The sequence below is a fragment of the Lethenteron reissneri genome, chromosome 19 (assembly GCF_015708825.2).
Source record: "Lethenteron reissneri isolate LAM-NWPU_2019-01 chromosome 19, ASM1570882v1, whole genome shotgun sequence".
NCBI classification, from domain to species: Eukaryota; Metazoa; Chordata; class Hyperoartia; order Petromyzontiformes; family Petromyzontidae; genus Lethenteron; species Lethenteron reissneri.
The window spans coordinates 13,348,119-13,635,820 of NC_083797.1; the positions used below are offsets into that span (position 1 = coordinate 13,348,119).

Here is a 287,702-nt window from a genome sequence, read left to right on the forward strand (position 1 = left end):
AAAACAAAATATATAACTGGTATTGGACAAACATCCCAATGCCACACATTGACCTCCAAATTACTCAATTGGAATTATACATAGCAACATCACCCCCTACTGAAAACCGAACTTGGCAGGACTCGCCTGAAAGAAAAGTCTTGAGATTCAGTGACGCTTGCCTGAATAAACTAGCATAATATTATAATACAATAATAACACAGCAGTGGATCTAACATGGTTGATGATGTATATTGGAATATTTGAAATGATACGTATTTGAAAGCTCGGATAAAGCAAGGGGGCAAGCGAGTAAGAGAGGTAAATCGGGAACATGTTTTCAATCACGTTAGATATCCTATCTGTGTTGACATTAAACCAGCACAGATGTATCGGTAAATTCCACGGTAGCGGCTGTGAAGTAGAATCTGTGCTTCAATTGAAAGTTATTAAGCGTACATGAACATTTTGTTATTCAAATGAGCCGGGTTATTTCTCCAGCTTCTCAATGGGAACCCAGTGAAGTCGTCTCAAAATACATTGTGATGTAAATGAAATCATGTTTTAATGGGTAGTTCACTTGCAGGAAGAACGTGGAGTACATGGACACAACTTACAGGTAGAATATCAATCCAAAGATCTACACAGATAGGTCAGGAATCCACTTGCTGTACTGCATTCCCCTCGGGCACCCACCCAACCCACCCACCCAACCCACCCAACCCACCCACCCAACCCACCCAACCCAAGCAGTTTCGCTGCAAAAAAGGAAATCTGCGTGATCCACCAACCCTGCCTCTGGAGCAACGGATTGCAGACACGCCTGCAGAAAATAATCACATCATCATTATCAACATCATCGTAGTTCTTCAATTGATCTAAGTGGGCGTTCTTCCTAATTAAACAAACTGAACGTCTCTCCCAATTCAAGTGAGTGTGAGGCTGTGCTCATCTTATTCCAGTGATGGAAATTCCATATTATTATGGAAAGTGACAATAGCACTATTGCACTCTGCTGGACAGCCATCTTGCCCACACACAAGGCCTACTACACATGTGTTGTTGTGCTTGCTTGGTCATTCAAGCAAGCTGTGGTGTAGCGGTTGAGGGGGCTGTGGTGGAGCGGTTAGTGTGCTGCACTACGAGCCCGGGAACCCGAGTTCCATTCCCGCTCACGGCCAACGCCGGTGACGATTATCTGGACCGGTCCTGGGCCCTCCCCTAGGTCGACTCAGCCTCAAATTACTAATTGGTGCGTTGTGTAAACATCGCCACTGGGGAGACAAAGACGGCCGGGCGTGCGGCTGGCCACCTATCCCCTCGTGTGCTGTGCCGGCCTTCATCGGTGCTCGCTAACAGCACTTGCCTCAACAGTCTGTTAAGGCTATACAGTACAGGCTGATCTTTGTCTTTGCTTGGTCATCCAAGCCCACACCTGCATGGCTTCCAGGAGAGCGGAAACATCTCGGGTGATTTGAATGCGTGACTTGGAATCTGATGAAAGCCCTGTTGCGCGCCAACTCCCATGGCCATCACATGATAAGAGTAGAGTTGTATTGTATTGTGCACACAAAGGGGCAGTTCAAACCTTGGGAAACATGGGAAGGTCATATCGCGCGTAACAAATGTCAAGTGGACCTAACAGAGCACATTCTACCACAGCGGATGGTTAAGCACACTTACATACAGTACCCCAGTGTTGGAGTGTCAGTGTCACAGTACATGATCATCATCAGCCATGATCCATCCACTGCTGGGATGAAGGCCTCCCCAAGCCGCCACCGTCCCTCGTGGTCCCGTAATGTAAACGTTCATCTTGAAGCTGTCATCATCCTCTCCACGGTGGATGTCCTCTCTTCTCAGCCAAAGCATGTTAATTTTTCATCCCAGTTCTCACCGTTGATGAGTGAATGTTTCTTCACCGACTTCAATGGGTACTTTGGGTTTAACTTTTCTTAAACTCCCACGACTGTCCACCCAGCAAAATAAGTTGGCAGTACCACAGTCGATCAGCAGGTCGTGTCTGGTGGGGTAAAGTGTGGGTATTCACACCACTTCGACGTTGTGCCGGCGTGGAAGAGTAGGCCAAAATGCCGTCTGGAGGGGCTCTCTAGATCTCCCTCTGGACGGGCTCTCTACATCTCCCTCCAGTGGAGGCTATTCCGATTGAGGTGTGCACAATCAATTGCAGTTCTGCACCTTTATATTTGTCAATACCATCCCTCAGGTCAACCGTGGCAGGTGTGCACTATTTCTCTTATCTCCGGCAGGTAGAGCAGGGATTACATGAGGGCCTGAACAAAATAAGAAGCTGCTGGCTGCTGCACGCGATGGGTTGGTGTGGCCAGGACCTGCTGTGGACATGGGTGGGAGGGAGTAATCAGCCTCTGATGCCAATTACTTGAGGAATTGGAAGTAATGCAAAGTAATCCCATATTTGGTCATTTTAAAATATGTTTACAAGACAACTTGTTATATGTCCTTCAAGTTTAAAGTATTTGGCTGCTGTACATTTCCACATGAACTGTCATTTGTGGCCAGGTCGCTTCTGAAAAAGAGCTATATAGCTGAAGTAGGCCTTATTTAGTAAAATAAAAAAAACTGTGCAAAGAGGTTTAGTTTAATATATTAGGCCACGTTCACCTCGTAAATAATATAACAGCACTGCATAGACTCTGTGCCATGATCTATATGTATTGCTGTGTTAACTTTAAGCGAAGTGGCAGACTGCATCATTCCTTTCTTATAAACATTGCTCTTTAAGTAAAAACTAAAATACATGCAAGTGATATAAAATACAGTAAAACCTTGGATTGCGAGCATTATTCGTTCCGGAAACGTGTTTTTAATCCAAAGCACTCGTATATCAGTTGTGATCACGTGACGCTCGGCAGACAAAGCGTATACTGTACGTACTACAGTACTCGTATTGCAAGACCTCGCTCGTTTATCAAAGTAATTATTATTACTAAAAATTGCTCGTCTTGCAAAACACTGGCAGGCCAAGTTACTCGCAATCCAAGGTTTTACTGTACCTACCAAATGCAATTGTTGATTGTGAAGCAGAGTGAAAAGAAATCCGATTGTTGAAAAAGGTGCTGCCATCCATGCTACTGTAGGGGTGTCAGGGGAAGGATTCCCACCAATAGATGGGTTAGTGGGAGGGGTGATCGAAGAGATATAAGGAGAGAACGGGCGGGAAGAAGGGGCCTTTGGCGGGAACGAGATTGGGACGGCTGGGGACAGGTGTGGATGGAAGGAAAGGAATAAAGGACGAGACCCCTGCAATCTGGTGTCGGCTTCTACTTTACATCTGGTGGCAGCGGTGGGATCTCATGGCTACAAAGAAAAATCCCCGCGGGAAAGAGCCAAGGGAGGAGGAAGCAGGGGCCAGGGATCCTTCCCATCCCGGGCAACAAGGGGGCCTGCTATCAGAAGCAGCAGCAGGGGGCCCGGATCGCCTGGAGGACCCCATGGAGGACCGCATGGCCCGCGTGGAGAGGGCACTCCAGGAGCTCCTACAGAGGCTCCCTATGGGGGGCCCGCCAGCACCGGGACCCCCACCCCCACGCGTACTACGGGAGGAGAGGCCACGGGACCCGGAGGCCGACCAGCCGGCCGGGCAAGAGCCGCAACCAACCTCGTCACGCCAGCCGCCGCCGGTCCCGCCAAAACCCCCAGGGCTAACCACCCAACACGGAGAGCAGGTGGCCGGACGGCCGCGTCGGCTGGGGCCCGTCGACAAGTTCGTGGCTGAGGAAGAAGACTGGGAGGAGTTTGTCCGCCGATTCGAGGCTGCCTTCCACGCTCTCGAGTGGACAGACGAAGAGGCACTACGAGCGCTGCCATCCGTTCTGGGCAAGGAAGCACTCGCCTCTTACACCTCCCTTCCCTCGCACAGCAAGACCACGCTACAGGCGGCCTACGAGGCTTTGGGGGAGATCTATTGCCCGGCGGAAGGAGCCTTTAAACGGTTCCAGGAACGCCAGCGAGGGGCTAAAGAATCCCCTTTAGCCTACAGGGGTGCACTGCTCGTGTTGGCGAGGAGAGCTTTCCCTCGCCTGGCTGAAGAAGCGCTCGAGGACCTCGTGGTCGAGCACCTCATCGCCTACGCTTGCCGCGCCGGCGTTGTAATGCCCGTGGTGACGCCGGGGGAACGCACCTCGCTGTGGGCTGCCCGGACCATCCAAGCCCACGAGCAGGTCATGGGCCGGGCGCCACCCGTGGGCCCGGTGGCTGGCGCGGCGGGGGGGAACAGCCGAGCCGTTGCCGCGGCGCTACTGGGTCCAGCGACACCAACCGCCGAACCTGCACCGTCGCCACAGGCTGCCTGTGGAGCAGCTGGGGACGGACCCCCGACGTCTGAGACGGAGCCATCGCTGCGGGAGGTGTACGCGGCGATCCGGGGACTGGCGGAGCAGAGGGACCAGGGGCGCGACTAAACCGCTGCGTCGCTGGCAGCCGCCTCTACAACATCGCGCCGAGCCCCCCCGACGGAACGCCCCGTGGGTCTGCCACCGTTGTGGTCGAGAGGGGCATGTGGCGAGGGGGTGCCGCACAGAGCCGGAGGCCGCCAACGTCACCTGGAACCCGCCGGGGCCGAACGCCGACAGGATCCAGGCAAGTGACGCCGTCCCGCCCGGCCTCTCGGTCGGGCCGAGCAATTATAATTCCGACGCCGCGAACTTACCGGGAGTCTCCTCGGGGTGGGCGCCGTCGGTGTCGTTCCCCGGTCTCCATTGTCCGGGTCGGGGGAAGGGGATCGCGCCGGGGATAGCGCCGGGGCCTGGGATTGCGTCGCGACCAGAAGTGGCGTCGCGACCTGGAGTGGCGTCGCGAACGGACGTGACGTTGCATCCGGGAGTGACGTCGCGGCCAAAAGTGGTGTCGCGGATCGCGCCGGGAATTGCGCCGGGGCCGTGGACCACGTCGGGGATCGCGCCGAGGCCGGAGACCGGGTCGGGAGTCACGCCGGGGCCGGAGACCGCGTCGGGAGTCGCGCCGAGGCCGGGAGGGACGTCGCAGGCGGACGTGACGTCGCGGGCGGAGGCGACGTCGCGGGCGGAGGTGACGTCGCGGGCGGAGGTGACGTCGCGGGCGGATGTGACGTCGCGGGCGGACGTGACGTCGCGGGCGGAGGTGACGTCGCGGGCGGACGTGACGTCGCGGGCGGAGGTGACGTCGCGGGCGGAGGTGACGTCGCGGGCGGAGGTGACGTCGCGGGCGGGCGTGGTTTCGCGGCCGGGCGTGACGTCGCGGGCGGGCGTGACGTCGCGGGCGGGCGTGGTTTCGCGGGCGGGCGTGACGTCGCCGGCGGGCGTGACGTCGCAGGCGGGCGTGACGTCGCGGGCGGGCGTGACGTCGCCGGCGGGCGTGATGTCACCAGTTGCCTGCGACGCCGGCGAGTTGCCAGGGGCAACGGCCCGGGGGCGGAGGCAGCCCACAAGATTGACAGTGCGCCCTGGAGCAGTTCCACGGGCCGCCTCGCCACCGCTTTGCGGCAGATCGAGACGGAACCAGGGGGACCATGCCCCCGTGACAAAGGGAAGGGAGGGGAGAAGGGAGGGGCTCACGGGAAGGCCCACCCCCCAGTCCCCACTGCCCCCTACAATGGGGGGGGCCCCCACACCACAAGGGGGGCCCATCCTACGTCACCAAAGGGGGGCAATTTGCACCACATAGAGAGCCCAGCCCGCAACCCAAGGGTAAGCCCACACTATGTAACAAGGGCGCGTTCACCCTGCTGCGACGCACTCCAAAGGGAGGAACCCCATCTTCACTCCATTCACATCCATCCCCCATCATTTCACCATGCACCACAGGATAACGAGACGCCGCCTGGTCAGTGGCCGGACTCAGCCACACAATGGAGGAAGCTGGCAAGGCGGGTGGTAGCGGCCACGTCAGGAACCTCGGTCCTGGTCGGTGAAATCGCGGGAGTGTCGGCACGTATCTTGGTGGATACGGGGGCATCAGCCACGATCATCTCGAGCACCATGCACGAGATGCTGCCGGATAAAATCCGACCTTTAGTCCCCGTCAAGACAACGTTCATTGCAGCAAATGGAGGCAGCATGGGCTTCCTGGGCCAGGTTGAAGCCCCGATACAGATTGGGCAGCTTTCGGTAGCAGGACCCATCCTTGTCTCCACAACGTTGCCCGTACCCTGCCTGTTGGGGACGGACTTTCTGAGGCGGATGCCAATGAAAATCGATCTGGCCAATGGGCGGGTGGAAGTCCAGGGAACGCATCTCCATTTCCTAAAGGCGGAGGGGGCCAGCCGGGGTGTACCCTACGTGCAGGCTCTGGTCAGTAAGTCTGTCTCCATTCCCCCGGCAGCCCAGATGCTGATTCCGCTGCAATATCGGTCTCCCCTCGTGACAGCCCGACCAGACTCACCCATCCTGGTGTCTCCGGCGTCAGCTGCCATGGATCGCCATGCGCTGGTGGGAGCCGAAACTATTGTACAGAGGAACCAGCATCTGTTCATTCAGGTGCTGAACACCTCCGATAGAACAGCGACGGTGCAGGAGGGAACAGTTCTGGCCCACGTTAGTCCCTTGTCACTAGGAGCCCCAGGGACAAAGCCCGAGCTTGTAGGCAGCATCAGCCAGTCCGAGGACAGAGGGGCCGAATCGTGGATGGACCAGCTGGCGGGGCCTGAGCCGGGATTGCCGCCCGACCAGAAACAGCAGCTGCACTCATTATTGCATGAGTTCTCGGACGTGTTCAGCCGGGGACCGTTCGACCTAGGGCGCACAAATCTGTGGCAGCACCACATTAACACGGGAGATGCCGCACCCCTGCGCCAAAACACATATAGAATGAGCCCAATGGAAAAAGGGCACATTCAACAAGCAGTGCAGGAGATGCTGCGGGCCGACATAATTTCTCCATCCTCGAGTCCCTGGGGGGCACCGGTGGTCCTAGTCAAGAAGTCAGACGGGTCACTGAGATTCTGTGTGGACTTCCGACGCCTCAATGCCGTCACGCTGGCCGACGCATATCCCCTACCACGTATTGACGACTCATTGGATGCACTGGCGGGAGCAAAATTTTTCAGTACGCTGGATTTATTGTCCGGGTTCTGGCAGGTCCCACTAGACGCGGACTCCCGGCCTAAAACAGCGTTCCGGACACCACAGGGCCTGTTCGAGTTCAACTGCCTGCCTATGGGCCACCAGACTGCGCCGGCGACGTTCCAACGCATAATGGAGTTGGCCTTAGCAGGCCTCCAATGGGAAACGTGCCTCATCTACCTGGATGACGTCATTGTCTTCAGCCGATCATTCGAGGAACACATTGACCAATTACGTCAGGTATTCCTGCGGTTCCGGAACGCGAACTTGAAGCTCAAGCCGTCGAAGTGCCACCTTATGCAGTCGTCGGTACGCTACTTGGGCCACGTTGTCAGTGAGTCTGGAGTGGCTACAGACCCGGAAAAGACGGCCTGCGTGAGGGCCTGGGCTGTTCCCACAATGGTTCCAGAGGTACGCCGGTTTGTGGGTTTCGTTTCTTATTACCGCCGGTTCGTACCCAACTTCGCAACCATTGCCAAGCCCTTGCACGTGTTGACGGCGAAGAACCAGAGGTTTTATTGGGGCCCTCTGGAGGAAGAGACATTCCAGCAGCTGCGCTCACGTCTGACAGATGCACCACCATTGGCTTTTCCGGATTTTGGCCTCCCCTTTATCCTGGACACGGACGCCAGCGATGTGGGCATCGGCAGTGTTTTGTCGCAAGTCCAGCAGGGTCGCGAGGTGGTTATCGCCTATGGTAGTCGCGTGCTTTCATCAGCGGAGCAGCGCTACTGCGTCACACGTAGGGAACTCCTGGCAGTCGTTCACTTCGTGCAGCAATTTCGACCCTACCTGTATGGTCGCAAATTTACGGTCCGCACTGACCACGCGGCCTTGCAGTATTCGCTCCGCATCGAACAGCCCTTGGGCCAGCTGGCCAGATGGATAGAGCGCCTGCAGGAGTACAGGTACCAAGTAGTACATCGCAAAGGGACCAGACATGCCAACGCAGACGCATTGTCCCGACTGGCGCCCCAGGGCCCTTGTGCATGCACCACAGGCGGGGCACGCTGCAAGGAGGCGAGGCCGGAGGGGACAGTCATCGCTCCCGTACGCACGGCGGAGGACGCACAGGGTGAGGTCCAGCTGACCGACCACGACCTGGGGCTGACCTTGGACGATTGGCGACGGCTACAGCTGGAGGAAGCCCCACTGCGAACGCTACGCGCCTCAGCAGAGGCAGGGGGGGAGGAGTACATCGTATGGGAGGACCTCCTCATGCGATGGGACCCGACAGGGCGCCGACGATGCCTGGTAGTTCCGGAGTCGCTGCGTCAACAATTGGTTATGGACGTACACGGCCGCCAGCTGCTGCACCTGGCGGGGCGGAAGACACTGTACACATTACAGAGTCAGTACTTTTGGCCAGGTATGACCGCTGACGTGCATCGATGGGTCGCTACCTGCGTCGAATGTGCGCGGCGAAAGCCGCCACCCCGGGTAAGCCGGGCGCCCCTACAGCCCATCACGGTGACCAGGGTCAACGAATTGGTTGCGTTGGACATCCTGGGACCACTGCCGGTCACGCCACGGGGAAATAAATACCTGTTGGTCGGAGTCGAGTACTGCACGAGGTGGCCGATGGCGTGGGCCCTCCCGGACCAAACGGCACAGACCATCGCCGATGCCTTCGTGGGAGGCTATGTCCTTGATAAGGGGGCACCGGAGCGGTTGCTCACGGATCAGGGCAGGAATTTCTCCTCACAGCTATTGAAGGACGTCTGCTCTATCCTGGGCACTAAAAAGGTCCGAACATCTCCGTATCATCCCCAGACCGATGGGATGGTAGAGCGGCTTAACCGCACCATAGCGGCCATGCTGTCCCAAGTGGTGGACGAAAACCATTCCGACTGGGACCTCCACATTCCATCTGTCTTAGCGGCGTACAGGGTGGCCCCACACGCGGCGACGGGGTTCTCGCCGTTTTTCCTGATGTACGGACGGAATCCCGTTCCGCCTATTGAGGTGCAGTTGACGGACATTCCCGCAAGAGCCGACGCATGGCCGAAGGCACTAAAGACCTCCCTCATTTATTTGAGAGAGGCCCGCCAAGCAGCCGAGGCCGCATCGGCCACGAGCCAAGAGAGTAATGTACGGATACAGGAGAGGACAGTGACAGCCAAGCCCTTCAAAGTCGGGGACCAGGCATGGCTACACTGTCCTCAGGTGCCGGTTGGCCTCTCACCAAAGCTGCACCGACCCTGGAAAGGGCCGGTCGAGGTCATTAAAGCACTCCGACCGCAGTGCGTCCAGGTCCAACTGGGTAAGCGACGATGGTTTGTACACCCCACCCGCCTTAAGCCATACATCTCTCCACCGTCATCTTCACCAACATCACCACCAACATCACTGCCAACATCATCATCATCCCTACCCAGGCCAAGGTCGCCGACCACCACGCGCCGACCGGCAGGGGGTTCGGTGCCCTGTGTTCCCTTGTCACCTACAGCACCCCATGTGAGGCTTGACGGAGCGGCGGCACGAGCGGGGGCCGGAGAGACAGCGGCGCCAGGCAAGGCGACACCGGCACCACCGAACCAGGGACCGCGACGAGAGGGCCTTCGAAGGAGGGTCCGCCACGGTCATCTGCTGCCTGTGGATGTCCGGGCTGTTACGGGATGCTGGCTGGAGACCTGGGCAGGCCGCGCAATTGATTTCGTTGTGTTATGTTGCATTGTATGGTTGTGGGGGGGGTAAGGGCTGTCGTCACTGTCAGTAGGGGGAGGCATGGGGAGATTTAAATGGTCCATGGGGGAGGCAGAACCGAGGACGGTTATTTTTTCTCCGAGGGGGGGGGGAGGGTGATGTAGGGGTGTCAGGGGAAGGATTCCCACCAATAGATGGGTTAGTGGGAGGGGTGATCGAAGAGATATAAGGAGAGAACGGGCGGGAAGAAGGGGCCTTTGGCGGGAACGAGATTGGGACGGCTGGGGACAGGTGTGGATGGAAGGAAAGGAATAAAGGACGAGACCCCTGCAATCTGGTGTCGGCTCCTACTTTACACTACCACAAACGAATGTCTGAATTTAAATACATATTTTAAACGATAATACAAGTTTTTAAATATGAAACAGCTACACTTAGATTGCATAAGGAAACAACATACAAATTAGAAATTGGGCAAAGAGGGGCTCTCATCAAGGGTATTCACAAAATTATAAGACATTCTTAAATTTGAAATGAAAGGAATGAAAATAAGTGGTGAAAGTGTTAACCATCTCAAAATCGCGGATGTTATTTATACAATCAATGACAATGAACGACAGGATATAAAGAAGGCTGCAAAGTGGCGTTAGATATAAATAAAAGCAAGACAAAGGTCAATTACAACGTGTTTGCTGAACATAAGAAAAGCATTGTTGGACAGGAAAAACTGAAACACAACAGAGTGTGTGTATATATTTCGTGCAATTATAGATGACTGATGGGGATGACATTATAAAGTAAAAAGGTAGGGCAGAATATGGATTTCATTAAAAAAAACTGAACTTAATAATGATCATTCTACCTGCTGTGACCTATGGATTGGAAACATGGACTTTGAATAGGACCGTGGAACCTAAGCTGAACAGCGTGAAAGGAGTATGGAGATCATTTATGGGAATTACACTGCAAGAAAGAAAGACACTGATGAGAGAACAAATTAAAATGAGAACCATCACATTTTTGAAGGTTAATTGGCCTTGGGTAGAACACATCACTGGAAGGGGCATTGGCGATGTATGAGACTGTTATTGGAATGGCAGCCTATAGATGAAATACACCCAAGAAGATAACTACCACAGAAATGGAGTTATAAGATGTGGCAAAGCTAGATGAATTGTGGTATCACAGGACCGTGAGAGATAACGACTCTGTGGGGAGTTCTTCATCCACCAGTGGATAAAACATGGCTGAAGTCGAATATTGGAAAGCAATTAGTTGAAAAATGGACAATAACAGTAGTCTGATTACACTTTGCAAGCTAAGTAACGGATATGTAATTACATGTACCCGACTTTGGTTATCTGATTACAGGAATGGTTAGTCCGGTTCGTGGTGGAAGGACTATTGAGTTTGTGTAGCACAACGATGGCAGCAGGGAGATGAGACACAAAACACAAAAGGAGAAAGTGGAAACAGTGACATATAAAGACATACGACTTTTGGTCACTCGAGGTTTATTTGATTAACAAAGTGTGCTGCCGACAGCCACAAGGAGTGAATTAGGGTGAACCAGTTACAGAGCCCAACATGCAAACACGAAAACCCACGGCCACAATTTGTGTAGCTTTGAGAAATTGAGTCACAAAGAGCAGCAATCGTGAAGGAACTAATGGGATACAGCTGCAGGTGGACCATTCTGATAGCAGGAATCCCATTAATGTGTAATGATTTGGAACGTTAACGCGTCTGCAAACGGTTTTATTTTATAAGGGAGAAAAACACCACAAAACTGTAACGTTCATACTTGCGCAAAAAAAAAAAATCGATGTGAACTTAGACGCCCTACGTTAACGCCTCTCAAGGCTGTAAATCAACCTGATTTTTTCTGGAAATAATATGTTGGCCTTGCACAATGTTTAATCATGAGTGGTGGGTGCAACTGTGCAAGCCTCGCTTCTATGAGGGTTGGTGGTTTTATGGCTGAGTAACCGATAAATATCATAATAGCACGATATAATTAGCAACATGCTCAAGCACTGCTCCAAATGGTTCGATGTGTTGCCGCAGCTGGTTGTCAAGTTATGGTGACATTTTAAAATGTACCTTTTTAAGAAACAATGTTGTCTGCAAAAACGTTTATAGAGACGAGACCTCCATCGATGTGAAAAAAGTGTTCACGCTTGGTGTTTTATAAATAGCTTCACTTAAACATGCAACGTCTGTATCATTGATTAGAAATGAGTGCCATGTTTGATTGTATTATTGGCAGCACATCATGTGAAAAATGACAATAGATTTTGTTTTAAGTGTAAATGATATGCGGGAAATGTCAGGAATTACTATTTGATTTTCGTCAACATTATAACAAAATGTATATATTAATTGAAATGCTTTAATTTATGAAAAAGCAGCATATTTAGTTTAAGAACAAATATGCTCCAGTGGGCCCGAGTTCCGTGTCGACTTCCCCTGAGCAAGCCGTTTGTGCTGTCTCCAACTCTTATCCACTACCTCTCTGACCTCTTTATACAATATGAGAAGGGTCATTTGCCCGAAACGTAGCCTATTATATTATTTTCTCTTTTTAAGAGCAGGGTTATTGACAAATGTGTTGAGTTTCTTCGTTTGTGCTCTGGAATCTAGGCAAGAGGGGTGGACAGAGGGACACCATTCTTGGGCCCAGTCGAGTGCTGTATATAATGTACTGCACGTTCACTATGTCTCACAACGATACAATAGCAGAGGCATCGGCGTTGCTGTTCGAGCGTATTATAGTGGGGGTCACCTTCTGTCGACCCGCTTGCAGTCATGACACAGCTTCGAGGGGTACGTTCATGAGCAAATTAGTGCAACAATGAACCTACCTACTTTGAGATGCGTCCAATGATTCCAACTTGCATGAATGTGTAACCCGCTCTTGGACTGCTTACTATTTACCAACAATTTCCGATGTCCGTGGCTCAAATTTAGATTTACAGTAAAATCCGTCAAAGCGTCTAACTGCCGAAAACAAGGATAGGCAGCCCCAAACAAGGTGTACATTCCATATTCCCAAAGCAGGAGCCACGTTGGACTTTTCGAAGGTGGTATTCCCTGCATCAGCCCTGGAAGAATGATGGCGTGTGTAGAGACCTTTGCCAGGAATTTAACTCGCACGCCTTCTGCTTGCGAGCCAAGCGCTCTGTCCACATTACCACCTACATTGAGCCAGAAGCATGATTGGGATGCAAGTTTTTTTTTAATGTCAGCAAACTATTTACGAATATCCTTCAAGATACGGTACTGTTGATCAAACTTCGAGAGCATGTAACAACAAGTGGGAAACTACTGTAATTGCAACTGTTAAAATTATATGACGGTTTCATTGAGTAACTAGAAGTTAACCAGATTTAAATTGTGAAACAAATTTCCTCTGGGAATTCTTGCCATGAAAAGGACTTATTGATAATTGTGTAAAACCCATGGATGCGTGTACAATAAACACACACACAAACTACCAAGAGTGAAAGTGCATCGCCATGCGTGAGTGCAAAAGGCAAGATAAATGCATAGAGGGAAAGGCTCCTCCGCAGAGGCAATGCCACACCACTAAAACCACTCAGCCAGATATTAATACACATTTGCAAGCAAAATGAGTCACGGGGTGCGACCATATAATGCAATTGTTCACAAGTGTCTTTCTGTTGCAAGGAGTGTGGAAAGAGGCACGATCACACGCTGGATATATAACTTTCCCATGGTCAGCGTGGTCCTTTCCAGGGCGGCTACTGATGACGTCTCACACAATGTCAAAATCATCATCAGCCATGGTCAAAAAAACTACTAGATGAAGGCCTCCCAAGCTTATGCCATATCTCACAAATCCTGAGATTAAAGCATAAATGACAATATATAGCTTACCATACACATTTTGATGGAAAACCAGCTGAGTAGCGCTGTGGATTGTGGTCGACTTAAAATAAAGATCGCGAGGTCTTCATTTGGAGTTCATGCAGCCCATCACAAATGTCAATAAACTGATTACCCATTTGTGAGAATTCAAGTGGATATCCTATGCAGACACTGGACCCTGCCTTTAATGTGGAATTTCCACTACTGCCCCAGAGATGAGCACAGCCCAATGCTCACTGGCACACGGAGACATTGACTTTTGCTAAAGTTAAATTTGGGCGACTTGCATTTCTCGTGAATGATCAGGCAGTTTACAAACTGCAAATCACTGCAAAGAATCCTTTGCCTTCACAACCGCTTTTGTTAAAGGATAAATGCTTTCAAGGACGTGATGCCGTTGCCTTGAGTGCAACAATTCATAACAAACGCCGGTCCAACCATGGAAAGAGTTTCTGTGAACGCACACCGAAGCATGACTCGGTGTGCTTAAACCAACCCACCCGGCCTCATGATCGGCTAGTTCAAACTGAGTGGTGGGCAATACGGGAGGCTTATAGGAGGTTCACGGGGGTTTGCACAGTGTACTGTATTTCCGAAGGCATTTGTCCTCTTGCAAGTGAAGTTGCGTTCACATGAGATGCCTGCCAAGCCAGTCATGAAGTGTTTACGTGATCAAACGTGTACATGATCCAATTATGCGCTGGGTGCGGCCTCGTTTCGATTTTTGGCCCTAGGCTGATGATTCCACATTCCTGTGGCAGAGGTCAGTCTATGCATAAGACGATTTTAGATCCCACAAAGTATTACTGATCTGGCATTCGTACATTAGCCCAGCAGGTATCACAGCAAGGAAAGCCATTGTAGCACTGCTCTAACAAGTGTGGGGTGATGTGCATTTGTTCATGGCCGTGAGGGAGTAGTCACAATTCCACATTCCTAAAGCAGCAGCCAGTCTCTCTATATGACAACCACCGACTACTGATTTGCCATAAATTGAATTTACTTACATTGACCTCATTTAACACAAGAACCTAATAATCCAAGAGGTGTACTGGGCTGGACTATTAAGGTCAAACAGCCACATTTAGCATAATTTTCTTAAATTTGACTCCATATACAATTGATGACATAATGCTTTGCCCTCTCAAATTGGAACAGCAATCAGCTTTGCGTAATCGGGGTCCTTGAGAACGACAGTAGTTGTCAGGCTGAGAACTTAGCACTAAACCAAGGATAAGCTTAAATAAGTACATCCACACCAAACACAGAAGCCCACGGGCAGTGTTCCAAGGTCAATGTGTGCAAGCGTGAACTTCAAACATAAAGACGGAGCGCAAAATCAAGGTGTTATTTTGTAAATGCAAACCTAGGATGTCTATATACTGGCTTGTGCCGCAAATCTTTAAATTATTAACGGGGAAAATGAACTCCCCATGTGACATTGTGATGAGCACACTGCATCCACCCGTGCCATCAATTGGTTACAATTTCTTTAAGTGAGAATGAATTACATCATTATCGTGTGAACATGGAGTCATCCGTAACAGCCTCAATACTAACCAACAACGCCGACACGAACCCCCGTCTCAACGACGAGCCCACAGGCACAGTGAAAATTTTCATGGACTTTGAAAGTTATTTCACCTCCACAAGGTGAGAGCTCCATGACACTGAAGGGGATCCACCGCAGTCTCAGGAGCTGGGATCAAGGTGAATTGGATAAATGTCGTGGCACCACACTGCTCTCAAGCGACGAGCTGTAATTCAAACGGCAGTTTTCTCTAAATAAAGATGCCACAATGTCATCTTGACATCAGTTTTTATAATTATTTAAAATCACACTTGAGTTTTTGAGTTGCAACTTCTTTTAAGAGTGGTAAACCGAGCAACGCGTTATCTTTAACCCAGGTCTGTTTGCAAGCGGGTTCTTTTATTCCGCCAGCCCTCTTATAAAGAGACATTACACCCTGATGAGCTGTCATCTGGTTCGAAACAATGTTTTTATTGTTTGAATGATCACTGTCCAGAATTCATTGCAAAAGGCATTTACTATCAACGGACTGTCACCTTGTTTCTAAGTAAACAAATTCATTCATTCTTTCATTAAAATAGGGGAAGGCCTGCACAAAACATCTCAACATCGTTTGTTCCAATGTCATGAAGCGTAGAATGCACCTTTATGTTGCCGTTATTTTATTAAGGGAGGTTTCGTTTGCCAATGACCCCTTTCAAGCAGCCCTTTTACCAACGCAAAGTTCACACTTTATCCAGCCATGGAAAATCCCCATCAGATGGAAAACACGCATGTGCCTCATTCGTGTGTCGGGAGAAGTATATTTTCACAATAAATTTTCAGAGCCCAAATTGCCAAACCTGGACGAAATAGCTATTTGCTTACTTTTTCACCAACAAACAAAAATTACTGATATTACCTTTCTGACAACACAAAAACAATGCTCTGTTCTGTCCATGATGCATGTGAAGGTGAACGATACTCTGGATACACAGAACTATATAAGAGCCCCACACCCTGCACATCCATCAGAGTGCACAGCAAAAACTTTGTTTAACCTCAATTTGGATTCAACTCAAACAGCTCAGTGAGACTCAGTAAAGTCACTTATTTAAAGAACATTCACTTGAGACATGGACACTGTTGAATTGTTTACAAATAGTGCAGATGATTCGTGAGTGCCAATTAAGTGCATACGTAGTGCATGTTTTATGCATTAGTGTTTTCTACATAGCTAGTTTTTATTAAGAGTAATGACAAGCAGTTAAGGTCTCTACAATAACATTAAAACAATTCCATGTTGTCCATTCTGGAGGAGTACTAAATATCTGCACGAGATCTTAACTCATAGTCCAAAGGTTGCGAATTCATATCCCAGTCGTTGGTCGACTCAGCCCTTCATCCCTATAGGGCAGATACAATAAGTTTACTACCATGTGTAAAATCAACATTGGTTATTGAGAACATGCAATTTTCATCACTGGCTGAGGGCCACCAAAAATAATGAGCACTATACCACGCTCATTTAAGCAGGCAGACATGTTGCAATTTGAAATTAGAGATGAGATATTAAACATATTCATACAGAAGCATGATGTGGCCACTTTGCTGCTGTGAAGTTTAACACGATCAAACGTTCATTGTACTAATACTCAAACCTACATCAGACTGCTGTGCATACATAACTACTCTGGGGGACCTGCAAGGCACTGTGGGTATATTTCTCATGATGCCGTGTGGCTCAAGTACATTTCACCTTCAGTGTGCAGCGCCCTTCGTGACTCTCCCCCAACACACAATCTACTCCAGCACTTGATGCACCAAAGAATAAACCCTCCCATGTGCTAGGGCACTTCTCAGACAGCAGGGCCAGGGCGAGACAGGAAGGCTGGAGCGAGCGAGTGGGTGAGAGCACGGGGAGCGCTCAGCTCAGTTCGTTTGGACACCATGGGTGGAGGGTGCAGGGCTGGCTGCAGGGGTGATCGGGCAAAAGACATCAGTCGATGGGTGGCAGATGCTTGTCAATGAACTGCTTGATGTCTCTCATTTCCTGTAAAGGGGGTAGTGGGTGGCAGGTACAAACGACAACATCGATAAAACACCACTGGCTCAGGGCAGCCAATGGAGATGAGCACTTCTAGATGCTCATTTGAGCAGTGAGATGCTTTCACAGGAAGTAATTTCATAACGAGCAGCTCACACGTCCTTAGGATGTGACTGTCTTATTCTTTCCTCTAGCCAGCCAGCTGAACTTTTAAAAAATATAGTTGAACTTTTTTCACACCATACGTAGCCAACTGTGCTAATCGAACGAAGGTCATCCAGCACCCCCAACGTCCACAGGGCCACCCCCCCTACCTCACCCACTTATCCCTACCGTCGCCCCTTTACTCGTCGCCCCCCTTCTCACGCAGCCATACCCACGTGCGCCTCTCTCCACGGCCGTCACAGGCATGTCCCACAAGTTTATCGATTTGACAAGAGTTTCAGCCTGGTTACGATTACTGCAACTCAGACGTACAAGAATATCAAAAATGTTTGGGACAAGAGAGATGTGGCAATGCGCACAGATATAATCTAAGCACGCAGCGGAGCTAGAACGCTTGCTGAATTTCACTGCTCAATTTCAAAATGCCTGTGGCTCAAATCCCATGCAATCGCTGCTACTGCTAAATTGTATGTTGGTCTATACGAGCTGAGCAACAATGTTACAGCTAAGTCAAAAATTAAAAGTGTCTCCCCTGCTGCGATGAGCAATGGGATGGCACATTTCTATGGCAAGAACAGTCTCTGGTTTGGACGACCACTGTCAAATCCTCACAAACATGCATTCATAGGAGTTAACTTACTGCACCCATCAGGCCACATAGTGTTGCTTAATATATGAACAATATCGTAATAGGTTATATAAATTAGATGAAAATGAACAAAATGGTAAGTAAATATTGTTCATTTGCATTTCCAAATGTACCATTTGAACATACGACTGGTACATGAGCAGAAACATATGAACACTTTGGCAAATGTTGCAAATTGCATTCTCGCCAAGAGATATTCCTGGGAGCTTAACACGGTAGTCTTTTTAGAAAACGCAGTCAAATTCAGCACGTGCACACACACGGCATGAGTAGTGAGCACATGGCAGATAAGCCTTTAATCTCCACATATGAAGGTCACATCGTAGAACTGGTTTTCCATTACTACTGCTTTCTGATAACATGCACATATAATTTAATATCTAAACACATGCATAAACATCTACGGATACTAAGACAAAAAACACCCCATGGGAACAAGTACTGTTAGTGAGAACCTATTAAAGCCGGCACAGCACAAGGGTGTGGTGGGTGTGACTAGCACCAAGCTTGGTCACAAATGTCTATACCAGTGCTGATATTTACACACCGCACCAGCCACATTTTGAGGCTGAGGCGGCTAGAAATCGTGGCTCTGACCAGATATCAGACTTAAGCCGCTGGATTTATAGTGCAGTGTGCACACCAACTGTGTGATCACTCACTATAACAGAAAAACACACACATAAACAACCACGTACATATTCGCAAGGAAACATTCATAATTACAAAGACCAATACTCTAAAGCACCTCCACACACACTCACTCTCACCCACTTACAGTGATCTACATTAAAACATCCAGCAAACACAACAGTGAGGGGGGAGTGAATAGAGTGTTTAGGGAATTTAAAGAGGGATAATGGGTGCATACAAGGCTGCCTGTGTAAACACAGCCTTGCAGAAGGGCTGTAGGGAATAACAGAGAGGACGTGGTTCATACACGGTTGACCTATGCTAAGAAGGGCAATGGGATGTGCAGGGAGGGGTAACTTTTCTTCCCAGCACCCACTCCCCCCAAAATCCTATCTCTCCTTATATTATTGGACAATCAGTCCACGACACACAGCCTATGCATCAACAATGCTTCTTGTTGTTCGACACGTTCCAGCAAAGGTTGCAAAAGGCCTTAAGAGGTTTTTTTGGGTTAGATCGTGTAAACATAAATGTGTCGTCAAACTCGGCATCACCCGACACCGCCAATTAGTAAGGTTTGTCACGTAAACAAAACATGCCAATTCGCTACAAGTTTAGCACACAGGTGAGTTGGAGAGTAAACCCACAACATTTCCAATTCTAACCCAACAAAACTCTATTATGGATAATATTTGTCGCGAAAGCATATGTGTTAAACAAAGGTTGAAAGTGTTTATGCATTAGCTCTATCCGTCCATCCATGAAGGGATTGAGGGGGAGGCAGCTGTTGCTGTTGTTGTTTCACCTCTGGGCAGGAGCTGTGGGGCACGCCCGGGTAGGTCTTGAAGTCGACATTGGAGGAGCCCATCATGCCGCGCAGCTGCTGCGACGTGAGGCTGCCGAAGGCTGCGGGCACGAGGGGGTCCTGCTCACCGTGGCACTGCAGGAACGACGTCTCCCTGTTCGCCGAGTTGGCGGCCGCCTGAGAAGAGGAGCACGCATGCACAACGTACAGCAGCTGCAGTCAGCCTGGCCTACCCATGCATCACTCCCGCATGCGCCACTCACTCAATACTCACAATACACTGCTAGCCAGCTGATCCATCATTCAATTAAAACAGGACTCAATCGGCCAGCTAATACATCATTCACTCAATACTGTACTCAATCTGCGTGTTAGTACATCTTTCATCGAATGTGTACTCGTAGAGCCCTTTGTTCAATTACAAATGTGGAACCTTGGTTATTTTATTTGACACTCCTAACACTTCCTATGTTGAAGCACGTAACACGAACTGCATTGTATTAAACCTTGTGAAGCAGCATATCCATTCAAGAGAGCTGCTCTCAGTGTTTAGAAACACTGAATAGTGGTTCAAGAGCAAAACAGCTTAAATGTCACCGCATTCCAGGCAAGCATTTGCTTGGCAGCGAAGCTCTTCGGCATATGCTCTGGACAGTCATCCATGAATAGCAAGCGAAAGTCAAAAAGAAAGCAACACAGTTACACAGAATGTGTCATCTCCTGCAGGGTGAGTAAAACAGCATCCACATGCATGTATGTCGAACTTATTTTTCACCGCATATAGGCAACTGTGCAAATAGGAGGTGCGACAATGTATACCTATGACCAAATTAAGTTGTGGTTGGAATAAATTGACTTGCAATCCTAATGTTGCCAGTTCAAATCTGGTCAGAGGTCAACTCCATCCATCACTTCTCTGGAGTCAATAACATAAGTACAAATGAGTGGCAAGTTATCAGTGGTCATGCTCTGGGGAGATCCCTGATCAAAAGAATGTGGAACTTACACTGCCAGGGGATGCCAGTGGAGGTGAGCATTGAGACACTTGTATTTATGTATTAATGTTAGAGATTTTTGTTTTTCAGGAAAGATTTATTGTTTTATCCAGGAGAGCTGCACTGAATTGAAGAACTCTATCAGGAAGGTCCTGCATTGGAAACAGATGGTGGTTAGTCCACTTGCTGTACTGCTTTCTCCAGGCGAGTCAGGTTATGGCAATTTGACGCCCACGGGAAGGAAGTTTTGCAATATTTATGTGTCTATGGGACCTTTTTACCACTATCAAAAGGATGAAGAAAACATAATAATAGGTTTAACCCTTTTTGGCAATTAAACCGGTGTTAAGATGTTCACACCAATTAGATACCTTTTGCAAGGCATCAAGTCGGCATGAACCGCAAGTACTTGTGGCATGTTTTGCTTGTGTCATGTTTTGCCATAAGTACGTGTGGTAAATGTAGACTGCAGACGATGCCTTGCAAAAGGTATCTATTTGGTGTTTGAACATCTTAACACCTGTTTTATTGCCAGAAAAAGTTAAAACCTATTCTTATTTTTTTAAATATTTGTGTGGTCCACCACCGCCTCGCCTTGTTGTCTTGGAGCGAAATGCTGCGTTTTGTATTTCAACGAGCAATATGAGGACCATCACAACGCTGCAGCCTTACAGTTTAAGAAAATACCGATCCCTCCTTCTGTAAGAGTCCAGAGACCTCTCCATCACCCCTGCAGTGTGTTCACGTGCGTGTGAGAGAAAGAGACCGGTACCGTATTTCCCAGATTATTACGCAGTTTTTCCTTGTTTTTTAAAGAAAAATGTGGATGGGTCTAATAATCTAGTGTGTGTGGGTGTGACCAGATCTGTATAACGCCATTGACACCTGGCATGAGTTTGGGGTACTGTACATCTTACTTTCCGGAGCGTCGAATAAGAGGGAAAAATATGCATGCGTGTGTGTGGCAGGGACTAGAGAAAGCATGTGGATGAGAGTAGTTGAGAAGCTGACCGCTGGGAAGGACTTGTGAAGGGGAAGCCAGCAGCTGAGAGCCACTACGCCGGCAAGCTTCTGCTGCGATGTCAGCGCTGTGTACAGAGAGAGGGCGCCTCCCTGCAAACACACACACACGGACACATACGATTACATACAGAGCCAGCTGTTTAGCCCTGCAGAGCACAGGGGATATCGCTATTAACAATGGCGTACGAATGGTAGCAGACCACATGAGAATGTGGTGTGCCGCTATCACACGTGTCCACTTTTTTTCTCCCCAGCATTGATGTTTACACTGCACCAGGTTACTTATTTCAGGGTAAGTTAAGTGACAGGAGGCCCAGAACATGTTCAGACATCGTTTGGCACTACTGTTCTGCATTTTTGGTATTAGAGCCCAATGAGTTAACCATCACACCACGGGTGTCTCTATTGAATGATAAAGCTGTCCCGGTTAGTCTTGTATATTGTAGGGGCAAGTGCTGTTAGCAAGTGATTATGAAGGCCAAATGCCTAAAATGCAAAATTTCCAGCAATAAAGTGGACTAATGATGGAAGAAATTATCGGCCGAAACATCATAATAGAATTGTAAACACACCGGTCTACTGAACTCGTAACTAACTGGCATGTTTTGTTCACGTGACAAACCTTACTAATTGGCTTTGTCGGGTGGTGGCGGGTTTAAGGACACATTTATATTTAACACGATCTAACCCAAAAAAATCCTCCATTATGGATATTGGTCGCGAAAGCCTACGTGTTAAATTGGAACAAAAGATGAGAACCAACACATTTCTTGAAATGAGCACGGTTACAGGAACTTGTAAAAGTTCTAAAGTTAAGTAATATTCATGACAGGAAGTGGTCAACCTGGTCCAGAGAGTCCTTGACGCTGGTGGAGGTATCAAGGTGTGAATACATAGGAAACAATGTACAACAAAAGCTCCTTTATCCAGCACTTTACCACTCAGAACGCTCTATTAACGGGCATCTGTCATAAGGCAGCAACACAAATCTTCCTTCACGTATCCAGAAAAATTCCGACAGCCATCTGGTGTCTTGCCGTGTGCGCTTCTCATAGATTTGTTGTTTACAGAAGCTTCAGGCCGCTGCCCAGTGGCAGTGCTCGCTGCAGTCTGTTCATGCAGTACTGTACGACTGTATATTGTACTCTAAACGGCCCCACTGCTTCTCTACAATCAACTTAGAATGCTCGACAAACTGACTTGTCATTACCTCTGTAAAATAATATATTATTTCTTATATCATAGTTAAAATGTTGGCTTCATTTCTTTCTTTCAAAGTTGTATGTATTTGGTTAACCTGCATCTTCCATTCCCCATTGATGACAGAAACCAGAGCTTTTGCTGTATTGTGATAGTCGCAGTAAAAGAGTGACAAGGAAGCGACGAAATAACAATGTGAGAATTACTGGAGAAAATCAGTCAATATGCAGCATCAACACATAAGTTTTGGTGGATTCTGTATGGCAAGCGAAGAACTGCCCCACTTATTACTACTGTATGTCACTGTCGTAACACCACCAGCGAGTGCCCAAAAGTCAATTTAAAGTTTTTTTTCTCAAAAGTGAAGGTTCAAACTTGTACCTGACAGCCTGAGACAACACCTCTGATATTCATTGAATTTAATGAAGCTACTTATTATCAGTAAAGCAGCAAGAATTCTGCTTTCTCAGACACGGAAACGTATCAGCGCACTATTAACGGAATTTCACTTTTGAAGGCTTCCATGGGTGCCTGATGTCTGGCCAAAAAACTAAACCAGCTGACTCGGCAGTCCCTAGGAGGCGTTTCTTAACCAGCAGAGATGCTGTGTGATGCCAGATTTTTATCTTCTGCTCTAGGCGGAGAACATTTCTAAACGCACTCGAAGTGAATTAGGAAATATGGGGACTGTGGCCGTTGCTTAAAACACCTTAAGTGGAATTTTACCACAATTTGTCACTTCAAGCAGCACAAGTTATGGCGGGAAATGCCTTATCTTGTTGCATGAGATGGATCGCTGGCCTTTAAGTATAACAATGCGCCACTTATAATGGCTTGCCATGTTCCGATGCAAAAGAAGTTGTGGTTTTTATTATTAATAAACAGGATAAATAAAAATACGAATTCAGAAGCACTGGAATCACTCGGCTGGATTATGACTCCATAAGAGTAATGAGCCACCTTTGAATGAACCAGATTCTCGAGGGAAAGTTTGATGATCTCAGACTGGTTCCTAATACCTGCACAAAAAACCTATTATTTAAAATGTGGGTTTTAACAGAGCACGAATGAGCACTGTTTAACGTTGATTGAGAGAGAGCCGGTCGACTGCAAAAGTAGTTCAGTGGTTTTGTCTCTGTTGCTAGATATGCACCTGAGGACGGCTGCTTGCGTTGTGGCCAAAACGTCGTGATAATTTTATTATATTGTTTTATTTGTATTATTTTATTATTTCCATTCCATGTGACTTTACCGAAAGAACCAAGAATTTGACATGTTCTGTTTACGTGACAACCCTAACTTGTTGGCGGTGTTGGGTGGTGGCGGGTTTTAACGATGCATTTATATATTTACGTGATCTAACCCAAAACACCTCTATTATGTTTGCTAATGATGACTGACAGGAGTTAAAATTGTACTTATTTACCCTTGGCATCCTCTGGTCTAACACCGTTTTGAGACTAAAGAAAGCTGTCTCTGGTGTGGACCAATCAGTTTCAAAGACAATGCATATATTATCAGAGTACTTTTTTTTTGCATTCTGACCACAAGTATTGTGGTTAATGCAGACATGATTCCTTGTAAAAAGGTTACAGTTTGGTGTTTTAACATCTTAACACCTGTTTTGTTGCCAGAAAAAGGGGAAAACCTATTCTCAAGATTCAAGGACCCTCTTTCCAGGAAGGTTCCGAATTGTGATGTTCAACCAATTCCTTATTAAATGTGTCTGCATTTGGTAGTGTACCCACAGACATCCCACGGACGTGATTACGATATTGATCAAAGCCCTGAAACAAGTGACATTATTTTGTGTGGCAACATGTGCCCGACGATTGGAGAGGGATTGCTCCACAGCTCCAAGCTTAACCACATCTACCCAACACCCTGTACTGCGTATTCAGCACATTCACAATGCACGCATTTTGTGCCAAATTAGCAAACTGGGCTGCCGTGTTAATACGAAATAGTCATCAGAGGCAAAAATAATTATCCGTGGTGCTATAATTCGTGCGCTCAGCTCCCAATAGGTAGTGTTAGTAAAATTATTGATCGGGGTTGACCCATTGCATCATCATCCCTCAGTGTTTGAGAAAATGATAACTACTTTTTGGTTAGACTACAGTGGTTGTCCAATAAAGAGAATACCCTCCCCCTGGCCCATAGACATTTTTTATTTCCAATGGTGGCTGGAGGCAGTGGAGATGGACGCTGTCCCATGCTCATTCGAAAAGCGTAAGACAAACACTCTGATAATAATAATAGTACAATTTGTAACGCGCGCAAATTTGCAGACGTAGTGGCCGCAACTCAGAGGCGCGGAGCCAAGCTCAGAGTCGCTCAAAAGCATGATTGTAGAGGTGAGTTTTTAAGTGTCTCTTGAAGGAGGCGATTGAGGTGATGCTGCGAATGTGCAGAGGGATATCGTTCCAGACTGTTGGGGCTGCCACCGAGAAGCGGCGCGTAGACATGACCATCCTGGATCTTGGTATTGAGAGGAGGTCGTGAGTCGCGCTGCGCAGGCATCTGCCATGTGCTGAGCTGCAAGTTGTCAGTAATGAAGAAAGGTACGGCGGGCAGGCGGATATGAAGGCATTGTGGCAGAGGCAGGCGGTCTTGTATGTGACCCTACTGGCAATGGGGAGCCAGTTGAGAGCGCGGAGACGAGCAAGTGAGTCGAGGCGGGGATGAGTGTGGGCAATGACGACGCGTGCTAGGTTATTTTGTAGTCTTTGAAGCTTCCTTAGGTTGCCAGCGGAGGTCCGGACAAGGACGGAGTTACAATAGTCAAGGCGAGACCCAACTATGCAACATGCCAAAGTGTTGGCAATTTCAGTAGAGATGAGAGGACGTATGTGTCTAAGAGCCTTCAGGTGAAAGTTACATGAGCTGATGATATGGTTGGTTTGACGGTCGAAGGATAAAGTTGAATCTAGGATGACACCGAGGTAGCTGAAGTGGTTGGTGAACTTGATGCTATGACCGAAGATGTGTATGTGTGTGGGGAGTGCTGCTGAATTGAGACGTTGCTTGGTACCTAACATGATGGCCACTGACTTTTTCGGATTAAGGGCTAGGTTGTGTGCAGTGAACCATTGTTGCACGGCGGTGGTACATTCCGAGAGCCTCTCGAATCCAGATGCATTGCTAGAATCGATGGCGGTGAATAGAATCGTGTCATCCGCGTATGAGTGATGCTTAACATCGAAGCTTGCAATGAGTCGGCCGATCGGGGAAGTGTAGGCTGTGAAGAGCAGGGGACCTAGAACAGAGCCCTGGGGAACCCCGCATAATGCTCTTGTTTCAGGCGATGTGGACATGCCCACCCTGACTGAGGATTGCCGGTCAGAAAGGTACGAAGCTATCCACTTGAGTGCTGAGCCGCATATACCGAAGTCGGATTTCAGGAGGGAAGTAAGGAGCGAATGGTTGATGGTGTCGAAGGCTGACGAAATGTCCAGACTTACAAGTGCAACAGTTGAGCCGGAATCAACGATCGTTAAAATGTCATCGAGCACCCTAGTGAGTGCTGTTTCTGTGGAATAGTTTTGACGGTAAGCTGACTGGAAGTTGCAGTAGTTTGCGGAGGAGGTGACGTGTGGTTGTAGCTGGGCGAGGGCTAGTCGTTCAAGGAGTTTAGAGAGGTTCGAGAGGTTAGTGATGGGACGATAACTAGATGGGTCATCCGGATCTAGATTTGGTTTCTTTAACAAGGGAGAAACCAGGCCAGATTTGAGGTTGGACGGAAAACACCCCGAAGAGAAGGAGGCATTTGCGATGTTCCTGATCATGATGGCGAGTTCCGGAGCACATTGCTTGAACAAGGAACCTGGGAGCACGTCAAGTGGAGATGACTTCAAAGGAAGTGATTCAATTAAAGCGAAAACGTCTTTTGTAGACACAGGCTTTAGCATAGTTAGAAGAGTGTCTGGGTTAGTGCTTACAATTTTAGGTACCATGAGCGGGGTACAATGGTGCAATGTGTCAGTAGACGTGCACGAGTTTGCGACGGCGATTAGCTTGTTGTTGAAGTAAGTATTAAAAGAGGTGGCAAGTTTCAGTGAGGCAAGGGGATCGCTAAGGTGAGGGACCATGGTGCTACCAGGATGGAGAAGATCTTTGAGAGTTTTCCATAGAATGCGCGGGTTTCCGGTTGCTTTTTTGATGCGTTCCTCAATGTGGGAGGAACGTGAGACAAGGATCAGTTTGTTAGTTTTCCTGCAGGCGACTCTGTAAGCAAGTCGATCAGCAGGTAGACCACTGCGGGATGCGATACGTTCAAGACGCCTCCTGGTTCGCTTAGCAATGATGGCATCTCTTGAGAGCCAGTGAGTGTCGTGAGAAGACTGCCTAGCGGTTCGTGATTTTAATGGAGCTAGTTTGTCCAGCGCCGCCCTCATGTCAGCTTCTAGTTGGAGAGCGCAGACGGTTGGATCCGATGATGGGGATAACATTGAAAGCGAGTTTGCAAGGAGGTGACGAAAAGCAGAAAATTCGATACCCTTAAAATTACGCAAGTTGCGGGTGAATTTGATGGTGATTGGCTTCGGAAAATGGAGGGAAGAAAGTATAAGGCGGTGGTCGGAGTAACCAGTTTGGAAAACTCCCAGTGCAGTGATGCGTCGGTGCTGGTTAGATTCCAGAACCAGGTCGAGCATGCTCTCAACGTTTGTTGACGAAGCTCTGGTGGGGCCTGAGTTTGTGATGACCAGGTTATGGCAGGCCAAAGTTGACTCAAGGTCCTGAAGATCATGTTCCCCAGTGGCATTTGTTTAAACAAGGTGATCTTGGCCATATTTTTACTTCATGGAGTCTCACAATAAAATAATGGTCTCTTACACCAATGCTGTTGGGTGCTCTGATATTTTGGGTAGGTGTACCATGTGAAAGAAGACTCTGACCCTTTTCTTTGTCGAAAAGGTAAGGTCTTCATTTCACGGCACGGGTCCGCACCTTCGCTCTCGCTCTCTCCCGCAATGCCCCGAACACCTCTTCCTGGCTCCACCCCTCGTCGCACTCCGTCTCCACCAATCATCCTCTCTTACCCTCACTTGGCCTAACCGTCCGACCTGACACTCACCCAACCGTCCAGTTCTTTTCCTTTTTTAATGTTCCGGGCAATCCTCTTGCTCCCCGTTCCCTAACCAATTAGAGCATGGAGTGTTCGCTCCAGCCTTCTTGATTACTCTGTCCCAGGGATTGTATGGGACAATCACCACACATGTATTTAGATAACACCACACCATAAAATAACCCCTTGTTTGACCTTATAGGCCAGAGGGAGCATTGCTGCGAGCAAGCACCAACAAAGGCCAGGATGCAACACTCGGGCAGAAGTTGTCTACACAGCGCTGATGTTTTACACACCACACCAGATACTCCTAATGGACAGCCAAGACAGGCTCAGATAGAAAAATGTTATCCATGGCTGGAAATTGAACCTGGGCGAATGGGTTAGTATGGCAGTGTGCTAACTGCTGTGCCAGTCAGTCCCTCCAGAAAAACGCGATTATGCGATCGCAAGATTCCACGCAAAATCAGCCAAAGTCCGCATATTTATGCGGGGGGCGCGTTTTTTCAAATACGCCGCACTTTTGCCGCATAAATTGCAGATTTCCGCGCGCAAAATATGCGGGCTTGCATGATTTCATAATCCCCGCATTTTCGTTGCAAAAAGTCACATATATCTTAGCAGAAAGTTGAAAAATGTTGCGTTTACTTCACACAAGCGCAGCCATTTCCCCTGTTGCCATGGGAACGTTATGAAGTGTTAGAGGCTACGTAGTTAGTTTTATTCAGGAGTTTATGCAACTTTACAGTTGTAAGATTGCACTTTTTTGTTAGTAGTATGTAAATTTACATTACTGTAAGACTGTACTGTTACTGTATTGCTTACGTTACTGTGCACTGAAAACACTTATTTTAACAGAAGATGTCTGTTTTGTATAGCTACCTCTGTAAAACAGGAAGCACACATTTTATTTTTTAATATTTTATTTATTCATTTTTACAGAAGTTGTAGCATATTCATTTTGTAAAGCTACAGAACTTGTTCGACTTAATGTTTTGTAAGTTTGAGCCATCTGTTTGTTAAGGTCTGAAATAAAACAAGATGAGAACTTAAATATTCCCAGCACTTTCTGTGATGTAGTATGCTTGCTTATCATAGGAAGTAATAAGAAATGACTCTTTACATTAAAGTAGTAGCCTAGTGAATAGGGTGTTGGGGGAATCACTTTTTTTTCTCTTTTTCATCAAACCGCAGTTTTTGCAAGTTCCCGCAATTTTTGCAAGTTCCCGCAATTTTTGCAAGTTCCCGCAATTTAATCGCATAAAATTGCATAAATATCCCGCATATTCCATCGCATTTTTTAAGAAAACGTGCCGCATAATCAACGATTTTTGCCCGCAACAATCACCAAAAAAGTCCGCGTTTTTCTGGAGGGACTGGCCAGTGTACTAATTACACACACGCTCAGCACGTGTATGTATATACACAAGTATGAAATTGTGAATAAACCCTGTGAGCAAAATAGTTATTCTGTAAGCCTGCCTAGAGTGACATCTGGTGGCTAAAAATATAAAACACGGACCTCTGTCTCATAACTTTATGAACAACCTATATTGATACAATACACCAATAGAAACATAAATTTATTTTAGACAGGCAGAATGAGAAAAGCGAGGCATAAATTGCAGACAGAATATTGAAGACAGACACAAAGCCAAGTGATAAGCATCAAATAGTCAATGTGAAAACAGAAGTCCAATTGTGGCAAATAGAAGTCTTCATCTAGCAGTGGAGAGAGATTGTCTGATGGGGTGACCATGACAAAAACACTGACAGCAGCATGCGGTGTGCTAGTGTCAGCATGCCGGATAATACCTGTGAGAATCCCCCGAGGATTATCCTGTTGGATGGGATGCCGCTCTCCACCTCCTGGTCAATCATCTTCTTTACTGTGCGCCACACGACAAGAGAACAGGAAACACATCACGTGAACATACACTGCAAGTGAGAGCTCATGGCTGTGTGCAGTTGTTTACATTACAGTTTGCAAGAAAAGGTGGTGAAAATTCCATAGGATACGCAACTACTGGCTTTTCACAAAGTAGTAAAATTATTAATCCACAAGGGATGATATTCTGAAAAGACTTTAATCGAATAATTTAATTCACAACCTCATGACCAAGTTGAGCAGTTTAACCACAGCACTACCCAGTGGATGTTATTCATTAAAAACTTAGAGTCTTTTAATTGCAATGCCCTATTTGGTATTTAAAAGCTAAGACATTTGATGAACTGATTACTTTTAACATTACTGCAAATGTTTTGTGGGTGGTGTCTCAACCCCTGCTTCTATCTGGATAGTATTAATCATAATCGACATTAAAATGTACAACTTAGGCATCAGCCATATATTTAATTGGTGATTCCATGAAGTCAAACATGCCACGTGGGCCCTCCCATCATGCCTGAATGCCACACCGGGCTCCACCCAAGCCACTCCCACCCCTATAATTCTGCCCATCCAATGACTTAACTAGGAATCGTATGCAGTTCTAAGAACGGCATTGGGATTCCACACTATGAATTGTGAAAAACCCCAAGCTCTAGGGGATACGATAACAATAGCAAGTAATTCATAGAAAGTCATCGCACAAATCTCACCACTTATTTTATTAGAAGGATCCTGATTGGAAATGTTGGCAAACTCCTTTATAATTCATTCGCATTTAGAAGCATTTGAGAGGTAACCGGTGCCTGCAGAAAACGCACCCACATGAAAGAATAGTACCCAAAAGGTCCACACGGATTGGTCAGCTACCCATTCGCTGCATCTACTTGGCAACCTAGCAGCCCTATAGGCTGGGAGTCGCACAACACATCACAATCTCTACGTGATCTACCAACCGTACCCCCATAGCTATGGATCATAGGAATGTGCCACCACACCTTAGGTAGATTGCAGGCTAAAATAAAAAAGGACATTTACAAATTAATCACAAAAAGTGGTATGATATCAATTTGTTAAAGTTGTTTGGCCTACACACAAACACCGTGTCCTCGTTTTTGCTACTCACGGTGGAGTGGAAATTAAAGCTGGTACTGGAAATCTTTCTTAATTATTCATTATCAGACCATTAACGAGATGCCAGTGCAAATCTCACAAGTAATGAAAAACTCATCTCGCCCACATTCAAATTCACCATGCCAATTTCTGCCTCTAAACTGATCCCATCAAACCAAAAACGTATATATTAAAACTCATGTGCAAAAGCCACTGATGACAGATAACTGTCAGAAGGTAAATTTAAATGAGCAATATGCACTGTTGTGTATAAATCAGCCACACGCTGCATGAACTAGAGTGCTCGACTTTCCACGGGGAAGGTTATGACTTTGAATACAATTTGGCGGTCAACCAAGTGCATCATCATGATCTCTTTGGCTTCAATAAAATAACTATCATAGTGGGAAGTTAAAGTGGCTGTCATATGTAAAGACTAATGCCTGCCAAAGGAATATGGAATTTACACCACGGGATCAGGGACACCTGAGGAAATGAGCAACGCATGTCTCTGGCTTAGGTATGGAGACACTGTGTTGGCTAATTTAACATGGAGGCTTTTGCAACCAATATTATTGATAATCAATAAAGGTTTTTGGGTTAGATCGCGCAAGTATAAATATGTCATTATTCTTTGGTTCTTTCGGTAAAGTCGCGTAGAAAGAAATCAAATAAAATAATAATAGAATACGACGTTTCGATTGCAACAGAAGCCACCATCATCAGGTACAAATGAATGAAAAAACAACCATAGTAAATACACTATGGGGACCTCATTTGCCAGTAAAAATATGATAATTGGTTCTTTACCCTTCTATCTGGCAACAAAACTGACAGATAGAAGGGTAAAGAACCAATTATCAACCATAGTAAACTTGGAAATATAGTGCAATACAACACAGAGTCGGCCAACAAAACAGTCAACACACCACCTGGTTGATTACCTTCTTCCAAAGATTGCTACATTTGAGAGAGAGACAAAACAGACACGGAGACACACAGACAGACACACAAGCAGAGAGAGACTCACACAGAGACAAACACACACATAGGCACACAGAAAGACGTCTCTGTGTCGAGGCCTTAAATAGAGAGAGAGAGAGAGGGGGGGGGATTGGGGCAGAGGGGGAGTTGTGTAGAATTCCTGCTCATAGGGGACAGACGAGCTGGACACTGGACTTCTAAACAAACAAGCACGGAGCGTTGTGTGGAATTCCTGCCCATAGCGGCCGGAGGAGAGAATGCAGTTATAAACAAGCACAGTAGAAAGGAAATGTAGTACAATTAGGAAGTGTAATGCTTGTTTAAAAGTCCAGTGTCCAGCTCATCTGTCCCCTATGGGCAGCAATTCCACACAAATCCCACTCTGCCCCCCCCCTCGCTCTCTATTTAAGGCCTCGACACAGACGTTGTCTTTCTGTGTGCCTATGTGTGTGTCTGTCTCTGTGTCTCTGTGTGAGTCTCTCTCTGCTTGAGTGTCTGTCTGTGTGTCTCCATGTCTGTTTTGTCTCTCTCTCAAATTTAGCAATCTTTAGAAGTACGTAAACAACCAGGTGGGGTGTTGACAGTTGTGTTGGCCGACTCTCTGTGTTGTATTGCATTAAATATCCAAGTTGACTGTTTTCTCATTCATTTGTACCTGATGATGGTTGATTCTGTTGCAATCGAAACGTCGTATTCTATTATTATTTAATTTAATGTCTTTCTACCTGACTTTACCAAAAGAACCAAAGAATAATTCCTGCAGTCACGAAAGCTTTGAATCTAGTTTCTAAATGTGTCGTAACCCTCCAAACCCGACACAGCCAATAAGGTTTGTCACATAAACAACGCGCCAATTAGTTACTACTTCAGCCCACCGGGGTGTTGGAGAGTAAATCCACATTCACAATTTGTGGAACTCAAATTGTAAATGTGCGCGTTGTTTACGTGACAAACCTTACTGGCTGTGTTGGGTGGTGGAGAGTTACGGACACATTTATACATACGCGATCTAACCCAAAAACCTATATTATGAACTGTGTTGGCTGTTGTATTCATATGTGATCGTTTTAAGAAAAGTACAAATGTTATTTTCTTAAATGTCACTGTGCTACATGACAGTCTTGGGATTTTTGTGTTAAGAAATTTCCATGTTTCTGCAAATGGCATTGACAAACCCCTTTTTTCCCACGAGTTATTGTTTTTTGTTTGTAATTGCAGTTTAATTTAGATTGTACAGTGAATGGGGACATTTAGTTTTGTTCAAGGTGCTCTAATAAATACATTTATTATAACTTTCAAATCTGGCTAAATCAACAGTGGCTGAAATATGGATTTGAAATCAAAATCTCAGAGGTGCTGGTTAAGTGCTGTGAAACAGTATTAGCCACAGAGACAACCAGTCATCTCTGACTGTTTATGTAATAAGTCCAGGGTTACCATGTTCTGCTGCTTGTTTGATGCCTTGTTCATCTTCCCTGGCATCCAGGCTGAGGTCAATGATGTCAAACCTGGAGCATAACAAGTATTCATTATACATTTAGCCCTCAAAGCTGTGGTATCGCAAAATATTAAAAATCCAATTTCATGCGGTGAAACTTTTGTCTGAAATTTTAATTAAAATCGAGCATCTGAGGTGCTGGCTATATGTCACGTGACACAACCAGCTTGTGCCTTCTGATCTACGTGGCGGCGACAACAAAAATAAAAACCTCTGAAGTACACCATACAAACCTTAGTAGCGATCACAAACCAGTCTTATGCATGGTGCATTTGTCAACTGTCCAGTGTTTTAAAGTAAAATGAATTACATTTTCCCCAAACCCCTTTTCTCCAAACCCTTCTCCCCCAGGATAACAACTCAATAACGTAGCTCTCTAATGCTGAGTCGCAGTAAATCGCAGCTTTAGTAGATGTGGTTGGGAGGTGGAGGGAGGGATGTGTGTCAGACAGAGAAAAGATTTATCGATGCCTGAGCATTATGAGCTAAAGAATGTCTTTGTAAACTTGTGTCGAGTTCATTCAATCTGGTAGGAAAATGGGGGTTGCCTGACTAGGTAGGTTTTTTCCTGCTAGATGGGGTTAGTTTTTTTGTGTGGAGTAATCAGATTACCAAAGGGAGGTAATGATAATCCCAAAGTGTTACTTTGCTTTCGGTGTTCAATCAGGTTACGATTGATAGCATGTGCCAGCTGATTACTTTGAACAAATACTTATTCATCAAAAAACAATTATTGCAGGGAAATGGTGTGGTTAGTGTGGGGACAGTAGCAACCAATACACACAGATTGCAATACCCAGTTGCATCAGTGCATGAGAGATGATGACAAACATTGTAGAAGACTGTCCGCTAACCATGCTTAGCGGCAGTCTGAGGTACGCAGCATTCTACAAATGATAAAGCTGCTGCCACGCTTAGTGCAAACGCACACACTAAATAGTGTATCCGATAGGCGTGAAAATAGTAATTTAAATTGAGAACCATGTAATAGTTGTGAGCACTTACCAGGAAGGCATTGTCATCTTCATATTCAACGTGACTGGCATAGGTGGACTAGACGCACAAAAACACACATACATAAGTCAGGTGTTTCCTTATTCAAGCAGGTATGAGTTAAGCTAACCTCCATTGCCAGCACGACATCCAAGATGTACATTTAACATTTTCCAAGAACGTAACCCCCAGGTTTGGCAATGTTTTCCTGCTATTCAAAGCATGCACCTCCCATGCTTCTTTGCACACTTTTCAGCTTTTGTTACATTTTGTCCACATTCGTGTTTGCAATGCATGACATGGCCGGAAATATACACCTATTAAAATGGTCAATGCCAATCATACTTGTTAAATATTTAGAGTTAAATTAGAGGTTTCAAAAACAGAGAGGTAAATCTATGTGATCAAAAAATTTCAGAGGCGGTAATGGCTGAGCGAGGCCTTCATCTGATAGTGGATATATTATGGCTGATGACGATTGAGAGTAGTATGCATCCAAATTTGCGTTATGGATGTAACATTATGAACACAATGAAATCACTAGACGTATCATGTACAAGCGAAATATTAATTATAAATCAACAAAATGCGGAATATCACATTGCCATGAAATCATATATCAGAAGTGCAGGAATTCGGATCAGTTCTCGTAATGGAATTTAATGTTTTTTCTTTCAAACAGCATCCTTTATCACCAAATTCTCAACAGAGCTCGTGTTATAGTGTGAGTGCACGGGGTTTGAAATTTTGCGTAAAAATACAATTATAAAGGATAGTACACATTAAAATACCATATGAAATGCACATTAATCAAAATTCAGCTGCAATTACAATTTTTCTGAGTTTTAAATGACATGCTAGGTTCAGACACCATTACATCCATAATGGTGGTCTTCAGGTAGTACCATTAACATATTAAAACATGGTACATAAATACGATTTATGAGTGCAGCCAGGTCTTTTTTTACAAAGTTTAATTAAATGTTTTGGATGCAGGTTACAAACATGAAACACTTTTGATAAAATGCCAAATGAATGTCCATTTCTGCTATCCAAAACGTGAGTTTCTTTGGGCAAGAAATCCAGTAACTCTAAATAGTGAATTTTTTTATGGGACGCAATATCAAAATCACTTTATGTGAATAGTAAAAATGAAATTTATTTATTTAAGCATACCTTGTCTATGGTTACAAAGCTACATGTTATGTGCAAATGTATAATCAAATATGCTGGAATTGCCCCAATTGGAGTTATGTAATGAGGTGAACAAACATCCTTCTGAACCATCATGTCACATTCTAGATTTGAAGCTTTCGTGACTGCAAGGATTCATACTCTTAGGTTTTTTCGGTAAAGTCACGTAGGTAAAACATTTAAATTAATAAAAGTAAAATAAAACAAATTAAAAAATTCACGACGTTTCGGAAGCAACACAAGTCTCCGTCTTCAGGTGGAACCGGAGGCTTGTGTTGCTTCCGAAACGTCGTGAATTTCTTAATTTGTTTTATTTTACTTTTATTAATTTAAATTTTTTACCTACGTGACTTTACCGAAAAAACCTAAGAGTATCATGTCACATGTGACACCGCCGAACTACTTCAATAAGCCTCTCTCAGCCCATAGAGAGTGCTGATTTGTGTTCTTTAAAGAAAGGCTAACCCCAATAGTACAATATAATGCTAATTTCAGCCTTCACAGCTGCACGCGGCCAAAGCATGTGAGAAACCATAATTCATTGAATAGCTTTTTTTCTGTGTTATATTTCAGCATCCAAGCCAATACGGTTTGATAGAACCTAAATAAGAACCCAAGATCCCTGTGGTGCAAGACGAGTGGGGCTGACAAGGCCATTATGAGCCCAGGCACCCAGCTGTCTCATTATTACTATCATCACACTGTAAAAGGAATCATAATAGTAACATTTAAATCACGGATCAATTGTCAAAAAGATATTAAACCAATTAGGCAACACAAATGTCCGAAAATGGTAATGGACAAGATATTTTAATGAGTTTTCAAATGGCCCATTCAAAATGCAGCTTATAAATGCACAGCCACCCTGAAAAGGCATTACTGTGCAAACGCAGACACGGTATTAAATATTTATTGGGGAAGAATTATTCTTAAAAGGAATCACAGCTCATTTGATAGAAGATTGATGCTAGCAACAGCACTTGCATGTGGTCACTTTGCAGTGTCAATGTGAGAGAGATGACAGAAAAACATGTGGCCTGACAGGGAAAGCAGTGAATGACACTGATAAAGCCATGATATTTCTGTACAACAGCCTCTTGGAGTGCATTGCACTTGACATTGCATGTTAAAACGCCCCGTCTCGTTCCTCAAATTGCAAGTTCCCTACATACATTCTTGGTTATTTTGGTAAAGTCACGTAGATAGAAAAACAAAATCTCAATAAAATAAACAAACAAACCCACGACGTTTCGATCGCAACACAAGCGGTCCTCATCTTTTCTCTCCACCTGATGAAGATCGCTTGTGTTGCGATCGAAACGTTGTGGGGGTTGTTTTTGCTATTCATTTAGATTTTTTTTTCTATCCATGTGACTTTACCGAAAGAAGCAAGAATATGAATTCCTGCAGTCACGAAAGTTTTAAGTCTAAATTTTACCTACACATGTTTATTCATCGTCACGAGAAAATAATTTGCCCCACAATTGAGTGTTTAACTGCGGGAGATATGCAGGAGACACCAAGAGCCAGGTCTGATGAGTAAGTGTCTGATGAGTACCAAGCATCTTTTGGAATTTTGAAACTGGGATAACTGGGGAAAACCAAGTAAACAAGATTGTAATACCCCAAAATACACAGACAGCACAGCTAGTTGCCATACGACCACCCAATAGCCACAAATAGCCACATCACAGTTGTGTAGTCCTGGTATGATTGGGCCGAGTCCATCACACTCGCTACACTTACAGTCATTAACTAATTAAACTGGGATATAAATCCAGGATATGAGTGTTGTCAGTTCCGTGGCTATGACAAGGCCATTCTGAACACGCCGATCCACCTGATACTCAACTGCGAGCAACACTTACGCATGGGGGCAGATGTACTTGATGTGTGGGGAGCGGATGCTTGCCATGGCTTCAGCCCAGCCGTGCCTGAAATAATAAGCACGGTTATGACACAGATGCCAACCACAGCCCTGGCGATCTAGCGCACCCATTGAAGCAGCACAACAAATTGGTTTCATGTAGCCTGGCCCCCAAACAACTGCTGTGTGTGCAGCAAGGGGGAGTGGTGACACTGGGAGCTAAGCAGCTCTTTGCCAAACCACCCTGAGAAGGACAAACTTCCATAATACAGGTTTTTTTACTTGTCGCGAAAGCCTACATGTTAAAAAGGACAACCTTACACAAAGTCAAAATTGCACGAGCTTGTGAAAAAGTGAGATTTGAAAGGAAAAGGAGATATACAAATTCGAATTTTGCAGCCAGTACGATCATCAATATTTGTTTTTGGTGTAGGCTACGCATTAGTTTTATGCAAATTCCCTTTTGTCAATCAGCCTCCACTTCTCGACAATGTTGTCACGTTTACAAATGTTTTACGTATATGTGTCAATGTATTACTCACATTCTGAAAAAAAGCTCCTCACTGGTGGCTATAGATTATTGATCACTGAAATTAACATAAACATTGACTTTTGCTCAAATTGCATTGAGCTTCATGAGGTAATAATCCACTCGGAAAACATACACTCGGTGTAATTCTCCTACCCAACACTAATTACGGCATATCGACTTAAAGTGAACATTTCTATTTAATGCAATGGGGGTGTTCTGTGCAGTCACTGGTGACCAGGCTGAGACCATTATATCACTAAGCTTCAGAACCTAGATCATTCACGAGCGGCTGAAATCCAGATTAGAACCAAGGTCTCCCAGCATTATCAACTCAATGCTGTGACATGGCCATAATGAACCCTCTGAGCAACCTTGTCACTTCCGGTCTGTGTCCCCTTGCATTGTATAAAGTAGATCCTGGCAGGGAATATCAAGCCCAGTCTGATGAAACATGGATAGCAGTTGTGCGCACAGTATGACTCGTAGTCTTACCCAGTGTCTCCCAGTCCGTGCAGGAATATAACCTGTGCACACGATCACAATCGCACACACACACAAAAACCAGAAAGAAGATCTTAAGTAAGACAAATAATACAAAATACGTGACAAATGTCACAAAAGGTAACGCGGACATCACTAGGTGGAAATTATGAAACTCTGATCAATTATACATTCCAGTGGATATGTTATCAGTTTACTTGTAAACTTGTGATTCTAAGTTCATGTGTGCTACTACCCATGTTGTTGTGTTGCTGCCTTACCCAATCTTGCATTTAGTGTTGACACATCTGCAGGAATGTATGTACTTGTGCAATTTTTACTTCTATATTTTACATATATTCATTTCTTTTTAGCGACTTGCTTATTTTTCCTTAATTATGCACTCGTATTGTTTGTATTGTTTTTTATGCAACTTGCTGACCTGCCCCTACTGGATACCTCATCGGATTCATTCAGGATAAATAAAGATTCAAATAAGAAATTGAACTTCTTTATTCCGTTGGCACTTCAGGAGTTGTTTTTATTTGTGTGAGGCACAATATTAGTAAATAATAGGTGATTATTCTAAAATTACTTGACATTTTAATCACAGAACATTGTCCATGTGACAAGGCATCAAATTAAATAGATTTTTATGCTCAGGATACATGTATCGAATCATCCGTGTGGGAAACATTTTAATGTATGCATCTTGTTTGTAACTGGGCCATATTAACCCTGCAAATATGGATGCTCTACTTTGACCAATATATATATAAAATAATTAATACCAAAATAGAATATTGATCCCAAATTCTAATTCCTACAATTGTGACACGGGTTAATGTTTACATGTCGATAGTTCATAGATCCACTGTAAAGCCTGGGGTATACGTAGCTGCTGAATTAGGCTTAGATCATGATGTAGCTGCTTAGAAGTGAGAGCAAAGCTGGCTGTTAAATGAGTGTGAGGTGCAAATGGACATCGTGAAGCATTGAAATTAGACATTACATTTGTGTGAAAGCAAAATCAGATGTGCATTTAGAGACACATTTTCAGCTCTTGGAAATGTTAAAAAGACAAAAAAATATAACAAAATTTGCACCATTCACATTTAAAACTCAGAAATGACCCACTTAAAGTCAAAATAGATAAGCAGACAATATCTCTCCTTCATATATCTATCTCTCCACGTAAACAATTGGATTATTTCTTGGAGTATTTTTTACATGACTCATCAACGGCAAGGGCTTCTGGTTGTGGATAATTTAAGCAGCATTGCTTCAGTACAAGCAAACTTTGGACCGGCCTCTACATACATTCAGTGTTGAGGCCTTTCCAGAGATTGCTAGTGCTGAATCAATGCTGCATGCTCAGAAGGCCGTGCGGCCGATGGGTTGTGAAAGACTTACTTTTATTTTTTACATGGAGAGAGATATGAGACATCATCTGCTGATCGAAGTTGTTACTTAGAGTATTATCCACAATGACTCCAATGATTACGATGCATTACATTCAGTGTCTCCATAATGAAATTAATAATTAAGTGATATTCATCTACATCAGTAGCCCACAGCCAGTGCAGAAAATTCTTCATGCCTATGGTGGGGACCTGCCTAATTATAGAATAACTCTGAACTCTTACAACTTGCTATTTGTTACTGGTCAGTTGGCTTTTGGGATCTTTGGGTCTATGCTCTACATTTGTGATAAGAAAAAAATGACTTTCACAAAATGGTGCTATTTTATTGACCCCGTGGGATGATGGGCTGAGGCATCCCAACAACAATTTGAACTCACAACTTATGTTTGTAGGTCCATTATTGTTACAGCTATAGCCAATCACTCTGAATAAAGTAGTTTCCTGTATTGAAAACACATGGCTACTTCTGACAGGGGCACTGTGGTGGCGAGATATTAACTACCTCGGCTGGTATACAGGAGGTTGTGCGTTCGATCATGCCCCTGATGCATGTATATTTGGAGTTTACACGTTTTCCCCGTGGTCATGTGGAGTTTTCTCTGGTCCTCCGGTTTTTCCCTCCACATTTAGAAGCATGCGTTTAGAGTATTTGGCTGCTATAAATTTGCACATGACAAGGTACTTCATTGAGCAATAATTTGTGGCCAGGTAGCTTCTGAAAAAGAGTTATATAGCCGAGTGGGCCTTACCTGGTAAAATGAAATATTAATAGCATAGAAAGGAGTTAAATAGTTGCTCAGAAAAGAGTAGGGACCCCACTTCATGGCACTCACGATCTTCCAAGACTCCTCAGTTACTACCCATCATGGCTTAGTGCCCTGCCCTGGCACTAAGCCAGGCTAAGCCGTGCGGCCAACTGGATTATAATATGCCATTTTATTTCGACGGCATTAGTACGTACTATTTGTACTCGGAACATTGCATTTTTTTCAAATGTGCTGCTTTTGACAATTTTCTCCAAGTCAAAGTTTTCCTAAGTGACACAGCAATTTCTGATGAGCATTGCGGGCACGCTTGCAGACTTGCCAACCTTATGTAAGTAAAATAGATGAGAAATATAGTAGTGGTAATACAATTGCATCTGCCCACGCTCAAGCCTGTCCAGTAAATCACTATCAGTGAAGTGCAAGTGTCTGCTATATTGAACACCATGCACTTCGATTAGCACAGTTGGCTAGGTATGGTGCGAAAAAAGTTCATACTACATACACTATTTTCCACCTTTATCTCCCCAGTGCTGATTTTCACACATTGCACCAGATAGTGACACTGATTTATCGCTGATCTAACTTAGTGGAGGCCTACAATGTTGCACATGGCCACGAGCTTAACCCAGGTAACTAAGACTTACGGTAAATGCAGTATACGAACCACTACAATGACATTCCTCACTAACATGCGAACACAACAGCAGCAACCCTTATTTGCTAATCAACTGTGGTGATGTCGCCATAGCACTTACCAGTCTAGAAGCACTTTGCGGCCATGTGGAGTGGCTGCCAGGAACTCACAGGGCAGTCCCAAATGTTATATACTGTACAATAATCATTGCTATCCCTTTGTCAATCCAATATTGGAAGGTTTCCCTACGATGTGTGTGGGTCCAGATGTTGTAAATTAACATACCAGAGTAACTGGCAGGTGCACCACCTGCACTCCCCAGTGCCAACCAGCTGTGTTTTAACCACCAGATGCTCTGCTCGTTGCTGTGAGGGTTGCTCCTCCACCTCTTGTTGTGACTGATATAAGTTATCTCCCACTGCCCAGTGGCATCTTTCTCAAGCTTCCTCCAGAAGCTGACCATGAGACCACTGTTACACCAGTTGTCAGTGAGTTCACTCATCGCTAGATCTCTCCATACCAGATCAGTCCATCTGTTCTAGCCTGTGCCTCACCAAATAATCTCCCCCTGTCCAGCCAAACAATAGCCGATTGAGCAAGCAGTGGCTGGGCTCGTGGCCTGCATGAACCAGCTAAACACAGCTTCATACCCACACGCGTACCAAACGCACACACAGACAATACACAAAATGGTGCTAAATCGGCAATTAAATGTAGTGTATTTTCAAAACAATATGACGACGTTAACCATTGGAGAGCTCATTGAGATTGTTTAACTCTTGTAAAGTATGTGTTCTGGGTTGCTGTGGAAAGGTAATATAATTAAACGGCAGGAAATTACTGCGTTTCAGGCGAACAATGACGTGAATGCGGACAATGCTGTTGGTGCAGCACATTGCTTCCTTGCTTTTGTTAGGCTCCACAACTAGTGCAGTCAACATATTGCTGTACATATTTTCCTTGGTCAGCAACCTCTGGATGCCACTCCAATGCCTGTCTTGGTAACCTGCTCTCCTCCAACCTTCACGTGAGCCCCACCCATCGCAATCTTCTCTTCCTGACTACAATAATTATTACACATATAACACTATTGTTATGTTGTACTCCAAACTTTGGATTTGCTTACTCTGCTATGCAATGACAGTCTTTAATACCCACTTAACATAGGACAGCACAATCTGTTAATTACTTATTCTTTGGGTCTTTCGATAAAGTCATGTAGACTTTACCGAAAGATCCAAAGAATATGAATTCTGCAGTCACGAAAGCTTTAAGCCAAGATCTGTTAATTACCTGTCACAAATTATGTATATATGTTGAACTTATTTCGTACCATACGTAGCCAACCGTGCTAAGCGGAGGTGCGGGGGAAAGACAACAAACTAAACGCAAAAAGCAGTTCTGGGCAACTGTAGCACGAACTGGATTTGAACCATTAACTCATTGCAAATTGGTTGTGGCACGTTTGCTGACGACTTAGGCACTGTCACCTCAAAATATTCCATATGCTATCGAGTTCTAATGGTTATTATACCTAGAAATTATGAGCAAATTTATATTTATTTACATTTTCCATTAGGTTCTTTATATAGACATAAAATGGGGTGAACAGACACTGTACATCAGACAACGCAAATGGATATCAATTAAGTTCATATTAAGAGCCATGGGCCAACACGAACTCCACAGGCCAAACTAAGACAACAAAATTCCTAGTACACCGTTTGAACGTCCTATACTATATGAATTGCTTCGGCTTTAGAAGAAACTTGCAAGCGTAAAAGAACAGAATATTTGGGTTCAACCAGCACACGCAAGGCTCAAATCCAAAATAAGGCATCCTCCAGAGAATTGTATGAGCAACTGTAACATCCTAGGTGCATCTACGTGGCCACCTTTTAAAAAAAATTAAATACAAGGTCTTCCAGTTTGCGCTAAAGCAAGTCCCTGAGGCGTGCGCGCACGCACACACACGGGCAACCACACACCTGCAATACTCACATTAAGTGCAAACACAAGCACATCACAGGCATCATGCAGCCAAAACGTGCCTTTGTTGGAGCCCGCATGTTTCATATTTGCACAATCAAAACTGCATTTCTAACTTGGGCAGTGGAGCTAAGGGTTGAGCACTTAACTCTCAATGGGAAAATTGTTAGTTCAAATGCTGGTAACTGGTCTGCTCAGCCCATCATCCATTCAGGGTAGATTAAATTGCTACCTACATTGTGGCATAACAGAAATTGTTTAATGTGGAATTGACACCACTGGCTCAGGGCTGCCAATAGAGATGAGCACTGCCAATACTCCCATGACAATCGAGCGACACTAACTTTGACTTGAATGCATTTCAGGACATTTGTGCAGCATACAGTTACAGTAAAACACTGGCTAGCCAGATCCCGTCTAGCCAGATTTAGTATTAAGCCACACAAGGTAGGAGAATATAAAAAAATGGATGACAAAAAATGTAAATACAATAGAAACATTAACACAATATATATACCGATTTTAATTAGTATTTCAGCTAGCAAGACATTTGGGCTTTCCAAACCAAAGCTCTCCCCTATTAGTCTGACGAGCTGAGGTTGCCAGTTCAGGAAAAATGCCAGCTCAGAAAAACTGACGAGAGCACTTTTAGCCAATGCCTCTACTATGGTCGTAAGTCTTAAACAAGGGATCTGGCCAGACTGTTGTGCTTGAGTGATTAACGTATTCTAATTGATTTGTAAGGCTGGGACTTAGCTCATTTGGTTGAGCAAGGTTCCCTTTCATGAGCTCGTAAGTTCAAACCCCAGTCAAGGTCAACTCAGCTTTAACAACATCCTCCTCCTCCATCTTCATCCTCACATGATGAAACTATACTATTTGTCAGGAAATCAATAACGTCTATGTTAATCGCACGCTTGCTCCTGCTATGAATGTGGAATTTCCACTATAGGCTCAGTGCAGCTGAGAAAATAAGCTCTGCTCACCTCATTTGAGTATGGAAGCCAGTTAAATTTAACAGTGATGTTATTCAATTTAAGGTCCCCCGCTTAAACATGCACTATTGCGGCACTAATCTTATTTGATGTACCCATGCCAGTAGTGGATATCCCACGTTCCTATAACAGGGATCAGTATACCTAAAGGACTAGCCTGTTCACATATCATAAAATGGAATACAATTAATCGACCCCTGATCCTGAAATTGAACATGTGACCTTTCATATTGTTTTCATGTCTTGTGCCCACAGTCACTCAACCAGAATAAAAGTAGTTGGTACTTAAACTCATAATGCTTTATTGGGTTAATTCCAGTAAATCAAATACATATTTTATTTATGTAGTGTTTCCACTTTCTACAGTCTTATATAACTGGACAAAAAATATTCCAGGTTTTATACAGGAGCTTTAGCTGGCAAGACACTTTATCCCTTCATCCTATATTGTGAATTGCAACTGAAGCAGTTAATGCCTACTATGCACTTTACGTATCTGCACTTTAAGTTATCATACACGACTGAAAAAAACATGCAGTATAAAGGTCAAAGTGTCTTTGTGTTTTCATGCCCATATGGCCAGTGATCAGCAGTCTTCGTTGGCAGTCCTGAACCAGCGGTGGACATTTCACGTTTCTTTGGTGGGGGAACAGTCTTGCATAGAAAAAATTACTCAAATAAAGAGGTGGTGATTTTGACGACCATGAATAGATTTTGACTTAAAACTTTCGTGACTGCTGATTTTGATAGGTAAAGTTGACCGTGAACTAACATTTTAATTCACAACCTTCTCGTGGTGAGTGGAACGTATCAAACAACAGAACCACCCAAATTAGATTATATTAAATACCATTATTTACAGTCAAATAAAACCTCACGAGTCTCCAGACAATTTTTCAAGAGAGTCCTCCATGGGGACGTTTGGCCAACTGCATCCATGAGTGTTAGGTGGAAGGAAACCAGAGTACATGGAGACAATGCACCACACACATACACGGGGGCAAATGTCAATGGTCCGTACAGATGGGTCAGCAAGGAATGCTGTCAAAGTGTTATATTGCTCATTTAAGCAGAGGCAATGCTCAGCTCATATTTGCAGCCCCAAGCCAGTGGTGCCAATGCCCAAATCCCGTGACAGGAGCGAGCCTGACCATTGGACAACCACTGTTGATGTCCAGACAAATTGGTAGTAATTTTAGCGAACCTGAAAAACGATTGGCAAAGTAACTCCCACACGAAATTAACTCGTAAGCATTCCGCTCCACCGGGTGAGCATATTCCCGTCAACAAAAGTCAGTATCTCCCTGCTCAAATCAGCGTGGGAAGACGATAATCTCCGGCATGTAGCCTCAGTCGTTCGTGGAAATTCGACATTCCCACGGCGGGAGTGCGAATCGCCACACGAGATAAACGCTTTAGACTTCCCACAAAGGGGCACCTATTTTGCGAACACTGCAAACATGACTGACCGCATTGACTCGTACGTTGACCTATACTCGTTTTAAGAATCGTCAGAACCGTGCTGGCGGAAAGGCCACACCTAAAGCGTTAACTACCACGCGTTTATCCGTAAGCGGCCTAACCCCGACGCGGAGCCTCGGTCTCTCCCGGATCCCTCCCCGCCCACGTCGCGCCGGCTGCGGCAGAGGACACCCACAGCCCTGCCGACCGCACGCCGGCGCCACGTCAGAGGGCACGCCGTTTCGCACCCTCGAGAAGCCTCACCGTGGCCGTTGCCTTGCGCAGCGCCGGCACCACCGCCGGCGAGGACATGTTGACCGGAGCGGAGGAGCAGGTGGAGGCGAGGAGGAGGAGGAGGACGAAGAGAAGAAGCGGCGCTGCGCGACCAGACGAGAACCGCCGTCATTCAAGGGGACGCGCCTACTGCGCATGCGCGGCGCGTTCGCCGGCGCGGAATTGATAGCGCGCTTAAGTGGGGCGCGCGGATTGTATAGCGTAGTTCATATGCGCTATTGGAGGGGGGGGGGGCGATATTAATAACGCGAGGCATAATGTCAGCCAGTTGGGAGGGATTCTGGAGATGATTCCATGAGAAATTAAGCCCTCCCCTCTCCAGGGTGATCCGTTTATAAATCATTCTTCTCGAAAAATAATGGGGATAAATCAAAGAGAAGACAACATTTAATTTTAAAGCAAATATCCCAACAATACTAATACTGCAGGCTCATCTTGCCAACTAACTTGTTCGATACGTTAACACTCAACTTTCTCTGTAAGATATGTCACTACCATTTTCACAATGACCACTTTTATCCCCAACCATATTACACACGACTCCCTTTACCTTCTGGAGGTTGGAGAGTGTGCGAAAGCGGTTTTTAATATATATACTATATACAAGACCCCCTTTTTCATCTTGTGAGCAAATTATCTGTGATTTATTCTCACGGATAAGTGGAGGAGTAAAATCGCGAATGACTCCGCAAATAATAGGATTGGCGAATTTTTGTCGCCCCCCCCCCTTCTTCCCCATATCATGACGGATAAGAAGAGTTGTCCTATATCAACTGCTTTGAATAAATAGGAGCATGCTAAATCAGTGGGGAATTGTCAATTTAGTTGAAGGTGATGGTGGTGCTGTACTGTATTGTTGGTTGGTCGTGTATGTGTGGTGATTGGAGTGATATTACTGGATGTGGTGGATGGTTGACGCACGGTTGATATATTATTGGACTTTGGGACTGATCGGTGAATTAGTGGCTCAGGATAAATACATTATAAGAAAAATTAAGAACCAGCACTGTTCAGCAAATTTGATAAACAATTGCATTTAACTGTCAGGGAGAGAAATCGAAAACACAGTATGTGCAGTGTTTAGTGCACAACGGGATTTTCATACCTGGGCAAATTTTGTTCATGGTTGCTTTGGTTTTTGCAAAGAGTGTGTGGCCTTCAGATTAGAATCTGCAACAATAACATCTCCAAAATATTTATGTTGGAAAACACAGCATGCACGTAAATACAAAAGATAAAAACAATTTTCGTCACGTCACTTTTGGCAGAAGGGCCTCCACTAGAGGGAGCCCTCAAGAGTATCTTGCCGACTATTTCACACTGGCCAGACGTTCACAGAAGAGTTGCAATACCCACAATTTTCTCCACCACACACGACCTGCTGATCGACTGAGTGCGGTGTACCCATTCACAATGCTGAGTGGACAGAGGTGGAGGAAAAAAGTTTGTAACTTTGTTTTAAATCATCAGCAGTTGTCTCACGGATGAATTGTTCACAACCATATGAATGTGGAATTCACGATGATGGCCCAGGGCTAGCAGATGCGAGACTCACTTTTGCAAACCCAATTTATGAGCGAGGCGTTTTATTCCAGTTTTATTCCATTACCTTCAACACCAAAATTAACATACCAGTGCACCAACTATGGCCTACTGATGAATGCCACGAGCATAACACCAAATCAAGTTATTGTAGTGATAGAATAGCCAACTTAAAATGCATTCATTTGAGGTCTGTCAACAATTTTTTTTACAGAAACGCCACAAAACGATTTCTGTGTAACCCAAGGTAACAACAAAATCTCATGATCTCCCTTAATATGGAATCAAAATTATTCTGAGGACTCACTACGGTTTTCCAGAATACATATTTGTAATTACATGATTGTTATTGTATACATATTTAATCAAATCTAAGTGTATTTCTTCAAACAAGCACAGGGCAATCCTCATCTCAATTGGTTGCTCTGACCATGAGTGGAAATTTCACATTCCCATGATAGGGACCAGTGTATTCATGCGAAACCTACTACAGTACTCTTTGGTTCTTTCGGTAAACTACCTACTACAGTATTTGGTTTTTGCATCATCATCAATTTTTTTGCAACTGCTGAATAGCGTTTTGTAAATTGCCTTTGCTTATAACTTTTACTTAACCACGATCATCTGTCAAAGTGTACATTTCATATCCAAGGGCATTGTAAATAGATGGTAATGATATAAAACAGACCTTAAGCTAAATGATTAAATAAATCTAATAGACTTATGTTATAAACATTATGCTCGAAAACTAAGCCTTAAATATGCTCCAAGTCAAAATTTTTAAGTCAATTTACTCCTACAAAAAATATCTGTGGCATTAATTAAAGTTTCTATCTTGAATTTTTACAAAATTACAACTATTTTGTCGACCGTTAAGGAATTATGGGCCGAGTGAACCAGCAACCGAAATTTTAATTCGGAAAATGTAATTTGCAAGTTAAGCAATCTGACCACAGGGTTACACACAACCCACAGACATTATTATAATGATTACATTAACAGGCAGCAGTGCAGTTGAGGTCATTTGGAGAGACTGGCTCCTGCCATTCTCATGTGGAATTTTCACCACTGGCACAGAGTCTCCAACAAAAACGAGTAGCGTACCATTGCCCATTTGAGCAGGAAGACAGCAGCGCATCAGATATGCATTTATTTTAAACGGGAAAATGTCAAAACTGGGTGGTTTTTAACTTTTGCCGACAAAACTGGATCCCAAATGTCAAAACTGGGTGGTCTTGGAAAACGACAGGCAAAACAGGGTGGTGCTTTTTGATATGACAAAACTGGGTGATGTTCAATGTGGACAAATGTCAAAACTGGGTGAAGAAGGTTTACGATTTAATGTATCATTTTGTACACGTTTAGGTCCTTGCGTTATTCATCCATATGTCGCCACAGATTTAGAGCGTTCCAAATGATGTTTCTCGTGGCTCATGTTCCATACCTTGCACCACAAACTTCCCGTTTGCATACTGGCACAGTGTGCCAGCTCGCTTACTTGCCGTTTGTATACTGGCACAGTGTGCCAGCTTGCAACTACAGTAACACTTTCAGCTCGCGAACATACACGAACTTGCCATTTGTATACTGGTACAGTGTGCCAGCTTGCATGCTACACCTACTACAGTAGAACAACGGTAGATAGTGTTTGCGTCGAGAAGTATGGTGCTGCACACTTAGAACAAAACATGTTTGTTACATATGAAGTACCGGTGAAGACACTTGACACCGAGGTGGAGGCACACGTATATTTATTTTACACAACTCGTTCGTGGCATACAGCACTGGAGGGGGTATCGGCCCCCTCACCCGACTAGCTAAGGATACACTTCCTAGCTAATCCTAGCCTGCCTCTCAGTCCTCCACTAATGGGCTAGGGGAGGCTATTTGGCCCGACACTGGTAAGTCGGGCCCGGTACCCGGAGTCCCAGACCAGCTCTTAGAAGAGCACCGGCTCTGGCTCTCGGGACCACGCCGCTGGCTCAGTCCTGTTCGGCCCTGATAAGGACATCGAACGAGGGGAGTCCAGGGCTCTATCTAAGACGTCTTCAGTCTTCTCTGGTTAGCTTTTAACATAACTGACTCGAGCCCCTATAACGTCCCCTTTTATACCCAACCCCTCCTTGAGGGGTGGGGCCCCGGGGGATCATAACGCCGAACCAGCCCCCCCCAGGGTGTCTGGCTCGGACGTCGTAGAGGGCATCTCCCCGTGCACACACGTAGCCCCGCCCACTGTGTTTGTTTCCCATAGACTGCCATGCATAACGGGCCCTCTCTTTAACACCCCTACACCCCCCCCCCCCCCGCATAGCTCGCAGCCGTCCCGGCTGCCAACATACAAAATGACAATAAAAATGAATTTATACCGTAACCGCGCGTGTGCCTCACTAATTTTCAACAATAACAAGAACGGCAACAAGAACACAACAAAATGCAACAGCAAGAAAAGAAAACAACCCGACGCACCCCCCCCTTGAATAAATACGAATTCCGTAAAAAAACAACCTATATACAATTTGCAGGGAACCCACCATACACACAACACCAGGTGAACCCAACGTATGTACATTGCAATGGGCAGGGAACACACCACCCACACAACACACAATGAACACAACCTATATACACATCTTCCGGCCTCATAACAGTCTGCGCATTTTTGCGCGCGTCCTTGCAGCGGGCCCCTCACACGGGGTAACCCCGGATGGCGGACCGTCAGGTGGCAATTGTCCGTCCCGGAGTGAGACCTCCTCCGATGCCGCGTGACCGTTGGTATCCCCAGAAGGGGTGGTCGGGCGTGAGCCCGTCAGTCTTGATGCACCTGGAGGTGGCACGGCCGGCAAGGCATTAGGCGAGAACGGCGGAGACGGACCCAGTGAGTCGGTCGACCCCCCACACGTTTGGCCACGCATGTGTGAAGTGGGTTTGTGTACCGCAACGAAGGGTTTTAACCTAGAGGGGTGCACGAACCATCGCCGCTTCCCCCATTTAACGCGCACGCACTGTGGTCGCAAAATTTCGAACACCTCCACAGGGCCCCGCCACGGCCGCACTAGCTTAGGGGAGGTAGCCAGGGGCACTTGGGGACAGTCAACCATGCCTTGTCCCCCGGCTTCCACTGTATCACGTGCGCCCGACCCAGCCTGAGGCACTCATTCGCCTTTTGACGGAGTTCCGAGTTCAACATAGCAGCATCCCGCGCCTCTGTTAATTTGGCCAGATTAAATTTGACGTGGTCAGCCAATTTAGTTTTTCCTTGCGGGTCGGCGATCTGCAGCTGGGCGCGAACAGGCGGGTCGGGTTCGCGACCGTACATGAGGTAAAAGGGGGAAAATCCCGTAGCTGCATGGGGTGCCATCCGGTATGCCGCCAAGACCCCTTGAATATGCAGGTCCCAGTCAGTCTGCGAATCTGAGACCTGCTGTGACATCATTGACGAAATGGTGCGATGCAGGCGCTCGACCATTCTGTCAGTCTGCGGGTGATACGGGGAGGTACGAATTTTCTTCGTGCCTAAGAGGTCACAGACTTGTTTAAGTAATTTACTGGAAAAATTTCTGCCCTGGTCGGTCAGCAGCCGCTCCGGAGCACCTTTGTCCAGGACGTATCCCTGAACAAAGGCCTCCACGATGGCTGCTGCCGACTGGTTGGCAAGGGGCCAGGCCATGGGCCAGCGCGTAAAATACTCGACACCTGTCAACAAATACCTATTGCCCCTGGGGGTGGCGGGAAATGGGCCCAAAATGTCCAGCGCGACAAGCTCATTTATTCTGGATACCTTGATCGATTGCAAGGGCGGGTTAGACTCCCGCGCCGGCGGTTTCCGTTGCGCACACCGAGGACATGATCCCAATAGATCCCCAACATCCCTCATCATACCAGGCCAAAAAAAATCAAGTTGTAGCAGTGCAAGAGTCTTTTGGGTCCCCAGGTGTAATAGGCGCTCATGCGCGGCCCACACCACCTTGCCTCGCAACTCAGAGGGGACCACCAGCCGATGTCGCTGGGATTTGCCGTCCCAATGCATCAGCAGACCTTGCACCATTTCCCATGCATCTGAATCACCTTTCACCCGCCCAGCACCCCCGACGCGACGACGCCACCCGAGGAGGGAGGTATCCTCCATTTGGAGGCGCCCCCATTCAGTGACGGGCAACCCCAACAGGGAATCTCTTCCCTGTTGTTCGATCGAATTATTAGGCAGGGGTTCGTCGTCGTCGGTGGCTGCCAAGATCGGAACCGATGCGTCCCCTGAAGGCCTGCAACGTCCCGACCCCAGGAGGCATGCACATTCCGAGGTGGTTGGCATGCGCGACAGAGCGTCCGCGTTGGTATGGCGAACGCCCTTACGGTAGGTGGTTTCAAAATCAAAGTCCTGGAGAACCTCCAACCATCGAGACAACTGTCCCGATGGTTGTTGAACTCGCAGGGCATACTGTAGTGCCGCATGATCTGTGCGGACGGTGAAATGCCGACCGTACAGATATGGGCGATACTGTTGGATGAAGTAAACAATTGCCAACAGCTCCCTACGGGTGACACAATATCTTTGCTCCGCAGGAGACAACACCCGACTACCATACGCGACCACCCGTTCCACGCCATCAACCACCTGGGAAAGCACACCCCCAATACCCGTGTTGCTCGCATCGGTGTCGAGCAAAAAGGGCTTAGAAAAATCTGGGTAGATCAAGGGAGGGGCTTTTACCAGGGCGTCCCGAAGGGAGCAGAAAGCAGCCTCCTCCTCTTGACCCCAGTGGAACCGAACCCCTTTAGATGTTAAAGCGTGCAGGGGTTTTGCAATTGTCGCAAAATCAGCAACAAACCGTCGATAATACGACGCAAACCCAATGAAACTCCTGACCTCTCCCACCGAGGTGGGAGTCGGCCAGGAGCTGACACACTGCGTTTTGGCGGGATCGGTAGCAATACCTGAGCGTCCCACGATGTGCCCCAAATAACGCACTGAATCGCGCAACAAATGGCATTTTTGGGGCTTGAATTTCAAATTAGCAGCCCGCATCTTTAGGAAAACCGCCCGCAACCTCTGGAGATGTTCGTCAAAAGTTTTACTAAAGACGATAACGTCATCCAAATAAATGAGGCACGACTCCCATTGCAATCCAGCCAAAACCAATTCCATCAAACGCTGGAAAGTTGCCGGCGCTGAGTGTAAGCCCATCGGCAACCGGTTGAATTGGAACAGGCCGTGCGGTGTACGGAAAGCAGTTTTAGGCTTAGAATCATCGTCCAGAGGAAGCTGCCAGAATCCCGAAAGTAAATCTAGTGTGGAAAAGAATCGCGCTCCCGCCAAGGCGTCCAGCGATTCATTCATCCGAGGGAGCGGGTATGCGTCGGCAACCGAAATTTTGTTAAGACGCCGGAAGTCAACGCAAAACCGCAACGAACCATCCTGCTTTTTAACCAGGACGATCGGCGCTCCCCAAGGGCTGGTGGAAGGAGAAATGATGTCGGCGGCTAACATGTCATCAACAGCCGATTTGACATGGTCCTTTTCGGCGGGACTCAACCGAAACGGATTTTGTCGAATTGGCGCGCTGTCACCCGTGTCAATATGGTGACGCAGCAGGTGAGTACAACCCAAATCGTATTTATTCCGGCTAAAAACGTCGGAAAATTCCCGCAGTAGTGTTTTAAGTTGTTGACGCTCTGAATCTGACAGGTCCGTCGATCCCGCACAAAGCGCATCGAGCCACCCTTCATCGTTGTCCGAATGCGGTCGCGACGCAGGGACAGTGCTGGCGTGATTTACGACGGGTTCCTCACAAGGCACCGGCGTTGCGTGAGCAAGCACGGTCCCCTGTGGGACCACCACCGTCTGCGAGCCCACATTGAGGACCGCGATGAAGGGTTCACCGTCCCCTCTTACTATGGTCTGGGCCTGGAAGTAAATGAGGTCCACTAACCCCGGCCCTAGACGGCCCCAACAGAACCCCTTGGGCCCCAATACCCTTAGCGAAGGGCCGCCGAAGTTTCAAAGGTATCAACATTTGCGCCCCCGGGGGGACGCGCACCGTTCTCTCTACGAACGCCGGCACCGTCGCGCACGCCGTCCGAGTCGCAACCGGTGATGGCAGAAACGCCATGCGTCTGCCCGACGGAAGCTCTATACATCCCTGGTCGATCAATATCCTAATCGGCATTTTGGCCAGGAAGTCCGTCCCCAGCAGGCACGGAACCGCCAGCGAGGAGGAAACAAAAATCGGCCCAGACAATTTAATTTCCCCAATACAAATTTGGGCACGAATTTGTCCGATGATGCCAAGTGAGCCCCCGTTAGCCGCATAGAATGGTATGTTAACAGGCATCAAAGGACGACTCCGGACAGGGAGAATATTGTAAATCAATTCCGAAATAATAGTCGCCGATGCTCCCGTATCGACCAGGATGCGCACTTCAACCCCGTCGATGTACCCCACAACGGCCGACGACCCCGACGATGCGGCTACCACACGATCGGCCAGCACGGACCACTGGCCGGGTTCGATATAAGTACCCGGGGTGGTGCGTGATGGTGCGATGGTGCGCGATACCGGCCCCCCTCTCGTTGCGGTGTTTGAGTGCGTGACGGGTGTGTGTGTGGGCCAAACGTGTGGGGTGCCGCGACTCGCCGGTTTATGATGGTGGAGCTTGAGATGAGGCCCGTCGTCCCGTTGAGGTGTCGTCCCGCGCTGACGAGGAGAGCGGCACCCCGAGGCGACGTGGCCCCGGACGCCGCAGTTAAAACACCGCGGGAGCGGCGTCGGAGGTGACGGATGGCCGGAACGGCCCGACCCGTCCTGGCCCGGCCGTGCTCCCGTCGCCTGTTGCCGTCGGTGGTCGACGGCGTAGAGTTCCTCCGTCGGAAGGGTGGCTGCAGCCACCGCACGCCCCGCCGATGCCCTGCTGGCTTTTCGCCGGAGCGACAGGAGGTTGGCGTGGAGGAGCCTTGCCGCCTGGAGCGATGTCATCTCTGCGTCCTCCTGCGCGACCACAGCGATGTCAAGGTCGTCAGCCAGGAGGAGTATTTTCTCCGTCACCATAGCGTCGATGCCGTCGTCGTCCATACGGGGGAAGGCCGACTTAGCCATCGCCAGGAGGCTCGTTCGATACGCCAGGGGCGACTCCTTCTCACCCCGCTTGCGGTCGTAGAATTGCTGTCTGCATTCAGCCGATGGTCCATAGACCCCTCCCAGCAGCTGCAGCGCCATCGGTAACGTAGCCCGCCTCTCTCTTGGCGCCGATGTGAGGGCGGCGAGCGCGTCGCCGTCGAGGAGCGCCGGCAGCGCGCAGAGAGCCTCCTCATCGGACCACTTCGCCATCTCCTGATGGGCGAGGAAACGTCTGCGAAAACCGGCCCAGTCCCCCTCCGCACCGATGAACTCCTTCAGCGGGGGCAGCCTCTGATGGAGCGCAGCGGTCGTTGTAGATTCCCGCGGGCAGATGTCACCTCCACTCGGCTGTGCGTCGGTGCGAGCGGCCGATGGGATCGCCTGTCGCGGTTGTGATGACGTCGCAGCTTCAGCGACGGCGATGTCGGAGCGGATGTGTAGGCTGGCCACGCCCCGAACAGCTGCAGCGTCGATGGCGGGAGTTTCAAACTCGGACTGCTCCGAAATGGCGGGAAGGCGCTCTGGTCGTTGGCCCGCCTCGCCCCGTGTTGAATCACCGGCCCCCAGCCGCGTGATGGTCTCCAGCGTGGCGGCAGCGGCATACAGCAGCTCCGCCAGCCTCCCGTGAGCCAGCCGCAACGCGTCTGGCTGTGGTCCTTCTTCACTCCGATGCCCCGGTAAGGAGGCATCAGGCCCCGGCTGCACCATGTCCTGTGTAGCCGTGTCGGGCTCGACGATCTCGGCAGTGTCTTCCTCCCGCGGTACTTTGGCCCGCGCTGTCTTCCGCGTGTCCATGTTCGAATTACTTCTGACACCAGTTGAAGTACCGGTGAAGACACTTGACACCGAGGTGGAGGCACACGTATATTTATTTTACACAACTCGTTCGTGGCATACAGCACTGGAGGGGGTATCGGCCCCCTCACCCGACTAGCTAAGGATACACTTCCTAGCTAATCCTAGCCTGCCTCTCAGTCCTCCACTAATGGGCTAGGGGAGGCTATTTGGCCCGACACTGGTAAGTCGGGCCCGGTACCCGGAGTCCCAGACCAGCTCTTAGAAGAGCACCGGCTCTGGCTCTCGGGACCACGCCGCTGGCTCAGTCCTGTTCGGCCCTGATAAGGACATCGAACGAGGGGAGTCCAGGGCTCTATCTAAGACGTCTTCAGTCTTCTCTGGTTAGCTTTTAACATAACTGACTCGAGCCCCTATAACGTCCCCTTTTATACCCAACCCCTCCTTGAGGGGTGGGGCCCCGGGGGATCATAACGCCGAACCAGCCCCCCCCAGGGTGTCTGGCTCGGACGTCGCAGAGGGCATCTCCCCGTGCACACACGTAGCCCCGCCCACTGTGTTTGTTTCCCATAGACTGCCATGCATAACGGGCCCTCTCTTTAACACCCCTACACATATATAACTACTTCGACGGGCAAGAGCGCTTGTTGTGGCCCTTGGCGCGACAGAAGGAGCACCGCGTGAGGCCCAATGGGCCACCTTCGCCACGGTTGCGAATCCGACGCTTCTTCGGGCGGCAAGTGTGTGTAGTTATATGGTGCTGGCACACTGTGCCAGCATACTAATACCAAGTGTTTAGATGAATGGGGTGCTGGCACAGTGTGCCAGTATACAAATACCAAGTGTTTGGATGAATGGGGTGCTGGCACACTGTGCTAGTATACAATTATCAAGTGTATTTGACAAATGTCAAAACTGGGTGCACCCTGAGTGTCCAAAACTCAAGTTTTTGGCCACCCAGGGTGCACCCAGTTTTGACATTTGGGATCCAGTTTTGTCGGCAAAAGTTAAAAACCACCCAGTTTTGACATTTTCCCTATTTTAAACACTCGATCACTCCACCTCTTGTATATAAAACAAAACAGAAAGTAAACCCTGACATACACAATCATTCATTTGTGCATTCTAATCTGGTAAAGTTATTTATTATATTTTATCAGATAGGTCTGAAGCCATCAAAATCTAGACTTTGATGTCAAACGATTATTGCCACATTAATGCCACATGTCCAGGTCTGCAGGCATCCAAGCAAGTGCACAAACGTATCTCCCCACCCGAACGAGCATGTGGCAGTGATCATCTCTACTAGCGGCAAAGAATCAGCCGTACAAATGCCACATTCCTGCCATGGCAGTCGATCTCGCTAAAGTGGTACTCATTTATTTTTATCAAACCTGTTGGACTTTTTTTATTTGTAGATTCAAATATAGTGTTAATATATGACTTCATCTTCTTGGTTCTTTCGGTAAAGTCACGTAGAAGGGAAATAATGAAATAATAAAAATAAACATTATAAAATACAATTCTTACGACGTTTCGGCGACAACGCAAGCAGCCGTCCTCAGGTGAAAAACAGGTCTGTCGGAAAGCGTCTTTCGTCTCTACGTGACTTTACCGAAAGAACCAAGAAGATGAATCCCTGCAGTCACGAAAGCTTTAAATCGAAATATATTACTTACGAATTATGTCATGAAGAGGTGTTGCTGAAATATTGTTTTTATTCCCCCATATAATCAATAATCATACTGATCAGGTAACTGCTATCCACTTTGTGTGAGGGACCCTTCACCCAGCCAACCGTGCCTTTGAGTGAGTGCCTCTATTCAAGTCTAAGCTCAATACCTTTACTTTGTTTCTCAGCCTATAACTACTTATTTTATGCACAATAAATATTCCCACTGCTTCTGTACAGTGACTGCAGATCCGATATTTACCTTCAAATTTAGAAACATGCGTTTAGAGTATTTGGCTGCAATATATTTCCACATGATAAACCACTTCGTTGAGCTATAATTTGTGGCCATGTCACTTCTGAAAAAAAGCTACATAGCTCAGTGGGCGTTACCTGTTAAAATATAGTTATATTTAGACTTAGATATTGTATACATCCACATTGCGTTGCATTGTAAAGTATAGACCCACAGAGAGACCTATAGACTGATATAAAGACCTGTCACTAAATGCCCCACCATAAAACACAGATATTCACATTTAAAATAAATATAAATCCACATTACATCGCATTTTCGGAAGTCAACCTCCCAACGGTGGCAATCACGGTCTCTTAACTTTGAGTAATTGTCACATTGCCTTGATAATTCAACGTAATGACATCCACTCAGCACTGGACAGACATACCTGCACTGGACAGACATACCTGCACTGAACAGACATACCTGCACTGGACAGACATACCTGCACTGCGTGGCTTGTGTGTGTTGCAGGGTGTAGACAGCAAGCAGGCAAGGGATGGGAGCGGGCATCCCTTTAAAGGATGTCAGGCCACTGAGACCCGCTTTCCGCATTCCAGCAGTTAGCCACATGCCAACACACGAAGTGAAACTTTGCTCTTTGCCCCAGCAGCCATCGATCAAATGTTGCGAGGTCTTTCGTTGTTGCAAAAGGTCACAGTCAATGAACCCCAGTGACTGGCGCCCCACATTAAAACGAAGGTCTCGTTTGCGTTGCTAAGCAGTCACATTTACAGAAGTCAGATTTACAGAACTCATCTATATTCAGGTCTATATACAGGTATAATTTGTTTTGTCAACCCACTGCTGGATGAGTGCCTTTCCATGCTTTGCGAGCCATGAGGGATATTTGACCATACGTAACATCTCACCACTGTGGGACGCCACGGCGGCGAGATGTTAACTACCTGGACTGTTATGCAGGGGTCGTGGGTTCAATCCCTGTTGTCGCGTTTGTTTTTATCTGGGTCGTCAGGTTTTTCCCTCCACATTGCTAAACATGCGTTTAGAGCTATCATCTGTGACCACTACGCTTTTGAAAAAGAACCACTATATAACTCAGTGGGCCTTACCTGGTAAAAATAAAAGTTTAGTTGAATAAAGATAGTTTAGTTTTAGCAACATTGGATTTTGCTGCACTGCCCTCTACTGTCTGCAACGCCTCTCACACCTGTATTTTTATACATGGTGGTTATCATCCAAGCACATCCACTTTGGTGATTTGGCGGGTTTACATTGAAGAGCTAAACTAACAAAAATCTACAGAGCAACGTGACATTGGTCATATCCATCCGTGGCCTTGAACCCGGTGGTGGAAATTCTCAGCATTCCTCCGGTAGAAGCGAGCCTACACGGAGATGTCACCGCTTGACTTCGCGTAAAGTAACGGACCCAGAGCGGAATTTTAACTTGTAACCTTTCGCTTTAGAGTCAAGCTCTCGGTCACAGTGAATAGTGTATAACAATACGTATCTACGAGGATAAATCCAGTCAAAGCGTCTCTCTGCACCAGAGAACTATGGGATGATGCTAATCGCCACTGGTGGCCCTGAGCCCATTGATGGAAAACCTAATTTTCACGGTGGGAATAAGACACCCCCTTGAAGTTTTATATTTTGACATAATAACATTAACATATAAAATATGCAGCCTTTTGTCAATCTACTGCTGGGTGAAAGCCTCTGTTTGCCTTTTTATCATCGAGGTTGTTTGACCATACTTCACCATGCTGGTCAGTTCGTTATGGTAAAGAGGGGCGGGTATAACCGGTTCAGAATTAACTCACCACTGATGTCAGCTGTGACTGTGAAATTAACTCAATTTATCGGGTTCAAATTGCAGTGCACAAACTATTACGCCACCGATAGTTATCCTCCTATAAACTCGATTGAGACTAAATAATAAACAACTGTGCGACACTATTGGCCACAACAAGCTGCACGCAAACTCAAGTTGTCATGTACATGATTCCAAGAGCAGTGTTTGATTTTAAACTGAAAATGAAACACTCACATTGCTCTGTTTACTAGAAATACGTTGTTTAAGATCTAGTGGCCCTGAATTGTTCCTCATTATTAGTTCCTCTATATTAGTTGTTTATTCCCATCTAAAAACAAGCATCTGCACTGGGTAATTGAGGCTTGGGTTGAAATTCCACACTGCTTTGGCATAGACGATTCTGCCTGTAAAGCATCCCTGATTGACTTCTCACAAAGTTTTGCTTATTTTATCAAACCCAGGCGGATGATGAAATCAATCGATCCCTGACCATATTCGTACACAAATCCTTCTGATAGCGAGATGAGTGATCTAATCAAGGCACCACCCGGTTGAATGCTCTCCTGTCTAACGATGCAAAGTCAAAGTAACTCCCTGCTCCCACAAACTTGGAGCAGAGCTCATCGTCACTAGTGGTCCTAAGCCAGTTTGGGAAATTACACACTTCCATGGGATAGCCAGGTTCTCCCTTGTAAATTGTAAATAGCAATGAACTCTCGCATGGCTAAAGGACAACAGCCAATTACGCAGGCAACTCCATATAGCCTTTCCACATGACGCACCATGTAATGACGATGCGAGTCATGGCTCGGGCATTGTTGAGTGCGCTGCTGGAAACACTGGTTGCTGCTTACCTTCATTTTGTTCCGTTCATGGTCGCACTTAAAGTTGATAATAAAGAGTTCCATTTGATTACGAGACCATCCTGAGTGAGGTAATTTTGCTGTACTAATTAGTGAGGTTCCGTGGACATAAAATTATAAAACGCATGCAACGATACAACGCGTGCGATGATGAGACAATGCAATTTTGCAGTGCGCTACAAGCTTAGGGGTTTATTTGTGCGTAAACAGACAAGGGTCTGTATTCCTTGCCTAGAAAAAAAATATTCGTCTGCCAGCTGTTTTACAATTTATTTCACCAGGTATGGCTTGATTTTGTACATGTATTTTTATAAAATGATATATATATCAATCCAGAAAAGCCTCAAATGATTTTCAATGCTATTTTATATGGGGGGGTCCTGTATTGGGATGTTTGGAAAATCCTCTACGATGCGACTCCTAAAACCGAGCTGCAAAAAGAAATACATCCCACTCAAAGGTCCACGCGTCTGGGTTATTGGAAACCAACTTTATCTATTATCACCTCTTGATTACCCCTGAGGTAAGCATGTTTGGGAGTTATATCAACGTTATCACCAACCCACTTGCTGTACTGCCGCCGCGCATCATTAACAAGTGCCGATAAGGTGTTGTTGCTGAAAACACATTAGTGTTAGGATCAGCACAAAGTTTAACCGAGTTGTCAGTGGTGGCACAGTCCAGTGAGGCACGAATAATTGAGAAAAATAAGAGACGACAGGCCACAGCGGAACACTTGCCAGACCCCCCCCCCCACCCCTTAAGTCACTCCATCGCAACAGCAATCATGGGGGACGTTCTGTGATAAGGCAACACGCATCCAGCCTTTGCACTACCCATAACCGCGTTGTAAGTTGATAAAGATAGCGGACAGCCCCTACTGTAAATTCGAGTGCAATACGTGGAGGGGGAAGGTTCGGAGGCTGATTTATCGCTGCAAGTGCCTGGCAGCTAATTTCACAGCTGCCTGCGTGTTTGTCCTGTGTCGGTTACGCATTATCGGCAAATGTGAATTGGAATCCAATTGTGGTGTGCATGATGGGTGGCTCAAAGGATGGGTGTGATCTGAGATTATAGGTTGGCTTTTGTGGATTTTTCTAAGTGAATATTTGTTTTTGGAGTACAAATGAACACAATGCAGAGGTCTCATATTGAATGTTTAGAAGTGTCGGTGAGCTGCAAGGGATGAGAAATGGATGATGGCCAATGGACACGGCTGGTTACGAATTGGCATCCAAAGAAGGAATCCGCTCGAGAAGACGGCCACTGTGGAGTCGAGATCAGTTCAGGTGCATGAGAGATGGATCGTAGCATTGTTTGACTGTTTTAAAAAGAGAGCAGATGCAAATATCACACGTTCAATACAATTCAGGAATTAAATGGTATATTTTATGTCACATTCCTTAAAAAAGAAAATAACTTACATGAAACTAACATATGCACGTTTACAAAAGCAGAACTGGGAAAAGTCCGAATGAAATATTAATGGTAAATGCAAAACAATTAAGCAAGCTTAAAAAAAATCGAATAGTTTCTATAACAATATTAATAAAATTGTCCATTTGAATACACTTTGTAAATATAAATGGCTACGTTTTTTAACTTGTGAATTCATCTTAACTGTGACGGTAGAGATGGTGAGTGGAGGCTGATACAATATTTTTCTCTTACATGGAATGCAGTTAAAGGGCAGGATTCTCATCTTGACAAATGCTGATTTTTATCTGATGTCTAGCACAAATGTATAAATTTCATTAATAGCACCAACGGGACAAATCACCACAGCGATCTTTCGGCCGTTTCATTAATAAAATAATCTGACCCCATGTGTCTCCAGGTCAAAAGCAAAATTGTCTAAGCCAGTCAATACATTTCAGTTCCGTGCTGGAGCTCAGTATACCCACAGGACACACACTGCTAACTTTCGACTAAGTGGTACTCATTTGATTCCAAGAGTGGTTTGCCAAGTCGGGCTGAAAATTGAGCATTTTATTCTTTTAAACTTTCACCACGCGCTACTGTAGGCATCGTCAGGGGTTGGCGTTATCACGCACGCGTTAGGATGGTACGCGACCCAGGAGAGGGCTGATGGGCCGAGTGTGCTTCAAGAACGATTTGAACCTGTGATTTCTCATTGCCAGACGACTGCTCTGACCACATCATCGCATTGGAAACAATAACCCACTGCATAACTTAGTGTCCCTTGGACTATGCGTGTCATTGGTTTACCGCCCGGTTAGATAAAGTACCACAAACCCTCTTGAACCACAGGGTTAAGGCCATGAATGCACAAACACGGTGAAATGGCAAAATTGCACTGTCATTATCCCCATTATCACCACCCATGTCCCAAATGATAAAAAAAAAATACAACCATATGTAATGCTTTAACAGAAATGAACTTAACCATAATCGGTACACTTCACTGCCACGTGTATCTAGTCACATGCAACTGTGTGTGCGTGCTCATTGTTTTTAAAGGACACATCTCAAGGTGTACAAACGTTGGACTCCTTTGCTAATTTTGTCAACACACAAGCCAACCAGTGCATTGCTTGAAGCTTTTCTGTACGTCAAGAAAAATGTCACAAACACTGATAGGGGGTATACAACCATGTTGTGTTTGTCAAGTGTGTTTGCTGAATTAGCTTGGGCTAAATTAGCACGTTCATCCATTATTATTATTATTAGCCATCAGGCAGGACAGCCATCAGGCAGACAGCCTGATGATGCTAGTTGTAATTACTGGCAAAAAGTTGTACGCGAATTGTAAATGTTGTGGGTTTACTCTCCAACACACCGGTGTGCTGAACTAGGAACGAATTGGCATGTTTTGTTTACGTGACAAACTTTGCTAATTGGCTGTGATAGGTGGTGGCGGGTTTAACGACACATTTATATTTACGCAATCTTACCCAAAACACCTCTCTTATGGATAATATTTGTCGCGAAAGACTACATGTTAAACATTATCATATCCTTTATTATAATGCAAATAGAGGGCAAGAGGTCATGATGTATCAAGGCATTGATTCGACTGAACAAACCTCATTATTGCTTGCAACTGTTATTTTTCATAAGCACTTAATTTAAATATATTTAAATTATAAAATGTCAAGTGTTTCCCTCTTCAAATGCGCAATAGGACAGTGAGTTGGCAGCCCTAAGCGATTGGTGGAAATTACACGTTTCTATGGCGAAAGCCAATCTCTCCACAGAATAACCACTATTGACTCTCCACAGTAGAACTTATTTTATTGGCCCTGGGCAGATGATGAGCTTAGGCAGCTCCTGTCCAGGATTTGAACTCGCGACCTCCCAAATCTGAGTTTAAGAATTCTAAATACAACATTTTGTGCACAATCATAAGAAACAAAAACTCCAAACATTCTTCAATAACAGCTTGCGTCAAACTAGGACCAATATATCTAACAGAGAGGGTCCTTGCCTATAAACATCTTGCAGTTCACCAGCATTGCTTCAAGCAAGCCTTATGACAGTAAATGTCAAAGCCAGTGCAGAGTTTGCTCCGTGAAGAAGGCGTTTTGCCTGGTTATTTTATCTTTCATAACACTTCCCTAAACAAGAAAAATACACGAAAGCCGGCATTTCTGGCAATGGCCCTGCATCACAGCAGAAAGATGAACACGGCATTACGTGACTGGGTATAATACTGTATATATATACACATATACAGTAAATGGTGGTCCAAAACACTTTCTGGCCTCAATGCATTAAGCTGCATTTTTTCTTTGCTAAATATTTCACCTGGAAAATACCTTCAGAAGCAAATTTCTCCATGGCATGTTGCTTCCTTCCTACCTGTCAAAATCCTCACTACATCTCACATGCTGGATCTTACGCTAGTAAACCCATGTCTTATTTTCACCACAAAAACATCACGGCTTGCAGAATGGGAGCTTCCTGTCTCTCTGCCACAGGGATATACACTTGCACACTCAAGTGCAGCCCAGTGTTGTGGCGCTCAAATGCAGACGGGGTATCGCAGCCAGGTGCTTGCCAGCTGTGTGGCAGAAGAGGACTCGGTTTTGAGATACAGCGGCTTCTGCTGGTAGTGTTCAACCAGATCCACCACCGTCATGAAGCTGTGCTAGAAGGAGACAAGTGACACGTGCGGCCATGAGACACACATCCACACACACACCGCCGTCCCGTGTTACAGTGTGCTTGCTCAATAATTAAAGCAAGCCACTTTTAGGCATGTAACTATTGATCATATGAATAACAATTTTCTTAAAGCTCGAGGTTCATGGGTTAAAATCATGCGTGATTTGAGTAGACAGTCACACTGAGTGGACAAAAAAATGGAAATTAGTTTGAAAGTACTTCTATATTAAATCAAGAATGAGGCGGCGCTCATGTCGTGTTTACAGAACTGAGTTTGTGGTGGAAATTTCACATTCCTATGATGGGGGAAGTCCATTGTGAGGACAATCAAACATCATCATATTTTGGTGGGTGAAGCGGGGGATTTACAAAGGTGCTGTAAATTAATTGTTAACTGAATTCAACACTTCCCAGTTCTGAGGGATTACATGTATGAGCATATTGGATGACTGACCTACAGAGAACGGCTCTTTATTTCATTGTTTAACCAGGTGAGAACTCAAGAGACCAGGGTAGTCTCACTTTCAAGAGTGACCTGGGCATTAGTTTGCCAGTAGAATCCCAAATGATAAATTTGCGGGCCATTTTCGAATTTGGTAAACTTGGACCCGCGGTAATAATGAGGGCAGTTTGTTGATATGAACCTCTGCAACAAACGGCAAAAAGGGGTGCCGCGTGGCAAGATTTTATCTCCCTCGCCTGGTACGCTGGAGGTTGTGGGTTCCATCTCAACCCGGACACCTCTATATTTGGAGATTGCATGTCTTTCCCTGTGTTTGCGTGGATTTTTCTCCGGGTCCTCCGGTTTTCCCTGCAGATTTATTAACATGCTTTTAGAATATTTAGCTGCTATACATTTCCACATGATACGCTACTTCTTTGAGCTATATAGCTCAGTGGGCCTTACCTGATACAGTAAAAAAAAAGTAAAATACACTACTGCTAGGTTACATCAAAGGGGTGTCGACAAGCAATAGTCAAGAGACGCCAATCGATTGGCTCTGTGGTGTTATCTTCCAGGGCCGTCCCCTGCTGGCACGACGTCACGAGGCTCTGCTGGTGGTAGGGGGGGGGGGGATGGCGGCGCCCGCACCTCCTTGTTGAGGTAGAACTTTGTGGAGATGGGGTCCCAGTACAGGCGTAAGTTGTAGATGCTGCCACCGTAGTGAACCACCAGCGTGTAGGGCTGCGTCACCGTGTCCCCCGAGCTCTGTCGCACCAGGAATGCGCCGTCCTGAAGCAAAAGCCGTGGACTCTCAGTTCAGACATCAATAACCACCGATGTTCGCAGTGGCGAGGTATCAAAGTAACGGATATATCGCGCAGTTCGATAAGCACCGCACCACCACTCCACCATCCCCTCCCCCCTATCAAATTGAATACAGGCTACCCTCGGTTTGTGCGCTTTCGTGGTACGCCATTTTGGTATAACGCGTGCTTGAAATTTAGAACTTTTATTGACATACATGAGGTCATTTTCGGAATAACGTCACCCGCAATGCGACATACGCCACCCTAGCCTGGAACCGCAACCCCATGGCGTTGCCAGCAGCCAGTGTCGTATGATAACTAGTGTGCTATGCGGTACAACATCTCGTCGTGTGTACACCAGCGCCCTTCCCGTTGTTTCCACAACACAACTCCCATGTCGTTACACAGCGTAGGGGACTAAATTGAGAAGAAACGTTACACGGAGCTACTAAAGGTTTATAGAATAAAAAATGAACACACGGGGTGCTGAGAGAAATTACAAAGAGAACAGGTTGTGAAGGGATCATTAAGAACACAGGTGGCCGGATGTCTAACATTTGGAGAGGAAGGGGCACAGGTAGTGAAGGGATAATTAATGAGAGGGTGCTGTAGCAAGAGAACACAGGTAGTTAAGAATTAAGGACCGAGAGGGAAATATAACACATTCCTGCGTAGGGAGCTGGTAGGAACGTTGGGTTGCTCGGTCAATGGCCAGGGTCAACGGCGGCGTGGTGTATTCCGCAAATATGCCCGACTGTGAGGGCGGGCACAAGCCGGCGTGAGTAGGTTAAACGTTGAGTTTTATAAGGGCACCACGGGGTGACCAGCCCCTACCCACCCAGCCCCACCCCTCCCACCCCCCACCCAGCCCCACCCTCCCCACCCAGCCCCTCCCCACCCTCCCCTCCCCATCCAGCCCCACCCTCCCCACCCAGCCCCTCCCCACCCTCCCCTCCCCATCCAGCCCCATCCCTCCCCACCCAGCCCCTCCCTGCACGACGGACGGACACAATAATCCCGTGTGGGCTGGTGTAACCAGGAGGTTCCTACCAGTAAAAGGGGAGCGTCTCTGGCAATAGGCCTATTCATATATGCGAGGATAATATTGGTGATCCTGTCTGCGAGTGTGAGTGAAATCCCCTAACCCCCTCCTTTATCATTATTTCATATGGGGAAATTGTTTTTGACAAAAATGCGATTTTGAGATACACGCGATTTTTCAGGAACGCATCTATCGCGTATGTCAAGGAGTACCTGTACAATGAAATTAAATTTTCTGTCAAGTGACAAAACAAGTGCTATTTAGCATTCCATACTTTTAACATCCCTCAGGTTTGAAAAATGTGTTGCCCACAATTTAACATTCCTCCATTTGACCGATGATCGAAACAAGTTTTGGCACAAGACACGTTATCCTTGAACACTCTCTTACCTTGTTGTAGGACTGCACGACTTTCTTAGCCAAACGACTGTCACATTTGCCAGCGTACCACTTCTTGGTTTGCAGATCCTGCACACGTGCATCATCGACAGTCGTTCATATTAACAATACAATGATCATTGATATGTTCAATTGTTTGGTAATTAATATATGTTGAAAATATTCCAGCCTAACACCCTATATAAACACCAACCAAGTCAAACTTTAGTTGCCTTATAATTTTACATCCATATCCATATTTCTAGTTTTTTACTCCCAGCCTGATACACCACCATCTTTCGTCGTACAGGCACTGCACTCATGCACAAACTCCCCTCCCCTGACATCACGAAAGAACAGATGTTATCTATCAGCTTAACTCATGCTTATCCCCTGCCCAACCGCCCGCGACGTCACACGGCCTGCCACATGCCCCCCCCCCCGACCCCTTGACTCCTCCCCCCCTAACACCCTATATAAACACGTTGTCTCTTAATAACTCTCTTCATACGCTGCAGTAATTTTGCTGGAGCAGTCAACACCTGATGATGGTTGCTTGTGTTGCTTCCGAAACGTCATGATTAAATTTATTTATTTAAAAAAAATTTACCTACGTGACTTTACCGAAAAAACCAAAGAGTATGGATCCTTGCAGTCACGAAAACTTCAAATCTAGAATTAATATTCCAGCCTCTTTGTAAATTCACTGTTGGATGAAGGCCTCCCCACTTCATGTCAGTTATGGGGGTTGTTTCGTCATATTTACCCCGATTAGTAAGTGTGGGTTGGTAAAGGATGAGCCCTAGGACTAGTGAGATATCACTTACCACTGATTGTAGCCGTGGTCATAAATCTAACTCAGGTCGCCGGGTTCATAGCATAGTACATGAGCCATTGCAACAGCACTCAATTCTATATCGCATGATCGATCGGAATTCCCTGTGGTGGAATGCCATTGTATTTTGGGGCAAAGCAGCAGCAATGCTATGGGAAGGCTACACTCCAGGTGACACCACTAGAACACAAATCATTAGGCTGTTTCAGTTAACCTGTTATACCTCCTTTTTACTGGCACATTCCAAACAATGGTCAATAATTATGACAAAGTTGCAGCCAAGATATGGAATGAATCGAAGAGGATTTCAACTAAGGAGAAGGAGCAATGAAAATAGCTCGTGTGCGGCAGGTGCTTGGTGGATCATTACATTGCAGGATCGTGTGAGAGGTGGCTTCGGTGTGGGGAGGCCTTCATCCAGCAGTGGATGTTTAATGATGTCCGAGTCTGCGGATTGTGTCGCCTTTGTGCTTTAACTCACGTTAAATGAACTCGAGGCACTGTCGGCTGCCGTGGGCCAGGGTAAGGTAGCGCTGACCCTGCACCCTCCCATCCCGGCGTCGCTATGCGGGCACGAGGAGGACGGGGTCGGCGCGCCCGCTGCCGTAATGAGTCTGGGAGCGGTGAAGTTCCTGGGCACCCCCTTGGCCACATCACTGCCACCGACGCTGTCGAGCGCCGGTCTGAGGCCGGCGCTGAAGTTGCTGTCGAACAATGCATGGTGTAGATGTGTAACAGATGGCGATGTAACAATCCACACAGCACCTGTATAGTATCAACAAGGCTCGATTATTGCAACTTACTACTCAACGGAACGTCTGGCAAAAACATTACCAAGCTGCAGTGTGTACAAAATTCTCTGGCCACGTGTCGTGACGGGTAATGTAAGATCAGGCCATGTCCATCCAGTGCTCGCGGAGCTGCATTGACTTCTGGTTGCCGAACGAATACATTATGAGGTCGCACCCCTTACACACAAAGTGCTTGCCACAAATGAACCACAATACATTGCTGATCTCGTAAAGAAGCATAAACCATCACGTCAACTTCGATCATCCTCGCAGCTGTGGCTTGTGGCTAGTTATCGAACAAAGACGGTCACTGCATTGCACGCTTTCAGATGTGCTTCTGCGGCCGTCTGGAACGCTCTTCTTTCCGATATTAGAAAGCCACTGGAGCTTTACACTTTTAAATCTAGATTGAAAACTAATTTCTTCAGAAATGCTTTTTGTGTTTAGTTTCTTGTTCTTCCTCCGTACTTCCGATTAGTATGGTTGGCTACGTACGGTGTAAAAAAAGTTCAACATACATATATGCAATGTGTTGACGTTACTACATTACCACCTCTGAGGTAAAAAAAATTTCAGGACATACTGTATCATAGGAAAAGAGAATATCTCACGATATCAGATGATAGGATAACTACATGCAAATACAGGTTTGTCTTTCGCGGTGTATGATCGTGCAACTGACAAAAACGAGACTTCTAATCTTGAGGCAAGACTTACTGGTTTTTAAGGAGAGCCATCTCAACAAAGAGGGTCCCGTGGGAAAACCAGGACAGGGAGCAACCCTACCATAGGCAGCTACTGGTAATTCATTATTATTCCTCTCTTTTAATTGGGTAATCAGATTACTGTACTTAGAATGTACAGAAGCAAGCCAATAAACAGAGGCCCCGACATGCAGCCCGCTGGCGGTCAGAGCATTGTGCTGCTAATTCAGAAAAAGCTACACCTAATGTATGTCAATTTGAAGAACTTGATCGATTAATAGGATCAGGAAGCTTTGACTATATCAATTATACAATGTAATTATGCTCCAGACAGTTCCCGGTTGACGGGAGGGTTAGGTTCCGTAGAATGATCCATAACCCGAATTTTCCGTATGTTGGAAACTGAACAATTTTCGCCTCGCTCCACGGTATTCATCCTCAACCTCACCGCGCAGCACTACTTGCACTTTCGTAACTAACGAAAACATTTCCACATGTATTTTTACATGATTTATTGGAGCATTTCTGTAATGTCGGATTTCTGTAAGTCGGGACTTCTGTAATCCGGGGACTTACTGTACTTGAACTTTAGAGTACAGTAGACAGTGATCATCAACTCAAGAAATTTAATTGCTGTGACAAAAGTAAAAAAATAAACGTGTCCATGCTAAGATCCCTGGATCCCAGCAATGCCGGCTCAGTGCCTCTCACTCCACATTATCTCGGCCAAGCCACCCTGTCCACTCTGACCGCTCACCTGAGTGGAGGCAGCGGCAAGGGGATGAAGGCCCTGGGCTGGGCAATCCCTCGGGCGTCTGGCAGCGGCCACGATGAGGATGCCACGGGTAACTGAGGAAGCTGTCCTCGTCCGTGGCCACTCTGGCTCTCTGAGTTGCCCTTGTGAATTTCGCCGGAGAAACACCTCTGTGAACGGAGTTCTGTTTTCCGTTTTTGTTTAAGAGGCAGACGGACAAAGTAATTAGCATGCTGTTTCCAGAAAGGGAATGCTTGTGAGTTTCGTATTTATAAAACCGTGGAAGCACATAGCTCGTGCTGTGTTGTGGAAGTTGCTGGCCGGTTGGACACTGAGCCACTCCTTAACCCAATTATTCACCACACCCTCCACCTCAACCCACGATTCAATGAATTGTCGCAATTCAGGATGGTGATTCATGTATGCATGTATGATGCACTTTTTTTCGCACCGTACGTAGCCAATCGTGCGAATCAGTTCAATCATTATTTATTTGGATTCGGAAAGTCAGGTTTTGGGGAGGTCATGATTGGGAAAATTGAGTTTAGGGTGTCAGGTTTAAGGCTGGGTTGTTGATGCCACCACAGTTCCACACTTTACCATCACTTAATTCCTTCTGCCAGATCAGCTGTTGAAAATTTGACTTCCAACTTCCCAGGTGCGATTCTACAGTTCCATCACCACCATCACCTCACTTTAGGTTTCTCCCTTAATAATTTGTCTTGGCACCCTGTCATCTTCCATAGAGGGCAGTGTTCTGTATGTGAATGGGCACACTGACAGGACATTAGCTGTATCAATGAGACTTGTGCAGTAACATCACCTTTTCCAGGAGTTTCCTTGGGAAAGTCCTTCTCCCCTTGAACCAAATTCTGCATTAACAAAAAATAGTATCGACATGAAGTAGCAATCATAATAATAATGTCTATTGTAGTTTTATATGGCGTCAGTCATGCAAAATGCATCTCACAATTAATGAGGAACCACATACATGCTGGAAGGCAGCAAGGCGCCAATGATTCCCCAAGCCCTTCAAGTCCTCTATGTATTAAGATGTATTCAGAAAAGTCATGAGTGTTTATACAAATCAATATAACTTATGAAGTATCTGTAAGCAGCCGCATCTGAAGGAGATGCTGTACAAAAAAAGTGCAGAAATGCTAATTTTGGTTTAAAAAAATGAGGTTAAGTGGAAAATTCAGGGAGAGCAGAGCGCTGAAAAAATGTAATGAAATGATGATCTGTATAATTGTTTCGTCTTACTTCACAAGCCTACACCGTCCAATGTGACAAAGCATGCTCAAACAACTGCCATGACTGACAATGTGGGAAAGCCTCTGTCCAGCCAGTGGATTGTCTGTACACAAGTGAAACTTTTTTTTCCACGACCAATGCAACATACTGCCCGGTTCCCCCCCTAAGCTCTGCTCATCGTACGGTGGCCGAGATATCGAGTGTCCAGGCGTTGCAGCTGCACTTGAGCCCATGGGGTAGAGGGGCCCACCGGGCACTGCGCAACAACGAGTAGAGGGGTGGGAGGTGGTGGTGTGGACGAGCTCTGTAGAGGGGCCCCCAATTTATTCCTCCCATCAAGGTCCCCGCCAACCACGAGACCAAAAGATTTCATCCTCAAATTCTGCTAAACACAGACGACGTGAGCGTAATCTCTCGCTGGCATCGGAGCGAGCAGGTGGGACAGGGTTAAAGAAGGGTTGGTAGTGGTCACCGTTGGCTCCACCAAAAACTATGAAAATTTATGATAATCACTATGATTCGCCTTCTTCGTGGAATTGTTGTCCAATGATCAACATGGTTACCTGCCTACCTGTCTACCTACCTGTTCGTCTACACCGGTCTGTTCATCTGTATGCCAGTGTCTCTGTCCTCACCTTCATCGGGCCGGGCCCACATGAGCTGATGCTGAGCGAGGATTGGAGGTGGGAGGGCCGTGGTACTGGGCTGGGGGGGGTCTCGGCCCTGCTTGTGGAATCCCCCCGGGGGATCAGGGTGGCTCTCGCAGACTTCAATACCCCCCTGGTCGCCGCCACAGCTAAGCGAATACAGCAAATACGTGATTAACAAAAACAACAACCGCCAAGAAGTGACAGTGACGTCGCCAAAGCTCATTTGCCAGAGTAGGTGCACTTTGAGGCCACGGAAAATGCTGAATGTATGTTTTCACATGACTGAGACTGAAGAGAAACTTCAACCATTAAAAAGCGCATGTTTAACACATAGGCTTTCGCGACCAATATCATTCATAATAGAGATGTTTTGGTTAGATCGCGTAAAGCACATGACAATATTTGTAGCACTTACTATTTTGGGGTGAAATATCTTCTTCATTCTCATAATCAAACTGAAAGTAAAGAACAATTTCATTAGACACGCAACAATGCATAATTTTTCCAATTGATTGTTTATTAAAACATAGTATGTTTATCGTTGGACAGAATTACATTTTGGGATCAGGGAGAGAGGGAGGAGTCTTTCAACATCAGAGGGTGGGCCCAACCCGGGCAGGTAACAGTGGAAATACTGAGCTAGGATTGGTCATCTAGGTTCAAAAGCAAAAGAGCAGGAAAGTGGAATAGGGGGAGGAGACAGTGAGGAGTTGGTTGGGAGACAGAGAGACGGGATTGGTGGAGGAAGACGGGGGACTGCGAGGGAGGGGTCAGGGATAAAAGGAGAGGGTCAAGAAGGGGGAGAGGGGACAGCTGGGAGAATTAACCTTATGGCGGTACCCCGGGGTACCAGAGTACCCCGGCTCTTGCACTAATGTCCGTGATGCAGTCATCTTTAGTCTGTTTATGGTTGGCGATGCGGCAATAGACTCATCTTGGCGAGCTGTAATCGATGCACTATTAAACGTTAAATTTTTCGATAACGGATTTTTTATGTTAATGTTTGGCGTTTCGACATCGCAGAGTAGCACTGATTTCGGATTGATTGGTACCCCAGTCGCGGAGTTAAGTACACCCCCTGAAAACATAGTATCCCAGAAATAAAATATTGAATTTCCTCGGCCATTTTGTATTATTTTGTACCCCGGGGTACCACCATAAGAGTCAAATGATGTCTGGAAGCTTGTCAGTCGGTGTGCTAAAATAAATGTCCTCAAAGCCGACGTCGGTGTCCTGAGTCCCTCTATGTATGTATTATTAGCACCTTCGATTAGCATGGTTGGTTAAGTACGGTGCGAAAGAAGTTCAACATACATACGCACTTATTTCGACTACAATAACACCTAGTAATTGACAAATGTGCGAGATGACTAGTATTACAAACAACATTTCTCGAGCAGTGATTGGAACCCATGTCCTTTGCAGATTATACTAAAGTAACATCGAGTATATTGTATAATGTACAGCCCTTTGTCAAACCACTGCTGGATGAATGCCTCACACCATGCGGGTCACGGGGGTTCTATGACCATATTTCACCCCGCTGCTCAGTGCAGGTGAGCAAAGGAGGACAGAGGACCAGTTCCGATAATGCTTGCTACAGATGGCAGCTATGGGGCCGGGAATGGAACTCAAGTCGGTCGCCGGGTTCATAGTGCAGTGCGCTAATCACTGTGCCACTACTCCCCTTTGTGATATCGTATAGGCCTTCCACTTGTCAAATGGCGATGCCGCCCTTTCTCGGTTTCCATTATATTTGCCGTTTCTGCCCCACTGAATGGCTTTTTCCTGGTAGGACAACGTATACTGATGATGGGAGTACATATCGATATCAATTGTAAAAAAAAACATAAGTGATGAAGAGTTTTACCGCATTCATATGTTCAACAGGCTTCGGTCTTCGCGGTTTTTGGGATCCTGCGTGAGGAAACATACCACATTAATATATTACTTGGCATTTCAGCACAATAAAGAAAAACATTCTGGCTGACCGTTAATTATTATTTACTACTATAATGAGCTAAGAATGTCCGTGTGTCCTGCGTGTGACGTCACTCTACGTCAGCCAGCTCCCCTCATTAATAATCATGAACAGGTGACGTCCTCCACATGGACCCCCCCCCCCTCATTAATAATCATGAGCGGGTTACGTCACTCCACAAGCATCACCCCCCCCCCCTCATTAATAATCATGAGCAGGTAACATCACCACATCGAACAGCCCCCCACATTAATAATAATGAAGACGTGACGTCTTCCAAATGGACACCTCCCCTCTATTAATATAAATTAGCGGGTGACGTCACTCCACATGGGGGGACGAGGCACCCCCCCCCCCTCCTCAGCGTCAGCTTCCAAACCTCACTACAAAGGCAGAACCCTCATATCACGTGATCTCCGTAACGCTATTGAGACAGAAGTAAAAAGGATGTCATGATGAACAAGGGATTATAACCTTTACATTAATTAAGTCTGTGTCACCACGCTCTTACAAATTGCACACGAATTGATTCAATGAATATCACATCGCGGTCTGCTTTTCGCTTGCAAGTTTCAGATTTACTGAAATACACCCTGTCTTTGGACGGGCAAAAGACTAGTACAGCAATATTAGTCCTCTTTATTGACACAGGAAAGTCTCACTGAGACCCGAAAACATTTTGAGTGGTTCTTGCTAAAACTAGATTCGAAGCTTGCTACATTTAGCAATTTATAATGTCGGAGGAAACTGCAGTGACACACTAGAGTGCATCACTTTCCCACCAACCCGGTTACAGCATGAAATGGTCAATGCATGACAAACAAACCAATATTTTTTACATTTTCCGCAGGAATCTAGCCAGATTGAGTGCAGACCCAAATTTAACGCAAGGGCTTTATTATACAAACAACGATGACTAGGATAAGAACATCAACACGCGACAGGGTAATCACAAGCGGATGTCTGTATTTCAGAATCCGAATTTGTTATTTCATCCTGGATTAATCCAATGAGCTATGAAGCTCTTTTTCATAGATGTCGAGTAGGGGCACGGGCATCAGAAAGTTGAAAAAACAATACAAAAACGACGGAGGAGTGCAAAAAACGGTAGAGGAGTGCTAACTGGAGGAAAGGTAAGCAAGTCAGCGGTGCAAGCTCAGTGTCTCTGACCTCTGACCCAATATGCCATCTCAGACGATGGTACCTTTGGCAGGAGAGAGGCTGCCGAGGTTGGCGTTCGCCCCATTTGGAATGATGTAATCCATATCGCTGTCGCTCGATGAATCCTGAGTGCTGCTCTCCTTGTTGGATGCCTGGTGCTGCCCAGCCTGAGTGATGCAGTCATCGTAAATGCAAGCCTGCAACACGGGGAGCACGAAGTGCTAAGATAGTGCTTTGCAACCAGTTCGCACAATGGACTTGCAATATTCGAATTGCCGGTTCAATCTCCAGGCTCAGCAGTTGACGCAATGCGCACATTTCTTAATTGACCTGCCTCTGTTCACCCAGCAGTAACAAATGTATACACCAGTAAATCGACCGCAATGTTGCATGTAGTGGGGTAGAGTGTGGGTCATTTTAACTCTTTCAAAGACATCTGGTCAGTGTGGAACTATTGGCCGAAATATGCTCTAGAGATCTCCAGAGCTCCCTGGAGTGGAGGCCCTTCCGCCAGCAATGGAGTCAGCAATGGAGTCAGCAATGGAGTCAGCAATGAATTTCAGGGCTGCACGTTTACCTTTTTATTCATGGTAACACATTCCAGACCACTGTTTCAGGTTTGTCACTTTTGTCATGCATCCATCAGATGGGAACATTTTACTGTAATGTCTTACGGTTATAGGGTCATGAGGTAAAAAAACCTAGTCGTGGGTCATTTCAGATATTTGTCACTCCAGGGTAGATAAAATGAGTTCCACTTAGCGTGAAGTCAGGAGGTGTTTCAGATAGAGAGAATGGCATCTGCATTTCTGTCACTAGCTCTGGGCCAGTCGTATTACTGATCCCTGCCGTGGAAATGTGGAATTTCCACTATTGGCTCATGAAGATGATGCTCATTTGAGCAATGACACTTTTAACTCTTGAGAGTTTTACCGCGATAGTTTACTCATGTATTATATTTCCGAATAAAACAATGCCATGCATTAATGAAAAGAGAATGCATTAGAGAAAGAATAATGCATGTGTGACAGGTTTTTTCCATGAATATGTTCATACCTCTGATTTGTATGGCTCTGAAAAAAAACAGACAACATAAAATTTAACAGCATTGTTAAATAACTGGCTGATAGAGACATCCTCGTGATCAGCTCATTTCAGCAATGCCTGCACGTAAACACTGCTTTGGGGCTTTGCTTGGCTTGGCCCAGATCTGAAAATGTATTCGTCAGACAGGAATGTTGGGTAAGCACTTGATCATAGTGAGATAGCTGCAGTTACATGCTGTCTATATGCAGTAACATTTATGGTACGATGTATTTGTTGGGTATTGGTGGCGTGATTTGAGTATCTGTTTAACAAATCGAAGGGTGCAAGTTCAAACCCTAGTTGTGGATTGGCGCAGCCCATCATCATCATCGTCCATTTGGTGTGCGGAAAATGAGCACCACTGAGTGGGAAGTCAACAGTGGTTGACCCAAGCATGGCCTGGCTCCTGCCATAGAAGCAGGGGATTTTCCATGACTGGATCAGGAACAGCCACAAATAAAGATGTTTGATTGAAATATGATGAAGGTTTAGACGAACGGCAGGTGAGTGTCTTTGTGGCTGGCACTGAACTGTGAAGTGCATATGCGGAGTTTGGTAGTTTTGTGGAAAGGCCGCGAGATGGCACGTTTGCTGCTTGTTGCAGAGGCTGAGGGTTCAAGTGCCCCAGCTCCCCTGGTAATTATTGCTGGTGTATTGACCGCTAATGTGTTATCTGCTGGTGTATTAACCGCGGGTGTATTAACCGCTGGTTTATTATCTGCTGGTGTATTATCTGGTGTATTACACGCTAGTATGTTATCTGCTGGTTTATTATCTGCTGGTGTATTATCTGGTGTATTACACGCTAGTATGTTATCTGCTGGTGTATTTACCGTGGGTGTATTATCTGCTGGTGTATTATCTGGTGTATTACACGCTAGTGTGTTATCTGCTGGTGTATTTACCGTGGGTGTATTATCTGCTGGTGTATTAACCGCTAGTGTCTTCTTGGTTCTTTCGGTAAAGTCACGTAGAAGGGAAGTAATAAAATAATAAAAATAAACATAATAAAACAATTCTCACGACGTTTCGGCCACAACGCAAGCAGCCATCCTCAGGTGTAAACCAGGTCTGTCGAGGCGACAGCGTCTGAATGAAACAGCACACGTGCTTGGAGCATATATATAAGCTGGGTTGGAAGGGGGGAAAAGGAGCGCCTTGACAAAAGAATTTGCATATCAAGAGGCATTTAGCATATTTATGGGAAATGCAGGTATGTGATTAGTACTTCCAACCCAGCTTATATATATGCTCCAAGCACGTGTGCTGTTTCATTCAGACGCTGTCGCCTCGACAGACCTGGTTTTCACCTGAGGACGGCTGCTTGCGTTGTGGCCGAAACGTCGTGAGAATTGTTTTATTATGTTTTATTTTTATTATTTTATTACTTCCCTTCTACGTGACTTTACCGAAAGAACCAAGAAGATGAATCCCTGCAGTCACGAAAGCTTTAAATCGAAATTTAACCGCTAGTGTGTTATCTGCTGGTGTATTAACCGCTGGTGTATTAACTTGAGGATTCCATTTTATTCAATAAATAGTAGGCCGTGTGTCAGCCTCACTATCCATATTTTAAAAAATACTCAATTGGGAAAACACATCGCAATCATCACGCCCGACTGCAAAGCTACTGTAGATTGTCTGTGAAATGAAACCTTTATGACAGCCTTGCACTATAAGAATGACACTAATATCAAATGTGGAAATGATTAAAATTGATGAAACTAATGCACCTTTATATGGCAAGTCTTGTTTGTAGTCGGGAGGAGGAGGAGTTGGTGGTTCTGTCTTCACGAGTCTGTAGCGAAATCAATTTGGAGACAGCAACAACAACAACCACACCAACACCAAATACTGTGAACTCAGCATGTCCTCTATTTTCTCAGAGAAGCCTCACAGACTCCTAAAACGTCTTCTCAACAGGGCCCTGCAACTGTGGTGTTTGGAAAATTGCTCTCCGATGGGTTTTGAGCCTGGGAGGGAACCAATGCATGCCTAAAATAAAATGACTTGGAGGATATAACATGTACAATTATTCATGTGCAGGGCAATACCACTCAAAGGCCTGCTCAGATGGGTTTGTGAACCCACTTGATGCACTGCCACCTGCTAGCCACGTACAAAGCAGGCCAGTACGATCGTGTAGGTCATTATGTGACTATGTTGCGGTAAAGATATTTACGTTCAACCTTTCCCAGAACCAAACTGTAAAAAATTGTAATTACCACCCCAATGTAGATATGCTTCATGCGGTTTCCATTGTGTAAAGACGCCAACACATGTTGTACTTGGAGCCTTTCTTTATTTGACAGAGCACCAACACTGGGCCCCGCTTCTCTCGCTTTACTCTTGAAGCTCAACGTCCCCTCCCCCCTTGTGTTTTTCCCCTTTGAACCCTTTTGGAGCCCAAATCTCTCGAAACGTCTCTCACTGTCCTCCATTCAGCCAACCCCGTCCTCCCTCGAACGGTTCCCAACCGTCGCCTCAGTTTGAACCTCTCCTCCAATCCCTTCTAACCTTGCATCCCGATCAATCACCATGCAGGCCTCTTGGCACCTACCTCCTGCTAAGTCTGTTTGGCTGCACGTTTGGTTCGGGTGAGTGGTCGAGAATTTCGGTCACGACAATTGCAAGAAATAACGACACTCAATAGGATCTCACTGAGTTAAATACACAACACCGAGATGATAGCAATTTGACCAGAAATATTCATAAATTAACCGCAGCAAGAAGCCAATAGGAAATCAATGACCATGTGTAACCACAGCTAAAAGTTCGTGAAAACGCTCATCCTTGTGTAATAGCCACATACATTCGAGACAAGTTCACTATTTTTTTCTATTGCATAACCGGAAACCGCTTTGATATTTCATTTCATCCAAATAATTCACTGCTGTGGGAAGCACTATTACTTACCCGTGAAATTATCACGCTCAGGACTTTTTCACAATGGCCCTGCATTGGGATATTTGGTCAAATCCATTTTAGAGTGTTTGGATTGCATTAGACGTATAAATTTGTCTGCTTCATACTTGAAAATAAGCAGCAAATATTAAAAAGTATTGTCTCTGTAACTTAATTTTACCTGGCGCAGCCATCTTCCAGCCAACGGAAGATTAAATAATTTCCGAACTGCGACTATGAAGTCCAAACCATCAAACGTATCAACGACAAATGTGCCGTCCACACAACATCCCGCGATCTACCCTGCGCCTGCTGCTGCTGCCTCCTTGGACCAGTTGAACAAACTTAGCATTCGACTTGAAAACATTGCAACTAGAGACCGAACGAAACTGAATTTCTGGTTTCGAACGAAACCGAAACCAGACCGAAAGTAAAAAATTGACTTTCGGCCGAAAACCGAAGCCGAAAGTTTAACTACACTTTCGACTGAGACTGAAACAGAAAGGTATACAGTATAACCGAAGATTTATGAAATATGTCATGATGCAATGCTACTTTAATTAAAACGAAATCTAGAACTAATCATTCAGAGCCTGCAGTAAGAGTCGCTAAATATAAAATCTTTAGGTGTGACTTACTTAGTAATTATATCCAAACAAACGAATGTTGTAGTTAAGAAACAACAGTTTTTCCGCATTCAGCCAGACAGGCTGCCATCTGCTGACTGGTCGTATCTACATTAGCTGGGCGCCCAGCTTATATATATGCTCCAAGCTCGTGTGCTGTTTCATTCAGACTCTGTCGCCTCGACGGACCTGGTTTTCACCTGAGGACGGCTGCTTGCGTTGTGGCCGAAACGTCGTGAGAATAATTTTATTATGTTTTATTTTTATTATTTTATTACTTCCCTTCTACGTGACTTTACCGAAAAAACCAAGAAGATGATGTAATTAACTTTACGTTATTATTTTGGTGACTCTTGCAAATGAGACTCAATCATGTTCTCATTTGGTGAAAAAAATTAAAACTGAAGAAACCTGAGTGAAAACCCACACATATAAACACTGCCACCTCCTGGCAGTTTATCGCTAAACCCATTCTAATTTTATATCATTCTCAATCGGCAAAATATTTGAGTTTGGAAAAAAAATCGCCAGTAAAGAAAATATCAAATCAAAAAAGTTAATTGTCCGCCTTCTGAAATGAACATGGGTTGTGTTAATCTCCGTTTGCGACCCTGGGCGAAGTTTCACATTCTCGTGGTGGTTGCCAGGCTCTGTATTCGGATAACCACCGTTAACATATTCAACGTTAACATGCAAAAACATTGTCACGCGGAAATTTCCGAGGTACCAGTACCTGTAGCGTGACCCAAACCATCGGCTCCGCAGAAACTAGCTCAGCCAGCAAACGCTTTGACCATTCTGCTACCACCCGGCCTTGTTGTTCATTATGGCATCATTGGTCAACTTTTCTCCGAACTATAAGGTATAAGAAGGTTTCATATTGTATTTGCCAAAGACTTTTTTGCGAAAGTTGACCCAGAGCTTGTGCTGCCATTGCGGAAAGGAAGCAGACTGCGTCCGCACAACATTTCTAAGAATTATGGCAGTGATGAGGATATTCGGGGAAGAAAATAACTTCCTTTAACTGTAAAGAGTAGCGCTGCTGTCGGTCGATTGGGAAATATCTATTTGCGGTGAATGACTAAACATGGTGTGAGAAAGAAAATGTAGTGCTGTACGTATGCATGCATGTGTAGGGGTGTCAGGGGAGGGATTCCCACCAATAGATGGGTTAGTGGGAGGGGTGATCGAGGAGATATAAGGAGAGAACGGGCGGGAAGAAGGGGCCTTTGACGGGAACGAGATTGGGACGGCTGGGGACAGGTGTGGATGGAAGGAAAGGAATAAAGGACGAGACCCCTGCAATCTGGTGTCGGCTCCCCCTTTACATCTGGTGGCAGCGGTGGGATTTCAATGGCTACAAAGAAAAATCCCCGCGGGAAAGAGCCAAGGGAAGAGGAAGCAGGGGCCGGGGATCCTTCCCATCCCGGGCAACAAGGGGGCCTGCTATCAGAAGCAGCAGCAGGGGCCCGGATCGCCTGGAGGACCCCATGGAGGACCGCATGGCCCGCGTGGAGAGGGCACTCCAGGAGCTACTACAGAGGCTCCCTATGGGGGGCCCGCCAGCACCGGGACCCCCACCCCCACGCGTACTACGGGAGGAAAGGCCACGGGACCAGGAGGCCGACCAGCCGGCCGGGCAAGAGCCGCAACCAACCTCGTCACGCCAGCCGCCGCCGCTCCCGCCAAAACCCCCAGGGCTAAACACCCAACACGGAGAGCAGGTGGCCGGACGGCCGCGTCGGCTGGGGCCCGTCGACAAGTTCGTGGCTGAGGAAGAAGACTGGGAGGAGTTTGTCCGCCGATTCGAGGCTGCCTTCCACGCTCTCGAGTGGACAGACGAAGAGGCACTACGAGCGCTGCCATCCGTTCTGGGCAAGGAAGCACTCTCCTCTTACACCCCCCTTCCCTCGCACAGCAAGACCACGCTACAGGCGGCCTACGAGGCTTTGGGGGAGATCTATTGCCCAGCGGAATGAGCCTTTAAACGGTTCCAGGATCGCCAGCGAGGGGCTAAAGAATCCCCTTTAGCCTACAGGGGTGCGCTGCTCGTGTTGGCGAGGAGAGCTTTCCCTCGCCTGGCTGAAGAAGCGCTCGAGGACCTCGTGGTCGAGCACCTCATCGCCTACGCTTGCCGCGCCGGCGTTGTAATGCCCGTGGTGACGCCGGGGGAACGCACCTCGCTGTGGGCTTCCCGGACCATCCAAGCCCACGAGCAGGTCATGGGCCGGGCGCCACCCGTGGGCCCGGTGGCTGGCGCGGCGGGGGGGAACAGCCGAGCCGTTGCCGCGGCGCTACTGGGTCCAGCGACACCAACCGCCGAACCTGCACCGTCGCCACAGGCTGCCTGTGGGGCAGCTGGGGACGGACCCCCGACGTCTGAGACGGAGCCATCGCTGCGGGAGGTGTACGCGGCGATCCGGGGACTGGCGGAGCAGAGGAACCAGGGGCGCGACCAGCCGCCGCGTCGCTGGCAGCCGCCTCTACAACATCGCGCCGAGCCCCCCCGACGGAACGCCCCGTGGGTCTGCCACCGTTGTGGTCGAGAGGGGCATGTGGCGAGGGGGTGCCGCACGGAGCCGGAGGCCGCCAACGTCACCTGGAACCCGCCAGGGCCGAACGCCGACAGGATCCAGGCGAGTGACGCCGTCCCGCCCGGCCTCTCGGTCGGGCCGAGCAATTACAATTCCGACGCCGCGAACTTACCGGGAGTCTCCTCGGGGTGGGCGCCGTCGGTGTCGTTCCCCGGTCCCCATTGTCTGGGTCAGGGGAAGGGGATCGCGCCGGTGATAGCGCCGGGGCCTGTGATTGCGTCGCGACCCGGAGTGGCGTCGCGAACGGACGTGACGTTGCATCCGGAAGTGACGTCGCGGCCAAAAGTGGTGTCGCGGATCGCGCCGGGAATTGCGCCGAGGCCGTGGACCGCGTCGGGAGTCGCGCCGAGGCCGGAGACCGCGTCGGGAGTCGCGCCGAGGCCGGGAGGGACGTCGCGGGCGGACGTGACGTCGCGGGCGGAAGTGACGTCGCGGGCGGACGTGACGTCGCGGGCGGAGGTGACGTCGCGGGCGGACGTGACGTCGCGGGCGGAGGTGACGTCGCGGGCGGGCGTGACGTCGCGGGCGGGCGTGGTTTCGCGGGCGGGCGTGACGTCACCAGTTTGCCGCGACGCCGGCGAGTTGCCAGGGGCAACGGCCCGTGTGCGGAGACGGCACACAAAATTGACATTGCGCCCTGGAGCAGTTCCACGGCCCGCCTCGCCACCGCTTTGCGGCGGAGCGAGACGGAACCAGGGGGACCACGCCCCCGTGACAAAGGAAAGGGAGGGTAGAAGGGAGGGGCTCACGGGAACGCCCACCCCCCAGTCCCCACCGCCCCCTACAATGGGGGGGCCCCCTCCCCACACCACAAGGGGGGCCCACCCTACGTCACCAAGGGGGGGCAATTTGCACCACATAGAGAGCCCAGCCCGCAACCCAGGAGGAAGCCCACACTATGTAACAAGGGCGCGCTCACCCTGCTGCGACGCACTCCAAAGGGAGGAAACCCATCTTCGGTCCATTCACATCCATCCCCCATCATCTCACCATGCACCACAGGATAACGAGACACCGCCTGGTCAATGGCCGGACTCAGCCACACAATGGAGGAAGCTGGCAAGGCGGGTGGTAGCGGCCACGTCAGGAACCTCGGTCCTGGTCGGTGAAATCGCGGGAGTGTCGGCACGTATCTTGGTGGATACGGGGGCATCAGCCACGATCATCTCGAGCACCATGCATGAGATGCTGCCGGATAAAATCCGACCTTTAGTCCCCGTCAAGACAACGTTCATTGCAGCAAATGGAGGCAGCATGGGCTTCCTGGGCCAGGTTGAAGCCCCGACACAGATTGGGCAGCTTTCGGTAGCAGGACCCATCCTTGTCTCCGCAACGTTGCCCGTACCCTGCCTGTTGGGGACGGACTTTCTGAGGCGGATGCCAATGAAAATCGATCTGGCCAATGGGCGGGTCGAAGTCCAGGGAACGCATCTCCATTTCCTAAAGGCGGAGGGGGCCAGCCGGGGTGTACCCTATGTGCAGGCTCTGGTCAGTAAGTCTGTCTCCATTCCCCCGGCAGCCCAGATGCTGATTCCGCTGCAATATCGGTCCCCCCTCGTGACAGCCCGACCAGACTCACCCATCCTGGTGTCTCCGGCGTCAGCTGCCATGGATCGCCATGCGCTGGTGGGAGCCGAAACTATTGTACAGAGGAACCAGCATCTGTTCATTCAGGTGCTGAACACCTCCGATAGAACAGCGACGGTGCAGGAGGGAACAGTTCTGGCCCACGTTAGTCCCTTGTCACTAGGAGCCCCAGGGACAAAGCCCGAGCTTGTAGGCAGCATCAGCCAGTCCGAGGACAGAGGGGCCGAATCGTGGATGGACCAGCTGGCGGGGCCTGAGCCGGGATTGCCGCCCGACCAGAAACAGCAGCTGCACTCGTTATTGCATGAGTTCTCGGACGTGTTCAGCCGGGGACCGTTCGACCTAGGGCGCACAAATCTGTCGCAGCACCACATTAACACGGGAGATGCCGCACCCCTGCGCCAAAACACATATAGAATGAGCCCAATGGAAAAAGGGCACATTCAACAAGCGATGCAGGAGATGCTGCGGGCCGACATAATTTCTCCCTCCTCGAGTCCCTGGGGGGCACCGGTGGTCCTAGTCAAGAAGTCAGACGGGTCACTGAGATTCTGTGTGGACTTCCGACGCCTCAATGCCGTCACGCTGGCCGACGCATATCCCCTACCACGTATTGACGACTCATTGGATGCACTGGCGGGAGCAAAATTTTTCAGTACGCTGGATTTATTGTCCGGGTTCTGGCAGGTCCCACTAGACGCGGACTCCCGGCCTAAAACAGCGTTCCGGACACCACAGGGCCTGTTCGAGTTCAACTGCCTGCCTATGGGCCTCCAGACTGCGCCGGCGACGTTCCAATGCATAATGGAGTTGGCCTTAGCAGGCCTCCAATGGGAAACGTGCCTCATCTACCTGGATGACGTCATTGTCTTCAGCCGATCATTCGAGGAACACATTGACCGATTACGTCAGGTATTCCTGCGGTTCCGGAACGCGAACTTGAAGCTCAAGCCGTCGAAGTGCCACCTTATGCAGTCGTCGGTACGCTACTTGGGCCACGTCGTCAGTGAGTCTGGAGTGGCTACAGACCCGGAAAAGACGGCCTGCGTGAGGGCCTGGGCTGTTCCCACAACGGTTCCAGAGGTACGCCGGTTTGTGGGTTTCGTTTCTTACTACCGCCGGTTCATACCCAACTTCGCAACCATTGCCAAGCCCTTGCACGTGTTGACGGCGAAGAACCAGAGGTTTTATTGGGGCCCTCTGGAGGAAGAGGCATTCCAGCAGCTGCGCTCGCGTCTGACAGATGCACCACCATTGGCCTTTCCGGATTTTGGCCTCCCCTTTATCCTGGACACGGACGCCAGCGATGTGGGCATCGGCAGTGTTTTGTCGCAAGTCCAGCAGGGTCGCGAGGTGGTTATCGCCTATGGTAGTCGCGTGCTTTCATCAGCGGAGCAGCGCTACTGCGTCACACGTAGGGAACTCCTGGCAGTCGTTCACTTCGTGCAGCAATTCCGACCCTACCTGTACGGTCGCAAATTTACGGTCCGCACTGACCACGCGGCCTTGCAGTATTCGCTCCGCATCGACCAGCCTTCGGGCCAGCTGGCCAGATGGATAGAGCGCCTGCAGGAGTACAGGTACCAAGTAGTGCATCGCAAAGGGACCAGACATGCCAACGCAGACGCATTGTCCCGACTGGCGCCCCAGGGCCCTTGTGCATGCACCACAGGCGGGGCACGCTGCAAGGAGGCGAGGCCGGAGAGGACGGTCATCGCTCCCGTACGCACGGCGGAGGACACACAGGGTGAGGTCCAGCTGACCGACCACGACCTGGGGCTGACCTTGGACGATTGGCGACGGCTACAGCTGGAGGAAGCCCCACTGCGAACGCTACGCGCCTCAGCAGAGGCAGGGGGGGAGGAGTACATCGTATGGGAGGACCTCCTCATGCGATGGGACCCGACAGGGCGCCGACGATGCCTGGTAGTTCCGGAGTCGCTGCGTCAACAATTGGTTATGGACGTACACGGCCGCCAGCTGCTGCACCTGGCGGGGCGGAAGACACTGTACACATTACAGAGTTGGTACTTTTGGCCAGGTATGACCGCTGACGTGCATCGATGGGTCGCTACCTGCGTCGAATGTGCGCGGCGAAAGCCGCCACCCCGGGTAAGCCGGGCGCCCCTACAGCCCATCACGGTGACCAGGGTCAACGAATTGGTTGCGTTGGACATCCTGGGACCACTGCCGGTCACGCCACGGGGAAATAAATACCTGTTGGTCGGAGTCGAGTACTGCACGAGGTGGCCGATGGCGTGGGCCCTCCCGGACCAAACGGCACAGACCATCGCCGATGCCTTCGTGGGAGGCTATGTCCTTGATAAGGGGGCACCGGAGCGGTTGCTCACGGATCAGGGCAGGAATTTCTCCTCACATCTATTGAAGGACGTCTGCTCTATCCTGGGCACTAAAAAGGTCCGAACATCTCCGTATCATCCCCAGACCGATGGGATGGTAGAGCGGCTTAACCGCACCATAGCGGCCATGCTGTCCCAAGTGGTGGACGAAAACCATTCCGACTGGGACCTCCACATTCCATCGGTCTTAGCGGCGTACAGGGTGGCCCCACACGCGGCGACGGGGTTCTCGCCGTTTTTCCTGATGTACGGTTGTGATCCCGTTCCGCCTATTGAGGTGCAGCTGATGGACATTCCCGCAAGAGCCGACGCATGGCCGAAGGCACTAAAGACCTCCCTCATTTATTTGAGAGAGGCCCGCCAAGCAGCCGAGGCCGCATCGGCCACGAGCCAAGAGAGTAATGTACGGATACGGGAGAGGACAGTGACAGCCAAGCCCTTTAAAGTCGGGGACCAGGCATGGCTACACTGTCCTCAGGTGCCGGTTGGCCTCTCACCAAAGCTGCACGGACCCTGGAAAGGGCCGGTCGAGGTCATTAAAGCACTCCGACCGCAGTGCGTCCAGGTCCAACTGGGTAAGCGACGATGGTTTGTACACCCCACCCGCCTTAAGCCATACATCTCTCCACCGTCATCTTCACCAACATCACCACCAACATCACTGCCAACATCATCATCATCCCTACCCAGGCCAAGGTCGCCGACCACCACGCGCCGACCGGCAGGGGGTTCGGTGCCCTGTGTTCCCTTGTCACCTACAGCACCCCATGTGAGGCCTGACGGAGCGGCAGCACGAGCGGGGGCCGGAGAGACAGCGGCGCCAGGCAAGGCGACACCGGCACCACCGAACCAGGGACCGCGACGAGAGGGCCTTCGAAGGAGGGGGCCGCCACGGTCATCTGCTGCCTGTGGATGTCCGGGCTGTTACGGGATGCTGGCTGGAGACCTGGGCAGGCCGCGCAATTGATTTCGTTGTGTTATGTTGCATAGTATGGTTGTGGGGGGGGGGGGGGGAAGGGCTGTCGTCACTGTCAGTGGTGGGAGGCATGGGGAGATTTAAATGGTCCATGGGGGAGGCAGAACCGAGGACGGTTATTTTTTCTCCGGGGGGGGGGGGGGGGGGGGGTGATGTAGGGGTGTCAGGGGAGGGATTCCCACCAATAGATGGGTTAGTGGGAGAGGTGATCGAGGAGATATAAGGAGAGAACGGGTGGGAAGAAGGGGCCTTTGGCGGGAACGAGATTGGGACGGCTGGGGACAGGTGTGGGTGGAAGGAAAGGAATAAAGGACGAGACCCCTGCAATCTGGTGTCGGCTCCCCCTTTACACATGTGTAAATCAGTCCTGAGCCTCCCCCTGGACGACTCAACGGTAGTACCTGGTGCAGTGTGTGTACATCAGCAGTGGGAAGACAAAGGCAGGCAAGGTTGCCCACACCGACCCCTCATGTGCCATGCCGGCCTTCACAGGTGCTCGCTAATAACAAGTCTATACAGTACGGGGTGTCTCTTTGTGTGTCTTTGTCAGTGGTTCACATGTGCCGCAATCCCCTGCAAACTGGGCTCGATTCCTGACCATGGGATACCATCAGCATTGATATCTCCCATGGTTGGCGTATCCTTCACTAAATAACTGCTGCAGTGTCAAAAAGAAAAATCATCAATGGGGAGACAAAGACGGCCAGGCATGGCGTGGGTCACACCACCGCCTTTTATATCGAGGCAGCCTTCACTGGGCGCTTATAGTAGATGCTCCATGGTGTGTCTGGCTAAATTTGGTGCGTACATATGTTGGGGGAGCGGTGGTGCAGCAGTTAGCGCGCTGTGCTACGAACCCAGTGACACGAGTTTGATTCCCGCCCACGTGCAACAACAGCGAAGATTATCTGAACCGGTCTTGGGCCTCCCCTAGGTCAACTCAGCCTCAAATTAGTACCGAGTGCGGTGTGGAAGCATCGAGCATGGTGCTGGCCACTCACTCCCTCGTGTACGGTGCCGGCTTTCATGGGTGTTCGCTTACAGCACTTGCCCTAACAGTCTGGCAAGGCTTTACGGGGGATCTTTGTCTTTGTACATATGTATTCAAGTTTGTGTACGTTTGCAGCTAAGTATGTGTGCGTGTATATGTGAATGCGTATGTACAGTGAGGGAAAAAAAGTATTTGATCCCCTGCTGAATTTGTACGTTTGCCCACTGACAAAGAAATGATCAGTCTGTAATTTTAATGGTAGGTTTATTTGAACAATGAGAGACAGAATAACAACAACAAAATCCAGAAAACGCATGTCAAAAATGTTATAAATTGATTTGCATTTTAATAAGGGAAATAAGTATTTGACCCCTCTGCAAAACATGACTTAGTACTTGGTGGCAAAACCCTTGTTGGCAATCACAGAGGTCAGACGTTTCTTGTAGTTGGCCACCAGGTTTCCACACATCTCAGGAGGGATTTTGTCCCACTCCTCTTTACAGATCTTCTCCAAGTCATTAAGGGTTCGAGGCTGACGTTTGGCAACTCGAACCTTCAGCTCCCTCCACAGATTTTCTATGGAATTAAGGTCTGGAGACTGGCTAGGCCACTCCAGGACCTTAATGTGCTTCTTCTTGAACCACTCCTTTGTTGCCTTGGTCGTGTGTTTTGGGTCATTGTCATGCTGGAATACCCATCCACGACCCATTTCCAATGCCCTGGCTGAGGGAAGGAGGTTCTCACCCAAGATTTGACGGTAAATGGCCCCGTCCATCGTCCCTTTGATGCGGTGAAGTTGTCCTGTCCCCTTAGCAGAAAAACACCCCCAAAGCATAATGTTTCCACTTCCATGTGTAATAAAGGACTCTCTCTCAGATGTCGATCTCCGTTGTCCTTTATTGGGTTCGTAGAAACTCGATACCACGGCGTCTCGCTCAGGTCCGCGTCCCACCCGACGACCTCTCCACAGCCCTCGGCTGCTCCGTTATGCAGTCTCCCTGCTGCTCCGTCAGGCAATCCTTGCAGCCACACCGCTGCCCCGCTGTCTAGCGTCACCGCTGCCCTTTACACAGCTAGCCTCTCACTGCCCTGTTAGCTCTCTTCGTCTGACACCGATGGCTGATGATGTCGACGTCTCCCACCGCGTGGCGACCGCGCCACTCTCTCCGTCTTGCCCAGCGTGGCCTCCTCGTGTTTCACTCCGTCTCAACTCCCCCTTCCCCTTCCGGTTCTCTCCCTAAATCCTCTCCCTCACGTGACCCTAACTCCACCCACTCCCCACGTGACCCAGACTCCACCCCCCCTCAATCCTTGCTCGCATTACACATGTTTGACGGTGAGGATGGTGTTCTTGGGGTCATTGGCAGCATTCCTCCTCCTCCAAACACAGCGAGTTGAGTTGATGCCAAAGAGCTCCATTTTTGGTCTCATCTGACCACACCACTTTCACCCAGTTGTCCTCTGATTCATTCAGATGTTCATTGGCAAACTTCAGACGGGCATGTATATGTGCTTTCTTGAGCAGGGGGACCTTACAGGTGCTGTAGGATTTCAGTCCTTCACGGCGTAGTGTGTTACCAACTGTTTTCTTGGTGACTATGGTCCCAGCTGCCTTGAGATCATTGACAATATCCTCCCGTGTAGTTCTGGGCTGATTCCTCACCGTTCTCATGATAATTGCAACTCCACGAGGTGAGATCTTGCATGGAGCTCCAGGCCGAGGGAGATTGACAGTTCTTTTGTGTTTCTTCCATTTGCGAATAATCGCACCAACTGTTGTCACCTTCTCACCAAGCTGCTTGGCGATGGTCTTGTAGCCCATTCCAGCCTTGATTGCTTCTGTGAACAGGTGTCTTTTATACAGGTAACAAGCTGAGACTAGGAGCAGTCCCTTTAAATGTGTGCTCCTAATCTCAGCTCGTTACCTGTATAAAAGACACCTGGGAGCAAGAAATCTTTCTGATTGAGAGGGGGTCAAATACTTATTTTTCTCATTAAAATGCAAATCAATTTATAACATTTTTGACGTGCGTTTTTATGGATTTTGTTGTTATTATTCTGTCTCTCATTGTTCAAATAAACCTACCATTAAAATTATAGACTGATCATTTCTTTGTCAGTGGGCAAACGTACAAAATCAGCAGGGGATCAATACTTTTTTCCCTCACTGTATTTGTGCATGTGTGTTCATGCATGCGTGTGTCCATATGAATGCATGTGCATGCGTGTGGGTACACGCATGAATGGGGGGCGTTGGTGTACTGGTTAGCGCGTTGCGCTACGAACACAGTCCTGGGCCTCCCCTAGGTCGACTCCATCTTAAATTATGACAGTACCTGGTGCGGTGTGTAAACATCGCCACCGGGGAGACAAAGACGGCCGAGCGTGGTACTGGCCATCCACCCCCTCGTGTGCATTGCTGGCCTTCTTCATAGGCAATCATTAACACAACTTGTCCCAACAGTCTGTTCGACTACACGGAAGATGAGAATAGGATTTCCCCTTTTTTCTGGCAACAAAACAGGTGTTAAGATGTTAAAACACCAAACTGAAACCTTTTATAAGGAATCATGTCTGCATTAACCACAATACTTGTGGTCAGAATGTAAAAAAAACATACTCTGATTATATATATATGCATTGTCTTTGAAACTGATTGGCCCACACCAGAGACAGCTTTCTTTTGAGCCTCGTCTCAAAAGGTGTTAGACCGCGTCCTCTGGTCTAACACCGTTTGGGATTAGGATGTTTTTTTATTTACATGCTTTTATTTAACTCTGTCTGTTGTACCCTTAACTTTGGCAGTTGTATCCTCAACTCTGGCAGTTGTTGTATCCTCAACTCTGGAAGTTGTTGTATCTTCAACTCTGGAAGTTGTTGTATCCTCAACTCTGGCAGTTGTTGTATCTTGAACTCTGACAGTTGTTGTATCCTCAACTCTGGAAGTTGTTGTACCCTCAACTCTGGCAGTTGTTTTATCCTAAAATCTTGTAACTAAATTTTAACCCACTTCCCAATGTGGTATCGACTGCAAACATGGTAAACGTATGTCATACCGGTGACAATACTATATTCTATCATTGAAAAAAAGAATGTAAGCAATCTTTTTTAAATCTTATGTTTCGGTTTGGGTCTAATTGTCCACGCTCAACTGACGTTGGCTGTAAATCACAACGGCCCCTTACGTTGTGGCAAGCCTCGGGGCCACTTCCTGGAGTCGTGGAGTTTTGCCATTACTCGTACGGTACATTTCATTAAAGCGTGTTTAAAAAAAAAGTTTTTGAAATATTACTTATTGTGTTTGGTTTGTTGTTGTCCTTCCCGCGCACCTCCGATTAGCGCGGTTGGCAACGTACGGCGCGGTGGATCGCAGTGCTCAGTGGATTGGTCACCACTGGTCTAGACAAACATAACATTCTGCACTCTTTGGTTCTTTTGGTAAAGTCACGTAGGTATAAAATAAAATAAATCACGAATTTTCGGGCGCAACACAAGCGTCCGTCATCAGGTGGGAAAGCATGGTCTGCTGTTGAGGCAGACTGTTTTAAAACAGTTTATTTGATTTTATACCTACGTGACTTTACCGAAAGAACCAAAGAGTATGGATTCCTGCAGTCACGAAAGCTTCAAATCAAGATAACAATCCGCCTTAAAAAAAAGATAACCCACTCTAGTTTCATGAACATACTTGACAATCCTCCTCTAATCATATACCCACATTATGAACCATACAATGAACCATATAATTGCCTCACTTCATCTGTTTAACGGTCGGTCCCTACAAAAGAACACATTTTGTTGAGATGAGCTTTCATGAATTATCAGCTGTTTCAAGGCCACCACCTACCATATAGCAAGATGCAGAGCTGCCCTATGCGAAGCACCGATTGCACAAAGCACTGCCATCCTTACCGTGTCATTTTCTCCTTTCCCGTTTGCCACATGTCAGTGGGAGACACCTGGAACCTGCCAGAAACAATGACGCACCTCAATCACGTCTGATTTCTAATAGTGTACATTATTTCCTCCGTTACTTTCTGGTAGGCCAATCAAATCGCACGCCCCAAGTCCTACCCCGATCCCTCATCCCCGGTTGAAGGCCCAGTCCCCCTTTTTAATTTCTGATAGTCAATTCAAACAATGTTGGTACAATATTTCTCATACAGCATGACAGACAAATGCCGTTCTAGTAATGGCATTCGTTTAAAGTTTGTTTAGCTCTGTGTCGTCCCCCTTGGTTTATGTATGACCCCCCCCCCTTGAATGAGGTCTTGCTACATGAGTTGCCCTCATCCGAAGGCTAGTGGTTCCCAACCTTTCTGGAACGCCGTGCACGAAAAGCATACAGTACGTGTCAACATTAAACGCGTCAACATTACTCCAAACCGTAGCATCGGCAACAGTGCTGCAAACCACTTGCCACTGCGTCATCAGCCACCTGTGATCTCTGGACCACGGGTTGGGAATCACTGTTCTAGGAATACACACAGTAAATACTAATCCCATGGAAAGCGATGGTACACACTGCACATGTACATGTGTTGCTGTACTAATGCTGCAGAGTGAGAGAGAGAAAAACGTACCTTTTTGTTAATTCAGCCACAACTTTCCACTTTCCCTTTGGGTCCAATTTGTTGATGTCCTGTGAGAGTTTGAATATCTGTCTGCATAAAGACACGTTTTCAAAAAAATTACACGTTTAACTATCTTGCTGATGAACACACTTTGCGATCAAATAGGGAGCAGGTAAATACAATAGATTATATTACTGCATAATATTGAGATGTGTGTCCGAATGCGACCGCACTTCAAGACAGGCAATATAACCCCTAAAAAATATACCGACACAATTTTTACTTATAGTTTACTACAAACTCTACCACTGTCAGCCACGAAATGAAGAAAATTATTTTATAACTCGTCCAGTCAGCAAGCCCTCACTTCCTGTCACGGAACCACCCCAAATGTCAACACCACAGAACTACTATTGCAGTCAATTACATTGACAAATCTCTCTCAACACACGCAGTGCGAATTCATGCTGTCAAGTGCGGTTCGCCTTGTGTCATTTAACAGAAAATATATACACATTATAGACCCCCAGCTGAGATAGGCATAACTTGGTGAAAAGTCAAAGTGCTTTCCTGCTCAAATGAGCATTACACTAAAAACGAAACTTTTTTTTATTTTACCAGTTAAGGCCCACTGAGCTATATAGCTCTTTTTCAGAAGCGACCTGGCTACAAATGATAGCTCAACGAAGTGGCTTATCACGTGGAAATGTATAGCAGCCAATACTCTACACCAGTGCATATCCCCAGTTTACAGCCCTGTGCCAGTGGTGGAAAATCCTCATTCATATCATGTGGATGAGATTATTCATAGGACAAACACTGTTGACTTACCTACAAAGTGGTACTTGTTTTTATCAACCGTGGAGGGCTAATGGGCTATCAACCTTCCTACTGATCGCTTTACTGCTGGAGCCACCTGGGCAGATATTTAATTTAAATGTGCTTTTTCTATAAGACTTAATTTAGGAAATTATAATATATTGGGTTGGAAAGTGTGCAAAGAAGCATGGGAAGATGGTTTCTTAATATGAGACAAATAGGCAGGAAGAGGAACAAAAGTTAGACATACTATTGACTTCAAAATGTTAGTGCGCTTGGGCAGACCACATAGCTGGGAAATAGCGAAGGGGAGATTGGTGACAGAATAGCAGCAAAGGAGAGAACGTGCCATAGAGGACGTCCATCCCAATGTTGGGGTTAATAGATTAGTTCACGTGAACTCGCAACATTGGTTATGGCATCATATAAATAAAAGATCAGATGCGTGTGTTTTTGTACAGCTATTGGTAGGGCATAGACCATAAAGCTCATTAAACTTTAAAACCTAGTTGGACTATGTGGTATGAAAGAGAACATAACGTTTCTGTAGACTAATCCATTGCAAACTTTAAACATCTACATCGGCCAGTGCTCCATGAAACGCAACAGATGAGCATTAGGGCAATCTTCTTGGTTCTTTCGGTAAAGTCACGTAGTAGGGAAATAATAAAATAATAAAAATAAAACAGAATAAAATACAATTCTCACAACGTTCTGACCACAACACAAGCAGCCGTCCTCGGGTGAAGAACAGGTCTGTCGGAAAGACGTGACTTTACCGAAAGAACCAAGAAGATGAATCCCTGCAGTCACGCAAGCTTTCAATCGAAATTTAACTGTCATTAGGGCAATGTTTATATATTTTGGCAACATTCCACATTCCCTGAACAGTGGCCAGTCTATCCAAAGGACAACCACTGTGGACTTCCCGCAATGTGTTATTAATTTCAGAAACTAGTGAGGGATTATAGGTTGAATCGACCTCCAGCCAATTATTTTAACTGGTGACCTTTGAATTAAGAGTCAAGAACTTTAACTCCAGTGAAACCCAGCTTGACGCTGCAATGCATTGCCTTCTTATAAAGGTCTTGAGACTCAATGAGATCTGCCTAAGCAAGAGACAACACTGTATTCATATTTTACTCTTTTTAAAATGGGGTTATAGAGTAATGTTCTTAGCGGGTGAAACATAAAATACAGTATTATCACTATTATATGTACAGACTTTCATCAGTCCACTAAGTGATGAAGGCCTGCCCCACGGGGTTAATTGACCATACTTCACTGTGATGGTCATTGTGTTGACGAAGGAGGATGGGGCCCAGGACAGGTTCAGATATCACTCGCCACTGTGTTAGCCATGGGCGGAAATCAAACTTAGGTCATCGTTCTAATAGAGCACTGTGCGAACCTCTCCAATCATTTTTTTAATAAATTAGGGACATTATGAAGATGGAACGTTTCGCCATTTTTCTGCAAGCGAAAAACTTGTTTGACCATTTGTTTTTATTTTATTTTAAAGAGGAAGAAAGCACAGCTGCAGAGGGATGAGTGCACACAAACGGATACAAAGTTATCGAGCGAAACCACAAAGTCAGCCGCATTTCGAGACACGTTGGCGAAAGCCTCGTACAACGCCAGTGGAACCTTGCGCTAATGCGGGCATTGAACCAGCACCCACTTGTCTTGGTCACCCTGAGCCAATGGTGGAAAGAGTGCGGCCTTATGGTGGGAACTAGTCTGTGACAGGAGCAACCATCGGGAAATTCTCACTACTGAGTGGTACCTGTTTTATTAAACCTGGAGGGATGATGGGGCGATGTGGCTAACTATACATTCTCAACACAAAAGGAATTTTCTAAAAATCCCAATTCAAATCAAATCAGGTGTCAAAGTGTCTCCCTTGCTCAAGTGAGGAATATTTTAGCAAAGACATCCTGACACAGTGGTGGGAATTTGTCATCCCTATGGTGAGGGTCAGTTCTCTATAGGACAACCGCTGCTTATGCTTTTCAAAGTGATACTCATTTTACTGACTTCAGAGGGATGGTGATGATGACGACGATGATAGGCTGCTTTGACCCCTAACTGGAAACTGAATTCACAGCATTCTGATTGCGTTAAGCATTCTAACCACATCGTCATCCTTCTCAGTTCCTAACAAGACGATTTTGAGTTATGAAGCTGAATGCTATCACAGCTCAAAATGCTAATTCAACATTATTAATGATACGCTATTAACATTAAAACGAGTGGGGTTACAGTTCGTCAATCCACCGCCAAATAAAGGTATCCCCGTGCTCTATTAGTCATGGGTGTTATTTGAGCATACTTCAATATGTCAATGTGGGTTGGTGAAGGAGGTGCCCATGACTGTTTTGATATCACTTGCAAACTAATGTTAGCCATGGCCTGGTGTGCCACCACGACTTGACTCTTAACATTATTGATATTGACGAAAAACAACAATATTGAGTGTATTCAGCTGAATGCTCTAAATATGTACGAACCTTGTCATCTTGACATTTAGCCCGTTTATTGTTATTTTAATCTTTAAAGCAATCAAAGTCCAAGCATTTTTTTCACATGTTAAATTTTTTTTTTACAAATACTAAGTTTATGGGTACAAATAACATCTGTGGAAATGAATAACCTCGGCGTGTGCCAACACAAACACAACCACTGCTTGCACCACTGATAAAAATAAATAAACTGAAACCGCAAAATAAAAACTGTCAGCCGACTTCCGCTTGGTGTAAAATGGCTCTGAAACTACAAAATTATAAAATAATTGGAGAATAATATTTGACAAGACTTTGATCGAAGCCTCTCCGTAGCCTGACATAACAAGCACTGAAGCTTTTATTTTGTATACAGTATGTGGTTCCCAAGAAGTGTGATGTAATTCCAGTAGCCCATGATGACTGTTGCAAGACTTTAATCTCCACCTCAAAGGAGTATTTGTCTTTTTCCTGACACTAGGCAGGCAGTTTATTGGCAATCGAGGATTCCTAGCGGGGCTCTTCAGAGCTCTTCAGAGCCCCTTCTAGTGGAGACCCTCTCTGCTAACAGTGGTGTGAGCAGGTAATTGCAGGGCTTCACCTTTACCTATTAGAACTGACAAACAATGCTTCAAGCACAGGTGCTGGGAGTCACACTTACGGCTGGCAATTCACGGGGAACTTGTGCAGGTCCATGTGGCTGAGAGCCTGAAACAGAGATGTTTGTGTTAAATTTAGTGCATTACTGCTCCATTCCAGCTTCATCACATTCCGCAGTTGAGAAAATCTAACCTTATGCAATAACAATAGCGAAGGTTTGTTAAGTGTAAAGTCGCAATATGCATTTCCACGTATGCATATATATGACACATCAAGGCTATAGCTCATAACATTCTGGTCGTTGTGCTAACAGTTGTTCGTTCGTTCGTTTCTCAGTCCGACTGTTCTGGTGAGAGTCACAACAGCAGCATGTTGAGTAGGACAGTCCAGACCTCCTTTTCCCTGGGGACAGACTCTAGCTCTTTCTGGGGAATTCCTAGGTGTTCCCAGGTCAGTTGACGGCATAGTCAGCGTGTCCGGGGCCAGCCCCGGGGTCTTCGCTCAGTGGGATGTGTCAGATAGAGCTCCAGGGGGAGTCAATCGGGGGGCATCCTTACTAGGTGCCTGAACCACCTCAACTGGCTCTTCTCGATCCGGAGGAGCAACGACTCTACTCGGAGGCTCTCCTGGATTACCGAGCTCCTCACCCGATCACAGAGAGTAAGCCCGGCAACCCTGCGGAGAAACCTCATTTCGGGCCCCTTGTACCCATGATCTCATTCTTTCGGTCATTACCCAAATCTAATGACCATAGGGGAGGGTGGGAATGTAGATCGACCTGTAAACCGAGAACTTTGTTCGAGAACAGTACAGTGCCCTCAACACTGTGGATGCCGCACCGATCCGCCGGCCGATATCCGGCTATCACTTACCATCACTTACGAAAGAGACCCCCAGGTATTTAAACTCCTCCACTAGGGGCAGCTATTTCCCCCTCACTTGGAGAGAACAATTTGCCGTCTTCCGGGAGTGAACCATGACCTCAGATGTGGAGGTGCTGATCCTCATCCCAGCTGCTTCACACTCGGCATAAAACCGTTCAAATGCATTCTGCAAATCACAGAGCGAGGACAACATAATCTGCAAAAAGCAGCGACGCCACCTCCATGCCCCAATACTAGATACTCTCCATACCTTGGCTGTGCTTTGATATCCTGTCCATGAAGATCACGAACAGGAGACAAGACGCACCCTTGGCGGAGTCCAACAACCACAGTGAACGACTTTGTTTTAACACCAAGAATATGGACACAGCTCTCACTCCGGGAATATAGGGACCGGATAGTGCACAAAAGCGGCACTGGTACATGATACTCCCACAGCACCTCCCACAAGACATTGTGGGGAACATGATCATATGCTTTCTCCAAGCCGAGCTTGGCCCTCGCCGAGCTTACATTTACAAGCAAATTTATCTCTCCTACTCGCTCTCTCCTACTCGCTCCTACATTAACATTAATTGCCCCGCTCATCTCTAAACCTTTATAAACAGCCTGTCTCAGCAGATTTCCCTCTTTTTCACCTGAAGACGATTGCTTGTCTTGCGATCGAAAGGTCATGATTTTGATTTTTGTATTTTTTTCTATCTACGTGGCTTTACCGAAAGACCCAAAGAATATGCTTTCTCCAAGTTTACAAAGCAGAGGTAGACTGGAGAAGCATACTCCCATGACCCCTCAAATATCTGTGAGAGGGAAAAGAGCTGGTTCGTTGTTCCACGACCATGATGGAATCCACATTGTTCCTCCTGAATCTGAGGTTTCACCACCGGGCGGAGCCTCCTCTCCAGCACTCTGGCATAAGCTTTACCTCGGACGCTGAGGAGTGTGATTCCTGTGTAGTTGGAGCACACCCTCTGGTCCCCTTTTTTAAATGGGAACCATGACCCCAGTTTGCCAATCCAGAGGTACTGTACCCGCATTTCCATGCAACATTGAAGAGGCGTGTTAACCAAGACACTCCTACACTCTCCAGCACTTTCAACAACTCTGGGTGAATCTCGTCCACCCCAGCAACTTTGCCGCTATGAAGGCCCTCAACCACCGCAGCGACTTCAGCAGCCTTGATGGATCCGAACCCTCCAGCTGTTTCCAGGGCTGTCTCCTGAGAGGAGGGCATGTTCCCCGAATTGAGGAGCTCACAGTGTTCCTTCCACCTCTTGACTATCTCCTTAGTCGAGGTTAATGTTCCACCACTCTTACTGAAAACGGCCGGGGGCACGTCCCACCTCTCCTAAGGTGTCAGATGGTTTGCCAGAACATCTTTGAGGCTGCCCGGTAGTCGCTCTCCATGGCCTCTTCAAACTCCTCCCATGCCAGGGCTTTTGCTTCAGTGACTGTTGCAGCTGCCACCCTCTTGGCAAGTCAGTACCTCTCAATCGAGTCGGGAGACATTTTTTCAAGCATAGCTCAGAAAGCCTCCTTCTTCAACTTGATAAGTTCCCTCAGCGGACACTAGGGTTGTCGCCATAACAGGCACCAACTGCCTTCAGGCCACGGATTTTTGCAGTTGCATCCACAATCGAGGTCCTGAACATCACCCACTCGGACTCAATGCCCACGATCTCTCCTGGAGTGCAGGAGAAGTTTTCCCGGAGGTGGAAGTTGAAATCTTTCTGCATTGGGTCTTCTGCCAGATGTTCCCAGAAAACCCGCACTATTCATTTGGGCCTACAAAGTCTATCTGGTCGGTGCCCTAAATGTCGGATCCAACTTATTACCAGGTGGTGATAAGTTGACAGCTCTGCCCCTCTCTTCACCTGAGTGTCCAGAACATATGGCCTTGGGTCCGATGATGCAAAAAGTCAATCACTGACCTAGAAAGTCAATCATTGACCTATACATTCTCAACACAAAAGGAATTTGCAAAAATCCCAATTCAAATCAAGTCAGGCATCAAAGTATCTCCCTTGCTCAAGTGAGCAATCTTTTAGCACTGACATCCTGACACAGTGGTGGAAATTTGTCATCCCTATGGTGAGGGTCAGTTCTCTATAGGACAACCGCTACTTATGTTTTTCAAAGTGATACTCATTTTACTGACTTCAGAGGGATGGTGATGATGACGACGATGATAGGCTGCTTTGACCCCTCACTGGAAACTGAATTCACAGCATTCTGATTGCGTTAAGCATTCTAACCACATCGTCATCCTTCTCAGTTCCTAACTAGACGATTTTGAGTTATGAAGCTGAATGCTATCACAGCTCAAAATGCTAATTCAACATGATTAATGATACGCTATTAACATTAAAACGAGTGGGGTTACAGTCCGTCAATCCACCGCCGAATAAAGGTCTCCCCGTGCTATATCAGTCATGGGTGTTATTTGAGCATACAGTGATCCCTCGTTTATCGCGGTTAATGGGGACCGGAACCCCTCGCGATAGGTGAAAATCCGCGAAGTAGGATTGGCCCCCTAGGAATTTCCGTATATGTGTGTGTGGGTACCAGAATGTTTAAAATATGTATATTTATACTTTATATATATATTTTTACTTAAATCTATTTAATTATAAAACCTTAATATTATACATTCACTCACTCACATATATTTTACTTAAATCTTTTTAATTATAAAACCTTAATATTATACATTCACTCTCTCTCTCATACGATACGTATTATGATGCGCAGCCAATCAGCTCACGGGATACTGTACATCCACTCGTGCTCACATTCGTCGATCTCGCGCCGGGAACCAATCACGTGCCTTGTCTGAGTGCCCGTGGGTACAGTATGTACAAAGCCTCTAAGAGAGTTTCTCTCTTTGTCTGACATCCTGGGAAACCGTTTCTCTCGCGCATCACGATGAAACAATGCTGCTTTCCGCAATACGGCTGCCGATATGGCGGTATTTTAGAATTTTTATTTTTCGATGAATATTTTTGAAAAATCCGCAATGCACTGAGGCCGCGAAACTTGAACCGCGAAGTGGCGAGGGATTACTGTACTTCAATATGAGCATCTTTCTGCATTGGGTCTTCTGCCAGATGTTCCCAGAAAACCCACACTATTCAATTAGGCCTACAAAGTCTATCTGGTAGATGCCGCAAATGTCGGATCCAACTTACTACCAGGTGGTGATCAGTTGACAGCTCTGCCCCTCTCTTCACCTGAGTATCCAGAACATATGGCCTTGGGTCCGATGATGCAAAAAGTCAATCACTGACCTAGAAAGTCAATCATTGACCTTCGGCCCAAGGTGCTCTGGTACCAAGTACACTTATGAGCATCCTTGAGTTCGAACATGGTGTTATCAACATTCTGTGACGAGTGCAGAATTCCAATAACATCTCACTGTTCAGGTTCAGATCAAGGGTGGGCATTCCTCCCAATCACGCCTCTCCACGTATCCCCATAATTTCCCACTTGAGCATTTGAGTCGCCCAGTAAGACTATGGAGTCGGTAGGCAGCACTTTGTCGAACACTGCACCTACCATCCTCAAGAAGGCCAAATACTCTGAACTGCTGTTTGGTGCATAACGACAGACGCCAGTGAGAGTTTTCCTTTCTGAAACCCGAAGTCTCATTGAGATGACCTCCTCATCCAATGGGACAAACTCCAACTGAACCGCACCCAGCTGAGGGCAGGTGAGTATCCTCACACCCGCCCGGGGCCTCTCACCAGGGGTTATTCCAGAATAGGAGCGAGACCACCCCCGATCAAGAAGTTTGGTTCCAGTGCCAATGCTGTGTGTGGAGGTGAGACCAACTATATCTAGTCGATACCTTTCCACCTCCTCCACAAGCTCTGGCTTCTTCCCCCCTAGTGCTGTGACATTCCACGTCCCAATAGCTAGTGTCCATCGCCAAGATCGAGTCTGTCTGAAACCACCCCTCTCCCTGCCATACTGCCATTGCACCCGCCACTCACCATTTGACCTGCGGATCGTGGGCCCACGGGATGGTGCCACGTAGCCATTTAGGGCTGTGCCCGACCAGGTTACGTGGGTCACCTGGCGCTTTCCTGCGAACACCACCCCCAGGCCTGGCTCCAGGTGTGTGTCCCGGTATCCCTTGCCTGGGGGAGGTTCTGATCTTTGTATTTTTTGTCATTCATGAAGTGATTTTTTGTGGAGCATTATTTGAACCTTATGGCGGGACCCCGGCGTCCCATAAGCCCCCGGCTCTCACACAAACTGCGTTGCGACGTCATTCTATGTCTGTTGAAGGCAGACGATACATCAATATATTCCTCTCGACGAGCTCTACACGATGTGCTAATCAAAGTTTCAAAGTTTTGTTTCTTCTGCGCATTCGTCCTCGCTGCACTTGGATGACATGACAACAGAATGATCCACGCCAGGTGGGTCGCGGCATTTATGTGTGCGGTGGGACGGAGTCGCCAAAAATAAATTAATTATTTACGATTTTGACTTCCGTTTATTTGGGAACCTAGGGTCCCGCCATAAGGTTAATTTGTCTGGACCTCCCTCAAGACCTGTTCGCCAAGGAAGACCCTACCAGGAGAACAAGACTCCAGGCGACATAGCTGGAGGACGATACACAACTCAAATGCTTCAGTTCCATGGTTCCCAACCTTTTCAAGTGTGTGGACCCCTTTTCAACCTATAAACATTTCAAGGGACCACCACATGGTAGTAGTTATTTGAAATTGGACATTTCCTTGGCGTTGATGTGATTCTATTTCTTTTCTGTGCCCCCCCCCCTCCCCTGTCATAGCCTTACGAACCACCAGGGGTTCACGGACCACGGGTTGGGAACCACTGCTCTAGTTTAGGGGTTGGCAACCTGCGGTTCTGGAGCCGCATGCAGCTCTTTAACGATTTCAGTGAGGCTCTTGAAATTCGAAAAAAATGAGCCCTCTATGTTACTTTGGTTGCTGACCCCCGACCACAGAAGTCCAGTTCACCATGAGAGTTCAGTTTATCATGGGCAGTGGTCAGCAACCTGCGGTTGAGGAGCATGCATGTGGTTCATTCAATACTGCTTCGTGACATTATTTATTAAGGACCACCAACTCGTATTCAATTGCATCGCAGCTCTTGAAATATTGGGGGTTTTACTGAATTCCCCAAAAAATGGCTCTTGTTTTGATTGCCGACCCCTGCTCTAGTTGATGTGTGAATCTGTAAGACGTGCCTGTATTTGTGACCTTTGTCGGCACGGTGGAACTAATGCAGAGCGTGTAATTGACAATCCAAAGGCACAGAGTGAAATCCTAGTTGGAATTCCACTAAATGTTATTATCTCTCAAAGGTGCAAAAAAGATTTGTTCCATTTTCATGGGAAGTCAATATCGATTATTCCATGGCTCTCGCCATGAGATTGTGCCATTTATACAACTGGCTCAGGGCCACGAACAGAGGTGAGTGTTGTCACATTGCTCGTGTGAGCAAAAAGACACTTTGATTTAGGGTAGCCTATTATCTCGTATCAAGGCTACATTGTCAGTGGAGGACTGCAAAAACATCCATTGTTGTACTGTACTCTGCTTAAACCTATATGCTCTCCACCTTCACAAACCCACATTGAGCAGCGTGGTGAAGTAGGATCAAATTAACCCCCATGACTCGCACGATGTGGGGAAGCCCTAATCCAGCAGTGGATTGACAAAAAGGCTTTACACATATACATGTACACATATACATAACCTAACTGGGTGTTGCTGTCATAATACGGTATGACGCATGTCCAATGCTTTGTGTCACGAGACAAATAAGTGTAACAACTGATGTGGTTGGATGAGTCACTTCTCACTACGTCTGATGAAAGCACCCATGCACTGCATTACGTGGAAATCAGGCCCCACTTCGTGTGACAAGCAGAGGTTTAATGTGAATTCGTCAATTTAAAAAAAACCTCACCACGTGCATGGTGAATGGTACCATTAACCATATACAGCAATAGAATTTCACTTGCACTTGTAATACAATGTCAGAGTAAAGCGTGTGATGCACATAATCATTATAATTAATTTGAGTGGTGGTGCAGTGGTTCACACACTGTGTTGACATCAGTGGCGAGTTGATATCTGAACTAGTTCTGGGTCCCCCCCCCCCCCGACTTCACCAACCCACCAAGAACAACGTGGTGAAGTATGGCCAAACAACTCCCATGACTAACGTGGAAGAGCATATAAGCAGATAAGAAAAATGACCACCAAAATCTATAAATTAATACCAAACAATATTCTACAGCCAACACTACAAACATGAACAGGGAGCAAACATCTACAGTGTAGTCCACATAGGAAAGTTAACACACACAAAATATGCTATTCAACAGTATCAGTGTGTGCAAATCACCATAAAGATCTTTGATATTTATTCAAATGCACATGAATATTCATATCATCTGGAATAGTCTGCCAACTAAAGTCTGGTCGGCCTTGGCAATCGACTAAAAACATTTATATTCTCTTCTGCTCTCCACGTTTAATTCACATTTTCTCATTGACATCTATGCTTCCGTCTCAGATTTTTGCTGAACTTGGCGCGTTTGCTTTTCCTGCTAGGTGGCACTGCTCACAATCAGGTACACATTCCCATCTTGATCAGGTGTAAACTCAGCCAAAAATTCCTCCATGGCTGATAAAAAGAAGTACTACTTTGTGGGAAGTCAAGAATAGTCCTTTTATGCAAAACTGGCCCCTATAATCGGAATGTAAAATTTCAACCACAGGTTCTGGGTTACCAAATATAGATGAGGTCTGCCTCATTGATTGTTTGAAAAGGAAACACTATTACGCTTGACCAACAGAAAGCGTGTTAGTTTGTACCTGCATAACAAATGCAGAGTGCTGTGCCAACAGTATAAAGTACTCAAATAATCAGCAAAATAAATCGTTCACTTGCAGGCCTGACTCCAGTTCCTCTGGGATTTTGGGGACTACCGAGCGGTTGTGTGCGCCACTATGCCACAAATAATAGTAAACCTGGATGAGCCAAAAATGACATTTGGTGGTGCAGGGCAAAGCCCAGCACGCCCCTAGCGCCGGCCCTGATTCACCTGGTTCTGGGCCTGGGGCCAAGCATGGCTGGCATGGGCCCGTCCACCTCTTCGTACCCCGGGCCCCTTGATAGCCACTGCACATGCACTCGCTGACGTTTTGGCCACGCAAAATGCAACCAATTTCTCACACAAGTTCTCTATTGGCGGCCATGTGCTCAAATAAGTGTGGAATTGTATCCGTGCCTTACCAGAAACCTGGCTCCATCGATGTTGAACCGCTGGGCAATGGCAGCACAATCCTGCAGTCCTTGCTACAACAACAATTACACCAATCAACATGGTTAATTAAAACATGCAGCGTGGCTACACATACTATGGCCAGTGACGTTTCAATCATATGCGACTTTTACTGAATCGCTACTCACAGTGACTATAAGATCAGGGCTGTATTATCCAATAAAAAAAAGTAGGCACTGTGCCTATGGTCTACGTAAACTCAAGGGCTTTCCAAAAAAAATGTGAGCATGTTTTTTTGTTTGTAGAAACAACAAAATTTAACCAAAATATATTCATGAATAAATATATTTTTATAGCAAGGATAGGCACAGTGTATATACAAAGAGGAAGTCATGTCAATCGGTTTTTGTTCATAAGGTGAGAGTAATTAACACCGGAGATGAACTTTTCTAGATTTTTCATTGCAAAATAAGCAAATAACATCTTAACATGGTGTGTTTCGCACAATCAAGCAAGTGAAGCGGCGGAAGTAACATGAGGCAGCAGCAGTACGAACTGTAGGAAGTTATCACTGAAGGTGTACGAAACAAAAGTGCATAAAGCCTACAAGAACCTTAATCCGGCCCTGTATAAGATTAATTAGCTGATAGTGCAAGTGTAGTGCCTGAAATACGCGCCACACGCGGGAGTGGGTGTACACGCGTGCAAAGTACAGTGGGAGCAAACGAGGTCGAGGTTGTTATTGTCGTTAGGCGTGAGGAGAAGGCCAGAGACGGGTAGGGGCGATAAAGGACACAGGGCGCTGATTGGCCGGGAAGTTGTTGTTGTCGCTAAGTGGCGCCGTGTTGTCTGGAAAACGTGGCAGGTGCCAGCGGGGGCTGGGGGGCGAGGGGCGTTGCGGGGGATGCCACCGATTAATTGGAGATTAATTGGCTTGGGGATAAAGAGAGGGGGTTTTGAAGGAGACGAGAGTTCCCGCCTGGGAGTAGAAGAAGGATGTTGGAGCTGAAGCAGCGGAGCCAGAAGCAGTGGAGAAGTATAGGGTAGCAGCGGAGAAGTATAAGTTAGCGACGGAGAAGCCAGCAGAAGCGGCTGGAGTGTGACGACGAAGCCAGCAGAAAGCGGTTGGAGTATGGCGGAGAAGCCGATGAGATACGGCTGAGTGTGATGGGGGAGCCAATAAAGAGTGGCTGAACTGTAACGGAGAGAGTGGGGAGGAGAGTCGACGGAGAAGAGACGCGGAGCGAGCAGAGGCCGGCGGAACGCGGTGAGTGAGCGGCGAGCGCGAGGGAGGAATGTTGATTGGTGTTAGCTAGAGGAATGTTGATCGGTTTTAGTGAAATAAAGAGAGAGAAAAGCAAGAAGCTGTCGTGTCAGGTCGAGCACTACAACTGACGTCAGAAGTAATTAAAGAACCGCGCCGACATGTCAAAGAAAGTTGTTAAGAAGAAAAACGTATCAGCGGGCTCGTCGGCCGACAGCAGCGATGCAGACGTGGTGCCCCCATCGGGGCTGGAGGCTGTCGCTCCTCCGGAGGACCTGGATGGAGGGGCACCTCCGCAGGAGGAGGACGACCCGGACGACGATAAAAACCGAACCCGCCTCACGTGTGGAGGGCTGCGATAGCTGAGTGGGAGGCCAGGATGATGGCGCTCGCGAAGGAGTTCGAACGATTCATGCTAACGATACGGGAGGCGCCGACGGGATCGGACTAGCCACCTCACGTGCCTGCGACACCAGCGTTGGCCGACGGCGCAGCTGTGTCGCCCGCTATGCCAGGAACGAAGCCGGACACTGAGGGGGCGCCGGGGTCACTGACTTCGGGCTCACGACGCCGGCTGCACGTGGAACGGTTTGAGACAAAAGTCGGCGACTGGACAGCATTTACGCGACGTTTCCGAGCAGCGTACGAGTCACTCGGTTGGACAGAAAGTGATGCGTTACGGGCCCTACCGACGGCCCTGGATGACGATGCACTGGTGGCATTCTACGGCTTCTCTGAGGAAGTTCGCTCATTATTGACGGAGGCATTCGCGGCAATGCAAGACATTTACGAGCCGCGATCGGTCGCCAAGTGCAAGTTTCAGTTGAGAAAGCGGGCGGAGATGGAACTCCCCTCGCGTACCGCAGTACACTGTTGACCCTCGGCCAAGCGGCTTACCCGGCGATGAACCATGCCGCCCTTGACTCCTTGGCCCAGGAGAAGCTGTTGCTGATGGCGAAGGAGCTACGGGTCATCTTTTCGCTTCCCAGCAACAGCGACGACGACGGGTCGTCTTTGCAGATCGCCAAGAACATCCAGACCAACCTGGATTTTCGTGACGAACCAGCGGCAGGTGATGGCACAGCCTCTGGTGGTGTGTGCTGGTGCGGCCGGGGGCCCATCAAAGTTGGAGGAACCGGGGTTGCTGGCAGCAGCGGCCGCACGGCCACTCGCGAGCCTGCCTCGCTGCCCCGAGACATACGGGGGTGGCGCCCTGCGGACGTGCTACGTCGAGGACACTTCGCACGGGACTGCTGGAGACGGAGAGGCGTCTTCCCAAGGGCGACAGGAGACTATGATCACAGACTCTCCCCATTCCGGGACCAACAGGCGAGTCGTGACACATTTAATACATGGCCGCATCCTTCACATCACCCATCCGCGACATCACACACTGTAAATCCCCCTTCGTACGAATCACACGGTAATGCTGTATGGGGCGCGTTGGTTCATCACGTTTTGGGTGCCGCGCCGGGTTCATCGGATGTGATGGTGCTTGTTCAAGGGGTACAGATTAGAGTAATTGTCGATACGGGGGCTTCAGCGACCCTCATTTCCTTGCAAACTTTTTGTTCGTTGCCAACCTCACCCCAGGCTTTGGAACCAGTGGATGGCCCGTGTATAGCGGCAAATGGGGGCAGTTTGGGAATTTTGGGTCGCGTGCTCGCAACAATTCAAATTGGGGAGGTGTGTGTAACGGGATATATTTTGGTTTCGACTGCTCTAGCCGTGCCATGTTTGTTGGGCACAGATTTTTTATGAAGGATGCCTCTTAAGATCTCAATAGAGAGGGGATGTTTGGAATTGCCATCGGGGAAATGCCTTAAATTTTTGGGGACTCCATCTAAATTCGCTCATGTAAACGCCGTGGTGCAGGCGGTGGTTAGTCGCACAGTGCGTGTTCCGCCTGCGACGCAGATGCTCGTGCCGTTGTGCTTGAAAAAGGGCCTGCCATTGGATAACCTGGGGGAAGGTATATTGTTGTCGCCGTCAAACGCCGTGGCACGGACGCCCTCCTTATACAGATTGTTAATACGGGGCACGAGTCAGTTGTTATTCAGGGAGGGACTACGTTAGGGCATGCGTCGGCTGTGCATAACTCGGATGGGGATGCGTGCTTGGCAGCGGGCGAGGGAAATGCGCTGCCGTAGTGTGTTGGGGAACCGGGCGGGTTCTGGGATTTGTACGAATGTAATGATGATTTGAAACCCGAGCAGCGGTCGCGTCTTCGTAAGCTGCTTTTGGAATTTAAGGACGTATTCAGCAGGGGGAAATATGATGTCGGTCGCACGTCCCTATTGAGACATCACATTGATACTAGAGATGCACCTCCGATTCGCTTAAATTCTCACCTTGTGAGCCCGCTGGAGAGGATTGTATTCGGAAAATGATGGACGACTTGTTGCAACAGAATATTGTCTCTCCTTCTTCCAGCCCTGTGGGGGGCTCCAATTGTACTGGTTAAAAAACGTGATGGTTCCCTGCGATTTTGTGTCGATTATCGTAAACTTAATAAGATTTCGGTGGCGGACGTGTACCCGCTCCCGCGCATTGATGACTCATTGGACGCCTTGTCTGACGCGAAATTTTTCTCGACTCTTGACCTCTTGTCGGGCTTTTGGCAATTGCCCCTGGACGAAGAATCTAAGCCAAAGACGGCCTTTCGAACACCGCAGGGATTGTTCCATTTTAACGTGCTTACGATGGGGCTGAACTCTGCACCAGCCACCTTCCAGCGATTAATGGAACTTGTATTGTCTGGATTGCAGTGGGAGTCATGTTTGATATACCTTGACGACGTCATTGTGTTCAGTAAGGATTTTGAGGGGCATTTGCAACGGTTGCTAGCTGTGTTTGGCCGGGTACCGGATGCCAATTTGAAATTTAAACCCCAAAAATGCCATTTGTTGAGAACGTCTGTCAAGTATTTGGGTCATGTTGTCAGCGCGGCGGGAGTCGCCACTAACCCGAGTTGTGTATGCACGTGGCCAGTGCCAGTAACGGTGTCGGAGGTGCGTAGCTTTGTGGGATTTGCCTCGTACTACCGTCGATTGGTCAAGGATTTTGCTACGATTGAGAGGCCACTTCATACACTGACTGCTGAGGGTAAAAAGTTCCTATGGGGTGACGAGGAACAGCGTTCGTTTGAAACGCTTCGGGACGCTTTAGCAGACGCACCGCCGCTCAAATATCCGAATTTTGGAGAGATGTTTGTTCTTGACACCGATGCCAGTGATACGGGCATAGGCGCTGTTTTGTCGCAGACAATCGATGGAGTGGAAAGAGTCGTTGCATACGGCAGTCGTGTGCTGTCCCCCGGCGGAGCAAAAATATTGTGTAACGCACAGAGAATTGTTGGCGATTGTACACTTCGTGCAGTTGTATCGACCATATTGGCACGGTAGGGATTTCTTGGTCCGCACTGACCACGCGGTGCTGCAGTACTCCTTGCAGATTGACCAACCATCAGGTCAAATGGCCCGTTGGCTTGAGGTTCTGCAGGGATACTCCTTTACAGTACAACACAGTAAAGGGACGCGCCATGTCCATGCAGACGCTCTGTCCCGATTGCCTCAGCCGTTAGGCTCATGTAGATGTACCAAAGGATCGCTGCGCTGCAGTCCACCGCTGCAGGGCATTCCGGCCATGGCCGCTGCAGCTGATTCGGGCCCAATTGATGGGGCCCCTGCTAAAGAGCCCGGGTTACTGGGATTATCATGGGATTGTTGGGCACGCTTACAGGTGAACGATTCTTCACTAACCAGATCCCGTTCTAAAGGGTCAGAAGATCGGCCCTTCCTTTGGCTCATAGACGATCTCCTAGTGAGGTGGGATGTCGTGTTGCAAAAAAATTGCATTGTGGTACTGTTGTGATTGAGGGGAAAACTTATTCACGATGCACACGAGCATTTTATGCATTTGAGTGAGAAGAAAACCGCATTGACCTTGAGTAACGATTTTTACTGACCGGGGATGCAGAACAAGGTTGATTTGTACGTTAAGGCCTGTCACGAGTGCGCACGGCGGAAGGCGCCGGTGCAACCATATCGATTACCGTTGTAATCGATACGAGTTTCACGGGTAAACGAAATTGTCGGCCTGGATATTTTGGGGCCGTTCCCCGTTACCCCACGGGGTCACAAATATTTGCTGGTGGGTGTTGGGTACCTCACTCGGTGGCCTATGGTATGGCCACTGGTAGACCAATCGGCAGGATCGATAGTGGAGGCCTTCCTGCAGGGTTACGTTTTTGATAAGGGTGCCCCGGAGCACCTGCTTACTGATCAGGGCAAATTTTTTTTATTCCCGCCTGTTCAAATAAGTGTGTGACGCATTGGGTACAAAAAAAATCCAGACGTCCTCGTACCACACGCAAACCGACGAGATGGTTGAACGTCTTCATAGGATGCTGACGTCTATGTTGTGCCAGCAGGTTAATTCGCCACAAACTGATTGGGATCTATATGTTCCAGCGACTCTGGCCGCTTACAGATTGGCCCCGCATGCCTCAACGGGGTATTCACCCTTCTATTTAATGTACGGTTGAGAACCGGAGTCCCCGGCCCTGGTCAAGCTAGGTTTCAAACCAAAGGGGAAGTTGTCAGCGGTGCCTACCCCCATGCAAGTGGCATTGGACCGTCTGAAGGAGGCTAGAGAGGCCTCACTGGGTAATACGGAGCGGAGGCAGGCGGATAATGAGCACTTGCACGGTACACAGCCTCCGCGGGAGCCATGGCAAGTGGGAGACAGGGCTTGGTTGCATTGTCCTATGGTGCCAGTGGGCACATCACCGAAATTCCATCGGCCCTGGCAGGGTCCTGTTGAAATTGTGGAGGTTCGAAGGGACCAGAGTGTACGGATTTGGTGCGATCGTCGATTGTGGCATGTTTACCCATCGCGGTTGAAGAAATATGCATCGCCTTATGATGCGTCATCTCCCATCCCGGAGCGGCCTGTATTGGATGTGTCCGACGAGCGTGTTGTGTGGCGGTGTGAGAACGCACCTCAGCAGTTTACCCCCCGTATGTCTGCAGGATCACCGTTTTTGAGTCAGGTGCCGCCCCGGGACGCATGGGAACGGAATACGGTCTCGCCAGCGGGCGGCCGATGTTATGAGGAGAGGCGCACGTCACGGGCAGGACGCTGCCCTGCGCCCACGGAGGGATGCTCCCCGCCCTTGTCCCCTGTTCACCCAGGCTGGGGTGATGTACCGGCTGCGGAAACCCGCTCCCGAAGAGTGACTTTTTCTTGACATTCTGTGGCGTAGTAGTTGTGTTGCGTTGTCGAGGGGGGTATCGTGTATCTATGTATATGAGGGTTGTTGTGTGTTGCCGTGTGACGCGTTATGTTTAGCCGGGACGGCTAATTTTTTAAACATGGGGAGGGGGGGGGGTGATGTAGTGCCTGAAATACGCACCACACGCAGGAGTGGGTGTACGCGCATGCAGAGTACAGTGGGAGCTGATTGGCCAGGAAGTTGTTATATTCTTAGGTTTTTTCGGTAAAGTCACGTAGGTAAAAAACATTAAAAGTAAAATAAAATAAAAATCACGACGTTTCGGAGGCAACACAAGCTTCCGTCTTCAGGTGGTACCGTCACAGCCACGACAGCTGTATCAAGTAAATGAGAGATTGCAGAAGCCACCACTCCGTTTATATAATGGTTGGAGGAGGTGGTGGAGCAAGGGCCGCATACTTTTATTAATATGGTAAGGTGAGGCTTAAGACTAAGAATAGACTGCATAACAAAGGCTGAGCCTTTGTTATGGAGAGGTGCGGTTTGTGACTCAACCTGTAACAGGGAGACCACCACTAGACATGGTAAAACTGTGATGGTTGTCTGTCAAATAAGATTGGCAAATAAGTGTAGTTAAATCTTTTTTGCATGGTTAATCACATCTTTCCAATGATTACTCAGTTTGTAACCGTCATCACGGTTGAAATTATGTCTGTGTTTGTATATTTGTATGGCTTCGTGTACAAACCTTTGATGGTAGCCAGGAGGTTTGCAGAGAACCTTGGTCTCGGAAAATACAATTTCATGAGAGCCCACCGAGTTGTAGCAATGATCGGCAACGGCCGAAGAATCAGTTCTGCCGTGTTTCAGATCTGACTTGTGCTCGCGGACACGATCAGAAACATGACGTTTCGTTTCTCCAATGTAGCAATCACCACAAATGCAACTCAATTTGTAGACTCCAGGATACTGTAAGTCAGGAACGACATCCTTCACAGATGGAATCAAATCACGGATTTTATGCACTGTACTGAATCGGACTTGGATCTTATGTTTGTTTAGAATTTTGGAGATCTTTTTGGTCACGCCTGCTATGTATGGCAACGTGATAGTTTTGGTCGGAGTTTCATGTGGCTGTTTCTATATGGTGGGAGAAACTATCCGCCAAGCTGTTGCCAATCTTATTTGACAGACAACCATCACAGTTTTACCATGTCTAGTGGTGGTCTCCCTGTTACAGGTTGAGTCACAAACCGCACCTCTCCATAACAAAGGCTCAGCCTTTGTTATGCAGTCTATTCTTAGTCTTAAGCCTCACCTTACCATATTAATAAAAGTATGCGGCCCTTGATCCACCACCTCCTCCAACCATTATATAAACGGAGTGGTGGCTTCTGCAATCTCTCATTTACTTGATACAGCTGTCGTGGCTGTGACGGTACCGCCTGAAGACGGAAGCTTGTGTTGCCTCCGAAACGTCGTGATTTTTATTTTATTTTACTTTTTAATGTTTTTTACCTACGTGACTTTACCGAAAAAACCTAAGAATATGAATCATTGCAGTCACGAAAGCTTCAAATCTACAGGAAGTTGTTGTTGTCGCTAAGTGGCGCCGTGTTGTCTGGAAAACGTGGCAGGTGCCAGCGGGGCCTGGGGGGCGAGGGGCGTCGCGGGGGATGCCACCGATTAATTGGAGATTAATTGGCTTGGGGATAAAGAGAGGGGGTTTTGAAGGAGACGTGAGTTCGCGCCTGGGAGAAGAAGGATGTTGGAGCTGAAGCAGCGGAGCCAGAAGCAGTGGAGAAGTATAGGGTAGCAGTGGAGAAATGTAGGGTAGCAGTGGAGAAGTATAGGGTAGCAGTGGAGAGGTATAAGGTAGCGACGGAGAAGCCAGCAGAAGTGGCTGGAGTGTGACGGCGAAGCCAGCAGAAAGCGCCTGGAGTGTGGCGGAGAAGCCGATAGAGATACGGCTGAGTGTGACGGGGGAGCCGATAAAGAGCGGCTGAACTGTGATGGAGAGAGTGGAGAAGAGAGTCGACGGAGGAGAGACGCGGAGCAAGCGAGAATGTGGCGAGCGAGCGGCGAGCGCGAGGGAGGAATGTTGATTGGTGTTAGCTGGAGGAATGTTGATCGGTATTAGCGAAATAAAGAGAGAGAAAAACAAGAAGCTGTCGTGTTAAGTCGAGCACTACACACGCAACTGCCAAAGTAACTTGTGCAAACATTACACTTTACATCTCTTCATGAACAATTTGAGTCGTCATCATTATCAGACATGACCAATCCACTGCTAGATGGAGGCATCCCCACTGTGCCACCATCCCACGCATTCCCGGTGCTCATTATGGCACTGATGATTTTTTTACAGCAGCGGGGTCCCAACCTGCGGTGCACTGACCACCGGTGGCGCTGCACAGACCACCGGTTGCGCTGCACAGACCACCGGTGGCGCTGCACAAACCACCGGTGGCGCTGCACAGACCAGCAGTGGCAGTGCACAGACCACCGGTGGCGCTGCACAGACCACCGGTGGCGCTGCACAGACCAGCAGTGGCAGTGCACAGACCACCGGTGGCGCTGCACAGACCACCGGTGGTCCGCAAGGCCATGGAATGTGGTCTGCCGAGCTATCGCAGATTCTACAGTCTTTCACAAAACAAAACAAATTACTGCCCATAATATTCAGATTCGTCAATAAAAAGTCTAGTGATTATTTTTGTTATTACTATTCTTCAGCTCTTTTAGTTGACTGTGGGTTTAATTTGAATAAAATATGTATTTGGTGCAGGGTTGTCCTTGAAAATTATTTGAGGGTTGAGGGTGGTTGTCCACGAGTCCATAGTTCAGTTCACTTTGATTATCTTCGGAGAGATGTTACATCATAAGCAGCCAATAAAAATACAGAACAATAATAAAAAAAAGTTTTCAACACGGCTGTGTAACACTGCTCTACAGCCTTGCCACGTGCACACAGACAGACACGCAGCACACACAACACGGCATTCGTGAATGAAATGTAAGACAAAGCACCAGCGCAATACCTGCACAAGAAAGTTGGCTACATCCTGACAGATCCACGTCTTCACGTCCTCCTTCGTCGGCATCGCAGCTTCGGGCTGATACGAAAAAAAGAAAGCACGGTCTGATAAAGACTTCCACCTCGATAATAGCCGCAATTAGTTTGAAGAGATGACTATCAGCAGACAATATGTCTGTAGCTCTGACGGGTCGCTGTGCGGGGTGAACCAACCTGGTACTGGACGGGGATGCTTCCCATTTCCCCTTTATCAGTAAATTACCAGAACGAATGACTTTTTGACTGACACCCCCACATGTAAATATGTACCCACCCACCACACACATGCACATGTACAAACGTAACTGTGTACACACAACACGATATATGCACACAAAATACACACATGTTACACCCAACACACACAACATACATAATACAGTACAACCAAAACAGGCATAAAAACAAATTACACCAAACACACTCCCAACACAAAAACCACACGCACACGCGACGCATTTTTTCCATGTGCTCCGGATTCCTTAAAATTGTACAAACTCATTCATTGGCCAAAAACATGTCAGAATATAAAAACAACACAAGACCCTCCAGAAAAAGAGTTATATGGCTATCTTGGATAAATGGCTAAATTACTATTCTACACATGCACGTACAGTATAAAGCGTGGTCCAGATGTCACGTGACCCTAATGTAATTCTCTAAAGCTTAATATGTTGTATACCAATAGGAGTGAACACAGAAACCAAAAAGCAATGGGAAAAAAATAATGGGGGTCAATTAATTGGGGGTCACATTACATCTGGACCACCCTGTACACCCACCTAACACAAAACAAAGATCCCCGTCTAACCTTAACTGACTTTTAGGGCCAGTTCTATTAGCAAGCACCTATGAAAACCGGCACGGCACACGAGGAGGTGGGTGGCCAGCACCATGTCGGACCACCTTTGGCTCTCTCGTGGCGGTGTTTTTTTACGCACCGCATTCAAATACTAATTTGAGGCTGAGTCGACCTAAGTGGGGGGGGGGGGGGCAGGACCAGTTTAGAAAATCGTCAGTGGTGTCGGCCGTGAGGAAGAATCGAATTCTGGCCGCCAGGCTCATAGCGCAGCACGCTATCCGCCATACTACCGAGTTAGTACATGACGCATACATGCACACATCCAACACACACGAATATTGAAGTAAAGTTCAGTTTAGGTAGTGAGTGGCCCTAGCTGCGGGTGTACAACTGTGGCAGAACATCTGCTTGCCTGTGGGACGTGCTGGTGTCGGTTAGCCCTGACCTTTATGAAGGGGGCTCAATGTGTACAAGGAAGTGGCCTCGAGAGGAACACGTGTGGGGTGGGTTGTGCGTGGTGTGCACGCACGCCAAGTGCAATATGAATGGCTCCTGCATCTGATGTGTGGAGAACAGCCCAGCGACTGGCACTCAACTACAAATCTGCAAGGAGACCCGTGCTTCAGGCAGCAATGATGGAGATTCAAAACAGAAAGACATACATATGAAAATCTAAAATGTGTTAAAGAAAAGGAATGAAACTACAGTATGTAGATTGAAATTTTTATAAAGTTACATTTTCTGAATCACAGTAATTAATTTTCTGACTGAACATTTATAACATTTTATGCGAGAACCTGCCTGTGATGCATATCCAAAAGTTTGTGGTATTTTTGTGTTTTATCATGGCCGGCAATTTGGAGTGTCTAGGAAAAACTCCGGATAAGAGAAGAAGACGCGATCAATAATTGCACAGTTATGTCCCATGTATGGATTTAAATCAGTGGTGAGCATACTGCACTTATACACTCGGCTCCCAGAGTTTTGTCTCCTGGCCACGGCGAACATCAGTGGCAAAGTGACCTCTGAACCGGGCCTGAGAACCACTCCTTCTCTCGTCCACCCCCTTGCGACGCGGCCCCTTACCAAGCTGCGTGTTGAAGTATGTTAAACACAATACACACGCTTAGACACCGCGTGGGGGAGCCCTTTCTATCCATACAGCACGTTTTAGGATAACGTCACAGTGTGTGTTGGTGTTTACTGAACAAGTGACTTCTGTGGTTATGAGCTTGACGTTACTCCGTTTGGGAGTAAGAAGGCTGCTTTCGGTCCAGGGCATTGCAAAACTTTTATAAACAATGTATCTCGTCACTCCAGGGACAGCAAATGCTGGCCGAGGCTTCCTTCTGTCCTCGCAGCTGGTGGGATGGGATTTAGACACCACCGCGACTATCGCACGGTGGAGCCAAGGAGTGTAACGATTGAGATTATTATTCAATAAATGAAAACTGCATGCAAATCACAAGCCATTGTTACATTTAGGCTAGGAAACAAGAAAAATTAACAAACTTATTTTTGAATTCGAAACTTGTCCAGTTCATCAGTCAATAGTAATGCATTTAATTTAAACACATCTTTTGGAATTGTTTCAATACTCAAAGAAGGGCTTTGAGACGAGATTAAAAGGTAATCACGTTTCAAAGGTGGTCAAAGAAGGGCATCAGCTTAACCGCATAAAACTAGGTCATGAAGGGGTTTTTACAATGGAGTATCATGATGCAATTTGTGTTTTGATGAAATTTGTATAAAATACCCGATCATACGTTATAATGTAAAAAAGAAATCTGGACTGATAGTGAAAGGATATTTTTGACCATTGTTTTACTTGCTATGGACATAGCATCCCATGAAGAGAATTGGTGACATTCCGCATGTATAGAACTGCGCAACACTCACTGTCCTCACTGGAAGTGGAGTCTTGACTGAACACACTGCTGAGCAAATTATTCGCAGATGTAGAAAGGAATGCCTCCAAACACATGACCGCATACTCCGATTGCTGAAGTATTTCTTAAATGGTTTGCGCATAATCTCTCAAGGCATCGGTGGTTCAGTGGTAGAATTCTCGCCTGCCACGCGGGAGGCCCGGGTTCGATTCCCGGCCGATGCACATTTTTTGGTATTTTATTACAACAATTAATTTAATAGCATTTATCTTTGCTGCACTGCTATTAGTGTGAATAATGTGGTATCTATTTTAATCTAATGATTGTTATTCACGTTTATATGTTTTCTAGATGTAGAAGAGAATTTCCATTGGAAAACGTTTTTCAGGGTTTTTACAGTATTGACTGATTTCGGTAGTTGCAGATGGAGACCCCTAGTGATCAGGGGCCTCCATGACATGCATTCCTCGGTCACGCGCTATTAACAAGGGCCCCGATTAGGTGTGGAATAGCATATAATGCCAACATTCATCACGCCAGGAAAAAAATTGCATCCATAATAATGATGATTAGTCAAAGTCCATTTTCTTATTTTAGTCTGTGTTGGCACAGGGTAGAACCAATCCTTCATTGGTGACTGGTACCTGTGGTACAAAAAAACTCATACATATTTTCAGGAGGTTCGTCATAAATAGCAGATCGTAGAAAAAGTTGCACAATAAGAATCAGATTTTAAAGAAAAAGCCAAAAGCCACATTTCCAGATAAAACTTGCACAGGACTGAAAGATCAGTATTCATGAATGTCATATAAAAACAGCTGGGAAGTGTGAAGCATCGGTGGTTCAGTGGTAGAATTCTCGCCTGCCACGCGGGAGGCCCGGGTTCGATTCCCGGCCGATGCACTTTTTAGAATATTTATTTTTGCTTTTATCACGATATGTAACATTGTAAAGATTTAATGCACATTTAGTAGTATCGAAAAATATTACGTTCCATGTTATTGAAGAATATTAATCACACCCACTTCATTTCCTAGTATGCTAGTGGCAACCAATATCTTGAGGCCGCTTTCAGCTGGGAAAAATTCGGTCGCAGTAATTGTACCAACCCAGTTCAATAACTAGTATTGGAGATGAGTAGTGACAAATTATTTCTCTGGTCAAAATAGTTTCCAGCTATTCATCATAACAGGTGAAGAAATAGTTTTTAGCAACATCCCAATAATATAATTTGCATATAATCAATTAACTCCAGCATCATATTCGGATATTCATGAAAAATGGAAAAGTCAAAAGCCAAATATACACAGAGAAGATGCTTCCACACGACTGAAAGAAGATCAGTATTCATGCATCTGACGTAAAAAAACTCATGGAGTATGTGGCATTGGTGGTTCAGTGGGAGAATTCTTGCCTGCCTCGTGGGAGGGCCGGGTTTGATACCTGGCTGATGCGCTTTTATCATGCTAAACAACATATTAAAGCATACATTTGCAGCTAATCGAACAAAACACCCACTATCATCTTCGGATGTTCATGAAAATGTTAAAAGTCAGAAGCCAAATACACAAAGAGAACACTCAATTTTGTGCGACTGAAAAAAGATCAGTATTCATCTATCTCACGTAAAAACTCAAGGAGTATGTGGCATCGGTGGTTCAATGGTATAATTCTCGCCTGCCCTGAGGTCCCCTCCTGGGGCCCCTCTTTTCCTGTCAGTGTGGCCTGACTCCGTCCCGGCCATGCCCCCCTTCTGGAACCTACTAGCAGGTTCTCGATGTGCCCCTTCTGTAACCTTTCCCCTACATCCCTCTCTCTGGTCTATCAAGTGACCTGCTGTAAGTCAGGGCTGCTGTAACTGCAGATACCCTTCCCTGCCAGCAACCAGTGCTATGCTGCTAAGTGATTCTATGTCACTACGCCCCCCCCACGCCGTGAAAAAAAATCAGCCGTCGTGGCTGACCTCCATCCTCCTCGTAGTGCAAACAACAAGAACAATATAAAACCTTCCGGGATAATTAACAATTACCGACGAGAACCTACAGTAATGAACCTAGACCCCAGAGATTGAAAAATGTCCGACGACTGTCAGCGTGCCGCAGCCCACGAGCATCAGGAAGGACCCCAGTACAACTAGTAGTCACACCCCGGCTCGTGTCTGCGGCCACCAGCCACAGCGTAGGAACTAACTTGGTCAACAACAAAAAGGGGCAGGCTATCGAAACCTAACAGTTTTAGAGTGGGTCCTCGTCGCCGTGCCCCCAGGCGGGACATAAATGGGCTTCCTGTAGACCCCAGGACAATATGTAAATGGCCTAACGAGCGTGGCCCCTCCCGAGAAGAAGACGAAGGACAAGAAGATGAAAGCCGTTCCGTCATCCTCGGTCCGTCTGTAGACAGTGCCGTCGGTGGGTCTGCGGGTGTCAGGCGCTGGAAACCTGCAGAAGAAACAACAGAATCCTGCTGAATTGCACCCTCCGCGACTGTTCGCCTTGGCTCGCCGGACACATCAGACACCTGCACTCAGGTGGTGGGGATGAAGTGACATCACAAGGTGGAAAATAGGGTTTCAGCCGCGACGGATGCTCAAACCAGCGCCTGCGACCGACCTGGATATGCACGCACTGCGGCCTCCTCACCTCGATCACCTTAACTGGGTCTTGCCATGGCCGGTGCAATTTAGGGGATGTGCCCAGGGGCTCGTGGGGGCAATACAACCATGCCTTGTTCCCATGGGTCTATGGGTTTCTGGATTCACGGAGTCCCACAAGCTTCTCATTGGCGGCCTGCTGTTTGGCCGAATTTTTCCGAGACGCCTCCCGTGCTTCTGTCAGCTGTCTGATCGTAAGCTGCATGGGCATGGGCACAGCAACCTTCTTTTTGCCCAGGTCCATGACAAACTGAGCCTCCATGGCGGGATCACATTCCCTCCCATACATGAGGAAAAAGGGGGAGAACCCTATTGAGGCGTGAGGCGCCATCCTATATGCGGCCAGAACACCTGGAACCTGCAAATCCCAGTCGGACTGTGCCTTGTTAACCTGTTGGCACAGCATGGACGTGTAATGCGAGAGCGCCATTTAATGGGCAGAATGGGGTAGCCGCACGGCCACCACCGGGTAGCGGGTATTGAATCCGAAGCGGGGATATATCTGGGCCAAAGGTAATGGGCGGAGTCAAAGGGGAACGTTCGGGAACCATCGAGAAGGTTCCAACAGGGAGCGTGGCTAGAGGCGGAGCTTAGCTCCGCCGTGAGGGATGTAAGCACTCAGGGGTCGGTGTGTGAAGCTTCAAGTCCGGACCGCGTCGCTGCACAAGCCTCTCCCCGTCACCGACCATGTGGCGAACCCAGTGAGGCTCGTCTCCTCCCGGCATGCCGCCAGCCAGCGGCGGGATCGGGGAGTGGAAGAGAGGCAAACAGAGAGAATGACTCGTCCCCAGCCACAGAGAGAGAAGGGAAACATATGGGGAGAGCGGAAATGAGCTGTGCAAGAATTCTATCAATAAAAGACGCCAGTAAAGATCGTCGTGGAAGTCGTTTATTACATAAGAGTCCTGTGCAAGCGCTCTACCATCCCGGATGGTAGAGCGACGTCCAGATCTTTTTATTACCCAGGGAGTTGCACACCTCCTTTAACAATTTAGAAAAAAAATTACGAGCTTGGTCTGTAAGGAGACGTTCCCGGGGCCCCCTTGTCTAAAACGTACCCTTGTAGGAATGCGTCCGCGATGGACACGGCCGACTGATCTGGCAAAGGCTATGCCACCGGCCACAGGGACAGGTACTCCACCCCGACAAGAAGAAATGTATTTCGCCTCTAAGTGGCGGGAAATGGGCCCGAGGGACACCTTGATAGATTGCAACGGTGGCCAGGCCTGACTTGGCGGGGGCTTTCGGCGAGCACACTTCACACAACCTTTGACCATGTTGTACACATCCTCTGACATTCCGGGCCAAAATAAGTCGTGCTTCAGGGTCAACAAGGTTTTCCGCACCCCAAGGTGCATTAACTTCACATGGACAGCCCGTGTAACTCTACTCGGCAGAACAGTTGGCACAACGATGCAGTAACGCTGCACTTCCTCATCTCACCTCATCAACTATGAGAGCCATTCCCACTGGCTGTAACTTCAACATGTGCATGAGACCAATCATGTTGTCACAGGGAGCGGTTGCCGCGGATTGTGGAACATCAACCGACGCTACAACAGTGCACGGCAATCCTGCAGCCGCAGGTTTACATCGGCCGGCACCCATCATACACACATAGCGGTCCCTCGGCGGTAATCACGACAATGCGTCCGCATTACAGTGACGTGCACCTTTCCTGTAGGTGACCGTGAAGGAATAATCTTGCAAAATTTCTAACCAGCGGGAGAGCTGGCCGGATGGCTGGTCAACCTGCAACGTATATTGAAGAGCTGCATGGTCCGTGCGCACAAGGAATTGCCTACCATAAAGGGACGGTCTGTACTGCAGTACAAAATGCACAATAGCCAACCATTTGAGGCGCGTTACACAATAACGCTGCTCTGCAGGGGACAGCACACGGCTTCCATAAGATACGACCTTCTCTACTCCGTTCACTACCAGCGACAGTACAGCGCCGATTCCGGTGTCGCTGGCGTCTGTATCGAACACAAATGGCAGAGAGAAATCGGGGTACCCAAGGGGAAGCGCGTTGGCGAGGCCATCGCGCAGCGCGACAAACGCAGCCTTCTCTTCCGCCCATCAAAATTTCTGGCCCTTTGCGGTGGGGGCTTGGAGCGGTTTAGCGATCGTCGCAAACTTGGGTACGAAGAGGCGATAGTATGATGTGAACCCGCCAAAACTGCGGAATCAACCCATATATTAAATTAACTCCATGATCATCTTTGGATATTCATGAAAAATGGGAAAGTCAGGAGCCTAAGAAACACAGAAAATGTCCCTGTTCCCAGACGACCTGCTTGTCAGTTTTGATGTGGTTTCCTTATTCACCAAAGTTCCTGTACCTGACACCATCGCAATCATTGAAGACTTGGTTCATCAAGGACTGAATACTGAGGTACCCCCCCTGGTGAGACACTGTTTAACTAATACATGCTTCACATGGAATGGAACTTTCTACAAACAAACTGAGGGCACCCCAATGGGATCCCCCCTATATCCGGTTGTAGCCAACGTTTTCATGGAGAAATTTGAGACTGACGCCATCCAGACTGCCACTCTACGCCCGACCTTATGGAAGAGGTACGTAGATGACACTTTTGTCATCTGGCCACATGGCCGGCCTGCTTTAGACCAATTCCTCGACCACATCAATTCCATACACCCAGCCATCAAATTCACCATGGAAGTCGAAAAAGATGGCAAGCTACCCTTTTTGGATGTCCTAATTAAAAGGAGACCTGATGGTTCAATGAGCCACTCTGTCTACAGGAAAGCTTCCCATACGGATGCTTACCTAAAACCGGATTCCCACCACCATCCATCCCAGAAGAATTCCCTCATCAAGACTCTACACCATAGAGCGTAATGCATCTCCGACCAGGAACACATTACCAGTGAACTCAAGCACGTACGCCAAGCTCTTAAGGCTAATGGTTACTCCGACTACACAATCCGCAAAGCCATCACTCCAACCATCAAGAAGGATCCGGTTGAGGAGCCATTCAAAAGCATCACCTTACCCTACATTGCGGGGGTCACAAATAAGATCTCCAAAATCCTGAATTAACACAAGATCCAGGTCCGATTCAACACAGTACATAAAATCCGTGATCTGGTCCCGTCTGTAAAATATGTGGTTCCAGACATACAGTACCCTGGCGTCTACAAACTAAGTTGCCTCTGTGGTAGCAGTTACACTGGAAAAACCAAACGGCATGTCTCGGACCACATCCGTGAACATAAAGCAGACCTGAAACACGGCAGGACAAACACCTCAGCCGTGGCAGATCACTGTTACAATTCAGTGGGCTCACATGACATTGACTTCACCAAGACAGAGGTTCTCTGCAAGCCATCTGGCTACCATTAGAGATTCGTTCATGAGGCGATCCACATATACAAACACAGAGACAATTTCAACTGAGAAGATGGATTCTGGCTCAGCAATCATTGGAAGGACGTAATAAAACCATTTCGGATCTTAACTGATTTTGTTCACGTTTACGGTGACTTTCAGACCACAGTCCACTCACTGTCATTGACTTTATATCTTTTGTATTCTCCGCAGGGAATGGAGTCTTTGCTCCGCTGCAAGTCTCCTACCACCACTCTCCCATTGACATATTTCGTTGCTTCCTCTTAGTACCTTTCACGCGACGGTCAATGGTATAGTGTATAGCAGATTGTATAATAATAAATAGTATAAAAGTGTAATGTTTAATATAATGTATAAGGTAATATAGTATCGTAATTGTATTGTGAATATACAGCAGTGTGGTATACAGTAGGTTAGGTAGAATAATACATAGTGTAATATTACAATGTATAGTCTAAGGTGGTATATAATAACGCAGTATATAATTTAATGTTGGCTTTATCTATGGCAGTATATAGTACGGGGTAGATCCGTGTGATGTAAGGAAAAAGTTTAGTTGGAGGCATATTATATTTTTTGCGACAAAGAATTGTAATGTATGACGTAGCTCAGCTTATTGGAGAGTATATTTAGTAAATTTATGATATTGATATAGTATTTATTTTAGTTTTTTTACGTGGTGGTTTGGCTGCTACAGCTCTTTACTATTAAAATTCCTTCCCTTTATTACTGCTAACCCTACCTCCTCCCTTTGTTGCTGCTAATCCTACATAATGCACGGGCATAATATGACTTTGAGACCCCCCCCCCCCCCCCGCTAATACGCATTCCACAAGTAGTGACTAATCCCATATGTGCATTTTCCATAAATATGCTAAATTACTCTGTTGATATGCAAATTACTCTTCCTCCCCTAACCCAGCTTAAATATACGCTGCCAAGCTTGGTGGTGTTCATTCAGACGCTGTTTTTCCGACAAACATGTTCTTCACCTGAGGACGGCTGCTTGCGTTATGGCCGAAACGTCGTGAGAATTGTATTATTGTATTATGTTTATTTTTAAATCCTTTATATTAAATTCGCATGCTTGCTTGCTTGCGTGCTTGCGTGCTTGCGTGCTTGCTTGCTTGCTTACGACCGTGCAAATCTTTCGGTCGTTTTTTAACCCACTTCCCGTGATCCAATCGAGCTGACATTTTCCACACAGACTCGTTGTGTGTGACAATTAATTTTTGTGAAAATTTGTTTCCAAAATTTTACACTGTTTAGGGAAAACAAATTAAATATTTAATTACCAATTGTTTAATACTGGCAGACAATCATCTGACCCATAGATTGCAGCCATCTCAAGCCAGAGGACGAGAGGACTCTAGCCGCCACGCATATAAAGGATTTAGAGTGAAAAACTTTGTTTTTACGGGTTTACTTGTTATAATTTTATTATCTCCCTTCTACGTGACTTAACCGAAAGAACCAATAAGATGAATCCCTGTAGTCACGAAAGCTTTAAATCGAAATTTAAACACAGAAAAGTCTCACTTACACGCAACTGAAAAAAGATCAGTATTCATGCATCTCACGTAAAATCACACCAGACACACGAGGCATCGGTGGTTCAGTGGTAGAATTCTCGCCTGCCACGCGGGAGGCCTGGGTTCGATTCCCGGCCGAAGCACTTTTATACAACACTAGCTGTACTACCCGGCTTCGCCCGGGACTTGTATCCACCACGCCCGGCCGCCTTTGTCTCCCCAGTGGCGATGTTAATACGCCACACCAGTTACTCGTTTTGAGGCTGAGGCCCTCCCTCACCGCTCTCCCCCCCTCACGGCTCTCAGCGCTCTCCCTCCCTCAGCGCTCTCCCTCCCTCACCGCTCTCCCTCCGTCACCGCTCTCCCTCCCTCACCGCTCTCCCTCCCTCACCGCTGAACGTGACACTTTTTTACTGAATGGCCGTGTTGGGTGGTGGAGGGTTACAACACATTAATAAATAAGGCGATCTAAAGCCAATAACGTTGTTTATGATTTATGCTCGCGAAAGGCCACGTGTTACAAATTGACAAACTTTACTTAATAAGCAGGCTACAGTGTACATGATAGACTGCCAGTACACCCACCCAGCTGAATAAGCAGGCTACAGTCTACATTATAGACTAAAGTACGCTCAGGCAGCTTAATGAGTATTTGTAGAATGAACATTGAAAGAATGCATTATTGGCGCGTGGGGTTTAAACATAATTATACAGTTGCTTTTTCATGAGAAATGGTAATTGTTGTGGTTTTACGCTTGAACACACCGGTGGGCTAAAGCAGTGAAGTCTTAGTCTTTTATGAACGTGACAATTTTTTGCAGATTGGGCGTGTCGGGTGGTGGATAAGGGTTACAACACATTAATAAATAAGGCGATCTAAACCCAATAACGTTGTTCATGAATAATGTTTGCGAAAGCGTACGTGTTACTAATTGACTAACTTTACTTAATAACCAGGCTACAGTCTACATGATAGACTGGCAGTACACCCACCCAGCTGAATAAGCAGGCTACAGTCTACATTATAGACGGCCAGTACGCTCAACCAGCTTAATGACTATTTGTACAAAGAACATTGAAAGAATCGATTATAATAACCAGGCTACAGTGGAGATTATAGACTGCCAGTACACCCACTCAGCTTCATAAGCAGGCTAGAGTCTACATGATAGAGTGGCAGTACGCTCACCGAGCTTAATAAGCAGGCTACAGTCTGCATTATAGACTGGCAGTACACTCACCCAATTTAATAAGCAGGCTACAGTCTACATTATAGACTGGCAGAACGCTCACCCAGCTTAATGACTATTTGTACAGTCAACATTTAAAGAATAGATTATTGGCGCGTTGGGTTTAAAAGTAATACTGTATTAATTGCACACATTGTGGTGGGGGGGGGGGGTGAAGAGTACGTGAAACTTTGATGAATTTACCTCAGAGTCGCATGGTGGGTGTCGAGGCCTAGTAGCGTGCAGAGCCTCCGGCCTCGCCAAAATTGCCCACCCGGCAGAGGCAGGGTACAGGTGCCGTTCCCCCCCCCCGCGCTACAAAATAATACTGTCTAATCGCTATTATTGTATTATCTACGGAGCCTATAATAGTAATTGAACACATTGGGGTGGGAGGGGAGTGAAGAGGACGTGAAACTGTGATGAATTTACGTCAGAGTCGCGTGTTAATGCATGCGCCTATTTTTAAGGGGAATGAAAAATGGCGTCCACCCCGCGCCGAAGCCGTCGCTACCCGTTGGCAGGGGCAACCGCCGTCCAATGAAAGCGGCGAAGGCGTGGCTACCCGTTGCCAGGGGCAACCGCCGTCCAATGAAACTGCAGCCGGCGGCGAAGGCGTCGCTACCCATTGCCAGGGGCAACCGCCGTCCAATGAAAGCGGCGAAGGCGTCGCTACCCGTTGCCAGGGGCAACCGCCGTCCAATGAAAGTGCGTATGGTCCGGCGACACACAGACACACAGACAGACAGACAGATTCACGATTTTATATATATAGATAATAAACTGTTAATTTGGAGCGAATGGAACAAAAAAGCCACCATCATCTTCAAATCGTCATGAAAAAAAGTAAAAAGTCAGACGCAAATTACACATTCAGAAGACGCAATTTTGCGCAAATGAAAAAAGATCAGTATTCATGCATCTCACGTAAAATCACACCAGGCAAACGAGGCATCGGTGGTTCAGTGGTAGAATTCTCGCCTGTCACGCGGGAGGCCCGGGTTTGATTCCCGGCCGATGCACTTTTATCCAACAAAATAACAATAAACTGCAAATTTGTCGGGAATAAAAAACAAAACACCATCATCTGCAGATCGTGATGAAAAAAGTAAAAAGTCAGGTTTTATATACACAGAGAACACGCAATTTTGGAGGATGGAAAAAAGAAGAGTATTAATGCGTCTCACGTAAAAAAATTTCGAGTGGAATGTGGTATAGGTGATTCAGTGGAAGAATTCTGGACTGCCACGTGGAAGACCTGGGATCGATTCCTGGCCAAAGCACTTATATCCAGATAAGCAACATCATAACCGATTAAAATGCACGTGGAGTGGTTTCAAGAAAATGACTTTCCATGTCAATGAAGAATATTAATCGCATAAAATGCATTCCCTTGTATACTTGCAGAAAATAACACGTTGAGGTCACTTTCAGCTGCGGAAATCAGGTCGCAGTAATTTTGACAACGAAATGCAATAACTAGTATTGGAAACGAATATTGACGAAGGATTTCTCTTGCGGAAAGCGGTTCTACCAAATCTTTAAAACAGGTGAAGAAATATTTTAACATCATCCCAATAACTTGCATATAATCAATTTAGTCCATCTTCATCTTCGGATATTCATGAAAAATGGGAAAGTCAGGAGCCTAAGAAACACAGAAAAGTCTCACACGCGACTGAAAGAAGTTCAGTATTCATGCATCTCACGTAAAATCACACCAGGCACACGAGGCATCGGTGGTTCAGTGGTAAAATTCTCGCCTGCCACGCGGTCGGCCCGGGTTCAATTCCCGGCCGACGCACTTTTATCCAACTAAACTACAATAAACTGCAAATTTGTAGCGAATATAAAAAGAACCCACCATCATCTGCAGATCGTGATGAAAAAATTAAAAAGTCAGATTCTATATACACAGAGAACACGCAATTTTGGAGGAATGAAAAAGAAGAGTATTAATGCATCTCACGTAAAAAAAATTCGAGTGGAATGTGGTATAGGTGATTCAGTGGTAAAATTCTGGACTGCCACGTGGGAGACCTGAGATCGATTCCTGGCCAATGCACTTTTATCCAGATAAGCAACATTATAACCGATTAAAATGCACGTGGAGTGGTTTCAGGAAAATGACTTTACATGTCAATGAAGAAGATTAATCGCTTCAAATTCATTCCTTTGTATACTTGCAGAAAAAAACACGGTGAGGTCACTTTCAGCTGCGGAAATCAGGTCGCAGTAATTTTGACAACGAAATGCAATAACTAGTATTGGAAACGAGTATTGACGAAGGATTTCTCTTGCGGAAAGCGGTTATACCAAATCTTTATAACAGGTGAAGAAATATTTTAACAACATCCCAATAACTTGCATATCATCAATTTAGTCCATCTTCATCTTCGGATATTCAAGAAAAATGGGAAAGTCAGGAGCCTAAGAAACACAGAAAAGTCTCACACGCGACTGAAAGAAGTTCAGTATTCATGGATCTCACGTAAAATCACACCACTGGTTCAGTGGTAGAATTCTCGCCTGCCACGCGGGAGGCCCGGGTTCGATTCCCGGCCGATGCACTTTTATCCAACTAAACAACAATAAACTGCAAATTTGTAGCGAATATAAAAAAGAACCCACCATCATCTGCAGATCGTCATGAAAAAATTAAAAAGTCAGATTCTATATACAAAGAGAAAACGCAATTTTGGACGATGGAAAAAAGAAGAGTATTCATGCATCATGCATCTCACGTAAAAAAATTCGAGTGGAATGTGGTATTCTTAAACAACTACGCTGGTTTGGTCGTCTGCGTGCGTATCTGGACGTTAATTTATTTACGGACCCGCCCAAACAGCTCGCTCTGATTCGATGAAAATAAAACGGCCGGCAAAAAGCCACAGCTCACTTTGATTCGATAAAAATAAATAATTAACACGCCCGGAAGAGAGCGATAGCATAGGTTTGGCAAGGTCTGCGCCGCAGTGCTGCAGTGCACTGTGGGCGCAGACCCTGCGCTGTGTGAGTGTGGCGTGTATGCAAGTGTGCGAATGGTAGTTACGCTAATATTACGTATATTTATGTAAAAAATGGGTGCTGCGTGCTGCGATTAGTGGAGTCCCCAAACAACTTTACCTTACGAGTAGGCAGGGGTCGCTATACAGTAAGTCTTAGCGGACTGAGCTGCCAGCTTCACCTGCCGGGACCACGGCCAGTTGCGTAGCGCACCCCTACAGTTTCGCCCATGGGTCAATACCCCCATGGGGCTACCCAGCTGACTGTTTGATGGGTACAATGGGTACTTTTCGGTTTATCCCGCTTATTACCATTATTATGTATTGACGTTGATCACGTCTCCATGGACGGCTTGCTGTCTACTTCGGTTGTGTAATTGAGATGTTGTGCATGCTGCTGCTGGTAAGGGCATGTGTTGCATAATATGCAGCATGTGTCCGCGTATCATTTTTGCCACGGATGCAGTTGGCGTTACTGTACATTTATCATGTTTTGGAGTGCCAATCCCATGCACTTTGAAATGTAATAAACTGTCTAAAAAGGTTGCAGCCCGGCACGCGCTGCTGTCACTCTCTGCCCGTTGCACAAGACATGCTAAAACAATGAGTACAGTGTGACACCACCCGGGTAACTCCCGGGATCAAAATGGCCATTGGAAAGTGATCGCTTTATTGAGATGATAATGGTACTACCACAGGGTAATGTGAACGCTTCAGGAGGAGGAGAGTTCTGGATTTGTAAGTCTCACAGTACCGGTAAGAAGCGCCGGGTGGGGGATGCCCTCCACTGGGGTACAAATTCTGTCATTATTAGTATACGATCATGCAATGTTTCTATCTGCAAGCTGTCATAACTGAAACGATCCCCGTTATTGTTCGATTGAGAAATGGAGTGACCCACACCTCTGATACCATATGTGAGGAACCAAAAAATCGGATGCATGCGTAAAACACCCACAATGGGAATACGTAAACGTAAACACACCAACAAAATACATTTTAATATAAGAAAAAAATAGGTGGCCCCATAGCGCATCTGTCTGTGTGTGTACATACAGATGCAGGATGCAGGGGCCAACCTGTGTGCGATCGGAACGGTGCAATTGCTGACCAATGTCACTGTTGATGGCGCACACGCTGACGCACACTGGAGCTGTGTCTTTGCCATGCAAGGGCATGGTGGATGGTGGAGCGCATATGGATGGTGCGTTACGAATAAAATAAAACAAACCGCTGGAAGCAGCCATGCGAGCAGGCTACCTTGAGAGCGATCGCGAATGGGTTGCGTGTCTGGAAGAAGCCTCGCTCTTTCAGATGCCGTACCAGCTTCGTCAACTCTTCGCTACCATTCTGCTGTATTACATGCCAGCAGATACCAAGGCTCTCTGGGATAAATTCTACGACGAATTGTCTCGCGATTACGAGTACCAGTACCGCCAGCTGACCAACAAAGAAGAAATGCTAAATCTTCTTGGTTCTTTCGCTAAAGTCATGTACAAGGGAAGTAATACAATAAAAAAATAAACATAATAAAATAATTCTCACGACGTTTCGGCCACAACGCAAGCCGCCGTCCTCAGATGAAAAACAGGTCTGTCGAGGCGACAGCGTCTGAATGAAACAGCACACGTGCTTGGAGCATATATATAAGCTGGGTTGGAAGGGGGGAAAAGGGCGCCTTGACAAAATAATTTGCATATCAAGAGCAATTTAGCATATTTATGGGAAATGCAGGTATGTGATTAGTACTACTTATGCCCGTGCATTATGCAGGATTAGCAGCATCAAAGGGAGGGGATATGGGGAATGCAGGTATGTGATTAGTACTACTTATGCCCGTGCATTATGCAGGATTAGCAGCATCAAAGAAAATAAAAAAAAATGGTAAAGTTCAAGACCCTTCACAGCCTCCACGAGTTCCTCACGGCAGGTGGGATGGCTCTGTCGGACTTTGACGACCTCCCGCAGCTTTCCGAGTACCCACACTTGGTCTTGGACTCGCTGCTTGAGAACAACCATATCTGCCGGGAATTGGAAACGAAGGACTTCCCATTTCGACTTCGGCGCAAACAGTTCCCCATTGTCCCAGCCTTCGCGATGACCATCAACAAGGCGCAAGGGCAAACTGTTCACAACCTGGGATTATATCTACCAACGCCATGCTTCTCGCACGGCCAACTGTACGTGGCACCATCGCGAGTCACGGCAAGATCCAACATCAAGGCGCTTATTGAGGGACCTGACGGCGAGGAGGAAGACGGAGTGCACACGAAGAATATCGTGTTACGCCAGATATTTCAATATTGTCGATTGAGCGTCTCATAAAAATGCATATAACCTCATAAAAAATAAACATAAAACAATCACCAAAACATGTCTATTGTGTCCAGCCACTTTCAACTCCCCACCAACCAAGCATATACATACCGCCCGCGAAGCGGGCGGCGACTGCTAGTAGGTGATTCAGTGGAAGAATTCTGGACTGCCACGTGGAAGACCTGGGATCGATTCCTGGCCAAAGCACTTATATCCAGATAAGCAACATCATAACCGATTAAAATGCACGTGGAGTGGTTTCAAGAAAATGACTTTCCATGTCAATGAAGAATATTAATCGCATCAAATGCATTCCCTTGTATACTTGCAGAAAATAACACGGTGAGGTAACTTTCAGCTGCGGAAAACAGGTCGCAGTTATTTTGACAACGAAATGCAATAACTAGTATTGGAAACGAGTAGTGACGAAGGATTTATCTTGCGGAAAGCGGTTCTACCAAATCTTTATAACAGGTGAAGAAATATTTTAACAACATCCCAATAACTTGCATATCATCAATTTAGTCCATCTTCGGATATTCAAGAAAAATGGGAAAGTCAGGAGCCTAAGAAACACAGAAAAGTCTCACACGCGACTGAAAGAAGTTCAGTATTCAAGCATCTCACGTAAAATCACACCAGGCACACGAGGCATCGGTGGTTCAGTGGTAGAATTCTCGCCTGCCACGCGGGAGGCCCGGGTTCGATTCCCGGCCGATGCACTTTTATCCAACTAAACAACAATAAACTGCAAATTTGTAGCGAATATAAAAAAGAACCCACCATCATCTGCAGATCGTCATGAAAAAATAAAAAAGTCAGATTCTATATACACAGAGAACACGCAATTTTGGCGGAATGAAAAAAGAAGAGTATTAATGCATCTCACGTAAAAAAATTTCGAGTGGAATGTGGTATAGGTGATTCAGTGGTAGAATTCTGGACTTCCACGTGGGAGACCTGAGATCGATTCCTGGCCAATGCACTTTTATCCAGATAAGCAACATTATAACCGATTAAAATGCACGTGGAGTGGTTTCAGGAAAATGACTTTACATGTCAAGGAAGAAGATTAATCGCTTCAAATTCATTCCCTTGTATACTTGCAGAAACAAACACCGTGAGGTCACTTTCAGCTGCGGAAAACAGGTCGCAGTAATTTTGACAACGAAATGCAATAACTAGTATTGGAAACGAGTAGTGACGAAGGATTTCTCTTGCGGAAAGCGGTTCTACCAAATCTTTATAACAGGTGAAGAAATATTTTAACATCATCCCAATAACTTGCATATAATCAATTTAGTCCATCTTCATTTTCGGATATTCATGAAAAATGGGAAAGTCAGGAGCATAAGAAACACAGAAAGTCTCACTTACACGCGACTGAAAGAAGTTCAGTATTCATGCATCTCACGTAAAATCACACCAGGCACACGAGGCATCGGTGGTTCAGTGGAAGAATTCTCGCCTGGAGGCCTGGGTTCAATTCCCGGCCGATGCACTTTTATCCAACTAAACTACAATAAACTGCAAATTTGTAGCGAATATAAAAAGAACCCACCATCATCTGCAGATCGTGATGAAAAAATTAAAAAGTCAGATTCTATATACACAGAAAACACGCAATTTTGGAGGAATGAAAAAAGAAGAGTATTAATGCATCTTCTTGGTTCTTTCGGTAAAGTCACGTAGAAGGGAAGTAATAAAATAATAAAAATAAAACATATATATATATAAAATCGTGAATGTCTGTCTGTCCGTCTGTGTGTGTGTGTGGATTTCGGACCATACGCACTTTCATTGGACGGCGGTTGCCCCTGGCAACGGCTAGCGACGCCTTCGCCGCTTTCATTGGACCTTGCAAAGGCTAGCGACGCCTTCGCCAAGGCCTGCAGTTTCATTGGACGGCGGTTGCCCCTGCCAACGGCTAGCCACGCCTTCGCCACTTTCATAGGCTCCGTAATTAATTAAATAATAGCCATTACACAGTATTGTTCGAGCGATAGGGGGGGGGGGAAGGAACGCCACCAGTACCCTGCCTCTGCCGGGTGGACAATTTTGGCGAGGCCGCAGGCTCTGCACGCTACTAGGCCTCGACACCCACCACGCCACTCTGAGGTAAATTCATCAAAGTTTGACCTACTCTTCACTCCACCCCCAACAAAATGTGTGCAATTAATATTACTTTTAAACCCAACGCGCCAAACATCGATTACTTAAATGTTCACTGTACAAATAGTCATTAGGCTGGGTCAACGTACTGCCAGTCTATCATGTAGACTGTAGCCTGCTTATTAAGCTCGGTGAGCGTACTGGCACTCTATCATGTACACTCTAGCCTGCTTATGAAGCTGACTGCGTGTACTGTCAGTCTATTATGTGGACTGTAGCCTGGTTATTATAATCTATTCTTTATATGTTCTTTGTACAAATAGTCATTAAGCTGGTTGAGCGACCCCAGTTCGATTCCAACTCACGCCCACAACCGCTGACGATTATTTGAAACGGACCTGGCCCTCCCCTAGGTCCACTCAGCCTCAAACGCGTAACTGCTGTCGTGTGTGAACATCGTCACTGGGGAGACAAAGGCGGCCGGGCATCGTGGATCCAAGTCCCGGGCGAAGCCGGGTCATGTGTATGTGTGTATGTGTTTATGTGTATGTCTGTGTGTCTGTATGTATGTGTGTATGTATGTGTGTGTATGTGTTTGTGTGTGTGTATGTATGTGGGTTTTTTTCTATGTCTTTATGTGTATGTCTGCGTGTCTGTATGTATGTGTGTATGTACGTGTGTGCATGTGCTTGTGTGTGTCTATGTATGTGTGTGTGTATGTGTTTCTGTGTATGTATGTGTGTGTATGTATGTGTGTTATGTGTCTGTCTGTGTGTCTGCATGTATGTGTGTGTGTATTGTGTATGTGTATGTATGTGTTTGTGTGTTTACGCTCGCATTACACAAATGTGTTGCAGGTCTAAGGCGTTCCTTGCGCAGCATTGCCGCTTTATTATTTCAGTCGTTTACTGCCGTACGCACCCTCAAAGTCGTGTGTGTCTGCAGCAAGCGCGTGTATGTGTACCTATGGACGCGCGCGCGTGTGTTGTGTAGGGGGAACGGTAGTGTAGTGCTTAGCGTGCTGCCTGTGTCTGTGTGTGTGTGTCTGTGTGTGTGTGTCTGTGTGTGTGTCTGTGTGTGTGTCTGTGTGTGTGCGTGTGTGGTGTGTGGGGAGCGGTAGTGTAGTGGTTAGCGTGCTGTCTGTGTGTGTGTGTGTCTCTGTCTGTGTGTGTCTGCGTGTGTCTGTGTGTGTGTCTGTGTGTGTGTCTGTGCGTGTGTGGTGTGTGAGGAGCGGTGGGTGTAGTGCTTAACGCTACGCTGCGCTACCAACCCGGCGAACCCAGTTCCATTCCCGCTCACGGCCACCACCGGTGACGATTATTTGAACCTCCCCTAGGTCGACTCTGATTCAAAAGAGTAACTGCTGTAGCGTATTAACATCGCCACTGGGGAGACAAAGGCGGCCGGCCGTGGTGGATACAAGTCCCGGGCGAAGCCGGGTAGTACAGCTAGTAATAAAATAAAATAATTCTCACGACGTTTCGGCTACAACGCAAGCAGCCGTCTTCAGGTGAAGAATGAGACACTACCAAGCATTCTTCACCTGAAGACGGCTGCTTGCGTTGTAGCCGAAACGTCGTGAGAATTATTTTATTTTATTATGTTTTATTTTTATTATTTTATTACTTCCCTTCTACGTGACTTTACCGAGAGAACCAAGAAGATGAATCCCTGCAGTCACGAAAGCTTTAAATCGAAGTATTAATGCATCTCACGTAAAAAAAATTCGAGTGGAATGTGGTATAGGTGATTCAGTGGTAAAATTCCGGACTGCCACGTGGGAGACCTGAGATCGATTCCTGGCCAATGCACTTTTATCCAGATAAGCAACATTATAACCGATTAAAATGCACGTGGAGTGGTTTCAGGAAAATGACTTTACATGTCAATGAAGAAGATTAATCGCTTCAAATTCATTCCTTTGTATACTTGCAGAAAAAAACACGGTGAGGTCACTTTCAGCTGCGGAAATCAGGTCGCAGTAATTTTGACAACGAAATGCAATAACTAGTATTGGAAACGAGTATTGACGAAGGATTTATTTTGCGGAAAGCGGTTCTACCAAATCTTTATAACAGGTGAAGAAATATTTTAACAACATCCCAATAACTTGCATATCATCAATTTAGTCCATCTTCATCTTCGGATATTCAAGAAAAATGGGAAAGTCAGGAGCCTAAGAAACACAGAAAAGTCTCACACGCTACTGAAAGATTTTCAGTATTCATGCATCTCACGTAAAATCACACCAGGCACACGAGGCATCGGTGGTTCAGTGGTAGAATTCTCGCCTGCCACGCGGGAGGCCCGGGTTCGATTCCCGGCCGATGCACTTTTATCCAACTAAACAACAATAAACTGCAAATTTGTAGCGAATATAAAAAAGAACCCACCATCATCTGCAGATCGTGATGAAAAAAATAAAAAGTCAGATTGTATATACAAAGAGAAAACGCAATTTTGGACGATGGAAAAAAGAAGAGTATTCATGCATCATGCATCTCATGTAAAAAAATTCGAGTGGAATGTGGTATAGGTGATTCAGTGGAAGAATTCTGGACTGCCACGTGGAAGACCTGGGATCGATTCCTGGCCAAAGCACTTATATCCAGATAAGCAACATCATAACCGATAAAAATGCACGTGGAGTGGTTTCAAGAAAATAACTTTCCATGTCAATGAAGAATATTAATCGCATAAAATGCATTCCCTTGTATACTTGCAGAAAAAAACACGGTGAGGTCACTTTCCGCTGCGGAAATCAGGTCGCAGTAATTGTGACAACGAAATGCAAAAACTAGTATTGGAAACGATTAGTGACGAAGGATTTCTCTTGCGGAAAGCGGTTATACCAAATCTTTATAACAGGTGAAGAAATATTTTGACATCATCCCAATAACTTGCATATAATCAATTTAGTCCATCTTCATCTTCGGATATTCATGAAAAATGGGGAAGTCAGGAGCCTAAGAAACACAGAAAAGTCTCACACGCGACTGAAAGAAGTTCAGTATTCATGGATCTCACGTAAAATCACACCAGGCACACGAGGCATCGGTGGTTCAGTGGTAGAATTCTCGCCTGCCACGCGGGAGGCCCGGGTTCGATTCCCGGCCGATGCACTTTTATCCAACTAAACAACAATAAACTGCAAATTTGTAGCGAATATAAAAAAGAACCCACCATCATCTGCAGATCGTGATGAAAAAATTAAAAAGTCAGATTCTATATACACAGAGAACACGCAATTTTGGAGGAATGAAAAAAGAAGAGTATTAATGCATCTCACGTAAAATCACACCGGGCACACGAGGCATCGGTGGTTCAGTGGTAGAATTCTCGCCTGCCACGCAGGAGGCCCGGGTTCGATTCCCGGCCGATGCACTTTTATCCAACTAAACAACAATAAACTGCAAATTTGTAGCGAATATAAAAAAGAACCCACCATCATCTGCAGATCGTGATGAAAAAATTAAAAAGTCAGATTGTATATACAAAGGGAAAACGCAATTTTGGACGATGGAAAAAAGAAGAGTATTCATGCATCATGCATCTCATGTAAAAAAATTCGAGTGGAATGTGGTATAGGTGATTCAGTGGAAGAATTCTGGACTGCCACGTGGAAGACCTGGGATCGATTCCTGGCCAAAGCACTTATATCCAGATAAGCAACATCATAACCGATAAAAATGCACGTGGAGTGGTTTCAAGAAAATAACTTTCCATGTCAATGAAGAATATTAATCGCATAAAATGCATTCCCTTGTATACTTGCAGAAAAAAACACGGTGAGGTCACTTTCCGCTGCGGAAATCAGGTCGCAGTAATTGTGACAACGAAATGCAAAAACTAGTATTGGAAACGAGTAGTGACGAAGGATTTCTCTTGCGGAAAGCGGTTATACCAAATCTTTATAACAGGTGAAGAAATATTTTAACATCATCAAAATAACTTGCATATAATCAATTTAGTCCATCTTCATCTTCGGATATTCAAGAAAAATGGGAAAGTCAGGAGCCTAAGAAACACAGAAAAGTCTCACACGCTACTGAAAGAAGTTCAGTATTCTTGCATCTCACGTAAAATCACACCAGGCACACGAGGCATCGGTGGTTCAGTGGTAGAATTCTCGCCTGCCACGCGGGAGGCCCGGGTTCGATTCCCGGCCGATGCACTTTTATCCAACTAAACAACAATAAACTGCAAATTTGTAGCGAATATAAAAAAGAACCCACCATCATCTGCAGATCGTGATGAAAAAAATAAAAAGTCAGATTCTATATACACAGAGAAAACGCAATTTTGGATGATGAAAAAAAGAACAGTATTCATGCATCATGCATCTATATATATAAAATCATGCATGTCTGTCTGTCCGTCTGTGTGTGTGTGTGTGGATTTCGGACCATACGCACTTTCATTGGACGGCGGTTGCCCCTGGCAACGGATAGCGACGCCTTCGCCGCTTTCATTGGACCTGGCAACGGCTAGCCACGCCTTCGCCAAGGGCTGCAGTTTCATTGGACGGCGGTTGCCCCTGCCAACGGCTAGCCACGCCTTCGCCACTTTCATAGGCTCCGTAAATAATTAAATAATAGCCATTACACAGTGTTGTTGGCGCGCTGAGGGGGGGGGGGGAAGGCACGCCACCCGTACCCTGCCTCTGCCGGGTGGGCAATTTAGTCCAGGCCGGAGGCTCTGCACGCTACTAGGCCTCGACACCCACCACGCCACTCTGAGGTAAATTCATCAAAGTTTTTCCTACTCTTCACTCCACCCCCACCACAATGTGTGCAATTAATATTACTTTTAAACCCAACGCGCCAAACATCGATTACTTAAATGTTCACTGTACAAATAGTCATTAAGCTGGGTCAGCGTACTGCCAGTCTATCATGTAGACTGTAGCCTGCTTATTAAGCTCGGTGAGCGTACTGCCACTCTATCATGTACACTCTAGCCTGCTTATGAAGCTGACTGCGTGTACTGGCAGTCTATAATGTGGACTGTAGCCTGGTTATTATAATCGATTCTTTATATGTTCTTTGTACAAATAGTCATTAAGCTGGTTGAGCGACCCCAGTTCCATTCCAACTCACGCCCACCACCGCTGACGATTATTTGAAACGGACCTGGCCCTCCCCTAGGTCCACTCAGCCTCAAACGCGTAACTGCTGTCGTGTGTGAACATCGTCACTGGGGAGACAAAGGCGGCCGGGCATCGTGGATCCAAGTCCCGGGCGAAGCCGGGTCATGTGTATGTGTTTATGTGTATGTCTGTGTGTCTCTATGTATGTGTGTATGTATGTGTATGTGTTTGTGTGTGTGTGTATGTATGTGGGTTTTTTTCTATGTCTTTATGTGTATGTCTGCGTGTCTGTATGTATGTGTGTATGTACGTGTGTGCATGTGCTTGTGTGTATGTATGTGTGTGTCTATGTATGTGTGTGTATGTGTTTCTGTGTATGTATGTGTGTATGTATGTGTGTTATGTGTCTGTCTGTGTGTCTGCATGTATGTGTGTGTGTATTGTGTATGTGTTTGCATGTGTTTGTGTGTTTACGCTCGCATTACACAAATGTGTTGCAGGTCTAAGGCGTTCCTTGCGCAGCATTGCCGCTTTATTATTTCAGTCGTTTACTGCCGTACGCACCCTGAAAGTCGTGTGTGTCTGCAGCAAGCGCGTGTATGTGTACCTATGGACGCACGCGCGTGTGTTGTGTAGGGGGAACGGTAGTGTAGTGCTTAGCGTGCTGCCTGTGTCTGTGTGTCTGTGTCTGTGTGTGTGTCTGTGTGTGTGCGTGTGTGGTGTGTGGGGAGCGGTAGTGCAGTGGTTAGCGTGCTATCTGTGTGTGTGTCTCTGTCTGTGTGTGTCTGCGTGTGTCTGTGTGTGTGTCTGTGTGTGTGTCTGTGCGTGTGTGGTGTGTGAGGAGCAGTGGGTGTAGTGCTTAACGCTACGCTGCGCTACCAACCCAGCGAACCGAGTTCGATTCCCGCTCACGGCCACCACCGGTGACGATTATTTGAACCTCCCCTAGGTCGACTCAGCCTCAAACGAGTAACTGGTGTGGCGTATTAACATCGGCACTGGGGAGACAAAGGGCGTGGTGGATCCAAGTCCCGGGCGAAGCCGGGTCATGTGAATGTGTGTATGTGTTTATGTGTATGTCTGTGTGTCCGCATGCATGTGTGTATGTATGTGTGTCTATGTGTTTGTGTGTATGTATGTGTGTGTGTATGTATGTGTGTATGTGTTTCTGTGTATGTGTGTGTATGTTTGTGTGTTATGTGTGTCTCTGTGTGTCTGCATGTATGTCTGTGTGTATTGTGTATGTGGTGAGGGAGGGAGAGTGGTGAGGGAGGGAGAGTGGTGAGGGAGGGAGAGTGGTGAGGGAGGGAGAGTGGTGAGGGAGGGACTCAGCCGCAAAACGAGTAACTGGTGTGGCGTATTAACATTGCCACTGGGGAGACAAAGGCGGCCGGCCGTGGTGGATACAAGTCCCGGGCGAAGCCGGGTAGTACAGCTAGTCTCACGTAAAAAAATTCGAGTGGAATGTGGTATAGGTGATTCAGAGGAAGAATTCTGGACTTCCACGTGGAAGACCTGGGATCGATTCCTGGCCAAAGCACTTATATCCAGATAAGCAACATCATAACCGATAAAAATGCACGTGGAGTGGTTTGAAGAAAATTACTTTCCATGTCAATGAAGAATATTAATCGCATCAAATGCATTCCCTTGTATACTTGCAGAAACAAACACGGTGAGGTCACTTTCAGCTGCGGAAATCAGGTCGCAGTAATTTTGACAACAAAATGCCATAACTAGTATTGGAAACGATTAGTGACGAAGGATTTCTCTTGCGGAAAGCGGTTATACCAAATCTTTATAACAGGTGAAGAAATATTTTAACAACATCCCAATAACTTGCATATCATCAATTTAGTCCATCTTCATCTTCGGATATTCAAGAAAAATGGGAAAGTCAGGAGCCTAAGAAACACAGAAAAGTCTCACACGCGACTGAAAGAAGTTCAGTATTCATGCATCTCACGTAAAATCACACCGGGCACACGAGGCATCGGTGGTTCAGTGGTAGAATTCTCGCCTGCCACGCGGGAGGCCCGGGTTCGATTCCCGGCCGATGCACTTTTATCCAACTAAACAACAATAAACTGCAAATTTGTAGCGAATATAAAAAAGAACTCACCATCATCTGCAGATCGTGATGAAAAAAATAAAAAGTCAGATTCTATATACACAGAGAAAACGCATTTTTGGACGATGAAAAAAAGAACAGTATTCATGCATCATGCATCTATATATATAAAATCATGCATGTCTGTCTGTCCGTCTGTGTGTGTGTGTGTGGATTTCGGACCATACGCACTTTCATTGGACGGCGGTTGCCCCTGGCAACGGATAGCGACGCCTTCGCCGCTTTCATTGGACCTGGCAACGGCTAGCCACGCCTTCGCCAATGGCTGCAGTTTCATTGGACGGCGGTTGCCCCTGCCAACAGGCTAGCCACGCCTTCGCCACTTTCATAGGCTCCGTAAATAATTAAATAATAGCCATTACACAGTGTTGTTGGCGCGCTGAGGGGGGGGGGGAAGGCACGCCACCCGTACCCTGCCTCTGCCGGGTGGGCAATTTAGGCCAGGCCGGAGGCTCTGCACGCTACTAGGCCTCGACACCCACCACGCCACTCTGAGGTAAATTCATCAAAGTTTTTCCTACTCTTCACTCCACCCCCACCACAATGTGTGCAATTAATATTTCTTTTAAACCCAACGCGCCAAACATCGATTACTTAAATGTTCACTGTACAAATAGTCATTAAGCTGGGTCAGCGTACTGCCAGTCTATCATGTAGACTGTAGCCTGCTTATTAAGCTCGGTGAGCGTACTGCCACTCTATCATGTACACTCTAGCCTGCTTATGAAGCTGACTGCGTGTACTGGCAGTCTATAATGTGGACTGTAGCCTGGTTATTATAATCGATTCTTTATATGTTCTTTGTACAAATAGTCATTAAGCTGGTTGAGCGACCCCAGTTCCATTCCAACTCACGCCCACCACCGCTGACGATTATTTGAAACGGACCTGGCCCTCCCCTAGGTCCACTCAGCCTCAAACGCGTAACTGCTGTCGTGTGTGAACATCGTCACTGGGGAGACAAAGGCGGCCGGGCATCGTGGATCCAAGTCCCGGGCGAAGCCGGGTCATGTGTATGTGTTTATGTGTATGTCTGTGTGTCTCTATGTATGTGTGTATGTATGTGTATGTGTTTGTGTGTGTGTGTATGTATGTGGGTTTTTTTCTATGTCTTTATGTGTATGTCTGCGTGTCTGTATGTATGTGTGTATGTACGTGTGTGCATGTGCTTGTGTGTATGTATGTGTGTGTCTATGTATGTGTGTGTATGTGTTTCTGTGTATGTATGTGTGTATGTATGTGTGTTATGTGTCTGTCTGTGTGTCTGCATGTATGTGTGTGTGTATTGTGTATGTGTTTGCATGTGTTTGTGTGTTTACGCTCGCATTACACAAATGTGTTGCAGGTCTAAGGCGTTCCTTGCGCAGCATTGCTGCTTTATTATTTCAGTCGTTTACTACCGTACGCACCCTGAAAGTCGTGTGTGTCTGCAGCAAGCGCGTGTATGTGTACCTATGGACGCACGCGCGTGTGTTGTGTAGGGGGAACGGTAGTGTAGTGCTTAGCGTGCTGCCTGTGTCTGTCTGTCTGTGTCTGTGTGTGTGTCTGTGTGTGTGCGTGTGTGGTGTGTGGGGAGCGGTAGTGCAGTGGTTAGCGTGCTATCTGTGTGTGTGTCTCTGTCTGTGTGTGTCTGCGTGTGTCTGTGTGTGTGTCTGTGTGTGTGTCTGTGCGTGTGTGGTGTGTGAGGAGCAGTGGGTGTAGTGCTTAACGCTACGCTGCGCTACCAACCCAGCGAACCGAGTTCGATTCCCGCTCACGGCCACCACCGGTGACGATTATTTGAACCTCCCCTAGGTCGACTCAGCCTCAAACGAGTAACTGGTGTGGCGTATTAACATCGGCACTGGGGAGACAAAGGGCGTGGTGGATCCAAGTCCCGGGCGAAGCCGGGTCATGTGAATGTGTGTATGTGTTTATGTGTATGTCTGTGTGTCCGCATGCATGTGTGTATGTATGTGTGTGTATGTGTTTGTGTGTATGTATGTGTGTGTGTATGTATGTGTGTATGTGTTTCTGTGTATGTGTGTGTATGTTTGTGTGTTATGTGTGTCTCTGTGTGTCTGCATGTATGTCTGTGTGTATTGTGTATGTGGTGAGGGAGGGAGAGTGGTGAGGGAGGGAGAGTGGTGAGGGAGGGAGAGTGGTGAGGGAGGGAGAGTGGTGAGGGAGGGACTCAGCCGCAAAACGAGTAACTGGTGTGGCGTATTAACATTGCCACTGGGGAGACAAAGGCGGCCGGCCGTGGTGGATACAAGTCCCGGGCGAAGCCGGGTAGTACAGCTAGTCTCACGTAAAAAAATTCGAGTGGAATGTGGTATAGGTGATTCAGAGGAAGAATTCTGGACTTCCACGTGGAAGACCTGGGATCGATTCCTGGCCAAAGCACTTATATCCAGATAAGCAACATCATAACCGATAAAAATGCACGTGGAGTGGTTTGAAGAAAATTACTTTCCATGTCAATGAAGAATATTAATCGCATCAAATGCATTCCCTTGTATACTTGCAGAAACAAACACGGTGAGGTCACTTTCAGCTGCGGAAATCAGGTCGCAGTAATTTTGACAACAAAATGCCATAACTAGTATTGGAAACGATTAGTGACGAAGGATTTCTCTTGCGGAAAGCGGTTATACCAAATCTTTATAACAGGTGAAGAAATATTTTAACAACATCCCAATAACTTGCATATCATCAATTTAGTCCATCTTCATCTTCGGATATTCAAGAAAAATGGGAAAGTCAGGAGCCTAAGAAACACAGAAAAGTCTCACACGCGACTGAAAGAAGTTCAGTATTCATGCATCTCACGTAAAATCACACCGGGCACACGAGGCATCGGTGGTTCAGTGGTAGAATTCTCGCCTGCCACGCGGGAGGCCCGGGTTCGATTCCCGGCCGATGCACTTTTATCCAACTAAACAACAATAAACTGCAAATTTGTAGCGAATATAAAAAAGAACTCACCATCATCTGCAGATCGTGATGAAAAAAATAAAAAGTCAGATTCTATATACACAGAGAAAACGCATTTTTGGACGATGAAAAAAAGAACAGTATTCATGCATCATGCATCTATATATATAAAATCATGCATGTCTGTCTGTCCGTCTGTGTGTGTGTGTGTGTGGATTTCGGACCATACGCACTTTCATTGGACGGCGGTTGCCCCTGGCAACGGATAGCGACGCCTTCGCCGCTTTCATTGGACCTGGCAACGGCTAGCCACGCCTTCGCCAAGGGCTGCAGTTTCATTGGACGGCGGTTGCCCCTGCCAACGGCTAGCCACGCCTTCGCCACTTTCATAGGCTCCGTAAATAATTAAATAATAGCCATTACACAGTGTTGTTGGCGCGCTGAGGGGGGGGGGGGAAGGCACGCCACCCGTACCCTGCCTCTGCTGGGTGGGCAATTTAGGCCAGGCCGGAGGCTCTGCACGCTACTAGGCCTCGACACCCACCACGCCACTCTGAGGTAAATTCATCAAAGTTTTTCCTACTCTTCACTCCACCCCCACCACAATGTGTGCAATTAATATTTCTTTTAAACCCAACGCGCCAAACATCGATTACTTAAATGTTCACTGTACAAATAGTCATTAAGCTGGGTCAGCGTACTGCCAGTCTATCATGTAGACTGTAGCCTGCTTATTAAGCTCGGTGAGCGTACTGCCACTCTATCATGTACACTCTAGCCTGCTTATGAAGCTGACTGCGTGTACTGGCAGTCTATAATGTGGACTGTAGCCTGGTTATTATAATCGATTCTTTATATGTTCTTTGTACAAATAGTCATTAAGCTGGTTGAGCGACCCCAGTTCCATTCCAACTCACGCCCACCACCGCTGACAATTATTTGAAACGGACCTGGCCCTCCCCTAGGTCCACTCAGCCTCAAACGCGTAACTGCTGTCGTGTGTGAACATCGTCACTGGGGAGACAAAGGCGGCCGGGCATCGTGGATCCAAGTCCCGGGCGAAGCCGGGTCATGTGTATGTGTTTATGTGTATGTCTGTGTGTCTCTATGTATGTGTGTATGTATGTGTATGTGTTTGTGTGTGTGTGTATGTATGTGGGTTTTTTTCTATGTCTTTATGTGTATGTCTGCGTGTCTGTATGTATGTGTGTATGTACGTGTGTGCATGTGCTTGTGTGTATGTATGTGTGTGTCTATGTATGTGTGTGTATGTGTTTCTGTGTATGTATGTGTGTATGTATGTGTGTTATGTGTCTGTCTGTGTGTCTGCATGTATGTGTGTGTGTATTGTGTATGTGTTTGCATGTGTTTGTGTGTTTACGCTCGCATTACACAAATGTGTTGCAGGTCTAAGGCGTTCCTTGCGCAGCATTGCCGCTTTATTATTTCAGTCGTTTACTACCGTACGCACCCTGAAAGTCGTGTGTGTCTGCAGCAAGCGCGTGTATGTGTACCTATGGACGCACGCGCGTGTGTTGTGTAGGGGGAACGGTAGTGTAGTGCTTAGCGTGCTGCCTGTGTCTGTCTGTCTGTGTCTGTGTGTGTGTCTGTGTGTGTGCGTGTGTGGTGTGTGGGGAGCGGTAGTGCAGTGGTTAGCGTGCTATCTGTGTGTGTGTCTCTGTCTGTGTGTGTCTGCGTGTGTCTGTGTGTGTGTCTGTGTGTGTGTCTGTGCGTGTGTGGTGTGTGAGGAGCAGTGGGTGTAGTGCTTAACGCTACGCTGCGCTACCAACCCAGCGAACCGAGTTCGATTCCCGCTCACGGCCACCACCGGTGACGATTATTTGAACCTCCCCTAGGTCGACTCAGCCTCAAACGAGTAACTGGTGTGGCGTATTAACATCGGCACTGGGGAGACAAAGGGCGTGGTGGATCCAAGTCCCGGGCGAAGCCGGGTCATGTGAATGTGTGTATGTGTTTATGTGTATGTCTGTGTGTCCGCATGCATGTGTGTATGTATGTGTGTGTATGTGTTTGTGTGTATGTATGTGTGTGTGTATGTATGTGTGTATGTGTTTCTGTGTATGTGTGTGTATGTTTGTGTGTTATGTGTGTCTCTGTGTGTCTGCATGTATGTCTGTGTGTATTGTGTATGTGGTGAGGGAGGGAGAGTGGTGAGGGAGGGAGAGTGGTGAGGGAGGGAGAGTGGTGAGGGATGGAGAGTGGTGAGGGAGGGACTCAGCCGCAAAACGAGTAACTGGTGTGGCGTATTAACATTGCCACTGGGGAGACAAAGGCGGCCGGCCGTGGTGGATACAAGTCCCGGGCGAAGCCGGGTAGTACAGCTAGTCTCACGTAAAAAAATTCGAGTGGAATGTGGTATAGGTGATTCAGAGGAAGAATTCTGGACTTCCACGTGGAAGACCTGGGATCGATTCCTGGCCAAAGCACTTATATCCAGATAAGCAACATCATAACCGATAAAAATGCACGTGGAGTGGTTTGAAGAAAATTACTTTCCATGTCAATGAAGAATATTAATCGCATCAAATGCATTCCCTTGTATACTTGCAGAAACAAACACGGTGAGGTCACTTTCAGCTGCGGAAATCAGGTCGCAGTAATTTTGACAACAAAATGCCATAACTAGTATTGGAAACGATTAGTGACGAAGGATTTCTCTTGCGGAAAGCGGTTATACCAAATCTTTATAACAGGTGAAGAAATAGTTTAACAACATCCAAATAACTTGCATATCATCAATTTAGTCCATCTTCGGATATTCAAGAAAAATGGGAAAGTCAGGAGCCTAAGAAACACAGAAAAGTCTCACATGCTACTGAAAGATTTTCAGTATTCATGCATCTCACGTAAAATCACACCGGGCACACGAGGCATCGGTGGTTCAGTGGTAGAATTCTCGCCTGCCACGCGGGAGGCCCGGGTTCGATTCCCGGCCGATGCACTTTTATCCAACTAAACAACAATAAACTGCAAATTTGTAGCGAATATAAAAAAGAACCCACCATCATCTGCAGATCGTCATGAAAAAATTAAAAAGTCAGATTCTATATACAAAGAGAAAACGCAATTTTGGACGATGGAAAAAAGAAGAGTATTCATGCATCATGCATCTCACTTAAAACAATTCGAGTGGAATGTGGTATAGGTGATTCAGTGGAAGAATTCTGGACTGCCACGTGGAAGACCTGGGATCGATTCCTGGCCAAAGCACTTATATCCAGATAAGCAACATCATAACCGATAAAAATGCACGTGGAGTGGTTTCAAGAAAATAACTTTCCATGTCAATGAAGAATATTAATCGCATCAAATGCATTCCCTTGTATACTTGCAGAAAATAACACGGTGAGGTCACTTTCAGCTGCGGAAATCAGGTCGCAGTAATTTTGACAACGAAATGCAATAACTAGTATTGGAAACGAGTATTGACGAAGGATTTCTCTTGCGGAAAGCGGTTATACCAAATCTTTATAACAGGTGAAGAAATATTTTAACAACATCCCAATAACTTGCATATCATCAATTTAGTCCATCTTCATCTTCGGATATTCAAGAAAAATGGGAAAGTCAGGAGCCTAAGAAACACAGAAAAGTCTCACACGCGACTGAAAGAAGTTCAGTATTCATGCATCTCACGTAAAATCACACCGGGCACACGAGGCATCGGTGGTTCAGTGGTAGAATTCTCGCCTGCCACGCGGGAGGCCCGGGTTCGATTCCCGGCCGATGCACTTTTATCCAACTAAACAACAATAAACTGCAAATTTGTAGCGAATATAAAAAAGAACCCACCATCATCTGCAGATCGTGATGAAAAAATCAAAAAGTCAGATTGTATATACAAAGAGAAAACGCAATTTTGGACGATGGAAAAAAGAAGAGTATTCATGCATCATGCATCTCATGTAAAAAAATTCGAGTGGAATGTGGTATAGGTGATTCAGAGGAAGAATTCTGGACTGCCACGTGGAAGACCTGGGATCGATTCCTGGCCAAAGCACTTATATCCAGATAAGCAACATCATAACCGATAAAAATGCACGTGGAGTGGTTTGAAGAAAATTACTTTCCATGTCAATGAAGAATATTAATCGCATCAAATGCATTCCCTTGTATACTTGCAGAAACAAACACGGTGAGGTCACTTTCAGCTGCGGAAATCAGGTCGCAGTAATTTTGACAACAAAATGCCATAACTAGTATTGGAAACGATTAGTGACGAAGGATTTCTCTTGCGGAAAGCGGTTATACCAAATCTTTATAACAGGTGAAGAAATATTTTGACATCATCCCAATAACTTGCATATAATCAATTTAGTCCATCTTCATCTTCGGATATTCATGAAAAAAGGGGAAGTCAGGAGCCTAAGAAACACAGAAAAGTCTCACACGCGACTGAAAGAAGTTCAGTATTCATGGATCTCACGTAAAATCACACCAGGCACACGAGGCATCGGTGGTTCAGTGGTAGAATTCTCGCCTGCCACGCGGGAGGCCCGGGTTCGATTCCCGGCCGATGCACTTTTATCCAACTAAACAACAATAAACTGCAAATTTGTAGCGAATATAAAAAAGAACCCACCATCATCTGCAGATCGTGATGAAAAAATTAAAAAGTCAGATTCTATATACACAGAGAACACGCAATTTTGGAGGAATGAAAAAAGAAGAGTATTAATGCATCTCACGTAAAATCACACCGGGCACACGAGGCATCGGTGGTTCAGTGGTAGAATTCTCGCCTGCCACGCGGGAGGCCCGGGTTCGATTCCCGGCCGATGCACTTTTATCCAACTAAACAACAATAAACTGCAAATTTGTAGCGAATATAAAAAAGAACCCACCATCATCTGCAGATCGTCATGAAAAAATTAAAAAGTCAGATTCTATATACAAAGAGAAAACGCAATTTTGGACGATGGAAAAAAGAAGAGTATTCATGCATCATACATCTCACTTAAAACAATTCGAGTGGAATGTGGTATAGGTGATTCAGTGGAAGAATTCTGGACTGCCACGTGGAAGACCTGGGATCGATTCCTGGCCAAAGCACTTATATCCAGATAAGCAACATCATAACCGATAAAAATGCACGTGGAGTGGTTTCAAGAAAATAACTTTCCATGTCAATGAAGAATATTAATCGCATCAAATGCATTCCCTTGTATACTTGCAGAAAATAACACGGTGAGGTCACTTTCAGCTGCGGAAATCAGGTCGCAGAAATTTTGACAACGAAATGCAATAACTAGTATTGGAAACGAGTATTGACGAAGGATTTCTCTTGCGGAAAGCGGTTATACCAAATCTTTATTACAGGTGAAGAAATATTTTAACAACATCCCAATAACTTGCATATCATCAATTTAGTCCATCTTCATCTTCGGATATTCAAGAAAAATGGGAAAGTCAGGAGCCTAAGAAACACAGAAAAGTCTCACACGCGACTGAAAGAAGTTCAGTATTCATGCATCTCACGTAAAATCACACCGGGCACACGAGGCATCGGTGGTTCAGTGGTAGAATTCTCGCCTGCCACGCGGGAGGCCCGGGTTCGATTCCCGGCCGATGCACTTTTATCCAACTAAACAACAATAAACTGCAAATTTGTAGCGAATATAAAAAAGAACCCACCATCATCTGCAGATCGTGATGAAAAAATTAAAAAGTCAGATTGTATATACAAAGAGAAAACGCAATTTTGGACGATGGAAAAAAGAAGAGTATTCATGCATCATGCATCTCATGTAAAAAAATTCGAGTGGAATGTGGTATAGGTGATTCAGTGGAAAAATTCTGGACTGCCACGTGGAAGACCTGGGATCGATTCCTGGCCAAAGCACTTATATCCAGATAAGCAACATCATCTATATATATAAAATCGTTCATGTCTGTCTGTCTGTCTGTGTGTGTGTGGACTTTGGCCCATACGCACTTTCATTGGACGGCGGTTGCCCCTGGCAACGGCTAGCCACGCCTTCGCCGCTTTCATTGGACCTGGCAACGGCTAGCCACGCCTTCGCCAAGGGCTGCAGTTTCATTGGACGGCGGTTGCCCCTGCCAACGGCTAGCCACGCCTTCGCCACTTTCATAAGCTCCGTATTTAATTAAATAATAGCCATTACACAGTATTGTTGGAGCGCTAGGGGGGGGGGGGGGGGGGGAAGGAACGCCACCCGTACCCTGCCTTTTCCAAGCCGACAATTTTAGGCGAGGCCGCAGGCTTTGCACGCTACTAGGCCTCGACACCCACCACGCCACTCTGAGGTAAATTCATCAAAGTTTTTCCTACTCTTCACTACACCCCCACCACAATGTGTGCTATTAATATTACTTTTAAACCCAACGCGCCAACAATCGATTACTTTAATGTTCACTGTACAAATACTCATTAAGCTGGGTGAGCGTACTGCCAGTCTATCATGTACACTGTAGCCTGCTTATTAAGCTCGGTGAGCGTACTGCCACTCTATCATGTACACTCTAGCCTGCTTATGAAGCTGAGTGCGTGTACTGGCAGTGTATAATGTGGACTCTTGCCTGGTTATTATAATCGATTCTTTATATGTTCTTTGTACAAACAGTCATTAAGCTGCTTGAGCGACCCCAGTTCGATTCCAACTCACGCCCACCACCGCTGACGATTATTTGAAACGGACCTGGCCCTCCCCTAGGTCCACTCAGCCTCAAAAGCGTAACTGCTGTCGTGTGTGAACATCGTCACTGGGGAGACAAAGGCGGCGGGGCATCGTGGATCCAAGTCCCGGGCGAAGCCGGGTCATGTGTATGTGTGTTTGTGTTTATGTGTATGACTGTGTGTCTCTATGTATGTGTGTATGTATGTGTATGTATGTGTTTGTGTGTATGTGTGTGTGTATGTATGTGGGTTTTTTTTATGTCTTTATGTGTATGTCTGCGTGTCTCTATGTATGTGTGTATGTACGTGTGTGCATGTGTTTGTGTGTATGTATGTGTGTGTCTATGTATGTGTGTGTATGTGTTTCTGTGTATGTATGTGTGTGTATGTATGTGTGTTACGTGTCTGTCTGTGTGTCTGCATGTATGTGTGTGTGTATTGTGTATGTGTTTGTGTGCATGTATGTGTGTGTTTGTGTGTATGTGTATGTCTGTGTGTTTGTATGTGTGTGTATGTGTGTGTATGTGTTTGTGTGTATGTGTGTGTATGTATGTGTGTGTATGTGTTTGTATGTGTTTGTGTGTTTACGCTCGCATTACACAAATGTGTTGCTGGTCTAAGGCGTTCCTCGCACAGCATTGCCGCTTTATTATTTCAGTCGTTTACTGCCTTACGCACCCTGAAAGTCGTGTGTGTCTGCAGCAAGCGCGTGTATGTGTACCTATGGACGCGCGCGCGTGTGTTGTGTAGGGGGAACGGTAGTGTAGTGCTTAGCGTGCTGTCTGTGTCTGTGTGTGTGTCTGTGTGTGTGTCTGTGTGTGTGCGTGTGTGGTGTGTGGGGAGCGGTAGTGTAGTGCTTAGCGTGCTGTCTGTGTGTCTGTGTGTGTGTGTGTCTGTCTGTGTCTGTCTGTGTGTGTCTGCGTGTGTCTGTGTGTGTGTCTGTGCGTGTGTGGTGTGTGAGGAGCGGTGGGTGTAGTGCTTAACGCTACGCTGCGCTACCAACCCGGCGAACCGAGATCGATTCCCGCTCACGGCCACCACCGGTGACGATTATTTGAACCTCCCCTAGGTCGACTCAGCCTCAAACGAGTAACTGGTGTGGCGTATTAACATCGGCACTTGGGAGACAAAGGCGGCCGGGCGTGGTGGATCCAAGTCCCGGGCGAAGCCGGGTAGTACAGCTAGTAACCGATAAAAATGCACGTGGAGTGGTTTCAAGAAAATAACTTTCCATGTCAATGAAGAATATTAATCGCATTAAATGCATTCCCTTGTATACTTGCAGAAAAAAACACGGTGAGGTCACTTTCCGCTGCGGAAATCAGGTCGCAGTAATTGTGACAACGAAATGCAAAAACTAGTATTGGAAACGAGTAGTGACGAAGGATTTCTCTTGCAGAAAGCGGTTATACCAAATCTTTATAACAGGTGAAGAAATATTTTAACATCATCACAATAACTTGCATATAATCAATTTAGTCCATCTTCATCTTCGGATATTCATGAAAAATGGGAAATTCAGGAGCCTAAGAAACACAGAAAAGTCTCACACGCGACTGAAAGAAGTTCAGTATTCATGCATCTCACGTAAAATCACACCGGGCACACGAGGCATCGGTGGTTCAGTGGTAGAATTCTCGCCTGCCACGCGGGAGGCCCGGGTTCAATTCCCGGCCGATGCACTTTTATCCAACTAAACTACAATAAACTGCAAATTTGTAGCGAATATAAAAAGAACCCACCATCATCTGCAGATCGTGATGAAAAAATTAAAAAGTCAGATTCTATATACACAGAGAACACGCAATTTTGGAGGAATGAAAAAAGAAGAGTATTAATGCATCTTCTTGGTTCTTTCGGTAAAGTCACGTAGAAGGGAAGTAATAAAATAATAAAAATAAAACATAATAAAATAAAATAATTCTCACGACGTTTCGGCTACAACGCAAGCAGCCGTCTTCAGGTGAAGAATGAGACACTACCAAGCATTCTTCACCTGAAGACGGCTGCTTGCGTTGTAGCCGAAACGTCGTGAGAATTATTTTATTTTATTATGTTTTATTTTTATTATTTTATTACTTCCCTTCTACGTGACTTTACCGAAAGAACCAAGAAGATGAATCCCTGCAGTCACGAAAGCTTTAAATCGAAGTATTAATGCATCTCACGTAAAAAAAATTCGAGTGGAATGTGGTATAGGTGATTCAGTGGTAAAATTCCGGACTGCCACGTGGGAGACCTGAGATCGATTCCTGGCCAATGCACTTTTATCCAGATAAGCAACATTATAACCGATTAAAATGCACGTGGAGTGGTTTCAGGAAAATGACTTTACATGTCAATGAAGAAGATTAATCGCTTCAAATTCATTCCCTTGTATACTTGCAGAAACAAACACCGTGAGGTCACTTTCAGCTGCGGAAAACAGGTCGCAGTTATTTTGACAACGAAATGCAATAACTAGTATTGGAAACGAGTAGTGACGAAGGATTTCTCTTGCGGAAAGCGGTTCTACCAAATCTTTATAACAGGTGAAGAAATATTTTAACATCATCCCAATAACTTGCATATAATCAATTTAGTCCATCTTCATTTTCGGATATTCATGAAAAATGGGAAAGTCAGGAGCATAAGAGACACAGAAAGTCTCACTTACACGCGACTGAAAGAAGTTCAGTATTCATGCATCTCACGTAAAATCACACCAGGCACACGAGGCATCGGTGGTTCAGTGGAAGAATTCTCGCCTGCCACGCGGGAGGCCTGGGTTCAATTCCCGGCCGATGCACTTTTATCCAACTAAACTACAATAAACTGCAAATTTGTAGCGAATATAAAAAGAACCCACCATCATCTGCAGATCGTGATGAAAAAATTAAAAAGTCAGATTCTATATACACAGAAAACACGCAATTTTGGAGGAATGAAAAAAGAAGAGTATTAATGCATCTTCTTGGTTCTTTCGGTAAAGTCACGTAGAAGGGAAGTAATAAAATAATAAAAATAAAACATATCTATATATATAAAATCGTTCATGTCTGTCTGTCTGTGTGTGTGTGTGTGGACTTTGGCCCATACGCACTTTCATTGGACGGCGGTTGCCCCTGGCAACGGCTAGCCACGCCTTCGCCGCTTTCATTGGACCTGGCAACGGCTAGCCACGCCTTCGCCAAGGGCTGCAGTTTCATTGGACGGCGGTTGCCCCTGCCAACGGCTAGCCACGCCTTCGCCACTTTCATAAGCTCCGTATTTAATTAAATAATAGCCATTACACAGTATTGTTGGAGCGCTAGGGGGGGGGGGGGAAGGAACGCCACCCGTACCCTGCCTTTTCCAAGCCGACAATTTTAGGCGAGGCCGCAGGCTTTGCACGCTACTAGGCCTCGACACCCACCACGCCACTCTGAGGTAAATTCATCAAAGTTTTTCCTACTCTTCACTACACCCCCACCACAATGTGTGCTATTAATATTACTTTTAAACCCAACGCGCCAACAATCGATTACTTTAATGTTCACTGTACAAATACTCATTAAGCTGGGTGAGCGTACTGCCAGTCTATCATGTACACTGTAGCCTGCTTATTAAGCTCGGTGAGTGTACTGCCACTCTATCATGTACACTCTAGCCTGCTTATGAAGCTGAGTGCGTGTACTGGCAGTCTATAATGTGGACTCTTGCCTGGTTATTATAATCGATTCTTTATATGTTCTTTGTACAAACAGTCATTAAGCTGCTTGAGCGACCCCAGTTCGATTCCAACTCACGCCCACCACCGCTGACGATTATTTGAAACGGACCTGGCCCTCCCCTAGGTCCACTCAGCCTCAAAAGCGTAACTGCTGTCGTGTGTGAACATCGTCACTGGGGAGACAAAGGCGGCGGAGCATCGTGGATCCAAGTCCCGGGCGAAGCCGGGTCATGTGTATGTGTGTTTGTGTTTATGTGTATGTCTGTGTGTCTCTATGTATGTGTGTATGTATGTGTATGTATGTGTTTGTGTGTATGTGTGTGTGTATGTATGTGGGTTTTTTTTTATGTCTTTATGTGTATGTCTGCGTGTCTCTATGTATGTGTGTATGTACGTGTGTGCATGTGTTTGTGTGTATGTATGTGTGTGTCTATGTATGTGTGTGTATGTGTTTCTGTGTATGTATGTGTGTGTATGTATGTGTGTTACGTGTCTGTCTGTGTGTCTGCATGTATGTGTGTGTGTATTGTGTATGTGTTTGTGTGCATGTATGTGTGTGTTTGTGTGTATGTGTATGTCTGTGTGTTTGTATGTGTGTGTATGTGTGTGTATGTGTTTGTGTGTATGTGTGTGTATGTATGTGTGTGTATGTGTTTGTATGTGTTTGTGTGTTTACGCTCGCATTACACAAATGTGTTGCTGGTCTAAGGCGTTCCTCGCACAGCATTGCCGCTTTATTATTTCAGTCGTTTACTGCCTTACGCACCCTGAAAGTCGTGTGTGTCTGCAGCAAGCGCGTGTATGTGTACCTGTAATGGGTTCAATTTAGGCGCACACACTTCTTGGGAGGCAACACTCATTTATTAATTAACACAACGTTTACTCAACAGTTACTCTTACTCTACACATAGGGTGGTGACCACCGACCTACACTAGCTAACACACAATTGTATTTTAGTCTCTCTCCAGCGTGACCCAGCCAGGTGGCTGCTGGCAGTCCGCTCACTGTAGGTCTTCTCTTCTGGCATCTTCACGAGGTGTCTTCATTCTTCTCAGGAACAGCCCTGCTCTGCCCTCACACCACCCTTATATCTCGTCTCTCTGGCGTGGCCGGCTCCGCCCAGGCCACGCCTCCCTTCCCAGGCCACGCCTCACTTCCCAGGCCACGCCTCACTTCCCCCACCTCTGGGAAGGTCCGGATCCCTCCAGCACGTGACCCCCCAGGCACCCCCTTGGGGCCCCCAGCCCTCGTACGGGCCAACACAGTAGTGACCGTTCTGTCACTACATCACCCCCTCCTGTATAAACACACAGCCGTCCCCGGCTGTAACACAACTGTGAACATCGAAAAGGTGTGCCTCCGAACCAGCAACATCAATAAATGACCGGCGACCGATAAGAAATACAATCACGTAATATATACAGAATCGACGAGGGTAAAAGGGAACCGCATAGAAAACGGGGAATTAACAACAAATATACATGAAAACTGGCTAACCCACTTACGCTACAGCACAGCCCCCCCACCGTTAGAATCACGCATGCAATGACAGTCACCCGTTAGCACCCCCCCGCCTTTCCGACGTGGCGTCACAACCAGTAGCACGCGTCGGCCATATCGGGGGGGGAATTTCCATGTTACCACCCCACCGCCTTTCCGACGTGGCGTCACAACCAGTAGCACGCGTCGGCCATATCGGGGGGGGGGGATTTCCATGTTACCCCCCCACCGCCTTTCCGACGCGGCGTCACAACCAGTAGCACACGTCGGCCATATCGGTGGGATTTTAACCCAGTCTCTCTCCAAGACTCGCATCGCAGCATATAGCTGTACCGACCGAGCTGAGATGACCCAGTCTCTCTCCCAGACTCGCATCGCAGCATATAGCTGTACCGACCGAGCTGAGACGACCCATCGTTCACTCACTGCACAACATGCACCCTAACAACTGAGGGAAACAGTCTCAACGTAACAGGCCAACTCCACCCGAACCTTACGAATCTCCAGCCCACTGTTTCAACGCGCCTCAGAGGGTCTCAACCTCCGAGCCGTCAGGTCAAGCTGTCAGCCATAGCATGACGGGACCACCCTCCCTGAGCCATGTGAGCGCACAGCCCACAAGGCTAGACAAGCCACAGAGTGTCTCGCTCTCCGGGCTGTCAGGTCAAGCCGTCAGCCATTGCATGACGGGACCACACACTCCGAGCCATGTGAGCACACAGCCCACTAGGCTAGACATACCACGGAGTGTTTCGCTCTCCGGGCTGTCAGGTCAAGCCGTCAGCCATTGCATGACGGGACCACACTCTCCGAGCCATGTGAGCGCACAGCCCACTAGGCTAGACATGCCACGGAGTGTTTCAATCTCCGGGCTGTCAGGTCAAGCCGTCAGGCACAGCATGACGGGACCACACTCTCCGAGCCATGTGAGCGCACAGCCCACTAGGCTAGACATACCACGGAGTGTTTCAAGCTCCGGGCTGTCAGGTCAAGCCGTCAGCCATAGCATGACGGGACCACACTCTCCGAGCCATGTGAGCGCACAGCCCACTAGGCTAGACATACCACGGAGTGTTTCAAGCTCCGGGCTGTCAGGTCAAGCCGTCAGCCATAGCATGACGGGACCACACTCTCCGAGCCATGTGAGCGCACAGCCCACTAGGCTAGACATACCACGGAGTGTTTCAATCTCCGGGCTGTCAGGTCAAGCCGTCAGCCATAGCATGACGGGACCACAACGTTCATGTTAGACACGCAACACTCACTGGGCCATCCTGGTCAGGACCTGCGCCCCAAGATAGTGACAGCCAGCAGCACAATTCCAAATCCCTGGCAGCATGTCACCATCGCAATTTAACACCATCACAACACATACAATTTGAATTATGATCCCCCACAGAACTAATCCAATGCCGAACAGGTACGCACAATTTTTTTTTTTTTGACGATCCCGAATATTCAATGGTCACAACAATACACCTCACATCCCGTATCCGTACACATCATCTCCGAGACTCGCATTGCAGCAATGCAGCTGTACCAACCGAGTGGAGAGAGCAATGCAATTTGACGGCAATTAACGGAAACGCACCCCCGATCCATGTAGAACACAAGGAGCATTCCCGCACAAAAGACATCATCTGTGCAACAACGGACAGAAACCAACCAGTGAGTTTGAAACAAACCGAACCTGTCACTTCAAAATCCCCTTCAACATTAACCATGGGACTCAGGGCATTCGAATTTTGAGAGAAAAAAACTGTACACAAACCCCAAGAATCGCCGAATTGATTAATACAGTATATGCAGTATACGAAGTTCGTACAGTCAATCATTTGGCACAATGCACCATCCAGTCCCCACATGGCAACACACACAATCAATACTCCAGACAATCCGTACATAGTAAATAATCACAAGCAAGTACCCAACATTCCATACACTGTTAACAATGACGATCAAAGTTTCTGACAGTTGCAAGTGACAATCACGAGCGAAACTCCATACAGTATACACAATAACAATGGTGATTTCGCAACACAACGATGTAACAACACGAGTCATTAACACGGCAACATACAGGATATCCACGGAACTCGGGACACCAACAACGAATTAATCATTAACTACACGCAGAAGATACCGATCTCGACGCCGTAATTAACAACAAACACTGGTCGCCGCGTCAATTTCTCACGCACACAACCGGACGAACACGCTCCGCAACCCAGCGAGTAAAAAAAAACACACGATCGCAACCCGGCACACGCAAGATGGGTGAAAATTATTATTATTTTTCTTGGGGCCGGGTGCTTGTCATGTCATGACTCGCCTTGAAAACTGTGCATAGCAGAGGGCGGCAAGGTGGAGCACTGGGACGGCCCGAAGAATCTTCCATGGTGAACACGGCCTGCTCTTGCGAACGAACTCCCCCTCTGCAGGCGTTGATGTCGGCGGGAGCGGCATTTCGGCAGCAGGAGCGGCGTTTTGGTGGGAACAGCGCACCGACCTGCCGCCGAAATGGCGGGAACGGTGTTTTGCCGGGAACAGCGCCCCGACCAGCCGCCGAAATGGCGGGAACGGCGTTTTGGCGGGAACAGCGCCCCGACCAGCCGCCGAAATGGCGGGAACGGTGTTTTGGCGGGAACAGCGCCCCGACCAGCCGCCGAAATGGCGGGCCCACCGCGTGGCCCGCATGCCCGGGCCTCCCCCGCCAGCCCCCGCAGCGACGATGGTGTCCTCTCGCCGCGGCTCCATCGCTCCGTTCCCGATGGCGGCGAAGCAGCAGTGCGATGCAAGTCCCACCGCTCCGCGTGCAGCGCCATCTCTCTCTCTCTGTCACCGGGGCTGCCATCCCCGGGGCTGTCCGAAGGACGGTCGTCACACCATCCCCGTCGTACGAAGACGTCCAGATGAGTTTTGTATTTGTTTTTCGTGTGCCCATTTTACTTCCCTAGGATAACACCTAGCAATATTTATTTTTCCACAACTGACACCAAATGTAATGGGTTCAAATTAGGCGCACACACTTCTTGGGAGGCAACACTCATTTATTAATTAACACAACGTTTACTCAACAGTTACTCTTACTCTACACATAGGGTGGTGACCACCGACCTACACTAGCTAACACACAATTGTATTTTAGTCTCTCTCCAGCGTGACCCAGCCAGGTGGCTGCTGGCAGTCCGCTCACTGTAGGTCTTCTCTTCTGGCATCTTCACGAGGTGTCTTCATTCTTCTCAGGAACAGCCCTGCTCTGCCCTCACACCACCCTTATATCTCGTCTCTCTGGCGTGGCCGGCTCCGCCCAGGCCACGCCTCCCTTCCCAGGCCACGCCTCACTTCCCAGGCCACGCCTCACTTCCCCCACCTCTGGGAAGGTCCGGATCCCTCCAGCACGTGACCCCCCAGGCACCCCCTTGGGGCCCCCAGCCCTCGTACGGGCCAACACAGTAGTGACCGTTCTGTCACTACATACCTATGGACGCGCGCGCGTGTGTTGTGTAGGGGGAACGGTAGTGTAGTGCTTAGCGTGCTGTCTGTGTCTGTGTGTGTGTCTGTGTGTGTGTCTGTGTGTGTGCGTGTGTGGTGTGTGGGGAGCGGTAGTGTAGTGCTTAGCGTGCTGTCTGTGTGTCTGTGTGTGTGTGTGTCTGTCTGTGTCTGTCTGTGTGTGTCTGCGTGTGTCTGTGTGTGTGTCTGTGCGTGTGTGGTGTGTGAGGAGCGGTGGGTGTAGTGCTTAACGCTACGCTGCGCTACCAACCTGGCGAACCGAGTTCGATTCCCGCTCACGGCCACCACCGGTGACGATTATTTGAACCTCCCCTAGGTCGACTCAGCCTCAAACGAGTAACTGGTGTGGCGTATTAACATCGGCACTTGGGAGACAAAGGCGGCCGGGCGTGGTGGATCCAAGTCCCGGGCGAAGCCGGGTAGTACAGCTAGTATATATATAAAATCGTGAATGTCTGTCTGTCCGTCTGTGTGTGTGTGTGGATTTCGGACCATACGCACTTTCATTGGACGGCGGTTGCCCCTGGCAACGGCTAGCGACGCCTTCGCCGCTTTCATTGGACCTTGCAAAGGCTAGCGACGCCTTCGCCAAGGCCTGCAGTTTCATTGGACGGCGGTTGCCCCTGCCAACGGCTAGCCACGCCTTCGCCACTTTCATAGGCTCCGTAATTAATTAAATAATAGCCATTACACAGTATTGTTCGAGCGATAGGGGGGGGGGGAAGGAACGCCACCAGTACCCTGCCTCTGCCGGGTGGACAATTTTGGCGAGGCCGCAGGCTCTGCACGCTACTAGGCCTCGACACCCACCACGCCACTCTGAGGTAAATTCATCAAAGTTTGACCTACTCTTCACTCCACCCCCAACAAAATGTGTGCAATTAATATTACTTTTAAACCCAACGCGCCAAACATCGATTACTTAAATGTTCACTGTACAAATAGTCATTAGGCTGGGTCAACGTACTGCCAGTCTATCATGTAGACTGTAGCCTGCTTATTAAGCTCGGTGAGCGTACTGGCACTCTATCATGTACACTCTAGCCTGCTTATGAAGCTGACTGCGTGTACTGTCAGTCTATTATGTGGACTGTAGCCTGGTTATTATAATCTATTCTTTATATGTTCTTTGTACAAATAGTCATTAAGCTGGTTGAGCGACCCCAGTTCGATTCCAACTCACGCCCACCACCGCTGACGATTATTTGAAACGGACCTGGCCCTCCCCTAGGTCCACTCAGCCTCAAACGCGTAACTGCTGTCGTGTGTGAACATCGTCACTGGGGAGACAAAGGCGGCCGGGCATCGTGGATCCAAGTCCCGGGCGAAGCCGGGTCATGTGTATGTGTGTATGTGTTTATGTGTATGTCTGTGTGTCTGTATGTATGTGTGTATGTATGTGTGTGTATGTGTTTGTGTGTGTGTATGTATGTGGGTTTTTTTCTATGTCTTTATGTGTATGTCTGCGTGTCTGTATGTATGTGTGTATGTACGTGTGTGCATGTGCTTGTGTGTATGTATGTGTGTGTCTATGTATGTGTGTGTGTATGTGTTTCTGTGTATGTATGTGTGTGTATGTATGTGTGTTATGTGTCTGTCTGTATGTCTGCATGTATGTGTGTGTGTATTGTGTATGTGTTTGTATGTGTTTGTGTGTTTACGCTCGCATTACACAAATGTGTTGCAGGTCTAAGGCGTTCCTTGCGCAGCATTGCCGCTTTATTATTTCAGTCGTTTACTGCCGTACGCACCCTCAAAGTCGTGTGTGTCTGCAGCAAGCGCGTGTATGTGTACCTATGGACGCGCGCGCGTGTGTTGTGTAGGGGGAACGGTAGTGTAGTGCTTAGCGTGCTGCCTGTGTCTGTGTGTGTGTGTCTGTGTGTGTGTCTGTGTGTGTGTCTGTGTGTGTGCGTGTGTGGTGTGTGGGGAGCGGTAGTGTAGTGGTTAGCGTGCTGTCTGTGTGTGTGTCTCTGTCTGTGTGTGTCTGCGTGTGTCTGTGTGTGTGTCTGTGTGTGTGTCTGTGCGTGTGTGGTGTGTGAGGAGCGGTGGGTGTAGTGCTTAACGCTACGCTGCGCTACCAACCCGGCGAACCCAGTTCCATTCCCGCTCACGGCCACCACCGGTGACGATTATTTGAACCTCCCCTAGGTCGACTCTGATTCTAAAGAGTAACTGCTGTAGCGTATTAACATCGCCACTGGGGAGACAAAGGCGGCCGGCCGTGGTGGATACAAGTCCCGGGCGAAGCCGGGTAGTACAGCTAGTAATAAAATAAAATAATTCTCACGACGTTTCGGCTACAACGCAAGCAGCCGTCTTCAGGTGAAGAATGAGACACTACCAAGCATTCTTCACCTGAAGACGGCTGCTTGCGTTGTAGCCGAAACGTCGTGAGAATTATTTTATTTTATTATGTTTTATTTTTATTATTTTATTACTTCCCTTCTACGTGACTTTACCGAAAGAACCAAGAAGATGAATCCCTGCAGTCACGAAAGCTTTAAATCGAAGTATTAATGCATCTCACGTAAAAAAAAATTCGAGTGGAATGTGGTATAGGTGATTCAGTGGTAAAATTCCGGACTGCCACGTGGGAGACCTGAGATCGATTCCTGGCCAATGCACTTTTATCCAGATAAGCAACATTATAACCGATTAAAATGCACGTGGAGTGGTTTCAGGAAAATGACTTTACATGTCAATGAAGAAGATTAATCGCTTCAAATTCATTCCTTTGTATACTTGCAGAAAAAAACACGGTGAGGTCACTTTCAGCTGCGGAAATCAGGTCGCAGTAATTTTGACAACGACATGCAATAACTAGTATTGGAAACGAGTATTGACGAAGGATTTATCTTGCGGAAAGCGGTTCTACCAAATCTTTATAACAGGTGAAGAAATATTTTAACAACATCCCAATAACTTGCATATCATCAATTTAGTCCATCTTCATCTTCGGATATTCAAGAAAAATGGGAAAGTCAGGAGCCTAAGAAACACAGAAAAGTCTCACACGCTACTGAAAGATTTTCAGTATTCATGCATCTCACGTAAAATCACACCAGGCACACGAGGCATCGGTGGTTCAGTGGTAGAATTCTCGCCTGCCACGCGGGAGGCCCGGGTTCGATTCCCGGCCGATGCACTTTTATCCAACTAAACAACAATAAACTGCAAATTTGTAGCGAATATAAAAAAGAACCCACCATCATCTGCAGATCGTGATGAAAAAATTAAAAAGTCAGATTCTATATACACAGAGAACACGCAATTTTGGAGGAATGAAAAAAGAAGAGTATTAATGCATCTCACGTAAAATCACACCGGGCACACGAGGCATCGGTGGTTCAGTGGTAGAATTCTCGCCTGCCACGCGGGAGGCCCGGGTTCGATTCCCGGCCGATGCACTTTTATCCAACTAAACAACAATAAACTGCAAATTTGTAGCGAATATAAAAAAGAACCCACCATCATCTGCAGATCGTCATGAAAAAATAAAAAAGTCAGATTCTATATACAAAGAGAAAACGCAATTTTGGACGATGGAAAAAAGAAGAGTATTCATGCATCATGCATCTCACTTAAAACAATTCGAGTGGAATGTGGTATAGGTGATTCAGTGGAAGAATTCTGGACTGCCACGTGGAAGACCTGGGATCGATTCCTGGCCAAAGCCCTTATATCCAGATAAGCAACATCATCTATATATATAAAATCGTTCATGTCTGTCTGTCTGTCTGTGTGTGTGTGTGTGGACTTTGGCCCATACGCACTTTCATTGGACGGCGGTTGCCCCTGGCAACGGCTAGCCACGCCTTCGCCGCTTTCATTGGACCTGGCAACGGCTAGCCACGCCTTCGCCAAGGGCTGCAGTTTCATTGGACGGCGGTTGCCCCTGCCAACGGCTAGCCACGCCTTCGCCACTTTCATAAGCTCCGTATTTAATTAAATAATAGCCATTACACAGTATTGTTGGAGCGCTAGGGGGGGGTGGAAGGAACGCCACCCGTACCCTGCCTCTTCCAAGCCGACAATTTTAGGCGAGGCCGCAGGCTTTGCACGCTACTAGGCCTCGACACCCACCACGCCACTCTGAGGTAAATTCACCAAAGTTTTTCCTACTCTTCACTACACCCCCACCACAATGTGTGCTATTAATATTACTTTTAAACCCAACGCGCCAACAATCCATTACTTTAATGTTCACTGTACAAATACTCATTAAGCTGGGTGAGCGTACTGCCAGTCTATCATGTACACTGTAGCCTGCTTATTAAGCTCGGTGAGCGTACTGCCACTCTATCATGTACACTCTAGCCTGCTTATGAAGCTGAGTGCGTGTACTGGCAGTCTATAATGTGGACTCTTGCCTGGTTATTATAATCGATTCTTTATATGTTCTTTGTACAAACAGTCATTAAGCTGCTTGAGCGACCCCAGTTCGATTCCAACTCACGCCCACCACCGCTGACGATTATTTGAAACGGACCTGGCCCTCCCCTAGGTCCACTCAGCCTCAAAAGCGTAACTGCTGTCGTGTGTGAACATCGTCACTGGGGAGACAAAGGCGGCGGGGCATCGTGGATCCAAGTCCCGGGCGAAGCCGGGTCATGTGTATGTGTGTTTGTGTTTATGTGTATGTCTGTGTGTCTCTATGTATGTGTGTATGTATGTGTATGTATGTGTTTGTGTGTATGTGTGTGTGTATGTATGTGGGTTTTTTTTATGTCTTTATGTGTATGTCTGCGTGTCTCTATGTATGTGTGTATGTACGTGTGTGCATGTGTTTGTGTGTATGTTTGTGTGTGTCTATGTATGTGTGTGTCTATGTATGTGTGTGTATGTGTGTGTATGTATGTGTGTTATGTGTCTGTCTGTGTCTGCATGTATGTGTGTGTGTATTGTGTATGTGTTTGTGTGCATGTATGTGTGTGTTTGTGTGTATGTGTATGTCTGTGTGTATGTGTTTGTGTGTATGTGTGTGTATGTATGTGTGTGTATGTGTTTGTATGTGTTTGTGTGTTTACGCTCGCATTACACAAATGTGTTGCTGGTCTAAGGCGTTCCTCGCACAGCATTGCCGCTTTATTATTTCAGTCGTTTACTGCCTTACGCACCCTGAAAGTCGTGTGTGTCTGCAGCAAGCGCGTGTATGTGTACCTATGGACGCGCGCGCGTGTGTTGTGTAGGGGGAACGGTAGTGTAGTGCTTAGCGTGCTGTCTGTGTCTGTGTGTGTGTGTGTCTGTCTGTGTCTGTCTGTGTGTGTCTGCGTGTGTCTGTGTGTGTGTCTGTGTGTGTGCGTGTGTGGTGTGTGGGGAGCGGTAGTGTAGTGCTTAGCGTGCTGTCTGTGTGTCTGTGTGTGTGTGTGTCTGTCTGTGTCTGTCTGTGTGTGTCTGCGTGTGTCTGTGTGTGTGTCTGTGCGTGTGTGGTGTGTGAGGAGCGGTGGGTGTAGTGCTTAACGCTACGCTGCGCTACCAACCCGGCGAACCCAGTTCCATTCCCGCTCACGGCCACCACCGGTGACGATTATTTGAACCTCCCCTAGGTCCACTCAGCCTCAAACGAGTAACTGGTGTGGCGTATTAACATCGGCACTTGGGAGACAAAGGCGGCTGGGCGTGGTAGATCCAAGTCCCGGGCGAAGCCGGGTCATGTGTATGTGTTTATGTGTATGTCTGTGTGTCTGTATGCATGTGTGTATGTATGTGTGTGTATGTGTTTGTGTGTATGTCTGTGTGTGTATGTATGTCGGTTTTGCCGCCGTGGTGGATCCAAGTCCCGGGCGAAGCCGGGTCATGTGTATGTGTGTATGTGTTTATGTGTATGTCTGTGTGTCTGTATGCATGTGTGTATGTATGTGCATGTGTTTGTGTGTATGTATGTGTGTGTGTATGTATGTGGGTTTTTTTGTATGTGTTTATGTGTATGTCTGCATGCCTGTATGTATGTGTGTATGTACGTCTGTGGATGTGTTTGTGTGTATGTATGTGTGTGTCTATGTATGTGTGTGTATGTGTTTCTGTGTTTGTATGTGTGTGTATGTATGTGTGTTATGTGTCTGTCTGTGTGTCTGCATGTATGTGTGTGTGTATTGTGTATGTGTTTGTGTGTGTTTGTGTGTTTACGCTCGCATTACACAAATGTATAATGCGGGTCTAAGGCGTTCCTTACACAGCATTGCCGCTTTATTATTTCAGTCGTTTACTGCCGTATGCACCCTGAAAGTCGTGTGTGTCTGCAGCAAGCGCGTGTATGTGTACCTATGGACGCGCGCGCGTGTGTTGTGTAGGGGGAACGGTAGTGTAGTGCTTAGCGTGCTGCCTGTGTCTGTGTGTGTGTGTCTGTGTGTGTGTGTCTGTGTGTGTGTCTGTGTGTGTGTCTGTGTGTGTGCGTGTGTGGTGTGTGGGGAGCGGTAGTGTAGTGGTTAGCGTGCTGTCTGTGTGTGTGTTTCTGTCTGTGTGTGTCTGCGTGTGTCTGTGTGTGTGTCTGTGTGTGTGTCTGTGCGTGTGTGGTGTGTGAGGAGCGGTGGGTGTAGTGCTTAACGCTACGCTGCGCTACCAACCCGGCAAACCCAGTTCGATTCCCGCTCACGGCCACCACCGGTGACGATTATTTGAACCTCCCCTAGGTCGACTGTGCCTCAAACGAGTAACTTAACTACTGTAGCGTATTAACATCGCCACTGGGGAGACAAAGGCGGCCGGCCGTGGTAGATACAAGTCCCGGGTGAAGCCGGGTAGTACAGCTAGTAACCGATAAAAATGCACGTGGAGTGGTTTCAAGAAAATAACTTTCCATGTCAATGAAGAATGTTAATCGCATCAAATGCATTCCCTTGTATACTTGCAGAAAATAACACGGTGAGGTCACTTTCAGCTGCGGAAATCAGGTCGCAGTAATTTTGACAACGAAATGCAATAACTAGTATTGGAAACGAGTATTGACGAAGGATTTCTCTTGCGGAAAGCGGTTATACCAAATCTTTATAACAGGTGAAGAAATATTTTAACAACATCCCAATAACTTGCATATCATCAATTTAGTCCATCTTCATCTTCGGATATTCAAGAAAAATGGGAAAGTCAGGAGCCTAAGAAACACAGAAAAGTCTCACACGCGACTGAAAGAAGTTCAGTATTCATGGATCTCACGTAAAATCACACCAGGCACACGAGGCATCGGTGGTTCAGTGGTAGAATTCTCGCCTGCCACGCGGGAGGCCCGGGTTCGATTCCCGGCCGATGCACTTTTATCCAACTAAACAACAATAAACTGCAAATTTGTAGCGAATATAAAAAAGAACCCACCATCATCTGCAGATCGTGATGAAAAAATTAAAAAGTCAGATTCTATATACACAGAGAACACGCAATTTTGGAGGAATGAAAAAAGAAGAGTATTAATGCATCTCACGTAAAAAAAAGTCGAGTGGAATGTGGTATAGGTGATTCAGTGGTAGAATTCTGGACTGCCACGTGGGAGACCTGAGATCGATTCCTGGCCAATGCACTTTTATCCAGATAAGCAACATTATAACCGATTAAAATGCACGTGGAGTGGTTTCAGGAAAATGACTTTACATGTCAATGAAGAAGGTTAATCGCTTCAAATTCATTCCCTTGTATACTTGCAGAAACAAACACGGTGAGGTCACTTTCAACTGCGGAAATCAGGTCGCAGTTATTTTGCAACAAAATGCAATAACTAGTATTGGAAACGAGTAGTGACGAAGGATTTATCTTGCGGATAGCGGTTCTACCAAATCTTTATAACAGGTGAATAAATATTTTAACAACATCCCAATAACTTGCATATCATCAATTTAGTCCATCTTCGGATATTCAAGAAAAATGGGAAAGTCAGGAGCCTAAGAAACACAGAAAAGTCTCACACTCTACTGAAAGATTTTCAGTATTCATGCATCTCACGTAAAATCACACCGGGCACCCGAGGCATCGGTGGTTCAGTGGTAGAATTCTCGCCTGCCACGCGGGAGGCCCGGGTTCGATTCCCGGCCGATGCACTTTTATCCAACTCAACAACAATAAACTGCAAATTTGTAGCGAATATAAAAAAAGAACCCACCATCATCTTGCAGATCGTGATGAAAAAATTAAAAAGTCAGATTCTATATACAAAGAGAAAACGCAATTTTGGACGATGGAAAAAAGAAGAGTATTCATGCATCATGCATCTCACGTAAAAAAATTCGAGTGGAATGTGGTATAGGTGATTCAGTGGAAGAATTCTGGACTGCCACGTGGAAGACCTGGGATCGATTCCTGGCCAAAGCACTAATATCCAGATAAGCAACATCATAACCGATAAAAATGCACGTGGAGTGGTTTCAAGAAAATAACTTTCCATGTCAATGAAGAATATTAATCGCATCAAATGCATTCCCTTGTATACTTGCAGAAAAAAACACGGTGAGGTCACTTTCCGCTGCAGAAATCAGGTCGCAGTAATTGTGACAACGAAATGCAAAAACTAGTATTGGAAACGAGTAGTGACGAAGGATTTCTCTTGCGGAAAGCGGTTATACCAAATCTTTATAACAGGTGAAGAAATATTTTGACATCATCCCAATAACTTGCATATAATCAATTTAGTCCATCTTCATCTTCGGATATTCATGAAAAATGGGAAATTCAGGAGCCTAAGAAACACAGAAAAGTCTCACACGCGACTGAAAGAAGTTCAGTATTCATGCATCTCACGTAAAATCACACCAGGCACACGAGGCATCGGTGGTTCGGTGGTTCAGTGGTAGAATTCTCGCCTGCCACGCGGGAGGCCCGGGTTCGATTCCCGGCCGATGCACTTTTATCCAACTAAACAACAATAAACTGCAAATTTGTAGCGAATATAAAAAAGAACCCACCATCATCTGCAGATCGTGATGAAAAAATTAAAAAGTCAGATTCTATATACACAGAGAACACGCAATTTTGGAGGAATGAAAAAAGAAGAGTATTAATGCATCTCACGTAAAAAAAATTCGAGTGGAATGTGTTATAGGTGATTCAGTGGTAGAATTCTGGACTTCCACGTGGGAGACCTGAGATCGATTCCTGGCCAATGCACTTTTATCCAGATATGCAACATTATAACCGATTAAAATGCACGTGGAGTGGTTTCAGGAAATTGACTTTACATGTCAATGAAGAAGATTAATCGCTTCAACTTCATTCCCTTGTATACTTGCAGAAACAAACACCGTGAGGTCACTTTCAGCTGCGGAAATCAGGTCGCAGTTATTTTGACAACAAAATGCAATAACTAGTATTGGAAACGAGTAGTGACGAAGGATTTATCTTGCGGAAAGCGGTTCTACCAAATCTTTATAACAGGTGAAGAAATATTTTAACAACATCCCAATAACTTGCATATCATCAATTTAGTCCATCTTCGGATATTCAAGAAAAATGGGAAAGTCAGGAGCCTAAGAAACACAGAAAAGTCTCACACGCTACTGAAAGATTTTCAGTATTCATGCATCTCACGTAAAATCACACCAGGCACACGAGGCATCGGTGGTTCAGTGGTAGAATTCTCGCCTGCCACGCGGGAGGCCCGGGTTCGATTCCCGGCCGATGCACTTTTATCCAACTAAACAACCATAAACTGCAAATTTGTAGCGAATATAAAAAAGAACCCACCATCATCTGCAGATCGTGATGAAAAAATAAGAAAGTCAGATTCTATATACACAGAGAACACGCAATTTTGGTGGAATGAAAAAAGAAGAGTATTAATGCATCTTCTTGGTTCTTTCGGTAAAGTCACGTAGAAGGGAAGTAATACAATAATAAAAATAAAACATAATAAAATAAAATAATTCTCACGACGTTTCGGCTACAACGCAAGCAGCCGTCTTCAGGTGAAGAATGAGACACTACCAAGCATTCTTCACCTGAAGACGGCTGCTTGCGTTGTAGCCGAAACGTCGTGAGAATTATTTTATTTTATTATGTTTTATTTTTATTATTGTATTACTTCCCTTCTACGTGACTTTACCGAAAGAACCAAGAAGATGAATCCCTGCAGTCACGAAAGCTTTAAATCGAAGTATTAATGCATCTCACGTAAAAAAAATTCGAGTTGAATGTGGTATAGGTGATTCAGTGGTAAAATTCCGGACTGCCACGTGGGAGACCTGAGATCGATTCCCGGCCGATGCACTTTTATCCAACTAAACAACAATAAACTGCAAATTTGTCGCGAATATAAAAAAAGAACCCACCATCATCTGCAGATCGTGATGAAAAAATTTAAAAGTCAGATTCTATATACACAGAGAACACGCATTTTTGGCGGAATGAAAAAAGAAGAGTATTAATGCATCTCACGTAAAAAAAATTCGAGTGGAATGTGGTATAGGTGATTCAGTGGTAGAATTCTGGACTTCCACGTGGGAGACCTGAGATCGATTCCTGGCCAATGCACTTTTATCCAGATAAGCAACATTATAACCGATTAAAATGCACGTGGAGTGGTTTCAGGAAAATGACTTTACATGTCAATGAAGAAGATTAATCGCTTCAACTTCATTCCCTTGTATACTTGCAGAAAAAAACACGGTGAGGTCACTTTCCGCTGCAGAAATCAGGTCGCAGTAATTGTGACAACGAAATGCAAAAACTAGTATTGGAAACGAGTAGTGACGAAGGATTTCTCTTGCGGAAAGCGGTTATACCAAATCTTTATAACAGGTGAAGAAATATTTTGACATCATCCCAATAACTTGCATATAATCAATTTAGTCCATCTTCATCTTCGGATATTCATGAAAAATGGGAAATTCAGGAGCCTAAGAAACACAGAAAAGTCTCACACGCGACTGAAAGAAGTTCAGTATTCATGCATCTCACGTAAAATCACACCAGGCACACGAGGCATCGGTGGTTCGGTGGTTCAGTGGTAGAATTCTCGCCTGCCACGCGGGAGGCCCGGGTTCGATTCCCGGCCGATGCACTTTTATCCAACTAAACAACAATAAACTGCAAATTTGTAGCGAATATAAAAAAGAACCCACCATCATCTGCAGATCGTGATGAAAAAATTAAAAAGTCAGATTCTATATACACAGAGAACACGCAATTTTGGAGGAATGAAAAAAGAAGAGTATTAATGCATCTCACGTAAAAAAAATTCGAGTGGAATGTGTTATAGGTGATTCAGTGGTAGAATTCTGGACTTCCACGTGGGAGACCTGAGATCGATTCCTGGCCAATGCACTTTTATCCAGATATGCAACATTATAACCGATTAAAATGCACGTGGAGTGGTTTCAGGAAATTGACTTTACATGTCAATGAAGAAGATTAATCGCTTCAACTTCATTCCCTTGTATACTTGCAGAAACAAACACCGTGAGGTCACTTTCAGCTGCGGAAATCAGGTCGCAGTTATTTTGACAACAAAATGCAATAACTAGTATTGGAAACGAGTAGTGACGAAGGATTTATCTTGCGGAAAGCGGTTCTACCAAATCTTTATAACAGGTGAAGAAATATTTTAACAACATCCCAATAACTTGCATATCATCAATTTAGTCCATCTTCGGATATTCAAGAAAAATGGGAAAGTCAGGAGCCTAAGAAACACAGAAAAGTCTCACACGCTACTGAAAGATTTTCAGTATTCATGCATCTCACGTAAAATCACACCAGGCACACGAGGCATCGGTGGTTCAGTGGTAGAATTCTCGCCTGCCACGCGGGAGGCCCGGGTTCGATTCCCGGCCGATGCACTTTTATCCAACTAAACAACCATAAACTGCAAATTTGTAGCGAATATAAAAAAGAACCCACCATCATCTGCAGATCGTGATGAAAAAATAAGAAAGTCAGATTCTATATACACAGAGAACACGCAATTTTGGTGGAATGAAAAAAGAAGAGTATTAATGCATCTTCTTGGTTCTTTCGGTAAAGTCACGTAGAAGGGAAGTAATACAATAATAAAAATAAAACATAATAAAATAAAATAATTCTCACGACGTTTCGGCTACAACGCAAGCAGCCGTCTTCAGGTGAAGAATGAGACACTACCAAGCATTCTTCACCTGAAGACGGCTGCTTGCGTTGTAGCCGAAACGTCGTGAGAATTATTTTATTTTATTATGTTTTATTTTTATTATTTTATTACTTCCCTTCTACGTGACTTTACCGAAAGAACCAAGAAGATGAATCCCTGCAGTCACGAAAGCTTTAAATCGAAGTATTAATGCATCTCACGTAAAAAAAATTCGAGTGGAATGTGGTATAGGTGATTCAGTGGTAAAATTCCGGACTGCCACGTGGGAGACCTGAGATCGATTCCTGGCCAATGCACTTTTATCCAGATAAGCAACATTATAACCGATTAAAATGCACGTGGAGTGGTTTCATGAAAATGACTTTACATGTCAATGAAGAAGGTTAATCGCTTCAAATTCATTCCCTTGTATACTTGCAGAAACAAACACGGTGAGGTCACTTTCAGCTGCGGAAATCAGGTCGCAGTTATTTTGACAACAAAATGCAATAACTAGTATTGGAAACGAGTAGTGACGAAGGATTTATCTTGCGGAAAGCGGTTATACCAAATCTTTATAACAGGTGATGAAATATTTTAACTACATCCCAATAACTTGCATATCATCAATTTAGTCCATCTTCGGATATTCAAGAAAAATGGGAAAGTCAGGAGCCTAAGAAACACAGAAAAGTCTCACACGCTGCTGAAAGAAGTTCAGTATTCATGCATCTCACGTAAAATCACACCAGGCACACGAGGCATCGGTGGTTCAGTGGTAGAATTCTCGCCTGCCACGCGGGAGGCCCGGGTTCGATTCCCGGCCGATGCACTTTTATCCAACTAAACAACAATAAACTGCAAATTTGTAGCGAATATAAAAAAGAACCCACCATCATCTGCAGATCGTGATGAAAAGATAAGAAAGTCAGATTCTATATACACAGAGAACACGCAATTTTGGTGGAATGAAAAAAGAAGAGTATTAATGCATCTTCTTGGTTCTTTCGGTAAAGTCACGTAGAAGGGAAGTAATACAATAATAAAAATAAAACATAATAAAATAAAATAATTCTCACGACGTTTCGGCTACAACGCAAGCAGCCGTCTTCAGGTGAAGAATGAGACACTACCAAGCATTCTTCACCTGAAGACGGCTGCTTGCGTTGTAGCCGAAACGTCGTGAGAATTATTTTATTTTATTATGTTTTATTTTTATTATTGTATTACTTCCCTTCTACGTGACTTTACCGAAAGAACCAAGAAGATGAATCCCTGCAGTCACGAAAGCTTTAAATCGAAGTATTAATGCATCTCACGTAAAAAAAATTCGAGTTGAATGTGGTATAGGTGATTCAGTGGTAAAATTCCGGACTGCCACGTGGGAGACCTGAGATCGATTCCCGGCCGATGCACTTTTATCCAACTAAACAACAATAAACTGCAAATTTGTCGCGAATATAAAAAAAGAACCCACCATCATCTGCAGATCGTGATGAAAAAATTTAAAAGTCAGATTCTATATACACAGAGAACACGCATTTTTGGCGGAATGAAAAAAGAAGAGTATTAATGCATCTCACGTAAAAAAAATTCGAGTGGAATGTGGTATAGGTGATTCAGTGGTAGAATTCTGGACTTCCACGTGGGAGACCTGAGATCGATTCCTGGCCAATGCACTTTTATCCAGATAAGCAACATTATAACCGATTAAAATGCACGTGGAGTGGTTTCAGGAAAATGACTTTACATGTCAATGAAGAAGATTAATCGCTTCAACTTCATTCCCTTGTATACTTGCAGAAAAAAACACGGTGAGGTCACTTTCCGCTGCAGAAATCAGGTCGCAGTAATTGTGACAACGAAATGCAAAAACTAGTATTGGAAACGAGTAGTGACGAAGGATTTCTCTTGCGGAAAGCGGTTATACCAAATCTTTATAACAGGTGAAGAAATATTTTGACATCATCCCAATAACTTGCATATAATCAATTTAGTCCATCTTCATCTTCGGATATTCATGAAAAATGGGAAATTCAGGAGCCTAAGAAACACAGAAAAGTCTCACACGCGACTGAAAGAAGTTCAGTATTCATGCATCTCACGTAAAATCACACCAGGCACACGAGGCATCGGTGGTTCGGTGGTTCAGTGGTAGAATTCTCGCCTGCCACGCGGGAGGCCCGGGTTCGATTCCCGGCCGATGCACTTTTATCCAACTAAACAACAATAAACTGCAAATTTGTAGCGAATATAAAAAAGAACCCACCATCATCTGCAGATCGTGATGAAAAAATTAAAAAGTCAGATTCTATATACACAGAGAACACGCAATTTTGGAGGAATGAAAAAAGAAGAGTATTAATGCATCTCACGTAAAAAAAATTCGAGTGGAATGTGTTATAGGTGATTCAGTGGTAGAATTCTGGACTTCCACGTGGGAGACCTGAGATCGATTCCTGGCCAATGCACTTTTATCCAGATATGCAACATTATAACCGATTAAAATGCACGTGGAGTGGTTTCAGGAAATTGACTTTACATGTCAATGAAGAAGATTAATCGCTTCAACTTCATTCCCTTGTATACTTGCAGAAACAAACACCGTGAGGTCACTTTCAGCTGCGGAAATCAGGTCGCAGTTATTTTGACAACAAAATGCAATAACTAGTATTGGAAACGAGTAGTGACGAAGGATTTATCTTGCGGAAAGCGGTTCTACCAAATCTTTATAACAGGTGAAGAAATATTTTAACAACATCCCAATAACTTGCATATCATCAATTTAGTCCATCTTCGGATATTCAAGAAAAATGGGAAAGTCAGGAGCCTAAGAAACACAGAAAAGTCTCACACGCTACTGAAAGATTTTCAGTATTCATGCATCTCACGTAAAATCACACCAGGCACACGAGGCATCGGTGGTTCAGTGGTAGAATTCTCGCCTGCCACGCGGGAGGCCCGGGTTCGATTCCCGGCCGATGCACTTTTATCCAACTAAACAACCATAAACTGCAAATTTGTAGCGAATATAAAAAAGAACCCACCATCATCTGCAGATCGTGATGAAAAAATAAGAAAGTCAGATTCTATATACACAGAGAACACGCAATTTTGGTGGAATGAAAAAAGAAGAGTATTAATGCATCTTCTTGGTTCTTTCGGTAAAGTCACGTAGAAGGGAAGTAATACAATAATAAAAATAAAACATAATAAAATAAAATAATTCTCACGACGTTTCGGCTACAACGCAAGCAGCCGTCTTCAGGTGAAGAATGAGACACTACCAAGCATTCTTCACCTGAAGACGGCTGCTTGCGTTGTAGCCGAAACGTCGTGAGAATTATTTTATTTTATTATGTTTTATTTTTATTATTTTATTACTTCCCTTCTACGTGACTTTACCGAAAGAACCAAGAAGATGAATCCCTGCAGTCACGAAAGCTTTAAATCGAAGTATTAATGCATCTCACGTAAAAAAAATTCGAGTGGAATGTGGTATAGGTGATTCAGTGGTAAAATTCCGGACTGCCACGTGGGAGACCTGAGATCGATTCCTGGCCAATGCACTTTTATCCAGATAAGCAACATTATAACCGATTAAAATGCACGTGGAGTGGTTTCATGAAAATGACTTTACATGTCAATGAAGAAGGTTAATCGCTTCAAATTCATTCCCTTGTATACTTGCAGAAACAAACACGGTGAGGTCACTTTCAGCTGCGGAAATCAGGTCGCAGTTATTTTGACAACAAAATGCAATAACTAGTATTGGAAACGAGTAGTGACGAAGGATTTATCTTGCGGAAAGCGGTTATACCAAATCTTTATAACAGGTGATGAAATATTTTAACTACATCCCAATAACTTGCATATCATCAATTTAGTCCATCTTCGGATATTCAAGAAAAATGGGAAAGTCAGGAGCCTAAGAAACACAGAAAAGTCTCACACGCTACTGAAAGAAGATCAGTATTCATGCATCTCACGTAAAATCACACCAGGCACACGAGGCATCGGTGGTTCAGTGGTAGAATTCTCGCCTGCCACGCGGGAGGCCCGGGTTCGATTCCCGGCCGATGCACTTTTATCCAACTAAACAACAATAAACTGCAAATTTGTAGCGAATATAAAAAGAACCCACCATCATCTGCAGATCGTGATGAAAAAAATAAAAAGTCAGATTCTATATACACAGAGAAAACGCTAATTTTGGACGATGGAAAAAAGAAGAGTATTCATGCATCATGCATCTCACGTAAAAAAATTCGAGTGGAATGTGGTATAGGTGATTCAGAGGAAGAATTCTGGACTGCCACGTGGAAGACCTGGGATCGATTCCCGGCCGATGCACTTTTATCCAACTAAACAACAATAAACTGCAAATATGTAGCGAATATAAAAAAATAACCCACCATCATCTGCAGATCGTGATGAAAAAAATAAAAAGCAGGATTCTATATACACAGAGAACACGCAATTTTGGAGGAATGAAAAAAGAAGAGTATTAATGCATCTCACGTAAAAAAAATTCGAGTGGAATGTGGTATAGGTGATTCAGTGGTAGAATTCTGGACTGCCACGTGGGAGACCTGAGATCGATTCCTGGCCAAAGCACTTATATCCAGATAAGCAACATCATAACCGATAAAAATGCACGTGGAGTGGTTTTAAGAAAATTACTTTCCATGTCAATGAAGAATATTAATCGCATCAAATGCATTCCCTTGTATACTTGCAGAAACAAACACGGTGAGGTCACTTTCAGCTGCGGAAATCAGGTCGCAGTTATTTTGACAACAAAATGCAATAACTAGTATTGGAAACGAGTAGTGACGAAGGATTTATCTTGCGGAAAGCGGTTCTACCAAATCTTTATAACAGGTGAAGAAATATTTTAACAACATCCCAATAACTTGCATATCATCAATTTAGTCCATCTTCGGATATTCAAGAAAAATGGGAAAGTCAGGAGCCTAAGAAACACTGAAAAGTCTCACACGCGACTGAAAGAAGTTCAGTATTCATGGATCTCACGTAAAATCACACCAGGCACACGAGGCATCGGTGGTTCAGTGGTAGAATTCTCGCCTGCCACGCGGGAGGCCCGGGTTCGATTCCCGGCCGATGCACTTTTATCCAACTAAACAACAATAAACTGCAAATTTGTAGCGAATATAAAAAAGAACCCACCATCATCTGCAGATCTTGATGAAAAAATTATAAAGTCAGATTCTATATACACAGAGAACACGCAATTTTGGAGGAATGAAAAAAGAAGAGTATTAATGCATCTCACGTAAAAAAAATTCGAGTGGAATGTGGTATAGGTGATTCAGTGGTAGAATTCTGGACTGCCACGTGGGAGACCTGAGATCGATTCCTGGCCAATGCACTTTTGTCCAGATAAGCAACATTATAACCGATTAAAATGCACGTGGAGTGGTTTCAGGAAAATGACTTTACATGTCAATGAAGAAGGTTAATCGCTTCAAATTCATTCCCTTGTATACTTGCAGAAACAAACACGGTGAGGTCACTTTCAGCTGCTGAAATCAGGTCGCAGTTATTTTGACAACAAAATGCAATAACTAGTATTGGAAACAAGTAGTGACGAAGGATTTATCTTGCGGAAAGCGGTTCTACCAAATCTTTATAACAGGTGAAGAAATATTTTAACAACATCCCAATAACTTGCATATTATCAATTTAGTCCATCTTCGGATATTCAAGAAAAATGGGAAAGTCAGGAGCCTAAGAAACACAGAAAAGTCTCACACGCTGCTGAAAGAAGTTCAGTATTCATGCATCTCACGTAAAATCACACCAGGCACACGAGGCATCGGTGGTTCAGTGGTAGAATTCTCGCCTGCCACGCGGGAGGCCCGGGTTCGATTCCCGGCCGATGCACTTTTATCCAACTAAACAACAATAAACTGCAAATTTGTAGCGAATATAAAAAAAAGAACCCACCATCATCTGCAGATCGTGATGAAAAAATTAAAAAGTCAGATTCTATATACACAGAGAACACGCAATTTTGGAGGAATGAAAAAAGAAGAGTATTAATGCATCTCACGTAAAAAAAATTCGAGTGGAATGTGGTATAGGTGATTCAGTGGTAGAATTCTGGACTGCCACGTGGGAGACCTGAGATCGATTCCTGGCCAATGCATTTTTGTCCAGATAAGCAACATTATAACCGATTAAAATGCACGTGGAGTGGTTTTAAGAAAATTACTTTCCATGTCAATGAAGAATATTAATCGCATCAAATGCATTCCCTTGTATACTTGCAGAAACAAACACGGTGAGGTCACTTTCAGCTGCGGAAATCAGGTCGCAGTTATTTTGACAACAAAATGCAATAACTAGTATTGGAAACGAGTAGTGACGAAGGATTTATCTTGCGGAAAGCGGTTCTACCAAATCTTTATAACAGGTGAAGAAATATTTTAACAACATCCCAATAACTTGCATATCATCAATTTAGTCCATCTTCGGATATTCAAGAAAAATGGGAAAGTCAGGAGCCTAAGAAACACAGAAAAGTCTCACACGCTGCTGAAAGAAGTTCAGTATTCATGCATCTCACGTAAAATCACACCAGGCACACGAGGCATCGGTGGTTCAGTGGTAGAATTCTCGCCTGCCACGCGGGAGGCCCGGGTTCGATTCCCGGCCGATGCACTTTTATCCAACTAAACAACAATAAACTGCAAATTTGTAGCGAATATAAAAAAGAACCCACCATCATCTGCAGATCGTGATGAAAAAAATAAAAAGTCAGATTCTATATACACAGAGAAAACGCTAATTTTGGACGATGGAAAAAAGAAGAGTATTCATGCATCATGCATCTCACGTAAAAAAATTCGAGTGGAATGTGGTATAGGTGATTCAGTGGAAGAATTCTGGACTGCCACGTGGAAGACCTGGGATCGATTCCTGGCCAAAGCACTTATATCCAGATAAGCAACATCATAACCGATTAAAATGCACGTGGAGTGGTTTCAAGAAAATGACTTTCCATGTCAATGAAGAATATTAATCGCATCAAATGCATTCCCTTGTATATGTTGGGGCCGCTGGTCCCCGGAGTCCCTCCCTGCTCCGTGCCTATGGCAGGGGCTCCGCCGTGCGCCGACCCCTCGCTGCTCTGCGAGCAGCTGCTGCCGTCGCTGGGCTCATCGCCCGACGGCTCCCCTCCCTGGTCCGTCCCTCCGCGAGCTCGTGTGAGAGGCATAGCTCGCCGCACGCCCTCGTTCACCTGCAGACGCTGCGTTGTCTCTCCACGGATCACGCGCTATTAAAACGGGGGTCGGGGGCGAACGGCGCTGCCCTCACACTGCGCGAGTCCCGGCGGCGACAGACGGATCGGGGACCTGCGGACGCACCGACCCCTTCACCCACACTACGAGCGCACACACCTGCACACACGCGACACCCACTCGTGCGCCGCTCTACGCAGAGCTCACTCACGTGGTGAACCACAGTGTACACACGCGCACCCACACGCTCACACTGCACGACAATATCACGCGAGACCACGCTTCGCTATTAATGATTTATTATCTGATACCTGGTAATTTAATGTTAAATCAGTGAGTCGACGAGGCTGGCCTACGCTGATACCTTTATACCTATTCCCGATTTATCTGCTATGATTCTAATTCACCTACTTACTTCCTGCTGGATGCCCACGGCGGTTCGTTGATCCCGTGCTCGCAGCGCACCTCGATGCGTCTCACGGACGATCGGGTCGCTGGACTGGAGAGCGTCCTGTCGCCTGGCGCTGGAGAGAAGAGAGCTATTTTCCCTCTGCGCCCCTCTATTTATCCTCCCTACCTCAAAGGGGATGCTGCGCTAAACAATGGGCTCGCGATCCTCTGGCACGCGCACGGCGGTTCTGGGCGCTGTTGATATGCTAATCAGTGTGCTGCGTGCAAGGCGTAAATCCTACTTAATCCCTTACCCTCCCTAACAATGGGGCCTGCGCGCTCAAGCGCAATTATCCCAACCCTCCATGACTATGCGCAACAGCCCCTGTGACCCCCCTATTCATGCTGTCCCGTGCCTCCCCTGCTCGCCCCGTCGACCCGTGGGAGTGTGTGTGGGGGGAGATGCGCTTCAACCGCGGTGGCCGAATGCCCCACGCCGCGACCACACCATATTAAGGCCGGCCGCAGCGCCGCGGTGCCACGTAGCACGGGGGAGGTCATCCAATCCCCTGATCGCCGGAAACCGTGAGAATTAATCCCGATAAGGGTCTCTCGGATAAAAACCGGTCGGCCAGGCGACCTCCCCTCGGAGCTCTATGGGGGGGGGGGGAAATGAGTGCGGGTGTGTTCATGTGAGGTGAGGTGAGGGGGACGCGGGGTCGGCTCCGTTGCTTGGTGGTGGCGAGGTCGGGGATTTGGTGCCTGCCGAACGGCTTCGTGGCGGCGGCATCACATAGCCCCCCGAGGTGCCAGTCCCCGTCCCGGGTTGACTGGAGCACCTCGCTTGGGCCGCGCCCACGAGGAAACGTTGCGGGGTCCGGGGGATCCGTCCGGACCTGGTGGCTGGCCTCGGGGCGGGTGGTTCCGTCCTCTGTAGCTCCTGCGGCGGTCTCCTCCTCCACTCCAGCGGCTCTCCCCGTCCCCCGGCACCTGTGGGCTGGGGCACAAACTCAGCAGCGGAAGGGTTTAGTGGCCGTCGTCCGCGCCGTCTCCGGACTGGATCGGGGCGTCTCGGGGACCAGGCGGGGCCCATGTAGTGTGCGAGGCCCCCCAACACGAGGGGTGCGGGTACTCCGGGATTTCGGGGCTTTCGGGTGACGGAGTCCTCTCTCGCCGGGGCCGCTTTCCATGGTTTTAAGCGGCGGACATTGACCACCGTCTCTCGACCCCTCTCCCCGCCGTAAATTAGTACCGTCCAGGGGGATATCTGCCGCACCACGGTCCAGGGTCCCCGCCAGTAGGTCGTCAGTTTCCCCACCTGCCCGGCCCCGACGCGAGGGGTGTGTAGCCACACCTTAGCGCCTGTCAGGAATAAGGGGGGTTCCATGCGGGGTCGGGTGCCCTGTTCCTGCCGCCGATGCGCGGCTTCCCCTTGCGGGTATGCTCGGCCTCGGGCTTCTCGCAGGGTCTCCAACAGGTGTTCCACGGGGCGGCTTCCCTCCTCCGGCTGGGGGGAAGGGACGCCGAATAGCAGATCTGCGGGTAAACGAGACTCACGGCCGAACATCATTAAAAACGGGGTTTGTCCCGTCGACGTGTGTACGGTAGTGGCGTAGGCGAAAAGGGCGTAGGGGAGGTGTTCGTCCCAATCCCGTTGATTTGCGGCCGCCATACGTTTGAGTTTCCCCGCTAGGGTCTGATTCATGCGCTCTACCATACCGTTCGCTTGGGGGTGATACGCTGTGGTTCGGTCCTTCTGGATTCCGAATTCTCGGCACAGTGCCTGGAACAGCTCGGCCTCGAACTCGCTACCCTGGTCGGTGAGGACTCGTTCCGGGATCCCGTGCTTGAGTACGTAATGTTCTACGAATGCCCGGGCCACCACCAAGGCCGTTTTATCAGGGATGGCCACTGCCACGGGGTAGCGGGTGAAATACTCTACTGCGACTAGAATATACCGGTTGCCTCGATGGGATCGTGGGAATGGCCCCTGTAGATCGATCCCGACCAGCTGATTCGTGCGGCAGACGCGGAACGGCCTTAGGGGTACCTGGTATCGTGCCGGTTTCGGCCCGCACTGCTGACAGGCGCGGCAGCCCTGTACCCAGGCCGCCACGTCTTGTGCCAATTTGGGCCAGAGATACTGGCGACGCAGGGTCTCTCGAGTGCGTCGTTCCCCATCGTGGCCCCCGAGTGGGTGGTCATGCACCAGCCGTAGCAGCTGGGGTCGCACCTGGGCAGGAACACAGATGCACCCTGGCTGGCCGGCCTCGGTTAACTCCCGTACCACTCCGTTCTGCACACACAACCGGGCATACAAACCGCTCCAGGGTCCTGGTAGGGCGCTCTTTTCCTCCCGCAGTGCCGCCTCCACGGCCGCCAGATCCGGATCTCGCTGCTGGGTCTGTCTCAGCTGCTCGTCGTTCAGGCCCGGGAAGGCGCAGCCGACGTCCTCCTGGATCCGTCCGATCGGGTCCCGAGCCGCGGGTCCCGCGCTTGCCGGGCGGTCGACGGGATCCTCGGTGCCACCTGTGAGGGTCTCTGTGGCGCACACTGCACTCTCTCTCGCTGGGGGGGGGTCAGTGGCCGCGGCCTCTCGGGGGTCCGTTGCCTGCCGGCAGCGTCCCCCCGTGAAACAGGGGCAGGCCTCCTCCGCCCTTGTCTCGGCGTACACCGTGGGCCGCCTCGACAAGGCGTCCGCGTTTGCATGCGTCCGGCCAGCCCGATACTCGATTTGCAGGTTGTACTCCTGCAACTGCGCCAACCAACGGGCCATCTGCCCCCGCGGCTCCTTGAATGTAAGAAGGAACTGAAGAGCATAATGGTCAGTGCGTACGCGACATCTCCTGCCGTACAAATACGGCCGGAACTGCTTACATGCGAAAATCACAGCGTACAACTCTTGGCGGGTCACGCAATAGTTCAGCTCGGCCCCACTCAAGGTCCGGCTGGCGTACGCGATGACTCGTTCCGTCCCATCCTGTACCTGTGACAACACCGCGCCCAGCCCGCTGCTGCAGGCGTCGGTGTCCAAAATAAAATCGGTGGTAAAATCGGGGAAAGCGAGGGTGGGGGCGTGGGTGAGGTGGTCTTTGAGAGTGGTGAAGGCCGTCTGGCAGGCCCCCGTCCACTGATAGGGGTGCTTAGGGGAAGTGAGTTGGGTGAGGGGGCGTGCAATCTCGCTGAATCCCTTTACAAATCGACGATAATAGGTGGCAAGCCCCAAAAATGATCTGATCTCCGTCAGATTCCTTGGCCGTGGCCACTCCACTACGGCGCGTACCTTCTCCGGATCGGTGTGCACGCCTGCCTCGCTGACGCGATGCCCGAGGTACCCCACCTCGCGTTGTGCGATGTAACACTTACGTGGCTTGAGCTTGAGATGAGCCGCTCGCAGTCGCTGGAACACCTCTCGAAGCCTGGACCAATGCTCAGACAAAGATCTACTGAACACTATCACATCGTCCAAGTAAATCAGGCACTGTTCCCATTGCAAGCCCCGCATCACCAACTCCATCAGCCGCTGGAACGTCGCGGGCGCATTGGTGAGTCCGAACGGGAGTACTCGAAACTCGAATAGCCCCATCGGGGTGGTGAATGCGGTTTTCGGCCGATCCTCCTCCGCCATCTCCACCTGCCAGTACCCGGACGCGAGATCGAGGGTGGAAAAATATCGCGCTCCGGCGAGGCTGTCGAAGGTGTCGTCGATGCGGGGTATAGGGAAGGCATCGCCGAGCGTGACTGCATTTAGTTTACGGTAATCGACGCAGAACCGTGTTGACCCATCCTTTTTCGTTACTAGTACCACCGGGGCTGACCAGGGGCTCGCCGAGGGCTGAATTATGTTATCGCGAAGCATGTCCCCAACTGCCTCTTTGATTTGGGCGCGTTCGGGTGCGCCCATTCGGTACGCAGGGAGTTTGATGGGTCGGGCTGCACCGGTGTCAATTTGGTGCTTAACAAGATCGGTCCGACCCACGTCCGAGTCGTGTTCACTGAATACGTCGGCATACTCCCGCAGTAACTCGCGCAGCCGATCGGCCCCTCCCTTAGGTAAATCCGCCCATGGTACATGTAACGCGTCGAGCAGGGGAACGACCTCGGCTCGGGGAGTCGGGCCGACTCGCCAGGCCAGGTCCTGGTCACCCTCAGGATGCCCGGGGTCCTCAGCCCAGAGTGCGAACACCGAGTCGTTAGAGTGGCGTGCGTGCAGGGGGTGTACTGTGGCTATCGGGGTGCGCCGTCGCAGTATCGCTGGGGTATTGTGGGGGTTAAACATCCGCATAAACAATCGGTCCCCATCTGCGTTTACCAACGTGGCGGATCCCACAACCCCATACCGTTTTGCCAACTCCGGGTGAGGAGTTAGCATTACCTCCCCTGATGGTCGGAGCGCGGGGTCGGTGGGGGATGTTGCCACCGGCACCAGCATCTCGGTGAGCGGGCCGATGGTGACTGTCGTCGCCAGGATAGCGGCCACAGGTGCAAAGCGGCGGCGCGTTGGTTCTCGTCCCAGGAACGGTATCCGCTCGCCGTTGCTCTCCATGGTGGCGCATCGCTGGCGGGGTTGCACGTTGAGTCCCAACCGTTCTAGGAGGTCGGTGCCTGCGATACACTCGTGACACAACGCACTCGACACGTAGAACTCCTGCGTGCACACCTGGCTGCCTATGCGGACCTCTAGGGTGGCTCTCCCCAGCAGTCCCATTCCGGCTCCGCTCGCAGTGTGCAGCGCGCGGTCCGGGGCCTGCAGGTGACGCACGTCGACCCCGATCGCGCTGCAGTGCGCTGCGCTCACGAGCGAGGCCACCGCCCCCGTGTCCAGCAGGATTCGGGTACGCACTCCGTTTACCTCCCCTTCCACCAGCGACGTGGCCCCCGTGATCCCCGCCACCAGCTCCCGCAGCCAGTCGCCAGGAGTCACCGTTTCTGTGGGCGTTGTTGCTGGAACCTGTGTGGAGATCACTCGCTCGCCATTATTCTCATTATCGTCTATTTGTATCGGGACCGCGTCGATTGCACCCCTAGTTGGTCCGCTTTCTAGGGGGCGTTGGAGTTTAACCCCCGCGTCTGCCTAGCTCGGGTGATTTCAGGACAGTCTCTCACTAGATGCCCTCGGCGGTCGCACATATAACATGCCCGGGGAGGGGGGGCGGCTCCGTAGCGGGTCCCCTGTCCGCTCCCTCTCCCTCCCCCAGTTCGCAGTTGTCCCACATCGGACTCTAATTGGGCTACTCTCCCGGCCACCCCCCTACGGTCGAGCGTAGTTCCCCCATCTCAGACTGGAGGGTCTTCATATTTTTATTCGCTTCCTCGCGTACCTGGGTTACCCTCTCACCTACGTGGGTTACCCTCTCCCCTACTTGGGTTACCTTACCGTCCATTCGGTCTACTCGGCCAGCAATATCTCCCATGCCGGTCTGTAACCCAGCTACCCAACCCGGGGTTGTCTCGCGGGGTTTCTGGGCCTCTCTTGCCCGTCTCCCCATGGGGCTGGCGGGCTCATCCTCATCCTCCTCCTCGTCAGGGATCAGGCTCGCCACGGTGTACTCCTGTCCCGACCCTCGGAGCTGCGCGCGTTCGCTGGAGAGCTCCTCACACTCCAGCGCTTGCTCGACTAGGGTATCGAAAGGGAGGCCTGCGCTACTCTTTTTGGGCTGCCACCACGCGGTGCGAGCTAGGTACCTGAGTAGCTTGTCTGCAGCTAGCGCGTCAATGACCTCCTTCGAGAACTCTGGACGGGCGATCCGGGTTAGTGATCGCACGTCCTCAGCGTAGTCTCGGAAGTCCTCGCCAGTTTGGCGTCGGCGCGCCTCTAAGGCGGTCTTCGCCCGTATCACGTTGCGCGTGCCGAAACGCAGGTCTAATCTACGCATTAGTTCTTCTAGTTGGGTTTGCGCGCTTTCGGGTAGTGCCTCTACAAAGTCGGCTGCCCGCCCGTCTAAGTTTAACGTAAGATGTCGCAACGCCTGCGCGTCCGACCAGCCATTAAGCTCTTTAGCCCCTATGATATTACGGGAAAACGCTTTCCATGTAGGGGTCCCCTGGCCGGTGAACACATGCCTTACCTTTGCGTGGAGTAGCGCGCCACCTTCCCGTGAAGATGTGAGGGTTCGTCCCACTTCTGGCACCAAGTTGTTGGGGCCGCTGGTCCCCGGAGTCCCTCCCTGCTCCGTGCCTATGGCAGGGGCTCCGCCGTGCGCCGACCCCTCGCTGCTCTGCGAGCAGCTGCTGCCGTCGCTGGGCTCATCGCCCGACGGCTCCCCTCCCTGGTCCGTCCCTCCGCGAGCTCGTGTGAGAGGCATAGCTCGCCGCACGCCCTCGTTCACCTGCAGACGCTGCGTTGTCTCTCCACGGATCACGCGCTATTAAAACGGGGGTCGGGGGCGAACGGCGCTGCCCTCACACTGCGCGAGTCCCGGCGGCGACAGACGGATCGGGGACCTGCGGACGCACCGACCCCTTCACCCACACTACGAGCGCACACACCTGCACACACGCGACACCCACTCGTGCGCCGCTCTACGCAGAGCTCACTCACGTGGTGAACCACAGTGTACACACGCGCACCCACACGCTCACACTGCACGACAATATCACGCGAGACCACGCTTCGCTATTAATGATTTATTATCTGATACCTGGTAATTTAATGTTAAATCAGTGAGTCGACGAGGCTGGCCTACGCTGATACCTTTATACCTATTCCCGATTTATCTGCTATGATTCTAATTCACCTACTTACTTCCTGCTGGATGCCCACGGCGGTTCGTTGATCCCGTGCTCGCAGCGCACCTCGATGCGTCTCACGGACGATCGGGTCGCTGGACTGGAGAGCGTCCTGTCGCCTGGCGCTGGAGAGAAGAGAGCTATTTTCCCTCTGCGCCCCTCTATTTATCCTCCCTACCTCAAAGGGGATGCTGCGCTAAACAATGGGCTCGCAATCCTCTGGCACGCGCACGGCGGTTCTGGGCGCTGTTGATATGCTAATCAGTGTGCTGCGTGCAAGGCGTAAATCCTACTTAATCCCTTACCCTCCCTAACAATGGGGCCTGCGCGCTCAAGCGCAATTATCCCAACCCTCCATGACTATGCGCAACAGCCCCTGTGACCCCCCTATTCATGCTGTCCCGTGCCTCCCCTGCTCGCCCCGTCGACCCGTGGGAGTGTGTGTGGGGGGAGATGCGCTTCAACCGCGGTGGCCGAATGCCCCACGCCGCGACCACACCATATTAAGGCCGGCCGCAGCGCCGCGGTGCCACGTAGCACGGGGGAGGTCATCCAATCCCCTGATCGCCGGAAACCGTGAGAATTAATCCCGATAAGGGTCTCTCGGATAAAAACCGGTCGGCCAGGCGACCTCCCCTCGGAGCTCTATGGGGGGGGGGGGGGAAATGAGTGCGGGTGTGTTCATGTGAGGTGAGGTGAGGGGGACGCGGGGTCGGCTCCGTTGCTTGGTGGTGGCGAGGTCGGGGATTTGGTGCCTGCCGAACGGCTTCGTGGCGGCGGCATCACATATACTTGCAGAAAATAACACGGTCAGGTCACTTTCAGCTGCGGAAAACAGGTCGCAGTAATTTTGACAACGAAATGCCATAACTAGTAATGGAAACGAGTAGTGACGAAGAATTTCTCTTGCGGAAAGCGGTTCTACCAAATCTTTATAACAGGTGAAGAAATATTTTAACAACATCCCAATAACTTGCATATTATCAATTTAGTCCATCTTCGGATATTCAAGAAAAATGGGAAAGTCAGGAGCCTAAGAAACACAGAAAAGTCTCACACGCTGCTGAAAGAAGTTCAGTATTCATGCATCTCACGTAAAATCACACCAGGCACACGAGGCATCGGTGGTTCAGTGGTAGAATTCTCGCCTGCCACGCGGGAGGCCCGGGTTCGATTCCCGGCCGATGCACTTTTATCCAACTAAACAACAATAAACTGCAAATTTGTAGCGAATATGAAAAAAGAACCCACCATCATCTGCAGATCGTGATGAAAAAATTAAAAAGTCAGATTCTATATACACAGAGAACACGCAATTTTGGAGGAATGAAAAAAGAAGAGTATTAATGCATCTCACGTAAAAAAAATTCGAGTGGAATGTGGTATAGGTGATTCAGTGGTAGAATTCTGGACTGCCACGTGGGAGACCTGAGATCGATTCCTGGCCAATGCATTTTTGTCCAGATAAGCAACATTATAACCGATTAAAATGCACGTGGAGTGGTTTTAAGAAAATTACTTTCCATGTCAATGAAGAATATTAATCGCATCAAATGCATTCCCTTGTATACTTGCAGAAACAAACACGGTGAGGTCACTTTCAGCTGCGGAAATCAGGTCGCAGTTATTTTGACAACAAAATGCAATAACTAGTATTGGAAACGAGTAGTGACGAAGGATTTATCTTGCGGAAAGCGGTTCTACCAAATCTTTATAACAGGTGAAGAAATATTTTAACAACATCCCAATAACTTGCATATCATCAATTTAGTCCATCTTCGGATATTCAAGAAAAATGGGAAAGTCAGGAGCCTAAGAAACACAGAAAAGTCTCACACGCTGCTGAAAGAAGTTCAGTATTCATGCATCTCACGTAAAATCACACCAGGCACACGAGGCATCGGTGGTTCAGTGGTAGAATTCTCGCCTGCCACGCGGGAGGCCTGGGTTCGATTCCCGGCCGATGCACTTTTATCCAACTAAACAACAATAAACTGCAAATTTGTAGCGAATATAAAAAAGAACCCACCATCATCTGCAGATCGTGATGAAAAAAATAAAAAGTCAGATTCTATATACACAGAGAAAACGCTAATTTTGGACGATGGAAAAAAGAAGAGTATTCATGCATCATGCATCTCACGTAAAAAAATTCGAGTGGAATGTGGTATAGGTGATTCAGAGGAAGAATTCTGGACTGCCACGTGGAAGACCTGGGATCGATTCCTGGCCAAAGCACTTATATCCAGATAAGCAACATCATAACCGATAAAAATGCACGTGGAGTGGTTTCAAGAAAATTACTTTCCATGTCAATGAAGAATATTAATCGCATCAAATGCATTCCCTTGTATACTTGCAGAAAAAAAAACACGGTGAGGTTACTTTCCGCTGCGGAAATCAGGTCGCAGTAATTGTGACAACGAAATGCAAAAACTAGTATTGGAAACGAGTAGTGACGAAGGATTTCTCTTGCGGAAAGCGGTTATACCAAATCTTTATAAAAGGTGAAGAAATATTTTGACATCATCCCAATAACTTGCATATAATCAATTTAGTCCATCTTCATCTTCGGATATTCATGAAAAATGGGAAAGTCAGGAGCCTAAGAAACACAGAAAAATCTCACACGCGACTGAACGAAGTTCAGTATTCATGCATCTCACGTAAAATCACACCAGGCACACGAGGCATCGGTGGTTCAGTGGTAGAATTCTCGCCTGCCACGCGGGAGGCCCGGGTTCAATTCCCGGCCGATGCACTTTTATCCAACTAAACAGCAATAAACTGCAAATTTGTAGCGAATATAAAAATAACCCACCATCATCTGCATATCGTGATGAAAAAATTAAAAAGTCAGATTCTATATACACAGAGAACACGCAATTTTGGAGGAATGAAAAAGAAGAGTATTAATGCATCTTCTTGGTTCTTTCGGTAAAGTCACGTAGAAGGGAAGTAATAAAATAATAAAAATAAAACATAATAAAATAAAATAATTCTCACGACGTTTCGGCTACAACGCAAGCAGCCGTCTTCAGGTGAAGAATGAGACACTACCAAGCATTCTTCACCTGAAGACGGCTGCTTGCGTTGTAGCCGAAACGTCGTGAGAATTATTTTATTTTATTATGTTTTATTTTTATTATTTTATTACTTCCCTTCTACGTGATTTTACCGAAAGAACCAAGAAGATGAATCCCTGCAGTCACGAAAGCTTTAAATCGAAGTATTAATGCATCTCACGTAAAAAAAATTCGAGTTGAATGTGGTATAGGTGATTCAGTGGTAAAATTCCGGACTGCCACGTGGGAGACCTGAGATCGATTCCCGGCCGATGCACTTTTATCCAACTAAACAACAATAAACTGCAAATTTGTCGCGAATATAAAAAAGAACCCACCATCATCTGCAGATCGTGATGAAAAAATTTAAAAGTCAGATTCTATATACACAGAGAACACGCATTTTTGGCGGAATGAAAAAAGAAGAGTATTAATGCATCTCACGTAAAAAAAATTCGAGTGGAATGTGGTATAGGTGATTCAGTGGTAGAATTCTGGACTTCCACGTGGGAGACCTGAGATCGATTCCTGGCCAATGCACTTTTATCCAGATAAGCAACATTATAACCGATTAAAATGCACGTGGAGTGGTTTCAGGAAAATGACTTTACATGTCAATGAAGAAGATTAATCGCTTCAACTTCATTCCCTTGTATACTTGCAGAAACAAACACCGTGAGATCACTTTCAGCTGCGGAAATCAGGTGGCAGTTATTTTGACAACAAAATGCAATAACTAGTATTGGAAACGAGTAGTGACGAAGGATTTATCTTGCGGAAAGCGGTTCTACCAAATCTTTATAACAGGTGAATACATATTTTAACAACATCCCAATAACTTGCATATCATCAATTTAGTCCATCTTCGGATATTCAAGAAAAATTGGAAAGTCAGGAGCCTAAGAAACACAGAAAAGTCTCACACGCGACTGAAAGAAGTTCAGTATTCATGCATCTCACGTAAAATCACAACAGGCACACGAGGCATCGGTGGTTCGGTGGTTCGGTGGTTCAGTGGTAGAATTCTCGACTGCCACGCGGGAGGCCCGGGTTCGATTCCCGGCCGATGCACTTTTATCCAACTAAACAACCATAAACTGCAAATTTGTAGCGAATATAAAAAAGAACCCACCATCATCTGCAGATCGTGATGAAAAAATAAGAAAGTCAGATTCTATATACACAGAGAACACGCAATTTTGGAGGAATGAAAAAAGAAGAGTATTAATGCATCTTCTTGGTTCTTTCGGTAAAGTCACGTAGAAGGGAAGTAATACAATAATAAAAATAAAACATAATAAAATAAAATTATTCTCACGACGTTTCGGCTACAACGCACGCAGCCGTCTTCAGGTGAAGAATGAGACACTACCAAGCATTCTTCACCTGAAGACGGCTGCTTGCGTTGTAGCCGAAACGTCGTGAGAATTATTTTATTTTATTATGTTTTATTTTTATTATTTTATTACTTCCCTTCTACGTGACTTTACCGAAAAAACCAAGAAGATGAATCCCTGCAGTCACGAAAGCTTTAAATCGAAGTATTAATGCATCTCACGTAAAAAAAATTCGAGTGGAATGTGTATAGGTGATTCAGTGGAAGAATTCTGGACTGCCACATGGAAGACCTGGGATCGATTCCTGGCCAAAGCACTAATATCCAGATAAGCAACATCATAACCGATAAAAATGCACGTGGAGTGGTTTCAAGAAAATGACTTTACATGTCAATGAAGAAGATTAATCGTTTCAAATTCATTCCTTTGTATACTTGCAGAAAAAAACACGGTGAGGTCACTTTCCGCTGCATAAATCAGGTCACAGTAATTGTGACAACGAAATGCAAAAACTAGTATTGGAAACGAGTAGTGACGAAGGATTTCTCTTGCGGAAAGCGGTTATACCAAATCTTTATAACAGGTGAAGAAATATTTTGACATCATCCCAATAACTTGCATATAATCAATTTAGTCCATCTTCATCTTCGGATATTCATGAAAAATGGGAAATTCAGGAGCCTAAGAAACACAGAAAAGTCTCACACGCGACTGAAAGAAGTTCAGTATTCATGCATCTCACGTAAAATCACACCAGGCACACGAGGCATCGGTGGTTCAGTGGTAGAATTCTCGCCTGCCACGCGGGAGGCCCGGGTTTGATTCCCGGCCGATGCACTTTAATCCAACTAAACAACCATAAACTGCAAATTTGTAGCGAATATAAAAAAGAACCCACCATCATCTGCAGATCGTGATGAAAAAATAAGAAAGTCAGATTTTATATACACAGAGAAAACGCAATTTTGGACGATGGAAAAAAGAAGAGTATTCATGCATCATGCATCTCACGTAATAAATTCGAGTGGAATATGGTATAGGTGATTCAGAGGAAGAATTCTGGACTGCCACGTGGAAGACCTGGGATCGATTCCTGGCCAAAGCACTGATATCCAGATAAGCAACATCATCTATATATATAAAATCGTGCATGTCTGTCTGTCCGTCTGTGTGTGTGTGTGTGGATTTCGGACCATACGCACTTTCATTGGACGGCGGTTGCCCCTGGCAACGGATAGCGACGTCTTCGCCGCTTTCATTGGACCTGGCAACGGCTAGCCACGCCTTCGCCAAGGGCTGCAGTTTCATTGGACGGCGGTTGCCCCTGCCAACGGCTAGCCACGCCTTCGCCACTTTCATAGGCTCCGTAAATAATTAAATAATAGCCATTACACAGTGTTGTTGGCGCGCTGAGGGGGGGGGGGGAAGGCACGCCACCCGTACCCTGCCTCTGCCGGGTGGGCAATTTAGGCCAGGCCGGAGGCTCTGCACGCTACTAGGCCTCGACACCCACCACGCCACTCTGAGGTAAATTCATCAAAGTTTTTCCTACTCTTCACTCCACCCCCACCACAATGTGTGCAATTAATATTACTTTTAAACCCAACGCGCCAAACATCGATTACTTAAATGTTCACTGTACAAATAGTCATTAAGCTGGGTCAGCGTACTGCCAGTCTATCATGTAGACTGTAGCCTGCTTATTAAGCTCGGTGAGCGTACTGCCACTCTATCATGTACACTCTAGCCTGCTTATGAAGCTGACTGCGTGTACTGGCAGTCTATAATGTGGACTGTAGCCTGGTTATTATAATCGATTCTTTATATGTTCTTTGTACAAATAGTCATTAAGCTGGTTGAGCGACCCCAGTTCCATTCCAACTCACGCCCACCACCGCTGACGATTATTTGAAACGGACCTGGCCCTCCCCTAGGTCCACTCAGCCTCAAACGCGTAACTGCTGTCGTGTGTGAACATCGTCACTGGGGAGACAAAGGCGGCCGGGCATCGTGGATCCAAGTCCCGGGCGAAGCCGGGTCATGTGTATGTGTTTATGTGTATGTCTGTGTGTCTCTATGTATGTGTGTATGTATGTGTATGTGTTTGTGTGTGTGTGTATGTATGTGGGTTTTTTTCTATGTCTTTATGTGTATGTCTGCGTGTCTGTATGTATGTGTGTATGTACGTGTGTGCATGTGCTTGTGTGTATGTATGTGTGTGTCTATGTATGTGTGTGTATGTGTTTCTGTGTATGTATGTGTGTATGTATGTGTGTTATGTGTCTGTCTGTGTGTCTGCATGTATGTGTGTGTGTATTGTGTATGTGTTTGCATGTGTTTGTGTGTTTACGCTCGCATTACACAAATGTGTTGCAGGTCTAAGGCGTTCCTTGCGCAGCATTGCCGCTTTATTATTTCAGTCGTTTACTGCCGTACGCACCCTGAAAGTCGTGTGTGTCTGCAGCAAGCGCGTGTATGTGTACCTATGGACGCACGCGCGTGTGTTGTGTAGGGGGAACGGTAGTGTAGTGCTTAGCGTGCTGCCTGTGTCTGTGTGTGTGTGTCTGTGTCTGTGTGTGTGTCTGTGTGTGTGCGTGTGTGGTGTGTGGGGAGCGGTAGTGCAGTGGTTAGCGTGCTATCTGTGTGTGTGTCTCTGTCTGTGTGTGTCTGCGTGTGTCTGTGTGTGTGTCTGTGTGTGTGTCTGTGCGTGTGTGGTGTGTGAGGAGCAGTGGGTGTAGTGCTTAACGCTACGCTGCGCTACCAACCCAGCGAACCGAGTTCGATTCCCGCTCACGGCCACCACCGGTGACGATTATTTGAACCTCCCCTAGGTCGACTCAGCCTCAAACGAGTAACTGGTGTGGCGTATTAACATCGGCACTGGGGAGACAAAGGGCGTGGTGGATCCAAGTCCCGGGCGAAGCCGGGTCATGTGAATGTGTGTATGTGTTTATGTGTATGTCTGTGTGTCCGCATGCATGTGTGTATGTATGTGTGTGTATGTGTTTGTGTGTATGTATGTGTGTGTGTATGTATGTGTGTATGTGTTTCTGTGTATGTGTGTGTATGTTTGTGTGTTATGTGTGTCTCTGTGTGTCTGCATGTATGTCTGTGTGTATTGTGTATGTGGTGAGGGAGGGAGAGTGGTGAGGGAGGGAGAGTGGTGAGGGAGGGAGAGTGGTGAGGGAGGGAGAGTGGTGAGGGAGGGACTCAGCCGCAAAACGAGTAACTGGTGTGGCGTATTAACATTGCCACTGGGGAGACAAAGGCGGCCGGCCGTGGTGGATACAAGTCCCGGGCGAAGCCGGGTAGTACAGCTAGTAACCGATAAAAATGCACGTGGAGTGGTTTCAAGAAAATTACTTTCCATGTCAATGAAGAATATTAATCGCATCAAATGCATTCCCTTGTATACTTGCAGAAAAAAACACGGTGAGATCACTTTCCGCTGCGGAAATCAGGTCGCAGTAATTGTGACAACGAAATGCAAAAACTAGTATTGGAAACGAGTAGTGACGAAGGATTTCTCTTGCGGAAAGCGGTTATACCAAATCTTTATAACAGGTGAAGAAATATTTTGACATCATCCCAATAACTTGCATATAATCAATTTAGTCCATCTTCATCTTCGGATATTCATGAAAAATGGGAAATTCAGGAGCCTAAGAAACACAGAAAGTCTCACACGCGACTGAAAGAAGTTCAGTATTCATGCATCTCACGTAAAATCACACCAGGCACACGAGGCATCGGTGGTTCAGTGATAGAATTCTCGCCTGCCATGCGGGAGGCCCGGTTTCGATTCCCGGCCGATGCACTTTTATCCAACTAAACAACCATAAACTGCAAATTTGTAGCGAATATAAAAAAGAACCCACCATCATCTGCAGATCGTGATGAAAAAAATAAAAAGTCAGATTCTATATACACAGAGAACACGCAATTTTGGAGGAATGAAAAAAGAAGAGTATTAATGCATCTCACGTAAAAAAAATTCGAGTGGAATGTGGTATAGGTGATTCAGTGGTAGAATTCTGGACTGCCACGTGGGAGACCTGAGATCGATTCCTGGCCAATGCACTTTTATCCAGATAAGCAACATTATAACCGATTAAAATGCACGTGGAGTGGTTTCAGGAAAATGACTTTACATGTCAATGAAGAAGGTTAATCGCTTCAAATTCATTCCCTTGTATACTTGCAGAAACAAACACGGTGAGGTCACTTTCAGCTGCGGAAATCAGGTCGCAGTTATTTTGACAACAAAATGCAATAACTAGTATTGGAAACGAGTAGTGACGAAGGATTTATCTTGCGGAAAGCGGTTCTACCAAATCTTTATAACAGGTGAAGAAATATTTTAACAACATCCCAATAACTTGCATGTCATCAATTTAGTCCATCTTCGGATATTCAAGAAAAATGGGAAAGTCAGGAGCCTAAGAAACACAGAAAAGTCTCACACGCTGCTGAAAGAAGTTCAGTATTCATGCATCTCACGTAAAATCACACCAGGCACACGAGGCATCGGTGGTTCAGTGCTAGAGTTCTCGCCTGCCACGCGGGAGGCCCGGGTTCGATTCTCGGCCGATGCACTTTTATCCAACTAAACAACAATAAACTGCAAATTTGTAGCGAATATAAAAAAGAACCCACCATCATCTGCAGATCGTGATGAAGAAATTAAAAAGTCAGATTCTATATACAAAGAGAAAACGCAATTTTGGACGATGGAAAAAAGAAGAGTATTCATGCATCATGCATCTCACGTAAAATAATTCGAGTGGAATGTGGTATAGGTGATTCAGTGGAAGAATTCTGGACTGCCACGTGGAAGACCTGGGATCGATTCCTGGCCAAAGCACTAATATCCAGATAAGCAACATCATAACCGATAAAAATGCACGTGGAGTGGTTTCAAGAAAATAACTTTCCATGTCAATGAAGAATATTAATCGCATCAAATGCATTCCCTTGTATACTTGCAGAAAAAAACACGGTGAGGTCACTTTCCGCTGCAGAAATCAGGTCGCAGTAATTGTGACAACGAAATGCAAAAACTAGTATTGGAAACGAGTAGTGACGAAGGATTTCTCTTGCAGAAAGCGGTTATACCAAATCTTTATAACAGGTGAAGAAATATTTTGACATCATCCCAATAACTTGCATATAATCAATTTAGTCCATCTTCATCTTCGGATATTCATGAAAAATGGGAAATTCAGGAGCCTAAGAAACACAGAAAGTCTCACACGCGACTGAAAGAAGTTCAGTATTCATGCATCTCACGTAAAATCACACCAGGCACACGAGGCATCGGTGGTTCAGTGATAGAATTCTCGCCTGCCATGCGGGAGGCCCGGGTTCGATTCCCGGCCGATGCACTTTTATCCAACTAAACAACCATAAACTGCAAATTTGTAGCGAATATAAAAAAGAACCCACCATCATCTGCAGATCGTGATGAAAAAATAAGAAAGTCAGATTCTATATACACAGAGAACACGCAATTTTGGAGGAATGAAAAAAGAAGAGTATTAATGCATCTTCTTGGTTTTTTCGGTAAAGTCACGTAGAAGGGAAGTAATACAATAATAAAAATAAAACATAATAAAATAAAATTATTCTCACGACGTTTCGGCTACAACGCAAGCAGCCGTCTTCAGGTGAAGAATGAGACACTACCAAGCATTCTTCACCTGAAGACGGCTGCTTGCGTTGTAGCCGAAACGTCGTGAGAATTATTTTATTTTATTATGTTTTATTTTTATTATTTTATTACTTCCCTTCTACGTGACTTTACCGAAAGAACCAAGAAGATGAATCCCTGCAGTCACGAAAGCTTTAAATCGAAGTATTAATGCATCTCACGTAAAAAAAATTCGAGTGGAATGTGTATAGGTGATTCAGTGGAAGAATTCTGGACTGCCACGTGGAAGACCTGGGATCGATTCCTGGCCAAAGCACTAATATCCAGATAAGCAACATCATAACCGATAAAAATGCACGTGGAGTGGTTTCAAGAAAATTACTTTACATGTCAATGAAGAAGATTAATCGCTTCAAATTCATTCCTTTGTATACTTGCAGAAAAAAACACGGTGAGGTCACTTTCCGCTTCAGAAATCAGGTCGCAGTAATTGTGACAACGAAATGCAAAAACTAGTATTGGAAACGAGTAGTGACGAAGGATTTCTCTTGCGGAAAGCGGTTATACCAAATCTTTATAACAGGTGAAGAAATATTTTGACATCATCCCAATAACTTGCATATAATCAATTTAGTCCATCTTCATCTTCGGATATTCATGAAAAATGGGAAATTCAGGAGCCTAAGAAACACAGAAAAGTCTCACACGCGACTGAAAGAAGTTCAGTATTCATGCATCTCACGGAAAATCACACCAGGCACACGAGGCATCGGTGGTTCAGTGGTAGAATTCTCGCCTGCCACGCGGGAGGCCCGGGTTCGATTCCCGGCCGATGCACTTTTATCCAACTAAACAACCATAAACTGCAAATTTGTAGCGAATATAAAAAAGAACCCACCATCATCTGCAGATCGTGATGAAAAAATAAGAAAGTCAGATTCTATATACACAGAGAACACGCAATTTTGGAGGAATGAAAAAAGAAGAGTATTAATGCATCTCACGTAAAAAAAATTCGAGTGGAATGTGGTATAGGTGATTCAGTGGTAGAATTCTGGACTGCCACGTGGGAGACCTGAGATCGATTCCTGGCCAATGCACTTTTATCCAGATAAGCAACATTATAACCGATTAAAATGCACGTGGAGTGGTTTCAGGAAAATGACTTTACATGTCAATGAAGAAGGTAAATCGCTTCAAATTCATTCCCTTGTATACTTGTGTAGTGGTGATACGCGCTGGGATTAGGGATCGTATGCCAGCGCGTAATGATTGGCTGTGTATGTGGTGACGCGCGCTGACGGTGGAGGATCAGGGGTCAGCGCGGGGTCGTGGGTTACGGGGTACTGATTGGCTGTGGGCCGGTGACGCACTGAGAGGGAGTGACCGGGTGGCAGCGCGGTGTGATTGGTGGAGTAGTGTTAACACGCGCTGGGGAAAACGGATCGTAGAGAGAGTGCGTCGTGATTGGTTCACTAAGGAGCGATGCTCACGTCGACGTCCGCATCAGCTCCGTCTCTCGTGAGCAGGGGCTATAAAAGGGGATGCACACAGGCGTAAGGGCAGTATGTAACCAGCGAAGAATGAAGACGGGGATCGAAGAGATAGGGCCCTGCGGTACCTAGTCCCGCTGTCCTAACGGGACCGGGACTCTGTGTAACCCAGAGGCGAGTGTATTGTGTGTAGCCATAGGCATAGGGTCTACACGAGCCGAATGCATGGTGTGTAGCCAGAGGCATAGGGTCTACACGAGTCAAGTGTATTGTGTGTAGCCAGAGGCATAAGGGTCTACACGAGTCAAGTGTATGGTGTGTAGCCAGAGGCATAGAGTCTACACGAGTTAAGTGGAGTGTATAGTCCAAAGAATAGAGACCACACGTTGTATTCTGACACGTCAAGATTTAATAAAAGTGTGTTACCCGTCAAGAAGTTCCTGCCGTCATTTCCAATACTTCAACTGGCGTCAGAAGTGAATCGGTCTTCCAAGCATGGATACAAGGAAGACCCGTCGGACCCACGGATTGACCGCGGGGACAACCTCGACGACTCGGGCCAGCTGGCATCGGGGGGTGAGGACGAGGATTTGCCCACGCTGCAGGATCCGCCGACGGCGCCGGACGAGCGACGGGGGACCGACGCCGTGCTCCGCGAGGCGCACTCCCGTCTGGCGGAGCTGCTGCTCGCCGCCGCGTCCATCCTGGCGGAGATCAGCTCGTCGGGAGGAGCGGGGACGGCGGCGGACGTTCTACAGGGTCGCCCCGCAGATTCCCGCCAAAATGACTTAGCGATTCCCGCCATTTCATCTGCGCCGACTTTTGGCGGGAACAGCCATCACCACGTGGCAGCGGTTCTCCAAGCGCGCCCGCTTACGTCACCAACGCGCGCTGCGGACCGCCATCAAACACCCGCCACTGGGGCCGCCATCTTACACACCGACGGGGCGGCGGAGAGGAAGCACGAGGAGGAGGACGACTTCATCTTTCAACAGCGCCTTCCCACGTTGTCAGCCTTCAAGGCGGAAGGCGGGGACTGGGGCCAATTTCAGCGCAGGTCTGCCTGGTCCGACGCTACGGCACTGCGGGCACTGCCTGCCATGCTGGACGACAACGCGCTCGCGGCCTTCACGTCCGCACGCAGGTCGGACCGCTCCACGCTCAAGGATGCGCTGGCTCTCATGGCCAAGGTCTATGGTCCTCCCTCGGCGTGTCGCCATCATTTTTATGCAAGACAGAAGGCGGACACGGAGACCGTGCTCGCCTATCGCACGGCGTTGCTGGCTCTCGCCGACGCCGCGTTCCCTCGTATGGACGAGGAGGGCCAAGATGCGATGGTTTTGGAGCAACTGCTCAAGTTGGCGCAGGACCTGGGGGTCCCCATCAACATGGCCGACGAGACCGATATTTCTTCCTTACGGGTCGCTACGAGCATACAAGCGCACGAGGTCCTTCAACGTAAACAGGGGGTCGTCTGCAACGCTGCCGTGGCCTCAGCTCCGGGCCCAGTAGTCACCGTGCCCCAAGTCGTCAGCCCGCGAGAGGAGGCGTTCATCGCGGGACGACCGGGGGACTGGAGGTCGGGGGGTCGTTCGCCTCTGCGATCGGCCCGCAAGCTGGAGCAACCGAGATCTCCGACGACTGTCATCACGTGTTATAACTGCGGCCTCCGGGGCCATGTGGCCTCCGGTTGCCGCGCCCCACGTCAGCGCGCCATGGGACCTCGGCTGGACGACGAACAAGGCCCCAAGTCATCCCTACAAACCCCGGCGAGTCGCGGCACCTCACATACTCGGCCCGCATACTCGACACGCATGGGCCGTCGCGTTGCGGCAGAGGAGAGCCGAGTAGGGTTCGGGGATTCGGTTCGGCGAGGGGGGTTCGGCCGGGACCGGGGAGACATTAAATGGTCGGAGTTGGGGCACAGAATAGTGGCTGCCTCAGCGGGTTCATCCGTCGTTACGGGATCTATTGATGGGGTCGAGGTCAGGGTGTTAGTGGACACGGGGGCATCGGCGACTATTATATCGGACCTCATTTATAACATTCTCCCTGTACAATGTCGTCCGCTTCTTCCGGTGGATGTGTCATTTTACGCCGCTAACGGGGGATTGTTGGGCATTATCGGTCAGATTAGGGCGTCCATTTGCATTGGAGATATCAAATTGTCGGGACCCGTTTTCGTTTCGTCCTCCCTGGCGGTTCCTTGTCTATTGGGCACTGATTTTTTGGCAAAAATGGCCATCAAAATTCTCATTGATCAGCGTTGCATTGAACTACCATCGGGTCGCCGTATTTCATTTTTGACGAGCCCTACTGAAATTCGGATGGCGTGCGCTACGATACAAGCGTTAGCGACACAGACCGTGCACGTGCCCCCGGGTTCACAAATGTTAATTCCCCTCCGGTTGCGGAAACCATGGGTGAGGGAGGCCTCGGAACAAGGCATGCTTTTGGGTCCTTCTAATAGGGCTGTTGGAGGTCTCGATTTGTCGGTGGCTCACACTTTGGTTGGGGCTGACAGGGATCCGTTTGTGATGGTTTTAAACGCTGGGTCGCGGCCAGCCGTCATTCAGCAGGGCACCGTGCTAGCTCACGCGGCGCGGGTCCCTGCGGAAGAGCGGCTGGTTGCGCAGGCTGATCCGAGCCCCACGCAAAACGTTAAACTGAAGGAGGACCTCGAATGGGTCGATTCGCTGTGCGCGGACTCTGACGATTTGTCAGCGGTACAGTTGAGTGCGCTGCGCGGGTTGCTGATTGAATTTTCAGATGTCTTCAGTAAACATAAGTATGACATTGGGTGCACGGACCTGCTACGCCACCACATTGAAACGGGCGATGCGGCACCGGTCAGGCTAAATCCCTTCCGACTGAGTCCTGCTGAGAAGGAACATGTTCAGTCGGCCGTTAACGATATGCTAGAAGCCGACATTATTTCGCCTTCTTCCAGTCCTTGGGGAGCACCTATTGTGCTCGTTAAAAAGCAGGACGGGTCCTTGCGATTTTGCGTCGATTTCCGTCGCCTGAATAAGATCTCTGTGGCCGACGCGTATCCGCTCCCCAGGATGGACGAGTCCCTCGATGCATTGTCTGGTGCGCGATACTTTTCGACTCTTGATTTATTATCCGGATTCTGGCAGTTGCCACTCGACGAAGAGTCTAAGCCTAAGACTGCATTTCGGACTCCAGGGGGCCTGTTTCAGTTTAACCGGTTACCCATGGGACTTCACTCCTCTCCTGCGACGTTTCAGCGCCTTATGGAGTTGGTTTTGTCGGGCTTGCAATGGGATACGTGCCTGATTTACCTTGACGATGTCATTGTTTTCAGTAAAACGTTTGAAGAACACCTCCAGCGATTGAGAGGGGTGTTCTTGCGAATGCGATCGGCTAAATTAAAGTTTAAACCGGCCAAATGCCACCTTTTTCGTAAATCTGTTAGATACTTGGGTCATATTGTCGACTCTTCGGGGATTTCTACCGATCCTGCGAAGACGGACTGTGTCAGTTCGTGGCCGACGCCCACGTCGGTTTCGGACGTGCGCAGTTTCATCGGTTTTGCTTCGTATTATCGCCGATTCGTTGAGCACTTCGCCACCATTGCAAAACCCTTGCACGCTCTAACGGCGAAAGGAGTGAAGTTCCGATGGGGACCTGAGGAGGAGGCTGCATTCTGCTCCCTCCGGGACGCCTTGGTAGGGGCCCCACCCTTGCGCTATCCGGATTTTGCGAGTCCCTTCTTGCTAGACACGGATGCTAGCAACACGGGCATTGGGGGGGTGCTGTCCCAAGTCGTTGGAGGGGTCGAACGGGTGGTCGCCTATGGTAGCAGGGTGTTGTTGCCGGCAGAGCAGCGCTACTGCGTCACCCGTCGCGAGCTGCTTGCCATTGTTTTTTTCGTACAACAATTCAGACCATATCTCTATGGTCGTCACTTTACGGTCCGGACGGACCACGCGGCGCTCCAGTATTCATTGCGGGTCGCCCAGCCCTCGGGCCAATTGTCGCGGTGGTTGGAAGTCCTCCAGGACTATCAGTTCACGACTACATACCGTAAGGGGTTGCGACACACAAATGCCGATGCCCTGTCGCGGTTGTTGCCTTGTCACAAATGTGCGTGCTTATCGGGATCGGCGCGCTGTGAACCGCCAGTTACGGAAGGTATGGAGGCGTTGGTTGCGACCGCGGGCACACCAATTGGGGATGTTCCCGCTACCCCAGGGGGTCAGGACTCGCTGCTCTCACTGTCGCTGATTGAGTGGGGCCGTCTCCAAATGGCGTACAGCTCCCTGCTAGCATTGCGCTGCAGGACGGGGGGTTCCGAAGGTGACCATGAACGAACTGGCTCCTACGTGCTTAAGCAAGGCCTGTTAATGAGATGGGACAGTTTGTCCCGGCGGCACGCGATTGTGGTGCCTTCTGCTGTGAGGGGGAAGGTTGTCTTGGCCGCACACGAACGCCTCTTGCATTTGGGAGTTAACAAAACGCTTGCCCTGCTTCAGCGTGACTATTATTGGCCGGGAATGGGGAGTGACGTGGTGAATATTCTGAAGGGTTGTGTTGAGTGCGCCAGACGGAAACCACCGCCCGTAGCAGCTAATCCACCGCTGCAATCTATTCAGGTCTCGCGCACTAACGAGCTCGTTGCACTCGATATTCTGGGGCCTTTTCCAGTCACGACTAGGGGTAATAAGTACCTGTTGGTGGGGGTCGAATATTTTACCCAGTGGCCTATGGCGTGGCCACTCGCCAACCAGTCGGCGGCGGCTGTGACGGACGCCTTTGTCCAGGGCTACGTCCTGGACAAGGGGGCTCCTGAACGCTTGCTGACCGACCAAGGGAAACATTTTTTGAGTAAATTACTGCAAGAGGTGTGCGACCTGTTGGGTACTAAGAAGGTGCGTACCTCCCCGTACCACCCGCAGACGGACGGGATGGTGGAGAGGCTCCACAGGACATTGACTTCTATGCTGTGCCAGCAGGTGTGTGAGGCACATGTTGATTGGGACCTGCAGGTCCCTGGGGTCCTCGCCGCGTATAGAATGGCCCCCCATGCAGCTACGGGATTTTCCCCGTTTTATCTGATGTACGGTCGGGAAGCCGACCCGCCCATGGAAACGCAGCTGGGCCTGCCCGCACCACGAACTAATTAGAAATTGGCAGAGCATATTAAATTTAATATTCATAAGCTGACAGAGGCAAGGGAGGCCGCACGGCTTAATTCGCGGGCTCGCCAAATTGCAAACGAGCGGTTGCGTGCACGGAAGGTGTCCGTGCACAACTGGGAACCAGGTGACAGGGCCTGGCTGCATTGCCCTCAGGCACCTTTGGCTACGTTGCCTAAATTGTTGAAGCCATGGCGGGGACCCGTGGAGGTCGTGCGGGTTGCACGCCCCCAGTGCGTTCAGATAAAATGGGGAAAACGCCGTTGGTACGTCCACCCCTCCCGACTGAAACCGTTCTCGCCTCCATATGGCCTCCCCTTGTGTCGTGAGGGCCGAGCATGTGACGTGACCGACGACCCTAAGGGGGAAATGTCTTTGCCTGCTCCTCACATGTCTCCGCCTGATCCGCTCCCAGGTGTCTCGGAACTGACAGCTGCCGACCACCGGCGGCCGGATCTTCGCGGCGGGGCCGGTCCTTCCAGGCCCGATCCGCGCCGTCTAGAGCTGCCGGAGCCACCGGACGGTCGCCAGCGTCCCGTCCCATACGATGGACCGGCCAGACGGACTCGCGCTAGGTCGCGCTACTTTTTATGACCTACCACGTGAGGAGTCGAGGCAGCCGGAGCGCCTCGTCACTGCGTTTAGTCACAGAGACACTTGGCGCGTTCGTTTTCTGGTGTTCGCTTTTATTGTGTTGTTCGTCGGGCTGTATATTGCTTCTTATTTAAGAGTTGTGTTGTGTTGTTGTTGCGTTACGGGGCACACTGGGGGGTGGAGTTTCTTTATTACTGCGTTGACGTTAGGTTGTGTTGTTGGTTAACAGCCGGGCCGGCTGCAAGCTATGTGGGAGCGGGTGATCTAGTGGTGATACGCGCTGGGATTAGGGATCGTATGCCAGCGCGTAATGATTGGCTGTGTATGTGGTGACGCGCGCTGACGGTGGAGGATCAGGGGTCAGCGCGGGGTCGTGGGTTACGGGGTACTGATTGGCTGTGGGCCGGTGACGCACTGAGAGGGAGTGACCGGGTGGCAGCGCGGTGTGATTGGTGGAGTAGTGTTAACACGCGCTGGGGAAAACGGATCGTAGAGAGAGTGCGTCGTGATTGGTTCACTAAGGAGCGATGCTCACGTCGACGTCCGCATCAGCTCCGTCTCTCGTGAGCAGGGGCTATAAAAGGGGATGCACACAGGCGTAAGGGCAGTATGTAACCAGCGAAGAATGAAGACGGGGATCGAAGAGATAGGGCCCTGCGGTACCTAGTCCCGCTGTCCTAACGGGACCGGGACTCTGTGTAACCCAGAGGCGAGTGTATTGTGTGTAGCCATAGGCATAGGGTCTACACGAGCCGAATGCATGGTGTGTAGCCAGAGGCATAGGGTCTACACGAGTCAAGTGTATTGTGTGTAGCCAGAGGCATAGGGTCTACACGAGTCAAGTGTATGGTGTGTAGCCAGAGGCATAGGGTCTACACGAGTCAAGTGTATTGTGTGTAGCCAGAGGCATAGAGTCTACACGAGTTAAGTGGAGTGTATAGTCCAAAGAATAGAGACCACACGTTGTATTCTGACACGTCAAGATTTAATAAAAGTGTGTTACCCGTCAAGAAGTTCCTGCCGTCATTTCCAATACTTCACTTGCAGAAACAAACACGGTGAGGTCACTTTCAGCTGCGGAAATCAGGTCGCAGTTATTTTGACAACAAAATGCAATAACTAGTATTGGAAACGAGTAGTGACGAAGGATTTATCTTGCGGAAAGCGGTTCTACCAAAACTTTATAACAGGTGAATAAATATTTTAACAACATCCCAAAAACTTGCATATCATCAATTTAGTCCATCTTCGGATATTGAAGAAAAATGGGAAAGTCAGGAGCCTAAGAAACACTGAAAAGTCTCACACGCTACTGAAAGAAGTTCAGTATTCATGCATCTCACGTAAAATCACACCAGGCACACGAGGCATCGGTGGTTCAGTGGTAGAATTCTCGCCTGCCACGCGGGAGGCCCGGGTTCGATTCCCGGCCGATGCACTTTTATCCAACTAAACAACAATAAACTGCAAATTTGTAGCGAAAATAAAAAAGAACCCACCATCATCTGCAGATCGTGATGAAAAAAATAAAAAGTCAGATTTTATATACACAGAGAAAACGCAATTTTGGACGATGGAAAAAAGAAGAGTATTCATGCATCATGCATCTCACGTAAAAAATTCGAGTGGAATATGGTATAGGTGATTCAGAGGAAGAATTCTGGACTGCCACGTGGAAGACCTGGGATCGATTCCTGGCCAAAGCACTGATATCCAGATAAGCAACATCATAACCGATAAAAATGCACGTGGAGTGGTTTCAAGAAAATTACTTTCCATGTCAATGAAGAATATTAATCGCATCAAATGCATTCCCTTGTATACTTACAGAAAAAAACACGGTGAGGTCACTTTCCGCTGCGGAAATCAGGTCGCAGTAATTGTGACAACGAAATGCAAAAACTAGTATTGGAAACGAGTAGTGACGAAGGATTTCTCTTGCGGAAAGCGGTTATACCAAATCTTTATAACAGGTGAAGAAATATTTTGACATCATCCCAATAACTTGCATATCATCAATTTAGTCCATCTTCGGATATTCAAGAAAAATGGGAAAGTCAGGAGCCTAAGAAACACAGAAAAGTCTCACACGCTGCTGAAAGAAGTTCAGTATTCATGCATCTCACGTAAAATCACACCAGGCACACGAGGCATCGGTGGTTCAGTGGTAGAATTCTCGCCTGCCACGCGGGAGGCCCGGGTTCGATTCCCGGCCGATGCACTTTTATCCAACTAAACAACAATAAACTGCAAATTTGTAGCGAATATAAAAAAGAACCCACCATCATCTGCAGATCGTGATGAAAAAATTAAAAAGTCAGATTCTATATACACAGAGAAAACGCAATTTTGGACGATGGAAAAAAGAAGAGTATTCATGCATCATGCATCTCACGTAAAAAAATTCGAGTGGAATGTGGTATAGGTGATTCAGTGGAAGAATTCTGGACTGCCACGTGGAAGACCTGGGATCGATTCCTGGCCAAAGCACTTATATCCAGATAAGCAACATCATAACCCATAAAAATGCACGTGGAGTGGTTTCAAGAAAATGACTTTCCATGTCAATGAAGAATATTAATCGCATCAAATGCATTCCCTTGTATACTTGCAGAAAAAAACACGGTGAGGTCACTTTCAGCTGCGGAAATCAGGTCGCAGTCATTTTGACAACGAAATGCAATAACGAGTATTGGAAACGAGTAGTGACGAAGGATTTCTCTTGCGTAAAGCGGTTATACCAAATCTTTATAACAGGTGAATAAATATTTTAACAACATCCCAATAACTTGCATATCATCAATTTAGTCCATCTTCATCTTCGGATATTCAAGAAAAATGGGAAAGTCAGGAGCCTAAGAAACACAGAAAAATCTCACTTACACGCTACTGAAAGAAGTTCAGTATTCATGCATCTCACGTAAAATCACACCAGGCTCAAGAGGCATCGGTGGTTCAGTGGTAGAATTCTCGCCTGCCACGCGGGAGGCCCGGGTTCGATTCCCGGCCGATGCACTTTTATCAAACTAAACAACAATAAACTGCAAATTTGTAGCGAATATAACAAAGAACCCACCATCATCTGCAGATCGTGATGAAAAAATTAAAAAGTCAGATTCTATATTAAACAACTACGCTGGTTTGGTCGTCTGCGTGCGTATCTGGACGTTAATTTATTTACGGACCCGCCCAAACAGCTCGCTCTGATTCGATGAAAATAAATAATTAGCACGCCCGGAAGAGAGCGATAGCTTAGGTTTGGCAAGGTCTGCGCCGCAGTGCTGCAGTGCACTGTGGGCGCAGACCCTGCGCTGTGTGAGTGTGGTGTGTATGCAAGTGTGCGAATGGTAGTTACGCTAATATTACGTATATTTATGTAAAAAATGGGTGCTGCGTGCTGCGATTAGTGGAGTCCCCAAACAACTTTACCTTACGAGTAGGCAGGGGTCGCTATACAGTAAGTCTTAGCGGACTGAGCTGCCAGCTTCACCTGCCGGGACCACGGCCAGTTGCGTAGCGCACCCCTACAGTTTCGCCCATGGGTCAATACCCCCATGGGGCTACCCAGCTGACTGTTTGATGGGTACAATGGGTACTTTTCGGTTTATCCCGCTTATTACCATTATTATGTATTGACGTTGATCACGTCTCCATGGACGGCTTGCTGTCTACTTCAGTTGTGTAATTGAGATGTTGTGCATGCTGCTGCTGGTAAGGGCATGTGTTGCATAATATGCAGCATGTGTCCGCGTATCATTTTTGCCACGGATGCAGTTGGCGTTACTGTACATTTATCATGTTTTGGAGTGCCAATCCCATGCACTTTGAAATGTAATAAACTGTCTAAAAAGGTTGCAGCCCGGCCCCCGCTGCTGTCACTCTCTGCCCGTTGCACAAGACATGCTAAAACAATGAGTACAGTGTGACACCACCCGGGTAACTCCCGGGATCAAAATGGCCATTGGAAAGTGATCGCTTTATTGAGATGATAATGGTACTACCACAGGGTAATGTGAACGCTTCAGGAGGAGGAGAGTTCTGGATTTGTAAGTCTCACAGTACCGGTAAGAAGCGCCGGGTGGGGGATGCCCTCCACTGGGGTACAAATTCTGTCATTATTAGTATACGATCATGCAATGTTTCTATCTGCAAGCTGTCATAACTGAAACGATCCCCGTTATTGTTCGATTGAGAAATGGAGTGACCCACACCTCTGATACCATATGTGAGGAACCAAAAAATCGGATGAATGCGTAAAACACCCACAATGGGAATACGTAAACGTAAACACACCAACAAAATACATTTTAATATAAGAAAAAAATAGGTGGCCCCATAGCGCATCTGTCTGTGTGTGTACATACAGATGCAGGATGCAGGGGCCAACCTGTGTGCGATCGGAACGGTGCAATTGCTGACCAATGTCACTGTTGATGGCGCACACGCTGACGCACACTGGAGCTGTGTCTTTGCCATGCAAGGGCATGGTGGATGGTGGAGCGCATATGGATGGTGCGTTACGAATAAAATAAAACAAACCGCTGGAAGCAGCCATGCGAGCAGGCTACCTTGAGAGCGATCGCGAATGGGTTGCGTGTCTGGAAGAAGCCTCGCTCTTTCAGATGCCGTACCAGCTTCGTCAACTCTTCGCTACCATTCTGCTGTATTACATGCCAGCAGATACCAAGGCTCTCTGGGATAAATTCTACGACGAATTGTCTCGCGATTACGAGTACCAGTACCGCCAGCTGACCAACAAAGAAGAAATGCTAAATCTTCTTGGTTCTTTCACTAAAGTCACGTACAAGGGAAGTAATACAATAAAAAAATAAACATAATAAAATAATTCTCACGACGTTTCGGCCACAACGCAAGCCGCCGTCCTCAGGTGAAAAACAGGTCTGTCGAGGCGACAGCGTCTGAATGAAACAGCACACGTGCTTGGAGCATATATATAAGCTGGGTTGGAAGGGGGGGAAAGGGCGCCTTGACAAAATAATTTGCATATCAAGAGCAATTTAGCATATTTATGGGAAATGCAGGTATGTGATTAGTACTACTTATGCCCGTGCATTATGCAGGATTAGCAGCATCAAAGGGAGGGGATATGGGGAATGCAGGTATGTGATTAGTACTACTTATGCCCGTGCATTATGCAGGATTAGCAGCATCAAAGAAAATAAAAATAAATGGTAAAGTTCAAGACCCTTCACAGCCTCCACGAGTTCCTCACGGCAGGTGGGATGGCTCTGTCGGACTTTGACGACCTCCCGCACCTTGTTGAGTACCCACACTTGGTCTTGGACTCGCTGCTTGAGAACAACCATATCTGCCGCGAATTGGAAACGAAGGACTTCCCATTTCGACTTCGGCGCAAACAGTTCCCCATTGTCCCAGCCTTCGCGATGACCATCAACAAGGCGCAAGGGCAAACTGTTCACAACCTGGGATTATATCTACCAACGCCATGCTTCTCGCACGGCCAACTGTACGTGGCACCATCGCGAGTCACGGCAAGATCCAACATCAAGGCGCTTATTGAGGGACCTGACGGCGAGGAGGAAGACGGAGTGCACACGAAGAATATCGTGTTACGCCAGATATTTCAATATTGTCGATTGAGCGTCTCATAAAAATGCATATAACCTCATAAAAAATAAACATAAAACAATCACCAAAACATGTCTATTGTGTCCAGCCACTTTCAACTCCCCACCAACCAAGCATATACATACCGCCCGCGAAGCGGGCGGCGACTGCTAGTAGGTGATTCAGTGGAAGAATTCTGGACTGCCACGTGGAAGACCTGGGATCGATTCCTGGCCAAAGCACTTATATCCAGATAAGCAACATCATAACCGATTAAAATGCACGTGGAGTGGTTTCAAGAAAATGACTTTCCATGTCAATGAAGAATATTAATCGCATCAAATGCATTCCCTTGTATACTTGCAGAAAATAACACGGTGAGGTAACTTTCAGCTGCGGAAAACAGGTCGCAGTTATTTTGACAACGAAATGCAATAACTAGTATTGGAAACGAGTAGTGACGAAGGATTTCTCTTGCGGAAAGCAGTTCTACCAAATCTTTATAACAGGTGAAGAAATATTTTAACATCATCCCAATAACTTGCATATAATCAATTTAGTCCATCTTCATTTTCGGATATTCATGAAAAATGGGAAAGTCAGGAGCATAAGAAACACAGAAAGTCTCACTTACACGCGACTGAAAAAAGTTCAGTATTCATGCATCTCACGTAAAATCACACCAGGCACACGAGGCATCGGTGGTTCAGTGGAAGAATTCTCGCCTGCCACGCGGGAGGCCCGGGTTCAATTCCCGGCCGATGCACTTTTATCCAGCTAAACTACAATAAACTGCAAATTTGTAGCGAATATAAAAAGAACCCACCATCATCTGCAGATCGTGATGAAAAAATTAAAAAGTCAGATTCTATATACACAGAGAACACGCAATTTTGGAGGAATGAAAAAAGAAGAGTATTAATGCATCTTCTTGGTTCTTTCGGTAAAGTCACGTAGATGGGAAGTAATAAAAGAATAAAAATAAAACATAATAAAATAAAATAATTCTCACGACGTTTCGGCTACAACGCAAGCAGCCGTCTTCAGGTGAAGAATGAGACACTACCAAGCATTCTTCACCTGAAGACGGCTGCTTGCGTTGTAGCCGAAACGTCGTGAGAATTATTTTATTTTATTATGTTTTATTTTTATTATTTTATTACTTCCCTTCTACGTGACTTTACCGAAAGAACCAAGAAGATGAATCCCTGCAGTCACGAAAGCTTTAAATCGAAGTATTAATGCATCTCACGTAAAAAAAATTCGAGTGGAATGTGGTATAGGTGATTCAGTGGTAAAATTCCGGACTGCCACGTGGGAGACCTGAGATCGATTCCTGGCCAATGCACTTTTATCCAGATAAGCAACATTATAACCGATTAAAATGCACGTGGAGTGGTTTCAGGAAAATGACTTTACATGTCAATGAAGAAGATCAATCGCTTCAAATTCATTCCCTTGTATACTTGCAGAAACAAACACGGTGAGGTCACTTTCAGCTGCGGAAATCAGGTCGCAGTTATTTTGACAACAAAATGCAATAACTAGTATTGGAAACGAGTAGTGACGAAGGATTTATCTTGCGGAAAGCGGTTCTACCAAATCTTTATAACAGGTGAATAAATATTTTAACAACATCCCAATAACTTGCATATCATCAATTTAGTCCATCTTCATCTTCGGATATTCATGAAAAATGGGAAAGTCAGGAGCCTAAGAAACACAGAAAAGTCTCACACGCTACTGAAAGAAGATCAGTATTCATGCATCTCACGTAAAATCACACCAGGCACACGAGGCATCGGTGGTTCAGTGGTAGAATTCTCGCCTGCCACGCGGGAGGCCCGGGTTCGATTCCCGGCCGATGCACTTCTATACAACAACTAGCTGTACTACCCGGCTTCGCCCGGGACTTGTATCCACCACGGCCGGCCGCCTTTGTCTCCCCAGTGGCGATGTTAATACGCTACAGCAGTTACTCGTTTGAGGCAGAGTCGACCTAGGGGAGGTTCAAATAATCGTCACCGGTGGTGGCCGTGAGCGGGAATGGAACTGGGTTCGCCGGGTTGGTAGCGCAGCGTAGCGTTAAGCACTACACCCACCGCTCCACACACGCACAGACACACGCAGACACACACAGATAGAGACGCACGCTAACCACTACACTACCGCTCCCCACACACCACACACGCACACAGACACAGGCAGCACGCTAAGCACTACACTACCGTTTCCCCTACACAACACACGCGCGCGCGTCCATAGGTACACATACACGCGCTTGCTGCAGACACACACGACTTTGAGGGTGCGTAGGGCAGTAAACGACTGAAATAATAAAGCGGCAATGCTGCGCAAGGAACGCCTTAGACCTGCAACACATTTGTGTAATGCGAGCGTAAAGACACAAACTCATACAAACACATACACAATATACACACATACACAATATACACACATACACAATATACACACATACATGCAGACACACAGACAGACACATAACACACATACATACACACACATACACAGAAACACATACACACACATACATAGACACACACACACATACATATGTAATGCGGTTGTAAACGGCCCTTCTGAGGTGCCGTCAGGGGGGGAGGAGTTAGGTCACGTGGGGGGAGAGGGGTTGAGTATAGAAGGAGGGGAACCGGAAGAGCAGGGGGAGTGACGGGGAACCAGGAACAGAGGAAGGCCACGAAGGGCGAAGCGGGGTGTGGCGAGATCGCCACGAACACGGGGGGAGCGAGGATCGGCACCGTTGGCCAGCGGTGACCGACCTGAAGCAGCGAGGAGGCTGCAGTCAGCAGCAGGTCTGCATACAGTGACAGCCAGAGGGTCTGCACATAGGGGTAGCAGCAAGTCTGCAGGGAGGAGGGTTACAGTAGATGAAGCAGAGAGTCAGAGGGGTGAGGAAGCTATAATAGCAGTGAATAGCCGGGGGCTACAAATACAGGAGTTATAACAGAGTGCCGTGTGGGTAAAGACGTGAACCTGAATAAAGACACGAAGACAGAAAGAAGTGTTCGAGTCCTTTTATTACACTGGAGTCAGAAGTGAAACGGCATGGCGAAACAACTGAGGAAGAAGAATATCCCATCTCCGGCGTCGGCTTCATCATCGGACGACGACGATCTTCCTCCTGAGGTCGGCTTCACTTCGGCGGAGGGAGAGATCCGTGAGGGCCCGGGTGTGGAGGAGGTTGCCGCTGCGCCCGACCCATCTGCGTTGAAGGACGAAGATTTAAGATGGACCCGGATGGCGGAGCAACTGGCGACCCTAAAAACCGTCATCACGGAGTTGTGTGACCTTGTCACGCCAAGGGCGGCGTTGGAAGGTGATGGTGGTGATCGGCAGGAGCCCGGGTCGTCTTCGATGGCGCCGCCATCGACCACGCGGCGTGAAGACGCCATCTTGGGCGTGGCGCACCACGGAAGGCGGGAAGCCGCCATCTTGGGGCCGCCACGAAGATCGTCCGCCATCTTGGCGACACCGCGTTGCGACGCCTTGCTGAACTTGCCGCCGTAAGAGTCGGTGACGGACGGAAGCAGGCCAAGGAGCCGCAGTCGTCACCTTACAACTGTTAAGGAGTTCTCCATCGGGGGCGATTGGAGTGCGTTCGCTTGTCGATTTTTGGCGGCGGTACGAACGGCAAGGTGGACGGACGCCGAGGCGCTGGAGGTGCTTCCGACTCTCCTTGACGATGAGTCTGTTCGTTTTTTTCGCTCTATAAAAGCTGCGAAGAAGAAAACATTGCGTGGAGTGTTCGACGAAATGGCGGACGCGTACGAGCCACCGGATGACGCCCATCGCCGCTTCGTGCAGCGGCAACGCGCACCGGAGGAGTCGCCTGTAGCGTACAGGGGCGCCGTGCTGGAACTCGCGATGGCCGCTTACCCGGAGACGGAGCCTGACCTGCTGGAACCTCTCATCTTGGGGAAGATGTTGGAGTTATCCCGGGATCTGGGCATTCCTATGCCGGCTTGCGGTCACGAGAAACTCACGTCCCGGACCGCGGCTAAGTGTTTGGACGCCCAGTTCAATCTCCGCCGCTGGAAACAAGTCACGGCGTGGACGGGCGGTCCTGTCGTCGATGGGGGGGCCGTAGGGTGGGACCCTACAAAGGCCGTGTACGTGCCGGATGCGACCGGCCCAAAGGAGCTGTCGGCCGCCTCCACTCCGTGGCCGGCTCGAAGCGAGCCGGGGCCGCGGGCTCCGCCGCCGGCGCGGCCACGTCGGGACGGGGTGCCTGCTGCGCGCCGACCCGACGTCGACTGTTTCCGCTGCGGCCGTCGGGGCCACTATGCCAGGGACTGCTGGGCCCGGGTTCCGGGGCCGCCCCAGCAGGAGGCCTCGATCGCGGACGTCCCAAAGAAAGACCCTCCGGCACAGGCAAGTCGGTGCGCACCAGACACCCGGCAAGGCCTGACACCTCACTCATCGCCGTTGTTGTGCGACGCGGATGTTCTAAAATATGGGAGGCCAGTATCTGCGCCTTGTCGCTCGATAACGCAGTGGCGTAAGTTGGCTCGGCGGGTTGTCGCGGCCGCTACAGGTTCGTCCACTGTACCGGGGTCGATCCAAGGGGTGGACGTGCGTATTTTGGTGGATTCCGGGGCGTCCGCGACCATTATTTCGGATGTCATATTCCATCTTTTGAACATCCCACCGGGGGCCGTGAGGCCGGCTTACGCTTCCTGCATCGCTGCGAACGGGGGTAGTATGGGCATCGTGGGACAGGTGGACGCTAATATTTCTATCGGGGGGGTCTCGGCCTCGGGCGTTGTGTTAATTTCGAGGTCCCTGGCGGTTCCTTGCTTGTTGGGCACGGATTTTTTGGCTAAGATGCCCATTTTAATTAGAATCAATGAAAATTGCATTGAACTGCCAGGGGGCCGCAAATTGGCGTTTTTACAGTCCACCTGGGGGCGACCGGCTCCGGTTGCCCAGGTGCAGGCGTTATCGGAAGTTTCAGTTGATATTCCACCTGGCTCGCAGATGCTCATTCCCCTACGATACCGGAAGCCGGTTCCGGGTCGGCAGAGTGCTTGTGGAATTTTGCTGTCGCCGTCCGCCGCTGTTACGGGCGGATTGGCACTGGTGGGGGCGCAAACCATTGTCCGTCCGGATCAGCGCCCGTTTTTGCAGGTGTTAAATGCGACTTCTGAAAGCGTGTGTGTGCCGGCTGGTACCGTTGTGGCACACGCCACTACGGCGTTTACGGCTCAGAGTGACATTCCGGACGGGGGGCTGGTGGGTGGTGTTTCACACGACGGAGGGGTGGACGATCGTTGGATCGCCGAATTATGTGCGGAAAATTCGGCCCTTTCCGCTGAGCAGCGTTGTGCGATTCATAAATTATTAGCGAGCTATTCCGATGTGTTTAGCTCGGACGATTTGGACTTGGGACGCACCTCGCTGCTCTCTCATCACATCGAAACGGGGGACGCGGCCCCTATCCGCTTGAACTCGCGTCGGATGAGTCCGGCTGAGCGTGAGCACGTTCGAGGGGCAGTGGAAGACATGTTGAAAGCGGATATTATATCTCCGTCTAATAGCCCGTGGGGTGCGCCTGTCGTGTTGGTTAAAAAGAAAGATGGTAAATTACGATTTTGTGTGGATTTTCGGAAGTTAAATAAAGTGTCGGTGGCAGATGCGTATCCCCTGCCGCGTATGGACGATTCTCTCGACGCCTTGTCAGGGGCTAAGTTTTTTTCAACGCTAGATCTCTCTTCGGGCTTCTGGCAGCTTCCCCTTGACGAGCCCTCGCGGGAAAAGACAGCGTTCCGTACGCCGCAGGGGTTGTTCCAATTTAACTGTCTGCCGATGGGGTTGAATGCAGCCCCTGCCACCTTTCAGAGATTGATGGAGTTGGTATTGACGGGGTTGCAGTGGGAGACATGTCTCATTTATTTAGATGATATTATTGTCTTCAGCCGCACATTTGATGAGCATTTATTGCGGTTGGAGGCCGTTTTTGCCAGAATGCGTTCTGCTAATTTGAAATTCAAGCCTAAGAAATGTCATCTACTGCAACGTTCCGTTCGATACTTGGGACATATTGTTAGTGCGGACGGGGTGGCCACGGATCCAGAGAAAACTGCGTGTGTCCGGGATTGGGCAACCCCCGCCACGGTGGGTGATGTGCGTCGGTTTTTGGGGTTCGCCTCATATTACCGGAGGTTTGTTCCGAATTTCGCTACTATCGCCAGGCCTTTGCATCTCCTTACTGGGAAGGGGCACAAATTTGTGTGGGGACCGCCGGAGGAGGCGGCGTTTCGGAGCCTGCGCGACCTACTGGCTACTGCGCCGACGTTGGATTATCCGGATTTTGAACATCCCTTCATTCTGGATACTGATGCGAGTGACACCGGGATTGGGGCGGTGTTGTCCCAGTCAAAAGGTGGTGTTGAGCGTGTGGTGGCGTACGGGAGTCGGGTTTTGTCTCCCGCGGAAACTCGTTACTGCGTCACTCGCAGGGAACTTTTGGCTATTGTGTATTTTCTCCGCCAATTTCGACCGTATCTGTACGGTCGGTCGTTTATTGTCCGAACGGACCATGCGGCCTTGCAGTACGCTCTTAAGATGGACCAGCCATCCGGACAATTGGCGAGATGGCTGGACACGTTGCAAGAATTCTCCTTCCAAATTCACCATCGGAAGGGTGTGCGTCACGCTAACGCGGACGCACTGTCCAGGTTGCCGCAACAATCCCCTTGTGCGTGTGCGTCGGGGACGCATAGGTGTGGACCGGCTCAGCCCCCCCCTCAACCTGTCGCGCGGGCAGTGGATGTTCTCGAACCTCCGCTTACACCGGGACCGGTTGAAGGGGGACCGGCTGACGGGATTTTGCGTCTTCCAAGGTCTGTGTGGATTCGGGAGCAAATGTTGGACGATTCTTTGGTGTCGTTACGGAAACGAACGGAGAAGGCGGGTAAGGAAGTCGGTGCGGGTGGTAATTCGGAAACTGCTCTCCGAGATGGGTTACTGATGTGGAGGGAAGGGATACAGGAACACTGGCGTCTCGTTGTGCCTGCGTCATTGCGCTATGAGTTGATTCGATCTTTGCACTGTGACACACTTTTACACCTGGGGGTGCAGAAAACCCTATTGACGCTGCAACGAGACTATTATTGGCACGGCATGACGACGGATGTCGTCGGTCACGTTCGCGCGTGTCCCGATTGTGCCCGCCGTAAGCCGCCTAAACATCCATATGTTCCGCCGATACAATCGATTAAAGTATCTCGGGTTAATGAGTTGGTGGCGTTAGATATTTTGGGACCCTTTCCGCCATCAGCTAAAGGGAATAAGTATTTACTGGTGGGGGTGGAGTACCTCTCTCGCTGGCCGATGGCCTGGCCCTTGCCTGACCAGTCAGCGGCGTCTATCACGGACGCCTTTCTATTTGGGTATGTAATGGACAAAGGGGCTCCGGAGAGGCTCCTTACGGATCAGGGACGTAACTTTTCGTCTAAATTGTTGGGGGAGGTGTGTGCGGCTCTTGGAACTAAAAAGATACGGACGTCCCCCTACCACCCGCAAACGGATGGTATGGTGGAACGGTTGAATCGGACTCTGTCCGCCATGCTGTGCCATACAGTCGGGGAAAACCAATCTGATTGGGATTTGCATATCCCTGGGGTGCTTTCGGCGTATCGCATGACGCCGCACGCGGCTACTGGATACTCGCCGTTTTTCCTTATGTACGGCCGTGAGAACGTGCCGCCGATTCATGACCAGTTGGGAACCGGTGCGAGGGGGCCTGTTAAGCCTCTTCCTGAGTATATTAAGGACAACGTTCGGCGTGTCGCTGAGGCGAGGGAAAATGCCCGCATGGCTACTGCCAAGGCTCAGGCCAGGAATGAGCGGTGTGCCCGACGTTCAAAGGGGGAGTGTCCCTGGAAAAAGGGGGACCTGGCCTGGCTTCATTGCCCACAGGTGCGGCCAGGTACATCTCCTAAATTACATCGACCTTGGCAGGGTCCGGTCCGCCTCATTGAGGTTCCCAACCCACAGTCGGCGCGTGTTCAGGTTGGTGCACGGCGTTGGTTCGTGCACACGTCCCGGTTGAAGCCATACATTGCCCCACGGCCGGATGCGTCATCTCCCCAAGTTGCCTTGCCGGGGTCTGTTGCTGCCGACTCGCCCTTGCCTGTGTCTGCTGACCTTGCGAGAGCGCCTGTCGTACCCTTCACAGACAAGCCGGCCGTGACAGCGCAGGGAGGAGGACCTTCCGCTTGTGGGACGCCGACCGGAGCCGCAGAACCCACGGGACCTGCAGCTCTTCCTATCCCTCCGCGGACGCGAGTACGGGATGTTTCTGGACGCGAGCGGGACAGTGGCGGGCCTCCAATGGCGACGGAAGAACTTGCGCCCGTCGCCCCTAAAACCCTTCCACGTTCCCGCTCGGCGGGTGGGCCGCCGACCGTCCGGGACGGCCCGGCTACCCGTACTCGCTCGAAATCCCTCACGTTTCGTTAGATTGTGTTGTGTTGTGTTATTGTTATAATGTTCTTCAATGCTTCGTGTCTTTTTGCGTGTTGGCCCTTTACACCCGCATTGCTTTTCAGGTTGCAATTCAGCCGAGGTCGGCTGGATTTTCTTTAGGGGGGAGGGTGATGTAATGCGGTTGTAAACGGCCCTTCTGAGGTGCCGTCAGGGGGGGAGGAGTTAGGTCACGTGGGGGGAGAGGGGTTGAGTATAGAAGGAGGGGAACCGGAAGAGCAGGGGGAGTGACGGGGAACCAGGAACAGAGGAAGGCCACGAAGGGCGAAGCGGGGTGTGGCGAGATCGCCACGAACACGGGGGGAGCGAGGATCGGCACCGTTGGCCAGCGGTGACCGACCCGAAGCAGCGAGGAGGCTGCAGTCAGCAGCGGGGCTGCACAGAGAGAGTGGGCAGCGGGTCTGCATACAGTGACAGCCAGAGGGTCTGCACATAGGGGTAGCAGCAAGTCTGCAGGGAGGAGGTTACAGTAGATGAAGCAGAGAGTCAGAGGGGTGAGGAAGCTATAATAGCAGTGAATAGCCGGGGGCTACAAATACAGGAGTTATAACAGAGTGCCGTGTGGGTAAAGACGTGAACCTGAATAAAGACACGAAGACAGAAAGAAGTGTTCGAGTCCTTTTATTACACATACACCCAAGCACATGCACACACGTACATACACACATACATACAGACACGCAGACATACACATAAAGACATAGAAAAAAACCCACAAACACATACACATACATACACACATACATACAGACACACAGAGATACACATAAACACATACACACATACACAAAAGACCCGGCTTCGCCCGGGACTTGGATCCACGATGCCCGTCCGCCTTTGTCTCCCCAGTGACGATGTTCACACACGACAGCAATTACGCGTTTGAGGCTGAGTGGACCTAGGGGAGGGCCAGGTCCGTTTCAAATAATCGTCAGCGGTGGTGGGCGTGAGTTTGAATGGAACTGGGGTCGCTCAACCAGCTTAATGACTATTTGTACAAAGAACATATAAAGAATCGATTATAATAACCAGGCTACAGTCCACATTATAGACTGCCAGTACACGCAGTCAGCTTCATAAGCAGGCTAGAGTGTACATGATAGAGTGGCAGTACGCTGACCCAGCTTAGTGACTATTTGTACAGTGAACATTTAAGTAATCAATTGTTGGCGCGTTGGGTTTAAAAGTAATATAAATTGCACACATTGTGGTGGGGGTGGAGTGAAGAGTAGGACAAACTTTGCGGAATTTACCTCAGAGTGGCGTGGTGGGTGTCGAGGCCTAGTAGCGTGCAGAGCCTGCGGCCTCGCCTAAATTGTCCACCCGGCAGAGGCAGGGTACGGGTGGCGTGCCTTCCCCCCCCTCAGCGCTCCAACAACACTGTGTAATGGCTATTATTTAATTATTTACGGAGCCTATGAAAGTGGCGAAGGCGTGGCTAGCCGTTGGCAGGGGCAACCGCCGTCCAATGAAACTGCAGCCCTTGGCGAAGGCGTCGCTAGCCGTTGCCAGGTCCAATGAAAGCGGCGAAGGCGTTGCTATCCGTTGCCAGGGGCAACCGCCGTCCAATGAAAGTGCTTATGGTCCGAAATCCACACACACACACACACAGACGGACAGACAGACATTCACGATTTTATATATATAGATAAACTGCAAATTTGTAGCGAATATAAAAAAGAACCCACAATCATCTGCAGATCGTGATGAAAAATTTAAAAAGTCAGATTCTATATACACAGAGAAAACGCAATTTTGGAGGAATGAAAAAAGAAGAGTATTAATGCATCTCACGTAAAAAACAATTCGAGTGGAATGTGGTATAGGTGATTCTGTGGTAGAATTCTAAACTGCAACGTGGGAGACCTGAGATCGATTCCTGGCCAATGCACTTTTATTCAGATAAGCAACATCATAACCGATTAAAATGCACGTGGAGTGGTTTCAGGAAAATGACTTTACATGTCAATGAAGAAGATCAATCGCTTCAAATTCATTCCCTTGTATACTTGCAGAAACAAACACGGTGAGGTCACTTTCAGCTGCGGAAATCAGGTCGCAGTTATTTTGACAACAAAATGCAATAACTAGTATTGGAAACGAGTAGTGACGAAGGATTTATCTTGCGGAAAGCGGTTCTACCAAATCTTTATAACAGGTGAATAAATATTTTAACAACATCCCAATAACTTGCATATCATCAATTTAGTCCATCTTCATCTTCGGATATTCATGAAAAATGGGAAAGTCAGGAGCCTAAGAAACACAGAAAAGTCTCACACGCTACTGAAAGAAGATCAGTATTCATGCATCTCACGTAAAATCACACCAGGCACACGAGGCATCGGTGGTTCAGTGGTAGAATTCTCGCCTGCCACGCGGGAGGCCCGGGTTCGATTCCCGGCCGATGCACTTCTATACAACAACTAGCTGTACTACCCGGCTTCGCCCGGGACTTGTATCCACCACGGCCGGCCGCCTTTGTCTCCCCAGTGGCGATGTTAATACGCTACAGCAGTTACTCGTTTGAGGCAGAGTCGACCTAGGGGAGGTTCAAATAATCGTCACCGGTGGTGGCCGTGAGCGGGAATGGAACTGGGTTCGCCGGGTTGGTAGCGCAGCGTAGCGTTAAGCACTACACCCACCGCTCCTCACACACCACACACGCACAGACACACACAGATAGAGACGCACGCTAACCACTACACTACCACACACCACACACCACACACGCACACACACACAGACACAGGCAGCACGCTAAGCACTACACTACCGTTTCCCCTACACAACACACGCGCGCGCGTCCATAGGTACACATACACGCGCTTGCTGCAGACACACACGACTTTGAGGGTGCATAGGGCAGTAAACGACTGAAATAATAAAGCGGCAATGCTGCGCAAGGAACGCCTTAGACCTGCAACACATTTGTGTAATGCGAGCGTAAAGACACAAACTCATACAAACACATACACAATATACACACATACATGCAGACACACAGAAACACATACACACATACATAGACACACACATACATACACCCAAGCACATGCACACACGTACATACACACATACATACAGACACGCAGACATACACATAAAGACATAGAAAAAACCCACAAACACATACACACACATACATACAGACACACAGAGATACACATAAACACATACACACATACACAAAAGACCCGGCTTCGCCCGGGACTTGGATCCACGATGCCCGTCCGCCTTTGTCTCCCCAGTGACGATGTTCACACACGACAGCAATTACGCGTTTGAGGCTGAGTGGACCTAGGGGAGGGCCAGGTCCGTTTCAAATAATCGTCAGCGGTGGTGGGCGTGAGTTTGAATCGAACTGGGGTCGCTCAACCAGCTTAATGACTATTTGTACAAAGAACATATAAAGAATCGATTATAATAACCAGGCTACAGTCCACATTATAGACTGCCAGTACACGCAGTCAGCTTCATAAGCAGGCTAGAGTGTACATGATAGACTGGCAGTACGCTGACCCAGCTTAGTGACTATTTGTACAGTGAACATTTAAGTAATCAATTGTTGGCGCGTTGGGTTTAAAAGTAATATAAATTGCACACATTGTGGTGGGGGTGGAGTGAAGAGTAGGACAAACTTTGCGGAATTTACCTCAGAGTGGCGTGGTGGGTGTCGAGGCCTAGTAGCGTGCAGAGCCTGCGGCCTCGCCTAAATTGTCCACCCGGCAGAGGCAGGGTACGGGTGGCGTGCCTTCCCCCCCCTCAGCGCTCCAACAACACTGTGTAATGGCTATTATTTAATTATTTACGGAGCCTATGAAAGTGGCGAAGGCGTGGCTAGCCGTTGGCAGGGGCAACCGCCGTCCAATGAAACTGCAGCCCTTGGCGAAGGCGTCGCTAGCCGTTGCCAGGTCCAATGAAAGCGGCGAAGGCGTTGCTATCCGTTGCCAGGGGCAACCGCCGTCCAATGAAAGTGCTTATGGTCCGAAATCCACACACACACACAGACGGACAGACAGACATTCACGATTTTATATATATAGATAAACTGCAAATTTGTAGCGAATATAAAAAAGAACCCACAATCATCTGCAGATCGTGATGAAAAATTTAAAAAGTCAGATTCTATATACACAGAGAAAACGCAATTTTGGAGGAATGAAAAAAGAAGAGTATTAATGCATCTCACGTAAAAAACAATTCGAGTGGAATGTGGTATAGGTGATTCTGTGGTAGAATTCTAAACTGCAACGTGGGAGACCTGAGATCGATTCCTGGCCAATGCACTTTTATTCAGATAAGCAACATCATAACCGATTAAAATGCACGTGGAGTGGTTTCAGGAAAATGACTTTACATGTCAATGAAGAAGATCAATCGCTTCAAATTCATTCCCTTGTATACTTGCAGAAACAAACACGGTGAGGTCACTTTCAGCTGCGGAAATCAGGTCGCAGTTATTTTGACAACAAAATGCAATAACTAGTATTGGAAACGAGTAGTGACGAAGGATTTATCTTGCGGAAAGCGGTTCTACCAAATCTTTATAACAGGTGAATAAATATTTTAACAACATCCCAATAACTTGCATATCATCAATTTAGTCCATCTTCATCTTCGGATATTCATGAAAAATGGGAAAGTCAGGAGCCTAAGAAACACAGAAAAGTCTCACACGCTACTGAAAGAAGATCAGTATTCATGCATCTCACGTAAAATCACACCAGGCACACGAGGCATCGGTGGTTCAGTGGTAGAATTCTCGCCTGCCACGCGGGAGGCCGGGGTTCGATTCCCGGCCGATGCACTTTTATCCAACTAAACAACAATAAACTGCAAATTTGTAGCGAATATAAAAAAGAACCCACCATCATCTGCAGATCGTGATGAAAAAATTAAATAGTCAGATTCTATATACACAGAGAAAACGCAATTTTGGACGATGGAAAAAAGAAGAGTATTCATGCATCATGCATCTGACGTAAAAAAATTCGAGTGAAATGTGGTATAGGTGATTCAGTGGAAGAATTCTGGACTGCCACGTGGAAGACCTGGGATCGATTCCTGGCCAAAGCACTAATATCCAGATAAGCAACATCATAACCGATTAAAATGCACGTGGAGTGGTTTCAAGAAAATGACTTTCTATGTCAATGAAGAATATTAATCGCATCAAATGCATTCCCTTGTATACTTGCAGAAAAAAACACGGTGAGGTCACTTTCAGCTGCGGAAATCAGGTCGCAGTAATTTTGACAACGAAATGCAATAACTAGTATTGGAAACGAGTAGTGACGAAGGATTTCTCTTGCGGAAAGCGGTTATACCAAATCTTTATAACAGGTGAAGAAATATTTTAACATCATCACAATAACTTGCATATAATCAATTTAGTCCATCTTCATCTTCGGATATTCAAGAAAAATGGGAAAGTCAGGAGCCTAAGAAACACAGAAAAGTCTCACACGCGACTGAAAGAAGTTCAGTATTCATGCATCTCACGTAAAATCACACCAGGCACACGAGGCATCGGTGGTTCAGTGGTAGAATTCTCGCCTGCCACGCGGGAGGCCCGGGTTCGATTCCCGGCCGATGCACTTCTATACAACAATAAATTGCAAATTTGTAGCGAATATAAAAAAGAACCCACAATCATCTGCAGATCGTGATGAAAAATTTAAAAAGTCAGATTCTATATACACAGAGAAAACGCAATTTTGGAGGAATGAAAAAAGAAGAGTATTAATGCATCTCACGTAAAAAACAATTCGAGTGGAATGTGGTATAGGTGATTCTGTGGTAGAATTCTAAACTGCAACGTGGGAGACCTGAGATCGATTCCTGGCCAATGCACTTTAATTCAGATAAGAAACATCATAACCGATTAAAATGCACGTGGAGTGGTTTCAGAAAAATGACTTTACATGTCAATGAAGAAGATCAATCGCTTCAAATTCATTCCCTTGTATACTTGCAGAAACAAACACGGTGAGGTCACTTTCAGCTGCGGAAATCAGGTCGCAGTTATTTTGACAACAAAATGCAATAACTAGTATTGGAAACGAGTAGTGACGAAGGATTTCTCTTGCGGAAAGCGGTTCTACCAAATCTTTATAACAGGTGAAGAAATATTTTAACAACATCCCAATAACTTGCATATAATCAATTTAGTCCATCTTCATCTTCGGATATTCAAGAAAAATGGGAAAGTCAGGAGCCGAAGAAACACAGAAAAGTCTCACCTCCACGCTACTGAAAGAAGTACAGTATTCATGCATCTCACGTAAAATCACACCAGGCACACGAGGCATCGGTGGTTCAGTGGTAGAATTCTCGCCTGACACGCGGGAGGCACGGGTTCGATTCCCGGCCGATGCAACTTTTATCCAACTAAACAACAATAAACTGCAAATTTGTAGAGAATATAATAAGTATAACCCGTAAAAACAAAGTTTTTCACTATAAATCCTTTATATGCGTGGCAGCGAACTTAATATAAAGGATTTTAAAATAAAATCGCCTGTGGAGGACGTGGGGATCGATCCCGCGACCTTTGGCATGGGAAGCGAGGGAGCTACCAACTGCGCTACTCCGCCACGGCCTGTGGAGTGGTTACGCTCTGGGCTCTTATACTGTGACGTTCAGCCAAAGCCAAGAATGAGTTCTTTTGAATATATGTAAAATATTTTATTTTTTGCCTAAGAAGTGTAAATTTTTGGGAATTTTTTTTCACGAACATTAATTGTCTGGCACAACGAGTCTGTGTGGAAAATGTCAGCTCGATTGGATCACGGGAAGTGGGTTAAAAACAACCGAAAGATTTGCACGGTTGTAAGCAAGCAAGCACGCACGCAAGCAAGCGAACTTAATATAAAGGATTTAAAAAAGAACCCACCATCATCTGCAGATCGTGATGAAAAAAGTAAAAAGTCAGATTCTATATACACAGAGAAAACGCAATTTTGGTGGAATGAAATAAGAAGAGTATTCATACATCTCACGTAAAAAAATAATTCGAGTGGAATGTGGTATAGGTGATTCAGTGGTAGAATTCTGGACTGCCACGTGGGAGACCTGAAATCGATTCCTGGCCAATGCACTTTTATCCAGATAAGCAACATTATAACAGATTAAAATGCACGTGGAGTGGTTTCAGGAAAATGACTATCCATGTCAATGAAGAATATTAATCGCATAAAATTCATTCCCTTTTATATTTTCAGAAACAAACACTGTGAGGTCACATTCAGCTGCAGAAATCAGGTCGCAGTTATTTTGACAACGAAATGCAATAACTAGTATTGGAAACGAGTAGTGACGAAGGATTTCTCTTGCGGAAAGCGGTTCTACCAAATTTTTATAACAAGTGATGAAATATTTTAACATCATCCCAATAACTTGCATATAATTAATTTAGTCCATCTTCATCTTCGGATATTCATGAAAAATGGGAAAGTCAGGAGCCTAAGAAACACAGAAAAGTCTCACACGCGACTGAAAGAAGTTCAGTATTCATGCATCTCACGTAAAATCACACCAGGCACACGAGGCATCGGTGGTTCAGTGGTAAAATTCTCGCCTGCCACGCGGGAGGCCCGGGTTCGATTCCCGGCCGATGCACTTTTATCCAACTAAACAACAATAAACTGCAAATTTGTAGCGAATATAAAAAGAACCCACCATCATCTGCCGATCGTGATGAAAAAATTTAAAATCAGATTCTATATACACAGAGAAAACGCAATTTTGGACGATGGAAAAAAGAATAGTATTCATGCATCATGCATCTCACGTAAAAAAATTCGAGTGGAATGTGGTATAGGTGATTCAGTGGAAGAATTCTGGACTGCCACGTGGAAGACCTGGGATCGATTCCTGGCCAAAGCACTAATATCCAGATAAGCAACATCATAACCGATAAAAATGCACGTGGAGTGGTTTCAAGAAGATAACTTTCCATGTCAATGAAGAATATTAATCGCATCAAATGCATTCCCTTGTATACTTGCAGAAAAAAAGACGGTGAGGTCACTTTCCGCTGCAGAAATCAGTTCGCAGTAATTGTGACAACGAAATGCAAAAACTAGTATTGGAAACGAGTAGTGACGAAGGATTTCTCTTGCGGAAAGCGGTTATACCAAATCTTTATAACAGGTGAAGAAATATTTTGACATCATCCCAATAACTTGCATATCATCAATTTAGTCCATCTTCGGATATTCAAGAAAAATGGTAAAGTCAGGAGCCTAAGAAACACAGAAGTCTCACACGCGACTGAAAGAAGTTCAGTATTCATGCATCTCACGTAAAATCACACCGGGCACACGAGGCATCGGTGGTTCGGTGGTTCAGTGGTAGAATTCTCGCCTGCCACGCGGGAGGCCCGGGTTCGATTCCCGGCCGATGCACTTTTATCCAACTAAACAACCATAAACTGCAAATTTGTAGCGAATATTAAAAAGAACCCACCATCATCTGCAGATCGTGATGAAAAAATTAAAAAGTCAGATTCTATAAACACAGAGAACACGCAATTTTGGCGGAATGAAAAAAGAAGAGTATTAATGCATCTCACGTAAAAAAACTTCGAGTGGAATGTGGTATAGGTGATTCAGTGGTAGAATTCTGGACTTCCACGTGGGAGACCTGAGATCGATTCCTGGCCAACGCACTTTTATCCAGATAAGCAACATTATAACCGATTAAAATGCACGTGGAGTGGTTTCAGGAAAATGACTTTACATGTCAATGAAGAAGATTAATCGCTTCAACTTCATTCCCTTGTATACTTGCAGAAACAAACACCGTGAGGTCACTTTCAGCTGCGGAAATCAGGTCGCAGTTATTTTGACAACAAAATGCAATAACTAGTATTGGAAACGAGTAGTGACGAAGGATTTATCTTGCGGAAAGCGGTTCTACCAAATCTTTATAACAGGTGAATACATATTTTAACAACATCCCAATAACTTGCATATCATCAATTTAGTCCATTTTCGGATATTCAAGAAAAATGGGAAAGTCAGGAGCCTAAGAAACACTGAAAAGTCTCACACGCGACTGAAAGAAGTTCAGTATTCATGGATCTCACGTAAAATCACACCAGGCACACGAGGCATCGGTGGTTCAGTGGTAGAATTCTCGCCTGCCACGCGGGAGGCCCGGGTTCGATTCCCGGCCGATGCACTTTTATCCAACTAAACAACAATAAACTGCAAATTTGTAGCGAATATAAAAAAGAACCCACCATCATCTGCAGATCGTGATGAAAAAATTAAAAAGTCAGATTCTATATACACAGAGAACACGCAATTTTGGAGGAATGAAAAAAGAAGAGTATTAATGCATCTCACGTAAAAAAAATTCGAGTGGAATGTGGTATAGGTGATTCAGTGGTAGAATTCTGGACTGCCACGTGGGAGACCTGAGATCGATTCCTGGCCAATGCACTTTTATCCAGATAAGCAACATTATAACCGATTAAAATGCACGTGGAGTGGTTTCAGAAAAATGACTTTACATGTCAATGAAGAAGGTTAATCGCTTCAAATTCATTCCCTTGTATACTTGCAGAAACAAACACGGTGAGGTCACTTTCAGCTGCGGAAATCAGGTCGCAGTAATTTTGACAACAAAATGCAATAACTAGTATTGGAAACGAGTAGTGACGAAGGATTTATCTTGCGGAAAGTGGTTCTACCAAATCTTTATAACAGGTGAATAAATATTTTAAAAACATCCCAATAACTTGCATATCATCAATTTAGTCCATCTTCGGATATTCAAGAAAAATGGGAAAGTCAGGAGCATAAGAAACACAGAAAAGTCTCACTCACACGCTACTGAAAGAAGATCAGTATTCATGCATCTCACGTAAAATCACACCGGGCACACGAGGCATCGGTGGTTCAGTGGTAGAATTCTCGCCTGCCACGCGGATCGGCCCGGGTTCGATTCCCGGCCGATGCACTTTTATCCAACTAAACAACAATAAACTGCAAATTTGTAGCGAATATAAAAAAGAACCCACCATCATCTGCAGATCGTGATGAAAAAATTAAAAAGTCAGATTCTATATACAAAGAGAAAACGCAATTTTGGACGATGGAAAAAAGAAGAGTATTCATGCATCATGCATCTCACTTAAAAAAATTCGAGTGGAATGTGGTATAGGTGATTCAGTGGAAGAATTCTGGACTGCCACGTGGAAGACCTGGGATCGATTCCTGGCCAATGCACTTTTATCCAGATAAGCAACATTATAACCGATTAAAATGCACGTGGAGTGGTTTCAGGAAAATGACTTTACATGTCAATGAAGAAGATTAATCGCTTCAACTTCATTCCCTTGTATACTTGCAGAAACAAACACCGTGAGGTCACTTTCAGCTGCGGAAATCAGGTCGCAGTTATTTTGACAACAAAATGCAATAACTAGTATTGGAAACGAGTAGTGACGAAGGATTTATCTTGCGGAAAGCGGTTCTACCAAATCTTTATAACAGGTGAATAAATATTTTAACAACATCCCAATAACTTGCATATCATCAATTTAGTCCATCTTCGGATATTCAAGAAAAATGGGAAAGTCAGGAGCCTAAGAAACACTGAAAAGTCTCACACGCGACTGAAAGAAGTTCAGTATTCATGGATCTCACGTAAAATCACACCAGGCACACGAGGCATCGGTGGTTCAGTGGTAGAATTCTCGCCTGCCACGCGGGAGGCCCGGGTTCGATTCCCGGCCGATGCACTTTTATCCAACTAAACAACAATAAACTGCAAATTTGTAGCGAATATAAAAAAGAACCCACCATCATCTGCAGATCGTGATGAAAAAATTAAAAAGTCAGATTCTATATACACAGAGAACACGCAATTTTGGAGGAATGAAAAAAGAAGAGTATTAATGCATCTCACGTAAAAAAAATTCGAGTGGAATGTGGTATAGGTGATTCAGTGGTAGAATTCTGGACTGCCACGTGGGAGACCTGAGATCGATTCCTGGCCAATGCACTTTTATCCAGATAAGCAACATTATAACCGATTAAAATGCACGTGGAGTGGTTTCAGAAAAATGACTTTACATGTCAATGAAGAAGGTTAATCGCTTCAAATTCATTCCCTTGTATACTTGCAGAAACAAACACGGTGAGGTCACTTTCAGCTGCGGAAATCAGGTCGCAGTAATTTTGACAACAAAATGCAATAACTAGTATTGGAAACGAGTAGTGACGAAGGATTTATCTTGCGGAAAGTGGTTCTACCAAATCTTTAAAACAGGTGAATAAATATTTTAAAAACATCCCAATAACTTGCATATCATCAATTTAGTCCATCTTCGGATATTCAAGAAAAATGGGTAAGTCAGGAGCATAAGAAACACAGAAAAGTCTCACTCACACGCTACTGAAAGAAGATCAGTATTCATGCATCTCACGTAAAATCACACCGGGCACACGAGGCATCGGTGGTTCAGTGGTAGATTTCTCGCCTGCCACGCGGGAGGCCCGGGTTCGATTCCCGGCCGATGCACTTTTATCCAACTAAACAACAATAAACTGCAAATTTGTAGCGAATATAAAAAAGAACCCACCATCATCTGCAGATCGTGATGAAAAAATTAAAAAGTCAGATTCTATATACAAAGAGAAAACGCAATTTTGGACGATGGAAAAAAGAAGAGTATTCATGCATCATGCATCTCACTTAAAAAAATTCGAGTGGTATAGGTGATTCAGTGGAAGAATTCTGGACTGCCACGTGGAAGACCTGGGATCGATTCCTGGCCAAAGCACTACTATCCAGATAAGCAACATCATAACCGATAAAAATGCACGTGGAGTGGTTTCAAGAAAATAACTTTCCATGTCAATGAAGAATATTAATCGCATCAAATGCATTCCCTTGTATACTTGCAGAAAAAAAGACGGTGAGGTCACTTTCCGCTGCAGAAATCAGGTCGCAGTAATTGTGACAACGAAATGCAAAAACTAGTATTGGAAACAAGTAGTGACGAAGGATTTCTCTTGCGGAAAGCGGTTATACCAAATCTTTATAACAGGTGAAGAAATATTTTGACATCATCCCAATAACTTGCATATAATCAATTTAGTCCATCTTCATCTTCGGATATTCATGAAAAATGGGAAATTCAGGAGCCTAAGAAACACAGAAGTCTCACACGCGACTGAAAGAAGTTCAGTATTCATGCATCTCACGTAAAATCACACCAGGCACACGAGGCATCGGTGGTTCGGTGGTTCAGTGGTAGAATTCTCGCCTGCCACGCGGGAGGCCCGGGTTCGATTCCCGGCCGATGCACTTTTATCCAACTAAACAACCATAAACTGCAAATTTGTAGCGAATATAAAAAAGAACCCACCATCATCTGCAGATCGTGATGAAAAAATTAAAAAGTCAGATTCTATAAACACAGAAAACACGCAATTTTGGCGGAATGAAAAAAGAAGAGTATTAATGCATCTCACGTAAAAAAAATTCGAGTGGAATGTGGTATAGGTGATTCAGTGGTAGAATTCTGGACTTCCACGTGGGAGACCTGAGATCGATTCCTGGCCAATGCACTTTTATCCAGATAAGCAACATTATAACCGATTAAAATGCACGTGGAGTGGTTTCAGGAAAATGACTTTACATGTCAATGAAGAAGATTAATCGCTTCAACTTCATTCCCTTGTATACTTGCAGAAACAAACACCGTGAGGTCACTTTCAGCTGCGGAAATCAGGTCGCAGTTATTTTGACAACAAAATGCAATAACTAGTATTGGAAACGAGTAGTGACGAAGGATTTCTCTTGCGGAAAGCGGTACTACCAAATCTTTATAACAGGTGAAGAAATATTTTAACAACATCCCAATAACTTGCATATCATCAATTTAGTCCATCTTCGGATATTCAAGAAAAATGGGAAAGTCAGGAGCCTAAGAAACACAGAAAAGTCTCACACGCGACTGAAAGAAGTTCAGTATTCATGCATCTCACGTAAAATCACACCGGGCACACGAGGCATCGGTGGTTCAGTGGTAGAATTCTCGCCTGCCACGCGGGAGGCCCGGGTTCGATTCCCGGCCGATGCACTTTTATCCAACGAAACAACAATAAACTGCAAATTTGTAGCGAATATAAAAAAGAACCCACCATCATCTGCAGATCGTGATGAAAAAAATAAAAAGTCAGATTCTATATACACAGAGAAAACGCAATTTTGGACGATGAAAAAAAGAACAGTATTCATGCATCATGCATCTCACGTAAAAAAATTCGAGTGGAATGTGGTATAGGTGATTCAGAGGAAGAATTCTGGACTGCCACGTGGAAGACCTGGGATCGATTCCTGGCCAAAGCACTTATATCCAGATAAGCAACATCATCTATATATATAAAATCGTTCATGTCTGTCTGTCTGTGTGTGTGTGTGTGTGGACTTTGGCCCATACGCACTTTCATTGGACGGCGGTTGCCCCTGGCAACGGCTAGCCACGCCTTCGCCGCTTAATTGGACCTGGCAACGGCTAGCCACGCCTTCGCCAAGGGCTGCAGTTTCATTGGACGGCGGTTGCCCCTGCCAACGGCTAGCCACGCCTTCGCCACTTTCATAAGCTCCGTATTTAATTAAATAATAGCCATTACACAGTATTGTTGGAGCGCTAGGGGGGGGGGGGAAGGAACGCCACCCGTACCCTGCCTCTTCCAAGCCGACAATTTTAGGCGAGGCCGCAGGCTTTGCACGCTACTAGGCCTCGACACCCACCACGCCACTCTGAGGTAAATTCATCAAAGTTTTTCCTACTCTTCACTACACCCCCACCACAATGTGTGCTATTAATATTACTTTTAAACCCAACGCGCCAACAATCGATTACTTTAATGTTCACTGTACAAATACTCATTAAGCTGGGTGAGCGTACTGCCAGTCTATCATGTACACTGTAGCCTGCTTATTAAGCTCGGTGAGCATACTGCCACTCTATCATGTACACTCTAGCCTGCTTATGAAGCTGAGTGCGTGTACTGGCAGTCTATAATGTGGACTCTTGCCTGGTTATTATAATCGATTCTTTATATGTTCTTTGTACAAACAGTCATTAAGCTGCTTGAGCGACCCCAGTTCGATTCCAACTCACGCCCACCACCGCTGACGATTATTTGAAACGGACCTGGCCCTCCCCTAGGTCCACTCAGCCTCAAAAGCGTAACTGCTGTCGTGTGTGAACATCGTCACTGGGGAGACAAAGGCGGCGGGGCATCGTGGATCCAAGTCCCGGGCGAAGCCGGGTCATGTGTATGTGTGTTTGAGTTTATGTGTATGTCTGTGTGTCTCTATGTATGTGTGTATGTATGTGTATGTATGTGTTTGTGTGTATGTGTGTGTGTATGTATGTGGGTTTTTTTTATGTCTTTATGTGTATGTCTGCGTGTCTCTATGTATGTGTGTATGTACGTGTGTGCATGTGTTTGTGTGTATGTATGTGTGTGTCTATGTATGTGTGTGTCTATCTTTGTGTGTGTATGTGTGTGTATGTATGTGTGTTATGTGTCTGTCTGTGTCTGCATGTATGTGTGTGTGCATTGTGTATGTGTTTGTGTGCATGTATGTGTGTGTTTGTGTGCATGTGTATGTCTGTGTGTATGTGTTTGTGTGTATGTGTGTGTATGTATGTGTGTGTATGTGTTTGTATGTGTTTGTGTGTTTACGCTCGCATTACACAAATGTGTTTCTGGTCTAAGGCGTTCCTCGCACAGCATTGCCGCTTTATTATTTCAGTCGTTTACTGCCTTACGCACCCTGAAAGTCGTGTGTGTCTGCAGCAAGCGCGTGTATGTGTACCTATGGACGCGCGCGCGTGTGTTGTGTAGGGGGAACGGTAGTGTAGTGCTTAGCGTGCTGTCTGTGTCTGTGTGTGTGTGTGTCTGTCTGTGTCTGTCTGTGTGTGTCTGCGTGTGTCTGTGTGTGTGTCTGTGTGTGTGCGTGTGTGGTGTGTGGGGAGCGGTAGTGTAGTGCTTAGCGTGCTGTCTGTGTGTCTGTGTGTGTGTGTGTCTGTCTGTGTCTGTCTGTGTGTGTCTGCGTGTGTCTGTGTGTGTGTCTGTGCGTGTGTGGTGTGTGAGGAGCGGTGGGTGTAGTGCTTAACGCTACGCTGCGCTACCAACCCGGCGAACCCAGTTCCATTCCCGCTCACGGCCACCACCGGTGACGATTATTTGAACCTCCCCTAGGTCCACTCAGCCTCAAACGAGTAACTGGTGTGGCGTATTAACATCGGCACTTGGGAGACAAAGGCGGCTGGGCGTGGTAGATCCAAGTCCCGGGCGAAGCCGGGTCATGTGTATGTGTTTATGTGTATGTCTGTGTGTCTGTATGCATGTGTGTATGTATGTGTGTGTATGTGTTTGTGTGTATGTCTGTGTGTGTATGTATGTCGGTTTTGCCGCCGTGGTGGATCCAAGTCCCGGGCGAAGCCGGGTCATGTGTATGTGTTTATGTGTATGTCTGTGTGTCTGTATGCATGTGTGTATGTATGTGTGTGTATGTGTTTGTGTGTATGTCTGTGTGTGTATGTATGTCGGTTTTGCCGCCGTGGTGGATCCAAGTCCCGGGCGAAGCCGGGTCATGTGTATGTGTGTATGTGTTTATGTGTATGTCTGTGTGTCTGTATGCATGTGTGTATGTATGTGTGTGCATGTGTTTGTGTGTATGTATGTGTGTGTGTATGTATGTGGGTTTTTTGTATGTGTTTATGTGTATGTCTGCGTGCCTGTATGTATGTGTGTATGTACGTCTGTGGATGTGTTTGTGTGTATGTATGTGTGTGTCTATGTATGTGTGTGTATGTGTTTCTGTGTTTGTATGTGTGTGTATGTATGTGTGTTATGTGTCTGTCTGTGTGTCTGCATGTATGTGTGTGTGTATTGTGTATGTGTTTGTGTGTGTTTGTGTGTTTACGCTCGCATTACACAAATGTATAATGCGGGTCTAAGGCGTTCCTTACACAGCATTGCCGCTTTATTATTTCAGTCGTTTACTGCCGTATGCACCCTGAAAGTCGTGTGTGTCTGCAGCAAGCGCGTGTATGTGTACCTATGGACGCGCGCGCGTGTGTTGTGTAGGGGGAACGGTAGTGTAGTGCTTAGCGTGCTGCCTGTGTCTGTGTGTGTCTGTGTGTGTGTGTCTGTGTGTGTGTCTGTGTGTGTGTCTGTGTGTGTGCGTGTGTGGTGTGTGGGGAGCGGTAGTGTAGTGGTTAGCGTGCTGTCTGTGTGTGTGTTTCTGTCTGTGTGTGTCTGCGTGTGTCTGTGTGTGTGTCTGTGTGTGTGTCTGTGCGTGTGTGGTGTGTGAGGAGCGGTGGGTGTAGTGCTTAACGCTACGCTGCGCTACCAACCCGGCAAACCCAGTTCGATTCCCGCTCACGGCCACCACCGGTGACGATTATTTGAACCTCCCCTAGGTCGACTCTGCCTCAAACGAGTAACTTAACTACTGTAGCGTATTAACATCGCCACTGGGGAGACAAAGGCGGCCGGCCGTGGTAGATACAAGTCCCGGGCGAAGCCGGGTAGTACAGCTAGTCTATATATATAAAATCGTTCATGTCTGTCTGTCTGTGTGTGTGTGTGTGGACTTTGGCCCATACGCACTTTCATTGGACGGCGGTTGCCCCTGGCAACGGCTAGCCACGCCTTCGCCGCTTTCATTGGACCTGGCAACGGCTAGCCACGCCTTCGCCAAGGGCTGCAGTTTCATTGGACGGCGGTTGCCCCTGCCAACGGCTAGCCACGCCTTCGCCACTTTCATATGCTCCGTATTTAATTAAATAATAGCCATTACACAGTATTGTTGGAGCGCTAGGGGGGGGGGGAAGGAACGCCACCCGTACCCTGCCTCTTCCAAGCCGACAATTTTAGGCGAGGCCGCAGGCTTTGCACGCTACTAGGCCTCGACACCCACCACGCCACTCTGAGGTATATTCATCAAAGTTTTTCCTACTCTTCACTACACCCCCACCACAATGTGTGCTATTAATATTACTTTTAAACCCAACGCGCCAACAATCGATTACTTTAATGTTCACTGTACAAATACTCATTAAGCTGGGTGAGCGTACTGCCAGTCTATCATGTACACTGTAGCCTGCTTATTAAGCTCGGTGAGCGTACTGCCACTCTATCATGTACACTCTAGCCTGCTTATGAAGCTGAGTGCGTGTACTGGCAGTCTATAATGTGGACTCTTGCCTGGTTATTATAATCGATTCTTTATATGTTCTTTGTACAAACAGTCATTAAGCTGCTTGAGCGACCCCAGTTCGATTCCAACTCACGCCCACCACCGCTGACGATTATTTGAAACGGACCTGGCCCTCCCCTAGGTCCACTCAGCCTCAAAAGCGTAACTGCTGTCGTGTGTGAACATCGTCACTGGGGAGACAAAGGCGGCGGGGCATCGTGGATCCAAGTCCCGGGCGAAGCCGGGTCATGTGTATGTGTGTTTGTGTTTATGTGTATGTCTGTGTGTCTCTATGTATGTGTGTATGTATGTGTATGTATGTGTTTGTGTGTATGTGTGTATGTATGTATGTATATGTGAGGAGCGGTAGTGTAGCGGTTAGCGCGCTGCGCTATGAACCTGGCGACCCGGGTTCGATTCCCGCTCACGGCTAACACCAGTGACGAATATCTGAACCGGTCCTGGGCCTCCCCTAGGTCGACTCAGCCTTAAATGAGTACCTGGTGCGGTGTGTAAACATCGCCACTAGGGAGACAAAGGCGGTCGGGCGTGGTGCTGGCCACCCACCCCCTCGTGTACCGTTCCGGCCTTCATAGGTGCTCGCTAACAGCACTTGCCCCTACAGTCTGTTCAGGCTATACGGGGGATCTTTATCTTTGTGTATGTATGTGGGTTTTTTTTATGTCTTTATGTGTATGTCTGCGTGTCTCTATGTATGTGTGTATGTACGTGTGTGCATGTGTTTGTGTGTATGTATGTGTGTGTCTATGTATGTGTGTGTCTATCTTTGTGTGTGTATGTGTGTGTATGTATGTGTGTTATGTGTCTGTCTGTGTCTGCATGTATGTGTGTGTGTATTGTGTATGTGTTTGTGTGCATGTATGTGTGTGTTTGTGTGTATGTGTATGTCTGTGTGTATGTGTTTGTGTGTATGTGTGTGTATGTATGTGTGTGTATGTGTTTGTATGTGTTTGTGTGTTTACGCTCGCATTACACAAATGTGTTGCTGGTCTAAGGCGTTCCTCGCACAGCATTGCCGCTTCATTATTTCAGTCGTTTACTGCCTTACGCACCCTGAAAGTCGTGTGTGTCTGCAGCAAACGCGTGTATGTGTACCTATGGACGCGCGCGCGTGTGTTGTGTAGGGGGAACGGTAGTGTAGTGCTTAGCGTGCTGTCTGTGTCTGTGTGTGTGTGTGTCTGTCTGTGTCTGTCTGTGTGTGTCTGCGTGTGTCTGTGTGTGTGTCTGTGTGTGTGTGTGTGTGGTGTGTGGGGGGCGGTAGTGTAGTGCTTAGCGTGCTGTCTGTGTGTCTGTGTGTGTGTGTGTCTGTCTGTGTCTGTCTGTGTGTGTCTGCGTGTGTCTGTGTGTGTGTCTGTGCGTGTGTGGTGTGTGAGGAGCGGTGGGTGTAGTGCTTAACGCTACGCTGCGCTACCAACCCGGCGAACCCAGTTCCATTCCCGCTCACGGCCACCACCGGTGACGATTATTTGAACCTCCCCTAGGTCCACTCAGCCTCAAACGAGTAACTGGTGTGGCGTATTAACATCGGCACTTGGGAGACAAAGGCGGCTGGGCGTGGTAGATCCAAGTCCCGGGCGAAGCCGGGTCATGTGTATGTGTTTATGTGTATGTCTGTGTGTCTGTATGCATGTGTGTATGTATGTGTGTGTATGTGTTTGTGTGTATGTCTGTGTGTGTATGTATGTCGGTTTTGCCGCCGTGGTGGATCCAAGTCCCGGGCGAAGCCGGGTCATGTGTATGTGTTTATGTGTATGTCTGTGTGTCTGTATGCATGTGTGTATGTATGTATGTGTGTGTATGTGTTTGTGTGTATGTCTGTGTGTGTATGTATGTCGGTTTTGCCGCCGTGGTGGATCCAAGTCCCGGGCGAAGCCGGGTCATGTGTATGTGTGTATGTGTTTATGTGTATGTCTGTGTGTCTTTATGCATGTGTGTATGTATGTGTGTGCATGTGTTTGTGTGTATGTATGTGTGTGTGTATGTATGTGGGTTTTTTTGTATGTGTTTATGTGTATGTCTGCGTGCCTGTATGTATGTGTGTATGTACGTCTGTGGATGTGTTTGTGTGTATGTATGTGTGTGTCTATGTATGTGTGTGTATGTGTTTCTGTGTTTGTATGTGTGTGTATGTATGTGTGTTATGTGTCTGTCTGTGTGTCTGCATGTATGTGTGTGTGTATTGTGTGTGTGTTTGTGTGTTTACGCTCGCATTACACAAATGTATAATGCGGGTCTAAGGCGTTCCTTACACAGCATTGCCGCTTTATTATTTCAGTCGTTTACTGCCGTATGCACCCTGAAAGTCGTGTGTGTCTGCAGCAAGCGCGTGTATGTGTACCTATGGACGCGCGCGCGTGTGTTGTGTAGGGGGAACGGTAGTGTAGTGCTTAGCGTGCTGCCTGTGTCTGTGTGTGTGTGTCTGTGTGTGTGTGTCTGTGTGTGTGTCTGTGTGTGTGTCTGTGTGTGTGCGTGTGTGGTGTGTGGGGAGCGGTAGTGTAGTGGTTAGCGTGCTGTCTGTGTGTGTGTTTCTGTCTGTGTGTGTCTGCGTGTGTCTGTGTGTGTGTCTGTGTGTGTGTCTGTGCGTGTGTGGTGTGTGAGGAGCGGTGGGTGTAGTGCTTAACGCTACGCTGCGCTACCAACCCGGCAAACCCAGTTCGATTCCCGCTCACGGCCACCACCGGTGACGATTATTTGAACCTCCCCTAGGTCGACTCTGCCTCAAACGAGTAACTTAACTACTGTAGCGTATTAACATCGCCACTGGGGAGACAAAGGCGGCCGGCCGTGGTAGATACAAGTCCCGGGCGAAGCCGTGTAGTACAGCTAGTCTATATATATATAAAATCGTTCATGTCTGTCTGTCTGTGTGTGTGTGTGTGGACTTTGGCCCATACGCACTTTCATTGGACGGCGGTTGCCCCTGCCAACGGCTAGCCACGCCTTCGCCACTTTCATAAGCTCCGTATTTAATTAAATAATAGCCATTACACAGTATTGTTGGAGCGCTAGGGGGGGGGGAAGGAACGCCACCCGTACCCTGCCTCTTCCAAGCCGACAATTTTAGGCGAGGCCGCAGGCTTTGCACGCTACTAGGCCTCGACACCCACCACGCCACTCTGAGGTATATTCATCAAAGTTTTTCCTACTCTTCACTACACCCCCACCACAATGTGTGCTATTAATATTACTTTTAAACCCAACGCGCCAACAATCGATTACTTTAATGTTCACTGTACAAATACTCATTAAGCTGGGTGAGCGTACTGCCAGTCTATCATGTACACTGTAGCCTGCTTATTAAGCTCGGTGAGCGTACTGCCACTCTATCATGTACACTCTAGCCTGCTTATGAAGCTGAGTGCGTGTACTGGCAGTCTATAATGTGGACTCTTGCCTGGTTATTATAATCGATTCTTTATATGTTCTTTGTACAAACAGTCATTAAGCTGCTTGAGCGACCCCAGTTCGATTCCAACTCACGCCCACCACCGCTGACGATTATTTGAAACGGACCTGGCCCTCCCCTAGGTCCACTCAGCCTCAAAAGCGTAACTGCTGTCGTGTGTGAACATCGTCACTGGGGAGACAAAGGCGGCGGGGCATCGTGGATCCAAGTCCCGGGCGAAGCCGGGTCATGTGTATGTGTGTTTGTGTTTATGTGTATGTCTGTGTGTCTCTATGTATGTGTGTATGTATGTGTATGTATGTGTTTGTGTGTATGTGTGTGTGTATGTATGTGGGTTTTTTTATGTCTTTATGTGTATGTCTGCGTGTCTCTATGTATGTGTGTATGTACATGTGTGCATGTGTTTGTGTGTATGTATGTGTGTGTCTATGTATGTGTGTGTCTATCTTTGTGTGTGTATGTGTGTGTATGTATGTGTGTTATGTGTCTGTCTGTGTCTGCATGTATGTGTGTGTGTATTGTGTATGTGTTTGTGTGCATGTATGTGTGTGTTTGTGTGTATGTGTATGTCTGTGTGTATGTGTTTGTGTGTATGTGTGTGTATGTATGTGTGTGTATGTGTTTGTATGTGTTTGTGTGTTTACGCTCGCATTACACAAATGTGTTGCTGGTCTAAGGCGTTCCTCGCACAGCATTGCCGCTTTATTATTTCAGTCGTTTACTGCCTTACGCACCCTGAAAGTCGTGTGTGTCTGCAGCAAGCGCGTGTATGTGTACCTATGGACGCGCGCGCGTGTGTTGTGTAGGGGGAACGGTAGTGTAGTGCTTAGCGTGCTGTCTGTGTCTGTGTGTGTGTGTGTCTGTCTGTGTCTGTCTGTGTGTGTCTGCGTGTGTCTGTGTGTGTGTCTGTGTGTGTGTGTGTGTGGTGTGTGGGGGGCGGTAGTGTAGTGCTTAGCGTGCTGTCTGTGTGTCTGTGTGTGTGTGTGTCTGTCTGTGTCTGTCTGTGTGTGTCTGCGTGTGTCTGTGTGTGTGTCTGTGCGTGTGTGGTGTGTGAGGAGCGGTGGGTGTAGTGCTTAACGCTACGCTGCGCTACCAACCCGGCGAACCCAGTTCCATTCCCGCTCACGGCCACCACCGGTGACGATTATTTGAACCTCCCCTAGGTCCACTCAGCCTCAAACGAGTAACTGGTGTGGCGTATTAACATCGGCACTTGGGAGACAAAGGCGGCTGGGCGTGGTAGATCCAAGTCCCGGGCGAAGCCGGGTCATGTGTATGTGTTTATGTGTATGTCTGTGTGTCTGTATGCATGTGTGTATGTATGTGTGTGTATGTGTTTGTGTGTATGTCTGTGTGTGTATGTATGTCGGTTTTGCCGCCGTGGTGGATCCAAGTCCCGGGCGAAGCCGGGTCATGTGTATGTGTTTATGTGTATGTCTGTGTGTCTGTATGCATGTGTGTATGTATGTATGTGTGTGTATGTGTTTGTGTGTATGTCTGTGTGTGTATGTATGTCGGTTTTGCCGCCGTGGTGGATCCAAGTCCCGGGCGAAGCCGGGTCATGTGTATGTGTGTATGTGTTTATGTGTATGTCTGTGTGTCTTTATGCATGTGTGTATGTATGTGTGTGCATGTGTTTGTGTGTATGTATGTGTGTGTGTATGTATGTGGGTTTTTTTGTATGTGTTTATGTGTATGTCTGCGTGCCTGTATGTATGTGTGTATGTACGTCTGTGGATGTGTTTGTGTGTATGTATGTGTGTGTCTATGTATGTGTGTGTATGTGTTTCTGTGTTTGTATGTGTGTGTATGTATGTGTGTTATGTGTCTGTCTGTGTGTCTGCATGTATGTGTGTGTGTATTGTGTGTGTGTTTGTGTGTATACGCTCGCATTACACAAATGTATAATGCGGGTCTAAGGCGTTCCTTACACAGCATTGCCGCTTTATTATTTCAGTCGTTTACTGCCGTATGCACCCTGAAAGTCGTGTGTGTCTGCAGCAAGCGCGTGTATGTGTACCTATGGACGCGCGCGCGTGTGTTGTGTAGGGGGAACGGTAGTGTAGTACTTAGCGTGCTGCCTGTGTCTGTGTGTGTGTGTCTGTGTGTGTGTGTCTGTGTGTGTGTCTGTGTGTGTGTCTGTGTGTGTGCGTGTGTGGTGTGTGGGGAGCGGTAGTGTAGTGGTTAGCGTGCTGTCTGTGTGTGTGTTTCTGTCTGTGTGTGTCTGCGTGTGTCTGTGTGTGTGTCTGTGTGTGTGTCTGTGCGTGTGTGGTGTGTGAGGAGCGGTGGGTGTAGTGCTTAACGCTACGCTGCGCTACCAACCCGGCAAACCCAGTTCGATTCCCGCTCACGGCCACCACCGGTGACGATTATTTGAACCTCCCCTAGGTCGACTCTGCCTCAAACGAGTAACTTAACTACTGTAGCGTATTAACATCGACACTGGGGAGACAAAGGCGGCCGGCCGTGGTAGATACAAGTCCCGGGCGAAGCCGGGTAGTACAGCTAGTAACCGATAAAAATGCACGTGGAGTGGTTTCAAGAAAATAACTTTCCATGTCAATGAAGAATATTAATCGCATCAAATGCATTCCCTTGTATACTTGCAGAAAAAAAGACGGTGAGGTCACTTTCCGCTGCAGAAATCAGGTCGCAGTAATTGTGACAACGAAATGCAAAAACTAGTATTGGAAACGAGTAGTGACGAAGGATTTCTCTTGCGGAAAGCGGTTATACCAAATCTTTATAACAGGTGAAGAAATATTTTGACATCATCCCAATAACTTGCATATAATCAATTTAGTCCATCTTCATCTTCGGATATTCATGAAAAATGGGAAATTCAGGAGCCTAAGAAACACAGAAAAGTCTCACACGCGACTGAAAGAAGTTCAGTATTCATGCATCTCACGTAAAATCACACCAAGTTCAAGTTCAGGTGAATAAATATTTAACAACATCCCAATAACTTGCATATCATCAATTTAGTCCATCTTCGGATATTCAAGAAAAATGGGAAAGTCAGGAGCATAAGAAACACAGAAAAGTCTCACTCACACGCTACTGAAAGAAGATCAGTATTCATGCATCTCACGTAAAATCACACCAGGCACACGAGGCATCGGTGGTTCAGTGGTAGAATTCTCGCCTGCCACGCGGGAGGCCCGGGTTCGATTCCCGGCCGATGCACTTTTATCCAACTAAACAACCATAAACTGCAAATTTGTAGCGAATATAAAAAAGAACCCACCATCATCTGCAGATCGTGATGAAAAAATTTAAAAGTCAGATTCTATATACAGAGAACACGCAATTTTGGCGGAATGAAAAAAGAAGAGTATTAATGCATCTCACGTAAAAAAAAATTCGAGTGGAATGTGGTATAGGTGATTCAGTGGTAGAATTCTGGACTTCCACGTGGGAGACCTGAGATGGATTCCTAGCCAATGCACTTTTATCCAGATAAGCAGCATTATAACCGATTAAAATGCACGTGGAGTGGTTTCAGGAAATTGACTTTACATGTCAATGAAGAAGATTAATCGCTTCAACTTCATTCCCTTGTATACTTGCAGAAACAAACACCGTGAGGTCACTTTCAGCTGCGGAAATCAGGTCGCAGTTATTTTGACAACAAAATGCAATAACTAGTATTGGAAACGAGTAGTGACGAAGGATTTCTCTTGCGGAAAGCGGTTATACCAAATCTTTATAACAGGTTAAGAAATATTTTAACAACATCCCAATAACTTGCATATCATCAATTTAGTCCATCTTCGGATATTCAAGAAAAATGGGAAAGTCAGGAGCCTAAGAAACACAGAAAAGTCTCACACGCTACTGAAAGATTTTCAGTATTCATGCATCTCACGTAAAATCACACCGGGCACACGAGGCATCGGTGGTTCAGTGGTAGAATTCTCGCCTGCCACGCGGGAGGCCCGGGTTCGATTCCCGGCCGATGCACTTTTATCCAACTAAACAACAATAAACTGCAAATTTGTAGCGAATATAAAAAAGAACCCACCATCATCTGCAGATCGTGATGAAAAAATTAAAAAGTCAGATTCTATATACAAAGAGAAAACGCAATTTTGGACGATGGAAAAAAGAAGAGTATTCATGCATCATGCATCGCACGTAAAAAAATTCGAGTGGAATGTAGTATAGGTGATTCAGTGGAAGAATTCTGGACTGCCACGTGGAAGACCTGGGATCGATTCCTGGCCAAAGCACTAATATCCAGATAAGCAACATCATAACCGATAAAAATGCACGTGGAGTGGTTTCAAGAAAATAACTTTCCATGTCAATGAAGAATATTAATCGCATCAAATGCATTCCCTTGTATACTTGCAGAAAAAAAGACGGTGAGGTCACTTTCCGCTGCAGAAATCAGGTCGCAGTAATTGTGACAACGAAATGCAAAAACTAGTATTGGAAACGAGTAGTGACGAAGGATTTCTCTTGCGGAAAGCGGTTATACCAAATCTTTATAACAGGTGAAGAAATATTTTGACATCATCCCAATAACTTGCATATAATCAATTTAGTCCATCTTCATCTTCGGATATTCATGAAAAATGGGAAATTCAGGAGCCTAAGAAACACAGAAAAGTCTCACACGCGACTGAAAGAAGTTCAGTATTCATGCATCTCACGTAAAATCACACCAGGCACACGAGGCATCGGTGGTTCGGTGGTTCAGTGGTAGAATTCTCGCCTGCCACGCGGGTAGGCCCGGGTTCGATTCCCGGCCGATGCACTTTTATCCAACTAAACAACAATAAACTGCAAATTTGTAGCGAATATGAAAAAGAACCCACCATCATCTGCAGATCGTGATGAAAAAATTAAAAAGTCAGATTCTATATACACAGAGAACACGCAATTTTGGCGGAATGAAAAAAGAAGAGTATTAATGCATCTCACGTAAAAAAAATTCGAGTGGAATGTGGTATAGGTGATTCAGTGGTAGAATTCTGGACTTCCACGTGGGAGACCTGAGATCGATTCCTGGCCAATGCACTTTTATCCAGATAAGCAACATTATAACCGATTAAAATGCACGTGGAGTGGTTTCAGGAAATTGACTTTACATGTCAATGAAGAAGATTAATCGCTTCAACTTCATTCCCTTGTATACTTGCAGAAACAAACACCGTGAGGTCACTTTCAGCTGCGGAAATCAGGTCGCAGTTATTTTGACAACAAAATGCAATAACTAGTATTGGAAACGAGTAGTGACGAAGGATTTCTCTTGCGGAAAGCGGTTATACCAAATCTTTATAACAGGTGAATAAATATTTTAACAACATCCCAATAACTTGCATATCATCAATTTAGTCCATCTTCGGATATTCAAGAAAAATGGGAAAGTCAGGAGCATAAGAAACACAGAAAAGTCTCACTCACACGCTACTGAAAGAAGATCAGTATTCATGCATCTCACGTAAAATCACACCAGGCACACGAGGCATCGGTGGTTCAGTGGTAGAATTCTCGCCTGCCACGCGGGAGGCCCGGGTTCGATTCCCGGCCGATGCACTTTTATCCAACTAAACAACCATAAACTGCAAATTTGTAGCGAATATAAAAAAGAACCCACCATCATCTGCAGATCGTGATGAAAAAATTTAAAAGTCAGATTCTATATACAGAGAACACGCAATTTTGGCGGAATGAAAAAAGAAGAGTATTAATGCATCTCACGTAAAAAAAATTCGAGTGGAATGTGGTATAGGTGATTCAGTGGTAGAATTCTGGACTTCCACGTGGGAGACCTGAGATCGATTCCTAGCCAATGCACTTTTATCCAGATAAGCAGCATTATAACCGATTAAAATGCACGTGGAGTGGTTTCAGGAAATTGACTTTACATGTCAATGAAGAAGATTAATCGCTTCAACTTCATTCCCTTGTATACTTGCAGAAACAAACACCGTGAGGTCACTTTCAGCTGCGGAAATCAGGTCGCAGTTATTTTGACAACAAAATGCAATAACTAGTATTGGAAACGAGTAGTGACGAAGGATTTATCTTGCGGAAAGCGGTTATACCAAATCTTTATAACAGGTGAATAAATATTTTAACAACATCCCAATAACTTGCATATCATCAATTTAGTCAATCTTCGGATATTCAAGAAAAATGGGAAAGTCAGGAGCCTAAGAAACACAGAAAAGTCTCACACGCTACTGAAAGATTTTCAGTATTCATGCATCTCACGTAAAATCACGCCGGGCACACGAGGCATCGGTGGTTCAGTGGTAGAATTCTCGCCTGCCACGCGGGAGGCCCGGGTTCGATTCCCGGCCGATGCACTTTTATCCAACTAAACAACAATAAACTGCAAATTTGTAGCGAATATAAAAAAGAACCCACCATCATCTGCAGATCGTGATGAAAAAATTAAAAAGTCAGATTCTATATACACAGAGAACACGCAATTTTGGCGGAATGAAAAAAGAAGAGTATTAATGCATCTCACGTAAAAAAAATTCGAGTGGAATGTGGTATAGGTGATTCAGTGGTAGAATTCTGGACTTCCACGTGGGAGACCTGAGATCGATTCCTGGCCAATGCACTTTTATCCAGATAAGCAACATTATAACCGATTAAAATGCACGTGGAGTGGTTTCAGGAAATTGACTTTACATGTCAATGAAGAAGATTAATCGCTTCAACTTCATTCCCTTGTATACTTGCAGAAACAAACACCGTGAGGTCACTTTCAGCTGCGGAAATCAGGTCGCAGTTATTTTGACAACAAAATGCAATAACTAGTATTGGAAACGAGTAGTGACGAAGGATTTCTCTTGCGGAAAGCGGTTATACCAAATCTTTATAACAGGTGAAGAAATATTTTAACAACATCCCAATAACTTGCATATCATCAATTTAGTCCATCTTCGGATATTCAAGAAAAATGGGAAAGTCAGGAGCCTAAGAAACACAGAAAAGTCTCACACGCTACTGAAAGATTTTCAGTATTCATGCATCTCACGTAAAATCACACCAGGCACACGAGGCATCGGTGGTTCAGTGGTAGAATTCTCGCCTGCCACGCGGGAGGCCCGGGTTCGATTCCCGGCCGATGCACTTTTATCCAACTAAACAACCATAAACTGCAAATTTGTAGCGAATATAAAAAAGAACCCACCATCATCTGCAGATCGTGATGAAAAAATTTAAAAGTCAGATTCTATATACAGAGAACACGCAATTTTGGCGGAATGAAAAAAGAAGAGTATTAATGCATCTCACGTAAAAAAAATTCGAGTGGAATGTGGTATAGGTGATTCAGTGGTAGAATTCTGGACTTCCACGTGGGAGACCTGAGATCGATTCCTAGCCAATGCACTTTTATCCAGATAAGCAGCATTATAACCGATTAAAATGCACGTGGAGTGGTTTCAGGAAATTGACTTTACATGTCAATGAAGAAGATTAATCGCTTCAACTTCATTCCCTTGTATACTTGCAGAAACAAACACCGTGAGGTCACTTTCAGCTGCGGAAATCAGGTCGCAGTTATTTTGACAACAAAATGCAATAACTAGTATTGGAAACGAGTAGTGACGAAGGATTTATCTTGCGGAAAGCGTTTATACCAAATCTTTATAACAGGTGAATAAATATTTTAACAACATCCCAATAACTTGCATATCATCAATTTAGTCCATCTTCGGATATTCAAGAAAAATGGGAAAGTCAGGAGCCTAAGAAACACAGAAAAGTCTCACACGCTACTGAAAGATTTTCAGTATTCATGCATCTCACGTAAAATCACACCGGGCACACGAGGCATCGGTGGTTCAGTGGTAGAATTCTCGCCTGCCACGCGGGAGGCCCGGGTTCGATTCCCGGCCGATGCACTTTTATCCAACTAAACAACCATAAACTGCAAATTTGTAGCGAATATAAAAAAGAACCCACCATCATCTGCAGATCGTGATGAAAAAATGTAAAAGTCAGATTCTATATACAGAGAACACGCAATTTTGGCGGAATGAAAAAAGAAGAGTATTAATGCATCTCACGTAAAAAAAATTCGAGTGGAATGTGGTATAGGTGATTCAGTGGTAGAATTCTGGACTTCCACGTGGGAGACCTGAGATCGATTCCTAGCCAATGCACTTTTATCCAGATAAGCAGCATTATAACCGATTAAAATGCACGTGGAGTGGTTTCAGGAAATTGACTTTACATGTCAATGAAGAAGATTAATCGCTTCAACTTCATTCCCTTGTATACTTGCAGAAACAAACACCGTGAGGTCACTTTCAGCTGCGGAAATCAGGTCGCAGTTATTTTGACAACAAAATGCAATAACTAGTATTGGAAACGAGTAGTGACGAAGGATTTATCTTGCGGAAAGCGTTTATACCAAATCTTTATAACAGGTGAATAAATATTTTAACAACATCCCAATAACTTGCATATCATCAATTTAGTCCATCTTCGGATATTCAAGAAAAATGGGAAAGTCAGGAGCCTAAGAAACACAGAAAAGTCTCACACGCTACTGAAAGATTTTCAGTATTCATGCATCTCACGTAAAATCACACCGGGCACACGAGGCATCGGTGGTTCAGTGGTAGAATTCTCGCCTGCCACGCGGGAGGCCCGGGTTCGATTCCCGGCCGATGCACTTTTATCCAACTAAACTGCAAATTTGTAGCGAATATAAAAAAGAACCCACCATCATCTGCAGATCGTGATGAAAAAATTAAAAAGTCAGATTCTATATACACAGAGAACACGCAATTTTGGCGGAATGAAAAAAGAAGAGTATTAATGCATCTCACGTAAAAAAAATTCGAGTGGAATGTGGTATAGGTGATTCAGTGGTAGAATTCTGGACTTCCACGTGGGAGACCTGAGATCGATTCCTGGCCAATGCACTTTTATCCAGATAAGCAACATTATAACCGATTAAAATGCACGTGGAGTGGTTTCAGGAAATTGACTTTACATGTCAATGAAGAAGATTAATCGCTTCAACTTCATTCCCTTGTATACTTGCAGAAACAAACACCGTGAGGTCACTTTCAGCTGCGGAAATCAGGTCGCAGTTATTTTGACAACAAAATGCAATAACTAGTATTGGAAACGAGTAGTGACGAAGGATTTCTCTTGCGGAAAGCGGTTATACCAAATCTTTATAACAGGTGAAGAAATATTTTAACAACATCCCAATAACTTGCATATCATCAATTTAGTCCATCTTCGGATATTCAAGAAAAATGGGAAAGTCAGGAGCCTAGGAAACACAGAAAAGTCTCACACGCTACTGAAAGATTTTCAGTATTCATGCATCTCACGTAAAATCACACCGGGCACACGAGGCATCGGTGGTTCAGTGGTAGAATTCTCGCCTGCCACGCGGGTAGGCCCGGGTTCGATTCCCGGCCGATGCACTTTTATCCAACTAAACAACAATAAACTGCAAATTTGTAGCGAATATGAAAAAGAACCCACCATCATCTGCAGATCGTGATGAAAAAATTAAAAAGTCAGATTCTATATACACAGAGAACACGCAATTTTGGCGGAATGAAAAAAGAAGAGTATTAATGCATCTCACGTAAAAAAAATTCGAGTGGAATGTGGTATAGGTGATTCAGTGGTAGAATTCTGGACTTCCACGTGGGAGACCTGAGATCGATTCCTGGCCAATTGCACTTTTATCCAGATAAGCAACATTATAACCGATTAAAATGCACGTGGAGTGGTTTCAGGAAATTGACTTTACATGTCAATGAAGAAGATTAATCGCTTCAACTTCATTCCCTTGTATACTTGCAGAAACAAACACCGTGAGGTCACTTTCAGCTGCGGAAATCAGGTCGCAGTTATTTTGACAACAAAATGCAATAACTAGTATTGGAAACGAGTAGTGACGAAGGATTTCTCTTGCGGAAAGCGGTTATACCAAATCTTTATAACAGGTGAATAAATATTTTAACAACATCCCAATAACTTGCATATCATCAATTTAGTCCATCTTCGGATATTCAAGAAAAATGGGAAAGTCAGGAGCCTAAGAAACACAGAAAAGTCTCACACGCGACTGAAAGAAGTTCAGTATTCATGGATCTCACGTAAAATCACACCAGGCACACGAGGCATCGGTGGTTCAGTGGTAGAATTCTCGCCTGCCACGCGGGAGGCCCGGGTTCGATTCCCGGCCGATGCACTTTTATCCAACTAAACAACAATAAACTGCAAATTTGTAGCGAATATAAAAAAGAACCCACCATCATCTGCAGATCGTGATGAAAAAATTAAAAAGTCAGATTCTATATACACAGAGAACACGCAATTTTGGAGGAATGAAAAAAGAAGAGTATTAATGCATCTCACGTAAAAAAAATTCGAGTGGAATGTGGTATAGGTGATTCAGTGGTAGAATTCTGGACTGCCACGTGGGAGACCTGAGATCGATTCCTGGCCAATGCACTTTTATCCAGATAAGCAACATTATAACCGATTAAAATGCACGTGGAGTGGTTTCAGGAAAATGACTTTACATGTCAATGAAGAAGGTTAATCGCTTCAAATTCATTCCCTTGTATACTTGCAGAAACAAACACGGTGAGGTCACTTTCAGCTGCGGAAATCAGGTCGCAGTAATTTTGACAACAAAATGCAATAACTAGTATTGGAAACGAGTAGTGACGAAGGATTTATCTTGCGGAAAGCGGTTCTACCAAATCTTTATAACAGGTGAATAAATATTTTTAAAACATCCCAATAACTTGCATATCATCAATTTAGTCCATCTTCGGATATTCAAGAAAAATGGGAAAGTCAGGAGCATAAGAAACACAGAAAAGTCTCACACGCGACTGAAAGAAGATCAGTATTCATGCATCTCACGTAAAATCACACCAGGCACACGAGGCATCGGTGGTTCAGTGGTAGAATTCTCGCCTGCCACGCGGGAGGCCCGGGTTCGATTCCCGGCCGATGCACTTTTATCCAACTAAACAACCATAAACTGCAAATTTGTAGCGAATATAAAAAAGAACCCACCATCATCTGCAGATCGTGATGAAAAAATTAAAAAGTCAGATTCTATATACACAGAGAACACGCAATTTTGGCGGAATGAAAAAAGAAGAGTATTAATGCATCTCACGTAAAAAAAAATTCGAGTGGAATGTGGTATAGGTGATTCAGTGGTAGAATTCTGGACTTCCACGTGGGAGACCTGAGATCGATTCCTGGCCAATGCACTTTTATCCAGATAAGCAACATTATAACCGATTAAAATGCACGTGGAGTGGTTTCAGGAAATTGACTTTACATGTCAATGAAGAAGATTAATCGCTTCAACTTCATTCCCTTGTATACTTGCAGAAACAAACACCGTGAGGTCACTTTCAGCTGCGGAAATCAGGTCGCAGTTATTTTGACAACAAAATGCAATAACTAGTATTGGAAACGAGTAGTGACGAAGGATTTCTCTTGCGGAAAGCGGTTATACCAAATCTTTATAACAGGTGAATAAATATTTTAACAACATCCCAATAACTTGCATATCATCAATTTAGTCCATCTTCGGATATTCAAGAAAAATGGGAAAGTCAGGAGCATAAGAAACACAGAAAAGTCTCACTCACACGCTACTGAAAGAAGATCAGTATTCATGCATCTCACGTAAAATCACACCAGGCACACGAGGCATCGGTGGTTCAGTGGTAGAATTCTCGCCTGCCACGCGGGAGGCCCGGGTTCGATTCCCGGCCGATGCACTTTTATCCAACTAAACAACAATAAACTGCAAATTTGTAGCGAATATAAAAAAGAACCCACCATCATCTGCAGATCGTGATGAAAAAATTAAAAAGTCAGATTCTATATACACAGAGAACACGCAATTTTGGCGGAATGAAAAAAGAAGAGTATTAATGCATCTCACGTAAAACAAATTCGAGTGGAATGTGGTATAGGTGATTCAGTGGTAGAATTCTGGACTTCCACGTGGGAGACCTGAGATCGATTCCTGGCCAATGCACTTTTATCCAGATAAGCAACATTATAACCGATTAAAATGCACGTGGAGTGGTTTCAGGAAATTGACTTTACATGTCAATGAAGAAGATTAATCGCTTCAACTTCATTCCCTTGTATACTTGCAGAAACAAACACCGTGAGGTCACTTTCAGCTGCGGAAATCAGGTCGCAGTTATTTTGACAACAAAATGCAATAACTAGTATTGGAAACGAGTAGTGACGAAGGATTTCTCTTGCGGAAAGCGGTTATACCAAATCTTTATAACAGGTGAATAAATATTTTAACAACATCCCAATAACTTGCATATCATCAATTTAGTCCATCTTCGGATATTCAAGAAAAATGGGAAAGTCAGGAGCCTAAGAAACACAGAAAAGTCTCACACGCTACTGAAAGATTTTCAGTATTCATGCATCTCACGTAAAATCACACCGGGCACACGAGGCATCGGTGGTTCAGTGGTAGAATTCTCGCCTGCCACGCGGGAGGCCCGGGTTCGATTCCCGGCCGATGCACTTTTATCCAACTAAACAACATAAACTGCAAATTTGTAGCGAATATAAAAAAGAACCCACCATCATCTGCAGATCGTGATGAAAAAATTAAAAAGTCAGATTCTATATACACAGAGAACACGCAATTTTGGCGGAATGAAAAAAGAAGAGTATTAATGCATCTCACGTAAAAAAAATTCGAGTGGAATGTGGTATAGGTGATTCAGTGGTAGAATTCTGGACTGCCACGTGGGAGACCTGAGATCGATTCCTGGCCAATGCACTTTTATCCAGATAAGCAACATTATAACCGATTAAAATGCACGTGGAGTGGTTTCAGGAAAATGACTTTACATGTCAATGAAGAAGGTTAATCGCTTCAAATTCATTCCCTTGTATACTTGCAGAAACAAACACGGTGAGGTCACTTTCAGCTGCGGAAATCAGGTCGCAGTAATTTTGACAACAAAATGCAATAACTAGTATTGGAAACGAGTAGTGACAAAGGATTTATCTTGCGGAAAGTGGTTCTACCAAATCTTTATAACAGGTGAATAAATATTTTAAAAACATCCCAATAACTTGCATATCATCAATTTAGTCCATCTTCGGATATTCAAGAAAAATGGGAAAGTCAGGAGCATAAGAAACACAGAAAAGTCTCACTCACACGCTACTGAAAGAAGATCAGTATTCATGCATCTCACGTAAAATCACACCAGGCACACGAGGCATCGGTGGTTCAGTGGTAGAATTCTCGCCTGCCACGCGGGAGGCCCGGGTTCGATTCCCGGCCGATGCACTTTTATCCAACTAAACAACCATAAACTGCAAATTTGTAGCGAATATAAAAAAGAACCCACCATCATCTGCAGATCGTGATGAAAAAATTTAAAAGTCAGATTCTATATACAGAGAACACGCAATTTTGGCGGAATGAAAAAAGAAGAGTATTAATGAATCTCACGTAAAAAAAATTCGAGTGGAATGTGGTATAGGTGATTCAGTGGTAGAATTCTGGACTTCCACGTGGGAGACCTGAGATCGATTCCTAGCCAATGCACTTTTATCCAGATAAGCAGCATTATAACCGATTAAAATGCACGTGGAGTGGTTTCAGGAAATTGACTTTACATGTCAATGAAGAAGATTAATCGCTTCAACTTCATTCCCTTGTATACTTGCAGAAACAAACACCGTGAGGTCACTTTCAGCTGCGGAAATCAGGTCGCAGTTATTTTGACAACAAAATGCAATAACTAGTATTGGAAACGAGTAGTGACGAAGGATTTCTCTTGCGGAAAGCGGTTATACCAAATCTTTATAACAGGTGAATAAATATTTTAACAACATCCCAATAACTTGCATATCATCAATTTAGTCCATCTTCGGATATTCAAGAAAAATGGGAAAGTCAGGAGCCTAAGAAACACAGAAAAGTCTCACACGCTACTGAAAGATTTTCAGTATTCATGCATCTCACGTAAAATCACACCGGGCACACGAGGCATCGGTGGTTCAGTGGTAGAATTCTCGCCTGCCACGCGGGAGGCCCGGGTTCGATTCCCGGCCGATGCACTTTTATCCAACTAAACAACAATAAACTGCAAATTTGTAGCGAATATAAAAAAGAACCCACCATCATCTGCAGATCGTGATGAAAAAATTAAAAAGTCAGATTCTATATACACAGAGAACACGCAATTTTGGCGGAATGAAAAAAGAAGAGTATTAATGCATCTCACGTAAAAAAAATTCGAGTGGAATGTGGTATAGGTGATTCAGTGGAAGAATTCTGGACTGCCACGTGGAAGACCTGGGATCGATTCCTGGCCAAAGCACTAATATCCAGATAAGCAACATCATAACCGATAAAAATGCACGTGGAGTGGTTTCCAGAAAATAACTTTCCATGTCAATGAAGAATATTAATCGCATCAAATGCATTCCCTTGTATACTTGCAGAAAAAAACACGGTGAGGTCACTTTCCGCTGCAGAAATCAGGTCGCAGTAATTGTGACAACGAAATGCAAAAACTAGTATTGGAAACGAGTAGTGACGAAGGATTTCTCTTGCGGAAAGCGGTTATACCAAATCTTTATAACAGGTGAAGAAATATTTTAACAACATCCCAATAACTTGCATATCATCAATTTAGTCCATCTTCGGATATTCAAGAAAAATAGGAAAGTCAGGAGCCTAAGAAACACAGAAAAGTCTCACACGCTACTGAAAGATTTTCAGTATTCATGCATCTCACGTAAAATCACACCGGGCACACGAGGCATCGGTGGTTCAGTGGTAGAATTCTCGCCTGCCACGCGGGAGGCCCGGGTTCGATTCCCGGCCGATGCACTTTTATCCAACTAAACAACAATAAACTGCAAATTTGTAGCGAATATAAAAAAGAACCCACCATCATCTGCAGATCGTGATGAAAAAAATAAAAAGTCAGATTCTATATACACAGAGAAAACGCAATTTTGGACGATGGAAAAAAGAAGAGTATTCATGCATCATGCATCTCACGTAAAAAAATTCGAGTGGAATGTGGTATAGGTGATTCAGTGGTAGAATTCTGGACTGCCACGTGGGATACCTGAGATCGATTCCTGGCCAATGCACTTTTATCCAGATAAGCAACATTATAACCGATTAAAATGCACGTGGAGTGGTTTCAGGAAAATGACTTTACATGTCAATGAAGAAGGTTAATCGCTTCAAATTCATTCCCTTGTATACTTGCAGAAACAAACACGGTGAGGTCACTTTCAGCTGCGGAAATCAGGTCGCAGTTATTTTGACAACAAAATGCAATAACTAGTATTGGAAACGAGTAGTGACGAAGGATTTATCTTGCGGAAAGCGGTTCTACCAAATCTTTATAACAGGTGAAGAAATCTTCTTGGTTCTTTCGGTAAAGTCACGTAGAAGGGAAGTAATAAAATAATAAAAATAAAACATAATAAAACAATTCTCACGACGTTTCGGCCACAACGCAAGCAGCCGTCCTCAGGTGAAAACCAGGTCCGTCGAGGCGACAGAGTCTGAATGAAACAGCACACGAGCTTGGAGTATATATATAAGCTGGGCGCATTGACAAAGGAATTTGCATATCAAAAGGAATTTAGCATATTTATGGGAAATGCAGGAATGTGATTAGTACTGCATATGCATGTGCATTATGCAGAATTAACAGCATCAAAGGGAGCTGCAGTTACTGCTGCTGCAGCAGTTGCTGCTGCTGCTGCAGTTGCTGCTGCTGCTGCACTTGCTGCTGCTGCTGCACTTGCTGCTGCTGCTGCACTTGCTGCTGCTGCTGCACTTGCTGCTGCTGCACTTGCTGCTGCTGCTGCACTTGCTGCTGCTGCTGCACTTGCTGCTGCTGCTGCACTTGCTGCTGCTGCTGCAGTTGCTGCCTTATCCATTTTAATATAACACTATGTATTATTCTACCCACCCTAATGTGTATCATACTGCTATATGTTTACTGTACAATTACGACACCATACATTACTCTGCACACTGCACCATGCCAGTGAGTGGAACGCGGTCTGAAAGTCACCGTAAACGTGAACACAATCAGTTAAGATCTGAAATGGTTTATTACGTCCTTCCAATGATTGCTAAGCCAGAATCCATCTTCTCGGTTGAAATTGTCTCTGTGTTTGTATATGTGGATCGCCTCATGAACGAATCTCTCATGATAGCCAGATGGCTTGCAGAGAACCTCTGTCTTGGAGAAGTCAATGTCATGTGAGCCCACTGAATTGTAACAGTGATCTGCCACGGCTGAGGTGTTTGTCCTACCGTGTTTCAGGTCTGCCTTATGTTCACGGATGCGGTCCGAGACATGTCGTTTGGTTTCTCCAATGTAACTGCTACCACAGAGGCAACTTAGTTTGTAGACGCCAACAATAAACTGCAAATTTGTAGCGAATATAAAAAAGAACCCACCATCATCTGCAGATCGTGATGAAAAAATTAAAAAGTCAGATTCTATATACACAGAGAACACGCAATTTTGGAGGAATGAAAAAAGAAGAGTATTAATGCATCTCACGTAAAAAAAATTCGAGTGGAATGTGGTATAGGTGATTCAGTGGTAGAATTCTGGACTGCCACGTGGGAGACCTGAGATCGATTCCTGGCCAATGCACTTTTATCCAGATAAGCAACATTATAACCGATTAAAATGCACGTGGAGTGGTTTCAGGAAAATGACTTTACATGTCAATGAAGAAGGTTAATCGCTTCTAATTCATTCCCTTGTATACTTGCAGAAACAAACACGGTGAGGTCACTTTCAGCTGCGGAAATCAGGTCGCAGTAATTTTGACAACAAAATGCAATAACTAGTATTGGAAACGAGTAGTGACGAAGGATTTATCTTGCCGAAAGCGGTTCTACCAAATCTTTATAACAGGTGAATAAATATTTTAAAAACATCCCAATAACTTGCATATCATCAATTTAGTCCATCTTCGGATATTCAAGAAAAATGGGAAAGTCAGGAGCATAAGAAACACAGAAAAGTCTCACTCACACGCTACTGAAAGAAGATCAGTATTCATGCATCTCACGTAAAATCACACCAGGCACACGAGGCATCGGTGGTTCAGTGGTAGAATTCTCGCCTGCCACGCGGGTGGCCCGGGTTCGATTCCCGGCCGATGCACTTTTATCCAACTAAACAACCATAAACTGCAAATTTGTAGCGAATATAAAAAAGAACCCACCATCATCTGCAGATCGTGATGAAAAAATTTAAAAGTCAGATTCTATATACAGAGAACACGCAATTTTGGCGGAATGAAAAAAGAAGAGTATTAATGCATCTCACGTAAAAAAAATTCGAGTGGAATGTGGTATAGGTGATTCAGTGGTAGAATTCTGGACTTCCACGTGGGAGACCTGAGATCGATTCCTAGCCAATGCACTTTTATCCAGATAAGCAGCATTATAACCGATTAAAATGCACGTGGAGTGGTTTTAGGAAATTGACTTTACATGTCAATGAAGAAGATTAATCGCTTCAACTTCATTCCCTTGTATACTTGCAGAAACAAACACCGTGAGGTCACTTTCAGCTGCGGAAATCAGGTCGCAGTTATTTTGACAACAAAATGCAATAACTAGTATTGGAAACGAGTAGTGACGAAGGATTTCTCTTGCGGAAAGCGGTTATACCAAATCTTTATAACAGGTGAATAAATATTTTAACAACATCCCAATAACTTGCATATCATCAATTTAGTCCATCTTCGGATATTCAAGAAAAATGGGAAAGTCAGGAGCCTAAGAAACACAGAAAAGTCTCACACGCTACTGAAAGATTTTCAGTATTCATGCATCTCACGTAAAATCACACCGGGCACACGAGGCATCGGTGGTTCAGTGGTAGAATTCTCGCCTGCCACGCGGGAGGCCCGGGTTCGATTCCCGGCCGATGCACTTTTATCCAACTAAACAACAATAAACTGCAAATTTGTAGCGAATATAAAAAAGAACCCACCATCATCTGCAGATCGTGATGAAAAAATTAAAAAGTCAGATTCTATATACACAGAGAACACGCAATTTTGGAGGAATGAAAAAAGAAGAGTATTCATGCATCTCACGTAAAAAAAATTCGAGTGGAATGTGGTATAGGTGATTCAGTGGTAGAATTCTGGACTGCCACGTGGGAGACCTGAGATCGATTCCTGGCCAATGCACTTTTATCCAGATAAGCAACATTATAACCGATTAAAATGCACGTGGAGTGGTTTCAGGAAAATGACTTTACATGTCAATGAAGAAGGTTAATCGCTTCAAATTCATTCCCTTGTATACTTGCAGAAACAAACACGGTGAGGTCACTTTCAGCTGCGGAAATCAGGTCGCAGTAATTTTGACAACAAAATGCAATAACTAGTATTGGAAACGAGTAGTGACGAAGGATTTATCTTGCGGAAAGTGGTTCTACCAAATCTTTATAACAGGTGAATAAATATTTTAAAAACATCCCAATAACTTGCATATCATCAATTTAGTCCATCTTCGGATATTCAAGAAAAATGGGAAAGTCAGGAGCATAAGAAACACAGAAAAGTCTCACTCACACGCTACTGAAAGAAGATCAGTATTCATGCATCTCACGTAAAATCACACCAGGCACACGAGGCATCGGTGGTTCAGTGGTAGAATTCTCGCCTGCCACGCGGGAGGCCCGGGTTCGATTCCCGGCCGATGCACTTTTATCCAACTAAACAACCATAAACTGCAAATTTGTAGCGAATATAAAAAAGAACCCACCATCATCTGCAGATCGTGATGAAAAAATTTCAAAGTCAGATTCTATATACAGAGAACACGCAATCTTGGCGGAATGAAAAAAGAAGAGTATTAATGCATCTCACGTAAAAAAAATTCGAGTGGAATGTGGTATAGGTGATTCAGTGGTTTAATTCTGGACTTCCACGTGGGAGACCTGAGATCGATTCCTAGCCAATGCACTTTTATCCAGATAAGCAGCATTATAACCGATTAAAATGCACGTGGAGTGGTTTCAGGAAATTGACTTTACATGTCAATGAAGAAGATTAATCGCTTCAACTTCATTCCCTTGTATACTTGCAGAAACAAACACCGTGAGGTCACTTTCAGCTGCGGAAATCAGGTCGCAGTTATTTTGACAACAAAATGCAATAACTAGTATTGGAAACGAGTAGTGACGAAGGATTTCTCTTGCGGAAAGCGGTTATACCAAATCTTTATAACAGGTGAATAAATATTTTAACAACATCCCAATAACTTGCATATCATCAATGTAGTCCATCTTCGGATATTCAAGAAAAATGGGAAAGTCAGGAGCCTAAGAAACACAGAAAAGTCTCACACGCTACTGAAAGATTTTCAGTATTCATGCATCTCACGTAAAATCACACCGGGCACACGAGGCATCGGTGGTTCAGTGGTAGAATTCTCGCCTGCCACGCGGGAGGCCCGGGTTCGATTCCCGGCCGATGCACTTTTATCCAACTAAACAACAATAAACTGCAAATTTGTAGCGAATATAAAAAAGAACCCACCATCATCTGCAGATCGTGATGAAAAAATTAAAAAGTCAGATTCTATATACACAGAGAACACGCAATTTTGGCGGAATGAAAAAAGAAGAGTATTAATGCATCTCACGTAAAAAAAATTCGAGTGGAATGTGGTATAGGTGATTCAGTGGTAGAATTCTGGACTTCCACGTGGGAGACCTGAGATCGATTCCTGGCCAATGCACTTTTATCCAGATAAGCAACATTATAACCGATTAAAATGCACGTGGAGTGGTTTCAGGAAATTGACTTTACATGTCAATGAAGAAGATTAATCGCTTCAACTTCATTCCCTTGTATACTTGCAGAAACAAACACCGTGAGGTCACTTTCAGCTGCGGAAATCAGGTCGCAGTGATTTTGACAACAAAATGCAATAACTAGTATTGGAAACGAGTAGTGACGAAGGATTTCTCTTGCGGAAAGCGGTTATACCAAATCTTTATAACAGGTGAAGAAATATTTTAACAACATCCCAATAACTTGCATATCATCAATTTAGTCCATCTTCGGATATTCAAGAAAAATGGGAAAGTCAGGAGCCTAAGAAACACAGAAAAGTCTCACACGCTACTGAAAGATTTTCAGTATTCATGCATCTCACGTAAAATCACACCGGGCACACGAGGCATCGGTGGTTCAGTGGTAGAATTTTCGCTTGCCAAGCGGGAGGCCCGGGTTCGATTCCCGGCCGATGCACTTTTATCCAACTAAACAACAATAAACTGCAAATTTGTAGCGAATATAAAATACAACCCACCATCATCTGCAGATCGTGATGAAAAAATTTAAAAGTCAGATTCTATATACAAAGAGAAAACCCAATTTTGGACGATGGAAAAAGAAGAGTATTCATGCATCATGCATCTCACGTAAAAAAATTCGAGTGGAATGTGGTATAGGTGATTCAGTGGAAGAATTCTGGACTGCCACGTGGAAGACCTGGGATCGATTCCTGGCCAAAGCACTAATATCCAGATAAGCAACATCATAACCGATAAAAATGCACGTGGAGTGGTTTCCAGAAAATAACTTTCCATGTCAATGAAGAATATTAATCGCATCAAATGCATTCCCTTGTATACTTGCAGAAAAAAACACGGTGAGGTCACTTTCCGCTGCAGAAATCAGGTCGCAGTAATTGTGACAACGAAATGCAAAAACTAGTATTGGAAACGAGTAGTGACGAAGGATTTCTCTTGCGGAAAGCGGTTATACCAAATCTTTATAACATGTGAAGAAATATTTTGACATCATCCCAATAACTTGCATATCATCAATTTAGTCCATCTTCGGATATTCAAGAAAAATGGGAAAGTCAGGAGCCTAAGAAACACAGAAAAGTCTCACACGCGACTGAAAGAAGTTCAGTATTCATGCATCTCACGTAAAATCACACCAGGCACACGAGGCATCGGTGGTTCAGTGGTAGAATTCTCGCCTGCCACGCGGAAGCCCGGGTTCGATTCCCGGCCAATGCACTTTTATCCAACTAAACAACAATAAACTGCAAATTTGTAGCGAATATAAAAAAGAACCCACCATCATCTGCAGATCGTGATGAAAAAATTAAAAAGTCAGATTCTATATACACAGAGAAAACGCAATTTTGGACGATGGAAAAAAGAAGAGTATTCATGCATCATGCATCTCACGTAAAAAAATTCGAGTGGAATGTGGTATAGGTGATTCAGTGGTAGAGTTCTGGACTGCCACGTGGGATACCTGAGATCGATTCCTGGCCAATGCACTTTTATCCAGATAAGCAACATTATAACCGATTAAAATGCACGTGGAGTGGTTTCAGGAAAATGACTTTACATGTCAATGAAGAAGGTTAATCGCTTCAAATTCATTCCCTTGTATACTTGCAGAAACAAACACGGTGAGGTCACTTTCAGCTGCGGAAATCAGGTCGCAGTTATTTTGACAACAAAATGCAATAACTAGTATTGGAAACGAGTAGTGACGAAGGATTTATCTTGCGGAAAGCGGTTCTACCAAATCTTTATAACAGGTGAAGAAATCTTCTTGGTTCTTTCGGTAAAGTCACGTAGAAGGGAAGTAATAAAATAATAAAAATAAAACATAATAAAACAATTCTCACGACGTTTCGGCCACAACGCAAGCAGCCGTCCTCAGGTGAAAACCAGGTCCGTCGAGGCGACAGAGTCTGAATGAAACAGCACACGAGCTTGGAGTATATATATAAGCTGGGCGCATTGACAAAGGAATTTGCATATCAAAAGGAATTTAGCATATTTATGGGAAATGCAGGAATGTGATTAGTACTGCATATGCATGTGCATTATGCAGGATTAACAGCATCAAAGGGAGCTGCAGTTACTGCTGCTGCAGCAGTTGCTGCTGCTGCTGCAGTTTCTGCTGCTGCTGCAGTTGCTGCTGCTGCTGCAGTTGCTGCTGCTGCTGCACTTGCTGCTGCTGCTGCTGCACTTGCTGCTGCTGCAGTTGCTGCCTTATCCATTTTAATATAACACTATGTATTATTCTACCCACCCTAATGTGTATCATACTGCTATATGTTTACTGTACAATTACGACACCATACATTACTCTGCACACTGCACCATGCCAGTGAGTGGAACGCGGTCTGAAAGTTACCGTAAACGTGAACACAATCAGTTAAGATCTGAAATGGTTTATTACGTCCTTCCAATGATTGCTAAGCCAGAATCCATCTTCTCGGTTGAAATTGTCTCTGTGTTTGTATATGTGGATCGCCTCATGAACGAATCTCTCATGATAGCCAGATGGCTTGTAGAGAACCTCTGTCTTGGAGAAGTCAATGTCATGTGAGCCCACTGAATTGTAACAGTGATCTGCCACGGCTGAGGTGTTTGTCCTACCGTGTTTCAGGTCTGCCTTATGTTCACGGATGCGGTCCGAGACATGTCGTTTGGTTTCTCCAATGTAACTGCTACCACAGAGGAAACTTAGTTTGTAGACGCCAGGGTACTGTATGTCTGGAACCACATCTTTTACAGACGGGACCAGATCACGGATTTTATGTACTGTGTTGAATCGGACCTGGATCTTGTGTTTAATCAGGATTTTGGAGATCTTTTTTGTGACCCCAGCAATGTAGGGTAAGGTGATGGTCTTGAAAGGCTCCTCAACAGGATCCTTCTTGATGGTTGGAGTGATGGCTTTGCGGATTGTGTAGTCGGAGTAACCATTAGCCTTAAGAGCTTGGCGTACGTGTTTGAGTTCACTGGAAATGTGTTCATGGTCGGAGATGCATTGGGCTCTATGATATAGAGTCTTGATGAGGGAATTCTTCTGGGATGGATGGTGGTGGGAATCCGGTTTTAGATAAGCATCCGTGTGGGTGGCTTTCCTGTAGACAGAGTGGCTCATTGAACCATCAGGTCTCATTTTGATTAGGACATCCAAAAAGGGTAGCTTGCCATCATTTTCGACTTCCATGGTGAATCTGATGGCTGGGTGTATGGAATTGATGTGGTCGAGAAATTGGTCTAGAGCAGGCCGGCCATGTGGCCAGATGACAAAAGTGTCGTCTACGTACCTCTTCCATAAGGTCGGGCGTAGAGTGGCAGTCTGGATGGCGTCCGTCTCAAATTTCTCCATGAAGATGTTGGCTACAACCGGAGATAGGGGGGAGCCCATTGGGGTGCCCTCAATTTGCTTGTAGAAGGTTCCATTCCAGGTGAAGTATGTATTGGTTAAGCAGTGTCTCACCAGGGGGGGTACCCCAGCATTCAGTCCTTGATGAACCAAGTCTTCAATGATTGCGATGGTGTCAGGCACAGGCACCTTGGTGAACAAGGAAACCACATCAAAACTGACAAGCAGGTCGTCTGGGGACAGGGCAATCCCCTTGATTGTCGATACCAGGTCAGTAGAGTTTAGTACTGCAGAGGTGTTTTTTCCAGTGAAAGGCCGTAGGATTTCGGACAAAAAACGAGCCAGTTTGTAAGTGGGGGAGTTGATAGTAGAGACAATGGGACGAAGAGGTGTATCTTCTTTATGTATCTTTGGCAAGCCGTACAATCTTGGTGGCCTGGCTGCAGAAGGTTTCAACGAGAACTGTTTGGTCTGATCAATTAATGCGGTTGAAGCAGAAATGATGTTGTTGGTTTTGGAGACGAGGTTGTTGGTGGGGTCTCTTTTTATTTTTGTATAGCTGCCATCGTTGAGTAGTTCTTGAATTTTGTTGTTGTATTCTATTTTGTCCATGATGACAGTGGTATTGCCTTTGTCGGCTGAGAGGATGACAATGTCATCCCTCTTTTTTAATTGAGCTAATTCAAAACGCTCATCTTTGCTGATGTTGCTAGCTGGCATCTTAGCGTTTTTGAGGGTTACAGAGATTTCAGATCTTGCTACGTCTGCAGCAATGTGACTCAAGCCCTTGAGAGCTACATCTACTCGAGCAATTATATCATTAACTGGTATGTGTCTAGGTGTGACTGCAATGTTTAGTCCTTTAGCTAAAACGGATTTCAAACCTTCAGAAATAGGACTATTACTGCGATTAATTACGACTTTGTTAACATCTAGCTTTTCAATGTGTGGGTCCGGTTTCTTGTTTGAGAGGCGGTTGAATTTGGAAATCAAGTTGTCCTTACATTTAGTCGACATAGCGGCAGCTGAAGAGGCAGTCATTTTTTCCACATGTTCCCAATCCGACATGTGGAAAAAAAATAAAATGACTGCCTCTTCAGCTGCCGCTATGTCGACTAAATGTAAGGACAACTTGATTTCCAAATTCAACCGCCTCTCAAACAAGAAACCGGACCCACACATTGAAAAGCTAGATGTTAACAAAGTCGTAATTAATCGCAGTAATAGTCCTATTTCTGAAGGTTTGAAATCCGTTTTAGCTAAAGGACTAAACTTTGCAGTCACACCTAGACACATACCAGTTAATGATATAATTGCTCGAGTAGATGTAGCTCTCTAGGGCTTGAGTCACATCGCTGCAGACGTAGCAAGATCTGAAATCTCTGTAACCCTCAAAAACGCTAAGATGCCAGCTAGCAACATCAGCAAAGATGAGCGTTTTGAATTAGCTCAATTAAAAAAGAGGGATGACATTGTCATCCTCTCAGCCGACAAAGGCAATGCCACTGTCATCATGGACAAAATAGAATACAACAACAAAATTCAAGAACTACTCAACGATGGCAGCTATACAAAAATAAAAAGAGACCCCACCAACAACCTCGTCTCCAAAACCAACAACATCATTTCTGCTTCAACCGCATTAATTGATCAGACCAAACAGTTCTCGTTGAAACCTTCTGCAGCCAGGCCACCAAGATTGTACGGCTTGCCAAAGATACATAAAGAAGATACACCTCTTCGTCCCATTGTCTCTACTATCAACTCCCCCACTTACAAACTGCCTCGTTTTTTGTCCGAAATCCTACGGCCTTTCACTGGAAAAACCACCTCTGCAGTACTAAACTCTACTGACCTGGTATCGACAATCAAGGGGATTGCCCTGTCCCCAGACGACCTGCTTGTCAGTTTTGATGTGGTTTCCTTGTTCACCAAGGTGCCTGTGCCTGACACCATCGCAATCATTGAAGACTTGGTTCATCAAGGACTGAATGCTGGGGTACCCCCCCCTGGTGAGACACTGCTTAACCAATACATACTTCACCTGGAATGGAACCTTCTACAAGCAAATTGAGGGCACCCCAATGGGCTCCCCCCTATCTCCGGTTGTAGCCAACATCTTCATGGAGAAATTTGAGACGGACGCCATCCAGACTGCCACTCTACGCCCGACCTTATGGAAGAGGTACGTAGACGACACTTTTGTCATCTGGCCACATGGCCGGCCTGCTCTAGACCAATTTCTCGACCACATCAATTCCATACACCCAGCCATCAGATTCACCATGGAAGTCGAAAATGATGGCAAGCTACCCTTTTTGGATGTCCTAATCAAAAGGAGACCTGATGGTTCAATGAGCCACTCTGTCTACAGGAAAGCCACCCACACGGATGCTTATCTAAAACCGGATTCCCACCACCATCCATCCCAGAAGAATTCCCTCATCAAGACTCTATATCATAGAGCCCAATGCATCTCCGACCATGAACACATTTCCAGTGAACTCAAACACGTACGCCAAGCTCTTAAGGCTAATGGTTACTCCGACTACACAATCCGCAAAGCCATCACTCCAACCATCAAGAAGGATCCTGTTGAGGAGCCTTTCAAGACCATCACCTTACCCTACATTGCTGGGGTCACAAAAAAGATCTCCAAAATCCTGATTAAACACAAGATCCAGGTCCGATTCAACACAGTACATAAAATCCGTGATCTGGTCCCGTCTGTAAAAGATGTGGTTCCAGACATACAGTACCCTGGCGTCTACAAACTAAGTTGCCTCTGTGGTAGCAGTTACATTGGAGAAACCAAACGACATGTCTCGGACCGCATCCGTGAACATAAGGCAGACCTGAAACACGGTAGGACAAACACCTCAGCCGTGGCAGATCACTGTTACAATTCAGTGGGCTCACATGACATTGACTTCTCCAAGACAGAGGTTCTCTGCAAGCCATCTGGCTATCATGAGAGATTCGTTCATGAGGCGATCCACATATACAAACACAGAGACAATTTCAACCGAGAAGATGGATTCTGGCTTAGCAATCATTGGAATGACGTAATAAACCATTTCGGATCTTAACTGATTGTGTTCACGTTTACGGTGACTTTCAGACCGCGTTCCACTCACTGGCATGGTGCAGTGTGCAGAGTAATGTATGGTGTCGTAATTGTACAGTAAACATATAGCAGTATGATACACATTAGGGTGGGTAGAATAATACATAGTGTTATATTAAAATGGATAAGGCAGCAACTGCAGCAGCAGCAGCAGCAAGTGCAGCAGCAGCAGCAAGTGCAGCAGCAGCAGCAAGTGCAGCAGCAGCAGCAAGTGCAGCAGCAGCAGCAAGTGCAGCAGCAGCAGCAAGTGCAGCAGCAGCAGCAAGTGCAGCAGCAGCAGCAACTGCAGCAGCAGCAGCAACTGCAGCAGCAGCAGAAACTGCAGCAGCAGCAGAAACTGCAGCAGCAGCAGCAACTGCTGCAGCAGCAGTAACTGCAGCTCCCTTTGATGCTGTTAATCCTGCATAATGCACATGCATATGCAGTACTAATCACATTCCTGCATTTCCCATAAATATGCTAAATTCCTTTTGATATGCAAATTCCTTTGTCAATGCGCCCAGCTTATATATATACTCCAAGCTCGTGTGCTGTTTCATTCAGACTCTGTCGCCTCGACGGACCTGGTTTTCACCTGAGGACGGCTGCTTGCGTTGTGGCCGAAACGTCGTGAGAATTGTTTTATTATGTTTTATTTTAATTATTTTATTACTTCCCTTCTACGTGACTTTACCGAAAGAACCAAGAAGATGAATCCCTGCAGTCAAAGCTTTAAATCGAAGGTGAAGAAATATTTTAACAACATCCCAATAACTTGCATATCATCAATTTAGTCCATCTTCGGATATTCAAGAAAAATGGGAAAGTCAGGAGCCTAAGAAACACAGAAAAGTCTCACACGCTACTGAAAGATTTTCAGTATTCATGCATCTCACGTAAAATCACACCGGGCACACGAGGCATCGGTGGTTCAGTGGTAGAATTCTCGCCTGCCACGCGGGAGGCCCGGGTTCGATTCCCGGCCGATGCACTTTTATCCAACTAAACAACAATAAACTGCAAATTTGTAGCGAATATAAAAAAGAACCCACCATCATCTGCAGATCGTGATGAAAAATTAAAAAGTCATATTGTATATACAAAGAGAAAACGCAATTTTGGACGATGGAAAAAAGAAGAGTATTCATGCATCATGCATCTCACGTAAAAAAATTCGAGTGGAATGTGGTATAGGTTATTCAGTGGAAGAATTCTGGACTGCCACGTGTAAGACCTGGGGTCGATTCCTGGCCAAAGCACTTATATCCAGATAAGCAACATCATAACCGATTAAAATGCACGTGGAGTGGTTTCAAGAAAATGACTTTCCATGTCAATGAAGAATATTAATCGCATCAAATGCATTCCCTTGTATACTTGCAGAAAATAACACGGTGAGGTCACTTTCAGCTGCGGAAAACAGGTCGCAGTAATTTTGACAACGAAATGCAATAACTAGTATTGGAAACGAGTAGTGACGAAGGATTTCTCTTGCGGAAAGCAGTTCTACCAAATCTTTATAACAGGTGAAGAAATATTTTAACATCATCCCAATAACTGGCATATAATCAATTTAGTCCATCTTCATTTTCGGATATTCATGAAAAATGGGAAAGTCAGGAGCATAAGAAACACAGAAAGTCTCACTTACACGCGACTGAAAGATGTTCAGTATTCATGCATCTCACGTAAAATCACACCAGGCACACGAGGCATCGGTGGTTCAGTGGTAGAATTCTCGCCTGCCACCCGGGAGGCCCGGGTTCAATTCCCGGCCGATGCACTTTTATCCAACTAAACTACAATAAACTGCAAATTTGTAGCGAATATAAAAAGAACCCACCATCATCTGCAGATCGTGATGAAAAAATTAAAAAGTCAGATTCTATATACACAGAGAACACGCAATTTTGGAGGAATGAAAAAAGAAGAGTATTAATGCATCTTCTTGGTTCTTTCGGTAAAGTCACGTAGAAGGGAAGTAATAAAAGAATAAAAATAAAACATAATAAAATAAAATAATTCTCACGACGTTTCGGCTACAACGCAAGCAGCCGTCTTCAGGTGAAGAATGAGACACTACCAAGCATTCTTCACCTGAAGACGGCTGCTTGCGTTGTAGCCGAAACGTCGTGAGAATTATTTTATTTTATTATGTTTTATTTTTATTATTTTATTACTTCCCTTCTACGTGGCTTTACCGAAAGAACCAAGAAGATGAATCCCTGCAGTCACGAAAGCTTTAAATCGAAGTATTAATGCATCTCACGTAAAAAAAATTCGAGTGGAATGTGGTATAGGTGATTCAGTGGTAAAATTCCGGACTGTCACGTGGGAGACCTGAGATCGATTCCTGGCCAATGCACTTTTATCCAGATAAGCAACATTATAACCGATTAAAATGCACGTGGAGTGGTTTCAGGAAAATGACTTTACATGTCAATGAAGAAGATTAATCGCTTCAAATTCATTCCTTTGTATACTTGCAGAAAAAAACACGGTGAGGTCACTTTCAGCTGCGGAAATCAGGTCGCAGTAATTTTGACAACGAAATGCAATAACTAGTATTGGAAACGAGTATTGACGAAGGATTTATCTTGCGGAAAGCGGTTCTACCAAATCTTTATAACAGGTGAAGAAATATTTTAACAACATCCCAATAACTTGCATATCATCAATTTAGTCCATCTTCATCTTCGGATATTCAAGAAAAATGGGAAAGTCAGGAGCCTAAGAAACACAGAAAAGTCTCACACGCGACTGAAAGAAGTTCAGTATTCATGCATCTCACGTAAAATCACACCAGGCACACGAGGCATCGGTGGTTCAGTGGTATAATTCTCGCCTGCCACGCGGGAGGCCCGGGTTCGATTCCCGGCCGATGCACTTTTATCCAACTAAACAACAATAAACTGCAAATTTGTAGCGAATATAAAAAAGAACCCACCATCATCTGCAGATCGTGATGAAAAAATTAAAAAGTCAGATTCTATATACAAAGAGAAAACCCAATTTTGGACGATGAAAAAAAGAACAGTATTAATGCATCATGCATCTCACGTAAAAAAATTCGAGTGGAATGTGGTATAGGTGATTCAGAGGAAGAATTGTGGACTGCCACGTGGAAGACCTGGGATCGATTCCTGGCCAAAGCACTTATATCCAGATAAGCAACATCATAACCGATAAAAATGCACGTGGAGTGGTTTGAAGAAAATTACTTTCCATGTCAATGAAGAATATTAATCGCATCAAATGCATTCCCTTGTATACTTGCAGAAACAAACACGGTGAGGTCACTTTCAGCTGCGGAAATCAGGTCGCAGTAATTTTGACAACAAAATGCCATAACTAGTATTGGAAACGATTAGTGACGAAGGATTTCTCTTGCGGAAAGCGGTTATACCAAATCTTTATAACAGGTGAAGAAATATTTTGACATCATCCCAATAACTTGCATATAATCAATTTAGTCCATCTTCATCTTCAGATATTCATGAAAAATGGGGAAGTCAGGAGCCTAAGAAACACAGAAAAGTCTCACACGCGACTGAAAGAAGTTCAGTATTCATGCATCTCACGTAAAATCACACCAGGCACACGAGGCATCGGTGGTTCAGTGGTAGAATTCTCGCCTGCCACGCGGGAGGCCCGGGTTCAATTCCCGGCCGATGCACTTTTATCCAACTAAACAACAATAAACTGCAAATTTGTAGCGAATATAAAAAAGAACCCACCATCATCTGCAGATCGTGATGAAAAAATTAAAAAGTCAGATTCTATATACACAGAGAACACGCAATTTTGGAGGAATGAAAAAAGAAGAGTATTAATGCATCTCACGTCAAATCACACCGGGCACACGAGGCATCGGTGGTTCAGTGGTAGAATTCTCGCCTGCCACGCGGGAGGCCCGGGTTCGATTCCCGGCCGATGCACTTTTATCCAACTAAACAACAATAAACTGCAAATTTGTAGCGAATATAAAAAAGAACCCACCATCATCTGCAGATCGTCATGAAAAAATTAAAAAGTCAGATTCTATATACACAGAGAAAACGCAATTTTGGACGATGGAAAAAAGAAGAGTATTCATGCATCATGCATCTCACTTAAAACAATTCGAGTGGAATGTGGTATAGGTGATTCAGTGGAAGAATTCTGGACTGCCACGTGGAAGACCTGGGATCGATTCCTGGCCAAAGCACTTATATCCAGATAAGCAACATCATAACCGATAAAAATGCACGTGGAGTGGTTTCAAGAAAATAACTTTCCATGTCAATGAAGAATATTAATCGCATCAAATGCATTCCCTTGTATACTTGCAGAAAATAACACGGTGAGGTCACTTTCAGCTGCGGAAATCAGGTCGCAGTAATTTTGACAACGAAATGCAATAACTAGTATTGGAAACGAGTATTGACGAAGGATTTCTCTTGCGGAAAGCGGTTATACCAAATCTTTATAACAGGTGAAGAAATATTTTAACAACATCCCAATAACTTGCATATCATCAATTTAGTCCATCTTCATCTTCGGATATTCAAGAAAAATGGGAAAGTCAGGAGCCTAAGAAACACAGAAAAGTCTCACACGCGACTGAAAGAAGTTCAGTATTCATGCATCTCACGTAAAATCACACCGGGCACACGAGGCATCGGTGGATCAGTGGTAGAATTCTCGCCTGCCACGCGGGAGGCCCGGGTTCGATTCCCGGCCGATGCACTTTTATCCAACTAAACAACAATAAACTGCAAATTTGTAGCGAATATAAAAAAGAACCCACCATCATCTGCAGATCGTGATGAAAAAAATAAAAAGTCAGATTCTATATACACAGAGAAAACGCAATTTTGGACGATGAAAAAAAGAACAGTATTCATGCATCATGCATCTATATATATAAAATCGTTCATGTCTGTCTGTCTGTGTGTGTGTGTGTGGACTTTGGCCCATACGCACTTTCATTGGTCGGCGGTTGCCCCTGGCAACGGCTAGCCACGCCTTCGCCGCTTTCATTGGACCTGGCAACGGCTAGCCACGCCTTCGCCAAGGGCTGCAGTTTCATTGGACGGCGGTTGCCCCTGCCAACGGCTAGCCACGCCTTCGCCACTTTCATAAGCTCCGTATTTAATTAAATAATAGCCATTACACAGTATTGTTGGAGCGCTAGGGGGGGGGGGGGGGGGAAGGAACACCACCCGTACCCTGCCTCTTCCAAGCCAACAATTTTAGGCGAGGCCGCAGGCTTTGCACGCTACTAGGCCTCGACACCCACCACGCCACTCTGAGGTAAATTCATCAAAGTTTTTCCTACTCTTCACTACACCCCCACCACAATGTGTGCTATTAATATTACTTTTAAACCCAACGCGCCAACAATCGATTACTTTAATGTTCACTGTACAAATACTCATTAAGCTGGGTGAGCGTACTGCCAGTCTATCATGTACACTGTAGCCTGCTTATTAAGCTCGGTGAGCGTACTGCCACTCTATCATGTACACTCTAGCCTGCTTATGAAGCTGAGTGCGTGTACTGGCAGTCTATAATGTGGACTCTTGCCTGGTTATTATAATCGATTCTTTATATGTTCTTTGTACAAACAGTCATTAAGCTGCTTGAGCGACCCCAGTTCGATTCCAACTCACGCCCACCACCGCTGACGATTATTTGAAACGGACCTGGCCCTCCCCTAGGTCCACTCAGCCTCAAAAGCGTAACTGCTGTCGTGTGTGAACATCGTCACTGGGGAGACAAAGGCGGCGGGGCATCGTGGATCCAAGTCCCGGGCGAAGCCGGGTCATGTGTATGTGTGTTTGTGTTTATGTGTATGTCTGTGTGTCTCTATGTATGTGTGTATGTATGTGTATGTATGTGTTTGTGTGTATGTGTGTGTGTATGTATGTGGGTTTTTTTTTATGTCTTTATGTGTATGTCTGCGTGTCTCTATGTATGTGTGTATGTACGTGTGTGCATGTGTTTGTGTGTATGTATGTGTGTGTCTATGTATGTGTGTGTCTATCTTTGTGTGTGTATGTGTGTGTATGTGTTTGTATGTGTTTGTGTGTTTTCGCTCGCATTACACAAATGTGTTGCTGGTCTAAGGCGTTCCTCGCACAGCATTGTCGCTTTATTATTTCAGTCGTTTACTGCCTTACGCACCCTGAAAGTCGTGTGTGTCTGCAGCAAGCGCGTGTATGTGTACCTATGGACGCGCGCGCGTGTGTTGTGTAGGGGGAACGGTAGTGTAGTGCTTAGCGTGCTGTCTGTGTCCGTGTGTGTGTGTGTCTGTCTGTGTCTGTCTGTGTGTGTCTGCGTGTGTCTGTGTGTGTGTCTGTGTGTGTGCGTGTGTGGTGTGTGGGGAGCGGTAGTGTAGTGCTTAGCGTGCTGTCTGTGTGTCTGTGTGTGTGTGTGTCTGTCTGTGTCTGTCTGTGTGTGTCTGCGTGTGTCTGTGTGTGTGTCTGTGCGTGTGTGGTGTGTGAGGAGCGGTGGGTGTAGTGCTTAACGCTACGCTGCGCTACCAACCCGGCGAACCCAGTTCCATTCCCGCTCACGGCCACCACCGGTGACGATTATTTGAACCTCCCCTAGGTCCACTCAGCCTCAAACGAGTAACTGGTGTGGCGTATTAACATCGGCACTTGGGAGACAAAGGCGGCTGGGCGTGGTAGATCCAAGTCCCGGGCGAAGCCGGGTCATGTGTATGTGTTTATGTGTATGTCTGTGTGTCTGTATGCATGTGTGTTTGTATGTTTGTATGTGTGTGTATGTGTTTGTGTGTATGTCTGTGTGTGTATGTATGTCGGTTTTGCCGCCGTGGTGGATCCAAGTCCCGGGCGAAGCCGGGTCATGTGTATGTGTTTATGTGTATGTCTGTGTGTCTGTATGCATGTGTGTATGTATGTATGTGTGTGTATGTGTTTGTGTGTATGTCTGTGTGTGTATGTATGTCGGTTTTGCCGCCGTGGTGGATCCAAGTCCCGGGCGAAGCCGGGTCATGTGTATGTGTGTATGTGTTTATGTGTATGTCTGTGTGTCTGTATGCATGTGTGTATGTATGTGTGTGCATGTGTTTGTGTGTATGTATGTGCGTGTGTATGTATGTGGGTTTTTTTGTATGTGTTTATGTGTATGTCTGCGTGCCTGTATGTATGTGTGTATGTACGTCTGTGGATGTGTTTGTGTGTATGTATGTGTGTGTCTATGTATGTGTGTGTATGTGTTTCTGTGTTTGTATGTGTGTGTATGTATGTGTGTTATGTGTCTGTCTGTGTGTCTGCATGTATGTGTGTGTGTATTGTGTATGTGTTTGTGTGTGTTTGTGTGTTTACGCTCGCATTACACAAATGTATAATGCGGGTCTAAGGCGTTCCTTACACAGCATTGCCGCTTTATTATTTCAGTCGTTTACTGCCGTATGCACCCTGAAAGTCGTGTGTGTCTGCAGCAAGCGCGTGTATGTGTACCTATGGACGCACGCGCGTGTGTTGTGTAGGGGGAATGGTAGTGTAGTGCTTAGCGTGCTGCCTGTGTCTGTGTGTGTCTGTGTGTGTGTGTCTGTGTGTGTGTCTGTGTGTGTGTCTGTGTGTGTGCGTGTGTGGTGTGTGGGGAGCGGTAGTGTAGTGGTTAGCGTGCTGTCTGTGTGTGTGTTTCTGTCTGTGTGTGTCTGCGTGTGTCTGTGTGTGTGTCTGTGTGTGTGTCTGTGCATGTGTGGTGTGTGAGGAGCGGTGGGTGTAGTGCTTAACGCTACGCTGCGCTACCAACCCGGCAAACCCAGTTCGATTCCCGCTCACGGCCACCACCGGTGACGATTATTTGAACCTCCCCTAGGTCGACTCTGCCTCAAACGAGTAACTTAACTACTGTAGCGTATTAACATCGCCACTGGGGAGACAAAGGCGGCCGGCCGTGGTAGATACAAGTCCCGGGCGAAGCCGGGTAGTACAGCTAGTCTATATATATAAAATCGTTCATGTCTGTCTGTCTGTGTGTGTGTGTGTGGACTTTGGCCCATACGCACTTTCATTGGACGGCGGTTGCCCCTGGCAACGGCTAGCCACGCCTTCGCCAAGGGCTGCAGTTTCATTGGACGGCGGTTGCCCCTGCCAACGGCTAGCCACGCCTTCGCCACTTTCATAAGCTCCGTATTTAATTAAATAATAGCCATTACACAGTATTGTTGGAGCGCTAGGGGGGGGGGAAGGAACGCCACCCGTACCCTGCCTCTTCCAAGCCGACAATTTTAGGCGAGGCCGCAGGCTTTGCACGCTACTAGGCCTCGACACCCACCACGCCACTCTGAGGTAAATTCATCAAAGTTTTTCCTACTCTTCACTACACCCCCACCACAATGTGTGCTATTAATATTACTTTTAAACCCAACGCGCCAACAATCGATTACTTTAATGTTCACTGTACAAATACTCATTAAGCTGGGTGAGCGTACTGCCAGTCTATCATGTACACTGTAGCCTGCTTATTAAGCTCGGTGAGCGTACTGCCACTCTATCATGTACACTCTAGCCTGCTTATGAAGCTGAGTGCGTGTACTGGCAGTCTATAATGTGGACTCTTGCCTGGTTATTATAATCGATTCTTTATATGTTCTTTGTACAAACAGTCATTAAGCTGCTTGAGCGACCCCAGTTCGATTCCAACTCACGCCCACCACCGCTGACGATTATTTGAAACGGACCTGGCCCTCCCCTAGGTCCACTCAGCCTCAAAAGCGTAACTGCTGTCGTGTGTGAACATCGTCACTGGGGAGACAAAGGCGGCGGGGCATCGTGGATCCAAGTCCCGGGCGAAGCCGGGTCATGTGTATGTGTGTTTGTGTTTATGTGTATGTCTGTGTGTCTCTATGTATGTGTGTATGTATGTGTATGTATGTGTTTGTGTGTATGTGTGTGTGTATGTATGTGGGTTTTTTTTATGTCTTTATGTGTATGTCTGCGTGTCTCTATGTATGTGTGTATGTACGTGTGTGCATGTGTTTGTGTGTATGTATGTGTGTGTCTATGTATGTGTGTGTCTATCTTTGTGTGTGTATGTGTGTGTATGTATGTGTGTTATGTGTCTGTCTGTGTGTCTGCATGTATGTGTGTGTGTATTGTGTATGTGTTTGCATGTGTTTGTGTGTTTACGCTCGCATTACACAAATGTGTTGCAGGTCTAAGGCGTTCCTTGCGCAGCATTGCCGCTTTATTATTTCAGTCGTTTACTGCCGTACGCACCCTGAAAGTCGTGTGTGTCTGCAGCAAGCGCGTGTATGTGTACCTATGGACGCACGCGCGTGTGTTGTGTAGGGGGAACGGTAGTGTAGTGCTTAGCGTGCTGCCTGTGTCTGTGTGTGTGTGTCTGTGTCTGTGTGTGTGTCTGTGTGTGTGCGTGTGTGGTGTGTGGGGAGCGGTAGTGCAGTGGTTAGCGTGCTATCTGTGTGTGTGTCTCTGTCTGTGTGTGTCTGCGTGTGTCTGTGTGTGTGTCTGTGTGTGTGTCTGTGCGTGTGTGGTGTGTGAGGAGCAGTGGGTGTAGTGCTTAACGCTACGCTGCGCTACCAACCCAGCGAACCGAGTTCGATTCCCGCTCACGGCCACCACCGGTGACGATTATTTGAACCTCCCCTAGGTCGACTCAGCCTCAAACGAGTAACTGGTGTGGCGTATTAACATCGGCACTGGGGAGACAAAGGGCGTGGTGGATCCAAGTCCCGGGCGAAGCCGGGTCATGTGAATGTGTGTATGTGTTTATGTGTATGTCTGTGTGTCCGCATGCATGTGTGTATGTATGTGTGTGTATGTGTTTGTGTGTATGTATGTGTGTGTGTATGTGTGTATGTGTTTCTGTGTATGTGTGTGTATGTTTGTGTTTTATGTGTGTCTCTGTGTGTCTGCATGTATGTCTGTGTGTATTGTGTATGTGGTGATGGAGGGAGAGTGGTGAGGGAGGGAGAGTGGTGAGGGAGGGAGAGTGGTGAGGGAGGGAGAGTGGTGAGGGAGGGACTCAGCCGCAAAACGAGTAACTGGTGTGGCGTATTAACATTGCCACTGGGGAGACAAAGGCGGCCGGCCGTGGTGGATACAAGTCCCGGGCGAAGCCGGGTAGTACAGCTAGTCTCACGTAAAAAAATTCGAGTGGAATGTGGTATAGGTGATTCAGAGGAAGAATTCTGGACTTCCACGTGGAAGACCTGGGATCGATTCCTGGCCAAAGCACTTATATCCAGATAAGCAACATCATAACCGATAAAAATGCACGTGGAGTGGTTTGAAGAAAATTACTTTCCATGTCAATGAAGAATATTAATCGCATCAAATGCATTCCCTTGTATACTTGCAGAAACAAACACGGTGAGGTCACTTTCAGCTGCGGAAATCAGGTCGCAGTAATTTTGACAACAAAATGCCATAACTAGTATTGGAAACGATTAGTGACGAAGGATTTCTCTTGCGGAAAGCGGTTATACCAAATCTTTATAACAGGTGAAGAAATATTTTAACAACATCCCAATAACTTGCATATCATCAATTTAGTCCATCTTCGGATATTCAAGAAAAATGGGAAAGTCAGGAGCCTAAGAAACACATAAAAGTCTCACACGCTACTGAAAGATTTTCAGTATTCATGCATCTCACGTAAAATCACACCAGGCACACGAGGCATCGGTGGTTCAGTGGTAGAATTCTCGCCTGCCACGCGGGAGGCCCGGGTTCGATTCCCGGCCGATGCACTTTTATCCAACTAAACAACAATAAACTGCAAATTTGTAGCGAATATAAAAAAGAACCCACCATCATCTGCAGATCGTGATGAAAAAAATAAAAAGTCAGATTCTATATACGCAGAGAAAACGCAATTTTGGACGATGAAAAAAAGAACAGTATTCATGCATCATGCATCTCACGTAAAAAAATTCGAGTGGAATGTGGTATAGGCGATTCAGAGGAAGAATTCTGGACTGCCACGTGGAAGACCTGGGATCGATTCCTGGCCAAAGCACTTATATCCAAATAAGCAACATCATCTATATATATAAAATCGTTCATGTCTGTCTGTCTGTCTGTGTGTGTGTGTGTGGACTTTGGCCCATACGCACTTTCATTGGACGGCGGTTGCCCCTGGCAACGGCTAGCCACGCCTTCGCCAAGGGCTGCAGTTTCATTGGACGGCGGTTGCCCCTGCCAACGGCTAGCCACGCCTTCGCCACTTTCATAAGCTCCGTATTTAATTAAATAATAGCCATTACACAATATTGTTGGAGCGCTAGGGGGGGGGGAAGGAACGCCACCCGTACCCTGCCTCTTCCAAGCCGACAATTTTAGGCGAGGCCGCAGGCTTTGCACGCTACTAGGCCTCGACACCCACCACGCCACTCTGAGGTAAATTCATCAAAGTTTTTCCTACTCTTCACTACACCCCCACCACAATGTGTGCTATTAATATTACTTTTAAACCCAACGCGCCAACAATCGATTACTTTAATGTTCACTGTACAAATACTCATTAAGCTGGGTGAGCGTACTGCCAGTCTATCATGTACACTGTAGCCTGCTTATTAAGCTCGGTGAGCGTACTGCCACTCTATCATGTACACTCTAGCCTGCTTATGAAGCTGAGTGCGTGTACTGGCAGTCTATAATGTGGACTCTTGCCTGGTTATTATAATCGATTCTTTATATGTTCTTTGTACAAACAGTCATTAAGCTGCTTGAGCGACCCCAGTTCGATTCCAACTCACGCCCACCACCGCTGACGATTATTTGAAACGGACCTGGCCCTCCCCTAGGTCCACTCAGCCTCAAAAGCGTAACTGCTGTCGTGTGTGAACATCGTCACTGGGGAGACAAAGGCGGCGGGGCATCGTGGATCCAAGTCCCGGGCGAAGCCGGGTCATGTGTATGTGTGTTTGTGTTTATGTGTATGTCTGTGTGTCTCTATGTATGTGTGTATGTACATGTGTGCATGTGTTTGTGTGTATGTATGTGTGTGTCTATGTATGTGTGTGTCTATCTTTGTGTGTGTATGTGTGTGTATGTATGTGTGTTATGTGTCTGTCTGTGTCTGCATGTATGTGTGTGTGTATTGTGTATGTGTTTGTGTGCATGTATGTGTGTGTTTGTGTGTATGTGTATGTCTGTGTGTATGTGTTTGTGTGTATGTGTGTGTATGTATGTGTGTGTATGTGTTTGTATGTGTTTGTGTGTTTACGCTCGCATTACACAAATGTGTTGCTGGTCTAAGGCGTTCCTCGCACAGCATTGCCGCTTTATTATTTCAGTCGTTTACTGCCTTACGCACCCTGAAAGTCGTGTGTGTCTGCAGCAAGCGCGTGTATGTGTACCTATGGACGCGCGCGCGTGTGTTGTGTAGGGGGAACGGTAGTGTAGTGCTTAGCGTGCTGTCTGTGTCTGTGTGTGTGTGTGTCTGTCTGTGTCTGTCTGTGTGTGTCTGCGTGTGTCTGTGTGTGTGTCTGTGTGTGTGCGTGTGTGGTGTGTGGGGAGCGGTAGTGTAGTGCTTAGCGTGCTGTCTGTGTGTCTGTGTGTGTGTGTGTCTGTCTGTGTCTGTCTGTGTGTGTCTGCGTGTGTCTGTGTGTGTGTCTGTGCGTGTGTGGTGTGTGAGGAGCGGTGGGTGTAGTGCTTAACGCTACGCTGCGCTACCAACCCGGCGAACCCAGTTCCATTCCCGCTCACGGCCACCACCGGTGACGATTATTTGAACCTCCCCTAGGTCGACTCTGCCTCAAACGAGTAACTTAACTACTGTAGTGTATTAACATCGCCACTGGGGAGACAAAGGCGGCCGGCCGTGGTAGATACAAGTCCCGGGCGAAGCCGGGTAGTACAGCTAGTCTATATATATAAAATCGTTCATGTCTGTCTGTCTGTGTGTGTGTGTGTGGACTTTGGCCCATACGCACTTTCATTGGACGGCGGTTGCCCCTGGCAACGGCTAGCCACGCCTTCGCCGCTTTCATTGGACCTGGCAACGGCTAGCCACGCCTTCGCCAAGGGCTGCAGTTTCATTGGACGGCGGTTGCCCCTGCCAACGGCTAGCCACGCCTTCGCCACTTTCATAAGCTCCGTATTTAATTAAATAATAGCCATTACACAGTATTGTTGGAGCGCTAGGGGGGGGGGAAGGAACGCCACCCGTACCCTGCCTCTTCCAAGCCAACAATTTTAGGCGAGGCCGCAGGCTTTGCACGCTACTAGGCCTCGACACCCACCACGCCACTCTGAGGTAAATTCATCAAAGTTTTTCCTACTCTTCACTACACCCCCACCACAATGTATGCTATTAATATTACTTTTAAACCCAACGCGCCAACAATCGATTACTTTAATGTTCACTGTACAAATACTCATTAAGCTGGGTGAGCGTACTGCCAGTCTATCATGTACACTGTAGCCTGCTTATTAAGCTCGGTGAGCGTACTGCCACTCTATCATGTACACTCTAGCCTGCTTATGAAGCTGAGTGCGTGTACTGGCAGTCTATAATGTGGACTCTTGCCTGGTTATTATAATCGATTCTTTATATGTTCTTTGTACAAACAGTCATTAAGCTGCTTGAGCGACCCCAGTTCGATTCCAACTCACGCCCACCACCGCTGACGATTATTTGAAACGGACCTGGCCCTCCCCTAGGTCCACTCAGCCTCAAAAGCGTAACTGCTGTCGTGTGTGAACATCGTCACTGTGGAGACAAAGGCGGCGGGGCATCGTGGATCCAAGTCCCGGGCGAAGCCGGGTCATGTGTATGTGTGTTTGTGTTTATGTGTATGTCTGTGTGTCTCTATGTATGTGTGTATGTATGTGTATGTATGTGTTTGTGTGTATGTGTGTGTGTATGTATGTGGGTTTTTTTTTATGTCTTTATGTGTATGTCTGCGTGTCTCTATGTATGTGTGTATGTACGTGTGTGCATGTGTTTGTGTGTATGTATGTGTGTGTCTATGTATGTGTGTGTCTATCTTTGTGTGTGTATGTGTGTGTATGTGTTTGTATGTGTTTGTGTGTTTTCGCTCGCATTACACAAATGTGTTGCTGGTCTAAGGCGTTCCTCGCACAGCATTGCCGCTTTATTATTTCAGTCGTTTACTGCCTTACGCACCCTGAAAGTCGTGTGTGTCTGCAGCAAGCGCGTGTATGTGTACCTATGGACGCGCGCGCGTGTGTTGTGTAGGGGGAACGGTAGTGTAGTGCTTAGCGTGCTGTCTGTGTCTGTGTGTGTGTGTGTCTGTCTGTGTCTGTCTGTGTGTGTCTGCGTGTGTCTGTGTGTGTGTCTGTGTGTGTGCGTGTGTGGTGTGTGGGGAGCGGTAGTGTAGTGCTTAGCGTGCTGTCTGTGTGTCTGTGTGTGTGTGTGTCTGTCTGTGTCTGTCTGTGTGTGTCTGCGTGTGTCTGTGTGTGTGTCTGTGCGTGTGTGGTGTGTGAGGAGCGGTGGGTGTAGTGCTTAACGCTACGCTGCGCTACCAACCCGGCGAACCCAGTTCCATTCCCGCTCACGGCCACCACCGGTGACGATTATTTGAACCTCCCCTAGGTCCACTCAGCCTCAAACGAGTAACTGGTGTGGCGTATTAACATCGGCACTTGGGAGACAAAGGCGGCTGGGCGTGGTAGATCCAAGTCCCGGGCGAAGCCGGGTCATGTGTATGTGTTTATGTGTATGTCTGTGTGTCTGTATGCATGTGTGTATGTATGTGTGTGTATGTGTTTGTGTGTATGTCTGTGTGTGTATGTATGTCGGTTTTGCCGCCGTGGTGGATCCAAGTCCCGGGCGAAGCCGGGTCATGTGTTTGTGTTTATGTGTATGTCTGTGTGTCTGTATGCATGTGTGTATGTATGTATGTGTATGTGTTTGTGTGTATGTCTGTGTGTGTATGTATGTCGGTTTTGCCGCCGTGGTGGATCCAAGTCCCGGGCGAAGCCGGGTCATGTGTATGTGTGTATGTGTTTATGTGTATGTCTGTGTGTCTGTATGCATCTGTGTATGTATGTGTGTGCATGTGTTTGTGTGTATGTATGTGTGTGTGTATGTATGTGGGTTTTTTTGTATGTGTTTATGTGTATGTCTGCGTGCCTGTATGTATGTGTGTATGTACGTCTGTGGATGTGTTTGTGTGTATGTATGTGTGTGTCTATGTATGTGTGTGTATGTGTTTCTGTGTTTGTATGTGTGTGTATGTATGTGTGTTATGTGTCTGTCTGTGTGTCTGCATGTATGTGTGTGTGTATTGTGTATGTGTTTGTGTGTGTTTGTGTGTTTACGCTCGCATTACACAAATGTATAATGCGGGTCTAAGGCGTTCCTTACACAGCATTGCCGCTTTATTATTTCAGTCGTTTACTGCCGTATGCACCCTGAAAGTCGTGTGTGTCTGCAGCAAGCGCGTGTATGTGTACCTATGGACGCGCGCGCGTGTGTTGTGTAGGGGGAACGGTAGTGTAGTGCTTAGCGTGCTGCCTGTGTCTGTGTGTGTCTGTGTGTGTGTGTCTGTGTGTGTGTCTGTGTGTGTGTCTGTGTGTGTGCGTGTGTGGTGTGTGGGGAGCGGTAGTGTAGTGGTTAGCGTGCTGTCTGTGTGTGTGTTTCTGTCTGTGTGTGTCTGCGTGTGTCTGTGTGTGTGTCTGTGTGTGTGTCTGTGCGTGTGTGGTGTGTGAGGAGCGGTGGGTGTAGTGCTTAACGCTACGCTGCGCTACCAACCCGGCAAACCCAGTTCGATTCCCGCTCACGGCCACCACCGGTGACGATTATTTGAACCTCCCCTAGGTCGACTCTGCCTCAAACGAGTAACTTAACTACTGTAGCGTATTAACATCGCCACTGGGGAGACAAAGGCGGCCGGCCGTGGTAGATACAAGTCCCGGGCGAAGCCGGGTAGTACAGCTAGTCTATATATATAAAATCGTTCATGTCTGTCTGTCTGTGTGTGTGTGTGTGGACTTTGGCCCATACGCACTTTCATTGGACGGCGGTTGCCCCTGGCAACGGCTAGCCACGCCTTCGCCAAGGGCTGCAGTTTCATTGGACGGCGGTTGCCCCTGCCAACGGCTAGCCACGCCTTCGCCACTTTCATAAGCTCCGTATTTAATTAAATAATAGCCATTACACAGTATTGTTGGAGCGCTAGGGGGGGGGGAAGGAACGCCACCCGTACCCTGCCTCTTCCAAGCCGACAATTTTAGGCGAGGCCGCAGGCTTTGCACGCTACTAGGCCTCGACACCCACCACGCCACTCTGAGGTAAATTCATCAAAGTTTTTCCTACTCTTCACTACACCCCCACCACAATGTGTGCTATTAATATTACTTTTAAACCCAACGCGCCAACAATCGATTACTTTAATGTTCACTGTACAAATACTCATTAAGCTGGGTGAGCGTACTGCCAGTCTATCATGTAGACTGTAGCCTGCTTATTAAGCTCGGTGAGCGTACTGCCACTCTATCATGTACACTCTAGCCTGCTTATGAAGCTGAGTGCGTGTACTGGCAGTCTATAATGTGGACTCTTGCCTGGTTATTATAATCGATTCTTTATATGTTCTTTGTACAAACAGTCATTAAGCTGCTTGAGCGACCCCAGTTCGATTCCAACTCACGCCCACCACCGCTGACGATTATTTGAAACGGACCTGGCCCTCCCCTAGGTCCACTCAGCCTCAAAAGCGTAACTGCTGTCGTGTGTGAACATCGTCACTGGGGAGACAAAGGCGGCGGGGCATCGTGGATCCAAGTCCCGGGCGAAGCCGGGTCATGTGTATGTGTGTTTGTGTTTATGTGTATGTCTGTGTGTCTCTATGTATGTGTGTATGTATGTGTATGTATGTGTTTGTGTGTATGTGTGTGTGTATGTATGTGGGTTTTTTTTATGTCTTTATGTGTATGTCTGCGTGTCTCTATGTATGTGTGTATGTACGTGTGTGCATGTGTTTGTGTGTATGTATGTGTGTGTCTATGTATGTGTGTGTCTATCTTTGTGTGTGTATGTGTGTGTATGTATGTGTGTTATGTGTCTGTCTGTGTGTCTGCATGTATGTGTGTGTGTATTGTGTATGTGTTTGCATGTGTTTGTGTGTTTACGCTCGCATTACACAAATGTGTTGCAGGTCTAAGGCGTTCCTTGCGCAGCATTGCCGCTTTATTATTTCAGTCGTTTACTGCCGTACGCACCCTGAAAGTCGTGTGTGTCTGCAGCAAGCGCGTGTATGTGTACCTATGGACGCACGCGCGTGTGTTGTGTAGGGGGAACGGTAGTGTAGTGCTTAGCGTGCTGCCTGTGTCTGTGTGTGTGTGTCTGTGTCTGTGTGTGTGTCTGTGTGTGTGCGTGTGTGGTGTGTGGGGAGCGGTAGTGCAGTGGTTAGCGTGCTATCTGTGTGTGTGTCTCTGTCTGTGTGTGTCTGCGTGTGTCTGTGTGTGTGTCTGTGTGTGTGTCTGTGCGTGTGTGGTGTGTGAGGAGCAGTGGGTGTAGTGCTTAACGCTACGCTGCGCTACCAACCCAGCGAACCGAGTTCGATTCCCGCTCACGGCCACCACCGGTGACGATTATTTGAACCTCCCCTAGGTCGACTCAGCCTCAAACGAGTAACTGGTGTGGCGTATTAACATCGGCACTGGGGAGACAAAGGGCGTGGTGGATCCAAGTCCCGGGCGAAGCCGGGTCATGTGAATGTGTGTATGTGTTTATGTGTATGTCTGTGTGTCCGCATGCATGTGTGTATGTATGTGTGTGTATGTGTTTGTGTGTATGTATGTGTGTGTGTATGTGTGTATGTGTTTCTGTGTATGTGTGTGTATGTTTGTGTTTTATGTGTGTCTCTGTGTGTCTGCATGTATGTCTGTGTGTATTGTGTATGTGGTGATGGAGGGAGAGTGGTGAGGGAGGGAGAGTGGTGAGGGAGGGAGAGTGGTGAGGGAGGGAGAGTGGTGAGGGAGGGACTCAGCCGCAAAACGAGTAACTGGTGTGGCGTATTAACATTGCCACTGGGGAGACAAAGGCGGCCGGCCGTGGTGGATACAAGTCCCGGGCGAAGCCGGGTAGTACAGCTAGTCTCACGTAAAAAAATTCGAGTGGAATGTGGTATAGGTGATTCAGAGGAAGAATTCTGGACTTCCACGTGGAAGACCTGGGATCGATTCCTGGCCAAAGCACTTATATCCAGATAAGCAACATCATAACCGATAAAAATGCACGTGGAGTGGTTTGAAGAAAATTACTTTCCATGTCAATGAAGAATATTAATCGCATCAAATGCATTCCCTTGTATACTTGCAGAAACAAACACGGTGAGGTCACTTTCAGCTGCGGAAATCAGGTCGCAGTAATTTTGACAACAAAATGCCATAACTAGTATTGGAAACGATTAGTGACGAAGGATTTCTCTTGCGGAAAGCGGTTATACCAAATCTTTATAACAGGTGAAGAAATATTTTAACAACATCCCAATAACTTGCATATCATCAATTTAGTCCATCTTCGGATATTCAAGAAAAATGGGAAAGTCAGGAGCCTAAGAAACACATAAAAGTCTCACACGCTACTGAAAGATTTTCAGTATTCATGCATCTCACGTAAAATCACACCAGGCACACGAGGCATCGGTGGTTCAGTGGTAGAATTCTCGCCTGCCACGCGGGAGGCCCGGGTTCGATTCCCGGCCGATGCACTTTTATCCAACTAAACAACAATAAACTGCAAATTTGTAGCGAATATAAAAAAGAACCCACCATCATCTGCAGATCGTGATGAAAAAAATAAAAAGTCAGATTCTATATACGCAGAGAAAACGCAATTTTGGACGATGAAAAAAAGAACAGTATTCATGCATCATGCATCTCACGTAAAAAAATTCGAGTGGAATGTGGTATAGGCGATTCAGAGGAAGAATTCTGGACTGCCACGTGGAAGACCTGGGATCGATTCCTGGCCAAAGCACTTATATCCAAATAAGCAACATCATCTATATATATAAAATCGTTCATGTCTGTCTGTCTGTCTGTGTGTGTGTGTGTGGACTTTGGCCCATACGCACTTTCATTGGACGGCGGTTGCCCCTGGCAACGGCTAGCCACGCCTTCGCCAAGGGCTGCAGTTTCATTGGACGGCGGTTGCCCCTGCCAACGGCTAGCCACGCCTTCGCCACTTTCATAAGCTCCGTATTTAATTAAATAATAGCCATTACACAATATTGTTGGAGCGCTAGGGGGGGGGGAAGGAACGCCACCCGTACCCTGCCTCTTCCAAGCCGACAATTTTAGGCGAGGCCGCAGGCTTTGCACGCTACTAGGCCTCGACACCCACCACGCCACTCTGAGGTAAATTCATCAAAGTTTTTCCTACTCTTCACTACACCCCCACCACAATGTGTGCTATTAATATTACTTTTAAACCCAACGCGCCAACAATCGATTACTTTAATGTTCACTGTACAAATACTCATTAAGCTGGGTGAGCGTACTGCCAGTCTATCATGTACACTGTAGCCTGCTTATTAAGCTCGGTGAGCGTACTGCCACTCTATCATGTACACTCTAGCCTGCTTATGAAGCTGAGTGCGTGTACTGGCAGTCTATAATGTGGACTCTTGCCTGGTTATTATAATCGATTCTTTATATGTTCTTTGTACAAACAGTCATTAAGCTGCTTGAGCGACCCCAGTTCGATTCCAACTCACGCCCACCACCGCTGACGATTATTTGAAACGGACCTGGCCCTCCCCTAGGTCCACTCAGCCTCAAAAGCGTAACTGCTGTCGTGTGTGAACATCGTCACTGGGGAGACAAAGGCGGCGGGGCATCGTGGATCCAAGTCCCGGGCGAAGCCGGGTCATGTGTATGTGTGTTTGTGTTTATGTGTATGTCTGTGTGTCTCTATGTATGTGTGTATGTACATGTGTGCATGTGTTTGTGTGTATGTATGTGTGTGTCTATGTATGTGTGTGTCTATCTTTGTGTGTGTATGTGTGTGTATGTATGTGTGTTATGTGTCTGTCTGTGTCTGCATGTATGTGTGTGTGTATTGTGTATGTGTTTGTGTGCATGTATGTGTGTGTTTGTGTGTATGTGTATGTCTGTGTGTATGTGTTTGTGTGTATGTGTGTGTATGTATGTGTGTGTATGTGTTTGTATGTGTTTGTGTGTTTACGCTCGCATTACACAAATGTGTTGCTGGTCTAAGGCGTTCCTCGCACAGCATTGCCGCTTTATTATTTCAGTCGTTTACTGCCTTACGCACCCTGAAAGTCGTGTGTGTCTGCAGCAAGCGCGTGTATGTGTACCTATGGACGCGCGCGCGTGTGTTGTGTAGGGGGAACGGTAGTGTAGTGCTTAGCGTGCTGTCTGTGTCTGTGTGTGTGTGTGTCTGTCTGTGTCTGTCTGTGTGTGTCTGCGTGTGTCTGTGTGTGTGTCTGTGTGTGTGCGTGTGTGGTGTGTGGGGAGCGGTAGTGTAGTGCTTAGCGTGCTGTCTGTGTGTCTGTGTGTGTGTGTGTCTGTCTGTGTCTGTCTGTGTGTGTCTGCGTGTGTCTGTGTGTGTGTCTGTGCGTGTGTGGTGTGTGAGGAGCGGTGGGTGTAGTGCTTAACGCTACGCTGCGCTACCAACCCGGCGAACCCAGTTCCATTCCCGCTCACGGCCACCACCGGTGACGATTATTTGAACCTCCCCTAGGTCGACTCTGCCTCAAACGAGTAACTTAACTACTGTAGTGTATTAACATCGCCACTGGGGAGACAAAGGCGGCCGGCCGTGGTAGATACAAGTCCCGGGCGAAGCCGGGTAGTACAGCTAGTCTATATATATAAAATCGTTCATGTCTGTCTGTCTGTGTGTGTGTGTGTGGACTTTGGCCCATACGCACTTTCATTGGACGGCGGTTGCCCCTGGCAACGGCTAGCCACGCCTTCGCCGCTTTCATTGGACCTGGCAACGGCTAGCCACGCCTTCGCCAAGGGCTGCAGTTTCATTGGACGGCGGTTGCCCCTGCCAACGGCTAGCCACGCCTTCGCCACTTTCATAAGCTCCGTATTTAATTAAATAATAGCCATTACACAGTATTGTTGGAGCGCTAGGGGGGGGGGAAGGAACGCCACCCGTACCCTGCCTCTTCCAAGCCAACAATTTTAGGCGAGGCCGCAGGCTTTGCACGCTACTAGGCCTCGACACCCACCACGCCACTCTGAGGTAAATTCATCAAAGTTTTTCCTACTCTTCACTACACCCCCACCACAATGTATGCTATTAATATTACTTTTAAACCCAACGCGCCAACAATCGATTACTTTAATGTTCACTGTACAAATACTCATTAAGCTGGGTGAGCGTACTGCCAGTCTATCATGTACACTGTAGCCTGCTTATTAAGCTCGGTGAGCGTACTGCCACTCTATCATGTACACTCTAGCCTGCTTATGAAGCTGAGTGCGTGTACTGGCAGTCTATAATGTGGACTCTTGCCTGGTTATTATAATCGATTCTTTATATGTTCTTTGTACAAACAGTCATTAAGCTGCTTGAGCGACCCCAGTTCGATTCCAACTCACGCCCACCACCGCTGACGATTATTTGAAACGGACCTGGCCCTCCCCTAGCTCCACTCAGCCTCAAAAGCGTAACTGCTGTCGTGTGTGAACATCGTCACTGTGGAGACAAAGGCGGCGGGGCATCGTGGATCCAAGTCCCGGGCGAAGCCGGGTCATGTGTATGTGTGTTTGTGTTTATGTGTATGTCTGTGTGTCTCTATGTATGTGTGTATGTATGTGTATGTATGTGTTTGTGTGTATGTGTGTGTGTATGTATGTGGGTTTTTTTTTATGTCTTTATGTGTATGTCTGCGTGTCTCTATGTATGTGTGTATGTACGTGTGTGCATGTGTTTGTGTGTATGTATGTGTGTGTCTATGTATGTGTGTGTCTATCTTTGTGTGTTTGTGTGTGTATGTGTTTGTATGTGTTTGTGTGTTTTCGCTCGCATTACACAAATGTGTTGCTGGTCTAAGGCGTTCCTCGCACAGCATTGCCGCTTTATTATTTCAGTCGTTTACTGCCTTACGCACCCTGAAAGTCGTGTGTGTCTGCAGCAAGCGCGTGTATGTGTACCTATGGACGCGCGCGCGTGTGTTGTGTAGGGGGAACGGTAGTGTAGTGCTTAGCGTGCTGTCTGTGTCTGTGTGTGTGTGTGTCTGTCTGTGTCTGTCTGTGTGTGTCTGCGTGTGTCTGTGTGTGTGTCTGTGTGTGTGCGTGTGTGGTGTGTGGGGAGCGGTAGTGTAGTGCTTAGCGTGCTGTCTGTGTGTCTGTGTGTGTGTGTGTCTGTCTGTGTCTGTCTGTGTGTGTCTGCGTGTGTCTGTGTGTGTGTCTGTGCGTGTGTGGTGTGTGAGGAGCGGTGGGTGTAGTGCTTAACGCTACGCTGCGCTACCAACCCGGCGAACCCAGTTCCATTCCCGCTCACGGCCACCACCGGTGACGATTATTTGAACCTCCCCTAGGTCCACTCAGCCTCAAACGAGTAACTGGTGTGGCGTATTAACATCGGCACTTGGGAGACAAAGGCGGCTGGGCGTGGTAGATCCAAGTCCCGGGCGAAGCCGGGTCATGTGTATGTGTTTATGTGTATGTCTGTGTGTCTGTATGCATGTGTGTATGTATGTGTGTGTATGTGTTTGTGTGTATGTCTGTGTGTGTATGTATGTCGGTTTTGCCGCCGTGGTGGATCCAAGTCCCGGGCGAAGCCGGGTCATGTGTTTGTGTTTATGTGTATGTCTGTGTGTCTGTATGCATGTGTGTATGTATGTATGTGTATGTGTTTGTGTGTATGTCTGTGTGTGTATGTATGTCGGTTTTGCCGCCGTGGTGGATCCAAGTCCCGGGCGAAGCCGGGTCATGTGTATGTGTGTATGTGTTTATGTGTATGTCTGTGTGTCTGTATGCATCTGTGTATGTATGTGTGTGCATGTGTTTGTGTGTATGTATGTGTGTGTGTATGTATGTGGGTTTTTTTGTATGTGTTTATGTGTATGTCTGCGTGCCTGTATGTATGTGTGTATGTACGTCTGTGGATGTGTTTGTGTGTATGTATGTGTGTGTCTATGTATGTGTGTGTATGTGTTTCTGTGTTTGTATGTGTGTGTATGTATGTGTGTTATGTGTCTGTCTGTGTGTCTGCATGTATGTGTGTGTGTATTGTGTATGTGTTTGTGTGTGTTTGTGTGTTTACGCTCGCATTACACAAATGTATAATGCGGGTCTAAGGCGTTCCTTACACAGCATTGCCGCTTTATTATTTCAGTCGTTTACTGCCGTATGCACCCTGAAAGTCGTGTGTGTCTGCAGCAAGCGCGTGTATGTGTACCTATGGACGCGCGCGCGTGTGTTGTGTAGGGGGAACGGTAGTGTAGTGCTTAGCGTGCTGCCTGTGTCTGTGTGTGTCTGTGTGTGTGTGTCTGTGTGTGTGTCTGTGTGTGTGTCTGTGTGTGTGCGTGTGTGGTGTGTGGGGAGCGGTAGTGTAGTGGTTAGCGTGCTGTCTGTGTGTGTGTTTCTGTCTGTGTGTGTCTGCGTGTGTCTGTGTGTGTGTCTGTGTGTGTGTCTGTGCGTGTGTGGTGTGTGAGGAGCGGTGGGTGTAGTGCTTAACGCTACGCTGCGCTACCAACCCGGCAAACCCAGTTCGATTCCCGCTCACGGCCACCACCGGTGACGATTATTTGAACCTCCCCTAGGTCGACTCTGCCTCAAACGAGTAACTTAACTACTGTAGCGTATTAACATCGCCACTGGGGAGACAAAGGCGGCCGGCCGTGGTAGATACAAGTCCCGGGCGAAGCCGGGTAGTACAGCTAGTATATATATAAAATCGTGAATGTCTGTCTGTCCGTCTGTGTGTGTGTGTGGATTTCGGACCATACGCACTTTCATTGGACGGCGGTTGCCCCTGGCAACGGCTAGCGACGCCTTCGCCGCTTTCATTGGACCTTGCAAAGGCTAGCGACGCCTTCGCCAAGGGCTGCAGTTTCATTGGACGGCGGTTGCCCCTGCCAACGGCTAGCCACGCCTTCGCCACTTTCATAGGCTCCGTAATTAATTAAATAATAGCCATTACACAGTATTGTTCGAGCGATAGGGGGGGGGGGGGGAAGGAACGCCACCAGTACCCTGCCTCTGCCGGGTGGACAATTTTGGCGAGGCCGCAGGCTCTGCACGCTACTAGGCCTCGACACCCACCACGCCACTCTGAGGTAAATTCATCAAAGTTTGACCTACTCTTCACTCCACCCCCAACAAAATGTGTGCAATTAATATTACTTTTAAACCCAACGCGCCAAACATCGATTACTT

General features: G+C 46.6%; 2 protein-coding genes and 54 non-coding genes across 58 annotated transcripts; 54 read left to right on the forward strand and 2 right to left on the reverse strand.

Moving 5' to 3' along the window:
• Nucleotides 1-15,576: 15,576 nt before the first annotated feature.
• LOC133344300 (acyl-protein thioesterase 1-like) lies at nt 15,577-57,762 on the reverse strand. The gene is made up of 11 exons (XM_061554401.1): nt 57,668-57,762; nt 46,909-46,973; nt 45,774-45,886; nt 38,252-38,283; nt 37,229-37,294; nt 34,179-34,226; nt 33,113-33,183; nt 29,506-29,579; nt 21,411-21,512; nt 19,405-19,581; nt 15,577-17,158 (listed from the first exon to the last, which is right to left on the reverse strand). Exons 2-11 carry the CDS (start codon nt 46,925-46,927, stop codon nt 17,105-17,107), a joined length of 756 nt encoding a protein of 251 aa, XP_061410385.1. The 5' UTR covers nt 46,928-46,973; nt 57,668-57,762; the 3' UTR covers nt 15,577-17,104.
• A 3,494-nt stretch (nt 57,763-61,256) lies between these two features.
• LOC133344302 (B-cell linker protein-like) lies at nt 61,257-114,291 on the reverse strand. Of its 3 annotated transcripts, none has more exons than XM_061554403.1 (17): nt 114,107-114,291; nt 104,577-104,639; nt 96,473-96,519; nt 92,501-92,581; nt 91,830-91,883; nt 77,613-77,677; nt 75,850-75,866; nt 74,837-74,960; nt 73,522-73,568; nt 72,067-72,106; nt 71,637-71,797; nt 70,571-70,619; nt 69,751-69,931; nt 67,980-68,202; nt 66,676-66,753; nt 65,086-65,226; nt 61,257-63,975 (listed from the first exon to the last, which is right to left on the reverse strand). In XM_061554403.1, exons 1-17 carry the CDS (start codon nt 114,167-114,169, stop codon nt 63,850-63,852), a joined length of 1,560 nt encoding a protein of 519 aa, XP_061410387.1. In that variant the 5' UTR covers nt 114,170-114,291; the 3' UTR covers nt 61,257-63,849. The 3 variants fall into 3 exon arrangements, with proteins under 3 accessions (XP_061410387.1, XP_061410388.1, XP_061410386.1); XM_061554404.1 differs by having other exon boundaries at nt 61,257-63,970; nt 74,837-74,990; XM_061554402.1 differs by having other exon boundaries at nt 74,837-74,990.
• Nucleotides 114,292-126,573: 12,282 nt separating this feature from the next.
• On the forward strand, nt 126,574-126,644 carry TRNAD-GUC (transfer RNA aspartic acid (anticodon GUC)). The gene has a single exon. It is a non-coding gene; the product is annotated as a tRNA-Asp (tRNA).
• Nucleotides 126,645-137,158: 10,514 nt separating this feature from the next.
• TRNAG-GCC (transfer RNA glycine (anticodon GCC)) lies at nt 137,159-137,229 on the forward strand. Its single transcript has one exon. It is a non-coding gene; the product is annotated as a tRNA-Gly (tRNA).
• A 2,905-nt stretch (nt 137,230-140,134) lies between these two features.
• TRNAG-GCC (transfer RNA glycine (anticodon GCC)) lies at nt 140,135-140,205 on the forward strand. Its single transcript has one exon. It is a non-coding gene; the product is annotated as a tRNA-Gly (tRNA).
• Nucleotides 140,206-143,110: 2,905 nt separating this feature from the next.
• TRNAG-GCC (transfer RNA glycine (anticodon GCC)) lies at nt 143,111-143,181 on the forward strand. Its single transcript has one exon. It is a non-coding gene; the product is annotated as a tRNA-Gly (tRNA).
• A 2,901-nt stretch (nt 143,182-146,082) lies between these two features.
• On the forward strand, nt 146,083-146,153 carry TRNAG-GCC (transfer RNA glycine (anticodon GCC)). Its single transcript has one exon. It is a non-coding gene; the product is annotated as a tRNA-Gly (tRNA).
• Nucleotides 146,154-146,872: 719 nt separating this feature from the next.
• Nucleotides 146,873-146,943, forward strand: TRNAG-GCC (transfer RNA glycine (anticodon GCC)). Its single transcript has one exon. It is a non-coding gene; the product is annotated as a tRNA-Gly (tRNA).
• Nucleotides 146,944-147,662: 719 nt separating this feature from the next.
• On the forward strand, nt 147,663-147,733 carry TRNAG-GCC (transfer RNA glycine (anticodon GCC)). The gene has a single exon. It is a non-coding gene; the product is annotated as a tRNA-Gly (tRNA).
• A 191-nt stretch (nt 147,734-147,924) lies between these two features.
• Nucleotides 147,925-147,995, forward strand: TRNAG-GCC (transfer RNA glycine (anticodon GCC)). Its single transcript has one exon. It is a non-coding gene; the product is annotated as a tRNA-Gly (tRNA).
• Nucleotides 147,996-148,714: 719 nt separating this feature from the next.
• TRNAG-GCC (transfer RNA glycine (anticodon GCC)) lies at nt 148,715-148,785 on the forward strand. Its single transcript has one exon. It is a non-coding gene; the product is annotated as a tRNA-Gly (tRNA).
• A 12,843-nt stretch (nt 148,786-161,628) lies between these two features.
• On the forward strand, nt 161,629-161,699 carry TRNAG-GCC (transfer RNA glycine (anticodon GCC)). Its single transcript has one exon. It is a non-coding gene; the product is annotated as a tRNA-Gly (tRNA).
• Nucleotides 161,700-161,890: 191 nt separating this feature from the next.
• On the forward strand, nt 161,891-161,961 carry TRNAG-GCC (transfer RNA glycine (anticodon GCC)). Its single transcript has one exon. It is a non-coding gene; the product is annotated as a tRNA-Gly (tRNA).
• Nucleotides 161,962-165,730: 3,769 nt separating this feature from the next.
• TRNAG-GCC (transfer RNA glycine (anticodon GCC)) lies at nt 165,731-165,801 on the forward strand. The gene has a single exon. It is a non-coding gene; the product is annotated as a tRNA-Gly (tRNA).
• Nucleotides 165,802-166,507: 706 nt separating this feature from the next.
• Nucleotides 166,508-166,578, forward strand: TRNAG-GCC (transfer RNA glycine (anticodon GCC)). The gene has a single exon. It is a non-coding gene; the product is annotated as a tRNA-Gly (tRNA).
• Nucleotides 166,579-168,085: 1,507 nt separating this feature from the next.
• Nucleotides 168,086-168,156, forward strand: TRNAG-GCC (transfer RNA glycine (anticodon GCC)). The gene has a single exon. It is a non-coding gene; the product is annotated as a tRNA-Gly (tRNA).
• A 2,083-nt stretch (nt 168,157-170,239) lies between these two features.
• Nucleotides 170,240-170,310, forward strand: TRNAG-GCC (transfer RNA glycine (anticodon GCC)). Its single transcript has one exon. It is a non-coding gene; the product is annotated as a tRNA-Gly (tRNA).
• A 1,027-nt stretch (nt 170,311-171,337) lies between these two features.
• On the forward strand, nt 171,338-171,408 carry TRNAG-GCC (transfer RNA glycine (anticodon GCC)). Its single transcript has one exon. It is a non-coding gene; the product is annotated as a tRNA-Gly (tRNA).
• Nucleotides 171,409-173,491: 2,083 nt separating this feature from the next.
• On the forward strand, nt 173,492-173,562 carry TRNAG-GCC (transfer RNA glycine (anticodon GCC)). The gene has a single exon. It is a non-coding gene; the product is annotated as a tRNA-Gly (tRNA).
• A 1,027-nt stretch (nt 173,563-174,589) lies between these two features.
• On the forward strand, nt 174,590-174,660 carry TRNAG-GCC (transfer RNA glycine (anticodon GCC)). Its single transcript has one exon. It is a non-coding gene; the product is annotated as a tRNA-Gly (tRNA).
• Nucleotides 174,661-175,637: 977 nt separating this feature from the next.
• On the forward strand, nt 175,638-175,708 carry TRNAG-GCC (transfer RNA glycine (anticodon GCC)). The gene has a single exon. It is a non-coding gene; the product is annotated as a tRNA-Gly (tRNA).
• Nucleotides 175,709-176,415: 707 nt separating this feature from the next.
• Nucleotides 176,416-176,486, forward strand: TRNAG-GCC (transfer RNA glycine (anticodon GCC)). The gene has a single exon. It is a non-coding gene; the product is annotated as a tRNA-Gly (tRNA).
• A 709-nt stretch (nt 176,487-177,195) lies between these two features.
• On the forward strand, nt 177,196-177,266 carry TRNAG-GCC (transfer RNA glycine (anticodon GCC)). The gene has a single exon. It is a non-coding gene; the product is annotated as a tRNA-Gly (tRNA).
• Nucleotides 177,267-186,084: 8,818 nt separating this feature from the next.
• On the forward strand, nt 186,085-186,155 carry TRNAG-GCC (transfer RNA glycine (anticodon GCC)). Its single transcript has one exon. It is a non-coding gene; the product is annotated as a tRNA-Gly (tRNA).
• A 9,629-nt stretch (nt 186,156-195,784) lies between these two features.
• TRNAG-GCC (transfer RNA glycine (anticodon GCC)) lies at nt 195,785-195,855 on the forward strand. Its single transcript has one exon. It is a non-coding gene; the product is annotated as a tRNA-Gly (tRNA).
• A 7,779-nt stretch (nt 195,856-203,634) lies between these two features.
• TRNAG-GCC (transfer RNA glycine (anticodon GCC)) lies at nt 203,635-203,705 on the forward strand. The gene has a single exon. It is a non-coding gene; the product is annotated as a tRNA-Gly (tRNA).
• Nucleotides 203,706-204,417: 712 nt separating this feature from the next.
• TRNAG-GCC (transfer RNA glycine (anticodon GCC)) lies at nt 204,418-204,488 on the forward strand. Its single transcript has one exon. It is a non-coding gene; the product is annotated as a tRNA-Gly (tRNA).
• Nucleotides 204,489-205,211: 723 nt separating this feature from the next.
• Nucleotides 205,212-205,282, forward strand: TRNAG-GCC (transfer RNA glycine (anticodon GCC)). The gene has a single exon. It is a non-coding gene; the product is annotated as a tRNA-Gly (tRNA).
• A 4,372-nt stretch (nt 205,283-209,654) lies between these two features.
• Nucleotides 209,655-209,725, forward strand: TRNAG-GCC (transfer RNA glycine (anticodon GCC)). Its single transcript has one exon. It is a non-coding gene; the product is annotated as a tRNA-Gly (tRNA).
• Nucleotides 209,726-218,726: 9,001 nt separating this feature from the next.
• On the forward strand, nt 218,727-218,797 carry TRNAG-GCC (transfer RNA glycine (anticodon GCC)). Its single transcript has one exon. It is a non-coding gene; the product is annotated as a tRNA-Gly (tRNA).
• A 3,117-nt stretch (nt 218,798-221,914) lies between these two features.
• On the forward strand, nt 221,915-221,985 carry TRNAG-GCC (transfer RNA glycine (anticodon GCC)). The gene has a single exon. It is a non-coding gene; the product is annotated as a tRNA-Gly (tRNA).
• Nucleotides 221,986-222,695: 710 nt separating this feature from the next.
• On the forward strand, nt 222,696-222,766 carry TRNAV-GAC (transfer RNA valine (anticodon GAC)). Its single transcript has one exon. It is a non-coding gene; the product is annotated as a tRNA-Val (tRNA).
• Nucleotides 222,767-225,503: 2,737 nt separating this feature from the next.
• Nucleotides 225,504-225,574, forward strand: TRNAG-GCC (transfer RNA glycine (anticodon GCC)). The gene has a single exon. It is a non-coding gene; the product is annotated as a tRNA-Gly (tRNA).
• A 1,496-nt stretch (nt 225,575-227,070) lies between these two features.
• Nucleotides 227,071-227,141, forward strand: TRNAG-GCC (transfer RNA glycine (anticodon GCC)). Its single transcript has one exon. It is a non-coding gene; the product is annotated as a tRNA-Gly (tRNA).
• Nucleotides 227,142-229,419: 2,278 nt separating this feature from the next.
• Nucleotides 229,420-229,490, forward strand: TRNAG-GCC (transfer RNA glycine (anticodon GCC)). Its single transcript has one exon. It is a non-coding gene; the product is annotated as a tRNA-Gly (tRNA).
• A 10,687-nt stretch (nt 229,491-240,177) lies between these two features.
• TRNAG-GCC (transfer RNA glycine (anticodon GCC)) lies at nt 240,178-240,248 on the forward strand. The gene has a single exon. It is a non-coding gene; the product is annotated as a tRNA-Gly (tRNA).
• Nucleotides 240,249-240,954: 706 nt separating this feature from the next.
• TRNAG-GCC (transfer RNA glycine (anticodon GCC)) lies at nt 240,955-241,025 on the forward strand. Its single transcript has one exon. It is a non-coding gene; the product is annotated as a tRNA-Gly (tRNA).
• A 1,510-nt stretch (nt 241,026-242,535) lies between these two features.
• TRNAG-GCC (transfer RNA glycine (anticodon GCC)) lies at nt 242,536-242,606 on the forward strand. Its single transcript has one exon. It is a non-coding gene; the product is annotated as a tRNA-Gly (tRNA).
• Nucleotides 242,607-243,311: 705 nt separating this feature from the next.
• Nucleotides 243,312-243,382, forward strand: TRNAG-GCC (transfer RNA glycine (anticodon GCC)). The gene has a single exon. It is a non-coding gene; the product is annotated as a tRNA-Gly (tRNA).
• A 707-nt stretch (nt 243,383-244,089) lies between these two features.
• On the forward strand, nt 244,090-244,160 carry TRNAG-GCC (transfer RNA glycine (anticodon GCC)). Its single transcript has one exon. It is a non-coding gene; the product is annotated as a tRNA-Gly (tRNA).
• A 705-nt stretch (nt 244,161-244,865) lies between these two features.
• On the forward strand, nt 244,866-244,936 carry TRNAG-GCC (transfer RNA glycine (anticodon GCC)). Its single transcript has one exon. It is a non-coding gene; the product is annotated as a tRNA-Gly (tRNA).
• Nucleotides 244,937-245,641: 705 nt separating this feature from the next.
• Nucleotides 245,642-245,712, forward strand: TRNAG-GCC (transfer RNA glycine (anticodon GCC)). The gene has a single exon. It is a non-coding gene; the product is annotated as a tRNA-Gly (tRNA).
• A 1,477-nt stretch (nt 245,713-247,189) lies between these two features.
• Nucleotides 247,190-247,260, forward strand: TRNAG-GCC (transfer RNA glycine (anticodon GCC)). Its single transcript has one exon. It is a non-coding gene; the product is annotated as a tRNA-Gly (tRNA).
• A 707-nt stretch (nt 247,261-247,967) lies between these two features.
• TRNAG-GCC (transfer RNA glycine (anticodon GCC)) lies at nt 247,968-248,038 on the forward strand. Its single transcript has one exon. It is a non-coding gene; the product is annotated as a tRNA-Gly (tRNA).
• Nucleotides 248,039-248,750: 712 nt separating this feature from the next.
• TRNAG-GCC (transfer RNA glycine (anticodon GCC)) lies at nt 248,751-248,821 on the forward strand. Its single transcript has one exon. It is a non-coding gene; the product is annotated as a tRNA-Gly (tRNA).
• Nucleotides 248,822-249,528: 707 nt separating this feature from the next.
• On the forward strand, nt 249,529-249,599 carry TRNAG-GCC (transfer RNA glycine (anticodon GCC)). The gene has a single exon. It is a non-coding gene; the product is annotated as a tRNA-Gly (tRNA).
• A 710-nt stretch (nt 249,600-250,309) lies between these two features.
• On the forward strand, nt 250,310-250,380 carry TRNAG-GCC (transfer RNA glycine (anticodon GCC)). Its single transcript has one exon. It is a non-coding gene; the product is annotated as a tRNA-Gly (tRNA).
• A 705-nt stretch (nt 250,381-251,085) lies between these two features.
• On the forward strand, nt 251,086-251,156 carry TRNAG-GCC (transfer RNA glycine (anticodon GCC)). The gene has a single exon. It is a non-coding gene; the product is annotated as a tRNA-Gly (tRNA).
• Nucleotides 251,157-251,863: 707 nt separating this feature from the next.
• On the forward strand, nt 251,864-251,934 carry TRNAG-GCC (transfer RNA glycine (anticodon GCC)). Its single transcript has one exon. It is a non-coding gene; the product is annotated as a tRNA-Gly (tRNA).
• A 3,028-nt stretch (nt 251,935-254,962) lies between these two features.
• TRNAG-GCC (transfer RNA glycine (anticodon GCC)) lies at nt 254,963-255,033 on the forward strand. Its single transcript has one exon. It is a non-coding gene; the product is annotated as a tRNA-Gly (tRNA).
• A 711-nt stretch (nt 255,034-255,744) lies between these two features.
• Nucleotides 255,745-255,815, forward strand: TRNAG-GCC (transfer RNA glycine (anticodon GCC)). The gene has a single exon. It is a non-coding gene; the product is annotated as a tRNA-Gly (tRNA).
• A 705-nt stretch (nt 255,816-256,520) lies between these two features.
• TRNAG-GCC (transfer RNA glycine (anticodon GCC)) lies at nt 256,521-256,591 on the forward strand. Its single transcript has one exon. It is a non-coding gene; the product is annotated as a tRNA-Gly (tRNA).
• A 7,711-nt stretch (nt 256,592-264,302) lies between these two features.
• TRNAG-GCC (transfer RNA glycine (anticodon GCC)) lies at nt 264,303-264,373 on the forward strand. Its single transcript has one exon. It is a non-coding gene; the product is annotated as a tRNA-Gly (tRNA).
• Nucleotides 264,374-267,249: 2,876 nt separating this feature from the next.
• TRNAG-GCC (transfer RNA glycine (anticodon GCC)) lies at nt 267,250-267,320 on the forward strand. The gene has a single exon. It is a non-coding gene; the product is annotated as a tRNA-Gly (tRNA).
• A 6,723-nt stretch (nt 267,321-274,043) lies between these two features.
• TRNAG-GCC (transfer RNA glycine (anticodon GCC)) lies at nt 274,044-274,114 on the forward strand. The gene has a single exon. It is a non-coding gene; the product is annotated as a tRNA-Gly (tRNA).
• Nucleotides 274,115-281,978: 7,864 nt separating this feature from the next.
• Nucleotides 281,979-282,049, forward strand: TRNAG-GCC (transfer RNA glycine (anticodon GCC)). Its single transcript has one exon. It is a non-coding gene; the product is annotated as a tRNA-Gly (tRNA).
• Nucleotides 282,050-287,702: the final 5,653 nt, after the last annotated feature.

Bases quoted from the DNA above. Each gene is read 5' to 3' on its own strand.
- LOC133344300 (XM_061554401.1), bottom strand. The intron at 21,513-29,505 runs GTATTATCCGGC...GTGTGTTTGCAG, and splicing joins TCCTCGGGGGATTCTCACAG to GGAGGCGCCCTCTCTCTGTA. The intron at 17,159-19,404 runs GTGAAACAACAA...CCCCCTTTACAG, and splicing joins CCCACAGCTCCTGCCCAGAG to GAAATGAGAGACATCAAGCA.
- LOC133344302 (XM_061554402.1), bottom strand. From the start codon at position 114,169: ATGCCGACGAAGGAGGACGTGAAGACGTGGATCTGTCAGGATGTAGCC. The intron at 96,520-104,576 runs GTAAGGCACGGA...TCTCTGTTTCAG, and splicing joins TCGATGGAGCCAGGTTTCTG to GCTCTCAGCCACATGGACCT. The intron at 66,754-67,979 runs GTGAGTTAAAGC...GCACGTGTGCAG, and splicing joins GTGCCTCGAGTTCATTTAAC to GATCTGCAAACCAAGAAGTG.